At 39.7% G+C, this 274,109-nt stretch overlaps 4 protein-coding genes, 1 long non-coding RNA gene, 1 other non-coding gene and 1 pseudogene across 12 annotated transcripts; 4 read left to right on the top strand and 3 right to left on the bottom strand.

Moving 5' to 3' along the window:
* Window positions 1–10,692: 10,692 nt before the first annotated feature.
* Window positions 10,693–71,370, bottom strand: ATP6V1A (ATPase H+ transporting V1 subunit A). Of its 2 annotated transcripts, XM_064591415.1 has the most exons (16): window positions 71,221–71,349; window positions 46,359–46,485; window positions 41,956–42,050; window positions 39,180–39,308; window positions 35,343–35,557; window positions 34,919–35,056; window positions 32,382–32,533; window positions 28,732–28,894; window positions 28,114–28,222; window positions 23,831–23,953; window positions 23,624–23,738; window positions 22,363–22,426; window positions 20,759–20,962; window positions 17,962–18,056; window positions 15,795–15,966; window positions 10,693–13,044 (listed from the first exon to the last, which is right to left on the bottom strand). In XM_064591415.1, exons 3-16 carry the CDS (start codon window positions 42,038–42,040, stop codon window positions 12,952–12,954), a joined length of 1,857 nt encoding a protein of 618 aa, XP_064447485.1. In that variant the 5' UTR covers window positions 42,041–42,050; window positions 46,359–46,485; window positions 71,221–71,349; the 3' UTR covers window positions 10,693–12,951. The 2 variants fall into 2 exon arrangements, with proteins under 2 accessions (XP_064447485.1, XP_064447443.1); XM_064591373.1 differs by lacking the exon at window positions 46,359–46,485 and having other exon boundaries at window positions 71,221–71,370.
* On the bottom strand, window positions 49,967–54,141 carry LOC129045366 (small nuclear ribonucleoprotein G-like; annotated as a pseudogene).
* Window positions 71,371–72,046: 676 nt separating the features above from the next.
* On the top strand, window positions 72,047–101,396 carry NAA50 (N-alpha-acetyltransferase 50, NatE catalytic subunit). 2 transcript variants are annotated; one of them, XM_045902888.3, is made up of 5 exons: window positions 72,047–72,375; window positions 96,204–96,337; window positions 96,754–96,873; window positions 97,300–97,366; window positions 98,377–101,396. In XM_045902888.3, the coding sequence occupies exons 1-5, from the start codon at window positions 72,368–72,370 to the stop codon at window positions 98,552–98,554; spliced, it is 507 nt and encodes a 168-aa protein (XP_045758844.1). In that variant the 5' UTR covers window positions 72,047–72,367; the 3' UTR covers window positions 98,555–101,396. The 2 variants fall into 2 exon arrangements, with proteins under 2 accessions (XP_045758844.1, XP_045758843.1); XM_045902887.3 differs by having other exon boundaries at window positions 72,051–72,375; window positions 96,201–96,337.
* Window positions 89,535–89,637, top strand: LOC123835023 (U6 spliceosomal RNA). The gene has a single exon (XR_006788585.1). It is a non-coding gene; the product is annotated as a U6 spliceosomal RNA (small nuclear RNA).
* Window positions 101,397–116,692: 15,296 nt separating the features above from the next.
* Window positions 116,693–166,654, top strand: USF3 (upstream transcription factor family member 3). Of its 5 annotated transcripts, XM_064591279.1 has the most exons (8): window positions 116,693–116,980; window positions 138,203–138,365; window positions 142,486–142,607; window positions 144,306–144,370; window positions 145,428–145,456; window positions 147,535–147,617; window positions 152,146–152,242; window positions 155,098–166,654. In XM_064591279.1, exons 4-8 carry the CDS (start codon window positions 144,324–144,326, stop codon window positions 161,538–161,540), a joined length of 6,699 nt encoding a protein of 2,232 aa, XP_064447349.1. In that variant the 5' UTR covers window positions 116,693–116,980; window positions 138,203–138,365; window positions 142,486–142,607; window positions 144,306–144,323; the 3' UTR covers window positions 161,541–166,654. The 5 variants fall into 5 exon arrangements, with proteins under 5 accessions (XP_064447349.1, XP_054360160.1, XP_045758839.1 ...); XM_054504185.2 differs by lacking the exon at window positions 138,203–138,365 and having other exon boundaries at window positions 142,486–142,598; XM_045902883.3 differs by lacking the exon at window positions 138,203–138,365.
* Window positions 166,655–179,503: 12,849 nt separating this feature from the next.
* Window positions 179,504–212,151, top strand: LOC135364462 (uncharacterized). Its single transcript, XR_010411613.1, has 6 exons — window positions 179,504–180,315; window positions 180,390–180,483; window positions 183,827–184,009; window positions 187,678–187,827; window positions 206,242–206,372; window positions 211,239–212,151. It is a non-coding gene; the product is annotated as an uncharacterized LOC135364462 (long non-coding RNA).
* SIDT1 (SID1 transmembrane family member 1) lies at window positions 180,804–272,540 on the bottom strand. Its single transcript, XM_045902886.3, has 26 exons — window positions 271,508–272,540; window positions 245,319–245,440; window positions 243,986–244,156; window positions 233,748–233,793; window positions 230,849–230,950; window positions 230,143–230,226; window positions 228,271–228,358; window positions 227,007–227,078; window positions 226,492–226,585; window positions 215,363–215,406; window positions 204,811–204,882; window positions 203,404–203,549; window positions 202,443–202,516; window positions 201,362–201,428; window positions 199,368–199,441; window positions 198,256–198,379; window positions 197,949–198,066; window positions 195,535–195,671; window positions 194,794–194,902; window positions 191,733–191,747; window positions 190,592–190,668; window positions 187,571–187,617; window positions 184,381–184,486; window positions 184,179–184,289; window positions 183,122–183,235; window positions 180,804–181,490 (listed from the first exon to the last, which is right to left on the bottom strand). Exons 1-26 carry the CDS (start codon window positions 271,715–271,717, stop codon window positions 181,428–181,430), a joined length of 2,487 nt encoding a protein of 828 aa, XP_045758842.1. The 5' UTR covers window positions 271,718–272,540; the 3' UTR covers window positions 180,804–181,427.
* Between the last annotated feature and the right edge of the window lie 1,569 nt (window positions 272,541–274,109).

Raw genomic sequence — 274,109 nt, 5'->3', positions numbered from 1 at the left:
ATGTTATTTCTGCATTATTTCTTACAAGTGCATGTAAATCTACAATTATCTAAAAGAAAGTTTAACTTAAAATTAAAATAAGAAATAAGTAAAACAAAACAAAACAAAACAATGACATAGCCATGCAACATAACATTACCTGGCCTTTATAAACAATGACATAGAAGTTTATGCAGACAAATGGTTAGCTCTCCAACATGTATTATTAAGTAAAAAAGAAACCAGATATATAATAACATGTGTCTTACCCTTCTGAGAGTTTTTAAGTATGTATTTGTGTATATGGGAAATTTCCAGAAGTATAAACAAAAAAAATAGTTGCTTTTGTGAAGTATACCTATGCTAGGGTTTGGGTTTTTTTGTTTGTTTTTTGTTTTTTTCATTTTTAAAATTTTGTTGTGGTAGGGTGCCTGGGTGGGCTCAGTTGGTTAAGTGACTGCCTTCGGCTCAGGTCATGATCCCAGGGTCCTGGGATCGAGTCCCACATCAGGCTCCCCCTGCTCTGTGGGGAGCCTGCTTCTCCCTCTGCCTTGGCCTGCCACTCCCCCTGCTTGTGCTCTCTCTGTCAAATAAATAAATAAAATCTTAAAAAAAAAAAAATTTGTTGTGGTAAAATACACATAACATAAAACTTAACATTTTAGCTATTTTTTTTTACTTTTTGTTTTTAATGTAAGCTCTACACCCAGAATGGGACTGAACTCACAACCCTGAGATCAAGAGTCAGATATTCTACCAAATGAGCCAGCCAGATACCCCTTAACATTTTAACTATTTTTATTTTTTTATTTTTTTATTAGTACTATTCCTAAGTATACAATTTAGTGGCATTAAGTACATTCACATTGTTGTAATTAATTATGGTTATTAATATTTGTATGTCTTCTTTGGAGAAATGTCTGATCATGTCTTCTGCCCATTTCTTGATTGGACTATTCTTTGGGTGTTGAGTTTGATAAGTTCTTCATAGATTTTAGATACTAGTCCTTTATCTGATATGTCATTTGCAAATATCTTCTCCCATTCTGTCGGTTGTCTTTTGGTTTCCTTTGCTGTGCAGCTTTTTATCTTGATGAAGTCCCAATAGTTCATTTTTGCCCTTGCTTCCCTTGCCTTTGGAGATGTGTCTAGCAAGAAGTTGCTGCAGCCGAGGTCGAAGACGTCGCTGCCTGTGTTTTCCTCTAGGATTTTTTTTTTTTTAAGATTTTATTTATTTATTAGAGAGAGAGAGCGAGAGCAGGAACACAAGCGGGGGTGTGGGAGAGAGAGAAGAAGGCTTCCCGCGGAGCGGGGAGCCCGGTGCGGGGCTCGATCCCAGGACCCCGGGATCATGACCTGAGCCGAAGGCAGACGCTTACCGACTGAGCCACCCAGGCACCCCTCTCCTCTAGGATTTTGATGGATTCCTGTCTCACATTTAGGTCTTTCATCCATTCTGAGTCTATTTTTGTATATGGTGTAAGGAAATGGTCTAATTTCATTCTTCTGCCTGTGGCTCTCTAATTTTCCCAACACCATTTAAGAGACTGTCTTTTTTCCATTATCCGGATATTCTTTCCTGGTTTGTCGGAAGATTTACATACCATGTTTTATTTATCCATTCATCCAGTGGACACTTGAACTACTTCCAGCTTTTGGGGATTGTGAATAATGGTGCTATGAACATAGGTATATAAATAAATATTTGTTCAAGTCCCTGTTCCTTATGTCTGTCTGAAAAAAAAAATATTTTTAAAGAGCTAAATACATGCATTGCCTGTATAAATATTAAATGCTTAAGAATAAATCTAACAAGAATTGTACTGGACTTCTTTAAAAAAATTTTTTAAGTAGCTATTAAGAAACTTTAAAGAAAAAATAAATGGGATGACGTAGCATGTTCATAAATTGGAATATTCAATATTTTAAAATATCAAATATTCCTCAAATTTAGATTAAATATAGGGGCTCCTGGGTGGCTCAGTCCATTAAGAGTCCGACTCTTGGTTTTGGCTCAGGTCATGATCTCAGGGTCCTGAGATTGAGGCCCGCGTTGGGCTCCCATGCTCCCTGCAGAGTCTTCCTGTTCCTCTCCCTCCCCCTCTGCTCCTCCCCCCACTTGCGCTGTCACTCTCTCAAATAAAATCTTTTTTAAAAATTTAGATTAAATGTAAGTCTAATTAAAATTACAATCTTGTTCTAGAATTGCAAAGAACAGCCAAAATAAGAATGGCAAAGTGGTAAGATTTGTCCTATTATATATCAAAATTTATTATAAAACTGCAGTAATAAAAACAGAGTAGTAATGGTACAAAGGTAGACAAATACAAGCAATGAAAAATGATAGGCAACCCAGAAATTCCTCACTTATGTGAGCTCTTGATTTATGACGGAGGTGATACTACATAGCCATGGGAAAGGACGGGCTTTACAGTAACTGGTTCTGCAAACATAGAACATTCATGTGGAAAAATGAAATTGGATTCTTCTACCGGCCACCACACCTAAACGTGAAAGACAAGTAATTTAACTTCCAGAAGATAATATTAGAGAGTATCTTCATGAATGCCAGGATTTTCAAAACAAGACACAAAAAAGTACCAATCGTGGAAAATGAATTTGATATTAAAATTCAGAACTTTTATTAATATAGGAACAGATAATTATAAACAAGTGCTTAACCTATGTGAATGTCTGCTGGAATATGTGAGATTCATGCAGGAGACAGGGTGACTTTGCACTCCTTCACATTTCAAAACATCTAGTGTCTTTGGTCCTGCCCACTAAATGTCACTGGCAAAGAAGTCCCCATTCAAAACATGTGCGCACTCACACACACGTACACACATGGGCGCCCGCGCACACACACACGCACATGTACACACAGGTGCGCTCACACACACTCACATGTACACATGGGCACACACACACGCACATGTACACACACAGGTGCGTGCACTCACACGCACGTGTACACACGGGTGCGCGCCCATACTTACGCACATGCACACACAGGGGCACACACGCACACACACACGGGCGCGCACGCACACACATGTACACACGGGCACGCACACACGCACATGTACACACAGGAGTGGCGCGCACACACTAGCACATGTACACACACAGGTGCGCGCACTCACACACGTGTACGCACAGGTGCGTGCACACACACATGTACACACAGGCGCGCGTGCACACACATGTACACACAGGTGCGCACGCACACACGTACAGACGGGCGCACACACGTACACACAGGCGTGCGTGCACATACACGTGCACACATGCACATGTACACACAGGCGTGTGCGCACACACACTAGCACATGTACCCACACAGGTGCGCGCACACACGCACGTGTACACACGGGTGCACACACGCACGTGTAACACACAGGCACGCACACACGTGCACATGTACACAGGCGCGTGCACACACGCGCACATGTACACACACGGGCGCGCGCACACGCACGCACGTGTACACACAGGGTGCGCGCACATACACACACGCACATGTACACACACAGGCGCGCGCACACACACGCTCACTGTGACAAATTTTAAGATCTTCATAAATTTCCCAAACATCCCTAGGGATGATGCATCCATCATTCAGAAACACTGATCTTTGAGATCATGATGAGATCACCATCATGAGAAACACATGATCTTGGTTCACGGCTTCCTGAAATAAAGGTCACGTCTCCCAATTTGTTTTGCAGATAGATATGGCCTTGTAACTAAGTACGGACCAGTTATGTGTCGAAATGCCCTTAAGGAAAAGGATATGTTTTTCTTATTCCTGATGGATGGAATATGCTTTGTAGTCCTCCGCAGGAGCTGGAGCGGCCATCTTGGGCTTGAGGATGAAAGACATGTATTGAGGATGGAGAAGAACAAACTTGGGTACCTGAAGGTCATCATCCATTTGACCAGTCCTGGGATGCTTACATTTATGTAAAAGAAATAAGCTTTGACCTTATTTTAACCACATTATTTTGGATTTCTATTACTCGAGTTAAACCTAATCCTAACTAAAACAGGTAGATATTTTTATCATCCCCATTTTACAGATGAGAAAACTGAGAGGTTAATTGTCCAAGGTTGCACAGCTAGTATGTAGCCGAGTTGGGATTTGAAACCGTACAGTCTAACTTGAGATCTTATGCTCTCACTGGCTATGATATTTTGCACCTGCTGTTAGACAAAAGGGAAGGAGTCTACTGGAACAGGAGCAACTGATAATGGGGATGATATTGAGAACAGCTGTGTTTGAAAGCGCTAGTGAGAAATGTATATATATACATATTATTGTCACTGTGGTTCAGGAATTCTTTCTTCAAAAAAGCAAGCCCATTGTTCCTGTCATGTGTGTGGAGTAAATTATTTTAATGAAGCATAATTTAATCTTCAGTTCATAACATTTAAAGTGATATCACTTATACTTCAACCCAATTTGCTGTAAAGTCAAGGTGCATCTCTCCCTTTCTGCTCAATATTTATACTGTATAGCCTGTGTTTGTGTTTACAAAGTTCCGAGGGATTAGTTTAATTTTCTCTTGAACTATGTTTTGAGGATATGGTAAAGTGACATAGGTCATTAAAAAAAAAATTATTCAAGTTAATTAACATACAGCATTATATTAGTTTCAGGTATACAATTTAATGATTCTAAATAGGCCTTTTTTTTTTTATGGGCAAAGAATTGTAGCTAAAGTTATAATCTAATCAGTGGGGGTCCAAGTAAATTGATTACTGAATTTGGGATAAAATACAGGCAACGTGGCGCACACAAAATTCCCATTGGGAAGCCCAAAAAGACACCTCAAAGAAACAAAGCAGCTTTAGAAGTACGTTGCGCTATTTCTTCCTTGAGCAGCTCTGTAAATAACAGGGACTTATTTAATTATGGTTATTAAAAAGAGCATAGTAAGAGTGAACTCTCAAGCTTCCCTGGAAGTAGTTTAAACAAGGTAGTATCACTAGGTGCTACTACAGGAAAAAATATATTTGAAATGGTGTCTTGTTCAGTTATTCTATTTCATTTAATTTTTAATTTTAATTTTTTGAGTAGGTTAACAGTCACATGATTCAAACGTTGAAAAATATGTTTTATTATTTTAGAATGTCACCTCCTGAAGAGTTTTGCATTTGATGATGAGTTTCTATATGGAATCAAGCCAACATTTAGGTTCCTTTTTAAAAGTATTTGGCAAGCACTTATATTTTAACAGGCACTAAAACAATCAGTTTGGCTTTTTTTTTAACTTACAGTTTTGCTGCAGTTTCTACTTTGAAGACCACCTTCACGATTTTTGTTGTGTCTATAACTTTCTATACTTCATATTTTTCTTTAACAATAGCTCACTTTTAATATTTACTGTTTGGCTTCCTCCCTAAGCAAATCCTTGAAATCTTGGATATGAAGTACTAAAAGTTCACCTCTATACATTAAAATGTATACTATTCATGTCTTTCTCTGAAAACCATCTCATGGACACAGAGCTGTGCTGTGCAGATCTCCCTTCAAGGAAAGACATGCATGCAACGTGTTGGCCCAGCTGCCTGGAGTGTTCGGCAGACAGCCTTCTGCTATTAGCTCCTTCCGGGTCAGGTCTGCAGATGCCACCTCACCTGGGGTCATGTCCTCACAGGGCAGCCTCAACCTGGAGTCCAAGGGAGGCAGGAGTAATAAGGGCTGGCCATTCCAGCCAGATGCATGTCAACTGTGATTGGCAATATTTGCTCCAATAGCTTCCTCACAGGAGTGGCCAAGTCTTTGTCAGGCCTGCTGTGTATTTTGATTTCCACTATGCACACCCTGTTTGGCCCCTTCTTTGCTCGTCGATTCCGAAGGAACAACTTGCACCCCCATCTCCATCTCAACATGTTTCCAGAGAGTCTAACCTGCAATGCCACACTTGAGAAGATACTGTCCTAAATTGTGTTTTCAGGACAAGTGTCAAAGGTCTTCATAATGGCTTTAAAATTAAGCATGAAATTTAAAAATAAAGGCCATGAATATGATTTTATATGATTGAAGGCAATTTGGCTTTTACACAGGGTATCCAAAACTTTTAGTGCAATTTTAAGTCATCTAGTAAATGCTAGATGTTATTATTTTGGAAGTTATAATAGTATAAGAGCTATTCAGATGATGGTTGAAAAATCAAACTAAAAAATTATCTTAATGGATTTTTAAAAAAAGAACTTGAATCCCAAGACAAATGCTGTTTTTAAAAAATGGAACTAAATTACACTCTTTTATAATTATATTCACAAACTAAGCCTGTGTATGACAAAATTCAAGTATGTCACACAATTTTGATTCCTTTTTGAATTTGCCTGCATATAAAGAAATGGGCAGAAGAGAAACTGCTGGTCCATTCAGTAAATACTGTAACAATCCTGCTTGAAATCCGTACATAAAGCAATTACTACTGTTCAAATGTCATGATTTCGGAACATTTTGTCCTACTGTCAGACCATTCTGAATCTAAATCAGTCAGAATACATGTAAATCAGCACAGCAGTGTTCAAGGTCAGTAACAAGGGATGTCTTAAATAGGATGCATGGTTCGGTAAAATTTTATAACTCTGAGATTGTGGCACAACTAGTTAACATTCTGAGAATACTTAAGTCTTCTTTGTCACCTTTCATGTCTAAGCATTGAATAGATACTTGTTTCACAAAACTTGCCCCATGCTAAGAATTACCTGGGATGTTTGTTAAACTGACTCCTATACCCTCTCCCTAGAATATATTTTAATTCAGTCCATTTAGGGTGGGCCTGAGAATCTCTATCATAAATACAGCCCCATATGTTTCTTATGTTCAGAGAGGTTTCAGAAACAGCTAATCAAGACACATATACTTATTTAAAACATCAAACCTTCTTTATATAGTCATCCGTTGCTGCTTGGAGGACTGTGATATGTATTCATGGACGTCTGAATACATACTTGTTTGTGACTGGCTATGTAGCATGTCTGTGTGGTCTCATTAGCTTCACTCTTCTAAGAATGGACTATTCCCCAAATCCTGGTCAACTGTTTGACAAACCAAATTACTGGTTGCAAAGAGAACTGAGAGTTCCTGAATTGAAAAATTCAAATCTATCACCACTTAAAAATCAAACAAAAACATGATTTTATTATTAGGTAGAACTTAAAAGCATTTCAAAGCCACCACTAAACATTTCTTAGTGAAAAACCACTTTATTTATTATTATTATTATTATTTTTAAGTAGGCTCCACACCCAGTATAGAGCTCAACAAAGCTACTTTAAATAAATAGAAATCCTTTGGTGTAACCTTTTTTCTTTTGGTAAACTTATTAAGTATGGCCTATGTCCAGAAAAGTGCTTGAATCCTGTGTGTAAATTCTTACAAAATGAACACACCCATGTAAGCAGGACCCACAAGAATCAGAGCATCATCAACACCCCAGAATTCCCCCATAGGCTAACCTCCTGTTTTTTTTTTTTTTTTTTTAAGATTTTATTTATTTGTGAGAGAGAATGAGAGACAGAGAGCACGAGAGGGAGGAGGGTCAGAGGGAGAAGCAGACTCCCCGCTGAGCAGGGAGCCTGATGCGGGACTTGATCCCGGGACTCCAGGATCATGACCTGAGCCGAAGGCAGTCGCTTAACCGACTGAGCCACCCAGGCACCCTAGCCTCCTGTTGTAATATCACCTTCCCCACCATGTGTGACTGCTATCCTGACTTCAAACACCATGTATTAGTGTTATAGTTTTGAATTCTGTATCGATGGAATCATATAGTTTGTATTCTTTTGTTTGGCTTCTTTATAACCACTGTATTTGTGAGAGTCATGCATGTTGTTGCCTTAACTCCCATTTCTATATACTATTTCATTGTGTGAACAGGCAATTTGCTTATCCATTCTTCCAAACTACCCATTTAGGTGGTTTTCAGTTTGGGGCTATTACAAATAGCGCTGCTATGAACATTTTGGCACACGTCTTTTGGTGGACATACATTTATTCATTTCTCTTGTGTATAGACCTATGAATGGGATTCCTAGGTTATTAGATATTCCTAATTCAACTTTGTAGATACTACCAGAATAGTTCTCCAAACTGATTGTACAAATTTATATTCCCACATTTATGACCATTCTGGTCGCTCCACACCCTCACCAACACTTGGCATTCTGTTCTTTCCATTTTAGTCCTTCTAGTGGTTATGAAATGCTGTCACATTGTAATTTTAATTTGCATTTTCCTGGTAACCAGAAGTTAAGCATCTTTTTCATATATTAATGGGCCATTTTGTGAGGTGCCTGTTCAAGTCTTTTACCCATTTATCTATTAAGATTTTTTTTTTTGACTTGTCGTTCTTTATGAATTCTGTGGATACAAGTCCTTTTAAGGTATTTGTCATGAATTGTTTATGTTCTTATTCCTCCACATTTTGATGACTTCTTGTAATTTTGATAAAAATGATTATTTCCAGACTCACCTCCCTAAACTCTGGCTCAAACTGTTTCTCAGTTACATTTTCCTTCTTAAAATGAGTCATCACACTATGACTACCTTGTTCAGCCAGTCATTCCTCCCTACACTTTTCTTCTGGTTTATCTTTGTATGTCACATTTATTCAAACCAACTTCCCCGTTGTATGAAAAGTACATACATAAGGAAAAGATATACAGTATGATTTAGTACAAAGAGACACTAGAAATCAGGAGGCTTAAATGCTGATATTAAGTGGCAGTGTGACATAGGGCAAATCAGTTAACTTCTCTGGACTTCAACTTCCTCTTCTGTGTTAATGAGAAGGTTGGAATAAATGACCAAAATTCTCATTAATCTAAGAAGCTGCTTTATTTCAGGAGTATTAAAGCCTACATCTATTTATAACCATAATAGGTGCACTATTTGCTCTTTAAAGAACATCTTCTCTTTGATAAACTCTTTCCAGGGGCGCCTGGGTGGCTCAGTTGGTTAAGCAACTGCCTTCGGCTCAGGTCATGATCCCGGGGTCGTGGGATCAAGCCCCGCATCAGGCTCCCTATTCAGCGGGGAGCCTGCTTCTGCCACTCCCCCTGCGTGTGCTCTCCCTCTCCCGCGATCTCTTTCTCAAATAAATAAAATTAAAAACAACAACAACAAAAACCACAACTCTTTCCCAATACAGAGGCAGAATGTAGTGTGGTGATCAAGAGTATGCTCCCTGGCATCAAGCTACCTGGGTTCAAAGAGTGTCTATTCTTTTTCAGGGTGCTTCCTTATTTTGTTACAGCAATGGCTTTTCAGTTCCTGATTGAATGATCTTTTGTCCCTGGGTCCTTAAGAAGTCTGAAGCAGTTGCTAGTAGTATCCCACCTAAATCTCCTGGGCCATGACTACCATTTCACTGCACACCAGGCCAACCTCCCAACTACCTGCACCCACATTTCTTATGGGGTTTTCTGTGGCCACCAGTGCCTGATCTACCAGTATGCAAGCGCTGGGCATTGACTCTCCCAGTCCTTGTGGGAACAAGCCTTCACTGGACTGACAGGAGCCGGCTGTCAGTGACTGACGAAAGTTCTCCAGTTCTCTTGCACCACAGGTGGGATAACGGAGGTGTGATTCTTCAGTTGCTACCAGAACTCCATAGCAGCGCTGTGCTTAATAATCCAAAGTGTTAACTTATTTGATAGTGAATTTTTATTGGCTTCGTTCAATTCTGTCTGAATTCTTTACACCCCTCCTGGTGTGTCCTGAGGTCACATCCCAGATAAACTCCCTGTACTCAACTGCTTGTCTCAGTAAACTTCTGGGGTAACACAAACTAAGAGGAGTCCCGTAGAACAACTTCTGCGGCATTTTATCACAGCCCACTTGGGAAAGTTGCTTTCCTTCTCTGTGCTCTTATATTGTAGCAATACATTAAAAGATATTGGGATAGGGCGCCTGGGTGGCTCAGTCGGTTAAGCAACTGCCTTCGGCTCAGGTCGTGATCCTGGAGTCCCGGGATCGAGTCCCGCATCGGGCTCCCCGCTCGGCAGGGAGTCTGCTTCTCCCTCTGACCCTCCCCCCTCTCGTGTGCTCTCTCTCTCTCTATCAAATAAATGAATAAATAAAATCTTTAAAAGAAAAAAGATATTGGGATATTACCAAGTGGACTAAAAATTGCCCATTGTATCACGAATAAGCTTTCCTATGAATTTTTAAGCATTTCTCTATATAAACTTGACACTTGATAGTAATATGCTAATATAGAGTGGCTCATTTCACACTCCTCTTTACTCCCTTGCAAGTTGTTAAAATACATTTAAAGAAATAAAATATGTCCCAAGTAACATGTTGCTACATTGGATCCTAAATGATTTGGCTTGCAAAATCATGAATTACAAGGCTTTAGTTCATTTGTCAAAAATAGAAATGAGTACCACTGATCTCCTTTAATTTATAAGTGCACTTTTAGAAACCATTCACTTTTTCAATTTAAAGTAATATTCAGGATGGCATGGGATTCTGTGTACTACACTTCCAAATCATACTGGTATATGATTATAGGCCTTTTTGCAGTCTATCGTGAGGGCCCCAATTCAATTTCATGATCTTAAGTAATAATCTATAAAGAAAGGGAGAAACAAAAAATTTTGAAGTTTATACTGAAAACAGTAAGTCAAAATACAAATAGGTGGCATGTTTTCTAGCAAACACACACACATACGAAGAAAAAAATGTTAATTTAAATCCACTTTTTATTCTTTCATAGATTTTAACAATTATACACAGCTTTTAACATAAAGATAGTGAAATCTCAAGGATAAGGAGGCAATATATATGGCCTCTTCTATTCGTTCTTCAGGATGGAAGGAAATTTCCAAAGGGTACAATGTGTGAGATTTAACACTGGAAAAATACATATGAAACTTGTTTAACTGGCTCCACTTAGGACCAGGCATAGCACAATATAGAACTGCATCATCTTTTTAAAAGATTGTTGTAATTTTAACACATTCTTACCAAAGAAATATGATCAGTGACCAATTTGAAATTCTACAACATATAGGTTGAAGGACACTTACAATGAATAGCAGAGCATCTTCTATCTCTAGCCTCTTCACACCCATACATCAACATTCTTAAAAGGGAGTAGGAATTACATTGTAAATTCAGAACAACAAAAAACAAACTTGGTAAAACTTTCTTCATCATATCATTCATTACTATCACAGTCCTAGTTTGCTGGTCAGTTTAAGGTAGGAATAGAACATTTTTGAAATCCTTTTCATTTCCACTGGTCTCAGGGCCTCTGGGTAGGAGGCCACATTGGAAGCAAACTGATAAAGCAGCACCATTAAGTCCACATCTCAACAAGTCACTGTATAATTTTTATCTTCCAATATTCGGAAAGGTTAAAAAAAAAAGCTGCGTGGAAGAATATCTATCCTGAGTAGCAAGCCACTGTAAAAACATGCAATCTGCAAGGATTTCAACAAACTATAGCTAAATTCTCTACTCACGGCATCTTTCCTTAACGGACCAAAAGAAATACATTACTAAAAATTAAATAATAATATACTGAGGCATAAAATAAATACTTTACTTATGCTATTACATTTGGGTATTTGAGATTGTTAGACATATTCACATACCCTTTCCTCTTCCCAAAGAGGAAGCAATGGTGCCAGCACTGTTGGTCAGAAAGAGTTAATAGAGAAACTGTTGCTCTCAGAGCTGTTCTGTAGTGTGCCTTACACAGACACAGAAATTATTATTTTAAAACATATACTGAAAAGACAGGATGAAATTATCTTTCTTCTCACATGACCCAGATTCTGTCATCAGCAGATATAAGAATTAATTTCCTCCCTATTAAACAGAATGGAAACTGTTATGCTGCTACTGCTACAGAAATTCTGAGAAATCTTTTGAACCAGTAAACTGGTAAACTGGTTGTTCAAAAGTTCACTAAGCAAACAAACATGCAAACACGTGACACATATCTATCTTGTAAAAACGTAATGCCACTCTGGCCCCAATTTTCACTACAGTCCAGCTGGTCCTTAATGGTGCAAACAGCCTTTAACCATACTGAATACCTTCTCTGTGGCATTTTACTGCCCATCCCACTGCCACATGATTCTTAGAAGCTCAGGCTTCTAAGACGTTTGAGAAAAAGGAAAGGGTGTGATGTGGATCAAGTTCCGGTGATTGTTTTAAATGTGATTTTAAAAAGAATTTTTTAGTAATGTAGTAGTATAGTCCTTGATACTGAATTTTTCATAGTGAAATAAATATGCTTTAACAAGATGATGTTTAAGTTTGACCACCTGGCTCCTTTTCCACTTTTTTAGAGGGTACTGATTCATATACTGTGCTGAGTCCCACAAATGCCTGTTTTAAAAACAGCAGAGTTCCCAACAGTTTCCTATAAACATTCCTGATTTATACTGGGGAAAGCAATGCATAATTGGAACATTAATCATTCATGTTTTTAGAAAAAGGCAATTATATCCTGCAAAGCAGTTACTCAGCAAAATGCTAAGCTGCAAATAACCTTACCACATAGATAGAGTCATTTCACAAAGTACCTGTCAAAATGTATAGAAATCTGGCCTTCCATTCCAAATCTATTGCAAAGAGAGTACATGCAGTAGTCCTGTTTACAATTTAAAGGCGAGGAGGAAAGGGCAAACCGAGGACAAGTAGGGATGTCACCCTACAGACAAGTTTACAGTAGTGTAGCCATTATATATCATATTTACTACATTCACCACTTCGGAGAAAGGATCATGGAGGCCCTTCAAACACTGGAACAAAGGAATGTTTGTTTTATATAAGACCTACCGGATAAACAGGGAAACAAATGATAACACACGTAGGCACTAGTCTCAAAGCTGCACAATAAAGAAGCAAAAGGTTTGGAGATGAGAAATTTAGGAAAATATACACATGAGAGGAGGTTGCTGAGGAAAGGAAGGAAAGAAATCACAGTTCTAATCTTCAAGGCTACGAAATGCGTTCTGCATATCTTCAAGAAGTTGTGCATAGTCGGCCTTGATCTTTGCCTCACCATCTTTCACTGGATCCTGAGAAAAGACAGTACAGAACTCAATTTACCTTTGGAAAATAATTTTCAGAACAGGTAGTAAGTTACTTATTTTGAACATATTTTGAGTATTAGGTTAAGTGAGGTATACTGGCAAAACACAGGCAGGAGTCAAAAATTATCCTTATTTTCCTTTAAGAGTAGAACTGTATGCAAGGAGGAACACTCCAACCTAAGAGAAAGAAGACAAAATTTTGATTCCCCTGAAACTAATAATACACTATATGTTAACTAAATTGCATTTAATTTTTTTAAAAAAAGACAAAATTTTGGTTTTGTATTTGGCTTGCTAATTGTATTCAGTGACCAATGGATTTATCCTCAACAACATGCAAAATATGGGGAAATTATACAATATCACATATTAGATGTATTCTACTGCATGTACATGATAGTTGGAATTAATTTGGTCAAAACAATTTACTGTTCAAGGTCTCATAATATCACATTGGCACAGGGAAGTAAAATTTCTAAAATAATCTTAAAAGGCAACACATTTTAAATCTCTATGGAAAACAACTTAACTGAGCAGTATGTATAAAATAGACTTTATGTATAAATAAAAGAGACTTTAAAATATTTAAGCTCTCTAACCAAATCGGTCTACTTCTGGGAACATATAATAGGAAAATACACAAAACCAACTACAGAAACAAAGCTGTCCATACCAACAACTGGAAATTTCCTAAATACTTAACAATAGGAAAATATTACTCTCCAGCCACAAAATAATGCTACAGAAGAATATTTAATGACATAAAAAAACAACTGAGGGGGCGCCTGGGTGGCTCATTTGGTTAAGCAGCCGACTCCTGATTTCGGCTCAGGTCATGATCTCAGGGCCCTGCAACTGAGCCGTGCCTGGCTCCATGCTCAGTGAGGAGTCCCCTTGAGGATTCTCTCTCTCTCTCTGCTCCTTCCCCACTTGTGCTCTTGCTCTCTTGCTCTCTCGAATAAATAAATAAATCTTTAAAAACAAAATAAGAGTTTAAAAAAAAAACTTGGGATGTCAATTTGATATAGTGTGCTGTAAACACGAAAAAGATACCAACTTGAATCACACTACTAGAAATCATCACTATACTATTATTGGATATATTTTTTTTATCTCTTCATATGAATGTATAATTTTATTTATTTCAGCAATAATATACAGTGTTGTATTAGTTTCAGATATACAATATAGTGATTCTTTTTTTTTTTTAAGATTTTATTTATTCATTTGTCAGAGAGAGAGAGCACAAGCAGGGGGAGCAGCAGGCTCCCCGTTGTGCAAGGAGCCAGACATGGAACTCAATCCCAGGAGCCTGGGATCGTGACCTGAGCCGAAGGCAGAAGCTTAACCGACTGAACCACCCAGGTGAATCAGTAACAGTGTACTCTTAATCCTCTTCACCTATTTCATTCATCTCCCCTCCCATCTCCCCTCTGGCAACTACCAGGCTGTTCTCTATATATTAAAGAGTCTGTTTTTTGGTTTGTCTCTTCTTTCCCTTGTTCATTTGTTTTGTTTCTTAAATTCCACATGAGTGAAATCATACGGTATTTGCCTTCCTCTAACTGACTTATCTCACTTAGCATTATACTCTCTAGATCCACCCATGTTGCAAGTGGCAAGATTTCATTCTTTTGTATGGTTGAGTAATACTCCATGGTATTTGTTTGTGTATCACATTTTCTTTATCCATATGAATGTGTAATTTTTAAAAATAAAATCTGGATCAAATTACATACGGAATTTTTTTGCAACTTGATTTTTTTCACTCATTATACCATAAGCATTTCCCCATATCTTTGGATTTTCTTTGAAAAAACAGTATTAATGTCTTCATAATATGCTTGCTATAATTGTATATGCCATAATGTACTGCTGACCCTGTTCACTCTTGAATGACATTAAAGAAGTTTAATAAACAATATTTTATATGTTCATATAAAAAATCTCTGATTAATATGTCAACTATACTTCACCTAAAAAAAAAATCTCTGATTATTTCCTTGGGTTATATGTTTTGAATTGGAATGAAGTCTCAAAGAGTGTGAATATTTTAAAATTCTTGATACAGTGAGTGTCTATTTTTAAAGATTTATTTTCAACCTACAGTGTAAACAAACACTATATATAGAACACAGTCAGAGAACCGTTCTCAATTTCTCAATAGGTGATTAGTAAATATATCTGGATGTCATCACTTAGAAACCCAATTGATCAAATACTTTAAAAACAATTTTACACATTCGAGCTTCTACTAATAATTTCATTTAATTATCTATTTATGTTGTGCACTTCAAAAAAAAAAAGAGAATCCACCTGAAAGTCAAAAGTGATGGGTAATAGGGAAAAAAAATGGTGTGTAACAGGATACTTAGAAGTAAACAGCATTAAGTCATTTCAGATGAGCATGGAGGTAAGATGGTAATAGGTACTTGAGGAAAAGTAATTGCTGCTCAGCCATGATTTTAGCTCTAAATTGCCTGGCAGTTAAGACAAAAGGGAAAACACGTCAGCATTTATTTTAGACATGACATAGTATAATTTTTATCTCTAGAATTCCTATTTGAATGTAAATTTCCGGTCTCTTCTGGTTTTACATAACCTGAGCATGTGTGAAAATGATAAACCCAAGTTTCACACACCAGGTTTGTGAATAAATAGGTTGTTTGTACAGAGTTAAAAAAATAAAAAGAAACATTTCTTACTATAAAAAGTTAGGTAGAAGCAAAATATACCTTGAATTTCATAGAGGAAAGCTTATAGAGAATCTCCCCCATGTGCTCACGGATAATGGACCATGTGATTTTATTGTCACTCTGTGCAGTGGTTTCGACAGCTCTCCGGGCCATATCATAAAATGCAATCATGTTGGACAGCATCCCGACTGTCTTGTAGAATGGGCAGAACCTCGGGTATAAATGAAAATCAAAATAATAAAAATAAAATCCAAAGCAGGTTCATACTTTATCTATAATATACCGGAGCATTAGCTTTTTTATTTAAATATGCAGACTACTTTTATTTATTGGATGATAATAATGAATGAAAACAAAAGTGGAAAAGACTAACAACTACTTGACCAGAGCTTTTTGGTACAGATGAAATATGGGGTGGATGGATAAATGGAGATATTTATTTACTTAAGAGTGATGTTTATTTTTATCTATTAAAATAATCAAAGAGGAAGAACAATCAAATAGTACTGCTATAATCTAACAACTCTCTGAGAGTTTGTTTTTGTACAGTACAGTTAAAGGAGTAACCCAGACGGTAAAATAAATGAATTGCAAAAACTCCTTGTGCTAGTGGGATTAGGGTTTAATGAGTAATAGAAAAGCAGAAAACTGCAATTTCCTAAGGTGAACAGTAGTCCCTTCCCCCATTAATTGTTCATTTTCACTTACCCACACCTTTTAATAATGAGGACACACAAGTTAATATTCAATTTGGATCACATGCACGCCTATCAACTTTCTGATACATTTAAACACACTTGCATACACAATTTCATGCACATTCTGTATTACACTTTCTGAAGAATTTTCCTTTGGTTGAGTTATCTTTGTATGGGTGGCCAGAGCTTCTTAAGTTCCTGATACAGATTTTTGAGGCTATTGCCATATTTTCTGCTTGTCCTACATTCTGGTAATATTCCTATGTGTTCAGTTCCCTCTTCAGTCCAAATATGATTTGAGGGAGAAAAGCTAGCCTATGATCAAAGGGCTCAATTTATCGAAGTTTAAAAGAAATGGGGACTTTATTTTTTTAAAGATCATATAATAGGGATTTTTTTGTCTGCTAGTTTTTTTGTTTTTTGTTTTTAAGATTTTACTTATTTATTTGACAGAGAGAGAGGCACAGCGAGAGAGGGCACACAAGCAGGGGGAGTGGGAGAGGGAGAAGCAGGCTTCCCGCCGAGCAGGGAGCCCGACGCGGGGCCCGATCCCAGGACCCTGGGACCATGACCTGAGCCGAAGGCAGACGCTTAATGACTGAGCCACCCAGGCGCCCCGAAATGGGGACTTTAAATAAGCCACAGCAGTAGCAGACACAAGTGGGACAGCTAACAGAGACTATGGCAGAAAGAAAGAAGACTAGGACTATTGGGAAATGGAGCAGGAAAGTAGGACATAATTACTTAGGAAAAGAGTAGAAGCGGCATGCGCAGCTGTAAAACGTAGTGAGAAAAGCATCTGAAGGAGGCTCCATGCACTACGCCACAATCTAATCTAATTAAAGATGGCTGGATAGGGGCGTGGGGTGGCTCAGTCGTTAAGTGTGTGCCTTCGGCTCAGGTCATGATCCCGGGGTCCTGGGATCGAGCCCTGCATCGGGCTCCCTGCTCAGCGGGAAGCCTGCTTCTCCCTCTTCCACTCCCCCTGCTTGTGCTCGCTCTCTCGCTCGCTCTGTCAGATAAATGAATAAAATCTTAAAAAAAAAAAGTGGCAAATCCCTTTAAAAAAAAAGGCTGAATAATGAGTGAAAATACTGTTGTCAAAACTGCACAAATGAGGAAAATCAAAGATAAGGGGACATATTAGATTGTTAGATGTTTGCTATGAAAATACAAAATAAACCTATATATTGAGTCAGAGTTCTGTCTGTATGAGAAAAAAAAAGGATTTCTAATGTGGAGGCGGCTCTTTCTTCAAAACTCAACAGAAAATCCTTAAATAAAAAAAGAGGGGCGCCTGGGTGGCTCAGTTGGTTAAGCGACTGCCTTCGGCTCAGGTCATGATCCTGGAGTCCCTGGATCGAGTCCCGCATCGGGCTCCCTGCTCGGCAGGGAGTCTGCTTCTCCCTCTGACCCTCCTCCCTCTCATGCTCTCTGTCTCTCATTCTCTCTGTCTCAAATAAATAAATAAAATCTTTAAAAAAAAAAAGAAAATCAGGATAGGTTACCTGTCATAAGGAGTATATCCATTTTGTTGTAAGAAATCATCTTTGATAAGTTTTGCTACCTCCAGAGTGATTTTATCTGTTTCAGCTAGAGAAGCCTAGAAGAAAAAAAAATTTTTTAGAAATTTACTTCAATATGGGATCAGTGATTGTAATCAATTAACCAAGCAAAAACTATATAATCAACACACAGTCATCTATCATTAACAAAGTCACTTCATAACTGCTTGTTGATTTTTTTTATTGTGGTAAAAACATGTAACAAGTTTTTCATCTTAACCATTTTGAAGTAGTTCAATAGCGCTCACTATATTCCCATTGTTGTGAAACAGATTTCCTTAACTGGTCATCATGCAAATCTGAAACTCTATATCCATTAAATAGCAATTCTCCTTTTCCTCCTCTCCCAGAACCTGGTAACTACCATCCCACTTTCTGTTTCTATGAATATCACTACTTTAGATGGAATCATCCTGTATTTGTCTTTTTGTGACTGTTTTATATCACTTAACATAATGTCCTCAAGATTCATCCATGTTGGGGCGCCTGGGTGGCTCAGTTGGTTAAGTGACTGCCTTCGGCTCGGGTCGTGATCCTGGAGTCCCGGGATCGAGTCCCACGTCGGGCTCCCTGCTCAGCAGGGAGTCTGCCTCTCTCTCTGACCCTCACCCCTCTCATTCTCTCTCTCAAATAAATAAATAAAATCTTAAAAAAAAAAAGATTCATCCATGTTGTAGCATGTGTTAGAATTTTCCTTCCTTTTTAAGGCTGGATAATATCCCATTACATATATACACGCCACATTTTGTTTATCCATTCATTAATCAAAAGACAGTTGGGTTGCTTTTACCTCTTAGCTGTCGTGTATAAGTGCTGCTATGAACATGGTATACAAATAAACTAATGTTCTTTTACTGATGTTGGCTAACTGAACATAATAAAAAAAAGTTCTTTTTTTGAAACACTTTCTTCACATTGTCTTGCTAGCTTAACTATTTGAATTATGAATCTTGAGTTTGTTTCAAAAAAGATCTATACAGGGATACCTGGGGGGCTCAGTTGGTTAAGCGTCTGCCTTCAGCTCAGGTCATGATCCCGCGGTCCTGGGACCAAGTCCTACACCCAGCTCTCTGCTCAGCGGGGAGCCTGCTTCTCCCTCTGCCTGCCATTCCCCCTGTTTGTGCCCTGTCTCTCTCTCTTTCTGACAAATAAGTTAAGTAAAATCTTTAAAAAAAAAATCAATACATTCCACGAGCAGTTACTTTTTTAAAAAAGAACATTACAGGCGCCTGGGTGGCTCAGATGGTTAAGCGTCTGCCTTCGGCTCAGGTCATGATCCCAGGGTCCTGGGATCGAGTCCCACATCGGGCTCCTGACTCAGCGGGGAGTCTGCTTCTTCCTCTCCCTCTGCCGCTCATGCTCTCTCTCTCTCTGTATCTCTGTGTCTCAAATGAATAAATAAAATCTTTAAAAAAATAAATAAATAAAAATAAAAATAAAATTACATGGTGTTTAGAACTATGTAAATGCATGGGGTGCCTGGCTGGATTAGTCAGTGGAGTATGTAACTCTTGATGTTGGGGTTGTGAGTTTGAGCCCCATGTTGGGGGTAAAGATTACTCAAAAATAAAATCTTAAAAAAAAGAAACTATAAATGCAATTTTTTTTTTCTGTGTCTGAGTACTGTTAGAGCTTCTTTAAATACCCCTGCCTCAAAAGCTTTAACTTTGGCAATTACCCTAAACAGCCTAGCTGGTAAAGATTTGTTGGAAATTGTGGCAAAGGGACAGGCCCAGTAAGCTAACTGCAGTTGTTTGTCATCTCTGTGCAACTAAGCTCCTTAGAGGTAAGGATCAGGTCTTCTTTCTTTTCTTTCTCCTGTTCTTTTTTTTTTAAGATTTTATTTATTTGCAAGAGAGAGAATGAGAGACAGAGAGCATGAGAGGGAGGAGGGGCAGAGGGAGAAGCAGACTCCCCGCTGAGCAGGGAGCCCGATGCGGGACTCAATCCCGGGACTCCAGGATCATGACCTGAGCCGAAAAGCAGTTGTTTAACCAACTGAGCCACCCAGGCACCCCTCTTTCTCCTGTTTTTTTAAAATCCCTTTTATCCCTAATCCCTGCTTCAACCATAAGTATTTTTTTTTAATATTTGTTATTATTATTTATTTGAGAGAGAGAGCACGAGGGGGGGAGGGTCAGAGGGAGAAGCAGACTCCCCGCTGAGCAGGGAGCCCGATGTGGGACTCGATCCTGGGACCCCAGGATCATGACCTGAGCCGAAGGCAGCTGCTTAACCAACTGAGCCACCCAGGTGTCCAACTGTAAGTATTAAAATGTGTTTTATGTGTATCCCTTTATGTGCAAAAATTCATGTGAAATGTGTATTTTATTTTGTATTAGTATTTTATACTATGTAAAGCAGTCACATATGTGTCTTTGGCTCTTTTTCAGATCCATCCATGTTGCTGTGTGCCACACAGTCTGCTTCCAGGTCCTGCATACCTCATTCTCCATGGTGTACAACCCCAAAACTATGAGCAGTAAAACACTGTTCAAAGTGGGTTTGTTACTCAACAATAGGTAATCAAAACAATAATCATCTTTCTACCTTCCATAACACAAACAGGACCCTCAAATATCTGCTGGATAAAGGATAAGCTAAACTTCTATTAGTTCAAAAAATATTTAGTAAGTACTCATTTTGCTAGGTAAGAATCTGTATATCCAAGGTTCTATCTGTCCTTACAACATACCACTCTAACTCACAGACCTGTCCTCCGTGGGACTTAACCACTCACCTTTCCCACAAGTTGTACAATTTCTGCCAGGTCTTCTTCTTCCTGCAGAATCTCTTTAGCTTTGGTCCTCAGAGGAACAAATTCTGTGAAGTGTTTGTCATAGTACTCGTCCAAAGCACGCATGTACTTGCTATAGCTGATCAGCCAGTTGACAGAGGGGAAATGCTTACGTTGAGCTAGTTTCTTATCTAAGCCCCAGAACACCTGATTTAAAAACAAAACAAACAAACAAATACAATGATTTTTCTTAAAAAAAAAAAAAATTTTTTTTTTAACAGTCTTAAAGTATATTTGTCCTAAATATGCAATTCTATAATATTTTGGTCAAATTATCAATCTTTTCAGTATATCCCACATATAACTGAAATAGAATACAACTTAAAATTTAAAAAAATATATTCGTTTTAGTTTCAGGATGGATATTATCTATAAATCAAATTCAAATTGTATCTGAATTTCCTTAATAGTATGGCAAATCTGATAGAAGAAAAATGAATGGACTCTTCTGAAGATTTATTATGGTGCAATATAAACAGAGGAACCAGAAAATGCTTACTGAGATAGAATAGATTCTTCACTTTGATTAAACACCTTGAAACATTCTGACTAAATTCAATTCCCTATGATTAAGGGCCAATCCAATAAGATCTAACAGTCATTTTTCTGAGGCCAAATGTTCACATATATTTTTATGCATTCTTAACTTCGCTTGCCCTTTCCCTGAAATTGAAACTCAAAATGTTAGCAAAGGTTAAATACCTTGAGAGTTATAAATATAGCTTCTGCCATTTTTTTTCTCAGACACTGACAGAAACATAAGCAAATATTCTTTTTCCCCCATGAATAATACACACAGTTATGAATACATCAAAATTTTACTACAGCCCTGATTTGTATACATCTTTCATTTAGGCTTCTTTTGATGGCCAAGTTGACCAGCTATCCACTGCAATTCCTGCCTTGTCACTGGGAAGCAGCTGCGTAGGCAGAAAGTACATTTTCCAGCTTTGCTTTCATCTGGGTGTGGCCAACAGAATAGAATGAGTGGGGTGACTGCATCTGAGCTCAGAGTTCACAGTGCGGGTGTGCCTTCTCCACAGTCTCCCTCGTGCCAGCCAGAAATGCAGACGGTTACAAGGCTAGGTGACAGTGGAGCCCCAAGCTGGTAGGAACCCTGGTCTCTGAATTACTAGTAAGTGGAAAAGAGCCATCCTCTGATAAGATCATCTGCTTTGGATCATACTATGAGAAAAAAGAAACTTCTACCGAGTTTTTGCCATTATGCATTTTTAGGACTATTTGTTTCTACAACTAGGGTTACTCTCACTTAAAGGCTATATTATTCTCACACTAATAAAACTTTGCTATTCCGGATGTATTTTCCACTTACAGAAATTAAGTTTGTTATAAATCTTAGGCAAAGAGCTAAGAAACAATGGACAGTATTAAAAGCTCTCAGTGACAAGAATGTTCCTAAAACAGACTTTCCTATTGCTTAACTCTGTAGTGAGTAGATTAAATACTTCACGATGATTTAGATAACATTAGAGCAGAGCCAGGGTGGGAAAGCTCAGAAGTTGACTATACGCTAGGAAAAGATATACCTGAACAATACCAAGAGTAGCAGATGTAACTGGATCAGAAAAATCACCACCAGGTGGAGAAACCCTAAATTTAAAGGGAAAAAAGGCATTATAGAAGATTAAGTAACTGGCATATGAAAATAAAAATCGTTTGAAAGTCAATATTAATGTAAATAACTTTAGAACTAACATTTTTTTTTAAAGATTTATTAGAGAGAGAGCCAGAGAGCACAAACAGAGGGAGTAGGAGAAGCAGGATCCCCACTGAGCAGGGAGCCCGAGGTGGGGCTCGATCCCAGAACCCTGGGATCATGACCTGAGCCGAAGGCAGACGCTTAACTGGCTGAGCCACCCAGGCGCCCCTCGAACTAACCTTTAGAACTAAACTTTAGAACTAAGAAAAACTGACATACAAATATTAATAAAAATCAGTACTGCATTGCAAATAACAATGGTAACTACTGAATACCTTCTAGTACTAGAAATGAGAGATATAATCAGTTTCGTGATTCTAATCAAAAGATGAAACAGGAAGGAAGAAAAAGCTCTAAAAACAAAGTATGGCTTTATGTAGTGATCATGGATCTTCATTTTGTTTTTACTTTGATACAATCTTACCTTAACATGTCTATAAATTTCTAAGTTATTAAGACACTGTGACTTAAATATAATAAATCAGTTAAGTCGAATAACCAGAATATGCAGAGAGAACCTAAACATGTACATTGTAAGGAGCTCTTTGGGTGACCCTGGAGTGCAGTCTTGGTTAAGAACCACTACCCTCGGGTGTCTGGGTGGCTCAGTTGTTTGAGCGGCTGCCTTTGGCTCAGGTCATGATCCTGGAGTCCCGGGATCAAGTCCCACATCGGGCTCCCTGCTCAGCGGGGAGTCTGCTTCTCCCTCTGACCCTCCCCCCTCTCATGTGCTCTCTCTCAAATAAATAAATAAAATCTTAAAAAAAAAAAAAAAAAAGAACCACTACCCTCAGAAGAAGCTGAATTTTTTCTCTTTAAAATTAATGACTTTTGGGGCGCCTGGGTGGATCAGTCGTTAAGTGTCTGCCTTTGGCTCAGGTCATGATCCCAGGGTTCTGGGATCGAGCCCTGCATCAGACTCCCTGCTCAGTGGGAAGCCTGCTTCTTCCTCTCCCACCCCCCCTGCTTGTGTTCCCTCTCTCGCTGTGTCTCTCTCTGTCAAATAAATAAATAAAATCTTAATAAAATAAAATAAAATAAATGACTTTTAATTTTTCTTTTGAAAAGTGAACAGTTGAGGTGCTTACGCTCCTACAATGCTGACACTTCCTTCTCTTTCAGGATTTCCAAGACATTTCACCCGGCCTGCTCGCTCATAGAAAGAGGCCAGACGGGCACCAAGATATGCAGGATATCCACTATCTGAAAAAATGAAAAGAAATTTAAGAGAGGGTCTATGCCAGTCCTAAAACTCTTATCAGCCTTCTTACATGATAAGCAATACAAAGATTTACCTGCAGGCATTTCAGCTAAGCGGCCAGAGATTTCTCTAAGAGCCTCTGCCCATCTAGAGGTAGAGTCAGCCATCATACTGACATGATAACCCATGTCACGGAAATATTCTGACAGCGTAATTCCTAAATTGGGAAGAATATCGCAAGTTATAATTCTACAATGTAGAAACCTTACTTTGTCACCCTTAAGAAAACTTTAAAACAGTAAGTACATGAGGTAGACTGATAGCTGTTCACCAAAATCTGTTCTCCCTTTTCTTTTATGCACACAGTTGAATTATGTTTCCTGGCCTCCTTAATATTTAGATATGACCATGTAACTGACCTTGAGCTGATAGAATGAAAGTCAAAGTAATGAGTTCCATCATCAAGCAAGCCACACATCCTTTCATGCTCTTTATTCCTTCTGACTTACTGAGATAGAGAGGACTCCCAGGAGCTCTGGAAGTCATGAGTTGAAAATGAAAGAGTACTTTTCAGCCTGGGTCCCAGCCCAGAATGACAGAATAAAAAATAGACGCTGACCACTTAAAAAAAACATCTATTATACTGAGCAATGACAAGTTTGGGTTTATTTGCTGCCATAGCCTATTCTAATATAATACACATTTTAAAAAGTAGGAAAAGACTTTTTCCCTATTCCTTGTTGAGATAATTATGTCTGAAATTAATTTCCACTGTAGCTTTTATCTACATATCACAATACACATACCAAACCCCCCCAACTAATTAGCTTGTTTATTTTTCAAAAGTAGCAAATGTTATTAACCTGACTAATATCTTAATTATCCAGATCATTCTGCTGTGCATATTAGGTTCCATTCTTTTAAATCACTATTGTAAACCATTTAGAAAAAGAGTCTAACGTACAGAAAGAAGTCCCGGGTTCTAGTTTCTGTTCTGTCATTAACCTCAGCAAACTAGCTTCATTTCCCAGTGTGGTTTCCTAATCTGTTAAAATGGAATAACTCTTGCTCTATCTATCTGTACATATCAGATGAAATGATACATATAAATGCCCTTTGAAAAGTACAAGGTACTATGCAACTCCAACATATTAGAAAGTTATAGTTGTTACTACATTGTAAGAGCCCCCAAATCTAATGCCCTGATTCCTTTATTTTACCCGTAAAGAAACAGAGGCATATATAAGTAAAACAAAATAGCACTCAAAAATTCAGCAATTTACTATTTATCATATCACATCTTTCAGAATAAGAAATACTGATATCTGAGGCTTTTAAAAAATGATTCCATGATCAAAGTCTTAAAAAAATATCACTTCTCATTATTAAGGCTTAAAAAACACATTCATCATCACATATTCCAATGTGATGATAGGATCAGGTCCTCTCTTATACCAGCATGGCTACATTTTCAGTCTCTGTGACGATGCTCATTAATGCTTGTGTGTATGTATTAGAAAGACTTGGTGGAAGAGACAGATACATATGAGTAAACTTCAAAGGAGTTTCACAGACCTAATGATATCAGCGCCTACCAGTTTAAAAAAAACAAAAAACAACACCTTAGACAAAATCAAAAGATGAACAAACTGGGAAAACAGTGGCAACTCATGATAGATAAAAGACCATTTTCAAAGAGCTTTTATAAATCAGTATGAAAAAGAACTCCTATCCAAAAGGAACATGGACAGAAAGCAGTTTTCAAATGGTTAATACAAAGAGCAAAGATGCTAGCTCACTGAAAGAAATACAGACTGAACAGGTATCTAATAAAGCAGGGATAGTAAAATGCTAATTGTCAAATCTGGGTGCTGAGAACGCAATATTCTTTCAAATGTCTATGTGTTTGAGAATTATCCTAAGAAAGTGGTACAAAACCTAGCACTGGTGAAGATGTGGAGAAACAGAACTCTTGCTCGCTGTTAACCCTTTTGAAGGGCTATCAAAATCTAAAATCTATATTAACAGTTGTATGCTTGGCAATTTTACTTCTACAAATTTACCTTACAAAAATGTACAAAGAAACATGCACAAAACATGAAAAGAAACTATAAAAAACACACATAAGGATGTTTTAGTGATGCAAGGTTTGTGATAGCAAAAAAACGATCAATAATCCATGTGTCTACCAGAAAGATGCTGGTTAAATCAGTTATGATATAGCCATACAGCTGGGATACTGTGCAGCTATTTAAAAGAAGACTTCCTGTCTTAAAATAGTAGATGAATAGGTCACTTTTCCCTTCTCACACAAGTAATCACCAAACAAAGAGAACAAGAAATACAAAAACTCTATTATCAGGGCACCTGGTGGCTCAGTCATTAAGTGTCTGCCTTTGGCTCAGGTCATGATCTCAGAGTCCTGGGATCGAGCCCCGCAACAGGCTCCCTGCTCCGTGGGAAGCCTGCTTCTCCTTCTCCCACCCCCCTCTGCTTGTGTTCCCTCTCTCGCTGTGTCTCTCTGTCAAATAAATAAATAAAATCTTTTTTTTTTTTTTTAATTTATTTATTTGACAGAGAGTTAGAGAGCACAAGTAGGCAGAGCGGCAGGCAGAGGGAAAGGGAGAAGCAGGCTCTCTGCTGAGCAGGGAGCCCGATGTGGGGCTCGATCCCAGGACCCTGGGATCATGACTTGAGCCGAAGGCAGCCGCCCAACCGACTGAGCCACCCAGGCGCCCCTAAATAAATAAAATCTTAAAAAAAAAAAAAAAAAAGATAACCATAAGAGAAGAGAAAAAGTTTCAGAAACAATTCTTGAAAATTTTCCAAAAAAATAAAAGACATCTTCATAGGTTGAAAAGGTAAGTAAGTATGTTTCAGGAAAAATTTATCAAAACTGTCAATACTGGCATATATCCTAATAAAGTTATAAAACTTTAAAGAGAAATTTCTTTGAGCAAAAAGAAAAATCATCTATAAAAGGGAAAAAAGCAGGTCGGCTTCAGATCTCTATCTGGCATTATTTTTTTAAAGATTTATTTATTCTGAGAGAGAGAGAGAGAAAAAGGGAGAGAGAGAAAGAGAGAGCTCATATGAGTGAGCACACCAGGAGAAGCAGAGGAAAAGGGAGAGAGAATCCCAAGCAGACTCTGCGCTGAGTGTGGAGCCCGATGCAGGGCTTGATCCCATGACCCTGAGATATTAACCTGAGTCGAAACCAAGAATCTGAGGCCAACTGACTGCGCTGCCCAGATGCCCCTCTCTCCCTAGAATTTAATGTTAGAATAGGAGGTCTCAAGGAAACAAACACTGATCCAAAATATTTATACCCAGCCAAACTACTATTAAAATTTAAAGGCAGTGGAGGGGCACCTGACTGGCTCAGTCGGAAGAGTGTGCAAGTCTTGATCTTGGGGTCATGAGTTTGAGCTCTGTGTTGGGTGTAGCGATTACTTAAAGACAAAAGAGAAAAAGGAAGAAAATTTAAAGGCAGTGGAGGGGCACCTGACTGGCTCAGTCAGAAGAATGTGCAAGTCTTGATCTTGGGGTCATGAGTTCGAGCTCCGTGTTGGGTGTAGTGATTACTTAAAGAAAAAAGAGAAAAAGGAAGAAAATTTAAAGGCAGTGGAAAAAAACAAACTTATGAAGAAAAAAGAATCCATGGAATATAGTTTCCCTGAGCCTTTCTTGAAGAAACTTAAAAAAGTCAGATTTTAGCCAACCACGAAACAAATGGAGAAACTGTAGCCAAAGGACTGCTGTGGGGACTGACTCCATTTTACTCTAGGTTTAAGGCTAACACAAATATTGTATGTATGGTTACACAACAGAATGTGAATATTATAAATCCTGAAAATGTAGAAATAAGAGTACCAAAAGCTGGGATAGAAGTAGGAGCAAAGATGGGAGGTAACACATAAACACACTGATTTTCTTATCTTATATATCTAGCCATCAAAATACAATAATTCAAAACTAATGTTTCAAGTTATAGAGCTACAGGTATACTTGGAGTTAGAGCAATGGTAAAACATGTAATGAAAAAAAAACCAGTGTAGAAGATGTGTCATTTTATGGTCATGCTAGCTTTAAACTTAAGAACAGGTGTAAACTTCCTTTTTTTTTTTAAAGATTTATTTATTTATTTTAGAGAGAGAGAGAGAGAGAAACAGAGGGCGAGCAAGTGGGGGAAGGGGCATAGGGAGAGGGAGAAAAATCCCAAGCAGACGCCCCACCAAGCACAGAGCCTAACGCGAGGCTTGATCCTAGGACCCTGAGATTATGACCTGAGCCAAAATCAAGAGCTGGATGCTTAACCAACTGCACTACCCAAGTGCCCCAGATGTAAACTGCTTTTATTCTAATTCATATACTCACCAGTATAAATAGAAGCTTCTCTAGCAGCAACAGGCATATTGGAGGTATTGGCTACCAAGGCTGTCCTCTTCATAATTGATTCCACCTTACCATCAACTTCCATCGTGAGCTAAAGGCAAACAATCTATTTTGATCCTCTCATTTCCAAATAGAACATTTTAGTCCCCCCTTTTACAATTTACCCATACTTAATCCCTCTTATAATCAGTTTTTCCAAAGTGGTATTTCCCATCACTCCAAACTTTTCTTCCTGCCCCACTGTGCTTTTATTTCATAAATGAAATCCATTATTTTATGGAAAAAGGAGTATTAGTTTAGCAACCTAGTAGAGCATATAAAATCGATATAAAGTTCCCATCCATAAATATTTTGTCTATTTTATCTTTCTCCTAATAACTGAAGACCATTAGACCACAAAAAGAAACTTTAAAGTATTTGACTGAAAAATTCAAATTCCTTTCCTTGAATATACAAATTGAATCACAAATATAATTAGAAAATTCCTTAAGAGATCCTTGACAAATGAGAGCATTTCTCCAGATCCAACACTAATTGCCACTGAAAGTTGATTAGTGGTATTTTCTCGAGAATAATATTTGAAGCTTTATACATACAGACCTCTGGGAAGTCCCGGAGGACTTCAGACATCTCATTTCCTCGTTCACCACATCCTACATAGATGATCACATCACTGTTGGAATACTTGGATAGAGACTGTGATATCACTGTCTTTCCACAGCCAAAAGCCCCCGGGATTGCAGTAGTTCCTCCCTGTACACATCTAAGCAAAGAAAACAAAGTGCATTACTTTATTTGCTAATAAATACTAACAAATAAAGTAGGTAAGTGACACAGAAATACAAGTTAAGGAAAGAAAGCACTTTGAAATATTTTCATCCTAAATACAAAGATAGATATACAGATACAGCTACAAAAATTGCTCCCCCAGTTGATACCTGTAACAGTGTACTTTTTTTTATTATCATTACCATTTCTACCATCTTTAACAGCTGGAAAGTGAGAATATATGCTATAAGGTACCTGGGGAAAAGGAATTTGAAAATAAATAAAACAGTACTAATGATTTTTAGAATGCTTATATAGATTAGTTCAGGAAAGCACAATGTAGGAATTAAAGCTAAAAGACAAATTTAAACAACTTTACTAAGTTGTCTTCTGAGGCAAAAAAATAGGACCTAAGAAAATCATATCCTGCCATAAAGGTTAATGAACGAAGACTTTTGTTAAGGTGTCATTGTCAATCCCCTTTTACACACTCAGTAACTATTTATAAAGTACTTCCTAGGCACTGCTTGGAGATACTGGAGAGACACCAGCAAATAAGATAGCCATGTTTCTGTCCGCACAGAGCTCATTCCAGCGGGGTAAAATAAAGAGGCAGCTGGTGATTACAGCGCCATTTAGCAGCTACATTCAAACTTTCCCTACGAAGTGGCACAGGAGAGTGAACTACCCTTAAGGGCAGAGGAAAGTGCATGTCGTGGTGTGTGTCCGTGTGTGTGTGCACATGCTAAGTGTGTATGTAGAGCAGGCAGGTATAGGCAGGAGAAATGAAATGTAATGCTAAGGGAAATTTCTTTGCAATACCGTGTTTTATTATAAAATTCACAGAAACACTATAGCCTTAATAATAACGATAGACTTCTTCAATATAAAACTAATATGCATTAAAGTTTTTTTCTCCTTCAAACTTTTCAGTGACTTTGATAAACTAAGAAGGCATGTCCATTCATTCCATGGCTTTGTTTACCTCTCTCAAATCACTTTTAACTTGGGTGGGGAGGCAGGGCTGGGTGTGACCCAGTTTGGAAGTTCAATGTGAAATTCAATGTGAAAAGTGCTTTCATAGAGAATAGCCAAGGTGCTATGGGAGAACACCGGAAGGGATGCAAAGTCTGACACTGGATTGGAGTGGGCTTAGGAGATCCTTCTGACAGTAGCTAAGACCTGAAAGGAAACAGAAATTAGCCAGACAAAGGGAAATAATGTTCCAAGCAGAGGAAACAGCATACCCAAAGGTCCAGGGGCAAGAGGGAGCACTGCTTGAGGAACCAGAAGTCCTTCAGGATGCCTGGAAGATGGTATATAAGGAGCTTGGGCAGTCAAGTGGCTGAGATGATACTGGAAGGTAAGCAATAACCCGATCACAGATGGTTTTGTAAGGAGTTAAGGAGTATTGTTTTAAGAGCAATGAAGTGCAGTTAGGGGCTTCAAGCAAAACAGTGCAGGACCAGATATATGTTTTAGATGGATCATTTTGTAACATGGACAATCACTTAGAAAGAAGGTAAGACTGAAGAGAAGTCTGATTAAATGTGATTATTGCAGGAATTAGGGTAGGATCCTTAATTAAAGTCATGGAGTAGGGATGAAAGACGTAGATTAAAAAATATCCAGGTAATAGAATAAAAGCACTTGTTCAATAATTAGATGTGGGCAGGTAAGAATGATCCTTGAGAGAAGTCACAGATTTTACATTAGGCATTTACCGGATGGACGACAGTGACATCTGCTCAAAGAGGCAACAAAAAAAAGATGAGCAAGTTTCAAGGAAGAGTGTGGTGATTAAGATGATGATTTGAGCTATGAATATACTGACTCTGAGGCACCTCTAAGGCATTCAAAAGGAGAGGTATGAACAGAAGTGAACATGTGAGTCTGGAACTCACATGAGATCTGGGAGGAAGATACAGATGTGAAAGTCATCATTTTAATATTTAATATTTAAGTCATGAGAGTGAAAAAACTCTAAGAAATATCAAAATTAAGGGAGAAGGGAACTGAAATGGAGAATAAGAACTTGTGGACAGAAGCTAATAGGAAAAACAAAGAAAGAGGGTATTTGAAGGAGGAAGGAGTAGAAAGCAATATCCAAAGTTGTAGCAATTAAGGAAATATTAAGACTTATTGAATTATCAGTATGGGAGTGAATGATGATGTTAGTGAGAGTAGTTTCAACCGGGTGGGCAACAGAGTGAGAGTGGGAAAAGTGGAGATGGCAAGTTTATTTTTTCAAGAGGTCTGGCTATGAAGATGAGGAGACAAGTAGTGGAAGGTAGAAAAGGGAAAGGATGGAGGGTAGAAATTTTTTCATTAGATGGGAGATAAAGGGAAGATAACCTTGAAGCTTATCTAAAGGGAGATAACCTAAAGTGAGGTCCCAGAGGAGACATGAGGTGGGATATACTCCAGAAAGAGGAAAGAAGAAGGAACGGATGGAAGTGTACATTAATTGAAGGAGTTTCAAATGTGATGACCTCTAACTTCTCTGTGAAGGCTCTAGCATGATCATTTGTTGCCAAAGAAGGAAGAATGGAGCTGAGGCCTTGAGGCAGGTGCAGATGTCTGAAACAGCTGCTGAGGAGAGGAGAATGGTAAACAGGGAAATTCAGGACTGTGACCCAGCAGTGAGGTACTAACTTGCACTGATTATTTGATTTTCTCAGCAGCCTGTGTGTAGATCTGGAAGAAGGGTATCCCCTTCTGGACTGATTCACAGTTGGGATTTTGCTGGGTGGGTGTAACAAAAACAAAGGAACAAGAAAATTTAGTATACCGGCAAATATGCAGAAAATTGACAAACTAGTAAGATTAAGCTAGATACTGAAGGATATGGAAACAGGAAGTGCTGACTAATAAGTCACGAGAAATAGTGAGAACAACTCAGAGAGTAAGTTTCAAGGGTCAGTGGGACGTATGTGGGTCAGTGATCAAGGTTGAAGGAGTTACTGTATCATGGCTTCAGTCTTTTCTGTGAATTAAATGATGAAGTCATTTGTTGAAAGTAAAGCAGGGTATGGTGAAGCCTGAGAATTAAAGATGTTTTAAGCAGTCAAAGAAAATGGCAAAGAGCAGACTATAAATTAATAGAGAGTCCTGAGCAGCATGGAGAGCTCCGCTGATTTTAGAAACCACCAACTTACAGTGATACCAATCAACTAAATCCAGGATAACTTAATAAAGATAGTTGTATCTTTGGGCATAGATTTTCTTCTGGAAATTTTATTTTTTCAGAAAGTTTTAGAAAAAAAAACTTCCCTTTTGCAACTGTGAAACAATAAATTTTCAATGATTTGACTCTATAATAAGCATTGGCAATATATGAATGTATTTATCTAGTTCACTATTATTTCTCTAGATAAAATTTATTATAGGATTAGCACATTAAATCTTTATCTATAAAGCAGTGAAACAATAAGCACATATAATCCTCTGAGGAAAAACCACAGGACACAGCTCAAACTTACGGAAAAAGGGCATCAAGGACCCTCTGGCCAGTCAACAAGGGATGATTAGCCGGCAGCTTCTCAGTGACAGGCCGAACTTGACGTACAGGCCATACCTGGACCATGCTAAACTTTTCCTTTATACCTTCAAATTCAAGCTCCAAGACAACATCCTATAAAAATACAGCAGGATGTTAAGTACAGTCAAATTTATGAACATTCCTTCCTCCAAAATCAAAGTAATCCCAGATTCCTCTTGAGGTGGAGAGGTGGTATGTGGAAGTGAAGGAGATTTGTACTTCTTGTTGCAAACCTTTATATAGAATTCTCATTTTTTTTGACCAGGTGTACTTATTACTGTTTCAAGAATTAAAAAATAGGAGTTTTTGAGAAAGAGGTATTTCAAGTAACAAAGGAATAGTTAAATAAATTATATGGATATGCACAGGGACAAGTCTTAAAAGATAAAGAAATGAAATGGGGGAGAAATAAAAACTTTCATAATTTACTTTGTATTCTTTCATTTACTTTATTACAATGCTCTTACACTGATTTAATTAAAATACTTACCTATTATGAACCCTGAAATACTCAATAAAGTTCAATATTAAATATTTACAAAAGCAAAAAGGTAATACTCTAACATTTATGAACACTGGGATGGTTTCAACTATTCACAAACAACCCCAACGTCCACAGACCTATAGAAAGCAGTAACTTTGTTGATACATGAATTTGAATTATCTACCTCAGAGTGTCTCTTCCATGTAGGAGTGTGTGAGTCTCTAAGCTAGTGAGCCAGGCTGGCTGACTGCCCAGAATCCCAATCTTAACTCTTTTGTTCTCTATATTTTGTAGAGAACAGACTTACTCTTGTGAAATGATTAGAAAAGTATTCTTTTATCACACTTTGTTGGGAACAGATTGTTACAATGGTCTTCTTAATAAAGTTATCTTCATACCCACAAAGACTATTATGAGTCTACTGTACTTGATATGATGTGACTATCAATAACATTAAAGGACTAAGTTTTAAGTAGCTCATCCAGAGTTAGAATTCATATAATCCGTCATACAATTTATTATGTAAATATAGACTGACAGTTAAAATCAAAGTAAGTCTATTCTATGCCTAAAGAATCAGGGCTTTAAGTAACGTCGCAAAGAAGGTAGGAAAATGTTATACTACATATTGCTTTCCGTTAAAAAAAAAAAAGCAAACAACTCAATATGTTCTGCTTTTTGTATTCCCAAGCCCAAGTTTAAAAATAAAATCATAAAAAAATCTTAAAAAAATAATTATAGGAATTATTTACAGCAAACAACAGGTGTTGGCAAGGATGTGGAGGAAGGGGAGCCCTCCTGCACTGTTGGTGGGAATGCAAACTGGTGCAGCTACTCTGGAAAATAGTATGGTGGTTCCTCAAAAAGTTAAAAATAGAACTACCCTATGACCCAGCAACACTACTAGGTAATTACCCAAAAGATACAAAAATACTGATTCAAAGGGGTACATGCATGCCGATGTTTATAGCAGCATTATCAACAACAGTCAAATTATGGAAAGAGCCCAAATATCCATCCACTGATGAATGGATAAAGAAGAGGTGGTATTTATCTACAATGGAATATTAGCCATAAAAAAAGAATGAAATCTTGCCATCTGCAACAATGTGGATGAAGCTAGAGAGTACTATGCTAAAAGTGAAATAAGTCAGTCACAGAAAGACAAACACCATAGGATTTCACTTGTATGTGAAATTTAAGAAAAATAGATGAACACAGGGGGGAAAAAAAAAGGGAGGCAACCATAAAACAGACTTTTAACTGTAGAGAACAAACTGAGAGTTACTGGAGGAGAGATGGGTGGGAGATGGGCTAAGTGGATGATGGGTATTAAAGAGGCCACTTGTGATGAGCGCTGGATTTTATATGTAACTGATAAATCACTAAATTCTACACCGGAAACTAATATTGCACTGTATATTAGCTAAGAGGAATTTAAACAAAAACTTGAAAAAAGTGAATAAGGGAATCTAACGTACAACATGATGACTGTAGTTAACAGTTTGTGTTATATACTCGAAAGTTGCTAACAGAGTAGATCTTAAATGTTCTCACCACACAGACACAAAAATTAAGTACATGATGTGTTAACTAACCCTATTGTGGTAATCATTTTATAATAGATAAGCAAATTAAATCATCATGGTAAAAAAAAATTATGGAGTGATTTTTTTTTTTTTTTAAAGATTTTATTTATTTATTTGAGACAGAGAGAATGAGAGAGAGAGAGCACATGAGAGGGGGGAGGGTCAGAGGGAGAAGCAGGCTCCCCGCCAAGCAGGGAGCCCGATGCGGGACTCGATCCAGGGACTCCAGGATCATGACCTGAGCCGAAGGCAGTCGCTTAACCAACTGAGCCACCCAGGCGCCCAAATTATGGAGTGATTTAAAACCTACACATTAAGTATCAATTCTATGACTATATAGGACACTAAAATGGGACAATTATCAGGTACGGCCACACTATGAGATAAAGTTTATACAATACTTACTGAGGTATCATAATTTCCAGGTGGAGCAATGTAAGTTACAGTTCCTCTGTTTCGTGGGGGTAACATGATTTTGTGTTTGATGAGTGAGTTCTCATTGACAATTCCATAAATATCTCCACCTGTGATGTGACTACCAACCTAGAGAACAAATGCATTTGCTGTTTAATGTTCAAATAAGCATCAAGCTGTTTAATGTTTAAATAAATGTCAAGTAGATTCATACTTGCTGCTGCTATTATTTAAATCATTTGCCTCACTCATCAATAAAACCTATTAGTTCTATAATTCTTCTAGTACATTTAAAGAAAAATTTAAACTATGCTTCTGTGGTCTATTTTTATTTGACTAAAGTACAAAATAGTTCACTAAACATCCATTTCACATTCTTTCACCGACTTTAGAAACCTTGGTTATAAAGACATACCCGTAGGTTTTTGCAAGGTGTAAAATCCCATTTGACATCTCTGCTAAGAGCGGACACATTTACTCCTCTGGGAATGTAGATACTTTGAGTCTGACTGCTGATATCTGACAAAGGTCTCTGAATACCATCAAAAATGGCGCCCATGATGCCAGGCCCGAGCTCTACTGAGAGGGGTTTACCAGTGCGGAGTACAGGATCTCCAACAGATACACCAGCTAGAAACAGTAGTTGAGGAAAACTCACTATGAAAGTTTAGAGACACTATAAGAAGGAAACACCACAGCTGAACAGGAAATGCTACTTAAGAAGCTAAAACAGAAATTCTCAAACTTTCTTAGTTTGCAACATCCTCAGTGTTTCAGTAACTGTTTCACAGTGACCTATGACAAAAGATATATTTAATAATTCCATTTATTAAATAGTTCTATCCAACCAACTTAATAAATACATATGTCCTAACAACTGTCACTTTAAGAGAAAAATATAGAGAGAGACTTAAAGAAAAAAACAGTATTTTAATTTCATTTTTAAATAACATCAGTTCCTCAAATGGGATGTAAGTGCCTATTGGGCACTGTAAAATTTTCAAATCTTAGAATCAGACTGAACGCCTGCTCCACATTTATTTTTGTATGATACCTGCTTTTTAGCTTAACAATCACCAAACACTCAGCTTTGCAAAGATATGACATCATTGACAAAAACATAGTGAGGCTGAATAATGAAAGTGTCTATTAACTGAAGCTACTGGTTCACATGATGTCTGACAACATGTCTAATATTCCTGTGTTAACCTCAAAAATTTTAAATATCCTGGCACATCAAATGAGTTTGCAGCAGCTGCCCAGTGTGCCTTCTGCACAGTTTGGGAACCACAGAGCTAAAAGCAGAAGCAATACATTGTTGTTTTCTTTTTTTTTTTACTACTGAGGAATATCAGTCCCCTAGAAAGGATATTAGTACCTGGGCAAAACCTTAAAATCTTAAGAATTAAGAAGTGGTTTTGAAAAGGAAAAGAAGAAAACCTGCACATAAGCACACTGAAACCATGTTGCTCTCACATACTTGTTGACAGGAGTAAAATCAGTACAATTTTTACTGACAGCAACTCAGTAAAATCTATCAAAATTTAAAATGCATAAACCTTGACCCAAGAATCCAACTTCCGTGAATTCACACTATAGTTACACTATAACTCTGTTTATAATATATATAGACTAGACACAACCAAAATTTCTGTCATTAAAGAGATTAATAAATTATGGTATATTCGTATGATGGAATTCTATGTAGCTGTAAAAAAAAAAAAAAGGAGCTTCAATTAATTGCTCTAGAAAGATCTCCAAAACGTATTTTAATTTCCAATATGAAACTTTTCAAACGTAGAGCAAAGTTGAAGGAATTTTACAATGTTAGTTTTACAAAGTTAGATCTTACCATTAACATTTTCCTATACTTTATCGTATACCTATCCATCTTCCATAATACATATATTTTTAAGTAAAAAAAACAAGGTGTAGAACAATGCATATAATATGTGGTCTTTTGGGAAAAAAGGTTAGAAAAATAACATATTTATATTTGTTCATATATGCAATTAACAAACTAGAAGGATATACAATAAAAGGAATTAATAAAAATGGCTGCATGCATGCATGTGTGTTTTGAAAATTGGCCAGATATAGGATGACAATGGTGGAGAGGGTTGTCACTGTATACATGTTCATTTGTTTTTATTTTAAGTCTTCAAACCACATAAAAGATTGAAAGATAAAGCTAACATTAGGAAAAAAGCCCTTAAAAAATCCTTTTAATTAGTCATGATTTCATAGCTATAAAGACTTATAATTTTATTTAAATTTTCAGATGATTTTATTTTGATTTAGCACCCTAGTACTCAGAGAGAGCAGTTACCTGAAAAAATGTATTTTATTATGGCAAAAAGTATTAAGTAAAGCTTAATTAAATAGCCAAAGAACTAATGCTGCCCCTATATTTATAGCAACATTACTTACAATAGCCAAGATATGTAAGTAACCTAAGTGTCCACTGATAGATTAATGGAAAAAGACAATGTAGCATGTGTGTGTGTGTGTGTGTATAGAATATTGTGGCATATGTATATAGAGAGAATATATTGTGTTTTATATATATACACACATTATATTACACAATAAAATATTACTCAGCCACAAAAAAAACAATGAAATCTTGCCATTCGTGACAACATGGGTGGACCTAGAAGGTCTGTGAAATAAGTGAGACAGAGAAATATAGAGAAAAAGAAATACCATATAATTTCACTTACATGTGGGAATCTAGAAAACAAAACAAATGAACAAACAAAAACAGAGACAGATTCATTAAATACAGAGAACAACCCAGTGGTTGCCAGAGGGGAGAAGGTTGGGTGGATGGGCGAAATAGGTGAAGGATATTAAGAGGTACAAACTTCTAGTTATAAAATAAATTAGTCATGGGGATAAAAAGGTACAGCATGGGGAATATAGTCAATAATACTGTAATAACTTTGTAACTCTGTTACAATAACAGAGGGGAACTACACTTACCATGGTGAGCATTTCATAAAGCACGTTATTGTCAAATCCCTATGTTATACACCTGAAACTAATATAATATTGTATGTCAACTCTACTTCAATAAAAATTTTTAAAAAATAAAAATAAATAAGAAGAATTAATGCTGATCTTGAGAATCAATTTAAGTAAAACATATAAGTAAAGTTAAAAAAAAGTGGTTCCTCTTCGCATAGCCTAACACGTTCTCTTTTTCATAGAAAACCGAAAATAAATACTATGTTTAAAAGCCAAAAGTATGATAATCAAACAAGTAGTAAAGATTCCCTAGTGCTAAAGCTATAATGTAACCTGTCATCCAGCATTATTTATTAGGATAAAGAGTAGTGACTGATTTATTTATGAATTTTCTATTTTAAATGGAATTTTAACCATATAAATCGATGTTATTCTGTTTATGCTTTCCTCTACAGTATGTGTCACTCTTAAGAAAAATGGAACTGGAGGGTATTTTGCTGAGCGAAATAAGTCAATCAGAGAAAGACGTATCATATGATCTCACTGATATAAGGAATTCTTAATCTCAGGAAACAAACTGAGGGTTGCTGGAGGGGTGGGGGGTGGGAGGGGTGGGGTGGCTGGGTGATAGACATTGGGGAGGGTATGTGCTATGGTGAGCGCTGTGAATTGTCTAAGACTGTTGAATCACAGACCTGTACCTCTGAAACAAATAATACATTATATGTTAAAAAAAAAAAAAAGAAGAAGAAGATAGCAGGAAGGGAAAAATGAAGGGGGGGAAATCGGAGGGGGAGACGAACCATGAGAGACTATGGACTCTGAGAAACAAACTGAGGGTTCTAGAGGGGAGGGGGGTGGGGGGATGGGTTAGCCTGGTGATGGGTATTAAAGAGGGCACGTACTGCATGGAGCACTGGGTGTTATACGCAAACAATGAATCATGGAACACCACATCAAAAACTAATGATGTAATGTATGGTGATTAACATAATAAAATTAAATTAAAAAAAAAAAAAGAAAAATTGTAATTGGTTTCCCGTGTTTGTGAACTACCAAAATAGTAAGAGCAATGAAAGTTCAGAAGATAATACTAATTTCTTAAAATAAGATCATTAATTCCTAGTATCTTTTCTGAAATTCCTGTGTAAGTCAGGTTTCTTTACAACACCCAACATTTCATACTTTTGATACAATTGGTTGTTGCTGCTTCCACCTCTGCCATAAATCCTTAAATTCTGACTTGTACAAAGTGGCAAGAAATTGAACCAAGAAAGGATACAAGTCTCTTCATACACCTGGATAGTAGCCATGTCACCCTCCAATCGGATAATCTCTCCAACCAGCTCACTGTGGCCCACTCTCACCAGCTCATACATGGCTGCACCTGCCATGTCACAGGCTGTAACCACTGAAAAGAACAAATGAATATTTGGCAACTTAAGATTCTGTGAATAGTTACAGATAATTGAAATATCTGATTAATCCAATAATACATCTCTCTCACATATTAAGAAAAATAAAATACCCGCTAAGAAACATATATACAGTTTCACAAAAATATGCATTTTTAGCATACAATATACAGGTAAACAAAATAAATATGTTAGGCTAAAGCTTATTCATTTCATTTACATAATATGTATGAAAACTTTTTTTCAAAAAATCTGAAGTTCTATATGGCAAACTCTTACCTAGCAGCATTGAGACACATTTTGATCAACACAAGTTGCTATAAAACATGGAATGATGGATTTGGGAACAATAAAAAATTTTTTAAACTAAAATTGGCACAAGAGCTTTAGCTAGTAGCATGGGAGAATGCCACAGAATTATCAATTTGCTGTGCTGTCACCGTTCCTTTGAGAAATAATATTTAAAATAACATCTTTATTTTCATTTCTAACACTTCATATTAGTGGTTCTTAAAACTCTTCTGGGACAAGGACCCCTTTGATAAACTAATGACAGCTCTTCCTAGAAAAACTCACATATGCATCTAAAAATTTTTTTTCAGGGGCACCTGGCTCAGTTGGCAGAGCATGCAACTCCTGATCTTGGGGTTGTGAGTTTGAGCCCCATGCTGGGTGTAGAGATTACCTAAAACATAAATCTTTAAAAAATAATAATACTTTTTTTTTCACAGACCTTTCATCCTTTCATAAGGATGTTTATAATCAGTCATCACCACTGGGTGAAGTCCTGATTAAGAATCCTTATTTCTTATAAATACTGAACCAGAATTTCTACTTACTTTTAGATCATGTTGTCTAGTAAGTAAAAGTTATTTTTCTGGGAGGCAGGGAAAGTCGTACATTTTCAGATATGTGTAGGAACAACTGTATTTTTAATATTTAGCCTTCTGATACAATTAATTAGAACTATGTATTAGGTAATATTCAAGTAGAAACCATTAAAGTATTAATATTTCATTAACTTGGGTTAGAACAATGAAGATTTGTTAATTTCATAAATATTTACCTCTATATCTACTATGTAAGAATAATTCAGATGAACTGAAATGAAAGAAACAACTAAAATTTTATTTTATTATTTTTTAAGTGGGGGGAAGGGAGAGGAAGAGAGAGAATCTTTTTTTTTTAAGATTTTATTTATTTACTTGACAGAGAGCACAAGCAGGGAGAGTGGCAAGCAGAGGGAGAGGGAGAAGCAGGCTCTTCGCAGAGCAAGGGAAGCCTGATGTGGGACTCGATCCCAGGACCCCGGGATCATGACCTGAGTCGAAGGCAGTCGCTTAAGCAACTGAGCCACCCAGGCACCCGGAAGAGAGAGAATCTAAAGCAGGCTCCCCACCCGGCATGGAGCCTGACTCCGGGCTCAATCTCACAACCCTGAGATCATGACCCGAGCCGAAATCAAGAGTTCGACACTCAAGTGACTAAGCCACTCAGGTGCCCCTAAAATTTTAAATCATATTTCATAAGCCCCAAAGTATGCCATTTCTCTATCATTTTATTAAGTACTTAAGAATAATAAATAGGTTCCAGGAGCAGTTAACTACAAGTTTCAGAAAAATATTTTTACCTAAACTCTTTTGATGGTGTTCTTTTTTGTCTTTTCCCTAAAAATTCTTGAGTGTTGCCCGACTTTCCTAAAGACCCCTCTGATCATCAAGGGGAAAACTGTTTCTCAGAATGGCAAGAGGTTGAAAACAGTGAAATGTATTTTTGCCAATGAGTTCATGTTCAAACACCAAGTTCTAAGCTATAGAAGCTTCATAGGGAGAAATAAACACTGTGATTGACTGACTTCATTTGCATAAACACCGAAAAAAGGTGATCACCTCTACTGTGATTAAAACAAAAAAGCCTATAGCATGAGGTTTATAAAAAGATAAGGAAAAATATTCATGGCATGAAGGATTATAAATCAATGAGCAGGTTTTCCTATGGAAAACTGTGAATCATATTTTGCAGTTGGAATAAAATGAATACTAGAATGAGATTTATCATTTAAAATGCAATACCCCAAGTTTTGGCAGAATAAACAAAGTTTTTAAACTGCTTTCCATTGCTCTCACGTCATAAAACTTCTTTCCCACAGATAGCTAGTTATGCAATATCTGAAATTAACGTTCAGAGAAATTTAAATATACAAAGAGCCAAGGATGATATTGTTGAGAAACGCTCCGAAAAAAATTATTTCAGTTCAAATGACATAAACATATATTTACTGAATGCCCATTATCTGTAAGGTATTACATACTAAAAACTAAAAACTTTATATAGCCTTTTTACCTCAGATTTAACAAAAGAAATCAAGACCTATCTAAAACTCTGAACACCAATTATACATTTACATAATAAATAGGATGTCACAAATTAGTGCCCAATAATTATCAAATTAAGATAATGAATGCCAGAGAAGCTCTTATGATGAAGGTATTACCACATTCTTATAGCAACTATGAAATCTTTTAGGGACAAATAGAACTTATTCAGGTAAACAGAAACCTGTGTATTTTACCCAAAAAATCTTGAAAAGACATTAATTGAAGTTAGGAATCTTTACTATAGAGATTATTACATATTACTTACCAGGTCCTGAGACCCCATGCACATAACCAAACGTGCTTTCTTTATCTTCATCAAGTATTTTGGGTAGCTTGGAGAAATCCATCATGTTAATTTACCTATGGTTTAAAAAAAAAAAGTTATAATTACAAACCTGAAAGCAAAAGAACTGACATAAGTAGTCAACTCTCATCATCGGTCTATTCTTGAGCTATTACCACTTTTTCAGCGTAAAATATAAAATTCTTAAAATTTGGTTAAAGTACCTCATTCCTGGATGGTCTACAGTTATTAAAATTCAAAATTACATATTCCTATGCAAAGTATTCCAGAGAATATACCAAGGAGCATAATAAACAACATGAAGTCTTTCCAATGGCTTATCCAGCCCTATGACATCTTGTCCCCCTGCCACTACCACTCTAAGCTCCTCTCCAGCTAATCATTCTGGATACACATACTGAACTCTTTGCCATTTCTCAAAAACATATACATTCTGCCCCAGGATCTTTGTACTTGTTCCACTGCCTGGAGTATTCTTCTCCCAGATAGCCACTCCTATCCCTCTTTCAGGTCTAAATGTTGCCTTCTCTGAGGCGCTTCTCTGGCCATCTACTTAAAATTGCAACATACCTCTCTCCTTCCCTGCTTCACTCTTCACCATCTGACAAATTATATCTTACAATAAAAAATTTTTTTAATGTATTATCTATCTTTATAATTTTTCTGACAGGTATCTTACAATATCTTACCCACCTTTATAACTTTTCTGACAAATTATATCTTACAATAAAAAAATTTTTAATGTATTATCTATCTATAATTTTTTTGGAAGCAATTTTCCTTTTTCTCCTTTTTTTTTTAAAGCAGAACACAGAGCAGTTTAAAAAATTCAGTTCAACTTATTTATGGGTGTGCAATCTCAAAAAAACCCTAAAGAATGAACTATTCAAGTCCAAACAGAAAACTGGTTGCAGATGTCAAAGTAGAAAGTTTATTTCTGATTGCTGATCTAACTTAATAATTATTGGCAATTTAATAAGGGAGATAAAATACATGTGCATATAAAAAGCTAATAATGTCCCCAAACAACCATAAAGTAAGGGTAACAGATCAATATGTAACTGAGTACCAAATAATACACACTTATTTACTAAAAGTACAAAGATTAGAATGCTTAGGGAAGACTTCTTGAAGGTCAGGTAGAATTAGCATAAACTACGAAAAGGAGGACAGCAAAGGCATTCCAGGTGGGGGAAATAACAAGAACAAAAGAATGGAAATAAAATTTGCAGGAACAGTTAACAGACCAGTCTGACCAGAATAAAAGGTTATATTAAGGTAACAGTGAAAAATAAGGATGCAAAGGTAGACAGACTAATGTGTAGGTCTTGAAATGAATACCAAGTGGACTTTAGCCTATAAACAATAGGAAACAACCAAGGTGGAACTGTTATGAGAAGGATGATGTTTAATTCAACTAACAGATTAAAGTAGGGGAGGGAATGCAGGCAAGATGAGAAGTTGAAAAGCTCTGGAAACACTTATGGCTTGAGTGTCAATGGAATTCAATTTATTAAATGTTTATTGAGCTCCTACCTCAAAAGGCACTGTGTTGAACTTAGGGAACTTAGGGACTAAGGACTGTGAATAAAAGGAGCTTTCACTGGCTTTAAACAAATGTACTATAAAGCAAAATGACTTTAGTGTTCAAAATCACAACACACTGGGCATGAGTAGTATAGTGGTGGAGCACAGCTGCCTTCCAAAATGACAACACACTGGGAGCAGAGGAGAAATTGATTCAGATGTGGGACAAGTGCAAACCAATATGGATGAGGTAAGGGGAACAGGTAAGTGGAAAGTAAGTTTTGAGGCTGACTAAGTTGAGTCCAGACAGAAAGAATACAGAAAGAAAAAGGAAAAACAAACCTTGAGATCTGGGGATTAATTCAAGCAGGGCTGAGTATTGTTTTTGTCTTTCTGGAGCCACTGAAGGATCACTACGGAAACATATACTCCATGGGGCACAATTTGTAATCCATTAACCAAGATACAAAAGAATTGGGGAGGAGAGTGTAGCAATGAAGTCATTAACAGTGGAGTTCTGGCTTGATACACTCTGTGGCTTCAGAAGGGGAATGGTGGATAAGGCTAACAAGGAAGAACTGAGTGATTAAAGAAACAAGTATGAGTGAAAACAAAGATGAAAACCACATGGAGATACAGGAGACTTGCAAGTGAGAAGCATATGATCAAAGGGTCAAGAAAAGTACCAAGAACTTAAACATGGCATCGGTGATAGGTAGAGACTATCAAGGCTGGTAATTTATTGATAAAGGGTAGGGTATACTTATATCCACTGGAAACAATGGAACTGAATTAGAAAGAAAAAAATAAACCAGATACCACAGTCACAAGTGTCACAATAAAAGAGACAAAGATTGTTGTGTTCTCAATAGGAAAATTAAACTGGAATAAGGGCAGTTGAGGGAGGAAGTAAAGAAAAGGGGAAATTGGTTTACTAGGATTTTCCAGCTTCCTTAAGATGCAGAAAAAGGGACTGTTAAGTAAGCAGCTATGGAACTGCAAAAGACTGGAATATAAAAAGAACAAATTTTTCTAGAAACCACTTAGATAACAAAAAAAAAAACAAAGTTTTTTTTTTTTTAAAGATTTTATTTATTTTTTTTAGAGAGTGAGCGAGAGAGAAACAGCATGAGAGGGGAGAGGGTCAGAGGGAGAAGCAGGCTCCCCGCTGAGCCGGGAGCCCGATGTGGGACTCGATCCCAGGACCCTGGGATCATGACCTGAGCCGAAGGCAGACGCTTAACCATCTGAGCCACCCAGGCGCCCGAAAAAAACAAAGCTTAATGACAAACATTTCTTTGGGAAATGGGCTGGGCAAAGCCTTCAAAGAAATAGTGAACAAACAAATGAGGTCAAATTTTAATCTTCAGAAAAAGAAATTTTCAAAGTCAGAAGACAACGTGATAATCACAGTCTAACTTCTTCCTCAAATACGGATATTTCCTACATAGCATGCATGATACATGGTCACCTGACGATTAAAGTGGAAATAGCATGAAATTTTGAGTCAGCAGACTTTAGACACCCTGGCTCTACCAGTGACATGCTGCAGGAGGATCTGGACAAATCAGAATCTCTTCGTATCTTCATTTGCAAAGTAATAATGCTAATACCTACCCCACAGTTGTGACTGAATTACAAATTTGTTGAATGTTCCCTGTGAAATGTAAAATGCTTACAAGAATTTCATCAGTAATACCACTATTTAAGCAGGGCTTCAATGTTGAAAAAGCCATTTTGTTTTTAAAAAATCTCCCCTTAGTGTCTTATATCCCACATAAATCTACTTCTCCATTGCTTCTACCCTCTGGCCCTATTTCTTCCAACCACTGTAGCCACACAGAGGATGTCCCTCTCCCAAGGAAATTCTCTGTAGTGCCTTTAACTCTCAAAAATTTTTTTCAGCTCTTTCTCTCTCGAGGCTACTCTTTTCTGGAAGGATTTCAAAATATCACTGTTTGTTTTATTTATTTATTTTTAAAGATTCTGTTTATCTGAGAGAGAGAGAGAGAGCACATGAGTGGGTGAGCGGGGTGGGGGGGGAGTGGGGAGCAGTGGGAGAGGGACAAGCAGACTCTGTGCTGAGCGTGGAGCCTGATCCCACGACCCAACCCGGAGGATCATGACATGAGCCAAAATCAAGAGTCAGATGCTCAACCAACCGAGCCACCCAGGTGCTCCTCAATGTTTCTTTTAAAGGGGAGCAAATAAAATAAAAAATAATATTCTAAATGTTATGCAAGTAAGAACTGAAGTGTACCATTTCATCTGTCCTGGCTGCTTCTTTTAATTAAAACAGAGACCAAGACTTTTGAGTCAGAAAGATTGAGTTTGAATTTATAAATTACATCCTCAGGCAAATCAAATTCTTTCAAACTTCTGAAGCTCAGTTTCATCTGTAAAATCTAATGGAGTTGTTTCATGGCGCCTAAAAGTAAGCCTAACAGAAAAGTAATGGTGATGACTACTAACTGTATTCTGTTAATACAAGCTAATCTTGCCTAATTTCCAAAAAGCACCTAGTATATTCCTACCTTCCTGTTACTTGAACCAAATCTAGGCACTTGGCTCGTTTTTTTCTTAGCTATTAAGTGTGTATTACCGTAACTTTATTTTTTAAAACTAAATAGATTTTAAGCATCGAAGATGTGCCAGGTGCTATGTGTTACAGGTTGAAAATATAAAATATAATGGAGTAATAAGACACCATCTCTCCCCCAAGGAACTTCTGGCCTGGTGGGATATAAAGGCAAACAGGTAGTTACAATAAGTGACACATGTGCTCTCATAGGAGCTGTCAGGCTGATTTGGAAGAGCATAAAGCAAAGGCATCAAACCTGGACTTGGCAGGACAGGAATGACTTAGAACAGGGTAAGCAGAGTCTTGAAGGATAAACAAGGAGACATGATTCAGTAGAGCTTCTTCATAGATGATTCAAATCTTCCAGGGTTCATGAAGGTATTCTGGAGAGAGTTCATGAGGCAATACAGGTATCTGTTCTGATTTTTTAAAATAAGTATTTATATACATTCCCTTTAAAACAACAGTGAGAACCTCCAAATGTATGAGCAATGATGAGTGGAAATCAAAGGGGTTATTCATGATTCAGCTGCCTTGCGGGTTTATCACTCAGCTGAGTAATTCTAGCCACCATGGAAACTAATGATTCTATAGTTTAACTGTATTATTTTTAGGCACATATTATTTAATTTATGCCAAAGACAGCAGACAATAGAAACAGTGACATCAAACTAATAAGAGAATTAAGAGCCTAAATAATAATTCTATAAATTTAGAGATGCTTTCACCAGATCCACAAACCTGCATTCATCTGTTTAATATTCTTTTATAGCAAATCAAGATGATTCTACTTTTTAAAAAGTCAATGTTAAGAGGAGAAATATATGATAATGATTATGTGTAACTTAGCTTTTTCTACTCCATTATGTTACATGCAGAGAAGTGGTTGCAAATACATCCCCAAAACAGCTTCTTTCAGGACAAAGTAAGAAAATTATGAAAACATGAGTTTTCAAAATGTAAAATGCAGGCATTCCCAGGAGTTTTGTCCATTTTGATGTTTTAACACAGTTAAATTTTAATCTCGGCTCCAGCAACTCAAACCTTTCCGCTTGCTGTGCACCTGCCTGGAAAGTGTTTCCTCACTCCCAGAAATAGTCCCCCTGCTCCCATTGTCATCCTCAATGCTCTTACCCTGCTTTTCTTCATAGCAACTATCTGAAAGAATATAATTTTTCTTTTTAATTCACTTTTTTATTATCTGTGTCACTACCTACAATGCAAGTTTCATGAGGGCAAAGAAAACAGTGCCTGGGCAAAGAAAATAAGCACTCAGTGAATAGTTACTTAATAACTTCATACCCACTAATACCACTTCCATTTTACAAATGGGAAACCCAAGCAATGGAGATTTAAGTAACTTTGCCCAAGATCCCAAAATTGGCAAGCTTTACAGGTGGGATTTGAACCTCAGCAGTCTGACTCCAATGCCCATGCTCCCTAAGCCCTGCACTCTCTGCCTCAATTAACTAGGCTGATTTCTCTCGTTTGCATCTAAACAAACCTATATGGTAGGAAGGACAATAGTCTCTCCCTCCAGGCAACAGTGTTATCAAATTAGACAGGGAGATGCAGCATCCAGATTCTCCTTCAAGAAGGGACAGGGAGTATTGTCAGCGGACAGCCAGCAGCTGTCACTCCTTCAGGGTTGGCCTCAGATGCAGAGAGCTGCCTGGCCAACATTCACATCCTTCGCCGGCCACCTGCACCTGGTGACCAAGCAAAGCGGAGGTATAAAGACCCAGCCATGTCAACCAGATGTGGGATACTCTCACAAGTAATACTCACTCCAGATCTCCCCACAGGGTCAGCTAAGGCTTTTCCAGGCTTGAACTGGATTTCAACTTCTCTGCCCAATTAGGCGTCTGCCCCCTTTCTTTCACATGTGTTGATCCCTAACCAACATCTTATACAATAGACTCTTTTTTGGCATCTGATTCCAGAGAACCCAAAATGCTCAAATAATGAAGAAAGTGAATAATTACTCCCTGGATAACTAAAATTTAGACTCTAACTTGAACCACAACGATCTTTGGCCTGTTTTCTTAGTTATCTTGTAACTAGTTATTCTGCAAAGGAGGAAAGAAATACAAAAGTGGCTTTAGAAAGTAGGGCACTTAGGACAATGCTTGGGCTAAGTCAAGCAACCGACATAGACACCAGGTCTCCATACAACCAAAGCCTTAGTTTCTTCCAGAACTTGCTTTTTGTCCCTCAACATAAAACTTAGAACCCATCATCAGTAGTTATAGGAACAGAAGTCCCAATTAAGAGTTTATTTAACTTCTAAAGTACTTTTTCTGATAGAGTTGGAAAATAGTTTTCCAGGTCCGGAAGTTTTTGGCTCCAGCTTCTTAACACTTAAACACTTTGAGAAACTTCCATGGACTGCTCCAAGGTAATAAGCTTTTTGAACATTAAATTTTCAATTCCCACAGCACTGAGATAAGGGTTCCCATTGTACTTCTAAAGCTTTTTCACCAAAGCACCCCAGTAGGAGAAAAACAAGTAAACAGTGAATAAATACCCCTCTATCTCCTCCCAATCTTGACAGAGAACAGGATATTATAGCTTTCTACTGTAAGCAGGGAAAGTTTTTTTTTTTAGAGAGAGAGAATGCACGCGCTTTCTCTCTCTCTCTCTCTCTGAGTGAGCAGGGGGCGGGGGAGGCATGCAGAGAGAAGGAGAGAGAGAATCTTAAGCAGGCTCCATGTTCAGCACTGAGCCTGAAGCAGAGCTCCATCTCAAGACCCTGAGATCATGACCAAAGCCGAATCAAGAGTTGGATACTTAACCAACTGAGACACCCAGGCACCCCCAGAAAAATGTCTTTGCATGTTCTTGTACATTCTCTTAATCCAAGCAAGTTTTGCACTCTATTAATATACAATATCTGTTTTAAAAGATAAATATGAAATTGCTTCCTTTCCACAAATAAAATAAAAATTATTAGACTTATATTGACTTAATCACCGAATAGGGCTAAGCATTTGGCAGTTTGATAAGCACAGTCGTACAACATACTACTACTTTGTATCCATTAGTCACCCTTCATTGTTATCTATGAAAATAGTGGAAATAAAATACTCCACACTAAACTCTTCTGTTTCATTATTTAATGCTTATGCCTCTATGTGAAAAAGCATAGGCTTTTAAAGATGTATAAGACAGGGCACTTGGGTGGCTCAGTCGTTAAAGCGTCTGCCTTCAGCTCAGGTCATGATCCCAGGGTTCTGGGATGGAGCCCTGCATCGGGCTCCCTGCTCTGCGGGAAGCCTGCTTCTCCCTCTCCCACTCCCCCTGCTTGTGTTCTCTCTTTCACTGTGTCTCTCTCTGTCAAATAAATAAATGAAATCTTAAAAAAAAAAAAAAAAAAGATGTATAAGACAACATCCCGAAACATTTTAACTTGAAATAAGCAAATTATATTGCAAGTTACATTACATTGAAAGTTAATCTTATCCCAAATCTTCATAATATCCAAAATAACATATGATTTCATGCTACATTAAGTTTTATATGCTATTTAATAACTCCTTCCTATTACGATATACACCTATTCTTGTTGCTTTCCATCATTTAAAAAAAAGCATGATACCTGCTTTTATTTATTTATTTATTTGACAGAGAGAGAGACAGCAAGAGAGGGAACACAAGCAGGGGTAAGTGGGAGAGGAAGAAGCAGGCTTCCCAAAGAGCAGGGAGCCTGATGTGGGCCTCAATCCCAGGACCCTGGGATCATGACCTGAGCCGAAGGCAGATGCTTAACGACTGAGCCACCCAGGCGCCCCAAGCATGATACCCACTTTAAAAACAGCTGCTTGCTTTAAAACAATGTGGCATACAGGGGCGCCTGGGTGGCTCAGTCGTTGAGTGTCTGCCTTCGGCTCAGGTCATGATCCCAGGGTCCTGGGATCGAGCCCCACATCGGACTCCCTGCTTGGCGGGAAACCTGCTTCTCCCTCTCCAACTCCCCTGCTTGTGTTCCTCTCTCGCTCTGTCTCTGTCAAATAAATAAATAAAATATTTAAAACAACAACAACAACAACAATGTGGCAAACATAGTTGACTCATAGAGAAATCAACTCAATGATTATATATAAACTTTGCCTTTACTCACTTGATTCCTACTTTGAGGATAAAAAGTAAATGCAATTTACAACTAAGATTCCTATAGTCACAAATTGTAGGGTTTTCCACCCATATTTGTAAAAAATTAAAAACAAAACAAAACCCTGCTGTAGAAGGGGAAAAATCCAGAAAGTTAGCACAGGCAACCATCTGATCTAATGAGTCAGCAGTCTCTCCTCCATGCTACAGAACACTGCAGTGGCAAATCACAACACCGAGGCCCAGTTCTGTTTCTTCCATTTTACAAGGTCCTCTCTAAATTGCTACTGATTGATGCACTATACGGCAATTTCATTATTCCAGAAATAATGGGGGCTGTTGGGGGGCAAGTATGAGGTGTTATGTAAGAGCTATATACCAAGGTTCCAGAATAATATTATTTACATATAAAATCCTGGGGCACTTAATATTTCATTTTGTACACAGTTTACCTTCTTAGAAAAAGGCATCATAAATCTGTTTGATATTCTTATGGTTAGTCAAAAAGTTATAAAATTAAGTAGAATTCCAGCTAATAACATTACCTTGTATTTATAGAGTACAGTACTACATCATTTTGTGAAACTTGTTCCTATTTAATCTACCCACCCAGCAACTCCATTAGAATGGTTTATGCAGCAGATGACTATGCTTAACTAGTTTCTATTTTTATCTTGCCAACAAAAACCTAAGTTGGCTCCAATTTTGGTAAGCCCATCAAGGTAATTCTAATTTCTTTGAGAATAACTGGTTTGGAAATGAGCATATAATGATGTTCTGACCAATAAGAGGTAAGGCCAAGTCTGTTGGAAAGCTTGTGGAAATAATTTCTTTGCTCTTTTAAAAGATACAGGCCATGAGAAATACTTTTTTCCCCTTGGGATGTGTTCACCTGCATGGGACGTGCAGCCAACTTGGGACCTTGCAGGGAGCTAATCAAAACAAACAGGCCACTTTGCATCTGGGTCCTTGTTGCTTTTACTGGCCTACTAAATTAACCAACCCAAGAAGAAAGGAGTTTCAAGAATAAATATTTTTATGTTCTATATATTTCATTTTGCTATTTAAAAAAAAGAAGAATGGGTGCGCCTGGGTGGCTTAGTCAGTTAAGCGTCCAACTCTTGATTTCAGCTCAGGCCTTAATTTCAGGGTCATGAGTTCAAGCTCTGCATTGAGCTCCATGCTTGGTGTGGAGCCTACTTAAAAAAAAAGTTAAATAAATAAATAAATAAGAATGGATAGACCAAAATGTTAAGAATAAAGGCAACCATAGATCATTACTTAAATAGTTTACAAAAATTACTGAGATGGACAATAAGGAAATGTGCAGACAAAAGTGGGAACCAAAGAGTAGAGAAGTACAGAAAAATCACAGATGGCAAACCAGACTAACGGAATCAGGAAAAATTTATTCCTGCTGGAATAAAACTTTTTGAGAACATGCACACATACACCCCTCCATTTATCAAAATAAAGGCATTCCTGTAAAAGAAATAGTAAATATAAAAGCTAGGTGGACAATTAAGTGGGGGAATAGAATTCAAACTATCAGCTACATATGCTCTAGGTTTATTGACAGGCCTGCCCACAAACAATTTTTATAGCATTTCTAGAAATAAGCAATTAGATTCCTTTCACTTCAAATTTTTATAAATAAAATGGTACTATAGAGTGTGATAGTCCAAACTTTTTAGCTAAGAAACCAAAATACTGTATTTACTGTATAAGTTCTATGGTATGAATTTATAGGCAAGAAGCCTATGATCAATGATAAGCCATTATATGAATATACTTGAATATCTCTGCTTTCAAGGAGCATGTTTATTATTTTCTGGCCCCTTCCTACACACAGCAAAGTACCTTGCACAACAGTAACTTGATAAAAATGTCCAAAAATGAAAATATTCTGGCCCCTTCCTACACACAGCAAAGTACCTTGCACAACAGTAACTTGATAAAAATGTCCAAAAATGAAAATAGATAATATCAACTACTATTCATCACGCACACATCACACTCCAGGCATTATGTTAAAAAGTGGGCACATCTCATTTAACACTTAAGTCTTATGACACTGGTGGTGTTTGATTAGGAAATAGGTTTTGTGACGTAAGCCACCTACTCACGACAGAGCTATAGAGTGGTGAAGCCCAGATTTAGTCTGGTTTTAACGTGTAGGCATTTTACAACAAATCATTCAAAAGACCTTATTTCACCCAATTGCTCTATTACCTTTTCTTTTTTTTTCACATTTAATCAGATTCTTCTATATTAATGCATAAAAGCTTCAGAACAAATCAATCTCAACCACGAACAATTCACGTTAGAAAAAATTAGAATAAGAGCTAATACTCAATTTTCTACGTTCAGAATGTCTGAGAAAGCATTTTTGACTATTATAAAAGTTTATTTAACAAAAAAGTTCAGTATGAAAATGCACACGACCTGATTTTTATATTGTAGTAAAACAGGTATTTTGGAGGGGACATGTGGAAGCAGTTGATTTCTTCTGATGAACACACCCATTGTTTATACTCACTCCAAGGCTTCTAACATGATGATACTATTTCCTCATATTACCACCATTCCAATATTGTTCTGTTGCCCACTAGTTGCCACCTCCACACATTCATCTATCACAAGATTCATAAACGGATCGAACCCCCGCAATATTCCTTGGACATGCCTGCCACCATTTAATTTCAATGACAATTGAAAGCTCACTCGGGAGGGTGAGCTTTGCTCATGGTGTCCACTCCGCGAGCTCAAAGATCTTACCTTTTCTTTTTTAAAACCAAGGGTACCTGTTTGTCATTAGTAGCTGACTCTATATTAGAATTACAAAGGTTATTATGTAGGCAAAAGGGTGATGAAGAAAAAAAGGTGACAGATCATTCACAAACTAAAGAATAAGTAGTAGAACCACCAAGAATTGACTGCTCCTAAGATATCCATCACCTAAAAAACTAAGATTCTTTTTTAAAAAAAAAGACTTATCTATTTATTTGGGGGGTGGGGAGGGGTAGAGGGAGAAAACAGGGAGAGAAGCAGACTCCTCACAGAGTGTGGAGCCTGATGCAGGGCCCGATCCCACCATCCTAAGATCATGACCTGAGCCAGGATCAAGAGTTGGATGCTTAACCAACTGAGCCACCCAGGTGTCCCAAAAAACTAAGATTCTTAAAGAACAGTGCAAATGCCATTATTTTATTAGTGCCTAGCTTTATAATACAAACCTAACCAACTGATTATAATAGCAAAGAAAGAGAGAGAGGGAGAGAGAGAAGACTGTCATTGAAGTGCAAAATAAATGGGCACATCTAAGTGGAAAATGACCATCTTTGGAGCAAATAAGAATATTAATGAAAACAGACTCAATTTTGTTACTGTTAATAACAGGGAATAGTAATGGAAACTTCCTGGTTACTAGGCTGTCATAAATTTGGAACAATGAAGCTACATAAATAGTACCTGAGTGAGAAATTCCTCTTACTTTTCTTACTTCTTAGAAAACTTAAACTGGAGTGTAAAAAAGTTCTAGTGAAGGGGTGCCTGGGTGGCTAAGATGGTTAAGCGTCTACCTTCGGCTCAGGTCATGATCTCTGGGTTCTGGGATCAAGCCCCATGTCAGGCTCCCAACTCACCGGGGAGTCTGCTTCTCCCTCTCCCTCTGCCTCTCCCCCTGCTCATGCTCTCTCTATCTGTCTCAAATGAATAAATAAAATCTTTAAAAAAAAAAAAAGTTCTAGTGAAGCTAACATTAATATCCCCTTTTGACTTTTTGTGAATTTTTAGAACATTTTCTCAATTTCAGGTTGAAAAAAATGAGTCCCTGAAGAAAGTCCTTTATTTATACCCTAACTTACCTACGATGTAAAAGCCAAGAGAGCCAAATGATTTAAATAGTAAAGAAAATAAGCATTACATACTTTTCTTTAAAATTTTTTTTCAAAAGCAACATGCTTACAATTTTTAAAATACTCAGAGGTAAGTCTCATCACTTAAATGTTGACTTATTTCTTCACTATTTTTGACATACTTGTAATCAATACTGTAATATATTCTCACATATTCTGAGAGTTCTCACATAAGTATCATCTTAAGCTGTATAATATTTCATTAAAGGGATACCATAGCTTACCTACATAATTATCCTTACTGGGTACCAAGACAGCTTCCCATGTTTTGCTATTTTTATCTTTTACAATTTGCTAGTATACTTTTATTGATTTTAACTTACTGACTGGGGGAAGCCAAGGTAAGGCAACCAATTAAGGATCCATAAGGATACTCTTCATGCTGATGTCTCAAAAGAGCAATTCTTAAACACACACACACACACACACACTCCTACCTAGAAGTAATACCATATTTCATCTAATCTAAGATACCATCAATTTTTTTTTTTTAAGATTTTATTTATTTATTTGACAGAGAGAAACACAGCGAGAGAGGGAACACAAGCAGGGGGAGTGGGAGAGGGAGAAGCAGGCTTCCCGCCAAGCAGGGAGCCCAACATGGGGCTCGATCCCAGGACCCTGAGATCATGACCTGAGCCGAAGGCAGACGCTCAACGACTGAGCCACCCAGGTGCCCCAGAGATACCATCAATTGTAACATACTCTTCTATTACACTCCAGAAATTGCAGGACAGATATTAATTTCACAGTTGTTAAAATGTGGGGGGAAAATTTATTTCCTAGAAACAATAATATACAGTATTAAAACTGAATACAGTACAGTAATATTTATACAGAAGGAGGTCAGATTTGTCCACCATCATTAGAATCAAGACTAAGAAATAGAAAAACAGATTTCTAAACTGCTGAAATGACTGTCTTTAAGTTTCTACAGTTTCAAGAGACCTTCATATTGTCTTGACTCAATTTATGCATAATTAAAAATTATTACCTAATATTTTAGATCACTGCAGATTTAAAGTAACAAAATACCAAATTATTAGAGAGCTACACTCCAAGAATAAATAAAAAGTAGATAATGAAAGAGATTGTGAATTAAGGGTCATAAGAATGACCTATAACCATCAAGGAAAGGTCAATTTGGGTTTATTATCTTCTAAGAAATATAGGAAGCAACTTGGCAATATGCAACAAGGCCCTTAAAATAAATGTTCAAACCCTCTGATTATAAATTGTACCTCTGGGAATATATTTGACATGTGGATGAGAACTTATTTACATATGTGTTTAACACTGCAAAAGTGAAAAACGAGAAACAGCTTTAAGATCTAATAACAAGGGGCGCCTGGGTGGCTCAGTCAGTTAAGTGGCTGCCTTCGGCTCAGGTCATGCATGATCCCAGGGTCCTGGGATAGAGCCCTGTATCAGGCTCCTTGCTCAGCGGGGAGTCTGCTTCTTCCTCTCTCTGCCTGCTGCTCTGCCTACTTGTGCTCTCTCTCTGTCTCTCTGTCAAATAAATAAATAAATAAATCTTAAAAAAAAAAAGATCTAATAACAAAATGAGGTTATTAGTTTATTTGAAATCCTACAGTCTTCTCCCAACCCCAGTGTATTTAATAATAATAATGAAATTTCTTGTGTTAAATAGTCTGCAAGTCCAAGTTCAGAGTACCAAGCACTGTCCTTAGCAAATTCTCTTCTGAGAGGACCCTTAACCTTCATGGCCTCTGAGCACTGCAATGGCTGTTTGGCTTTTGGATAGGTTGTCTCAGATAAACTGTGGCTGAAGTGACCATACCAATTAAAAAAAATGTCAGCGGTCATGTATGAGAATTATCCCCCCTGCCTTTTTTAAAAGATTTTATTTATTTTTTGACAGAGAAAGACAGGGAGAGAGGGAACACAAGCAGGGGGTAGTGGGAGAGGGAGAAGCAGGCTTCCCACTGAGCAGGGAGCCTGATGTGGGGCTCAGTCCCAGAACCCTGGGATCATGACCTGAGCCGAAGGCAGACACTTAACGACTGAGCCACCCAGGCCGCCCCGAGAATTATCCCCTTTAAAAGTAATCAACCTAGGGGGTGCCTGGGTGGCTCAGTTGGTTAAGCGACTGCCTTCGGCTCAGGTCATGATCCTGGAGTCCCAGGATCGAGTCCTGCATCAGGCTTCCTGCTCAGCAGGGAGTCTGCTTCTCCCTCTGACCCTCCCCCCTCTTGTGCTCTCTCTCTTTCATTCTCTCTCTCTCAAATAAATAAAATCTTAAAAAAAAAAAAAAAAGCAACCTAGAAATTTTTCAACTACTTAAAAAAAAAAGTCACTGCTCAAAATACTAAGAAACTTTTCTTAAAAACTGCCTACAATTACCATTATCACTCTTCTAAATGTTAATTAAGGAGAAATTTTCTGGATTGTTTTCCCAAGCAAACATATCACGAACAGCCAACCTGGCCAAATATACGCAATACACATATCTGAGAACAATATACACAGGAGAGTCAGCACCAACAGTGTTGCAGTGAAAATGCTATTACATTTGTATTATAAAGTGATATTTATGTATTCAAATGGATCTGTCCTGTCACTTATTTCATGGATGGAATAGAAGAGATAGAAGGTTTACAAAGTGTACAAAGACACATTAACCCAATGTTAAAAGAAGCATTACCATAAACAGGTTCACCTTCAACTCAGGAATTCATAAAATCTCTGCAGTGAAAATATGACCTAAAGGATAAAGTATGCACATTAGTGGGAAAGAATGCTGCCTAGTATAGATTAGAAAACACTTTACAACATGGATTTAAAGGTATGAGTTTACTCAAAAGTTCACAGACATTTCCAATTCAGAGGGCAAGAAGTTGCATTTCTAATGGTTTGCCTAGTATTCCATGATTAATAACAACTAGGGTTTATTTAACTAAAGTGGCTGTGGGAGAGAAGGATTTAATCACAGAAAGTTTTCAATAGCATGGTTTGCTAAGGAACTAACTTCCAGTTCCTCCTGGTATGTGTTCCCAGTCTTCAATATTGCTCCTTTGTCATACTTGCTACTGCTGTAATTAAAAATCTGTGAACAGAGCTGTTCAATGTCTGTCTCCACTGCCAGACTGTAAATGCCAGGGAAACAGGGACTGTACCTGTTTCATTCACTGAGTACCCCAATTACATAGTAAAGCACCCTGACACATAGTAGACAACTACTAAATACTGCTCAGTGACAATACTGGCAAAGGCTGTGTGGGAAATGTTGAAAATCTTGAAATTTTAATGGTTATTTTGATTATGAATGCTAGAACACCAACAGAACATCTATTCTACAAAGAATAGATAAAATCTCTATTGTTCTGCCTGGTATTATTATTTAAAATTCTATAAACATTGATTAGCTCAAAATGGCTATATAACATAGATATAAGTGGACAACTGACTTTTGACAAAAGTGCAAAGGCAGTTCAGTGGGGAAAGTTAGTTTTTTAATAAGTGGCAGAACAAGTCTAAATGCAAATGCAAAAAAAAGGTACTTCAATCCATACCTTGTAGCATATACAAAAATAAACTGAAAATGGATGGTAGACCTAAATGTAAAACCTAAAACCATAAAACTTCCTTTGTGATCTTGGACTAGGTAGATTTATTAGATATAATACTCAAAACACAATCCATACAAGAAAAAATTGAGAAATTGTACTTCATGAAAATTAAAAATTTTTGCTCTTCAAAATATTGTTAGAACAAAGAGCCAAGTTCCAGATTGGGCAAAAATATTTGCAAAGCATAAATGTAATAAAGGACATATCTAGAATATATTTTAAAACTCTCAAAACTGGATTAAAAAAACACAGTTAAAATGATGATCAAAGGGTTTGAACATATACTTCACCAAAGAAAATATATGGATGGTAAATAACTACATGAAAGATGCTTAACATCATTAGAAAGATGCAAATTAAAAGCAAAATAAAATGCCACTCCACACATAATAGAATGGCTAAAATTAAAAAGACTGACCATAGGAAATGTTGGTAAGGATACAGAACTAGAACTATCATATAATGGTGGTAGGAATGTAAAATGACACAAGCATTTGGGAAAACAATTTGGCAGTTTCTTAAAAAGTTAAACAGACACCTAACATATGATCCAGCTGTCCTACTCCTTGGTATTTACCCATAAGAAATGAAAGCTTATGGGGGTACCTGGCTGGCTCGGTTGGTAGAGCATGAGACTTGTGATCTGGGGGTTATTAGTTCGAGCCACACCCTGGGTGTAGAGATTACTTAAAAATAATAAGATCCTTAAAAAATACCTTAAAATAAAAACAATTTAAAAAAGAAATGAAAGCTTATGTTCAAAGACTTTTATATGGATGTTTACAGTAGCTTTTTTCATAACAGCCAAAAAGTGGAAAGACAACTCTAATATCTATCAACAGATGAATGGATAAACAAATCATGGTATAGTTATACAATGGAATAATACTCAGCGATGAAAAAAAAAAAGAAACACTGAAACGCTTAACAACCTGGAAAAAAATCCCAAAATAATTATGGTAAGTAAAAGGCAGACAGGAAAAAAATGGTTCTATTTAGGTAAAGTTTGAGAAAATGCAAACTAACCTACAGTGACAGAAAAAAGATCAATGGTTGCTTAGAAATGCATAGTGGGGAGGTATGGAAGGAAGGGATCACAAGGAAGCATGAGAAAAAACCTTTTGGAGGTAATGATATGTTCACTATATTGATTGCAGTGATGGTTTCACAGGTGTATACATATATCAAAACATCAAACTGTACAGTTTAAATATGTGTATGTCAATTATACCTCAATAAAACTATTTTTTTCAAAAGCACAAAGTATTAGTAATATGACTCCTATAGGGCGTAAATGCTTACATAGTATATATCACATTCATTTTTGTTTTTACTTGTCAACTAATAGTTATAAAAGACAACATGGCTTATGAAACTCATAAGAGAATCTTAACCCCAGGAACATCACAGGGGGAACCATCAAAAACAGCCAAACAGGTTTTTGTCTGTTTGTTTAAAATGAATTTATGTGGCTCCTGATAAGGCTGTGTGAGCACACTTCAATACTGTCAAGTTCAGCAAGTTCTGGGAATACTTAACAGCTCAGGAATACAGGAGTCAGATATGCCTTTAAAGTACTTACTCATCTATGTTTTCAGAACAGAACTTAAGGTAATATCTTGGATGAGGATTTGGGAAAATCTTAACCCTATCTTGAATGAATTTTTGAAATATGAGGTATAGAAAGGTTTGTCTTCCAAGACGAAGGTTAAGCTCTAATATTTTGGATATCAAAGTTGCTAAGGTTCAATGACTCATTCGGAGGATAAAGGTAGAGGGAGAGTTATTGTCTATTGTTTTATACTGCTCTAGTTTGAAGTAGAAATACTTCACAATAAAGAATTGATAGGCTGTTTATCTCTGCCTCTTTATAGGTATTTCCCCCACCCTCGTTATCCAACAGTATCTTTGGGTGAGGATGAGATCATATTTAAAACACTCACATACACACACCCTGCTGAAAAATAGCAAGTACTATAAATCTGCATTCAAGTACTGTAGGTACATTCGAGCACTGTAGGTACACTAAGCTGGGACCTGAGCAGATTCTGTATTTTAAGTGTCTGCTTTGGATCACATTAAAGAATTTGGTGTCAGTCAGCCTGCTTTTTGAATTAATGATAATTTTTTCCTTTTCTTGAAACCAATGAGACAGAAGACACTGAGCAGAAGTATATTTAAAACAATCTGTGGATGGGGCGCCTGGGTGTCTCAGTTGTCAGTCGTTAAGCATCTGCCTTGAGCTCAGGTCATGATCCCAGGGTCCTGGGATTGAGCCCCGCATCGGGCTCCCTGCTCAGCGGGAAGCCTCCTTCTCCCTCTCCCCCTGCTTGTGTTCCCTCTCTTGCTGTGTCTCTGTCAAATAAGTAAATAAAATCTTAAAAATAAAAAAATAAATAAAAAATAAAACAATCTGTGGATGTTGTAACTCAGCTGAATAAAGCCCCCCCCCCCCCATGCCCACTGCCTAATTCTTCATTACCTAAGACCAGGACTTACCAATTACTGAAAACCCATTTTTCACAAGAAAATACATAATTATTCATACATTTAGCTATCACATTATCAATGGTCTTATTAACTGGCAATCTGATTCCCTATTTAATTATTTGAAAGCACTTACGTAATTGTTTTCGTACATAAAATTGGCAACTTTCACAATTATTAACCATCATAGCATTTTACTCTTTTAATAATATACTTGACAATTGTAGCATTTTGCTCTTTCAATGATACACATTCAAACCTCAATTTATAGCATTTCAACGCATAAATCACATAGGCAACACTGCAAATCATAACGAGAATATTTACCATTATTTGAAAGTAACAAGAAGTCCAAATGTCATACTTTGTTCTTACACTGACATTGCTACACTGAGTAGATATGATGGGTAGCCTATGCTATCACAAGATGGTAGATCACTCATAATTCAGGGATGCTAGAAATGTTCAAGGCATTTAGCTACTCAGCTTCCCAAAGACTCAAGCTAAATGATTTGGCAGCTTTCAGCACAATACTGAGGACAAATCTGAACTTTTGTTCATTGCTAAATTGGAGAGTAATTTGGCCATACCCACCAGATTTCAAAATGTACATATCCTTTGACTCAGTTCTTCCATCTCCAGGAATTTCCTTAATGTGTACAAAATGTCCTATTATCAAAATATTATAGCCTGTTCCTTATAGCAAAAGTTTGTAAACATCCATTACTATGGAGACTAGTTAAATAACTTGTCATACTATAAATAGCTGTAGTACTCGGCGATATTAAGATAGACTCTGGAAAGAGATGCCCTGGATTCAAATTCTGAGTCCTATTATGAATTGTGTGACATTGCTGGGCATTTAACCACCCCCTGCCTAATTTGCTTCATTTATGAAATGGGGACAAATACAGCACCTATTTCATAAGGTTTCTGTGAGGCTTCCATGAATGAATACAACTAAAACTTTAAGAAAAGTGCCTGGATCAGTAGTAAACTCTCAATAAATGTTACAAATGATGATGATGACACATTAGTACAATTGAATACTAGACTATTATTTAAAAGAATGATGTAGCTTTAACTGTACAAATGTGGAAAGATCCCCAAGATAACATTGCTAAGTGAAAAATGTAATGTCCAGAACAATGTGAAGAGGTATTACCTTTGTGAAAAAAAATAAGGATTGAGAAAGGAGAAAACACACATATAAGTACATAATTTTTACTGCATTTGTACATGTATTATCCATTCAACTTGATTAAAAATATTATTGAATGATTCAATGAGTGCTAAAACAAGCCAAGTAATAAAATTACTATATATACCTAACTGAACAAAGAGCATAGTAACTAAATAATAATGGCAAATATTTATATAGATCTTATGTGCCAATAGTTATCTAATCACTTTTCTTAAATAATTCATTTAATCCTCACAACACTTAACAAAGTAAATACTCTTATTATCTTTATTTTAAAGCTGAGAAAAATTAAGAAAGATAAAAGCAACTTCCCCCAAAGTCACACTGCTAGGAAGTAGCAGAGCCAGGATGTGACCCAGTCTATCTCCAGTACTTATGCCCTTAACCTCCTTGCTATGTTGCCTCTCAATACTGCTTGAAAATTACTTGTTATTTACATATATTCCAATTCTTTTCAAAAAGAAATTTGTATGTGTTGTGATAAAGAACATATATACTATTAAGTTAATAATACTGGTAATGAAAAGAGGAAAACAAAGATGAACATGAGAAACAAATACAGATGCTTTAAACATGCAACAAATCCAACTCTAAAGCATCTGCCTTTTTTTTTTTTTTTAAGATATATTTATTTGTCAGACAGAGAGAGCACAGCAGGGGGAACAGCAGAGGGAGAGGGAGAAGCAGACTCCCCACTGAGCAGGGAGCCTGCTGCGGGACTTGATCCCAGGACTCTGGGATCATGACCTGAGCCGAAGGCAAACGCTTAACCAACTGAGCCACCCAGCTGTCCCTGACATTTTCTATTACAGCCTTGAACGATGTATTAACTTCAGTCTCTTAAAAGGACTGAAATAAAGTATTAAATAATTGTCAATACTTTTAATTTTGCCTCTTTAAAGACCTTATTTGAGGGGCGCCTGGCTGGCTCAGTGGGTAAAGCTTGTGACTCTTGATCTCATAGTCATGAGTTCGAGGCCCATGATGGCCGTAGAGCTTACTTAAAAAAAAAAAAGATATTCTTACTTGAAGCTTTCCTAAGGAGAGTTACTCATGTATTTAGTTTTTTGGGTTTTTTTAATTAACTAAAACTCAAATGTGGATTTTTCCTTATTCTGATTTTGTCACATGATTAAATCAGGTGATATACCCCATATTTGTGCAATATGCTCTGTATCTCCCAGGCATAAAGAATTTCTGGAAAATTTAATAACTACACCAAAAATAAAAGGTGTATTTGCAACCCAATCTGGTAGTGCCTAGCATTTCCCTGCACATTTTTTTTTAAGATTTTATTTATTTATTTGACACAGAGAGAGAGAGAGAGAAAGAGCACAAGCAGGGGGAACGGGAGAGGGAGAAGCAGGCTCCCTGCTGAGCAGGGAGCCTGATGCAGGGCTTGATCCCAGGACCCTAAGATCATGACCTAGGCCGAATGCAGACACTTAACCGACTGAGCGACGCAGGTGTCCCTCCCTGCACATTTTTAATGACAATTTCTTACTGAATACACAATGGTTACCACCTATACAAAATTAAGGCAAACTTACGGAGTTATCAGGATAATTTATACACTTTCCCCTCCGACATGAGAATAAATGAGTCAAAAAATATTTCAGATAATTGCCATTTCTGGTAATTTCAAGTGGTATTTTCCTCCTTACTAATTCCTTCTTTGCCCTATCAGGATGTTTATTTTTTTTAATGTCAATGGTTTTGTTTTTTGTAATTACAGAAACACTATGTTCATTATAAAAAATAAAAAACACAAAAATCTAGAAAAGTGTAAGGACGAAAGTAAAAATCACCTGAAATGCCCATCCAACCACTCTTGAGATGGCTACCAACCATTTTGGTGACTATCTTTTCCTGCAATTCATCTTCTATAGACACGTGTAAACAGTTTTACATGCATATGTTATTGCGGGTACTCTTTTTTCTTTCCTTCTTTTTTCTCTTGCTTATTTCCTCCTTCCAATGTTAACAACTGTTTAAGCATACACACACACAAAGTGTTTTTTCAACTGTTTTACAAAAATGGGATCTCATTACATACATTTCTCTAACTTTGCCTTTGTCACTTAAGATACATGATGGAGATCCTTTCAACTCATCAGTATAGATTTAACTCCTATTTTTTAATAACTTGAAAGATATTCCATGATATGCCTGTGCATGATCTATACAATGATACTCCTATTGACAGACATTCCCTTTGTTCCCAGGTTTTGCTACTATAAAACATTGCTGTAATCAACATTCACGTAAATGCTTGCCTGTCTTTCTTTCCTTTTTTTTAAGGTTTTATTTATTTGAGAGAGAGAGTGCACAGGAGCAGGAGGAGGGGCAGAGGAAGAGGGAGAAGCAGACTCCCCACTGAGCAGGGAGCCCGACAAGGGGCTCAATCCCAGGACCCCGGGATCATGACCTAAGCCCAAGGCAGACACTTAACCAACTGAACCACCCAGGTGTCCCAGCTTGTCTTTATTTCTAAGAAAAAGACGCCACAGAGTGGGACTGCTGGATGGAAGAATATATATTTTCAATATTAACAGATACTGCCTGATTGTTTACTAAAAAAACTGTAACAATTCACATCTCCACTGACATCCTATGAGAAAATCCTTTACCGTAGATCCCTACAAGCAGTAGGTTTACCACTTAATTTTTGCCAGTCAGAAAAGAATATTTCATTGTTAGCACATCGATTACTAGTGAGGTTTTTAATTTTTTTTTTTAAGATTTTATTTATTTATTTGACAGAGAGAGACACAGAGAGAGCAGGAACACAAGCAGGCTTCCCGCTGAGCAGGGAGAGGGAGTGGGAGAGGGAGAAACAGGCTTCCCGATGAGCAGGGAGCCCGAAGCGGGGCTCTGTCCCAGGACCCTGGGATCATGACTCCAGCTAAAGGCAGATGCTTAACGACTGAGCCACCCAGGCGTCCCAACTAGTGAGGTTTTATGTCTTTTTTTTGTTTGTTGAATGGATTTCTCTTCTGTGAAGTTCTGATCACATGTTTATCTATGTTTCTATTATATGGACTTTTACTTAATATGTAATAGTTCTTACAAATGTTAACTCTTTAGCTGTTATACATATTTCAAACACTTTTTTTTCCAATCTGCCTTTTGTCCTTTATCTTTGCCATTGGCAACTACTACAGATCTAGACTGTACGTACAAAGAAAATTCAGGGGATTGGTATTTCAAATATTTTATTGTTTACATTTATGCTTTTAATCCCTCTGAAATTATTTTGTGCCTATGCTGCAAAGCAGCAGCTCCATTTTATTTTCTTCTAGGCAGGTAAGTCGTGTCAGTTACATTTACTATATATGTGCCATTTTATCCCCGTGGATTGAAACAGAGCTTTGCCATGTATTAAATTCCTTTATATGCTGGGATTTACTTCTGCTTTTAAAATTTTGCTGTGCTTATGTAAGCCTAAAAATACATCTGCAGTGATAAAATTAAATAATTTATTTAGTTATCTGGATAAATTGAAACATTTTCACTTAAGACATTCAGATAATTAAGAAGAAATCATTACTTAAATGTCTTAATTCTCCATATCAAATTAAAAAAAATTTTTGCTGCCCAAAGCAATGACTATTGATTGTAGAAATTCACATACACAAAAGGAAGAGTAATAAATTCTAAATCTTTCTTTAATCTCCTAACCTAGAGATAATCACTTATTTTGATACATTTCCTTCCAACTTTTCCAATATGAATATATAATCACTACTACATAGAGTTTTTTTTATCATACTCTTTCTTCAATTTTACAAATATTTTCTAAATTAATTAGTCTTCTCCATTTTACTTTTAAATAAACACTCCTTTTTTAAAAATTAAAGAAATAACTAAAACAAAACATGAAGTCTGGTTGTTTTTCATTGCTCAAATACATTTGGAGCTCTTTTGCATCATACCAGGCATTATCCATTTTATTTTCAATGAAATATGCTTAACTATTTTTCAGAAAAGAAACAAAACATGACATGTTGTAGGCATAGTTTTTAAAAAGGTTTATCACTGGGGCGCCTGGGTGGCTCAGTCAGTTAAGTGACTGCCTTCAGCTCGGGTCGTGAACTCAGGGTCCTGGGATCGAGCCCCACATCGGGCTCCCTGCTCGGCGGGAGGCCTGCTTCTCCCTCTCCCACTCCCCCTGCTTATGTTCCCTCTCTCGCTGTGTCTCTCTCTGTCAAATAAATAAATAAAATCTTAAAAAAAAAAAAAAGGTTTATCACCCAAAAAACAATATTAGAGCATTAAGATTCAAAACTGAAAATTTTTTGATACCAACAGCACAGGTTGAATCTGAAAATACCTATGAATACCAATTTTTAAAAACAGTCTAATCATGGTTGTAAAATTTATTAAATAGAGCTAACTACAAACAATATAAAGGGGAATTTTAAATAAATTAGTCATAGATAATTTTATTCACAGTAGTTAGCTAATTTTATTTATTTATTTATTTTTTAAAAGATTTTATTTATTTATTTATTTGACACGGAGAGAGAGATAGAGCGCAAGCGGGGGGAGCGGCAGGCAGGCAGAGGGAGAGGGAGAAGCAGGCTCTCTGCTGAGCAAGGAGCCTGATGCGGGACTCGATCCCAGGACCCTGGGATCATGACCTGAGCCAAAGGCAGCTGCTTAACCGACGAGCCACCCAGGTGCCCCTGTAGTTAGCTAATTTTAAAAACAGCCTTGATAGTTTCAAGTAAAAAGAAGTCTATACTGTGAATATATATATCCATTCCAGTTCTCTTTACAAATACATACACACAAAAACATATATATGTATATATATGTATTTACTATACATACAATATGTATATACTATATGCATAAAGGAATACTTATACAAACCAGAGTCACTTTCATTTCACAATAGGAAAAAACAGAATTGTAATACTTTTAAAGTTTCTACAGAAGGAAGTTAAATGGAAAACACTGACCACAATTTATTTCACCAAAATACAGAAGTTGACATCACATTCAATAATCTCCTCATAAAATCTCTCCTTAGAACAAATGAGTATGAGTAATAAATTTTTCAGGATTAAAGTGAAACATAAACTCATGATAACTATACTTCAATTACTGTTTAATTTACTGGTATTTTCCAATATAAAACCACTAATCTTTGTGAATCATGAATTTAGAAGGAAAAATTTTTTACTGCAGCTCATGTCCCTGTTATAATCTCTACATTCCCCTGTCTACTTCATATGAGGACAAAAATGAGATATAAAGACATGTAAAATAAAAGGCAAATTTTTTAAACATAAGCATAAACTCAAAAGTCCCTGCTCTATAGCTCTGTACAATTTTAATACATTTCTATAACCCACTATAGAGATAAAAATTTAAAAAGAGAAGAACTACCTCCTTAAATTGTTTCCACATATTAATAATCATAAGCTTTGGAAAATCTATATAAAAAATATTAAGTCACTGCAGTTGCCAAAATAATGGGACTAATAATGTTGATATTTCTCAGCTTCTATTGATAAATCTGTTTTAGAATCTTTGCTATAAGTGCATTTTTCTAGTTCCTCTATTTTTTAGTAATAACCTCAACAAATTCTATTTGTTTCTCTACATCCCAAACCTGTTCCTCAATTTTATAGGATGCCTTAAGTCTCCTTTAAAAATTCAGTATATAGGAGGCGCATGGGTGGCTCCATCAGTTAAGTGGCTGCCTTCGGCTCAGGTCATGATCCCAGGACCCTGGGATCCAGCCCCACATTGGGCTCCCTGCTCAGCTAGGAGCCTGCTTCTGTTCCTCCCCCCAGCTCATGCTCTTTCTGCTCCCTTGTGCGCTCTCTCTGTGTCTTAAGTAAATAAAATCTTTAAAAAAATTTTTTCAGTATATAAAACCAAACCAGATATGACTAAAGTTAACAAAAATTTACAAAGTATGTACTAGGCCCCCTGTATTTATGATATAATTTATAATTTAATAGCACCTATGGGATAAACTTAAATATGAGAAAAGGTAAGCTTAGATTAAATAAACTGTCCAAGGTCACACATCCTAAATAAGTGGTAGGGCCAGAACCTGAACCCAGGTCTGTATGATTGGGAAATCTATTCTCATAAAGTCTACAGTATATTGCTTTACATTTAAATACCACTTAGTTTTTAAAATACTTTCACATAGATTACCTAGGGTTTATCTCACTTGAACTCACAATACCCTTGAGAGGAAGATTTCTCAAGTATCAAATCCTAAGCCTCCACTCCCAACTTTACTTTAAAAAGCATGTAACTAAAGCGGCAAGGCTGAACACTCATCCTCTGATTTTTATTTTAGTGCTGTATCACTTGTAGCCTACACAGAGCCACATTTTTAAAAAATTTTATTTTATTATGTTATGTTAATCACCATACATTACATCATTAGTTTTTGATGTAGTGTTCCATGATTCATTGTTTGCGTATAACACCCAGTGCTCCATTCAGTACGTGCCCTCTTTAATACCCATCACCAGGCTAACCCCTCCTCCCACCCCCTCCCTCTAGAACCCTCTGTTTCTCAGAGTCCATAGTCTCTCATGGTTCGTCTCCCCCTCCGATTAACCCCCCTTCATTTTTCCCTTCCTAATATCTTTTTTTTTTTTAACATATAATGTATTATTTGTTTCAGAGGTACAGATCTGTGATTCAACAGTCTTACACAATTCACAGTGCTCACTGTAGCACATACCCTCCCCAGTGTCCATCACCCAGCCACCCCATCAGAGCCACATTTTGACAACTCACTCTTCTTCCCTTCTCTTCCATATTTGGATGATAACCATACCTACTAGTAAACATATACGCTGTGAAAATAAGTTGATCACTGCGTTAATAAAGTCTACGTTTCTGTCTATTCATGATTTGGATGGTTATTATTACCAATTTATATTTGAAAACTAATACCTAGTACACAACTTTAGAAGGAGCTATGATTTTTAAGAGGTTTAAAACTAGTTTAACCTTCCTAACTGTCAAACATTCATCCAATAAATAAATAAATAAAATTTACTAAAGACTCATCAGGTACTTCAGCATCCTGGTTCTAAAGACAACAGTAGAGTCACTAGCCTTGAACTCCTAGAAGCTTTATGGTTTACTAAGGAACAGCCCAGCCAACAGTAATCAAATACAATGTGCTAGAAGTGAAAATAGAAGAACAGAAAATACTGTGTGTGCTATAGGACTAAGGGGCTAGTTCTGCCAATAGGGGGACAAAGCATTTTTGGTGGTGCTGATAATCTATAAAGGCAGAGAAATGTTAAGAAGACTTCGACCTCAGAGTAAGCAGTGTCAGGGACCTTAACACAAAAACTCTTGGGGGTCAATTACTGTTGGGACTACAGCACAATTCCCTAATGAATGTTAAGGTTTTTCCATGTAATATTCATAAACTGATAAAAAGCTAGCTTCAGGGGCGCCTGGATGGCTCAGTCAGTTAAGTGTCTGACTCCTGATTTTGGCTAGGGTCATGATCTCAGGTTTGTGGGATCAAGCCCCAAGCCTCAGGCTCTGCGCACTCAAGCGTGGACTCTGCTTAGCCCTCTCTCTCTGCTCCTACCCCAGCTCTTTCTATCTCTAAAATAAATAAATAAAATCTTAAAAAAAACAAAAAAAGGCAAACTAGTTTCAGAAATGGCTTTCTAGCTTCATCACTTGTTTGTGTATGAATTATGCATAATGTTAAAGCTCTTTTTCACACTCAACTTTAATAGCAATTTAGTCACCAATTCCTGCTGCTAGTTTCGTCACCAATTCCTGCTGCTAATTTCATTAGTGGTCTAAGCTACTGCTTTCAGAGTTGCCTAAAATTGGGGAAATTGTGAAGTAAAACTGCAGACTCATTCACAACCTCTTTCATATTGACATCTTCCCCTCTAGGATTCAACGCTCTTTAGCTGGTTTTTCTCTTTCCTACTTTGGTCTCACCCAGACAGGACTGGTTTGGACTTCCAGAGCTTTTAAAAAATGTGGCTTATTTGGTGGAATGTCACCTGGCCAATGAAGCAACACTGCTTATGTTTTTCTCTCCTCTAGAGATCAGAGACCATCACTCTGGAGCAAACTAATGGATGAAACTATATTTATTTTGGTAGCAGGCATGGCTACATAAACATACCAGTAGACTAGGACCATAGCTAAAACTGTAAATCCAGGATAGTGGTCTTATTTATTACATAGGGAAAGCAAGAAACATTTTTTAAAGTTATGTTTTCTAGCAAAGAGCATCAATAGGTCAGTTTTTCTATTTTGAACTTACTATAAAAATATTTTGTTAAATTAATATTACACTAGAATTTTAACCTTTTGTTCCCCTTAACAAAATCAGTTTATTGTAGAGAATTTGGATGATACAGAAAAACAAAAACAAATCAGTCACATCCACTACTCAAAGATAAAGAATTCCATCTTCCTCACTTTTCAGCCGTCTTTCTAATGGATTCTTTTATTATGTTGGCTAGAAAACTACAAGGTTTAACAGAGGATATGACTTTTCAGATTTTAAAAAAGTGTAATTTAAATTTTAAAAATCATAATTTCTGTAAGGTCTTTCAATTTAAAAGAACCAGGGGACTTTCTGAGTTTGCAGTATAAATAAAGGAGTTTAACCCCAAACTAAAAAACACTCTTCCCTAAAGCACATTGTTTAGGGTCAAAACACTGGTTACTACATTATATATGAAGTGGGAGTACATTGGGCTGGGCAAAAACCTAAGCAAAATAATTCTGTATTTTCACAAAACACTATTCATCAAAATCTGAAGAAATCACTTGGAGCTATACAAATTGGAAGGCTAAGGAGTAATATAAGTGCTACTTAATATAAATTTACCACTGGTCAAGGAATTGATTGGGAACAGCAATTAAGTAGGATTTCAGGTAGAAAGGACAAAAGAGAATGTCAAAGGCAGAAAGTTTAAGGTCAAATTGGTTTCATTTTATTTCCAGCCCAATCAGTTTCTTAAGAATTACTTCCCTGTCGGGGAAACCCAGTCACTTTTCCATAAGCTAGTCTGGGTCTCCTGCAGAGCACGAAACCGCAACACCATCATCTTTCAACGCCTCCCCATTCAATTGAGACTGTCGCATTACCAACACCTCCTGTTTTGAAGCCAATACATCTTTATTCTTTCAACTGTTTTCTCTCTTCCTGCACCATAAAATCAGAGAAAGGTAAAAGTCCTGTTTTTACCCTTCCAGGCCCAACCAAATTCTGTGAACAGCTACAGAACGCCTCACACAGGGAGGTCAGATTTAAAACTCCGAATTACTGAGAAAGCGCATTTGGAGCAAGCTTTACAGTGACTCCGCAGTGAGGGCCACATCAGTGGCATTCTCTCCCAAGCCTGTCTCACCGGAGACGCCTCTGCCTCCAGGGTTTTTCCTACCTCCCAGCTTCCCAGCCCAAGGCTGAAAACCGAGCAGGGCCTCTGCAAAAGAATGGGCTTTGGAGAATAAGACCTGGAGACTACTGCGGACCCTGAGAAATGGCTGAACCAAACCCACTACCCGAAGCCCCAAAGACTCCGAATAGAGAACCATAATGGCCGCACTCATCCCCAACCCCGGGAAAGGTGGACGTCTCACCCCTAAGTGGCGGGGGCGACCACAGTGGGGGAAGCGAAGGTCAGAACTGGAAAAAAGAGCTTCCTAGCCAGTGCAGGATGACAGCGGGGAGGAAGCCCCGGACAACAGAGGCCGCCGTTCACACTTTCTCTTCTCTTCCCACCCCCTCTCCTATTCCCACCAGTCGCCGGTTACCGGTCGCCGCTCACCTACCCGGGCGCGAGGTGCAGAAACAGTACCGATCACGGACCAGAGGCTCTGTCACTGCGGGAGGGGAAGTCTTCAGCTGCAGAAGGGGGCGGGCCTATACAGTCACGTGACCTCGAGCTCCGCCCTGCCGCCCCGAGGCAGGCGTGCTGCATTTCGAGGACCTGTGTTTTTGCGAATCGTTTTAACATGAACTTTCTTGCGATGAAATCAGAGAAAAAACAAAAATTTCACAAAGATTGTGTCGTAAAGTGTAATGTAGAGGGCGTGCGTGAAATGGGTTAAAGTGCATTGCTAAGGAAGTGACGTTTATGCTATGGTCTAGGGACCGGAAATGGCGACGACGTTCTGTCCCACAGTGGCCCGCCGGTAAAATACCAGGCTTAATCCCAGGCAATCACATGATCTCAAAACTTGGATCGTGCTGGACAGAAGCCAAGTTATCCGGCCGATTGTTAATTACGTTGGTCTTAAAAACATCTCATTTGTTTGAGTCTACCACAGATTTCTTTACATTTAGAAGAACCATCTTTATAAAATCTTATTAAGAGCGTTTGAAGGTCATTCTGGAGACTACCAACTGGAAGAACAAGACCGGGTCGGGGAAGATCGATCTTGCTAAAATTGCAGAAGAGAGGGAAGGGTGGAAAAATCCGGATTTTACCGCCAGGGCCTACCAGGCAAGCCCCACAAGTAGTGTCGTAAGGGATGGGAGGAGAAAGATGACGCCACAGGCCACAGCCCAGTAGGAAAATGGAGGTCCTGAAGTGGAGGGGGAAGGGTGCGCGGAGGCCAGCAGTGCGGCTGCGCGCGAGGCGGCCGGCGCGCCGGCGCGCAGAGGGGGCGGGGTGAAAGGTCACAGCGCGGCGGCGGGTCTGGCTGGCGGCTGCGGCGGGCGGGAGTGGATTGCCCGGTGTGCACGTGTGGAGAAGCGGCGGCACAGCGCGGCGGCGGGAGACACCCCCGCCCCCTTCGGAGACGCAGGGCTGCGCTTGACTCTCGCGGCCTCCGTCACCCGCTCAGCTCCCTGCCCTAGGCGGGGAGGCCGGCTTGTGGGAGTTGAGTGGCCCGAGCTGAGGGCGCGGAGAGCTCAGGGCGGCGACGACAACGGCGTTGATATCGGTGGTAACAACGGCCTCAGCAGGCGGGGAAGATGAAAGGGTGAGGAAGGGCAGCCGGGCAGGGCCGGGCCGGCAGGGAAGAGGGGCTGCGAAGATGGGGAGAGACTCCGGGCGAAGACCCGGCTGAGGGAGATTTCTGGGCTTCTCTCTGTTCAGCGGAGGGGGCGGATGCTCGGCGCGGGGCTGTTGGCGGGCTGAAGGGCCAGCAGAGGCAGGACCCGGGGAAGCCAGGATTTCGGCCCGGGGGGCGAGTGTGGGTTGAACGGAGACTAGCAGCTGAGTGGGGCAACAGGGAAAAGCTCTTGTGAGGCGCCTTGGGTCTCCTACCCGGGAGCGGACGGCTGAGCCACCCCCGGCCCACCACTCCAACTGGAGTGGACTGGTTGTCCTCTTCAGATCCATGCTCAACCCTAGGACCTGCGGTCTTTGACACCTTTCAGTCTTATTCACACTTGGGAGTTGTGCAGAACCTTCTGGAGCGAGGAAGAATTGGAATAAAGAGCATGGAGATGAGTATTAAGAGCTAGTGACTCAACTGGATTTGGGTTGGGTCAGAGCGAGTGGAGGAGGGGGAGAGAGCGTGAGCTCTGTAGTCTTGGGGTGCCAAAATGTTTAAGGAAGTATTGTTGATCAGTAGGTGGAGCTATTGTTCCAGTAGTTTGCTACTGCCCCTGTGCTGTGGGGGTGGGGGGTCCTTGATTACTACTGCGAAGCTTTTTTCAGGTGATTAGCAAAATTAATATTCTGTTTCCCTTTTGGATAAAATTAGGGATTATTTTGGTTCAACTACTTCCATTTGGCTATCACCATACTATTAAATTATATACTATTAAAATATTAATTACATAACACGGTGTTTTAAAATATTTCCTAATTTAGCCGTTTTGGAGCTCTCCTTTTATCAATGTTAAAAGCTTTCTGAGATGGCTGAATTTTTTTCTATTATAGCAAGTCAGTTAAAGAATTGTTACTATGTGTTGAGTTAGTGAAGCCTTTCAAACTGTTCAGCCTTTTGAGGATGAAATAAAAGTCAGTCTTCGAAATAATCTCATGCTGCCTAAAACAAGGCTCTCGGTGTGTATATGTGACTGGAGTCGAAGAGGTCCAAGAAGGGTTAATTGGCCTTAGGTCTGTACATGATTCCTTACTCTGATTTTGCTTTAAATATTGGAAATTCATTCTAATGCTGAATTGTGTGTTTTACATTAAATTCAGAAATCGTGAAATTTTCATAGTACCTGCACTATATTAAACATCAAGTTCTGAAGTTCCGATCAGGATACTAATTGAGGTATGAGAAGTATTTGTAGCACTTGAATCGTGAGCTAGGAAGTTTGGCTATTATATTTATGATCCAGTATAATTTAGTGAGATTTTTCTTTTCCCTTGAACATGGGTGCTTTCTCTTACTCCTTTATTCTTTTTCTTTTTTTTTTTTAAGGTTTTATTTATTTGGTAGCAGGAGCAGGGGGGAGAGGGAGAAACAGACTCCCTGCTGAGCAGGGAGCCCTGGGGGGCTGGATCTCAGGACCCTGGGACCATGACCCCAGACAAAGGCAGACGCTTAATGGACTTAGGCACCCAGGTGCCCCTCGTTTTTTATTCTTATCGGCACACAATACTTCTCATCTTGTTCTGTTAGAGTACTAAAAATGAGGCTGAATAGTTCCCGAGTTGAGACTGCATGGATTTATAAAGGAGGACTTACAAGAAATTATTCTGGGTATTTAGATCCAAAATCTTTGGTCTAGCTCAGTCTTGCTAGACCATGTAATGTTCTTTCTGATACCTAACTTGGCAATAGAAATGGGGTCAAACATTGGTATTATTCACAATCTACCTTCAGTTAATACACTCATGAGGCATTATCTTTTTACTTAAAATGGTGATTTATGTGTAACAATGGTGATTTATTATTCTGGGGATGGTGGCAAATCCCCCGAAATGAGTAACTGGCCAAATCTAGAGGAAATTTATAGTTACTGAATTTTACCGCAAGCCAGCAACTGTCCCCAAAATGAAGAGTCTTTAAGTCTAGTTCCTATCACTTATGATGGGAAACTTAAAGTTGTGTCCTTTTTTTTTTTTTTAAGATTTATTTATTTATTTATTTGACACAGAAAGAGAGAGAGAGAGAGAGAAAGCACAAGCAGGGGGAGGGGCAGGCAGGCAGAGGGAGAAGCAGGCTCCCCGCTGAGCAAGGAGCCAGATGTGGGGCTCAATTCCAGGACTCTGGGATCATGACCTGAGCGGAAGGCAGCTGCTTAACCGATTGAGCCATCCAGGCACCCCTTAAGTTGTGTTCCTGATGGTAAACTTTTAAGATGATTTCACAGGAATAGTCCCTTTAACATCCCGGATGAAGAACTACCAGGTAAGATGGGACTTCAAAACTTTTTCCATTTCTAAGTCTTATATTTAAGGCACAGAAAAAATGAAGGCAATAGACATTATTTAAAAAGATTCTAAGGTCCTATAGTTCAAAGATTTGTATCACCATGCACAATGTGGTTAGCATTATAGTCCTGACTCTTGATTTGGAAAGGCCTGTGAAAACGAAACCGTGGTCCTGATTATATATTTTTGTATGAAATTTTATTTGCTAAGTGTTTTACTATATATTGAGCTAACTCTATAAGTTGAATAGAAATACCTAAAATTCGAAACATGAAGAACTTCTGACTCTAAATCAATCTATTTAAATGTTTTATGTCGTTGCCTGTATTGCCTATCATTTTCAAACTTTTAAAACTTTATCTGATTTTTCTTCATATTTATACTTTGTTTTTGTTAGTAATAGCAGTAGGACATTCCATTGTGTTGGCATGTATTTGCCTTTCCTCCATAGTAAGTAAATAACCAGTTTTTAATTACTGCATGTATTTATATGCATGGTCGAGAAACTTGAGGGTATATTACAAGATGTTATTTCCTTTGTACTGAAGCTGCTTGTTTTTATGGACCAGGGATGTTGTAGGTTGAATTTGTGGATGGTAAGCTGATAATTTTTATCTATTATTCTCTAGGGAAGGTGATATTCAAGCAAGAAGTCACAGCCATGACTGAGATGGCAATATAACTAGTTAGTATAATAGAGAGTAAAACTGAATCCATATACCTTTGAATTGTAGCAAAGAGGTATAAATTAGTTCTAATAAAAGTGTCTTTAGCGGCGCCTGAGTGGCTCAGTCTGTTGAGCTTCTGGCTCTGGATCTCAGCTTGGGTTTTGATCTGGTTGGGAGTTCGGCACCATATTGGGATCTATGCTGGGTGAGGAGCTTACTTAAAAAAAAGAAAAAGTCCTTAACAAAATATGAATACGTGCAAAGTAAAGATGGGGAAGTAGATAATAATATATACAATATATAGAATGGTGCAGTTCAAAATAGGAGATTCTGCAGTCAAAAGAATCTATGTTGAAGTATGGTTACCTCTGACAGCATATGGACTGGGAAGGAGCACAAGAGTTTTCTGAAGTGCTAGAAATATTCTCTAACTTTACTTTGGGTATCGATTGCATAGATGTATACATATGTAAAAAGTCAATGAGCTGTGAACAAGATTTGTGCTCTTTACCATACATATTCTATACTTCGGTAAAACAGGTGGTTTTTTTGTTTTTTTTTTTAAGGTTGTACTGCTGTTTTTGTAGAGGGGACAGGCAGTGAGGCTGAAGGAGAATTCACTAACTTTTGTAAACCTCCAATTCATACTCCTCCTATGAAGCCGATCATTTGTGGGATGTGGATTGAGATACTGTATTTTAAAATACTTTGTAATATTTCCTTGCTTTGTTGAGACGAATTCACATAAAATATAACCTACCCGTGCCACAATTTTTTAGAAAGTCAATATAAGGGGCGCCTGGGTGGCTCAGTTGGTTAAGCGACTGCCTTTGGCACAGGTCGTGATCCTGGAGTCCCGGGATCGAGTCCCGCATCGGGCTCCCTGCTCAGCAGGGAGTCTGCTTCTCCCTCTGACCCTCCCCCCTCTCATGCTCTATCTAATTCTCTCTCTCAAATAAATAAATAAATAAATCTTTAAAAAAAAAAAGAAAGAAAGTCAATATAATGGTGTAACCAACATAAGGGAGAAATAAAAGTAAACTATAATAAGATATTTATTTCAATATGTAAATGATCAGGTACAACTACACCATAAATCATAAGATCAGATGTTTGTATCTGTCTGTAAATAAAATCATATAATTTAGAAAGATCTGCTACCAATACACATGTGTGCATTGGTGACTAATGCTGTGTTGCCATCAGTGTGATTTTTTTTCCAAAAATTGTGTACAACTGTTGGTAAAGTTCTGAACAAAGAATAATCATGAATTTTGGGGTTGAAAAAGATTTTTAAAGGTTATCCGTATAAAGCATTATCTTCCGGGGCGCCTGGGTGACTCAGTCGTTAAGTGTCTGCCTTCAGCTCAGGTCATGATCCCAGGGTCCTGGGATCGAGCCCCGCATTGGGCTCCCTGCCTGGCGGCAAGTCCGCTTCTCCCTCTCCCACTCCCCCTGCTTGTCTTCCCTCTCTCGCTGTGTCTCTCTGTCAAATAAATAAGTAAAATCTTTAAAAAAAAAAAAAAAAAAAAAAAGGCATTATCTTCCAAAGCCAGTGCTTTTGCCAGACCAAACTAATACCTACATTAAATTTCACTTTGCTTGGGGTGCCTGGGTGGCTCAGTTGTTAAGCGTCTGCCTTCACCTCAGGTCATGATCCCAGGGTCCTGGGATCAAGCCCTGCATCAGGCTCCCTGCTCAGCGGGAAGCCTGCTTCTCCTTTCCCACTCCCCCTGCTTGTGTTCCCTCTCTTGCTGTGTCTCTCTCTGTCAAATAAATAAATAAAATCTTAAAAAAAAAAAATTTTTCACTTTGCTTATGTTTTCCATTTTGGCCTGTGGAAATCCTTTTGACTTCTGATTTTCTCGTACACATATTAGCTATGGCTTCCAGCTTTGTGCCATATGAAAAGATACAACTTCTCAATTATTTAAATGGTTGTCCTTTTTTTTTTAAGGACAACCTACAGAAACCATTAAAATACCAGGTGTAACCAATAGAAACTTCCTTTTCATCACAGAAGTGAAAATTGTATGTATTATAACTACAAAACTATGTAATTGTCCCATAGTGAACAGTACTTTCTCTTGATTTGTTCTCTTCCATCAGTTCCTATATACATTGATTACCTAACTTATTGGAAAAATGTTAGTCCTGTCCTGTGCAATACAGTAATGACTAGCTACAGTAGGCTGTTGAGCAGTTGAAATGTGGCTTGTGTTACTGAGAAACTGAATTTTAATTAAAATTTTAATTTTAGAAACTGATACTCAAAGTCAGTGTTGGACAATTTTCAAGTATGTTTAAAACAACCTGGATAGGTGAATCTATAAAGTTTGTGAAATGTGAATATAGATCAATATTTCCAAGGAAAATTAGTATCTGATTTGAGATTTGCAGTGTAATACACACTGGATTTTAAAAAGACTTGGTATGGGGGTGCCTGGCTGACTCAGAAGAGCACGTGACTCTTGATCTCAGGGTTGTGAGTTAAGCCCCATGTTGGATGTAGAGATTACCAAAAATAAGTAAATAAACTTCAAAAAGACTTAGTATGAAAAAAGGACTTTTTTGAAAAGTGAAATTAATTTTTACTTTGATTGCACATTGAAATGATTTCATCTGTTTCTTCTTGCCTTGTTAATGTAGATACTAGAAATTTTAAAATTACTTAGGTGACTCGAATTGTATTTTGGACAGTGCTGTGCTAGACCCTGAAAAAAAAAGTTTGTGTAAAACATTTCTTTCCTTAGGATCCAATTTTAGATGGTGTTTCTAAATAGTTGATGTGCAGTTTGTGGGCCAACAGATAGTGTGTGGCTGGTTGTATACCTCTGTGATGAAGGATTCTGAGGCCACTCTTGGTTTTAGATTAAAATATTGTAATCCGGTCACCTTGTCATGATGGAGAAGGGATAATTGGGAGTATCCATTTGCCTTTCCTGAGCAAGTGTGACCTGTATTCAGCCTCTATCATTGCTGAAGCTGTTAATGGAAAACCTTGTTTTCTAAGTCCAGAGGCTTTTCTCAGTCCTCGATAGTGCTGCAGTGAATGCTTGTTTATAAAACTAATTGACACACATCCTTATTTCTTTTGGATAATTCCCTAGAAGTGAATTTTTTGGATCAGAAGGTACTGGTATTTTTAAATCTCTGATATTTGTTGCCAGTTGACCTCTAGAAAGATAGTAGCAGTTCATACTGCCAACAGTGTATGAGAGTGCCCTTTTCTTCAAGGGCTGATGGGGAAGGGGAGGGACACTTGAAAAAACCTTAAGGAAGTGAAGGAAGACATTATAGCTGCCATTTCAGCCATTGGTGGTATAAATTTACCTTCTGGAATGAGTGGCATACATTGAGCATTTGTAAAATGGTAGAAATAACAGTTTCTTTACAAGTTGGGTTTGAGGACATATTCACATAATAGCCTAACTCTAGTTTTACTTTGCTGATTAGATGATGAATTTTCTCCCCCCCACCTTTTTTTGTTACTGTTAATTTGATTACTTAGTGAAGTTGGACATTTCCCACTTTTACTGGCCATTTGTATGTTTGTGACTTACCTGTTACTTGTGTAACTTACCACTTTTTAATTTGGATATTGAGTGTGTTTAAACTTCAAATTGCAAAACAACTAAAGTTAATGTTCTTTAGAAAATGGGGTTGAGACATTTGAATTAGCAAATATTGTCAGAGTGGTGCCAGTTTAGGACCCAGCTCACGAGAAAAAATTTTTTACAGATGGAACTTGTTATAAACTAAGTTAAGCAAGGAGAATTGTACTTAGGAGCATTTTAAAGATTTCTTATTTCTCTTTCCAGAAAACTGAAGTATATTTAAAGTTACACTTGGATTACCTCCCTGCCTGTCCATATAGATTATTATTCATAGCATAATTTATCTTTTTTTTAAGATCTTATATATTTATTTGAGAGAGAGAGAGAACATGCACACAAGTTGGGGGAAGGACAGAGGGGGAGGGAGAGGGACAAGCAGAAGCAGGGCTCAAACTCAGCACCCTGATGAGATCTTGACCCCCAGCTGAAATCAAGAGTCGGACACTTAACAGACTGAGCCACCCAGACTCCCCAGCATAATTTATCTTCCTAAAGGAGACTCACTTTAAAACAAAAAACATTGAATTAAAAGCAGCCACATTTTGTAGTTCACTGTGCCACTAATAAGAGTTAGCAGTAGGTTCACTAATAGTTTTTTTTTTTTTACCTCTGGGCCTTGGTTTCTTTGTCTTTAGAAAGAACAGCTTAAACCTGAACAGGAACAGCCAAAAGTTGAAATTCATGTGCCTGTTTTAATCTGTTGATAGTATTTAATCAATCAGTATTTAATCTGCTGATAGCTTTGATGAGTTCTCAGATTGCCATACAACAACAAAAAAGAGTGATGTCATTGGTTATTAATATCTACCATGACTGCTGTGGCATGTGGGTCACATGTTTGCCATCCCTTGTCTCATAACTTTTTATGATACCAAGAAACAAAACTTTGGAATCATATTTGAGCTGTTCTCTTTAATGCTGCTTTCTTCATTTTGCTTTTGTGTCTGCCTTTTGAGACCTGCTCTCCCATCCTTCCCGCCTCATGGCCCTTTTACTTTTTATAGCTACCTAGTACATCTCCTCCAGGCAATAAATTCTCATGTAATCCTTACTATAGCTCTAGGAAAGCAACCATAATCTACTAATGTATCTATAGGTTTAATATCTTTAGTCTACTAATGAAGTAACATTGTACAGAGGTGAACCAAGAAGGAAAGAAAGTTTGGTGGGTTCTGGAATTTTTGAAGTTTTATATGGCCAAAAAACAAGGTGGGAGAGAGAGAGAAGGCTAGACCAGTGGCCACAGCTAGGTGAAGAGGACTTTTTATGCAGTGCTATTCAAATTTCATTTGGTAGGTTATGTGCAGCTGTTGAAAGATCTTAAGCATTAGAAGTAAAGTGATCAGATTTGTGTTTTCAAAAGATTATTCTGACTGCATTGTGATGGCTTTGTCTCCTTGACTCTAGTATTTTTCCCCTTCATTAGACTATTAGAATTTGTGTTGAAATGATGGTCTGAAGCATACTGCTTAGAGAAGGGGTATAGGAACAGGTTATGAAGATATTTGGGGAGCAGAATTAACAGGGATTAAAATGGGATGTAAGAATACATATAAAACTAGATTTTTATATGGGTGATGGGACTATTCATAAAGATAGAGGATAGAGGTAGCCGTTCTAACTTCCTGTGGAGGATGGTGAGTTCATTTTTCAATGTGTTGAATGTGAGATTCCTGTAGAGATAACTAGTAAGCAGTTGGAAGATACGTGCTTGGATTTAGAGACTTGGAAGTAAAAGCAACATTTAGGTGGTAGTAAGGGAAAAGCCGTAGCTGGGAAGGAGCTCTAATTGAACATATGGATAGCCGTGGAAAATTTTTTCAGAGAATTACTTGATTATTTTTAGGTTATAACCTTAAGTAGATTATATCTGGTGTGTGTTTAGCACTTCTTGTACCCAAGCAAGTAATTGCTGAAAGTTTTGCACACCTGATACTTGCACTCATACAGCTTGCAGAACTAATCCACCCACCATCACTTTTTTGATACCTGCTAAATCTCTAGAACAGTGATAGTCAACCAGGGTCACATTTCCCATCCCTGGTTAACTGATAATGTCTGGAGGCATTTTGGGTTGTCACAGTGGGGTGGGGCATTTAGTGGGTAGAGGCTAGAGATGATGCTAAATATCCTACAGTGCTCCAGAAAGCCCTTCACAAAGAATTATCCAGCCCAGAATATTAGTAGTACTAGGATTGAGAAACCCTAAAATCTAGATGAGATGAGAGAGAGCCCATCAGTTAAATTAAGGGCCTAGAGATTCTTGGATTTATTGGAAGTAATTCATCAGTTCCTTGAAATATTTGAGGTCCTGCCCTAAGTCTTGTAGTTCAGTAGAAGAGGTGAGATATAAAAATAAATGCTTACAGCAAGCAGCACAGAGGTGCTGTGCCTTGGAAGGGTACAAACAGTATAATATAGTTCAGATGAGGTGGAAATCTCAGCAGGATGACAGTTTAAGGCCTCATGAGCAATTAGTATTTAAGCTGTGCTTTGATAAATTCTCAGGGGACTTAACTTTTAAGTTGAAGGAATTTATACTTTAGAGGAATCACTCTTTCATGTAATTTACTTGAAGGCAAGAGTTTAGAACCAGATTACTGCTAGCTAAGAAAAAATTACCTGCCCTAAGCCCCTTGGAATTTTTTATCAAAGGACCATGGACATACTTAGATCCTTGCTAAAATACTTTTTTTTTTTAACTTTTATACAAATCCCCTTTATCATTAGTACACCTTATATAAATGTTCCCGGTTTGGTATTTCTCTCTCTTAATAACCTTGAGAAAAGATGACTCCTTTGAGGGGAGTCCTATGTATGGCTGATCTTGAACTGTAATGGAAATTTGTAGACATAGGCCTGGTTCTGGCTTTATTAATAAATGGCTGTATAACCATAGGTACATCTATCTGGGTTTCAGCTCCATCATCTGAAAAGAAGAGGAATGGACCCAGTGGCTTCTAAGGTTCCTTCCAGATAAACAGTCTGCACAAGAAGTAACGAAGCAGTTAAAATTTTGTGCAAAGGTGTACTTAATACTCACTTAAAATAAAAATGGTTAGACTTTAAACTTTATACAGTATTTCATTTTCTCTTTTTGCAGTATAACTTCAGACTTTGTAGAGAAAGACATACTTTTGTGTAGTCATACCTCCATCTTGTGGCCCTTCAGAATATTGCCACTAAATTTTGTTTTTATAATTTTGGGCATAATTGACATTACCTTTAATAGCTGAAAACATTTGAGTGCTTATCTGATGTTGCTGTGTTAAATACTTAATATGTGTTATTGTATCACAGTGCTTGTTTTAAGCCACAGGTAAAGGTTTTCTACCATATTCTAAGCACGAAGATGATATGAGATTTGACTAATAGATTAATCTTGTGGTGCTGATATAAATAACTAATGGGCTCTGTAAAGTAGGGGGCAAGTAGCCGTGTTCATATCTAAAAACTTGGGTATACATGGGCACTTTTGTTACATCTTTTTTCCCATTTTAGATCCTTATTCTAAAATCTTTGGTATGAAGAAACATTGGGGTTTGTTATAGATTGGAAAAACAAGAAAAAAATGACGTCACATGAATTTACTTGAGCCAAGAGAATAATTTAGTTTCTTTAATTACTACTGTATTCAGTTTTTTATAGTTAGAGTTGTAAACTGGTGCCAAGATAAGTGAGTACAAAAAAAGAGCAGAAATGTAGGCTTTATGTAAAAGCTTCTGATTTAAATATTAGCAACCAACTTAAAAACAAGAAACTGTTGCGTCTAATAGATGTAGCAGATTTGACTTTTAGTCCAGGAATTTGGGGCTTATCTACAGAGTAGAGGTCCTAAATTGATCAATTAAGATAGTTTATGTTGTTGGGGCGCCTGGGTGGCTCAGTTGGTTAAGTGACTGCCTTCGGCTCAGGTCATGATCCTGGAGTCCCTGGATCGAGTCCCGCATCGGGCTCCCTGCTCGGCGGGGAGTCTGCTTCTCCCTCTGACCCTCCCAACCCTCCCCCCTCTCATGTGCTCTCTCTCTCAGTCTCTCTCTTTCTCAAATAAATAAATAAAATCTTTTTTAAAAAAAAAAAGATAGTTTGTTGTTAAATTACACTGAAATGTGGGGCGCCCACGAGGCTCAGTCATTTAAGCATCTTTTTTTTTTTTTTTTTAAGATTTTATTTATTTGACAGACACAGCGAGAGAGGGAACACAAGCAGGGGGAGTGGGAGAGGGAGAAGCAGGCTCCCCGCAGAGCAGGGAGCCTGATGCGGGACTCGATCCCAGGACCCCGGGATCATGACCTGAGCCAAAGGCAGTCGCTTAACCAACTGAGCCACCTAGGCGCCCTAAGCATCTGACTCTTGATTTTGGCTCAGGTCTTGACTTCAGGGTTGTGAGCTCAAGCCCCATGTAGGACTCTGCGCTCAGCGAGGAGTCTGCCTGGGATTCTCTCTCTCCCCCTGCTTGTGCATGTTCTCTTTCTAAATAAATAAATAAATCTTTAAAAAAGAATAAATTACATTGAAATCTTATCTGAAGTAAGTAAACAGTGTAGTGATTAATAACCAGGTTCCAAGAGTCAGGCTGATTTGAAATTGAGACTAGCTCTCAATACTAGCTATGTCACAAACATTAAAGCTATAGCATATATACCGTGTCACTTACATAGGGAAAATGATTTAACATTTTATATGAAATCCACTTTTCTATGCCCATCTTTAGCCTCTCTTTCCCTTACCAGAATTCTTGGAGATGGAAGTTTAATATAGGCAGTGGGAAGTTAATTAATTTAGGTGGATGCTAAACTTGTGTGGTTAACTTAAGAACCCTTAATTATTAAAGATTCCACAGTGGGATGTGGAAATCTGAGTTTTTAACTGGCAAAGTAATTCTGGTGTATAGGCAGGTTTGGAATCCATTTTTGGATTTTGTGACACTGCTTCTCTAGACTTTTTCCCTAGTCTCTTGAAAATTGTTTCTTGGACTTCTTTGTGGGCTCCCGTTTGTTTACCCCTAAAATTCAAGTGTTTCTTTTAGTAGTTGTGTTTTAGATGTTCTAATTCACTATGATTTTCTTGGTAATGTGATCTGTTCACATAGAGGATATATATTATGCAGTATTTGTATTTCAGGAAATAACTCTCAAAGTGATGGGTTACAAAAGGGAATTCTTACGAGTTAAATTAATGTAAAAACTCTGGATGCATTCCCCCTACTATCTAATTGTTTTTATCTACTTAACGCCAACATTGCTTCCAGTCACATTAGGTAGCATTTAAACTACATTATGTAAATAATTTTTAAATGATCATTTTACCTAAAACGTGTTTGACAGTAGTTTTAATGGGAAAAAAATGTCAGGACATGTGGCCATTTATACCAAAGGCAAAGACTATGTAACAGGCTATCCTAAGATTGATGAATTTAGAGGAGGAGGTCTGTACCAGAACGGAAGGCTCATTCTTATCCAGCTCTTACTCAGTTTCTTTTCTGCAAACTGAAGGCTTGGTACAGCTGGAAATTGAGGGGTTGTGGTTTGTTAAAGATTTGAAATTCTTGCCTTTTACTGTTTTTTCAAATGGTTGAGAGTAAGTCAGGCATCAGGTGCTTTCTGCCATGAGTTTTAGTATCAAAAATAGCATGTCTTGGGCGCCTGGGTGGCTCAGTTGGTTAAGCGACTGCCTTCGGCTCAGGTCATGATCCTGGAGTCCTGGGATCGAGTCCCGCATCGGGCTCCCGGCTCGGTGGGGAGCCTGCTTCTCCCTCTGACCCTATCCCTTCTCATGCTGTTTCTCTCTCTCTCTCTCTCTCTCAAATAAATAAATAAAAATCTTTAAAAAAAAAATAGCATGTCTTTGTTCTTTTTTAGCCAAAGTTGCTATAAAATTTAACATAAATGCAAAGTGCTACAGTTTGTAGTTCCTTATGTAAATAAGTAATGTATGTTTATTTTTTGTTATGGAAATTTTCAAACACCTATAAAAGTAAATAGTGCATTGAGCCCTCAGTGCATTCAATTCCAATAGGTAGTATTAATTCTCATATTCTTTTGTCTTTGCCTGATCAGTACTTTCCCTTTTTCCTTTTTTGCTGGAGTACTTCAAAGGAAATTCTTGAAGTACTATCCCATTCTATCTGTAAATAATACAGTATGAGTCTTTATCATGGATGACTTTAAAAAAAAAAAGTTACTGTAATACTGTTATACCTAATATCTTATGATCTGATACCCAGTCTATTTGCTTTTTCTTATTTGTCTTATGTCTTCTTCAAATTAAAATCCAAAAAGGTCTTCCACACATTTTAATTGGCTGAAATGTCTCATCACCTCTTAATCTGACAGTTTCTCCTTTTTTAAAAAACAAACTTACTTTATTTTTTTTAACATTTTATTATAGAGATAACGGGGGGGAGGGGCATGAATGGGGGAGGGACAGAAGGAGAGGGATAAGCAGGCTCCCCATTGAGCAGGGAGCCTGAAGCAGGGCTCAATCCCAGGACCCCGGGATCATGACCTGAGGTGAAGGCAGACGCTTAACTGACTGAGCCACTCAGGCACCCCAACAAACTTACTTTAGAATAGTTTTATAGTTTTTAGATTTAATTTGTGAAGATGGTACAGAGAATTCCAGTTTCTGCTATTAGTAACAGTTTACATTAGTATGGTACACTGTTAGAATGAAAAGGCAAGCCAAAAATTGGGTGAAAATAGTTGCAAATTATATATCTGATAAAGAATTTGTATCCAGAATATATAAAGAACAACTTAACGACTCAATAAAATAAGGAATCCAATATAAAAGTGGGAATTCTTATTAGTTACTGTAAAAATTTTCAGTTTATTCTCAGGCTTAGACCATGGGCAAAAAACTTAGGCATTTTATCAAAGAAGATGGACAGTTGGCTAAGAACCATCCAGAAGGATGCTCGGCATTATTAGTCATTAGAGAAATGCACATCCAATGAGATTATCACTTCATACCACCAAAATGACATAAATAGACAATAAAAAGTGTTGGTGAGGGGTGCCTGGTGCCTCAGTCTGGTTAAGCATCCAACTCTTGGTTGTGGCTCAGGTCATGATCTCAGGGTCTTGGGATCGAGCCCCACATTGGTCTCCTCACTGAGCGGGGAGTCTGCTTGAGAGTCTCTCTCTCCCTCTGCCCCTCCCCCTGCTCTCTCACGCACACACTTTCTCAAATAAATAAATCTTTTTTTTTTTAAGATTTTATTTATTTATTTATTTGACAGAGAGAGCGAGAGCAGGAACACAAGCAGAGGGAGTGGGAGAAGGAGAAGCAGGCTTCCCGTGGAGCAGGGAGCCCGATGCGGGGCTCAATCCCAGGGCCCTGAGATCATGACCTGAGCCGAAGGCAGATGCCTAAAGACTGAGCCACCCAGACGCCCCTAAATAAATAAATCTTTTTAAAAGTGTTGGTGAAGATGTAGAAAAACTTAATGCATTGTTGGTAGGAATGCAAATGGTTCAGCCACTTTGGAAAACAGTTTAGCAATGTACCAGTTTTCCATTACTGCTATAACAAAATAATACAAACTTAATTGCTTAAAAACAAATTATTACCTTAGTTCTTATGATCAAAAATCTGAAATGGGTTTTACTGAGTTAAAATCAAGGTGTTGGTAGGTATAGTGATTTTTTAAACATTTTTTAAAGATTTTTATTTATTTATTTGACAGAGAGATAGCGAGAGCAGGAACACAAGCAGGGGGAGTGGGAGAGGGAGAAGCAGGCTTCCTGCCGAGCAGGGAGCCCGATGTGGGACTCGATCCCAGGACCCTGGGATCATGACCTGAGCCGAAGGCAGACGCTTAACGACTGAGCCACCCAGGCGCCCGGTGGGTATAGTGATTTTAAGTAGTACCCCACCCCCCCGAAGAAAAATTCATGTCTACTTGGAACTTCAGCACATGACCTTATTTAGAAATAGGGTCTTTTCAGGGCACCTGGGTGGCTCAGTCAGTTAAGTGGCTCAGGTCATGATCCGAGGGTCCTGGGATCGAGCCATGCATTGGCTTCCTGCTCAGTGGGGAGCCTCCTTCTCCCTCTCCTCCTGCCCCTCCCCTCTCTTCTGTTCATGCTCTCTCAAATAAATAAAATCTTGAAAGAAAGAAATAGGGTCTTTGCGATGTAATTAAGATGGTCATGCTAGGGGCACCTGGGTGGCTCAGTTGTTGGGTGTCTGCCTTCGGCTCAGGTCGTGATCCCAGGGTCCTGGAATCGAGGTCCGCATCAGGCTCCCTGCTCTGTGGGAAGCCTGCTTCTCCCTCTCCCACTGCCCCTGCTTGTGTTCCCTCTCTCGCTGTATGTCTCTCTCTGTCAAATAAATAAATAAAATCTTTAAAAAAAAAAAAAATGGTCATGCTCGATTAGAGAGGGCTTTAAATCCAATAACTAGTGTCCTTACAGGAAGAGGAAAGGGGGTACACAATCGGAACACTAAGTGAAAATGGAGGCAAGAATTAGACTTGTTATTGCCTCAAGCCAAGAAATATCTGAGGCCACCAGGAACTGGCAGAGGCAGGGAAGGATTCTACTCCAGATTCAGAGAGCATGGCCCTGCTGACCTGATTTTGAACTCCCAGCCTCCAGAGAATAAATTGCTGTTTTAAGCCATTCAGTGGTAATTCCTTAAAGCAGCACTAGGAAACTAATACAACAAGATTGTTTCTTCTAGAGGTTCTAGATGAGAATCCGTTTCCTTGCCTTTTCAGCTTCTATAAGGCCACGTGTATTCCTTGTTTCGTAGTCCTTAATCTTCAAAGCTTGCAGTATAGCATCTTAAATCTCTTGTTTCTGCTTCTTTTGTCCTATTCTCTTCTCTGACCGTTAAGGACCTCTTTGATTACATTGGGCCCACCCAGATAGTCCTGGTTAATCTTCCCATCTCAAGGTCTTAATCATATCTTGCAAAGTGCATTTTCCATATAAAATAATGTATTAAAGATTCTTGGGATTGGAACATGGACATCCTTTGGGGCCATTATTCTACCTACAAAAGGTGGTTTCTTTAAAAAGCATATTTGCCATACAGCCCAGCAATCCCACTTATAGGTATCTACCAGAGAAAAACTAAAGCTTATGTGCACACACAGACTTACATGCAATATTCATAACAGCATTATTTATAATGGCCATGAATATAGTACTGTTAAAATGTCCATCAGATGGTGAATGGATAAACAAAATGTGGTATATCCTTACAGTGGAATATTGTTCAACTGCTGACACATTACATCATGGATGAACCTCAGAAACATTATGCTGCATGAAAGAAGTGTAGTAGTGCAAAAGATCACATTTTTTCTATGTATATGAAATGTCCAGAAAAAGCAAATATATAGAAAGTAGATTTAGTGGCTGACTTTGGGTAGGAAAAGGGATTTACTTTAGATTTGCACAAGGGATTTTGGGGGTATGATGTGAATGTTCTAAGGCTGAATTGAGGTGATGGTTGTACAACTCTGTAAATAGTCTAAAAGTCATTGAATTATACATTTAAATGAATTTCATGGTGCATAATTATACCATAAGGCTATTTAAGAGAAAAATAAATGGAATGTAAAAAGTGGGAAGGGGCCTCAGATTATTTGCAGTATACTAGCTTACAAAGAACATGTATCCATAATACACTTACAACCCAGTTAGAGAACCCAGCTTGTTTTAAATGGGCAAAATATTTGAATAGCTCCTTTACCAAAGAAGTTATATGAAGGCAGAGAGATAAAGGAAAGCATGCTCAACATCATTTGGTATTTAGGGACATGCAAACTAAAACCATTCACTACACACCTGTTAGAATGGCATAAATTTTTAAGGGTTGACAGTGCCAAATGCTGAATGTAGAACAACTGGAACTCTCATATATTTACGCCCAGCATTACCTCTCTTAAGAGAAATTTTAAAAACTTACGTTCACACAAGAACCTGTAGAGAAATGTGTATGTAGACCCAAATGCCTTTCAACAAAAGGGTAAACTGGTATATCCATACTATGGAATACTACTCAGCAATAACAAGGAAAGAACTGTTGATACAACAGTGTGGTAAATCTCAAAGGCATTATGTTGAATGAAGGAAGCCAAGCAAATGGCTATGTATTATGTGATTCCATTTATGTGACATTCTTGAAAAAGGAAAGATATGGGGAACAGAAAACAGATTAATGGTTGCCTGGGAGTGGTGTTAGAGTTGAAACTCTACGGAGGGTCATGAGGGAGATTTTTGGGGTGATGGAACTATTCTGTATCTTGATCTAAATCTTGATAGTTATTGTTACATGTTTGTCAAAACTCAGAACTATACACTAAGAAAAGTGAATTTAATTTTATGTAAACTTTAAAATATTTTTTTAAAAGCTAAGAGTGAAAATTGATCCCCCAGAAAAGGCTTGGAAAATAAAGGAACAACTAAGAGTACATATAGAAAATTTGCAAGCTGGTGGACTTGAATAGACTATATCAATAATTATATTAAGTCTGGACAGACCAAATGTTCCAATTGTCAGTGCTTGCTTTGGCAGCATATATACTAAAATTGGAATGACACAGAGAAGATTAGCATGACTCAATGTGATGACATTTTCCCCCTTTTTCTATAATGCTATTTTATTTTTTTATTTTTATTTTGAAGATTTCATTCATCCAATCATTCATTTAAAAGAGAGCCCGTGTGCCTCTGGAGGGTCAGAGGGAATGGGGGGATAGGGCTAAGGAGACTGCACTGAGCGCGAGTCCAAAAGCAGGACTCATCCCACAACTCTGAGATCCTGACCTGAGCCAAAACCAAATCAAGAGTCATTCACTCAACCGACTGAGCCACCCAGGCGCCCCTCGTGGTATTTTAATAAATAAAAGTAATACTTGAACATGGCATAATATTTAGAATAAAGAATTGTGTAATTTAAAAAATACTCCCGTTGTCAGATTAGAGGAACAAGACTTAAGTATATGCTGTTTACAAAAGACACTTTAAATTACAAGGACATAGAAGAATTGAAAGTAATTGATGGTAAAAGATACATGTGCAGCATTGAGTAGAAGAAAACAGTATGTATTGAACGAAGTAGATTTTAAGACGGAATATTACGGCAAAAAGAAGGACATTTCAAAAGGATAAAAGGACCAATTTATCAACTTATAACAGTCCCAAATAGTTATGCGCTTAATATAACTTGGAAATACATGAAGCAAACATTGACAAAACTGAGGAGTCAGAAGGAACACTTCCAAACTTTGTTCAAGGCCAAACATAATCCTGATTGATAAGAAAGCCTGTCAGGAATATTACAAAGAAAGAAAAACAGATTTCTCAGAATAATCTTTCTTGAAGTATCATTTAAATAAAGGAGGTAGGTCGGGGCGCCTGGGTGGCTCAGATGGTTAATCGTCTGCCTTCGGCTTGGGTCATGATCCCAGCATCCTGGGATCAAGCCCTGCATCGGGCTCCCTGCTCAGCGGGGAGCCTGCTTCTCCCTCTCCCTCTGCCTCTCTCCCTGCTCATGCTCTCTCTCTCTGTCTCTGTGTCTCAAATGAATAAATAAAAAAATCTTAAAATAAATAAAGGAGGTAAGAGAGTAACCTGCAGTCAAGAATGGAGAGGCTATCAACAGAGAAAGCTGCAGGTGAAGCAGATTTTGGGGGAGGGGGATCAGAGATCTAGTTTTGGGTATGTTTAATTTGAATTGTCTACTACAGATGCTTTGGAGTTTAAGAGTGATTTCTAAGCTAGAGACAGTTCGAAGATGGCAACATTAAAGCGGTAAGATTATGAGATTGAGGTCAACCAAGAGAGTAAGTGTAGCTAGAGAAGACAGCCAAGTACCATCTTGATGTGCAAGCCCCTCATAAAATTGGTGTTCTTCCTCTCCAGTCTCAGCTTCCACATTTACACAAAGTACACCTTTTTTTGTAGTTTTATGGTTTTATTAACACAAATGCAATGTGCGTATAAACTGTCTACATTCATTTTCTTCACTGTGCAGCTTGGCATTGGGATTGGTAGCTCTGATGGCCAGCTGACTGCTCTTTCCACAGTGGCTTTGTGGTTCTTGGAGGAGACGTTGTGAACAGTCTCTGCACAGCAGAGAGCCTGCTTCTCCCTCTCCCTCTGCTGCTCCCCCTGCTTGTGCTCTCTCTCTGTCAAATAAATAAAATCTTTAAAAAAAATTTTCATTTCTTGCCTTCCCACAAAACAAACTCTTAGTCACCCTTCACATCTGTTCCCAGGATCACTTTCATTCTAGTACTGTTTTTGTACTTTGTGTGCATGTGCTATTACTAAGACGTATTTTATATATATTATGTATAATATACGTATTATATGTATATATATTCACATATATGTGTAATAAATATACACACTGAGACACTGTATTTCCTAGTAGGTATAAACTCCTTTGCATTCCAGGTGTTAGCAAATAGGTGTTCAAATATTTATTGAAATACCTGATTTATGCTTTGAATAGGCAACTATTATGTTCATAAGAACTTTAGAAAATTATAGATTCACAGATAGAACTCTTGGACACTCTATTTAATTTTCTAATGGAGATTTTGGAATTCCTAGGGGTTTTTTGGAATTCCTTTTGACTTACTTTAAAAGTTCTTTTAACTTCTAAAAGCTTGTTGGTTGTTTATAATCATGTTCTCATTTTCTTGACATTTCTATATAGCACTCTATACCTTTGATACTACACGTTCTTTGTTAATTATATTTATAAGTTGCTATTCCTCTGATATATTTAGAATATCCACATTTTAAAATAAGAGCTAAGTGATCAAGACCACAGAAGTATTCATTTCAATCCAGACATATCATGTTCGTGAAAGTTAAACTGTATTTAAGGTGAATTTTGCTGACAAAGTTATGTTTAATAGAGATTTCTTAAACAGCTACCAAATAATACTCTTCCCAATTCTGTTTTGAAATATGTATGTATATATATGCGTAGAAAAATATAGGAAGACTGTATACATCAAACATTTCTGGTAATGGTCTTATAGAATATTTTCACTTCCTAAGTCATTTCTATGGTGATGGGCTTTTTTTTTTTAATCAAGACATGTATTTTTTTTATTTTTATTTTTATTTTTTAAAGATTTTATTTATTTATTTGAGACAGAGAGAATGAGAGAGAGAGAGCATGAGACGGGGGGGAAGGTCAGAGGGAGAAGCAGACTCCCCGCCGAGCAGGGAGCCCGATGCGGGACTCGATCCAGGGACTCCAGGATCATGACCTGAGCCGAAGGCAGTCGCTTAACCAACTGAGCCACCCAGGCGCCCAAGACATGTATTTTTTTTAATTGAGCAGGGAAAGATTAAGCTGCCTATTCCCTAATGATTTAATGCAGTGTTCTGTATTTAGGCTTGATCTACCTACTCTAATGGAAACTTTTTTAGTAGTTAATTTTTATTAGATTTAATCTAGCACATTGAGCCATAACCACCTTTTCCTTTTGTATGAAGTTAAGAAATACCTGGTTATTATCCTTTTAAAAGTTATAAAGATACTTGAAGCCTGGCAATTACCTAGAAATCTTTTTTTTTTTTTAGTTTTTATTTATTTTTAAGTAATCTCTGCACCCAGTGTGGGGCTCAAACTCAAGATAAAGAGTTGCATGCTCTTCCAACTGAGCCAGTCAGGTGCCACACCTGGAAATCATTCTTAAACTTTTTAAAAACTCATGTTCTTTCACTTAAAATTTAGAAGCTTGACTTCCTAGGTTAAGTTTTTCTTTATTGTTGTTTACGATTAGACTTCATAATTTAGTTTTTCAGTGACTTTTAAAATACAGCGTCTGACTTTTTTAATTGCAATGGATAATTTTTAAATACTGTGCTCTAAATATAATCAATAAATGCCATATATTTAAAATATGTTACTGTACCAAATTTGGAGTGCTGTACTCAGTTAAAGAGTAGCATTATGCTAAATGAAATAAGCCAGACAAAGACAAACACTGCATGGTATCACTTATATGTGAAATCTAAAAATAAAAAAGTCAAACTCATAGAAACGGAGTAGATAAGTGGTTGCCAGGGTGCGGGGAATAGGGAGAAGTTGGTAAAAAGGTACAAATTTTCAGCTGTAAAATGAATAAGGTCTGAGGATCTAATGCATATAATTGAAAATTGCTAAGAGAGTAGAACATAAGTGTTCTTACAAAAAAAAATGCGAGGTGATATATTAATTAAATGGTAGGAATCCTTTTTCTAAAGAAAAGAACACAATGTAGGTGAGATGTGATCCCTGTACTTTTTTTTTTGTTTTCAAGATTTATTTATTTCAGAGGGATGGAGGGGCCAAAGGAAAGGGAGAGACTCTTAGGTGGATTCTGCACTGAGCAGAGAGCCTGACGCAGGGCTTGATCTCATGACCCTGAAATACCAACCTGAGCAGAAACCAAGAGTCAGACGCTTAACCGACTCTGCCACCCAGGCACCCCACGTTCCCTGTATTTTACAGTATAACTGTATCTGCTAATAAAAGGTCTGTGAGTGGTAGATGGTGGGTAAATGAGCCTAAGTAGGTTTTAATCAGAAAAAAGTTTTGGGGGTGCCTGGGTGGCTCAGACGGTTAAGCGTCTGCCTTTGGCTCAGGTCATGATCCCAGGGTCCTGGGATCGAGTCCCGCATCGGGCTCCCTGCTCAGTGTAGAGCCTGCTTCTCTCCCTCTGCCTCTGCCTCTCTCTCTCTCTGACTTTCATGAATAAAAAAAAAAAAAAGAAAAAAGTTTTGGGTAAAATGTTATTTACTTCAGCCTTAAAGAAGAGAAAGCCGGGGTCTGCTTTAATGAATAGAGGAGTTGTTCTATGAGTGAGATAAAACCTAGTTAAAGAGGACTTGAATCTCACAAAAAGAATTCATTTTAGTTGTGAAATACTTAGGAGAGGCTGTATTTACCCATATTTACTTAATGTGTCTGGAAATTGGAAGAAAATATAACAAATCTCTATATTTTTTACGATGATGTTTGCATCTTAAGGATTTGTGTGGCTACTAAGAAACTGTGCTCAGATTTTAAGAAAATATACAAGATATGCAAGGGTGGTTGGTCACAGTAAGTGATAAAAAACAGCATAAAAATGAAATAATTGAGGGAGGTAGGCTAAAGTTCCAAATGAGCATTATGGTCTATATTCTGTTTTCTAGTAATCTAAATTATAACATTTCAGAGAATACTGTTTTTAAAATTACCCACCATTCTTTTATTACTATTATTTTAAAGATTGTATATTTAAGTAATCTCTTCACCCAACGTGGGGCTCAAACTTAAAACCCTGAGATCAAGAATCTCATGTTCTACTGAACTGAGCCAGCCAGGCGCTAACCACAGTTCTGATCACACATTTTTTATATGTGGTTTACAGCATTTTTTCTGTATATTAAGAAAAGCTATTTTATATATTTATGTATTACATATGTATATTTAGAATGTGTTTCCCCCCACACACACATAAAACAATATATCAGTGTTTCTGTGCTAATAATATAAATGTGTCATGCATGCTTTATTTAACCAGTTCCCTATTGCGGACACTTAGGTTTTTCTTTTTTACCATTATAAAAGTGTGATGATTAACATTCTCATTTAGTCATTTCTCCAACAGGGTTTTGTTTTTTTTGTTTTTTTTGTTTTTAAGATCTTATTTATTTGGGGCTCCTGGGTGGCTCAGTCGTTAAACGTCTGCCTTCGGCTCAGGTCATGATCCCAGGGTCCTGGGATCGAGCCCCACATCGGGCTCTCTGCTAAACAGGAAGCCAGCTTCTCCCTCTCCCACTCCCCCTGCTTGTGTTCCCTCTCGCTGTGTTTCTGTCAAATAAATAAAATCTTAAAAAAAAAAAAAAGATTTATTTGTCAGAGAGAGAGCACAAGCAGGGGGAGTGGCAGGCAGAGCAGGCAGAGGGAGAAGCAGACTCCCTGCTGAGCAAGGAGCCCAGTGTGGGACTCGATCCCAGGAGGCTGGGATCACAATCTGAGCCGAAGGCAGATGCTTAACCAGCTGAGCCATCCAGGTGTCTCTCCAACAGAGTTTTCAAAACCTATATGCATATGAGGTAAATGATTAATTAGGGTGTGGTGTTTGCATTTCCCTGCTATTGACTAATGCCATTGTTATCTGGAACTAGCACCTAGCACCCAGTGAGTAGGACCCACATTTTCTAGGTACTTGGATGGCATCAGGTTATTTTTTCAACTCATTTTTATTTTGATTTGATCTTTAAAGGATTTTATCATCTACTGTTGTGATTTTTAAGAAGGCCAATAATGTATGTAAGCAACTCTACTAATGATAGTGCTAGTGGTATTCAGATTTGTCCTTCAGTTTATGGTAGTGATACTGACTTGAGCTATTAAAATCCTTTTGTTGATGGCCTAGAGGCAACACAGCTTTGTTACTGTGAGTCTGAATCTTTTTAGCCTTAATTCCTTTTCCCATGGAACCAATTGTTTTGATTACATGTTATTTTAGAAATACTACTGTTGCATTCTTGATAAGTAGTTTTCAAACACCCTCCCCATGTGGATTCCTTTGTTTTCATTTCCAGAGATTCTGCCTCTGAAAGTAGGGTGAGGTCCAGGAATCTGGATTTCGAATACCACCCCATATGACTGTTGCGGGTTGTTCCTAGCTCAGTTAATAGAATATACATAACTTTTGCCTATTTGGATTATTTTTTCAGAATAAATTTCTAGAGTAGGATTACTTCCATAAAGGAGATGGACCTTTCAGGCTTTTTGATATGTAGTACTATATTGTCTTCCAGAGATACTGTCTGTTTACATTTTCACCATTCCCATTTGCCACCCCCTTGCCAACATTTGGTATCATCAGTCCTTTTGATCAGTAATAGATGTCTAAATTTTTCTGAACTGTAAATTACAAGGAAATTTTTGGCATTTATATAGAATATTAGTCTAGCCTTCTTAGTAATTGTCTTTTACTGTATTTATCTGTAAATGCATATAGTTGTATGAAAGCTACAGATTGAATCTGGATGGAATGGCTGGCAGAATCTTATAAATGGTAGTCTTTCTAGGAGTATAAAGTCACTATGAAAGGTTAGATTTATCAGTCATGTAAAAAAGACTTGGTACTCTTCTAAATACGCTCATCTTAACAAATGAAGCTGATTATATTTTATTGAGTACATTTTGGTTTGTTCCAGTAGCCGGATCGAGCTGGGAGATGTGACACCACACAATATTAAACAGTTGAAGAGATTAAACCAGGTCATCTTTCCAGTCAGCTACAATGACAAGTTCTACAAGGATGTGCTGGAGGTTGGCGAGCTAGCAAAACTTGGTATAATATGGTTTTTTCCCTCCCCCTTCATTTGTTTGTGTTCTTGACCCTAGTTTTTGATATTAAAGCAGAGTTAACTAATTAAATCTCCTTGTTTTACAACGTAGGAAATGGGGGTGATTCAGGTTCTGAGAAAAATCTCAGAGAAACCAAGACAATATTTGAATTTTAAAAGGAAATGCTAAATATCTTCTCTAATTCAGTGTGTGCCTTTGTTTTCACATATTTGTGTTTACTCTAGAAGGGATTTAAATCCCTAAAAAGAAGTAGGAAATTTTTGAAGCTATTGATATTCATAGTAGCTGATAAAATGTATTGCCAATAGCAATAATTTAGTTCTTACAGAGGGGGAGGAAGATTGAATAAAATGTGTTATTCTCTCTTTGAGCTTTATATTTTTATATTTTCCATGGCAGCCTATTTCAATGATATTGCAGTAGGTGCAGTATGCTGTAGGGTGGATCATTCACAGAATCAGAAGAGACTTTACATCATGACACTAGGATGTCTGGCACCATACCGAAGGCTAGGAATAGGTAAAATTATTTGTGTTTTTTTATTTGTTTAAAGAAGCATAAATACATTGTTACTGTTTCTGACCTAGTGAGTCAAACCATTTCTTTTGGGAATATTGGGAAAGAGTTACTGAATTATATAAGGTGGAAAATAACTTTATTAACATATTTCAACTGGAAACCCTGTGTAGATTTGTTATCAATGTCCTTTTTGCTTTTTCTGTTCCTTTTACATGGAAGGGCTTGTATATAAAGGTTGCTTTTCTGCTACGAGTTTTAAACATATGTAGATAATATAGGGAAAGAACAAAATTTTCAAAAATCAGGTTGTCTTGTGTTTACCTCAAATTCTAGTAGGACGCAATAAGTGTTAAGATGGCAATTAGATGTGTAACGTAAAGATTGATTTTTATGGAATTACTTATTTGTTCTTTGTCTTGTTAATAGGAACTAAAATGTTAAATCATGTCTTAAACATCTGTGAAAAAGATGGCACTTTTGACAACATCTATCTGTAAGTGAAATGATATTTAATGTACTTATCTAAAGAATTTAATAGATTGGCAATAGAAATCTTTACTAGGAACTTTAAAATCTGGTTACTTACTTCATTGTTTTTTGGAAAAACCATGGAAGTAGTGGTTATGAAGTTTTGTTTTGTTTCAATAATAGATAAGGAATCTGAGATAAAACATTCTCATTCTGCTTTATCATGTTGGGGTGGGAGCTCCACAGTCACAGAGATTAAACCAAGATTAAAACTGAAGTCTTCAGAATTGAAGAATTCGTAACATTAATGATACTTTTCTCATGCTGTCTGTTCTCTGGGTTTTGTTTAAGGTTCTCAGTGATATGTTCATTAGTAAATAGAATTTAATAATCAAAGTCAGAGAGTACCTAGCTGATATTATATTAATATAGTATTAATATTATAGAACTCAGATTAAGAGCCAAGGTTAGATTGCAACTATGGATTTTTTATAATATGGGAGATTATTCTCATTTTAACATTGGCAGTGGGAGAGATTAAATTATATAATGCTATTTTGAAGAGTAATTGAGAAAGCTCAAATTATTTATTTCAAAATATAGCATGTTTTTTATAAATCAGAGAGGATATATTCAGGCATTTAGACCCCAGTTATGTTATTTTTCTGTCCTCTTTTTTTCTGCATGTGTTAATATGGTCTTTGATCATCCCTGTGGTTATTTACCCATTTTTAATTACTTCAATCTTTTCTCCCCTTGCAGTGAAAAATGTTATGCTTGCGAGGGTACTTTGCCCTTGTTGATTGTAAGAGTAAACACTATTTCTGAGCCTCCTAACCTCAGCCAGCTGTCTTGCAAATGTAATAGGTTTTTCTGAGATGAATACCTAATCTTTGTTGATTGTTAGTAATTATGAGGAGAATCTAACAATTGTGTGTGGTATTCCAGCTCTGACCACTTTGAAACTATTTGTGGAGAATACACAAAACCTGATGAAATCTTTTTTTTCTTTTTTCTGATACTCCTATGTCTCAGGCATGTCCAGATCAGCAATGAGTCGGCAATTGACTTCTACAGGAAGTTTGGCTTTGAGATTATTGAGACAAAGAAGAACTACTATAAGAGGATAGAGCCAGCAGATGCTCATGTGTTGCAGAAAAACCTCAAAGTCCCTTCTGGCCAGAATGCAGATGTGCAAAAGACAGACAACTGAACAAATTAGAAATGAACTTTCTTGCACTTGCTTGTCGCCAAATAAAAGAGAGGCCCATTGATTTTTTCCCCCCTCTTTCTTTTCCCCCTCCCTTCTTGTTCTTGTTTGTCCTCCTTTCTTTCTTTTTCTTTCCTCTAAAAAAGGTTTAATACTTCCAAGGACTTTAAAATTAATCATGTTTGGATTGTTTTAGTTTTCTTATTTTTGTGAGGTGGTTTGATTGTAGGAAGGAGGAGGTATAGATCTGTTTGGTTTCACAGTTAAGATATATATGGTCCCAAAAATTTGGGTGTCAGTGTCAATTTTTTTTTTTTTTTTTTTTTAACGTCCTGCTTTCACATTGAAGGGCAGAGCCTACAAAATGTTGTATATACCAGAAGACAGAAAGAAACAGCAGCAATATCTTGTTCTCTAATTCAAAGACAAGTGTAGTGTGTTTGTGGTACTTTGGGTTTTTCAAGACTGTGGGATACTAATCCCTAGACATTGCCTTCACTCCACCTTTTGTCCTTCTGAGTGTTGTCTCAGGAGTTGGACCATTGTTATCCTTGTAAGAAGTACTAAGCTTATTTTGTTTTTTTAAGCAGTTATTTCTTTCTTCCTCGCTGAGGGTGGGTGGGACAGTTTGGGTAGGTAGTGTTTTACTTTGGTCTCAGTATTTGAGTTAAACTGCTTTTTGCTAATGAGTGGACTGGTTGTTAGCAGGTTTATTTTTCCTGCTGTTGATTGTTATTAGTGGCATTAACTTTTAGAGTGTGGCTGGTGAGATTAATTTTTTTTAATATCCCAGCTAGAGATATGGCCTTTAACTGACCTAAAGAGGTTTGTTGTGATTTACTTTTTTTTCCTGTCCTTTTTCTTCAGTAAACCCACAATAGTTAGTCTAACCTTAAAAATGGGAGTTGATGTCCTTATAGGTCAATACCCCTAAAGATAAACCTGAAGCAGGTATTGTCTCTTGGACATATTAAAAAAAAACCTAAAAGGAAGCTTAGATGGACTCGTGGCACAATAAGTGCATTTAATGTCAGCTAATGTAGACTGTTAAAAGCGTGGCCACGGAGCATTTGATTATATAAGAAAGAATATCTAGACAGTATTTTTGAGAATAACATAGCTGTGCTACTGCTTATCTGTTGGAGAACATCCCAGATTTGCTTATTTTCTGTGCCTGTGATAATGAGTTTAAGGATTTGGGGGAGGGGGAATTGTTAAACATATTGCTTCCGTTCTTGGAAAAGTAGAAGTTCAGAAGTGTTAATAACGTAAATGTCACTGTGACCTCCTCTACTGATGGGACTGGTTTATGCCAGATCATTTTCTGGCACATAGGGAGTGGTTTGGACAGGTTGATAACTTTCTGTAAGATAGGAGACATCTGAAATTTTCATGTTTTCCTCCATAGCCCCTTATCCAATCTTTAAAATTTTCTAGATTGCCAATACTGGTGGCCCATGAAATGTTCTCATTAGACTTTAAAACAATGCACGGGGCTTGAATTTTCTTGTCATTTGACTTTAAAAGGAAGTTTGACTCATAATATTTATCCTTATGTAAATTCTGGTAATAGAAATCTCATCTCTCCAAATATGTTAAATGACAAAATTATTTTACACAATGTTTATGCACATTTTATAATCTTTTTTGAGAATGTGAAAGTACAAAGTACAATAGACTTCAGCAGTCTTAATTGAGTGCCAAGAGTAATAGAGGAAAAGGAAGATAGTTGAATGAGTTTATAGGATTTGAATCTTAAGATAGTAAAAATGTAGAAAGACCATGCTGGTTTCTTGGGCATCAGTTTCTTCAGCAGTCCCAATATAAGCTTAGAAAAAAAGTTAGCATTAAGCACCTTTACCTTCATGGATAAGCTTCAGCTTGCTCTTGCCAAGAGAAGAGTGCTTGAGTTACAGAAGGCATACTTAGTTTGAAGAATTCAGCCTTTTTGTAAACTTCCAGATATCAGAATAGATTTTGATATATAAGTGAGTTTTCTGAGATGACACTGCCTCTATTTCTATAACCATTTCACCAGGACTATCTAATCAGTCCTATGAATGTATCCCTAAGTGTGGTTATTGAAAACTGAATAGCTGCCTCATGACAATTAAGTACATGTTATTTAAGGAGGGGAAAAAAATTAAATTTTGAATTGAGTATGTAGGCTCCCTATCATTATAGTTTCTTTTTCCACAGTAGACAATGACTTTACCTAAATTGTATGTTTGAAAAGGTTTGTCGTACATCAGACTTGTTTGGAAAGGGTTAATTGTCCTACATCAAACTTGTATTAAGTAATTCCATCCATTTAAGGAAGAGGAGGATGTAGAAGCTGGGCACTAGTTCACATGCCTGTGAGTCAGTAAAGACTCAAGTAATGTCCCATGTTGAGTTGGTTATTTTGGAACATAAAAATTGTTGAGGTAAAACAATTAACTGGAAGATCAGAGGATATATCCATCGTATTTTTTAGGACAGATAGTTTTTACTATAGGGCAAATAGGTAAAAATTATCCTTATGGTAATTGCATTTAGGTTCTAAAGAAAAGAATCTCCAGAGAAATCTATGCAATATATAATTTGTCCAGACTAGTTTTCATTTGGGGAAAGAAGTTCTAAAATATCCCCAAAGCAGTTTACTCATCAATTGAAAGTCCTCCAAAAATAGAACTATTGGGAAACCGTGGTTTGTGGGGTGGAAAAGAAAAGCTCCCTCAGTTTTTTGGAGGGAATAACTTAAAAATACTTAAATGGCTAAGTTTACTTGGTGCAGTTAAAAATTAAACTTGTTGATTTTAACATTGCTGTTACATCTGAAATAAACTTATGTGATGTTCTGGTAGTAATCTATGATGTCTGGTAAATGTCAAAGAAAACCCTGCAGTGTGTTGAATACTGAGATCAGCAGTTATATGTAGTCATTGTTTACTCTTGGCTATACTGTTTTATTTACTTTAACATTTCTTTAAGATTTAACTTAAAACATTAAAATAGGCCAAGTGCAATCCAGGCCTCTTAATTCAGACCTTTTGGAACTTGCTGGGAATACTGCTGAGTGTCTGCAGTTCTGTCCCAGTGAGAGAAAAAATAAGATCCAAGGAGAGGTCTTATTGCTGGGAAGTTTTAAATGTAATTGTTAAAAACAACTGACACTTTAAGCTATGCATGTAATGTATATTCAAAATTTTTTCTTTTTTTAGCAGTGAGGAAGGAGCTCAGTAGTTGAGTGAGTTGGGAATGGCTTAAAATTTTTTCTGAATACCAGGGAAACATGAATTTAAAATTTTGTTATTAACAAATTAACTCACTATCTTAGAAGTGTTGTAATTAGAATTTTGCTCACTCAGGAAACAATGGGTGATCTTTGCCCAGTGTATCTTAATTATCATTGTGTGGTACATCATCCCAAAATTTAGCAGCTTAACCACAAACATGTATGGTCACCCACAGTTTCTGAGTCAGGAATCCAGGAGCATCTTAGCTGGGTGGTTCTGGTTTGAGGCATCATGTTGCGGTGAAACTCAGCCAGGGCCACATCATTGAAGGCTTGATTAAGGCTGGAGAAGCTACTTCTAAAATGTCTCGCTCCACTGGAGGGACTCAGTTTTTCACTATATGGGTGTCTCTCCAAGGCTACCTGGGTGCCAAGTGGTGTCTGGCTACCCTCAGAGCAAGTGATCTATGAGAGTCAGTAGAAGCCATATTCTTGTATGACCTATCTCCAGAAGCGACATACTATTTATTTCTGCCATATTCTTTTGGTCACACAGACCAACCACTGTACCATCCCGCTACAGTATGGAAAGGGAATACACAAGGATATAATTAGAAGGAGGTGGGGTTCAATGTGGACCTCCTACAAAATTATGCTTAGAGAAAATGTTGGGTTTTGTTGACAACCAAGGCAAGGTAGTTGGAAAGCTTCTGTTATCTTACTCTCTGAAGGTTTAGTTTCCTAAGTGAGGGTTAGAAAACACCAATTTACCATTCAGAGTATAAAAGAAATAGGAAGTGGGCTTAAAAGTTCTAATGGCTGAGTTTGGCCAGGGTGAGGCATACAGTAATTTGTCTCAGTGATAGTGCTTTACTAGCTAGGTGATTTGAACGTTCCTGAGTTGGGTACTGCAGTAGTAAGGAGTGGTGAGCCTGTAAGAATTTTCAGGGAATAAATCATAGCAGAGGGTCCTGAATTGGATTTCCCCTACAAGGCTATACCATAGGAATTTAGTCCTAGTTTATGATACAACCAAGTAACAGACATGGGGAAAAAGGGCTTGAGTCAGACTTTTAAATATAGGTGTAGTTATCTTGATAGAACATTGAGGAATGTGAGGTCAGAAATTAATCCGTTACTGGGATAGAAATTCTCAACCTTTCCAGTTTTCGAAAACACTTGATTTCTTAGGTAAAAAAAAAAAAAAAATGTTTAGAATCAAAGTTTACTCCAGGAATAGTTGGGAGCATAAAGTTATTATGAAGCAGTCACTACTTAAACAGCATAGAATTTATTTTTTTTTTTTATAATCTCTACACCCAACATGGGACTTGAATTTACAACCCCCAAGATGCAGGAGTTGCATGCCCTACCAAATGAGCCAGCCTGACACCCTCAGCATAGGATTTAAATCTTGAAGAATTAATGGCCTGTTTTATTAATTTCTAATGAAATCTTAAATCCACCATTTGGGAAGCTACCCTATCAGGAGGAAGTATTTTGCAGTTTGTGAACTTTGATACTTGTGATTACTGAAACTAATTTACCACAAAGTTCTCTATAAAGATTTGAACAATCTTTTGAATCCTATTTGTCACTAGCAATCTCCTACACTAAAGTATACTAAAACTGTTAGGTACGACATGCAGGTGAAATTTGAATACACAACTTGAAATAATTTGTATATATAACAATAAAATCCAGTAGGGTGAGGGCTGTATTCTAGCACCCTCAAAGCAGTGTCACAACTTTCTTTGTTCTCACCATCTTCCTGTGTGAGAAAGTTACCTGCCTTTTGCTGATATAAAAGTTAGAAATTGTTGTACAAATTAATATTGAGCACCTACTATTGTAAGCTCTTAGGAATATGTGAGTAAGCTAGGCAAATAAAGGCTTGCCTCTACTAAAATAATGAGCAGAGCCTCCAACGATGTTGACTTTATCTTAACTTTGGAAGGAACATGGTGGAGACAAATATTCCCTACACTGACTTGCTTTCTCATAACATTGATTTGAGTAAAAACAAGAAACCTAATTCCCATAGAAGGGCTGAGACTAGAAGTACAAGAGGGAGTGCGAAAGAAGAGAGGAATATGCAACAGAAACTATTGAATTTACTTTGTAGAGGTTCTGCTTGTCCCCCTGGACTCACACTATCCCAGTCTAAACTTCCTTGAGGAAGCTACAATTTAGAAACCGCACACTAGCTCAAAACTGGCATCTTAGCGGGAGATCATACAGTCAGCCAAATTAGCAATGACCTACACAATTTGACCTTTTGCACCAGAATCCAAAGTGTAAACTTCTGCATCCCTAGGTCTCCATCATTTTGGTTTTTGATCTCTAACAGACTTCTTCCCCTAATGATGGATATTAGGAATGACCACCTATTGGGGACTTTTTACTTATTTGGTTGTGGTTAAAACACTGTTAACTCCTGCAGTTGTAATTACCACAACTATCCCATACTTACTGGCTTCCCCTTTTCTTGCCAAATACTTCTGCCTAAGAAGAATTTTCCAGGGTCTTCACTCTAAATCGAAATTCAGCTAATAATATGAAACCTGGGGCAAATTCAGGGCATGGTTCCTGGATTGTTGTCAGTCTTTAAAGTTTAAAAAAATGAAGTGCTCCTTATAGGGCTAAGTTACACTGCCTTACATGAGATTTGGTCAGGGAGTGTACGCACAATGGGTCAGTCACTAACAATAGAGAAATGAAAATGATGGGCATGGCCCCGTATCCTCATAATCTTTAACAGTCTGGTAGGGAACAAACATTTAGACGCCATGAGATAGTATGTTGGAATGGGAGGTATAATACATTTTATAGAATCTTGGGGAGAACATTTAAGACAATTTGACTTTGGTTCTCAGTAAAAAATGACTATTGTTAATATTGTTCTTTTTACACAGGTTAAAAAAAAGATAATCACTGTAAATGCTATAAAGCTTTGGAATTGAACCTACGATATCTTAGCAACATTCTAATACAGAACCAACTAAGTTTGATAAAATCTAGACACAAGGGGCGCCTGGGTGGCACAGTTGGTTAAGCCTCTGATTGCAACTTGGGTCATGATCTCAGGATTGTGAGATCGAGCCCCGTGTTGGACTCTACACTCAGTGGGGAGTCTGCTTGAGATTCTCTCCCTCTCCCTCTGCCCCTCCCCCCTGCTCTAAAATAAAAATAAATTTAAAAATATACAGAGGTGCCTGGGTGGCTCAGTCAGTTAAGCGTTGCTTTTGGCTCAGATCGTGATCTCAGGTCCTGGGATCGAGTCCCACATCAGGCTCCCTGCTCAGCGGGGAGCCTGCTTCTCCCTCTCCCTTTGCCTGCTGCTCCCCCAGCTTGTACTCTCTCTCTCTGTCAAATAAATAAATAAATAAACATTAAAAAAATAAATAAAAGCTAAACACAAGTATCAAGAGCATTCTGTCAGCACTCACCAACTGGAAAATGAAAACTCACAAAGGAGGAGTAAATTAGTAAAAACTGAGTTTATACAAGACATGAAGTTCCTTTGGAACTTCTGAGAGAATTAATGGAAGAGAAGGTAATGTTATATACAACATTCATGGATGTAAAGAGTATAAAGTGCCTCTAAAAACGTCTGCAGGACAGTGAAGTCCACAATATTCTGGCAGGTGTATCCTCTGAGGAAATTACAGAAATGACAAAGTTTTTAAAAATATGGTCAGATTTACACAGAATTACAAATGTATGTAGTAAAAAAAAGACTGGAAAATAAGACAACTTTATTTAAAGAGCTCATATTTAACAAAAACATTAAGATCTTAATAACTTACAGAAGAAACTCACAAAGGAAATATATGATGGGATAGGGGATTCTAATAAATAGGCAATTTATTAAAAAAAAAAAAAACAACTATGTCCAGGCCTAACCCTACTTACTTGCAGTGGATTCATTCACTGGATTAACATTTATTCAAAGTTTACCATGTATCAGGCACTGATCAATGCTCCATACAAGTTATCTTATTTAATTCTCACAGCAACCTCTGGTAGTAGGAACTTTGAGTAGCTTAATTTTATAGCTTCAGAAACAGGCTTAGAGAAAGTAACTTTCTCAAGGTCACAACTAGTTAAGGGACTGAGCTGGGATTAGTGTACATGTTTTGTGACTCCAAAGCCCAAGCCATAACCACTCACTACAGTTGGAGAAATTAATCTTACTGATATAATTACCAAGTTAGGGGAAGCCACTTGTGTAATAATGTTCACAGTGATTAACTGGAAGCAGCCAAAATGCTGAATAAGGGGCGCCTGGGTGGCTCAGTGGGTTAAGCATCTGCCTTGGGCTCAGGTCATGATCCCAGCATCCTGAGATCCAGCCCTGCATCAGGCTCCCTGCTAAGCGGGGAGTCGGCTTCTCCCTCTCCCTCTGCCACTCTCCCTGCTCATTCTCTCTCACTCTCTCTCAAGTAAATAAAATCTTTAAAAAACAACAAAACAAGGGCGCCTGGGTGGCTCAGTTGGTTAAGCGACTGCCTTCGGCTCAGGTCATGATCCTGGAGTCCTGGGATCGAGTCCCGCACGGGGCTCCCTGCTCAGCGGGGAGTCTGCTTCTCCCTCTGACCCTCCCCCCTCTCATGCTCACTCTATCTCATTCTCTCTCTCAAATAAATAAATAAAATCTTTAAAAAAAAACCAACAAAACAAAAACAAAATGCTGAATAATAAGGGAACGTTAAAATATAGTATGTCAATATTACCTAGCTTTGAAAAATAATATGATTAAAGTGGGAAAAGGCAAGATATAAAATTGCACACAACAAAGAATAGATGAGACAGAAAACAAGCCAAGATGAAGCTTTAAACCCAAGCACGTCAATCATGACATTGAATGTAAATAGTTTACATGCCAGTTAAAAGGCAAAGATTCTTCATACTGGGTATTAAAAAAACAAAACAAAAAAGCTCTCTATAAGAAACCCACTTTATGCGGCGCCTGGGTGGCTCAGTTGTTAAGTGTTTGCCTTCGGCTGGGGTCGTGATCCCAGTATCCTGGGATCGAGCCCCACGTTGGGCTCCCTGCTCGGCGGGAAGCCTGCCTCTCCCTCTCCCACTCCCCCTGCTTGTGTTCCCTCTCCCGCTGTCTCTCTCTGACAAATAAATAAAATCTTTAAAATAAATAAAAGAAAGAAAAAGAAACCCACTTTATAAGGGGTGGCAGAATCGGTTAAGTGTCTAACTCTTGGTTTCAGCTCAGGTAGTGATCTCAGGGTCCTGAGCTCGAGCCCCATCTCAGGCTCCATGCTCAGCATTGAGTCTGCTTGAGGTTCTCTCTACCTGTCCCTCTGTCCCTCCCCTCCATGCTCTCTCGAATTCTCTCTCTCTCTCTCTCAAATAGATAAATAGATCTTTAAATATAAGTGAACCAGTAGTTTCACTTTATTTTTTTTTTTAAGGCTTTTTTCTTTTGAGAGTGTGTGCCTGTAAGTGCAATGGGTCCGGGGAGGGGGCGCAGAGGGAGAGAGAGAATCTTAAGCTGGCTGCATGCCCATCACAAAACCCTATGCCTGGGCTTAGTCTCACGACCCTGGGATCATGACCTTACCTGAAATCAAGAGTCAGACACTCAGCCCACTGAGCCACCCAGGCTCCCCAGTACGTTAACTTTAAAGAGAAAGGGTGGAAAAGATATACCATGTAAACACCTATCAAAGGAAAGCTGGAGTGGCTAAATTAATACCAAGGTAGATTCTGGAACAAAATTCATTTCCAGGATAAAGGGGGATATTTATGATAAAAGAATCAATTCAGGGGCGCCTGGGTGGCTCAGTTGGTTAAGCAATTGCCTTCGGCTCAGGTCATGATCCTGGAGTCCCAGGATCGAGTTCCTCATCGGGCTCCCTGCTTTGCAGGGAGTCTGCTTCTCCCTCTGACCCTGACCCCCTCTCATGCTCTCTCTCTCTCTCTCTCATTCTCTCTCTCTCAAATAAATAAATAAAATCTTAAAAAAAAAAGAATCAATTCATCAGGAGAACATAATCTTCAGTATACATGAACCTAATAACAGCTTCAAAATACATGAAGCAAAAACTGACAGGTGAAACAGACAAATCCACAAGTATAATTATAGAGATTCCAAACTCCTGGTAAATGATAAGACAGGTAGATAGAAAATAAGTAAAGTTTAGAAGATGTGAATAACATTTTTAACCAATGACCTATCAACATGTACAGAATATTTCACCTATCAACATCAGAATATACATTCTTTCCAAGTGCACAAAGATTATTCTCCCAAATGGACCATATCTTGGGCCATAAAAGTCACAATCCCTTTAAGAGAATTAATACCTTGCAAACCATGTTCTTTAACCACACCAGACCAAATCAATAGCTAAATTATCAATAGCAAATCTATCTGGAAAATCCCCCAAATATTTGGAAATTAAATAACCTGCTTCTGAATAACTCAAAAAATTGCAAGAGAAGTTAGAAAAATTTTGAACAGAAGGAAAATGAAAACAATTTATTAGAACTGTGAGATTAAACGAAAGAAGTGCCTAAAGGACCATTTATAGTATTAAATGTATTAATTATTAAATATTAGTAAATATTAACTTATTAATGTATTAAAATATTAAAGATCTTGACTCAAGAAAATAAGCTTCCACCTTAAGAAACTAGAAAAAGAAGAGCCAGTTAAATCTAACATGAGCTGAAGGAAGGACGTAATAAAAAGCAAAACCCATAAAATTGAAAACAAAAACAATATAAAAAAATAAGGGGCACCTGGCTAGCTCAGTCAGTAGAGCATGTGACCCTTGATCTCTGGGTCATAAATTCAAGCCTCATACTGGGCATAAAGTTTACTTTTAAAAAATTAAAAAATAGGGGCGCCTGGGTGGCTCAGTGGTTAAGGGTCTGCCTTCAGCTCAGGTCATGATCCAGGGTCCTGGGATCGAGCCCCACATCGGGCTCCCTGCTTCGCGGGAAGCCTGCTTCTCCCTCTCCCACTCCCCCTGCTTGTGTTCCCTCTCTCACTGTGTCTCTCTCTGTCAAATAAATAAAATCTTAAAAAAAATAAAAATTAAAAAAATTAAAAAATAAATCTTTAAAAAATAAAACCAAAAGCCACTTCTTTGAAAAAATAAAATTTATAAACCTTTCTTCTAGCCATATTGACCAAAACTGCCCCCCCAGACACACACAGGGAAGAAACAAATTACCAACATCAGTAATTAAGGAGAGGGCACATCACTTGAGAACTTACTGACAATAAAAGGATAATAAAGGGATATTGCAAACAACTTTATTCAATAAATTCAACAACTCAGATGAAATGGACAAAATTCTTGAAAGACAAATCACTCAGGGCACTCATGAAGAAATAGAGTCTAGCAGTTCTGCAAAAGGTTAAACAGTTACCATATGACTCAGCAATTTCATTCCTACTATATACTTAAGAGAAATGAAAACATGTCTACACAAAAAACTAGTACATGAATGTTTATAGCAGTATTATTCATACTAGCCAAAGAGTGGAAGCAACCCAAGTGGCGATTAACTGGTGAATGAATAAACAAAATGTTCCTTATCCATACAATGGAATATTATTCAGCCACTGTGGGTAAATGGTATGGTATGTGAATTATAGCTCAAAAAGCTGCTACCAATATATATATATATAATATTTTTTTAATAAGTAACTTGAATAGCTTTATATGTCTGAAAGAAATTGTAGTTAAAATCTTTTCCCATAGGGGTGTCCGGGTGGCTCAGTTGGTTAAGTGTCTGCCTTCAGCTCAGATCATGATCCCAGGGTTGTGGGACTGAGCCCAGTGTTGGGCTCCCATCTCAGCAGGGAGCCTGCTTCTCCCTCTCCCCTCTGCAAGTGTGCTCTCTCTCTCTTTCTCTGCGTGTCAAATAAATAAATAGAATCTTTTTTTTAAAAAAATTCTTCCCACAAAGAAAATTTCAGGCCCAGATGGTTTGTCTTGTGAATTCTATCAAATATTTAAGGAGGAAATAATACACTTTTCAAGAAAACAGTGGAGGAAAGAATGTTGCCTAATTCATTTTATGAGAACAGCATTATACCAGTTATTGGTACCAATACACCATTATAAGAAACTTGTAAAACATTACAAGAAAACTATGGACTAATATTCCTCATGAAGACAGAAAAACCCTTTAAAAAAAACATAAGCATATCAAATACAGCAATTTATTAAAAGGTTATATCCCGATCAAATAGGATTAGTCCCAGGATTAAAAGGTTAATTTAACAATTGAAAATCAATTGGTGTAATTCATATTAACAAATTTAAAGGAAAAATGTGATTATCTCAGTAAGATGCAGAAAAAAGTATTTGACAAAATTCAACACTCATTCATGATAAAAACTTTAAGCCTATACCTACCATCATACTTAATCCAGTGAAAAACTGGATTTTATAGCTTTGACTGGGAAGGAAGCAGGATGACTGTTCTAACCCTTCTACAATATGGCAATGGAAGCTCTAGCAGTCCAGTAAAACAAGAAAAAGAAATAATGAGCATGCAAATTGGATAAAAAGAAAGAAAATGGATTTTATGTGCACATGACATGATGAAGTAGAAATGCTATAATTTTTTTTTTTTTAAGGTACTAGAACAGGGGCGCCAGGGTGGCTCAGTCAGGTAAGCGTCTCCCTTTAGCTCAGGTCATGATCTCAGGGTCCTGGAACTGAGCCCTACATCAGGCTCCCTGCTCAGTGGGGGAGCCCTCTTCTCCCTCTCCCTTTGCCTCTCTCCCCGGTTCGTGCTCTCTCTCTCTCTTTCAAATAAATAAATAAAATACATTTTTAAAAAAACTACTAGAACTAATAAGTGAGTGTAACAAAGTCACAGGATACAAATATCAATTGTATTTTCAGCTATAACAATTAGAAATTGGAATTTAAAAGATAACATTAAAAAAATAAAAGGTAACATTTATAGTAGCATAAAATATGAGATATTTAGGGATAAATTTAACAAAATATATGCAAGACCTGGATACAGAAAGCTATAAAACACTCCTGAGAAAAATTTAAAAGATCCAAATAAATGGGGAGAGATAACATAGGAATCCAAAGACTCAATATTAAGTTATAACTTCTTTCCAAATTGAATTATACATTACCCCATCAAAATTTTAGCAGGCTTTTTTTTTTTTTTTAACTTGGCAAACTTAAGTCTATATGGAAATGCAAGGATCTAGAACAGTTGAAGCAATTTTTAAAGGAACAAGAAAACTGGAGGACTTATACTACTTGACTTCAAGACTTAATAAAGCTTCAGTGATCAAATAATGTGATATTAGTGTTAAGATTGACAAATAGATCAATGGAACAGAAAAGAGTCCAGGAATACAAGCATACATCAATAGATTTTTGTCCAAGGTAGAAAGACAGCTCAAGAGAGGAATGATGGTCTTTATAATTGGTGCTGGAAAAACTGGATTTCCCAATGCAAAAACTAAATTTTGATCCATACTTTCACAGTATACAATTAATTTAAAATACACTCTGGATCTAAAGATAAAACATAAAACCATAAAACTTCCAGGAAAAAAATAGGAGAAAAAAATCTGTGTGACCTTGTATTGGTTAAAGATTTCTTAGATATGACACCATAAATATGATCCATAGAAGAAGTAATTGATAAGTTGGACTAAAAATTAAGAATTACTATTTGAAAAATACTGCTAAGAGAATGAAAAGACAACCCAGGAACTAAGGGATTATACAGCATATCACATATCTGATAAAGAATATGTATCCAGAATATATAAAGAACTCTTGAAACTCAATAAATAACAACAACAAAAAAAAACAGTAAAAAGGACCAAAGATTTGAACAGCACTTCACAAAAGATAACAAATGGCTGATAAGTACATGAAAAGATGCTCAATATATTAGTCACTAGGGAAATGCAAATTAGAGTCACAATGAAATACTACTACACACCTATTAGAATGACTAAAATTTGAAAAGTATCACCATACTAAGTGTTGGCAAGGATATAGTACAATTCAAATTTCATACTCTCCTGGTAGGAAGATAAAATGGTACAACTTTGGAAAAACAGTTTGGCAGTATTTATTTATTTATTATTTTTTAAAGATTTTATTTGTTTGTGAGAGAGAGAGAGGGCATGAGCAGGGGAAAGGAGCAGAAGGAGAAGGAGAGGCAGGCTCTCCGCTGAGCAGGGAGCCTGATGTGGGACTCGATCCCAGGACCCTGGGATCATGACCTGAGCCAAAGGCAGATGCTTAGGCGACTGAGCCATGTAGGCACCCTATTTATTTATTATTTTTAATTGAAGCATAGGTGACATACAATATTACAATAATTTCAGGTGAACAACTTAGTGATTTGACATTTATATACATTAAGAAATGCTCACCATAATAAGTGTAACACCATCTATCACCATAAAGTTATTACTATACTATTGACTATATTCCCTGTGCTGTACTTTTCATCCCCTTGACTTATTTATAACTGGAAATTTGTACCTTTTAATCCCCTTCACCTATTTCTCCCATTCACCCACCTACCTCCCTCTCTGGCAACTACTGTATTTTCGAGTCCGTTTCTGGTTTTTGTTGTTGTTGTTGTTTGTTCATTTGATTTGTTTTTTAGATTCCACATATGAGTGAAATCATGATATTTGTCTTTCTCTGTCTGACCTATTTTACTTAGCATAATACCCTCTAGGCCCACCCATGTTGTTGCAAATAGCAAGATCTCAGTTTTTTATGACTAAGTTTGTCAGTTTTTTAGAAAAGATACACTTACCATATGACTCAGCCATTCCACTGGATATTTACCCAAGTATTAACCAAGGAAAATGAAAGCAAATGTCCCTAAAAAGATTTGAGCACAAACGTTCTAGCATCTTTATTTGTAATAGTCAAAAATTACAAACAGTCCAGCTCTTCTCCAACCTGAATATAGATAATATATCCATACAATTGAATACTACTTAGCAACTAAACCTAATAAATTATTGATACACACAACAAAGTGGATGAATCTCAAAAAAATGGTATGCTGAATGAAAGAAGATGGACAAAAAAGAGTATACACTGAATGATTCCATTTACATAAAATTCTAGGAAATGAAAACGAATTATAGCAACAAAAAGCAGTTTAATGGTTGCCTGAAGAACAGGATGAGAGCAAGAGGAAGGAATTAATATGGAGCATGAGGGAATTTGAGGACAGGATGGATATATTATTTTTGATTGTGGAGATGGTTTCAAAGGTGTTTATATATGTCAAAACTTACCACTGTTATACATTTTATTTATGTATTTATGTATTTATTTTTAATGTAAGCTCTACACCCAACATGGGGCTTGAACTCAGGACCCCAGAACAAGAGTTACATGCTCTACGGACTGAGCCAGCCGGGGGCCCCATCTTGTACATTTTAAATATGTTCAATTTGTTGGTCAGTCATACCTCAGTAAAGCTATTTTGTTTTTGATTTGTAAAATCACAGATGGGTGAAGATATTTGCACAGCACATATCTGAGAAAGGACTTTTTATCGAGAACATACAAAGAACTTTCACAATTCAGTAAGACAAGCATCCTGATTTAAAAGTGGGCTAATGATCTGAACACTTGGGGCGCCTGGGTGGCTCAGTCGTTAAGCGTCTGCTTTCATTCAGCTCGGGTCATAATCTCAGGGTCCTGGGATGAGCCCCATATTGGGCTCCCTGCTCAGCAGGAAGCCTGCTTCTCCCTCTCCCTCTACTCCTGCCCCCACTTGTGCTCTCTTTCCCTCTCTCTCTCTCTCAAATAAATAAATAAAATCTTAGATGCAACTGGACAATAAACAGGCAAAAATATTCTCAACATCACTAGTAATTAGAGAAATGCAAATTAAAATCACGAGGAACCACGTCATTCCCACTATAATGGCTGGAATTAAAAAGACTGACAATATCCAGGTTTGGTGATGATGGGGACTCTCTGGAATCTGCATACATAGCTGTTGAAAATCAACCACCCTGGAAAACAAATGGGCAGTTTCCACGGGAAATACGGAAGTAGATTTCAAGAGATGACCATTCACTTGCCTCTCTGCCATTTATTTCTGAAATCTTCCGAAGAGAAAACGCCAGCTTGGAGCCTCTGTCGCCCAGCGCGCAGATCAGCGTTCGGGTCTCTGAGGGAGACCCCACGGACCGGGCACCAAAGGGCGCGGTGCGCCCAGAAGTCGGGGAGAAGAGGACAGCACACAGCTCGTGTTCGCGCCCCACCAGGCCCCGCACTCGGGTTCCCAGGAAGGAGGCACATTGCACAGCCCCTGCCTCTGGGGACACGAAGGGGATAGGGGCAGAGCTGAGAGCAGCCCTGCGGAGCCGCAACCCCCCAGACCACGCCCGCCGGCGTGCTCTCAGCGTCCACCTTTCCTAGTCAAACATCCCAGCAATAGAGAAAAAGAGTTGTTAGGAAATGAAATGAAGATGCAAGCAAGGGGCTTGCACCTCATACAAACAGTCTTTCAGAGCCACTGAAGGGTCTTAAGTATGAGAGTGAAAACCAGAGTCACCCGGACCGTGTGAAAAATAGAGTTGGCCTGGAGGCAGAGAGACCAGTTTCACTTGGCCACCGTATTTTATTACCAGTATATGTACAGCAAACACATGCCACCTAGCCCGAAAATTGGACTGGTGCGGTTATCTGATGTCATCCTCTCCTATCCAGTGTAGTAAACCGATGTTGAATGCACAAAGCCAATAGAAAGATCTATGATTAGGATTTAAGCTTCAGCTAGGAATGAGGATAAAATTAAAAAGCTAACATTCGATCTTATCAAACAGAAACTCTTCTTATTTAACACTTCTAAATTGTGCTAGGAAGGCGTTCATGTGTTATTTTTAACAGTGGTCCAAAGAAACTCTTTTTTTTTTTTTTAAAGATTTTATTTATTTATTTGAGAGAGAGAGAGAGCATGAGGGGGGGAGGGTCAGAGGGAGAAGCAGACTCCCTGCTGAGCAGAGAGCCTGATGTGGGACTCGATTCCGGGACTCCAGGATCATGACCTGAGCCGAAGGCAGTCGCTTAACCAACTGAGCCACCCAGGCGCCTGGTCCAAAGAAACTCTTAAATTCTGTTTTCTTGAACCATCAAAACTGTTATTTTACTTTAGACTCGATAAACTGTAGTTGTTTAGAAAATCATACACACCCTAGATAGATATTTACTAACCAGAATAGTTTTAAGATTTTATTTATTTATTTGAGAGAGACAGAGGGAGAGCACGAGCGCGGGGCGGGGGGGGGGGGGGTTGTGGTGGTGGAGGGGGTCGGTGTCAGAGGGAGTGGAAGAAGCAGGCTCCGGGCTGAGCAGGGTGCCTGTTGCTGGGCTCCATCCCAGGACCCCGGGATCATGACCTGAGCCAAAGGTAGCCGCTTAACGGACTGAGTCACCCAGGTGCCCCAACCAGAATAGTGTCTTAACAAGAATACCTTGTATTCTGATCACAGTGGAAATTATTTCCTACAGCTGGACATATTAATACTATAAAATTTCATAGAGGTGCTATTAGCATTACTATTAGGTTCTGAATTGTAGAGTCTTTCTCATCTGCAAATGATTTGGTTGTGCTAAGTCCATTCAGAGGCTAATTAGAACTATATATGCCGAGATAGATGAAAATTTTAAAGAAAAAAAAGTGTAAAAGTTCCACAGTTTATAAGCAACGTTAACGGCTTTCCGTTTTATTATACTCTTTATGAACTGCTGTACAAACATTAAGATGCAGTTACTGTTTAACTTTACACGTTTTTCTCAATACAAGGTCAGCATCTTCTGTACACAGGCTCAAATAATTCCCATCGTGCCATGCCCTGTGTGCACCTTCTGGAAGTTACCTGGTCTGGCCCATGGACATCTAATATCTGGGACATTTCCAAACCTGGTTGTGGAAGCGCCTGGAAATCTTTCACTACCACTAGGTGGAGGACACCTGTTTCAGGAGGGGGAAGAGTTATGAAATACGAAGCGAAAAGAGGAAAAGGGAGTTATGACCACGTTTCCAGAGCTCCAAACCCATTTGGGAGTTAGGGGACCCTCAGGTCTCCATCCATTACTCGCTTGCTGCTCTACACCTCTCAGATGTAGGTCTCTAGGAACGCAAGCTTGAAGTTCCCAACCCCATCCCCCAATGCCATATACTGTTTTCCCCCAATTGGGAGGCCCCCAGGACATTTCTGAACACGGTCGTCTCCAGTTCAAAGGAATCTGTGCTTTGTTGCAAATGAAGGATGACAGATTACCATATCCTACAAATTCGAGCATCGTCAGGTCGGCAACGATCTTCCAGGGAAAGGGCCGTCGGAGACGTCTGGATTCTCTTCTTCCCCACTTCTTGTGACGGAGGCATTATTCTCCTTCCTACCGTCTAAGCTAAGAGGAGCTCTCTAATCGTTCCTGCAAGCCTCCCATGCCCTCTTCCTTTTCAGTTTTTCCACTTCCAAACTGTTGAAAGAGGTGACAAGCAGCGCAGAGAACAAGACACAAAGTAGTTTCTAAAAACACCTCCTTTCTAGGTTCTCAAGGCGTCCCCTTTAAGGAACCAGGCCCACCTCTCCCTCAGTCACCTACTGGCTTTTCTCGCTGCCTATCACTCTACCTTTAAGAATATTTCCTGTTCCTTCAACCCAACTTGCACACCTCCGCCCCCCGGCCCTCCTCATTGGGCCGCCCGAGGCCCGTTCACTCTTCGGTTTTCCCTCCATCTCCTCCCGCCCTCTAGCCTAGCGCATCGGCGTCCGGGTTCTGATTGGCTACCAGGGCAGCCTCCCCGGGGCCGGGTTGGTGGGCTGAGTGGCAGGGGCGGGAGCGCGGCGCACTCAGGGTAGGCTGTTCGCGTGCCGAGCGGCGGCCGCGGGAGGGGCGGGGAGGGGCGGGGGGAGGGGGGCTGGGAAAGTTGAGGCCGCGCTGCCGCCGGGTCTCCGGCCTTGAGGGCTCGGGCTCGCAGCGGCGGCGGTGGCCGCAAGAAGAGGCGGCGGGGGCGGGGGGAGAGGAGGGCCTGGGCCCGCGCTCCCCCAGCCCCAGAGGAGCAGGCGGCGGCCGCGGACGGAGAGATTAGCCCGAGCGGTCGGACACCCCTGCCGTACCCGCTTGGGATCATGACCCAGGCGGGGGTCGCCGCCGCCGCTGCCGCCGCGGCCGAGACCGCGCAGCCCGCGGGTGAGTGACTGCGGGAGGGGGCCGCTGACAGCCGGGGCGGGGGGCGGGGGCCGGGGCTGCGGGGGCGGCTCCGGGGGGCGGCTCCGGGCTCTGCTCCACCCACCCCCTCCCGGTCCCGGAGACTAGGGCTGCTCAGAGTGTGTTTCCTTCCTGGGGACCCCTGAGTGCAGAGCCCGGTGGGGTGCGAGCGTGGGCGCTGCGCCTGCCCTTCTTCTCCCCGACCTCCGGCGCCCCGCGCCCCCTGGTGCCAGGGGGGTGGGGGACTCGCGCTGCGGCCCGGCCCCCAGATACGCGCGGGGCGAGAGAGGCTCCACGCTGCCCTGGGTGCATAAAGACCCGGGCATCCAGGTTCACACCGGACGGCCTTTGCCTGACTCCTTCACCTTTTCCTGTCTCCTTCGTCCCCTCTTCTTTCCTTGCTCTCTGATTTTTCCTCGGACCCACTGGGTCAGACTCATGCGACTTGCTTTTTAAGTCTCACCCCTATAGTCAGAGTTAAGTTTGCGTTTTCTTTTTAGAAGCTTTTCTTTTCCTTTTTAAATAGGATCGGTACAAGCGAATGGTCAGCTCTTGAAATACGGCTCCATATTTCTTTTTCATGTTTTACATTTTGATTGTTGGATTTTCCTGTACTCACTGCCCCCTCCCCGCCCCACGGTTCCATTGGGATATGGTCTTTCGAGTTTATCAACTTTATCTGCAAATAAGAAACTGCACAAACCTACCTGTGTGTGTGCTCTGGTCTTCCAACTTATGTTCTTCACACCATTTTTACCATTAAGTAGATGTAGTGACCTAACACCACCAAAAATAAGATAGTTGTGGCTAACTTAATTTCGCATAAAGAAGACAGTTGCTTACCTATAAGCCAAGTATACATTTCCTGAATAGACACTTTGGTGAGTAACATGGACCCTGAAGCATATTTGCTTTTTCTTTAAAAACAAGTGAGCAAACCAACCAACCTGCTTTTTGAAGGATCAACAGGCTGTCATACTCTCTAAACATCTTGATGATTTTTTTCTCCCACAAACACTGGTTAATGTAGCACAGAGTTATTGTATGGGATACATTTGTTGTTTCCCTTTTATTTGTGAAGTATTCTGACAGTATGTGTTACAAAATAATCAAAGTACTTTGTAATCATTGCACATCTGAAACCAAGAATAGTATATAATGTCTCTGGTACTACAAAAATGAATACTTAATCTCACATTTTGCTGTGGCCTAAGTAATAAGACTCTTGTATATGTAGGTATTACACTCTCTCTATATTTAAAAGAGAAATTTTGTAAAATCCAAACATGGATGCAGCCTAGAACATTCCTTAATGTGGAAACACTTCACTGCAGGGATATAAGGGCAGCATAGGATTGAAATATTTATTTTCTAAGTTAGTTGTCTGTAGGACATCATGGAAATAAAATTCTAAGTTTCAGACTGTGCAGTCAATGGACCCGTCATGTGGAGAGAAATTGATGGGTTATTTTCTAATTTTCAGAGCTTAGCATTGTCAACAAGGGAAAAGAAACACTAAGAAAACAGAATGTTTAACTCAGGTTAGAAGATAAGCTTCAACAGGTAATCAGCTGCCAGAGGTATAATTTTTAAAGTTCCCCAGGTGTTTCTATTTAGCAGGCATGGTTGACAACTACTGAGTCTAGGACAGTGTCCAAGCCACTAGGCTTGTGTTCCAGGCTCTGCTAAATCAGGCCTTCATTCGTGTGTCCAGTTTTTACACAGTGCTTCCAAATCCTTGGACCTCCTCACGGTCCCACAACTGTGTAGTTCAGATTTCTGCTTTTGTTAATGACATTGGTCTTTCTCAGCATGTGGACAGACCTCCTTGTGCTCCTCTCCCCACCGATGATAGGTCTAACTCTACTTTTATGAAGGTTTTCCTGATAGCTCTCTCTAACTCTTAGTGATCGGCTCCCTTTGAACTTTTATGCCATATATTGTTTAAAGGAATCCTTTTATACTTATACCGTGTGGTGGTTTAATTTCTTTTGTGTATGTGTTTCATTACCCTCAAGCTTAACAGCAAAGCGTATTTTACTTTTTGGCTCTTCTACAGTGGTTTGCTATGAGTTGGATTGGTTTGCTTTGGAATCCTTCTGACCCTGCTTGCAACCCTAGTTTCAGGTTTGATTCAATTTCAGATGTTTCTTTTGTAGCTTTCTCACACCTTGACTTGCATTGAATCCACGTATGTATGGATGTCAGTGTCTTCCATATCTTTTCCTGATTTCTTCAGTAGGTTAATTATTTTATCCTCTGTGGCCTCATAACATCTTGTACTTATTTCTGGGTTAAGGCTAATCACATTGCCAAAGGTATGTGTTTATCCACCTTTTCCACCAGACGCTACCTAGAACCTCCATGTTGAGCAACTCCTGTGGTATGTTTCACGTTGTATTCTATTTTTTTTTTTTAAGATTTTATTTATTTATTTGACACAGAGAGAGAAAGAGAGTGCACAAACAGGGGGAACGGCAGAGGGAGAGGGAGAAGCAGTCTCCCTGCAGAGCAGGGAGCCCGATATGTGGGACTCATCCCAGGACCCCGGGACCATGACCTGAGCCAAAGGCAGTTGCTTAACCGACTGAGCCACCTAGGCACCCCTCTCTTTTTTTTTTTGAAGTAGGCTCCACATCCATCACATTGTATTCTTAGATACCATTGCAGCATGGCAAAGCTGCAACCCCCAACATAGAAACTGTGTTCTCTAAATCTTTGTAATTTTATTTATTTATTATTTTTTTTAAAGATTTTATTTTTAAGTAATCTCTACACCCAACATGGGGTTTGAACTTACAACCCTGAGATCAAGAGTCGCATGCTCTACCGACTGAGCCAGCCAGGCGCTCCTATCTTTGTGATTTTAGGACCTAACATAGCACTTCTCATTCGTAGGGACTTAATAAATGTTTGTTGAATGAGTAAATGACTGCCGTGTTATATATCATGCAGAGATAGCCCTGTACATCTTTAGCATAGGTTGATTTGACATTGATTAATTTGCTATTAAATATTTTTATGTCTTCTATTATGAATTTGTTAAGGGTTAGTGGAAGTTAAGTAATTATGGTTGTGGCAGACCCCTTAAACTTGTAATCTTACTTCCAGTATGCATGGGGATATATAGCTTGAGTCTTTTACTCTGAGCTCTAAAGGTCGACTCTTGTTATCCATAAAATATTTGTGGAACTCTCACTAAGAGAAAAGCTTTTAACTGTCCAATTGGATAATTTTTCTTTTTCTCATTAAATTTTCCAGATGAGTACAATTGTACTACTTCAGAAGGCCAGATCTTTTAATTAGATCGGTAGAGCATGATAAATTGCTCCTATTAATGTGCTAATACTCTGTTTTAAATTCAATTCATCAAGTATTTATTGAGTGCTTACCATGTGCCTAATACTCGTAGGTGCTAAAGAGTACAGAAATAGTAAACATTGGGAACTCAGCTCTTTTTTTTTTTTTTTTAAGATTTTATTATTTGACAGAGAGAGACACAGTGAGAGAGGAAACACAAGCAGGGGGAGTGGGAGAGGGAGAAGCAGGCTTCCTGTGGAGCAGGGAGCCCGATGCGGGACTCGATCCCAGGACCCTGGGATCATGACCTGAGCCGAAGGCAGACGCTTAACGACTAAGCCACCCAGGGGCCCTGGGAACTCAGCTCTTAAGAAGTTTTTCGACTTATAGGAAGGATTGGGGAACACCATATCAAATAATTAAGGGACTGAACACAGTATTCATTAGGTGCTAATTTAAATATGAGTACCCCAAATCTAAGATGCAGTGGTTAATACTATGGAAAATTAAGAAAGAGCAGATACTGGGATACCTGGGTGGCTCAGTTGGTTAAGTATCTGCCTTTGGCTCAGGTCATGATCCCAGGGTCCTGAGATCGAGTCCCGCATTGAGCTCCTTGCTCATTGGGGAGCCTGCTTCTCCCTTTACCTGCCACTCTCCCTGACAAATAAATAAAATCTTAAAAAAAAAGGAAGACCAGATATTCTTTCAAGAGACATTTATTACTCCCATATACTGAGTACTAATTGTTGAGGATACAAACATAAAAGATGTGGTTTCTACCATTTAGAAGCCTTACAGGCTAGTGGGAAAAACCAGTAAGCATGTAGAGTATATTTCATATTAAGACATTGTGGAGTATTACGTCAGGATGTTTGGGCCTAACCTCTAGGAATCAGAGAAAGTTTCAAAGAGGATAATTAGAAGTTTTCAGTTGGAAGGTTGATATGAACTAACAGGTACAAGGCATGGAAATGAGAGGGAGCATTTCTTGATTAAGGAGCTGCAAGTAGATTGATATCAGTAGAAAGTGGCATGTTCAAGAGTATGGACTTTGGAGTCAGACAGACTTTTATTCCTGATTGCTTTGAGCCCTTACAGGTCTTGCCTGTGTAGGGTAGCAATAGCTTACTGGTAACTTCGCTGCTAGTGGTAGTACAAAGAGGTACCCCAGGATTCTTCCAGTTTCCATCTATGCTCCTGTACTTTCCCTTTTAAAGATTTTATTTATTTATTTGACAGAGAGAGGGAACACAAGCAGGGGGAGTGGGAGAGGGAGAAGTAGGCTTCCTGCTGAGCAGGGAGCCCAACGCGGAACTCGATCCCAGGACCCTGGGATCATGACCTGAGCCGAAGGCAGACATTTAACTGACTGAGCCACTCAGGTGCCCCTAAATAAATATAATCTTTAAAAAAAGGGTTAATAGTATTTGAAAAAGCATAGCAAAGTGGAAAGGTCATTTCGGTGGGCAAGTAGCATAGATTTAGCAAAAAATGAATAGCTGATAAGGAGCACAGGGAAGAACCTGTCTGGATTGGAGAGGAGAGAAGGTAGATGGCATGATTAGCTTGATAGCCTTGCTCCTGTGTGTGTTGTATTAAGTAAGTGGATGAGTGAGACTGGCCCGTGAAGAAGGTGGTGTTAGGTAGAGTCATGAAAGCTAGGACCCAAGAGTTTGGATTCAATCCAGTGGATAGTGGAAAAAGTACTGTAGATTCTAGAGCAGGGGAGGCACATGCTGAGTACTGTGACTTGAAAAGATTACTGAGACATTAGAATATGAAACCATTGAAGAATAGGGGAAAGACTGGGAGATAAAAAGACTATTAAGAGCCAGACATGTGTAAAACAGGAGGTGGTAGGAATAAACAGGATAAACAGGATAAGATGAACGTTGTGAAAAGAATTGATAGGATTTGGTGAGAAAATTTGCAGATTACTTTTGGGTTTAGAGCCAGGTTAAAGTTTTTGGTGTCATTGATAAAATGGAGAAATTAGAAGAAAGTCTCTTAAGAGGCAGGGCAATTCAGCATGTTGCAAAGACTTGTTAATTGGTTTTGAAATGAAACGTTCTGAAGAGAAGTTGCCCAACCAGAGGTTTGGATCAAGATCTGTGTTTAAAGTTGGCTTTATTATAAATAGGTAATGCCTTTTACACAGAAACAGTTTGAAACTTTGTAGAGAGAAAGTAAATAGAAAAGCAAACAGCACTGAGCCTTGCAAGTCGAAGTGAGAGACAAGGATTCATGTGAGAGCAAGATGATGCATAACTGGGGACGAGGAAGACAATTTAGGAGAGAAAATGTGGAGAAAAAGGAGACAGTAGCAGCCTCCAATCCTGCAGAGAGGAGAGGGAAGGCAGAGAAAGACCTCTTATATGGGGAACAATAGTCTTGACCTCTAAGAAAGCAATTTTGGTTGGTGGGAACAATCAGGAGACTCTGCCATGGGTTAGGAGGGATTGGCCAATGAAGGAAAGATGAGAAGTTTCAGAGGAGTAGTAGGCGAGAAATGGAATGATAGAAAAGGCAGTGAATTCTTATTTAATAAACTCCATATTTTGGAAGCAAAAGAGAAATGGTTAAGGAGGAAATAAAGTGCTACAGAGAAAGGAATCAAATACAGAGTCCCTCTCCATAGATGGAAGAGTTAGCTTTAGGATGTTCTTGTGGGCTGAAAGGACAGATGCATGGGTAGAGGTCTGTTATGGTATATGTAGGATACAGTTAAGGAACTGGTACCAGGTGACCTCCATCCTCCCAGTGAATTAGGGGGAAAATGGAAAAAAGGCAACTATTGTGTATTGAGCACTTGGTATGTATCAGACACTTTGCTTGATCCATTAAATGGATTATCATGTAAACTCATAACAGTCCTCCCAGAGGGTGGTAATAGTTTCTCAGTCTTAAATGTGAGGATGCCAAGACTTGAAGAAATACTTATTTTATTTATTTATTTTATGGAGGAACTTTAAAAAAAAAAAAGTATTTATTTTTTTAAGATTTTATTTATTCATTTGAGACACAGAGATACAGAGAGAGAGAGAGAAAGCATGAGCAGGGAGAGAGGCAGAGGGAGAGGGAGAAGCAGGCTCCTTGCTGAGCCAGGAGCCCGATGTGGAGCTCGATCCCAGGACCCTGGGATCATGACCTGAGCCAAAGGCAGACGCTTAACCATCTGAGCCACCCAGGCGCCCCCAAAATTTATTTTTTTTAAACTAATCTCTATACCCACCGTGGGTCTTGAACCTACAACTCTGAGATCAAGAGTTGCACACTCCATGGAATGAGCCATCCAGGCACCCCAAGGAATACTTACTTTAAAACCAAATAGCTAGTGAATGCCAGCTTTAAGATTTGATTCTAGGGGGGCGCCTGAGTGTCTCAGTCGTTAAGTGTCTTCCTTCGGCTCAGGTCATGATCCCACGGTCCTGGGATCAAGCCCCACATCAGGCTCCCTGCTCCGCGGGAAGTCTGCTTCTCCCTCTCCCACTCCCCCCTGCTTGTGTTCCCTCTCTTGCTCTCTCTCTCTGTCTAAACAAATAAATAAAATCTTAAAAAAAAAAAAGATTTGATTCTAGGTCTGCTATCAAGGGCTATTCCCATTCACCTATACCATCCATTCATTAATTTGAGGTAGCGGGTATATGAGGTATTAGTGATTATGGTGGTTATGCCTCAGAATTACTTTTGGGGTCTTAAAAAATTCCTGCACCCTACCCCAGTTATTCACTCCTTCACCAGCATACTTATTGATTAACTACTATATTAAGGTTCTCCAGAGAAACAGAACCAATAGGATATATATCACAAGATGAGCCCAGAGCATGAAATAGTGCCAAAAAGTAAGGAAGCACTAAAAAAAATGGGGGTGGGAGAGAGGTGGGATCATGTGAAAAGGACATAGGAGCCAGCCCAAAAGAGGGCCCAATGGCCAAAGCTTGAACAATTTCAACAATGAAATAACTGTAGCATTCTATTTTGACCCGAAGGATAAAATAAATATTTCCTTGAGTCCATACTGATATAAATAAATGATTGAATAAATAAATTGGGGGAGAAGAGACAAATCTCCTTTGCAGAATAATTGTAAAAAATATATATAGATACTTCCTTCTCTAAGAGATATAGATGGAGATTAATTCCCCTCTCGTTGAGTGGGCTAGACTTAGTACCTACTTCCAAAGAATAGAGTATGGAAAGGGAAAATTAGTAATACAGCCGTAATTACTTGTGTCATGTTAACAGGAAATTTCAGGAGGAAAGCTGGTGTGAGAGACTACATCTTGTATAACTTAAATCTTTTAGTATGATCTGACTCATTTAATATAGGGACGTTTTATTTGTATAATGAGAAAATCTAGGGGTGCCTGGGTGGCACGGTCAGTTGAGCAACGACTCTTGGTTTTTGCTCAGGTCATGATCTCAGGTTCATGAGATCGAGCCCTGTGTCAGGCTCCTTGCTCAGCACAAAGTCTGCTCAAGACTCTCTTTCTCCCTCTGCCCCTCCCTGCCTCTAAAATAAATAATCTTTAAAAAATCTAGGTAAGTTACAAAAAGAATTAAAAATAGGAAACTAAGGACACATCCTTATTACTGTTCAAAAGCTGGGAAGAAGGGTGTTGTCTAAAGATCAAAAGATGGAGGAATTTATGAAAAATGCAAAGCATATGGGATCAGGTTGATGGCAAAACCATACAGTGTGGGGAAATCTGCAATCCAATATAGACTTAAAGGTGAAACAGTAGGAAAGTGAGTTTTCCCACTGCAATTCTGGAAAATCCCAAAGCTCAGAGACTTTGAAAAGGAGGAGTGGGTAGAGGTTGGATGTCTTAGTCCGTTCAGGCTGCTATAACAAAATATCATAGACTGGGTGGCTTGTAAACAACAGATACTTATTTCTCACAGTTCTGGAGGCTGGACATCCAAATCATGGTGCCAGCATGGTTGGATTCTGGTGAAGGCCTTCTTCCAGGTTGCAGACTACCTACTTCATGCTGTACCCCTCACGGGGTGGAAGGGGCAAGCAAGCTCTTTGGGCCCTCTTTCATAAGGGCACTAATCCCATTCACGAGGACTTTGCCCTCATGATCTAAACATTTCCCAAAGGCCCTACCTCCTAATACCTTGGGGGTTAGGATTTCAGCATATGAATTTTGGGGGAACACAAACATTTAGACCACAGTAGTGGTCAAAGGTAATTAATTAGCAGACTTCAGAACAACCGTAGCGGGACCAATTCGGATACCTAATTACAGTGTTAACTTGCAGAGCTAAGCTATTAGAACATATTTATATAAATTGAGGGTGTTTCCAATCATGGGCTTTAGGGTCAGGGAGAGAATCAGGGTTATACTTTAGAGAACTTCTGGTTGTCACTGTGAATGTGGAGCTCCTTCCTTCGGAAGGCACCCATCTAGTCGTTCAACTTCTCCATCAGTGTGTGATACTTTTGACAGCCAGAACTCTTATAATCAGCATGCACATTCATGGCAGGGAGAAGAATGATTTTTACATGTATTAAAGTATTAGTTCTTAGTGGTGGATGCACATTAAAATCAAGTAGGAGCTTTCTTTAAAAAGATGATTTCTCTAATGCATCCAGAATTAAGAATCATTGTGTTAGGGAAACCAACTTTATCTGCCAATTCAGTTAATTGATCCTCACTAAATATTTAAGGTAAAACCAATAGGATGAAAGAGTGAACAAAAGAAGCTGAACAAAAAGAGTTGATCTTTGAGAAAACGAATTGTAATGGACAAAAGATAGCATTTTTGTCCAAAGAAATCCTAAAATATTTGAGAGCATGTAATTTCCATAAAATAGCAATGGGTGCTATGAAAAAGAAATGAGAATAAGAAAGTTTTTGGAAATTTGGAAACATGTTTTCTGAAATAAAAACTTCAATAGCAGGCCGAATAGCAGCATGGTTTTACTAGATGACTAAATTAATGAACTAGATAATTAAACCAAGGAGTTCTTAAATAAGGTACACAAGGACAAAGAAGAGAATTATGAACTGTTGAACATGCAAAATAGATCTAGGAGGAGAACCACTCTAAAGCTAAAATTCTACATGGTTGCAGTAAGTGCTTGGCATGGGAGATGGTCGGTGGGCAGTTGGTGGGTAACATATAGAGCTGTTAAAACTTTTGTGGTGGGAGGGGAGGAGACCATAGATACTGTTTTTAATAGGAGGAAAATAGATTTAAATTTTAATATTAAGATACTTTAGGTTATTGATAAGCAATTCCTTTTCTCTCAGTTTTGTCCTCTCAGCTTTGCTTTTCTTTGTGTACACTTTCATCTCCGAACTGGCTTCTTTCTTTCGCAAGATGTCTGTATTTGAAATTATATGCTTTCTCTTAAAGAGAAATTTTCCAAAAAATTGGAAAGGGAAAGAGCATAGCTACCCACACCATCAAAGAAAAGTCCTGAGGTTTGTTATGTTTGGACCAGTCTGAGACTAGTCACTCTGCCCAGCAAAAAGTCACTTGCCAAGACATGCCAGGGACTACCAGTGAAGCACAAGGGCTGAGTTAGAGGTACATACCTAAGTGAAAATTGGGGAATTTCATGAAGTAGAGAGGAGAAAAGAGCAAGTGTGCACTATAGTATGTTTCTTAAAATTGTTAGGGAAATTCATAAATCAAACAGATAAAAAAGGAAAACAGGTATTGAGGAAAATAAAAAATCAGGCAAGGAAAAGTATAAAAGGGGGGTGGGAGGAGAGAGAGAACAGAATATGAGCATATGGGACAATATTTACAATAAATATGACTGGAATAAATTCTCTCTTTTTTTCTTCTTTTTTTAAAAAAGGCTCTTAGATTGTGTAGAACCAAATTTGGTTACTTCAGGCAAATATAAAACAAAATAATGCAGACAGTTTAAAAATAAAATACACATAGGCATACCCTGGGCAAATGTTGAGTAGAAGAAAATACACAGTAATTTGTTATCAAAGTTTATTTCAAAGAGCAAACATTAACTTTTAAAAATATTTACTATGACTTTATGCCTAAGGAGCTAAAAATACACACTCTTCTCAAATACTCATATAACACTTAACAAAAATATATCATGTAAGAGGGCTACAAGGAAAACCTCAAATTCTTTTTTTTTTTAAGTTTATTTATTTAAGTAATCTCTACACCCAGTGTGGGGCTCAAACTCACGACCTGGAGATCAAGAGGCACAAGCTTCACCACCTGACCAGCCAGGCACCCCTAAAAATTAGATACTATTTGTTGCCAATCATAATACAAGGAAATAGTTCACATATATAAATTAACAAAAGGGGAGCCAAAAAAGAAAGAAAACTACTTGGAAAACTTTTTATCTCAACTCAGGTTGGAGAGGATGTAAGAGTTGAAATTACAAGGAAGCAAAAGTCAAGATAATAAAAAGCAAATCACAGAAAAAGAAATATAAATGATTCATAGTATGTGAAAGGGTATTCAGCCTCACTAGTCATCAAGGAGATGCAAGTTAAGCAATAGATACTGATTGCAGTCCTTTTGTCAGGATTGTTTTTAGTAGCAAAAATAAGAGAGGAAGAGGGAAAAAATGAGTATTGGTCAATGGGGAACAGCTAAATAAATTATGGCTTTGTGCTGCATAACACTATGTAGTATTAGAAAGAATAAGGGAAATTGATTTGTACTTACCTAGAAAGATGTCTATATTTCTTAGTAAAAATAAAGCGTGTTTCAGAGTGACATATGTAGCGTGATTCCATTTTTATAAAAAGTTTATGTGCATGTGATAATATGATAATACATATATATAGATGATCTGAAGGATGAAGAAAATTGATAATCAGATTGATTCCCAACTGGGAGAGAGTAAAATGGAATAGGTAGTAGTGGGGACTTTAATTTTTCTCTCCACAAAAAAGGGAGTTAGGGGTAATATTTACTTTTTTTTTTCCAGTATAATATTTTAAAAAATAATTTAGAATTTAGCTGAAGCTACATACTATTTAGAAATTAATGACTATTGAAAATATTGTATATTAAAATCTATGGGCTATTGATAAAATTGTACCTTGAGCAAATATTATAGTCTTAAATACATATATTAGAAAGACTGAAAAGTTAATTCATACTGTAGAAGAGAAAATGCATACATGTGGCAAAAGGTTAAAATTCTATATGAGGGTATACAGTAAGTCTTTCTTATGCCCTTTCCCTCATTCCACTCTTCAGAGGTGATCCTTCCAGAGAAATTCTGTGCAGTTGTTAACATATACATATATATTCTTCTCCCCATCCCAAAGGATAGGTATTATGTATAAGTTTTTAAATTAAGAAATATATACATACATATGTATATGTGTGTGTGTATATACACTATATGTATATTTATATATATTATATATAAAATGTAGTTTGCTAGGACTGCCATAAAATACCACAGACTGGGTGGCTTAAACAAGAAATATTTATTTTCTTATAGCTCTGGAGGCTAGAAGTCCAAGATCAAGGTGTCAGCAGGTTTGGTTTCTTCTGAGGCCTCTCATCTTGGCTTGTAGATGGTTGCCTTCTTGCAGTATCCTCACTTGGTAGTTCCCATGTCCCATGTCTGTGGTCTGTGTTTTGGTCTCCTTTTCTTTTTTTTTTTTTAAGATTTTATTTATTTGAGAGAGAGTGTGAGTGAGAGAGTACGAATAGAGGCAGAGGGAGAGGGAGAAGCAGACTTCCCACTGAGCAGGGAGCCTGACGTGGGGCTCGATCCTCATGACCTGGGCCGAAGGCAGACGCTTAATGACTGAGCCACCCAGGTACCCCTTAATTTCCTTTTCTTGACACCAGTCATACTAGATTAGGGCCCACCCTAATGACCCATTTTAACTTTATTACCGCTTTAAATACCCTATCTCCAAATAAAGTTACATTCCAGAGACTGGGGTTTAGGACTTAAACATATGAATTTGGGGGAGACACAATACAGCCCATTTTTAATTTTATATATATATATATATATATACACACACACATACATACACACACACACACATATATATACACACATACGTATATATTATACCTATATACATACATTTATATTATACATATATGTATACACATATACATATATTTAGATTGAATATTTAGATATTATGATTCAGTCTATTTTAGTCTGAACCATCTGAAATTGTAGTTTCTAATGTCAGAAAAGTTCAAATATGGGCAATTTTCAGATGATTCAAAATAATACTGTGACATTTAATCATTCATTTTTTTCAAGATTTATTATCATTATTATTATTTTTAAAGATTTTATTTATTTATTTGAGAGAGAGAGAGAGAAAGCACGAGAAGCGCGAAGAGGCAGAAGGAGAGGGAGAAGCAGACTCCCTGCTGAGCAGGGAGCCCAATGCGGGTTCGATCTCAGAACCCTGGGATCATGACCCGAGCCAAAGGCAGACGTTTAACCAACTGAGCCACCCAGGCGCCCCAATTTATTATTATTTTTTAAAAGATTTTATGTATTTATTTGAGAGAAAGAGCTTGTGGTGGGGGAGGGGCAAGAGGAAGAGAAATCTCAAGCAGACTCTTTGCTGAGCACAGAGCCCCAGCGCAGGGCTCAGCCACATGACCCTGAGATCATGACCTGAGCTGAAACCAAGAGTTGGACGCTCAATCAGCCGAGCCACCCAGGCATCCCTATTTATTTATTTTGGCGGGGAAGGGGCAGAGGGAGAGAGAGACTGTGAGTCCCAAACAGACTCCCCGCTGAGCATGGAGTCCAACACAGGGCTTGATCTCAAAACCCTGACATTACGATCTGAGCCGAAACCAAGAGTCAGCCTCCTAACCGACTATGTCACCTAAGTGCCCCAATCATTCTCCTTAAAAAAAAAAAAAAATCATGTTTTTGATGAGCCTTTGGAGTGTTTCCTTGTCCTTTGCTACTTGAAACAATTTTGTAAAGAATATCCTTGAATAAATGTCCTTTTGCACATACATGAATATGACTTGTATGGTAAATTTCTAGTTGTTGTTGCATCAGAGGGGTACCAGACAGGGGTCCACAGTATGTTATGAGGAGCTGGTCTGGGTACTCTGCCACAGGCCTTCCATCAGGGGCAGGGCTACCTCAGAAGGAAGAGACTGGAGCCTTTTTTTTTTTTTTTTTTTTTCTTTATTTGAGAGAGAATGAGAGAGAGAGAGAGCATGAGAGGGGGGGAAGGTCAGAGGGAGAAGCAGACTCCCTGCCGAGCAGGGAGCCCGATGCGGGACTCGATCCCGGGACTCCAGAATCATGACCTGAGCTGAAGGCAGTCGCTTAACCAACTGAGCCACCCAGGCACCCAAGGAGAGACTGGAGCCTTAAGGACAGAGGCAGAAGTTGGCGGTGGGGGAGAGAATGTAAGAGACAGTAGGGAGAGAGGCATTACCTGCATCAAAAGAACCATACTGATATATTCTCAGTGACTGTGACTAAAAATGACTAGAGGATTTTTATTATAAAACTGTGATCAGGAAAGTCATGGGATCCACCCTAAATTTTATCCAAGGAGCAGGATCACCCCACAGAGATTTGAACTGGCAATGGAAGATATTTTATAGTATTTGCATTTTATGTGTCCTGTCCTTTAAGTGTAACAGTTACTAATATGTACATAAGTAATTGCTTGGGCTTATATAGGGAAAAACGTCTGGAATTGATATCACCAGACTGTTAAAAGCAGAGGGGCATTGATACTTCATATATATCTGTGCTGTTTAAAATTTTTACAGAGAGCAAGGATTCCTTTTGCAATCGAAATTTTTAAAGATGTATTTATTTATTTAGAAGTGGGGGAGGGACTGAGGGAGAGTGAGAGAAAGAATCTCAAGCAGACTTCCCTGCTGAGTGTGGAGATTGACATGGGGCTCTATCCCACAACCCCGAGATCATGACCTGACCCAGAATCAAGAGTTGGATGCTCCACTGACTGAGCCACCCAGGCGCCCTGAATTTTTAAAAATTTAATGCATGGAATTGTTATAATTTTTTAGCTAGGAGTGTTTGTAGTTTGTATGGACAAGAGCAAGAAAAGGGTCTGACAAATTCCAAACTGTTTACAGTGGGTATTCCTGGAAAGCATGATTGTAGAGCTGAGTAACTTTTCCATTTAACTTTATATATTTCTGTACTCTTTGAAAATAATTTTTATATAGATTGGTTACTTGTATAGTTTGTAAATAAACATTTAAAACCTTTGGCTTATTTCTTGTTCTTGAGGTACAGTTTGACTCAACTTCACAGTGAAAGCTCCGTGGCAGGACTTCATTAATTTCCTTTTCTTATATATATTGTAGTATCTCCGGGTTGGCATTTAGGAACCACCCTGACTGATAGCACCAAGCATATTGGTGATGTGATTGACAGGAAGAAGTCAACAGATGTTAAAGGATGTAAGATTTCCGTAATGGCAAAAGAAGTTAGGACTTCTGATAGCAGTAACATAAAGCAGAAGACAACATAGCACGTTCATAAATAAGTCCCCAACTGCCCACCAAGATGGAAAGCAGCTGCTGAAACCAAACACATAGAGGAAGGATTCTTGGGGCTATGAAAAGCACCCCGGTGCTATCCCTGAACTATATAATACAGATGTGCCAGATTTCATGATTTAATGAGTCGGACCAGGTAGACCAGGTAATAGGACATTCCAGGTAGAGGATTGTTAACCTAAAATATGCTAAAGATGATAAATGCAAAAATATATAGCAAAATACAGAGAGCAAAGATGCCTAAAGCATTAAATAAGATGATAGAAATTAGAGCATATGCATCCATGTTGTCAAACATAAAAGCGATAATCATGATTTTGTATATTTAATGACAGAGAAATGCTCACCTTAAGTAAAATGCAGAATACAAAATTACTTATGGTCTAACATTTGTAAAAAATCAGGTGAATGCAGAAAAAAAATCCTAAGAAATCTGTAAGAATGTCAACAGTGATTCTTGTGGATTCTGGTCAAGTGATGTGATTGAGAGTAGTTTCATTTTTTTCTTTATGTCTGGCTTTGTTTTCTAGGTATATATTATTTATATTATAAGGAAAAACTGTTAAGAACTGTTAAAGAGTTATGGAGTATAAAATTGCATTTATTGTCATTATACTAGGGATATAAATGGCTATGACCCAGACCAGGGATTTAAGCTTAGTTATCATTTCCGTGGATCATACTCTATGTAGTTCAGTGGGTTAAGTCATTTTGATTGGAGACAGTTAAGGATTTACTGGAGATCTCAGATAAAGAAATAGAACACATGCCTATATAGCCATTCCATAAAACATTTTAAATAATTGTAAAATATTTAGGAATACGTCAAGTAGCAGCAAAATGGAATTAAAGTATAGGGTTGAAAAGATTTTCCACAAACCATGGGCAAATTATGTTTAAGCAGGGTGCCATAAAATGTTTTCAACTAAAACATTTTATTTTTATTTATTTTTAAAAAGATTTTATTTATTTATTTATTAGAGAGAGAGAGACACACACACAGAGTGTGCACGAGCAGGGGGAATGGTAAGTAGAGGGAGAGGGAGAAGCAGGCTTCCCGCGGAGCAGAGAGCCCAATGATGCGGGGCTCGATCCCAGGACACTGGGATCATGACCTGAGCCGAAGGCACACGCTTAACCGACTGAGCCACCCAGGCATCCCTCAACTAAGACATTTTAATTCTAATTTGAAAATTTGATGGACAAGTTAGGTTTTTCTCTTCATTGTATCTAAAGACACAATTAAATTAATCTTTACCACTAATTTGCTTCTTGGTGGAAAGAAAATGCAATTTGCCCCTGAACAGTTAGATCTAGTTTTTTAAAAAAATAAATGCTAGTACTTATTTTTGGTAGCTTCACATTTTCTCTGTATTAGGAAAATTGGGGATGATTAGTAACCAAAAAGAATTTTATGCTGAAAACAAACAGATATATAAACTGATGAAAAAGATGAATGGGTAGAGAATTTCAAATTACCCAAAGAGACTTCCATCAAAAGTTTTCTTTTTTTTAAACTTTTTATTTATTTATTTATTTATTTATTTATTTATTTATTTATTTATTTATTTATTTATTTTTTAAAGATTTTATTTATTTAGTTGATGAGAGAGACACAGCGAGAGAGGGAACACAAGCCGGGGGGAGTGGGAGAGGAGAAGCAGGCTTCCCACTGAGCAGGGAGCCCCATGCAGGGCTTGATCCCAGAACCCTGGGATCATTACCTGAGCCGAAGGCAGACGCTTAACGACAGAGCCACCCAGGCACCCTTCTTTTTTTTTTTTTTAAACAGGGTGATTGAGATACAATTCATATACCTTAAAGTTTAAAGTGAAATTCAGTGGTTTTTATATATTTGCAGAGTTGTGCAACCATCACCATAATCTAATTTTAGAACATATCATCTCCGAAAGAAGAAACACTTCCCCCTACTGCCCATTAGCAGACATTCCTCATCTTCCTCAGCCCCTGGCAACCACTAATTTACTTTCAGTCTCTCTAAATTTTCATGTTCCAGAATTTAAAGATGGGAATCGTACAACATGCAGTCCTCTGTGATTGGCATCTTTCACATTGCATAATGTTTTCAGAGTTCATCCATGCTGTATCAGTACTTCATACCTTTTTGTTGCTGAGTTATATTCTGTTGTGTGAATATACTACAGTTTATTTATCCCTTCATCAGTTGATATACATTTGGGTTGTTTCCTTTTTTGGATATCACGAATATTTCTGCTATGAACATTCACATATAAGTTTTTGTGTGTGAACCGTTGTTTTCAGTTATCTTGGGTATATCTAGGAGTAGAAATGCTTGGTCATGTGGTAACTCTATGTGTAACATTTTGAGCAACTGCCAAATTGTTCCATTGTGGTGGTACCATTTTTTAATCCCACCAGCTATATATGAGAGCTCCAATTTCTCCACATCCTCACCAACACTTGTTATTGACTGTCTTTTTTATTTTAGCCATCCTAGCAGATATGAGGTCATATCTCACATGGTTTGTTTATTTATTTATTTAAAATATTTTATTTATTTGACAGAGAGCGAGTGAGCGAGAGTACAAGCAGGGGGAGTGGCAGAGGAAAAGGGAGAAGCAGCCTCCCTGCAGAGCAGGGAGCCCGATGTGGGACTCGATCCCAGGACCCTGGGATCAGGGCCTGAGCCGAAGGCAGACGCTTAACCAACTGAGCCACCCAGGCACCCCATTTTTTCACTTTCTTGATGGTGTCCTCTGAGCACAAACATTTTTAATTTTGAAATAGAATATATTTTTCTTTTGTCACTTGTGCTTTTGGTTTCATATCTAAGAGTTTTAAAGTGTTAGCTATTATGTTGAGCTATGATACAATTCTTTCTGAGTTAATTTCTGTATGTGTTATGAGATAGGGGTCAACTTCATTCTCCTGCATATGAATATCCCATTGCCCCACCATCATTTGAAAGCCTATTCTTTCCCCCACTGAATGGTTTTGGCATCCTTGTTGAAAACCAGTTGGCCACAAATGTAAGGGTTTATTTCTGGGCTCTTAGTTTAATTCCATCGATCTGTGTGTCTTTCTTTATGCCAGTACCACACTATCTTGGTTACTGTAGCTTTGTGGTAATTTTTAAAATTGTGAGCCCGCCTTTTTCTTTTCAGTCTTTCTAAACAGTGCCTGACAGTAGAATTCTACTTCAAACATTTAACACCTGTCTAAAGCAGATTATTTGAATATTTTGTTTTATGAGAAAACTATAAATCAAGTTGCTTTTTATTTGCATAGGGCTTCTGATTGATGTTTTTATTTTCTCTTGAGCAGGGACCTTATGAGAAAATAAGTTTTCTGGGCTAGATATTACCACCTACATATGTCCAGGACAATAAGATATAAATTGAAACAGAAGGAATATAATAGTTGAAGATGTGGTTTTGCTAAAATGTACTATATAGTGTTCTTTCTTTCTTTTTTTTTTGGTTTGTTTTGCTGCAAGGGATGGGGGACATAGAGAAGCACTATGAAAATAGTTAAGGACTTGGGCTCTGGCGTCAGATAGTATTAAGTTAGAATCTTGCCTCACCACTTATTAACTGTGTGACTGTGGACAAATTACTAATTATTTTAATGCCACTTACTTTATGAATTAGTGAATATTAAATGTGGCTATGTGTATAAAATAGTTATATAATATATACAAATAGTTATATAATTACTTGTCTCAAAATAATTTTTAAAAATGGAGTCCCTGGATCGAGTCCCGCATAGGGCTCCCTGCTCGACGGGGAGTCTTCTTCTCCCTCTGACCCTCCCCGCTCTCATGTGCTCTCTCTCTCTCATATAAATAAATAAAAATCTTAAAAAAAAAGTGTTTGCCAACAGAGCATTGATTAAATCTGGAGATGTCATTTTATATTTGTAGCATACTTTTTTGCTTTCCCCTTCATTTTTTATTTATATTTTTTATTAAGATGTAATTCATATGTCACAAAACTCACCCTTCTAAAGTGTATAAATTCAGTGCTTTTAAGCTTATTTACAAAGTTGTGTGATCATCTCCACAGTCTAATTCAAGAACATCATCCCCCAAAGAAACTCATATCCATTAGCCATCACACTTCATTCCCTCTCCCCACTCCTGGCAACCACTAATCTACTTTCTGTCTCTGTGGATTTGCTTCTGGACATTTCATATAAGTGGACTTATATCCAATATGTGACCTTTTGTATCAGCTTCTTTCAGTTAACATAATGTTTTCAAGTGTTACCCATGCTATAGCAGGTATTAGTACTTCATATATTTGTATTGCTGAATAATATTCCCTTGTGTGGAGAAGCCCATTTTACTTATCCATTCATCATTCACATGACATTTGGCTTGTTTCGACTCACTGGCTATTATGAGTATTGCTGTGACAAACATCCATGTACAAGTTTTTGTGTGAACATGTGTTTTTAGTTCTTTTGGGTATATACTTAGGTGGCATTGCTGGATCATAGAGTGACTCTGTGTTTTAACTCTTTGAGGAACTGCCAAACTGTTTTCCAAAGGGACTGTACCATTTTACATTCCTGCCAGCAATGTGTCAGGTAATAGCACACTTTTGAATATAAACATATATTTTTTCCAGCTTTATTGAGGTATGATTGATGAATAAATATTATATATATTTAAAGTATACAATAAGATGTTTTGATATATATATACATTGTGAAATTATTAGCACAGCCAAGCTAATCAACATATCCATCTACTCACATAGTTAGCTTTTGTGGTAAGAACAAAAGATTTTAAGATCTTCTCTTTTAGCAGATTGTAGGTATACAATAAATTATTATTAACTACAGTCATCATACTGTACATGAAGTCTCCAGAACTTACTCATCTTATAACTGAATGTCTGTACCCTTGATCAGGCTCCCCCATTTCCCCTGTCTCCTAGCCACTGGCAACTACCATTCTACCCTCTATTATCATGAGTTCAACTTTTTTAGTTTCCACATGTAAGTGTGATTATGCAGTATTTGTCTTTCTGTATCTGGCTTATTTCACTTAACATAATGTCCTCCAGGATGATTCATGTCACAAATATCAGGATTTCCTTCTTTTTTAAAGGCTGAATAATATTCCATTATGTACATATATGTGTGTATAAAATATATACATGTGTATATGTATATATGTAAATATATATATTTCATTGTGTATATATATATGTGTGTGTGTCACATTTTCTTTACCCATTCGTCCATCGATGGACACTTAGGTTGTTTCCATGTCTTGGCTGTTGTGAATAATGCTGTAGCGAACATGGGATTACAGATAGTGTTTTCATTTCCTTTGGATAAGTATCCAGAAGTGGGATTGATGGATCATATGGTACTTCTGTCTTTAATTTTTGAGGCACCTCCATACTGTTTTCCATAATGGCTGTGCCAATTTACATTCTCATCTATTGTGTACAAGGATTCCCTTTTCTCCATATCTTTACCAACACTTGTTACTTTTTGCCTTTTTGGTAACAGCTATTCTAACAGGTATGAGGGAGATCTCATTATGGTTTTGATTTGCATTTCCCTGATGATTAATGATGTTGAACACCTTTTTATGTACTTGTTCATCATTTGTTTGTCTTCCTTGGAAATATATAGTCTTCTTTGAATATATGTTTTTGAAAGAAATTTCAAGGGATTAAGTGGCAGGGACCTCAAAAGAGCCTTTTGCAATAATGTTCCATATCTTCATCTTAGTTGTAGTTATATGGGTGTATTCACATATATAAATTCATTGAGCAGTGAACTTAAATTGATAACTTATTGTATGTAAGTTACAGATCAATAAAAAAGAAAAAAAATCCTTACTTCATTGTACTTTTTTTCATTTTACTGTAGACGAGGGTAACTTTGTTTCAGACCAGTGCTGATCTGACAACCACTGATCTTGAGATAAAAGCTAAACATACTTACTAGATACAGAAAATTCCTTCACAGTCTAGTCCAAGTTTTCTTTCTCTCTGCACCTCCTGCACCTTCCCTTCCTCTCCTATTTTGTGTATTCTTGGTGCAGTTCTCAGACTCACAAGACGTTTTATGTATGTAGCATTTACCAATTTTTTAAATTCACTTTTTAAAACTTTTTATTTTAAAATAGTTATAGACTCAAACAAAGTTACAAAAATACCATGTACTGCTGAATCCATGTACTACTGATGTACTTTTCCCTAGTAGTGACATACAGCTGTAGGACAATATCAAAAGTAGGAAGTTGACATTCATTAACCAATTTTTAAAATTCATCTTTTAAATTATTTTTAAAATTCCCTGTGCTGCCCAATATGGTAACCACTAGCCACATGTAACTATTCAATTTTTTTTTAAAGATTTTATTTATTTATTTATTTATTTATTTGACAGAGAGAGACACGGCGAGAGAGGGAACACAAGCAGGGGGAGTGGGAGAGGGAGAAGCAGGCTTCCCGTGGAGCAGGGAGCCCAATGCGGGGCTCGATCCCAGAACCCTGGGATCATGACCTGAGCCGAAGGAAGACGCACAACGACTGAGCCACCCAGGCGCCCTGTAACTATTTAATTTAAATTACTTAAAATTTATAAAATTAAAAGTTAATTCCATGGTCTCACTAGCCACATTTCAAGCATTAAATACCCACATGTGACGAACAGCAACCATATGGACAGCACAGATATAGAATATTTCCACTGCACAAAGTTCTTTCGGATAGCCTTGATATAGACAGTGTTCTTCTTGAGGGAAGACTTGCCTTTTTCTTTTTTTTTTTTTTTAAAGATTTTATTTATTTATTTGAGAGAGGGAATGAGAGACAGACAGCAGGAGAGGGAGGAGGGTCAGAGGGAGAAGCAGACTCCCTGCCGAGCAGGAAGCCCGATGCGGGACTCGATCCCAGGACTCCAGGATCATGACCTGAGCTGAAGGCAGTTGCTTAACCAACTGAGCCACCCAGGCGCCCAAGACTTGCCTTTTTCATCTTTATATCTGTAATTCCTAGGCAGTGTGGGCACTCAATCCACACCTGAATGATTGGGTCTAGTCCTACCCTCTTGTTTTACATGTGAAGAAACTTGGGCCCTAAGTTGTGATAAATAAAATGATACCTAGCTTTTGAGTAGCACATCTAGAATGAGAGCTCATTTTCCTAGTTCCAGGTTCACTGTTCTTCACATGTGGACTCATTGGTTTGTAAGCTCATTGATTTGTATCAGTTTTAGAGGAACAGTATTAAAATAATGCACTTCTCAAACTTTATGGTGCAGAAAAATCAACTAGGAAGCTTGGTAGAACATCATATTTCTGGGCTTGTCCTTCCTAAGATTCCGATTCATTAGGTCTGGGGTGAGGCATAGGAATCTATATTTTAAACATATGCTTAGTCAGTACTGTGTGGTAGTAACAAAAGGATAGCTCAGAAGAGAGAGCAAAAGAACAGAGAGCCTAGAAATGGAACTGCACTAATATGGACATTTGATTTTTAACAAAGGTACCACTGAGGAAAGGAAATCTTTTCAACAAATGATGTTGGAACAACTAACTATTCGTATGGAAGAAAAAATGAACTTTAACCCCTACCTCCTGCCTTACATAATATGGATCATTGATCTAAATGTGACAGTATCATAAACCTTGTAGAAGCAATTGTAGGAGAATATCTTGGGGATGAGTAAAGGTTTCTTGGACAGGCCATAAAAGGAATCATCATAAATTAAAAATTGGTAAGTTTTACTTCATCAAGAGCTTTTGCTCACCAAAAGATACAATTAAGAGAATGCATAGGTAGATCACATAATGAAAGAAAATATTTGCAAAATATATTTCAGACAGAGGACAGGTATCCAGAAGATACAAGAAGTCAGAATATATGAAGATTTTTCTTTTTTTTTTTTTTAAGATTTTATTTATTTGAGAGAGAGAGACAGATAGTGACAGAGATAGCACAAAGGAGGAGGAGAGGGAGAAGCAGGCTCCTACCGAGCAGGGAGCCTGACATGGGGCTCAATCCCAGAACTCTGGGATCATGACCCGAGCCGAAGGCAGACACTTAACCCACTGAGCCACCCAGGTGCCCCTATGAGGATTTTTCTGTTAAGTCAATAATAAAAGGATAAACAGCCCAATTAAAAGACTGGCAAAAAGATATAAGCAGACAAAATAAGATCTACAAATGGTTTTAACATATACATAAAAAGTACTCAATATTATCAGTCATCCAGGAAATGAAAATTAAACTATAATGAGATTTCACTGTATAACCACTAGAATGGTTGAAATGAATAGGCAGACAAAAGCCAACATTGGAAGCATATGGAGCAACCAGAATTCTTACATTTTGGGTGAAGTGCAAAATGGTACTGTCACTCTGGGGAAAGTATGACAAATGTTCTCATAGATGTCTTGTTTGTGGATATACTTTTTTATTTCTCTCGGGTAGATACTTAGTAGAACTGCAGGGTGTATAATAAGCATTTCCATTCCTAGATATTTACTCAACAGAAAGAAAGACTTTATCCATGAAAAATGTTACAGAAGAATGTTCATGGATAGCAGCTTTATTCATAGTAGCCAAAACACAGGAACAGGCCAGGTGTTTGTTCATCAACAGAAAAATAAACTGAGCTATAAACTCCCACACAGTTATACAGTGTACTCAGCAGTAAAAAGGAATAAACTACTGGATGAATTTCAGAAACATTATGCTGAGTGAAAGCTTGACATAATAGAGTTCTCAGTTAATGCATTATAAAGTTCAGTGGTGAAAAAAATGAGAACACTGTTTGCCTCTGTGGGAGTAGGGCAAAGTATTGATTAGAAAAGGTCATGAGAACTTTCTCTGGTCATAATAATGTTCTGTACCGTGATAGGGGTTGGGTCACACAGGTGTGTGCATTGGTCATAACTCAATGTTACACTTAAAATTTGTGCATTTTACTATAATGTAAGTTTTACGGTGAGAGTCAAAAACAGTTTTAAAGTTTTGATTTTGATGCAAGTGATCTCAAAACCATCAAAACCACACTTTGAGAACCATTGGATTTGACTTGATTATTTCAGAAATAATTCTTTCTTACCATGAAAAATAGTAATTCATGGTTACTACTGTAACATTGTGAAATTTTGCCTTAAAAATTCATGGCACTTTAAATATTTTAAAAGGTAGGGCGCCTGGGTGGCTCAGATGGTTAAGCATCTGCCTTCGGCTCAGGTCATGATCCCAGGGTCCTGGGATCGAGTCCCGCATCGGGCTCTCTGCTCCTTGGGAGCCTGCTTCTCCCTCTGCTTCTCTCTCTCTCTGTCTCTCATGAATAAATAAATAAAAATCTTTAAAAAAAATAAATAAATAAATAAATAAATATTTTAAAAGGTATATTTGTAAAAGTAACATTTCCTTTTTAGTAGGTTAATGAATCAGTGGGCAAGGATTTATGACAATACTATATAGTTTATTATTTTGATAAGTGTTCTTTCTTAATGTGAGGAATGTAATTTTAATATCAGGAGTAGCATATGGAAACTGTGCATTGATAGATGTAATTGAATTGGTTAAAATGTGGTTTGAGATAGATATTTATAGTGACATTTGGTAAACTGGATGATACACCTCTTTCAGATAAACCCCTGCCTCTCACCCCCGCCCCCATGCAATGAATATGTTTACTTATGTGATAACCCTCTAGCATCATTTCCTTTAAGATTCTAAATGTTTAGAAGATTGGAACTTTTATTTCATGTATCTTAATTGGAATATGAATCTGCAAACTTTCAAAAGTGCTCCAGAGGAACAACGGGAACTGTGACATTAATGACCAAATGCTGACTCAAGGATACACGAGAAATCTGACCTTATGGGTTTATAGGTGAAATGATATGTTCAGCTGTCTTGCTGTATCCCAAATAATCTCTCCTACAATAGGCTATCAGTCAGATGCCTGAAATTCCACCAACTAAAGATACCTGCCTGCCTTTCTAAATTTTCCTGATAAGAATCCCCTGGGGACATCATTAAATTTCAGACTCCTCCCTTAAAGATTGGAATTCCTCCCTCAGACTGATTCAGTGGGTCAGGGATGGGCCGACAATGTGTAGTTTTTAACTAGTACCTTGTTGAAAAAAACAGATTCCTGGGCTCTACCCAGGCTTCTCCTTTGTCTGGGAAGAAGCCCCCAAGTCGACATGTTTTAGAGCATATATGATGCACAGGCCTGGAAGCTCTCTTCTAGTGTCACTGCCTTTGGGGGGGACCCTTGAGTAAGTTCTCAGTCACTATCACAAGAGAGGAGAGAGAAGTAGGAGATTGAGGGAAGATAATTTTAGAATTGAGGGCAGATCTTAGTGTAGGTGGAGTAGGTGGAGGAAAGTAAGAACTTGAGGGACAGTGAGCAGCATGTCAGAGACAAAGGAGAGAATCTCCTGGGAACCATCCAATGGCTGTAGTCCTTGCTACCATTTTTTGGGTGGGGGGGGGCGGGGGTTGAGGACATGGGCAACCCACTGGAGAGTGACTTTTTAAAGCAACTACACTCATTAGCTTTCAAGTGGTGGGGAGAATTCAGGGTCATTCTGTATGCCACTAAAAATCTGCCTACATGCCAGAGGTTGCCAGTCATTTTACATGCTGCTAATGGAAACCTAGCAACTGTAAACATTCATTGATTTTTCTCTTGTATAGTAAGAAGAAAACATAACTTATAGACCATCTTCTGGCAGAAGATGATAGATTTGGATCAGAAACAGGCGTTGGAAGCCAGGCATCAAAAGTGAAGAAATTTTGCAAGCCCTTGGGTGAGAAAGGTGACAGGGATTTATTTATTGACTCACCTGTACCAATTTGTCATTATGTGGTTATCTCATGTGAGTGTGTTGCTTTGAGGCTGATGTGTGCCATCACCGATGTTAGGAAGAAGGTGGAGTCACCTGCTGGAAATGGGTCTTGAGTGCACATTTCTCTGCAGGCTGCTTTGGCCAGTACTTCGTGTCATTACCTTGTCAGCATTCACTTCTGCTTACTTCCCTGGACCCTTCCTCCCCCTTTCCAGGGCTAGAGCCAAACCTGAAATACTGCCATTATTATTCATGGCTAACATTGGTTGAATTCTTTTTGCTGCTAGGCACTGTGCTACTGTGTTCCCCCTGCATTTTTCATTCCTTTCCCAAACTAACCCAATGGTCTAGATGCTTTGATTGTGATCCATTTTGTAGATGAAACATCTGAGGTTCCAAGAGGCTATCTAGCTTGCCCAGGACCTCACGGCTAGGAAATGGCAGAACCAGATTTTAAACTCATGCTTGCCTGCCTGCCTTCCTTCCTTCCTTCCTTCCTTCCCTCCCTCCCTCCCTCCCTTCCCCCCTTCCCCTCTTCCCCCCTCCCCTCTCCTCTCCTCCCCTTAGAGCACATGGGAGCACCATACTGGTGGGGAGGGGCAGAGAGAGAGAATCCCAAGCAGGCCCCTTGCCTAGCACTGGGCCCACGTGGGCTTCATCTCACGACCCTGAGATCAAGGCCTGAGCCAAAATCAAGAGTTGGACACTTAACCATCCAGGTGCCCCTAAACTCATGCTTTCTGACTTCCGATTCTACACTCAGAAAATGGGAAACTGCACTTGTACCTCCTCCAGTGTACTGGAACAGGTATCCCAACTGGATGGATCGCTTTTGAAAGGCTGTCAGTCCCTGAGACTTAAAAGCATTAAGGTTTTCATTATGAAATTTTTGAAAATCAGAGAAGGGAAAGAAAGCACGTATAATATTGCTGGCCTTACATAACTATGACTAGTATCTTCATGTATTTTCTTTCAGGCTTTTTTTGGCATATGAATATATTTCCTTATAGTATGTATATTCTTTAGTATCTTGATATTTTAAATATAAGTAGAATTTTCATGCTCCTATCCAGATTTTAATGACTCTTGAGAGATAACGTACGACTTCTAGCAGTTTGGGAGAGGGCTAGCAAATGAGTGAATGAGTTGAGTGAGTGGTTGCTTCCGTGTATGGAATATTACATGTTTGTACGCTTGTCACTTTTGTTTTTTCTGTGTTCAGAGAGGAAGACCATTGTCCAGTTTAAATTTTGTAGAACATATCAAACAGTACCATGAACAAAGAACATACTCTTCCAAGTCAAATATGTTTTACCTGTCTTTCCAGGTCTTGCTCAAATCCACACTGCCTTTAAGCCTTTGTAGATTTCCAAGCCCATAATGATCTTGCCCTAGTCTAGTCTTCTCAAGCACTTTCTGGCTATACCTCACATTTGACATTCACCATGCTCTCCATCTGCTAGTTATAATGTTTTTTGTCTTGTTTTCTTATACCTTTCTTAAAGGAAAGGATACCTTTTTCTATCCACAACAGCTAAGCCAGTGCTTCTTCATGATGTCACTTTTGTTTTTTAGCATTTTGGTTTTCAAACCAAATTGCTATTAATTAATCAGTGTCTCTAACATACTAACTTTAAACTTTCTGGTGTGTCTTTCTATGCCTTGTAGGTTCCTATCACTGTAATCATGCCAGAAATGACAGAGAATGAGACTCCTACAAAAAAGCAGCACAGGTATGTAGCCCTGGTCCAAAAATAATACATAATTTGGGCAGATAAGCAGAATTAGTCCCTACTTTGCTAAATAGGTAGTCCTCAGGGAACTTTCATTTCGGTGCCTAAAATTTAGCTGTCCTTCTTATTTTATTAACAGCGTAACGAGTAAGAATGATAATCAGTAATTAAAATTGTATAATACCAAATCTATGTTAAATGTTTACTTTCTCCTGAAATTTTTACTTGCGCACAGTATTAACAGTCTTTGTAGATCGTAAGTTGATTTAGGCTGAAGTCAATTTGAATAGACATTTTGTAACATTATAATTTTGTGACATTACAATATGCACATCAGTACAGTATTACTTCTGGTTCTTTGTATAAGCCTCCTTCTGAATTTCTAGCATTTTGGGCAGTGTTTCTGCTTAGAATTGCATGCCCGGTACTTTCATTAATATTAAAATCCCCATTCTCTTTCCTTACCAAATAGCTATTAGAGAATGCTAATGTTTGTACATAAATGGGAAAATCAGTGGTTTTAGGAGATTAGCTTTTAGGTACACAAATGCAAAAGATGGCTCAAATGCCAATTGTCTGTGCATGGGTGCTGGTGACTGCCGTGCTTTTCTCCCTGGGGATTTGAAGTTTCCTCTCTTCTGTTGCTGGTATCCCTCACTGGTGTTCACAGCACCCCTTGCTGGGCACCAGGGCAAACATCAGAAGTCACCTACTCGGCATATCACTTTGAGAGTTGACTAGCTCTTTAATTACATTTTTCAAATAGTTAAGGTTTTTTCAGTGGTTGATTTACTTCCTAGCCAATGACTTCTGGGTATGGAAGAATAGAGAATTGTAGTTACTTCTAGAAATTGTAGATTCTAAATTTATACTGATGTATCTGCAGTTAGGTTTTCATACCATAATATATATTTAGAAAATACTTTTTCAGATGGTTTCTTGCTGATACAACAAATACAAATTCATAAAATTTATTTTTATAGTTCTCCAAATATAAAGTGGTAAGAATGTTTTCCCATTATTTTCATGTTCCTTGTATCTGCACTTTTTGTTTCAGGAAGAAAAACCGGGAGACACATAATGCAGGTTAGAAACAATTTCAATTTTACTTGTTAGCACTTTTTGCATTCAAAATGAAATTATACTGTAGTTGATTGTAAGTTTTTATGTTATAAACATAGCATCATTATTCATTATGTTTTAGGAAAGTGTTCCTTATTACTTTTTTTAATATTTTATTTATTTCTTAGAGGGAGAGAGAGAGAGAGAGAGCATGAGTGGGGGGGGGGTAGAGGGAAGAGCAGACTCCCTGCTGAGCAGGAAGCCCTGTATGGGGCTCAATCCCAAGACCCCGAGATCATGACCTGAGCTGAAGGCAGATGCTCAACTTACTGAGCCACCCAGGCACCTCTGTTCCTTACTTTTTTGTTCCTTTATTGTTTAATTGACAAAACGCCCCTTGAGTCTCATGACGATGGTTTGCTTATCATCTTCTAAATTATTGTCTATTTAGATAATTTAAGGATTAATATGCTCCTGAAACTAGTGGTTTAAGTGATTTCACTCACTGAGGGAGTCCAGCTCTACCTCTCCCAAATGCAATAAAGAGTATGTGTCTTTGCAGAAATTCCAGAGGGGGCTAGCTACCTAGAGGAGTAGGGAAGAGATGAGCAGCAGGCTGCAGATCTTAAAGGTCCTTGAAATGTGAATAGCTTAAATGAAGTTGTGGAGTCCTCAATTATAGGAAAAATGTAGAAAATACATATATCAAATTTCTAGGCCAAAGTTGGATAAGCATTTATAGAAGGAATTGTGTGTACTTATACAATTTGGTACATTTTATAACATTTTATTTTTCAGGGGCTACAGTCCAGATCTCAAACAAAATATTTTAGAAGTTATTATCTATTACTCTATAAACGATATCTTCCCTTCCTTAAGGAAAGGACCCTGGGGGAATTTTTGTCTATGGAAAGAGGTGGTAAACACTGGTGGAATATTGCTGCTCCCCAAAACGGGAATTTCCTGCCTTTGAATTCCCCTTTATCACTGTGGGTAAAGAGTCTTAATGTTGTTGGGTTTTTTTTTCCACCTCCACCCATTTAAAAATCACTCTTAGATAAGAACAAATACTATTGTTAGAGAATTCAGAAGAAATGTGAGTTATACTTTATTCCTTTGTGTTCTTTGGCCAAATTAATTAAATCTGATCTTTTTTTGGCCATAGGAACTAGTTATTTTTATTGGAATCAACTTACATGGTGTCATAAATGTGTCCTGATAGTAATTTATTTTGAGAGAATGATTAGATGTCATTGAAAAGAAGTCTTTCCTGCTAGACTATGAAGCAAAAAGTCTGTATTCTACAAAACAAGACCTGCTTGTGGTCAATCTGAAAGATCATCCTATTAGAAGTACTGGAGTCTTGTTAGAAAGGAAGGTTTCAGAAACCTGACAGGAAATAGCCAAGACTAATGTTTCTACTTACAGTGTCTTGTTGAAATTATTTAGATCATCTTGTACCCTCTTGACCCTTCCATATGATCTTTATAAAGTTGTAGCATGTAAGCCTGGAATATTTCTTAGTTAATTTGATTGAGATATTGTCAGTTGCACAATTTCTTAGATGGGAAAAGTCTTATGTGGCCAAAGTGAATAGACCAGACTCTGTAGAAATTTTAAGTCATAACTAATGGCTGTTCTATTTGAAAAATGCCTTCTAGACATCCTAAGAGGTGTTTTAAGGTTCTCTAATCTAAGTAGGTCTCATTTGCCTATATGAAAAGGCAGCTGTTTAGTATCTTAGCTTGTTAGTGGGTTCTTAAATTTTAGTTATCACTAAAATCTCTAGTAATTACTTGAAACCATAATAATGGTCTCAACAGTGATGTAATATTAGCAACTTCTGTTTATAATTTGAATTTAATTATTATAGATCACATTTTAAAAATGTTAATAAGAGTATTACTTATATCAGTTCCTATAATACTAGACTTAAAATACGACATTCTTAGAAATCTAATTGTAGTTATTTGTCTTCAGTCGATACTGTTTGATAAAATTTTGTTAGGGATTTCTTTACCTAAAATTTCTTTACCCAGGGAGAATAACAGACTTTGGCAGTGGTACCATAGGTTTGATAAATGGTTTTCCCCTCTCTCTAGTGGAGAGGCATAGAAAGAAGAAAATCAATGCCGGAATAAACAGGATAGGAGAGCTGATCCCATGTTCCCCTGCCCTGAAGCAGGTAAGAAGTCCACTCCTATTTTCATTCGTTACTTGTGAACAGATAATTCCCTGAGTTGTTTCTGTGCTCAGAGTGATTATTTTTGTTTCCTGTCATTTATGGTATATAGTTAATTGCCTCATTGTTTTTCATTTGCTTAATTTTCTATATATCTATCTTTAGTTTTCCCCATACTTATAGCAGTCTTCTAGTAGAGCGTTCTACATGATCGAATGGACCACGTAATTTCTAGATCTTTAAGATCTTGAATTATTCAGTCCCATGATTACATTTTTTTATGTGCTATTATATTTACCAGGCATTTCTTTTATTTTCTGTCAATCATATTTTTTTGTCTTTAAATTCTTACCTGGAATCTTCCAAATATCTCAGTTTTGTTCTCCGTGCCCTATCAACCTCCAGTGGTACATAAATCTCAGCTTATTAAAGGGGACAGTTTTCCCTCATGAAGATAGCTTTTTGTTTCCTCTGATAATGAGGAAAACAAAACAAAATAAAATGGAAACAATATGAAAGGCGTAAAAAAGTTTGAAAAATAAATTGACGTGCTACTTCTAAGTTATAACTACTGTTACAAATGTTGTTATGCATATCTTCAGACATTGCTTTATGATTAGATAGATAGATAGATAGATAGATAGATAGATAGACACTGAGTGCTGTTTTATAACCTGCCTTGTCATTTTCATTCATCAGTATATAGTAGACTTTTAGTTAGGGATACCTTTCCTCGTATGATCACCTTTATTTTTCATGGTAATATAGTGTTTCATTATAATGGGATTTCATAATTTGTGTTAGCCTTTTTTGGTTAATTTTTAATTAAATTAATATATGTGAAAATTAATATATAAACATAACAAATAGCACTAAAAAGCTTAAAACAACAATATTAGTCTCTGGCCTGCTTGTTTCCCAAGTCCAATACAACAACTGAAAGGCATCCATTTTCAACTGTTTCTTCTGGAATACACCTTTATATTTTGAAATAATAAGCTTATATTACTATATCTTAATTTTTCTATTTTAGATTTTATCTATTGACTTCTTATTATTCTTTTCCTTTGTCTTTGCCTTGTCTAATCCTCCCAATATAATTCCGCCCCAACTTTTGATTAAATTGATATTCAGTTTTTTGGTTTTTAGACTGAAAATATTGTTTATGGTAGGAAGGAGTACTAATACTATGTTTTGTCCTATATGTAACTTTTGTGTTTTTTGGGTTAGTAATTGCCTCGTTTTTCATTTGCTTAACTGTTTATATACCTATCTTGTTATTATTTAAATTTTTTTAAATTTATTTTTTATTTTTAAGTAAGCTCTATACCCAACATGGGGCTTGAACTCACAACCCTGAGATTAAGAGTCCCATGCTCTACTGACTGAGCCAGCTAGGCACCTCTCTCTATACCTATCTTTAATTCTTTCCACACTTTCAACAGTCTCTTTAGAGTTTCTACATAGTCAGGTGTACCACATAATTTCCATTTTCTCTTTTTCCTTTGAGACTTTACTTCTGGAACCTTCTGCCCTTCTTCAGTCTCAACTGATTGGTCTTTTCCAACTCTTCTGTTTTTAATTTCAGCTCTCATACTTTTCATCTAATTGTAGTTATTTGTCTTCAGTAGATACTGTTTGATAAAATTTTGTTAGGGATTTCTTTACCTAAAATTTCTTTACCCAGGGAGAATAACAGACTTTGGCAGTGGTACCATAAGGTTTGATAAATGGATTTTCAAGAGTCTTTTTCTTATTCTCTTTGTTCTTTTTCGTATCACATGTTTGGTTCATGAATACAATATCATGTCATCTCTGAGGATGTTATATAGGTTTTAAAATTTTTTTCTTCTTCTTGTCTTTGTTTCTTCTGATTTTCTTTTTTTCCCCTTTGTTTTGATGTTTTGTCTTTCATTTTGGAGACTTTCCTTAAATGTTTAGTGATACTTAGCTGTGTTCTCATATTTGAGAATGAGGCATTAAAAAGCCGATTGAATAGGCTTGACTTTTGGTACCCTAACTGTTGAGTGATTAGGTTGTAAGCTAGTGTTATTGTTTTTGTAGCATTACAAAATATCAATATTGGTAGCCTGTTTAATTTTGGGAATAGTATTAACTTTTATTTTCCAGACAAAAATCCTTCAGCCCCCTATCTACGAATGGGAAGGCTGGGAAGAGGAGTATAAGGCTGGTTGTCATATTCTGGGAGCTGGATTGGGGAAAGGGTGCTGGAGAGTCTCATGCTTTAGGAGGCATAATTTTACTTTACCTTCTTGTCTTCACTGAGTTGCCTCATCTTGTCCACTTCTGTGCCAACCATTCCTGAGGCCAAAATTCTCTGTTTCAAATTTCACAGGAAATAAACTTGTCTCCTGCAGTTGGGGCAGGAAGGGGAAGTCATCCAGTAGGATGTGTGTGTATGGGGGAGGGGGTTAATTTTTATTTCTGCATAAGAAGAGTCTTTCCACCAGTCCCCTCAATTTAACCCCATTCCTCACCCCACCTTTTGTGGTAGCTGGAGCTTCCCAGTCCTGAACCTCCCTAGGCTTTCAGAGGGCCAGATCAATTTGCTTGCTTCTCAGTACCATCTCCCTTGGCAAGATCTTACACTTCAGTTTCTTTTCATTCTCTTCTACAGGATGGTACTTAGTCTTGCATAAGTGTGTTTTTTCATTTGTGTGTGTGTGTTTTAATGCACTTTGAGTTTCCTTAACATGATAGCAAATTTAAGGGCAGGAACTATGTTTTGTCTTCTGTTACGTCTTCTGATTGTTTTTCTTTCTCCACATCTCAATGTACAGTAGCTTCTCAGGAAATATTGGTGTTTGCCCAGTAATATCTTACTTTCCTGTTCTTGGTTGTCATTCCTACAAGTTTCTCTGAAAGGAAACCATAGTTATTTCACTTCCTTGGTGTCCTAGAATGTGCAATGAAAGTCAGTATTTGGCTCCCAGAAGCCAAGTAGATTAAGATTTTCTTCACTATTGCTACATGTCCTTAGCCCCATCTGCAGTAGAGAGGCAGTAGATGGGTATTATCAGGTTCTGCCTTTGTCTCAACTCTTGCTTTAAGAAAGGACAGTATTTATTTTTTCTCTGTAAAATGTTTCCTAGATTATATTGGGTCTCTGTTGGGACTCAGTCTAAGAAACCCAGAATTGAACTTTGTGAACCAGCCCAAAATCACTGATTCCTACCTGAAAAGAGCTATCTGATAAAGTACTAGGGATATTTAATAATATACATACTGGAATAGAAATTAAACATTCACCGCAACATTTTTAATAGCTGAAAAATAAAAAAACAAAATGCCTCTTATACAGCTTAAGAGTTGTCAGTAATGGACTCAAAAATAAAATAAATTCAGCCTTTACAAAGTATAACGTAGATATCTAAACTCTATAAGGAAATATCTCCAAGATATATTTTTAAATAAAAAAGAACAATGTAGCATACTGTTTATAGTATCCTTCTATCTTTTTTTTTTTTTTTTTAAAGATAGATAAATAGATCCACGTATCAGCCTAGAATATTTCTGGAAGGATATATAAATAACTTTATGGCAGTTGCTTCTGGAATAAGGTCTAGAGAACTAAAGTCAAAAGAAATGTCACTTATTGTGTTTTATTTTTAACAGTTGTTCATAGAGTAAAGAATAATATTTAAGTCTAAAATCTTTACATGGCCTTGAAAGCCCTCTCTGGCCTCTTCCTCCTACCACTCTTCCCCTATATACTTTACTCTAGTTCTGCTCACCTCACCACAGTTCCTACAATGTGTGAACACAGCCCTGCTTGAGGGCCTTTGCCCTTGCTGATCCTAATACCTGGACCCTCTTCCTCCAGATATCCACGGGGCATACTTCCTTGTACTTCCTTCTGGTTTTTACTTTGTCTTACAAGAGGGGCCCTCTCCAACCTCCCCATGCAAAATAGATTATAGTACAGTGTCTTAGTTTGGGCTCTTATAAGAAAAATAACATAGCCCGGGTGGTTTAAACAACAGAAAATTTATTTCTCACAGTTCTGGAGCCTGTGAAGCCTAAGCATACATCAGTTCCTGGTGTATGCTCTTTTCCTGGTTATGTCCTCACATGACAGAGAGCGCGATCACCTCTCTCATGTCTTTTCTTCTAGCGGCACTGATCTCATTCACAAGGGATCTACCCTCATGACCTAATTACCTCCCAAAGGCCCACCTGCAAATACCGTCATATGCGGGATCAGGGTTTCAACATGAATTACAGGGGGACACAAACATATATATATATAATGTATATTTCTAAAGGTCAGGAATTTTGTCTGTTTTGTTTATTATATCCCTAGTGCCTAGAACAGAGCCTGACACATAGTAGATGCTCAATAAATACTTAGTAAATGAAAAATGAACAGTAGAAGCATTTGAATATGGTTCCTGTTTTAATTTTGAAAAGATACATGTCACATATATGTGATAAAACCAAAGCTTTAAGTTTCTTTCTGCAAGTTCTTACTCTTCAGTGAAACTTTTAAATGGTTAATTCTCTTTGGCAGAGCAAGAATATGATTCTGGACCAAGCCTTTAAATATATAACAGAATTGAAAAGGCAAAATGATGAACTCCTGCTTAATGGAGGAAATAATGAACAAGGTAAAGATTTTAAGATTCTTACTTTTTATTGTTTTTTCAGTGTTCAGGTCTTTGTGTCACAGGTCAACTTACATGGGATACAGAAGGCTTTTTGGACCAGAAACATTATTAAGATTGTGCATTCAGTGGGTCTGAGAGAATAGTGTTGCAAAATAAATTCATCTTAGTTTACCTACCCACCCCCCACCCCACCCCTCCTTGAGCAACTCTAATCTTTCAGGCATACAGAATTTTGATTTTGGACTCTTTTGTGTACTTCATGTTTGCTTAACTCATGAGACAAATAATGCTGGATCTCTTTTATTCCACTTTGATCTTCCAGCTAGAGGATATAGGGGAGAGTCCTGCTCAGTGTAACTTAAAAATAAAATAAAGATATGCCTGGGCCAAGACCTAACTGAATTAACTGAAAAGGTCAAAACATTCCGTTCATAATTGTTTACATTGCATGTAATGTGTGTATCAGACTGCCTGATCATTTAGTGAAATTTGATTTTTATTATTCATTACTTTTTTAGATAATCACATTGTTAAAAAATTTTAAGTTTTTTATAACAGCTGAAAAGAAAAATACCCCAGGCAAATATAAAGCTCAGAGGAGTAGGCGGTTTGAATTGTTCTTTATTTATGGCTCTCACAAGAGCAGAGAAAGAATTTCCTGTGACAGCTCAATAGGTCACCTTAAAAGGCGAGGAACAAAGGTAGAATTTGCTGAGGTGGGGGCAGTGTTGGGCTGCGTTTATTGTATATCCGGAAGGTCAGCGTTCTGAATTCTCTTTGCTTACTTTAAGTTAGATGACAGCTTACCCCCTCACCCAAGTCAGCTGTCTTTTACAATCCAGGCTTTGTTTTGTGATGCTGGTAGGTAGGTAGTTTCATAATATATGTTTGGTAACTGTTCTGAGGCACCCCACAGTAGGGATGTTAAGGCTAGAATGATGTGTGGACTTTCTGAGGAGAGCTCCTTTGGTTTCACAGCCTAGAGGCTGAGGCAGTCAAGTCACCTTAGAGAAAAGGGAACCTGTTAGAAAAATACCAGTTGCCTGGGGCTCAGGAAAAGCTGAGCAGATGGGCCAGAGCTTGAGGCTGCTTAAGTCTGACTACTGTCCTTTCTTTGGTTCTTTTTGGTGCATCTGTTCTCTTTTCTTCCCCCAGCAACTTCCCCACGTACTCACTGTCCACATGACAGGCTGGGCCGTGGTCTGAGTGGTGGCCTTGGGAGTCAGGCCCACCTGGGTTGAGTCTCCTCTTCACTTACTCACTCAGTACCCGTGGCTATTTACCTCACCTCTCCTAGTCTCAGTTTCCTTATCTTAAAATGAAGATAATCCTAGCATGTATGTGGTTGATTTTAGACAAATTTATGCGATTGCTCCGAGACTGTTTCTCACATCTCAAAATATTGATGACAATAGGTATTTCCCATCTAATGGCTGTTATGAGGATTAAAAGAAATAATGCAGGTACACTACTTAGAGTAAAGAGGGCATATAGTAAATGTTACCCGTTACTGTGGTCATTATCATTATTATTACTATTATTAAATGAGATGATGAATGAAAAGTGCCAGTCATGTAGTAAGTGTGTAGTAAGTGAGAACAGTCGTCATCATTATCTGGTCCATAATAATTGTCCATTAGTTTCTGATGTCCCTGGGACGTTGGCATCTTTCTTCTGTGTCTCTTAGTTTAAATGTCTGAGAAGAATAATCTGCTAGTCTCAGCTCATCCTCGTCATAGCAGAACTTTTTATTTCAGGCCCCCTTCTAGGGCATGGGCTTTGAAGATTAGCCGCCCTTGGTGGAGGGCGAGGGGAGACTATCTACCACTGTGGCAAGACAGGTGGGATGTGTAGGGTCACAGAGCATAAATACCAGCACCCAAGGCTGCCCCAATTGTAGGATCTGTGGGTGAAGTTCTCCCCCTTCAGAAACAGTAGGGGTGTGACAGTAGTGTATGTGCCTTGGCCCTACCAAGGAAAATTCAAGTTCTGTTACTGATGCTTTCTTTGGTGCTCTACTACTTTACTTTTACACATTCTACTTGGGCTCTGTTGTTTCAAAGAGTAAAATAGAAGGGAGTTTATTTATTTTATTTTATTTTTAAAAGATTTTATTTATTTGACAGAGAGAGAGGGAGAGCACAAGCAGGTGGAGGGGCAGAGGGAGAGAGAGAAGCAGACTCCCTGCTGAGCAGGGAGCCCGACGCGGGACTCGATCCCGGGCCCCTGGGATCATGACCTGAGCTGAAGGCAGACCTTAACCCACTGAGCCACCCAGGTGCCCCTAGAAGGGAGTTTAAAGCCATTTGTAAAAGAGACTATTACCACCACAAGTAGTGTTCGCTGTTACAGCATTTAAATGCTATTATATTGATATTCAGTGTTATTTTCCTAACATGTTACCATGATATCAGTATGTCTTCCCTTCTTTTACCTTTGTAGCTGCCCTATTGGGAATTTTTGAATTGGGAATTTTGAAATTTCTACATTGTGAGTAATTTCTGACCTTTGGGTTGTTGACCCTTAATGATACATTCTTTTTTTTTAAATATAATTTTATTATGTTACGTTAGTCAGCATACAGTACATCATTAGTTTTTGATGTAGTGATCCATGCTTCATTGTTTTCGTATAACACCCAGTGCTCCATTCTTTAAAAAGGATTCAGTAGAGGCTTGATACACCACTGTAAAAAGGAGAAGGAATTTGCTTTAGAAAAGAACTGAAGATTCTCAGTTGAGGTATTTAGAAATACTAGAATTATAATTCAGTAGTTAGCACACAGCTTTTTCTTAAGTTACCATAAATACTGACATTAACAGGTAATTGTTTCATTTCTATTTTTAATATTGTAGCTGAAGAAATTAAAAAGCTACGTAAACAACTGGAAGAAATTCAAAAAGAAAATGGCCGATATATTGAGTTACTGAAAGCAAATGACATATGCCTATATGATGACCCCACAATCCACTGGAAAGGAAATCTTAAAAACTCAAAGGTCTCTGTTGTTATTCCCAGTGATCAGGTTCAGAAAAATATCATTGTTTATTCCAACGGGAGTCAGCCTGGTGGACAGAGCCCGGGAACAGCTGTTCAGGGGATAACCTTCAATGTTGGTCATAATCTACAAAAGCAAACCGCCAATGTGGTACCAGTACAGAGGGCTTGCAATCTGGCGACTCCTGGGTCTATTTCTGGAGTTTACCCTGCTGAAAACAAGCCGTGGCGTCAGACCACAGTTTCTGCCCTGGCTGCCAACCAGCCTGTTCCTCTTTGTCTTCCTGCTACCATTTCTGCTCAGAACATTCTCGCGCTTTCCACCTCCGAAAGCGAATCAAGTGTGCTTGGTGCCACCAGCGGCTCACTGATCGCTGTTCCCGTTGGGCCCGAACCCCGCCACCATCGGTCCTTGCACACATGTGTAAATGATAAAAAATCTCCTGAAAATAAGAATGGGCAAGAGAGCCCCAGATCAGTGAAGAAGACAGTCCCCGGTACCACAAGCATCCCCACCACCTCCTCGGCGACTGCCGCGAACGTGCACCATGGAAGCAAGTCCTGCCCGAGCATACAGGATTTCAGAGATGATTTTCAAACCACCTTTGTTGTTTCAGTTACCACCACGGTCTGCTCCCAGCCTCCCAGGTCTGTAGGTGATTCTTGTCCAGCGAGCATTAGCAAGGGTGCAGACTTGGCAGGTGTTACCGCAGTGGTGGCCCCCTCTGCCCCTGGAGGAGGGAAGACCACCACTCCCGGAAGCACTCTCTCTGCAACCCCTTTGGACAGTAGTTGGACTCTTTCTTGTTCTTTGCCTTCTTCAAGTATTAGCGCTTCAGATTTAAAAAACATGAATAGCCTTACCCGGATTTCCTCCGCTGGAAACACACAGACCACATGGACTACTTTGCAACTGGCGGGAAACACTATTCAGCCCTTAAGCCAGACACCTTCTTCTGCTGTGACTCCGGTAGTAAATGAGTCTGGTCCCAGCCCTACCACAACCAACCATGGTAGACACGTCGCTACAGGCATCAACTTGAGTAATTCCTTCCCAGCAGATGGGCAGGCGGTTGAGCAAGTAGTTGTAACCTTGCCTTCTTGCCCGTCTTTACCTATGCAGCCACTGATTGCCCAACCACAAGTTAAATCTCAGCCTCCAAAAAATATCCTTCCTTTGAATTCAGCAATGCAGGTTATTCAGATGGCTCAGCCCGTTGGGTCGGCTGTGAATGCAGCGCCAGCTAATCAAAATGTTATCATTCTTCAGCCCCCCAGCACTACCCCTTGCCCAACGGTGATGAGAGCAGAGGTTCCCAACCAAACAGTAGGTCAACAGATAGTGATCATACAGGCAGCTAATCAGAACCCCTTGCCGCTCCTCTCGGCTCCACCTCCTGGTTCTGTTCGACTCCCGGTCAATGGAGCCAGTGCTCTAATAGGGTCTAATAATTCAGTGCAAAATGTTTCGACCCCACAGACTTTTGGAGGAAAGCATCTTGTCCATATATTACCGAGACCTTCATCTTTATCAACATCTAGTTCAACACAAACTTTTTCTGTTACCATGTCAAATCAACAACAGCCTCAAACCATTTCTTTAAATGGACAGCTCTTTGCTTTGCAGCCTGTGATGTCCTCACCAGGAACTACAAATCAAACCCCTATGCAAATTATCCAACCCACCACCAGCGAAGATCCAAATACCAATGTTGCCCTGAATACGTTTGGAGCTTTGGCCAGCCTCAATCAAAGCATATCACAGATGGCTGGGCAAAGCTGTGTACAGTTGTCTATTAGCCAGCCTGCCAATCCTCCAACTGCTGCAAATAGTCAGACCACCCCAGTTAACTGTGTTTCGTTAACAACAACTGTAGCATCTCCCATAACAACGGATAATTCAGCCACACTACCCAATACTTACAATCTAGTAACTACTCCCTCAATGAACACCGTAGCTTGTTTACCTAATGTGAAGTCAAAAAGGTTGAATAAGAAGCCAGGTGCCAAGAAACACTTAGCAGCTAACAAGTCAGCATGCCCCCTGAATCCAGTCAGAGACGTGGGCAAGTTAGACTGCCCCAGCACTGAAGCCCCCGCAGAGCCATCATGTAATGATGGACTGCTGGAAAGCCTCCCTGTTGTGTTACCATCTGTTGCCGTGTGCCAGGCAAATAGCGTAAGTGTTTCTGGTTCACATTCTGTGGATGTTCTGAATTCTGAATCAGTGATACCTGAATCTGTACCCAGATCTAAGTCAGCAGAAGAGACTAGCTCACCCTCCCAGGAATCTGTAGCAAGTGAACATTTTGTCATGGCCCCAGCAAAATCCAAAGATTCTGCCCCCATTTTGCAAAGAGAGACATCTCAGGATAAGCCACCAACTAGTTTGGCATTGTCAGATGCTGCCAAATCCTGCACTTCGGCCAACGTGTTGATTCCATCTCCAAGTGATCCCCGCACTTTGGTTTCTCAGGTTTCTGGTCTGTCATCTACCGCTAGCACTGCAAGTACCGACTGTGTTTCCGAGGTAGAGATCATTACTGAACCTTGCCGGGTGGAGCAGGATTCATCTGCTACGATGCAAACGACAGGTCTCTTAAAGGGGCAAGGTTTGACTGCACTGCTCTCTGGTCTCGCTAAAGAGAAAGACCCTCAGAAATTGTCTCTTCCAGTCCAGGTGGACCATCCTGACTTTTCTTCGGAACATTCTAAAATAGTTGATTCAGGTGTCGATTTACATCCCAAACAGGAGCTCTTACTGATGAACAGTGACGATAGAGACCCCGGACCGCATCACTCCTGTGTCCCCGATCCGGAGGTTATCAGTGGTTCCTTGCTTGTCAGCAGGCAGGCCGACTCTCCCATGTCAACCAGCTCCGGGAGCAGTCGTAGTTTCTCGGTGGCATCCATGCTTCCTGAAACGGCTAGAGAGGATGTCACCAGCAGTACGACGACGAATACATGTGACAGCTGTACCTTTGTAGAGCAAACGGACATCGTCGCTCTTGCGGCAAGAGCTATTTTTGATCAGGACAGCCTGGAGAAGGGAAGAGCCGGCAGCCAGGCTGACATGAGGGAAGTTACTTCGAAGCCTTCCGATGCGCCACCTTTAGAGGGGGACCAGCCTTTCAAAGCACAGCTGTCCAAAGAGGGTGGCGCAGGACAGGCAGAAGTGACACCAAGTGAATTTAATTCTCAGGATTCGATTGAAGCCACGGTGGATCGGCCCCTTGGGAAACCAAGTTGCTCTGTAGGAATTAAAACATCAAATGCCTCCTTACAGGTTTCCACCTCTCAGCCACCTAGCATCACCAGTTTGAGTGTGAATAATCTCATCCACCAGAGCGGCATCAGCCATCCTCTGGTCAGCTGTGCCGGGATGTCCCAAGCTTCAGAGCAAACGACTGTTCCTGCCACGGTTAACCTGACGGTGGCATCTAGCTCCTACACCAGTCAGCCTCCTGGAGTGCCTCTGATGACCGACTATCCCCAGGAACAGCTGAATACCATTACTGGCACCCTCCCAAATCCACAGATCCAAGAGCCGCTCTTAAAGCCAAGTCAGGAAAGCCGCAAAGACTCTGCTAAGCGTGCTGTCCAAGATGACCTTCTGTTGTCTTCAGCTAAACGTCAAAAGCACTGTCCGCCAGCCCTGAGGCTTGAGGCTATGTCCCTGATGAGCCGAACTCCGGACGGCATTTCTGATCAGGCTCAGATGATGGTCAGTCAGCTCCCTCCCGACTCTGCAAGCTCTGCGGTGCCTCTCAGCAACCCAGCCCATGGAGACGGCCTTACGCGATTATTCCCAGCTAGTAACAATTTTGTGGCCCCCGCACTGAGGCCGACGGAAGTCCAGTGCACTTCTCAGAACTCGGTGGCCGAGCAGCAGCCAACGCAGGCCAGTCAACACCTCCAGGCCCTGCAACAGCATGTCCCAGCCCAGGGGGTAGCCCACCTGCATAGTAACCACCTCTACTTAAAGCAGCAACACCAAGTGGGGCAGTTACGAGAGAGGCATCATTTATATCAGCTGCAGCATCACGTACCTCACGCCGAGAGCTCTGTCCTCTCTCAGCCCCATAATGTCCACCAGCAGAGGACTCTACAGCAGGAAGTTCAGATGCAGAAAAAGAGGAGTCTTGTGCAGGGCACTCAGGCCTCGCAGCTTTCCTTGCAACCAAAGCACCACGGAACTGAGCAGTCCCGCCCCAAGAGCGGGCAGCCACATCCCCACCATCAGCAGATGCAGCAGCAGATGCAGCAACACTTTGGAAGTTCCCAGCCGGAGAAGAGCTGTGAAAACCCTTCAACTAGCCGGAACCACCATAACCATCCCCAGAACCATCTCAATCAAGATATGATGCACCAGCAGCCGGATGTTGGAAGCAGGCAGCAAGGTTCAGGGGTTTCTTCGGAACATGTATCTGGGCACAATCCGATGCAGAGGCTTTTGACATCGAGAGGCATAGAGCAGCAAATGGTGTCCCAGCCAAGTATTGTGACTAGACCTTCAGACATGACGTGTACTCCACACAGGCCGGAGAGAAATAGAGTTTCAAGTTACTCTGCTGAGGCCCTCATTGGAAAGACATCTTCTAATTCAGAGCAGAGAATGGGCATATCGATTCAGGGTTCCAGAGTTTCGGATCAGCTTGAAATGAGAAGCTATCTTGATGTTCCCAGGAATAAGAGTTTAGCCATTCACAATATGCAGGGTCGCGTGGACCATCCCGTTGCCTCGGATATCCGCCTTTCTGACTGTCAGACATTTAAACCAAGTGGAGCCAGTCAGCAGCCCCCGAGTAATTTTGAAGTACAATCGTCAAGAAATAATGAAATAGGAAACCCTGTATCATCACTGAGGAGCATGCAGTCGCAGGCTTTTCGAATTAGTCAAAACCCCGGTGCACCACCAGTTGACCGCCAAAAGAGATTACCTTATCCACCAGTTCAGAGTATCCCAACAGGAAATGCCATCCCACCGAGGGACAGTGAAAATACATGCCACCAGAGTTTCATGCAGAGCTTACTTGCCCCTCACCTTGGTGATCAGGTCCTTGGAAGCCAGAGATCACTCTCAGAACATCAGAGGAACACACAGTGTGGTCCGTCCTCTGCAATTGAATATAATTGTCCCCCAACTCATGAAAGTGTCCATATTAGAAGAGAGAGTGAGAGTCAGAACAGGGAAAGCTGTGACATGTCCCTGGGTGCAATTAACACCAGGAACAGCACCTTGAATATTCCTTTCTCAAGTTCTTCTTCTTCAGGAGATATTCAAGGTCGAAACACAAGTCCCAATGTTTCTGTACAGAAGTCCAATCCCATGAGGATAACTGACAGTCATGGGACCAAGGGCCACATGAACCCTCCAGCCACAACCAACATGCATGGTGTTGCAAGGCCAGCTCTGCCCCATCCGTCCGTGTCTCACGGAAATGCTGAGCAAGGGCCTCCAGTACGTCCCACTAATTCTTCAGTTCCCCAGCGATCGAGGCATCCCTTGCAAGACAGCAGTGGTTCCAAAATTCGTCAGCCTGAGAGGAATCGTTCTGGAAACCAAAGACACAGTAATGTCTTTGACCCAAGTCTTCCCCATCTTCCTCTTTCTACTAGTGGTAGTATGATTCTTGGACGCCAGCAGCCTCCTACAGACAAGAGAGGAAGTATTGTTCGTTTCATGCCCGATAGCCCACAGGTACCTAACGATAATTCAGCGCCTGACCAGCATACACTATCACAAAATTTCGGTTTTCCTTTTATTCCCGAGGGTGGCATGAATCCACCGATAAATGCTAATACTTCTTTCATTCCACAGGTTACTCAGCCTAGTGCCACTCGAACGCCAGCCCTCATCCCTGTAGACCCCCAAAATACTCTACCCTCCTTCTATCCCCCGTACTCTCCTGCTCATCCTACACTGTCCAATGATATTTCCATCCCCTATTTTTCCAATCAGATGTTCTCAAATCCTAGCACTGAGAAAGTAAACAGTGGAAGCCTAAATAACCGATTTGGATCAATTCTGTCTCCTCCCAGACCTGTCGGTTTTGCTCAACCAAGTTTTCCTCTGCTCCCTGATATGCCGCCAATGCACATGACCAACTCTCATTTGTCCAACTTTAACATGACATCTTTGTTTCCAGAAATAGCTACAGCTCTTCCTGATGGCTCGGCAATGTCACCTTTGCTTACGATAGCAAACTCCTCTGCCTCCGACTCTTCCAAGCAGTCCTCAAACAGACCTGCCCACAATATAAGCCATATTTTAGGTCATGACTGCAGTTCAGCTGTTTAAATACTGATAGACTAAATGTACATGTATCGGCTGAGACTACAGATGTGTTTGTGTGTGCATGCACACAATGCACATGGAGCAGGAGATCGTGTGTGTGTGTGTGTGTGTGTATGTCTGTGTTTGTATAATCAATTTCCAGTTACCTTCTGAATGTAGGGAAGTCACGCCAGAGATGATGCGAATCATGGGTTGTCAAAAACAAATTATCTTTCATTTTTAACTGCACAGTGTGCTTTTTAAATTTTCTGAGTGGAGCTAGATTTTCAAGTTTGATTTGTAATCTTATATTCCATAAATGCTAGTCAGCTGGAAGTTGGGGGAGATCGTTTTGGCATGTGCTGGGTAGTAGTAGGAAAGAACCTAGATTTTAAACTTGATTGTTGATCATTTGTAAAGTAGATACTTGAGATAGTTGAATTGCTCTCCAAAAATCCAGATACTTCGATACAATGTAGTGGCTCAGCACCAAATGCTTGGCCAATGTCAGCATCTAGAACAGTTTCTTACCCATGGCAGGTGTTGAGTTAATATGGAATGAATGTCCATGGTTAAAGTCAAGCAGTTAGCAAATAAATGAGTTGTTTAATCAGCCTTCATTCCCAAGGTTTGGTTTAGGTAGAGGCTTCTTTCTTAATTATAACAATTCTTCAATTATCTGAACTTAATGTCTTGTTCTTCACATTAGAGAGCCATTTTATCTTTTAATTGTGCCAAGATCCTAGAATGCAAAGGTCTTCCTTACTTAGCCTTAAAAATAGCAATCTAAAAAGCAAAGTACATAGACATTCTCCATTTTGTGCTTGCATTTTGCATCAGGTCTTAAGGATAAAAGCGGTTGTATTGCAGAGTTTTGCTTGTGTTCAGTTAAAGATTGTTGTTTCATCAATTGAATTTTGTTTTAGTATTCTCTCTTCATTCTGTTCATTTGATCCTGAAATAATTTCTGTTATATTTGTTTAATCATTAGGGGCTGCTTAGTAAATAGTGTGTTTGGAATCTACACAATTATTTGAGCCTTACTTTTTAAATATTTCTGAGCAGAGTCTTAAGCTCTGTCAGTATTTTCACTTACTGATATTTATATTTAAAATATGGCATTGTATGTTACATTATTACCCTTCATAGTAGAATTATAATGAGAAGATGAATTTGTTCATGATTTCTCCTGATGGTGGATGTGAAATGGTGCTTCAGAAAATTGTCTTTGTATATGTCCATGTGTGTATGTGTGTGTGCGCGCGCGTGTGTGTGTGTGTGTACACATAGATTTTAAAGTATAAACTGGTCCTTTAAAAATTGGCCTGCCATCTGGAAATGGAAATTGTGACCTGAGACCCGCTGAAGTATTGGAAAACTTGATGTCAGGGTTTTTAAAAGCCCCTTCGAAGTTAATTATGTACACACACACATACACACACGTGCTAGTATATTGAATTTTGAAAACTTAAAACCTATGAAAACAACCATATATACTCATATTCTCAAACCTGTTATTTGCTGTTGTTATATTCTGCCAAATAGAGGATGGAGTGGAAGAGATACATATAAGTGGTTCTGTCTGCTCTGTTAATAAAGTGAACCCAAGGACCAGCATTTTATCTTATTTTTTTCCTCCTTGAAAATGCCTCCTCAGGCTGGGTCAGAGTAGTGAACTCTGGTGAATACCTCTTGTGAAGACTCAGTAAAAGGGTCATGTGTGCCTCTTGAACTGTATTTACCAAACCTTCCTCCCTCTTCCTGCTGCCCACTGAAGCAGCCTCCTGGGGGCAAAAAAAAAAAATGTAAACAAGAAAAGCTTCTATATTTTCTCCTTCAAAATGGTCATGGCGAAGAATAGGAGTTACTTCAGTAAGACAGCAGATAAACACAGTAGGTTAACACTTTTAATTGGGAAGAAAGTGAGATTCATGGCTTGTTTTTTAATTACCTTAACTGAGTTTTAAGTTATAACATTCAGGTTTTTCTCTGTACTTGAAAGGTCCAACCTGCCAATTTCAAGAAGGATAGTGTTCGGTATGTTTGGCTCTTCTTCCTCCCTCCCTCTCCCTGTCGCTCTCTCTGTCTTTCACATACACATACAAATGCACGCACGCACAGCGCAGCGGCCGTTGAGTTCTGGAGAACTGGGCACTGTTCGATATAATTAGAACTACGATAACAGGCTAAGGAGAAGATCAATTTGACCATTGCAATAGAAAGGCCTCAAAGCCTGGTACTTTCCGCTGTTTCTCTGTTGCACTGATTTTCTTATTCTGCTCAGCCCTGTTCAGAGATAGCATTTACGTTTTTCAGAGCTTTCATTCCAAGCACATCTTACTTTGATCCCAAATGAGCCTCTACCCTTAAGGAAAGCTTATTTGACCATCTGAAGAAAGATGTGACCATCTGCAAATAATTTGGCTCCTGCTTACATGTAGCTCTAATTATCTTACAGACGTGTGTATATATGTAATGATCATTGTATATATGGACTCAATTCTGAAAGTGTTCAGAGTACAGTAACCTTACTTGATTTAAAAGCACGAGTGTATGAAATTTATCAGCAGTATATTAAGTATTTGATAATCAGAGCTACATGATTTTGGGGAGGAAATTTATTATTTAACATGTACCAATTGATATAATTTTTGGCAACGGTGTGGCAGGAAACAGTCAATTTGGTTATAGTAAATTTAATGTTATTCTTGGGTTGCTAATATTGGACTATAGAATGTAAGACCATTTCCACAAATAATTTTGTAATTTCTGGAAATACACAAACCCATATATACAAATGTATGAATTGCAAATGAGAGTCACTAATTAAATTATTTCTATCCCTCTTTTAGTGTTGTTGATCGCATAGAATCAGAGAAAGTGGTTGATTCCTGTAAACATTTAACATGGTAATTTCTAATGAGGTGAAAAATTTCAGATTTCTCATCATGTATACATTTTTAATGTATCAATCATGGATAAAAGAAATCAAGTTTGATGTCATTGGTTTTTTTGGTGTATACCGATTGGGGATATTTTATGCCATTTCAGGAAATTTATTTTTATTTATATTGTAAGACCTTTTGGAGGAACCAGGGATGGCACCTTTTTTCTAAGTAAGGTGTGATATTCCACAGTGATCATGCTTTATAAAATTTAACCTATCAGAACTGTGGAAAGAGAAGAATGAGGAGGGAATATTCTTTTGCAGCAATTTCCAGTTACATATCAGGGTGAACTGCAATAAAGATCAACTTTTAAAAATCAGCCTTTTTTTTGGTTTTGTGTTCCTAATCAGCCTTCTTAAAATACAAAATTATTTAAACACTTTAAAGAAAATTCATTTGTTTTGCTCTTGCCTTCTAACATTATACATGTCATGGAGAGGCTAAAATTTATACTCAAGAAAATGTGGAAACACATTTTAATGGGAGTGAAGTTTTAAAAATTTGAGAAAGGGTAAAGACTTACTACTCAACATCTTCTCAGCTTTGTCCTTCGTCTGATCTGTAGGTATCTAGGCTCCTCTTTTCTTCTGTCTGCTCTGTGTGAAACAGGTGGCAGGGAGCCTGCTCATTTCCTTAGGATGATTACTCCTCTTGAAACGTGAAGGTTTGAAAGGTTCATTGGGCCCATCCATCTCTTGGATCATTGTGTGATAGTGAGTCGTGCTCCTAAATCAGTGATTCCCAATTCTTGGCTTTGGGAACAACTGCATCTCCTGTTCTATCGAGGGGCAACAAGAATTTCTTGAAACAAAGTTAGTTCAGAATTAATTTAAAATATTGAATGTGCCATGCAGTTCTGTTCCTTGTTTTGATGAACTTGCTTTCTTCCCATGGGGGAGTTTTAGAAAGCGCAGAGGTGTTACCAAGATCAGATGGCTTTGGATTGATATCTTAGGGATCTGGAAATTGTAATTCTGTTGTCTGTATAAATTCTCCCTTTGCCTGGAGATAATTACCTATGGCTGTGCACATCCAGAGGGCAATAATAATAGCCAAATAGCCTAGTGTGAAGTTAATCTGTGAGTGATGATTTTATAATACCTATATGCAAATTAAAGGCCAGAAATTCGTTTCTTCTTGAAGTACCTTTTTGGCTAAATGCTCCCAACAGAAAAGGGTTCTTTTTTTTTTTTTTTTTTTGACTTAACCATATTCTCTCTGCATTCTACATTTCCTGTGTGACTGACAGTGTTTTTACCAGAGTCTGTGGGGGACACCAAGTTTAGATTGAGGCAGTCCAGCATGAGGACCTTCTTGGACACAGAGCTTCTAGTTCTGCCCAAATGCCTCTATTCTGGTACTGCACTTTATTTGAAACTGTGCCTCTGGTCCGAAGACCAGCCCTTGGAACATACTACTCACCCACTCCTCTGTTATATAGCAAAGGACCAGCCAGAAGGGTACGTGCCATGTAATCAAACACCTAGAAGACAAGAACAGCTGATGTTTCTCACTGTTGCCTTATCATTCTCTGAGCCATCTTCGATGCCGATCTTGTAAAAAACGTACTATTTAGAAGCAAAACTCCTTTTAAACTCTGAGCTTGTAGGTGGTGGTCATTCAATATCGTTTCCATATTTGCACAAACCCTATCAACTGTAGGGCTCGGGTGCAGGCATGTTTTCAGATGCTTCCGAAACCCGAGCCAACTTCAGTTGAAAGTATTGGCTATAAGACTCAAATTGGTGTTATTTGGGATGATAATCTGCATCATCTGTCACCAGAGATCTCATGAGACAGAGAACTTGTAATTTAACACTTTTAAAAACGATCATAAGTTGTGGGTTTTTTGCGTTTTTTTTTTTTTTTTTTTGGCTCAGTTGTGTGTACAGCTCTACACCATACTATGCTATAGGAACTTACAGAGTTTTCTCCATCTCACTCCTTCACTTCTCTGGATCTCTTTATCCCCATCCCTTAAATCTTTTTTTTTTTTTTTTTTTTTTTTTTTTTTTTTTTTCTTTCATTTTTTTATTCTTATGTTAATCCCCATACATTACAACATTAGTTTTAGATGAAGTGTTCCATGATTCATTGTTTGTGCATAACACCCAGTGCTCCATGCAGAATGTGCCCTCCTCAATACCCACCACCAGGCTAACCCATCCTCCCACCCCCCCATCCCTTAAATCTTAAAACCATTTTCATCTGTGGGGTCATCGAGGCACTGGACTTGACTATATTGGTAACCTTTAAGGGATTTGAACTGTTGATCTTCCAAGAAGAAAGGGACCAGACAGTGTTGCTTAAAATGCTGCAGGTGTGTTACTGTGAAGAAAAGATTTGCTTCCATGTTCAGCAGGCCATATATATATATATATATATTCATTTTGGTAAAAATAGGTGGGAAAAATCTGAGAACATAATTACCTTCACAAATTATTTATAGATACACTGGGTGAGAGGCTTACTGTAGGGCAGTCGCCAGAAAAAAACTTAACTGTAGTCTTTCAATAGTGTAATATTTGTATCTATTCCCATGCCAGCAATGTCTGCTGTGTACTGTGTCCTATTACTGTAAATCACCTGGTTTATAATTCTAATGGGAACTAATTTGTTTTGTAACGGAATCCAGAGCAGATATGTATAATACGATCAGGATTGTCCTACAGTTGTAAATAAGAATAGGTCCTGTTTATTTTGACATCTTTTTACAAATGCATTGTATTAGGGTGTGAATATTCTGAACCATGCTCTTGTTTAAAGTTTTGAAATTTTTATTGGTAAATGTAACATTTTAATGGTTGTAATAATTATTTGTATAGATATGAATATAGTATTTTATTTAAGAAAATAAACTTTGCATTTTTGCATTGGGAATTCTGTCTTTTCTGATCATTGCAGGTGCCGCCTCAAACCTGGTATTAAAACGACTTCTCTTGCATACCAGAGTTTTCTATTCAAGTAATCTTCCAATTTTGCCAAAATGTCTGAAAGTAATACCATGACACAGTTCCCATGGGGAGTGTGTTCCTGATCAAAGAGTCAATCTCAAATAATTTATAATTATGACCAGTGCCATATTGTTCAAGCAAACTATACACCTCTGTACCTATTGTAAAAAGTAAAATTAGAATTTCAGATCTGGAAGAGTATTGAGAGATGATTCAGCTAAACTCACGTATTTATAGTGGAGGAAACTGAAGCACAGAACTTTGGAACAAGAAATGGGTCTTTTATTACAGCTACCCACATCAACTTGGTTACATGGGTTTTTTTGAAGATTTTATTTATTTGAGAGAGAGCACTTGGGAGCAGGGGGAGGAAGGGAGGAGGGGAAGGAGCAGAGGGGGAAGGACAAGCAGACTTGTGCTGAGTGCAGAGCCCAATGCAGGGCTCGATCTCATGACCCTGAAATCATGACCCTGAGATCAGGACCTGAGCCAAAATCAAGACTCAGAAGCTTAACCGACTAAGCCACCCAGGCACCCCCAAATTGGTTACATTTTACAAGCATGAAGTTTGAGGGGGGGAAACAAGTTGCAGGGGAGCTTGAACAGCATAAAGTGATATAAGTTTAAATTCCTATAAATCAAACAATTTATTGTTTAGGGATACCTATAGATGTGATAAAAATTATAAATTAAGGAAATGATAAACCCAAAGTTCAGGATAATGGGTGCTTCTTAGGAAAGGAGGGAGGGGGATTGTATTAAGGAGGGGTTCTTCAAAAGCACTGGTATGTTCCATTGAACTGAATAGTAGATACTCAGTTGTTTATCTCACACCTGAAGTTTTTGTTTTATGAATGAATAAACTACATTCATATATTAAAATGAGGCTTTTAGAGATCATTTATTCCCATATCTCAATAAAGCTGTTCTTTTAAAGGTCTTTCCACATACATACATACATACATAAATGCCTTTCCACAAAGAAAACTTCAAGCCCAAGTGATTTTAGTGAAAAATTCCTCTGAATATTAAAGGAAGAAATAACACTGATCTACCCAAAGTCATGAAATAGAGAAAGAGGAATCACTTACAAACTTGTTTTAGGAAGTTTACATAACCTTGATACCAAACCCGTCACAACTTATAGCAAAAGAATAGGCCAATATTCTTATAGATGTGAATATTCTAAAGAAGATGTCAGCAAACTGCATCTAGCGATTCAAGGAAAGAATTGTGTTTCATGGCCGAACGGAGCTTATTTCAGGAATACAAGGTTAACATTTTAAAATCAATTAATGCACTCACTGTCTCAGAATAAAGGGAAAAAAAAAAAGACATGGTAACTCAAACAGTTGATAAAATTCAGCATCCATTCATGGTAAAAACTCTAAACAAAATAGGAAGAGAAGGGAACATTTTAAGTGATAAAATATATCTACAAGCCGAACAAAACACCAAAACACAAGACTACAGCTCATATTATACTTAGTGATTTCCCCTGAAGTTAAGAACAAGACAAAGATGATCATTATTTACCAATGTATTCAACACTTTATTGATGTTGCCAGCCCGTATGTTACCAAAGAATAAAATTACTCACCCAAAACTGTACAATGTTGCTGGCGGGATAAAGGATACAAATATCAAATCATTTTGTTGTACACCAGAAACTCATGTAATAGGTCAATTATATCTCAATAAAAATGGAAAGCTTACTATAAAGCTCCAATACTTAGAACAGTATGATATTGGCACAAGGAAAGATAGTAGACCAATGGGAAGGCAAAGAAATCTCAGAAACAGATTACACATTATAGTCACTTGATTGATGATGAAGATGCCAGTTGCATTTCAGTGAGTGAAAGGTGGTATTTTCAATAAATGGAACTGTAGCAACTGGATATCAGTATGGAGGGGGGAAAATCCTGGGCCTCCTTATTTCACACTATACGCAAAAATTAATTTGAGTTGGGTCACAGACCTAAATGTAAAAGGTAGAACACTACAGCTTCTAGAGTGGTGGTTCTTAAAATGTAGTCGCCAGAACCCCAGGGCTCTCTGAGCCCCTTTTAGGGAATCTGTGAGGTCAAAGTTATTTTTATGATAGTACTAAGGTGTGACACGCCATAACCGTATTGACATTCGCACCAATGGTGCAAAAACATAGGCATGTGAAACTGTTGGTGCTTCAGCACAAATCAAGGCAGTGGTACCGCTACTGTGCTAATAGTCATTGCCTTCCTGGGGCACCTGGGTGGCTCAGTCGGTTAAGCGTCTGCCTTCAGCTCAGGTCATGATCCCGGGGTCCTGGGATCGAGCCCCGCATCGGGCTCCCTGCTCAGCCGGGAGTCTGCTTCTCCCTCTCCCTCTGCTGCTCCCCCTGCCCATGCTCCTTCTCTCTCTCTCTCAGATAAAATCTTTAAAAAAAACAGTCATTGTATTCCTTTAAAATTTTTTTTATTTGAGTATAGTTGACACACGATGTTACATTAGTTTCAGGTGTACAACATAGTGATTCAATTTCTTTTTACATTACTCTATGCTTGCCACAAGTGTAGCTACCATCTGTCACCATACAATGCTATTTCAGTACCACTGACTATATTCCCTATGTTTTACCTCTTGTCTCCATGGTTTATTCATTCCATAACTGGAAGCCTGTATCTCTCACTCCCCTTCACCCATTTTGCCCCTCCCCCACCTGCCTCTTCTCTGCAACCATCAGTTTGTTCCCTGTAGTTATACATCTGATTCTGCTTTTTTTTATTGTCTTTCTCTGTCTGACTTCACTTAGCATAATACCCTCTAGGTCCATCCATGTTGTCACAAATGTCACGGCTTCATCTTTTTTATGGTTGTGTAGAATTCCAGGTTGTGTGCGTGTGTGTGTGCGTGTGTGTGTGTATCAGTCATACCTTCCTTATCCATTCATCTGTTAATGGACACTTGGATTGCTTCTATATATTGGCTATTGTAAATAATGCTGTAATAAATATAAGGGTGCAAATATCTTTTTGAATTAGTGTTTTCATTTTCTTTGGGTAAATACCCAGTTGTGGAACTATCGGATCATATGGTATTTCTATTTTTAATTTTTTGAGGAACCTCCATACTGTTTTCCACACTGGCTGCACCAATTTACGTTCCCACCAACAGTGTGCAAGCGTTTCTTTTTCTCCACAACCTCATCCACACTTGTTATTTCTTGTCTTTTTGAATCTGGCAGGTGTAAGGGGATATCTCATTGTGGTTTTGCTTTGCATTAACCTGATGATTAGTGATGTTGATCATCTTTTCATGTGTCTGTTGGCCATCTGGATGTCTTCTTTGGAAAAATGTCTACTCGGGTCCTCTGCTTATTTTTTAATCAGATTGGTTTTATGGTGTTGAGTTGTATAAGTTCTTTATGTATTTTAGATATTAACCCCTTACTGGATATGTCATTTGCATATATATTCTCCCATTCACTAGATTGCCTTTTTGTTTTGTTGATGGTTTCCTTCGGTATAAAAAGCTTTTAATTTTGATGTGGTCCAAACAGTTTATTTTTGCTTTTGTTTCCCTTGCCTTCGGAGACATATCTAGAAAAATGTTGCTATGGCCGATGTCAGGGAAATGACTGTCTTCTCTTCTAGGATTTTTATGGTTTCAGGTCTCACATTTAGGTCTTTAATCCGTTTCGAGTTTATTTTGTATATGGTGTTGGAAAGTGGTTCAGTTTCATTCTTTTGCATGTAGTTGTCTAGTTTTTCTGGCACCTTTGATTGAAGAGACTGTCTCTTCCCCTTCATATATTCTTGCCTCCTTTGTCATTTATTAATTGACCATATAAGTGTGGGTTTATTTCTGGGTTCTCTATCCTGTTCCATTGATCTACATGTCTATTTTTGTGTCAGTACCATACTGTTTTGATCACTACAGCTTTGTAGTATATCTTGAAATCTGGAATTATGATACCTTCAGCTTTGTTCTTCTTTTTCAAGACTGTTTTGGCTGTTCAAGGTCTTTTGCTGTTCCATACAAATACTAGTATTATTTGTTCTGGTTCTGTGAAAAATACTGTTGGTATTTTTGATAGGGATTATATTGAGTCATTGTACTTTTTTTTTTAAAGATTTTATTTATTTGAGAGAGAGCATGAGCAGTGGAGAGGTGCAGAGGAAGAGGGAGAAGCAGGCTCCCCACTGAGCAGGGAGCCCAATATGGGGCTCGATCCCAGGACCCCGGGATCATGACCTGAGCCAAAGGCAGATACTTAACCGACTGAGCCACCCAGGCACTCCTTCAGTCATTGTACTTTCAATCATCAAAAACTCACAGTAAAAAAAAAAAAAAAAAAAAAAAAAGCCAGTTTCACTTTAGAATGTCCTTGATTAACAGATTAATAATTTTGTTAAGTCTTGACTCTTGAGTACAATTCCTTTTAATATTCTTTTTAAACATTGCATTAATATTTAGTATTCTGTGAGCACATGGAAAGCAAACATCATGCACACCTGCTGAAAACCAAAGTATGGTGGTGGTTGTAGGAAAAAGCACTAGTGTTTGGATTATGGAATGAAATAGTGGCTTTCTTCATGGAATGCTAGTTTTAGCTGAAATAATTACTGAAATCTATGGTTATTCAGACTTGGGTATTTGGTAGACATTTTCTCAAAAATGAATGAAATGAGCTCATCACTATATCACAGTACTGTGAGCTTGAAAGTCTTCCATTAGAACCTTTCTGATGAAATCACTGGTGGTATCAATGAATAGTATATATATTTTATTAATGATTATATAGTTAAATGTGCAAATGTTTGGAAGATTTGTACAATTCAGTGAACTGAGATTTTCCATGCATGCTGTTAAAGGATCCATTCAAACTGCAAGCTAGACCAATGCATTTTGATGTTACAAAACATGAAAAGTTCACTGATGATAGTTTCAAATTCCACATTGCAATTAATCTTTGGGAAACTACAATTTGTTGAGCTTTGGTGGAGTATTAAAGAATAATATCTACATTTATCTGGAAAAGCTGCTCCCTTTTCCAACTATATATTTCTGTAAGGCTAGATTTTCTTCATGTACTTCAAGCAAAACACATACTTCAGCAGAATGAAGGCATAAACTGATACGAGAATCCAACTATCTTCCAGTAAGCCAGACATTAAATAGATTTACAAAAAGTTAGAACACTGCCACTCTTCTCACAATTATTTTTTTGTTTTGGAAGATATAGTTATTTTCCATAAAATATGTTCTTTGTGTTATATAATGAGCTTATTGTTATCTTTAAATGACTTAATAAATATTTGTAAATTTTCCATTTTTATTTCTCACATGGTAAATATTGATGGCTATAACTCATAAACAAAATCTCTTTGGGGTCCTCAATAATCTTTGGGAGTGTACATAGGTCCTGAGACCACAAAATTTGAGAACTAATGTTCTAGAAGAAACCATAGGAAATATGGTCTGGCCACATGCATAACAAAATTGTTAGATGAGACTTCATTAAAAGTGAAAATTTCTTTTCAGCAAATCACATACTGGCAAAGATTATATATATCAAAATTAAAAAGACTCATAAGCTAATTTTAGAAGTAGGCAAAGAACTTGAAAGAATCATTCACATAAATGGCCAAAAAGTTTATGAAAAGGTGCTCAACATCAGTAGTCATCGGAGAAATGTGAAATAAAATACATTGAGATACCATTACTCTCAAACAGAAGAACTAAAATCGAAAGAGCTGACAAATGCAAGTGTTGGCAAAGATATGGAATAACTGGAATTCTCATGTGGTGCCAATGAGGGTATATATTGGTATAACCACCTTGGAAAATTGTTGGCAGTATCCTTTAAAAATAAAGATTTACCAGGGGTGCCTGGCTGGTTCAGTTGTGTAGAGCGTGGGACTCTTGATCTCAGGGTGGTAAGTTCGAGTCCCAGGTTGGGTGTAGAGATTACTAAAAATAAATAAATAAATAAATAAACAAGGAAAAAAAACAACTAAAGACTTACCTACCCTATGACTCAGCAATTCCATAGTGCACTCTGTATATAGCCTGGAAGAAATGTTTGTATAAGTTCACAAAAGACATGTATACGAATGTTCACAGAAGCTTTTTCTACAGTGGCCAAAAACTGGAAATAACTCAAAGATCCAACAGTAGGAGAATGGATAAATGAAATGTCATATATTGGGCGCCTGGGTGGCTCAGTCGTTAAGTGTCTGCCTTCGGCTCAGGTCATGATCCCAGGGTCCTGGGATCGAGCCCCGCATCGGGCTCCCTGCTCAGCGGGAAGCCTGCTTCTCCCTCTCCCACTCCCCCTGCTTGTGTTCCCGCTCTCACTATCTCTCTCTGTCAAATAAATAAATAAAATCTTTAAAAAAAAAAAAAAGAAATGTCATATATTCACAAAAAGAAGGTGTTGATACACATGAATGAATTTCACAGATATCATATTGAATGACAGAAGCCAGGCGAGAAGGAGCATATACTGCATAATTCCATGTATATGAAGTTCAAGAACATGCAAAATTCGTCTATACAGAGAAAAACCAGAATAGTGGTTATCTCTGGGGCAGGGATTTGACTTGGATCAGGCAAAAGGATGTGGGAAACGTATCTCAGGGTGGGTGCTGGTTACGTTGGTGCATGTGCGTGTGCATGTGTGTTATGTAATATAGTTTATACGCGCCTAAAAAAAGGTTAAGAAAAAACTGTCTGCAGAAGTCTGAACTGATGTTGGTTTTCTCTTGGTCAATTTCTTGAATCGGTAAAATCTAAAAGCTGTTTTACTGTCATTCTCTAGAAAAAGAAAAGGAAATGGCAGTATTTTGTATCTGGCTCCTGTTCCCTGGCTGCGTGACTTTGGGCAAGCGGTTTAACGTCTCTGCATCATAGTTAATTTGTTGGAACATTATCTACCCTACCTCACAGGGTTCACATGAGGGACAAATGAAGTTTGATATTTGAAAGTGTTTTCACACAGTTGCAAAGGAATATTGGAATGTAAAGTGGCCAATTATTTTCCAGGACCTTCCTCATTTCTTTATCCCTTACCCATGACACTGAAATGCAGGGAACACTAGAATACAGTTTGTTGGTCAATGTCAACAGCCCCTTGACCTCTTCTTCTTTCTGTGAGAAATTAGGGAGATAATGCTAATCTGCTGCCTACTTAAGTTCAGAAGTCTGGTAGGTTGGTTCACTGGTTATCAATGTGCCACCGATGTTCTCACGATCTGGTAAGCTACAGATTTGGGGGAAGATAATGAAAATCCAGCCTTTAACTAAGTTTGGGCTGGGCAGGTCAGGTTTTGTTTTTGTACATTGTCTTAATCATATTCAGATCTGTGGTTTGGAAAGAGGCTGAAGCCACATTGTGATGGTGGAGAACTTGCCGCTTCAGGGAAGTTTTCTGGGAACTCATGATTCAATTAGGTTAATCCCATTTTTTTTTAAATGCTGCTGAGTGGCAAACGTGCAAATTCACATTAAATATAAATAATATATATATAAAAGCCCAGCAGACAGCTTAGGATAGCAGAAAATTGGTCAGTATATCAGTGTTTCAAACTAAGTCATGTTCTTTTTTGGTTTTATTTCAGGACACATTTAAAAACATTTACCACTACAATCATTGTACTTCCAGTGGAGGATTCTGATTCCCCAGTTCAATGCAGGCTAGTTCCTCAGCCTCAGTTTGGTGAGATGAAACCACTCTCTTCTAGGAGGGGAGAGCTGGGTCCCGTCCCCACGTCGGAAGATGGTTCAGCCACTGACAGGAGTGGTGGATTCTGCCTGATCTATTGGACCAGCATAGATCAATCTGAGAGGCAGCTTTGGAGGACTTTTTGACTTGGCGATTTTTTGAGTCTGTGAATGTTTTTTAGGAAATAGAAACCCTCTACATTCCTGTGCTTTCGCTCCATTGTTAATTTTGCTTCTGAACCAGCAGGCTTCCAGTGGAAACCTGACACCTTATGCTGCATGTATTTTAATTTAAAATGGATCAGTGGGCCTGTAGCCCTTTGCCAAGTACGATCACTGAATTTATAAAATGGACTTTGGTTTTTAACGTTTCAAACTCAGAGCAACGGCCCTCCCGTGAATCCAGCCGTTCCAGTTTAAGAGAGCCAAAGTGATCCAAAGCCGTGGTTTTATCGGTTGGCTTTCCCAAGGCATGGTAGGTTTCATTGTTATTCAGGTTTATATAAGAGATAGACATCTTCTGAATTTTGCTGAAACCTTCTCTTTTTGTTAATGTGTTCAATAGTTACATAATTCTAGGCTATGTGGTTTGTACATATAGTTACATGCATACATGAGAGTAGAGCCTGCCTTACAGCACACTCGGTCTTCCCTTTCTCTGGTCTCTTTACCTAAGCTACTCCTTTTGGGCTGTGAATCCAGGTTTCTGCACCATTCACTTCATCTAGTCAACAGTGACTTAAGTGTCGGTTTCCCCATCTGGCAAATGTAGTAACAGCGCCTACTTCACGGGGGTAGGGTGGGGGGTGGGGTGTGTGTGTGTGGGGGGGGTGTTCAGGATTAAAGATGGTAATGTATATAAAACTCTTGATACGATACACGATGACAAATGTTTGCTGTTTTAATGATCCGTTCTGCCGACTCTAATGTTCTAGGGCTAGAGGTGGGAAGACAATGTTTTCCAACAGCAAGACCCCACTAAAAGGGCAGATGGAAAAGCTCAGTCTCCTGCTTGTCCTCCAGCAGGGATGGGTCATTGCAGTTCCTCAGAATTAGGGAGCTGGAGCAATTTTTGCTTCCTCGAGGATGGATTGAGAGGATCCCCACTCCAACTTTCTCTCTCTGGATCTCTGTTCTCCGCTAAGATCAAAATTGGGACTTTCATTTTCCTTATGAAAAATTGGACATGGTCAGTTCAAGCAGGAGAGATGCTATGTTGTATCAGCAGCAAGTTTAGGGCTTCACATCTGGGGATAAAAATTGCTGATACTTATTTGGAATTTTTTCTGCTTTGTGTCTAATGGTAAGATTCTCAGAAGGCCACTCTCTTGTTGGAGCACTTGGCCCACTTATAACTGACAAATTGTGAGTATGTGCTTCATGTCCATCTTCCCTTTTGGACCACAAGTGACTCTTCCCTGTGATGGAAGAGACTGTGTGTTTTGCCCACTGCTGTGTCCAGCTCCTCACAGAGCCTGGCCTATGTACTTCTTGACTATTAGCCAAAGCAGTATTTCAGATTCTATGTAAGTGGACAGAGAATAGGTGAGGAAGGAGAGGTTAAAAGAGAAATGGATCCCCTGAAAATTAGGTTACTTTATCAGGTGTCCTATGTTGAGAGAGAAGCAGAGTGAACCTCAGGTTTGAATTTGTCCTCTTCCCTGAAGGGGCCTGCCTAGGACTGGGTACTGAGCCTTATGAAAGGCTTGGATAGGCAACATAATAAAAATCATAAAATGCAAATCAACTTTTTTCTGTGATGGCAATGTTATAGAGAGCTTTTGAGTTGTTTTGGATACCTCGATAGTCATTTAAAAATGACTTAGGGTCCTAATTCATAAAGAATGTGGGAAGATAGGGCCGGGGAGGGCCCAAGAGCGAGCCATAGTGGGCTTGGGTGTTAGACTTCTTTTGTCCTGACTTGAAAATCTTTCACGGTTTGAATCTCTTATTTTTTAAATCAAAACTATAGTGCTGGACAAGAGATAAAACACCTAGACTTTATTTAGCCCTTGACTGAGATGTGATACGACTTCAAGGCTATTCTATGTTAAAATATGGTGGTTAATTATTTTTCATCACCATTGAGATGGGTAAATCTGAGATGATAAAAACTTTAAGGTAATGAAAAGGACAAAGGATAGAGCCAAGGAATTTTTTAAAAATTGAAGTTCAGGGAAAATGATGAAATCTCCTACTCTAGGGATATTTAGGAAGCGGGTAGAGTCCATTTCCCTGAGATTGGGAGAACAACGGGTAATTCTATGTGAACAGTGGTAACAATTTAGTCTTCCTTGTGTTTCAATAAGAACAGCAAGACCACACTTGAAGGAAACCGGTTAAAAAGTCCGCCCTTGGAGTTCACAGAGTAGGGTCTCTTCTCACAGAGGAGTCCCATCCAAGCAAAACTATTACTATGGCCCTTTTAGAAACTCATGGTGAAGGCTGATCTGCAAGTCCTGTGAAGCTTATTTGAATTCATGTGTGTTAAGGCCTAAGGTTTAGCAGGCACTTTACCTCATTGACGATGGTGCTTTAATATTGAGGGGACATTAAAACCTAGTCACACAATATATCCTGTCTCCACCAAACAGCGTTAACAACCACCACAAAAAACCTACCATAAACTGGGCAGAATCATGCTAAACAAGGCTTTTACATTGCTTCAGGCAGAGGCAGATCATATCTTTACTCATAATGCTTTTCCTTAGTTTCACCAGCGGTATTAGTCATTTCAAAACCTGGGTGAGCTTCTCCTGCTTCTTTCTGGGACCATTTCTGTTTCCCACAGGCCGAAGCCCCTCTTCATGTAGGCTGAACATCCAGGCTTTCCCCACAGAGCATTTGGTGACGGGGCAGGGAGGGTGGGGGGAACATTTGCACAGGGCATTCCCTGAACCACGGTAGGAACTGCTACTCGAGAAAGGAGAAAATCCAGGTTTCTTGGAGATTCCCGGGGCAGAGATGGTGGTAATGAGGGGTGACACAGAGAGCCGTGTTTTCCACTTGGCTGTAGCTTTGGTAGTGATTTTTCATCTGGGTTGGAGTAAGAGTATTAAGGGCCAGAGGCAGTGACGTGCAGCAATAAAGGGCAAGGGGGCCCCGGGGCTGGGAGGTTTGATATCTCTGGACAGTATCTCTGAAGGCAAAGAGCCCCCCCGCAAAGCCCTTCCAGGCCTCCTGGAACTGAGGACAGGAAACGGAACAGCGGGTGTCAATGGAGAGCCCCTAGAGGAGAGAGAGGCCAGCCTGGTGGACAGGCTGACCCTCTGTGGGGTTCACGAGGGGCGGGGTGCGTGACACCCTCCTCTGTCCCCACACTACCCTCGGGGCTCTGCACATCTCCACTTCTGTCTCCCCCACGTAGTGGACGTGACAGGAGAGGATCAGAGAGCTCCAGCAACTTGCCCCAGGTCACATAGCGAGCATGTGAACATATTTGGTCTAAAATCAGACTCCAGAATCTTTCTCAGACTCCACCGTTCCTTCCATGAATAATGTTTATCTTTGTTTCTCCCTTTCTCCCAAGCTTTACCAAGAGACACTATCTCCCAGAATGAGAAACATCTGGATGTTGCTGGGTTCGCTGACACATACGTTTGGTGACCCCACAGAACATTCTGGTGGCTGCTCGGAGATATGAAGGAAGCGGCTGCTGCTTTCTCTGGCCCGGGAAGCTGGCTGGGTGAGTGCCTTCAGTCACGGAAAGTCCCTTCCCCAGATGGACTCTGGCTTTCCACCGGCTTCTCCTGCTGCTAAAATAAAACCAGGCTAATCCCTCAACCATGCAACGTCAACAGGTGGGCTTGCCCCTCCAGCATTTGTCAGAGGTGTGAAGAGGTCATTTTTTTATGTGCATGGCTTCGCTCCTCTGGCCGCCACACCTCTGTCCTGATCCCCCTGACCGGCTCTGATTACTTCTGTGCCTGCTCGGCCAAAAGCCTCTTCACGGTGGCTGTTTTCTCCGGTTACCCTCTTGCTGAACTTGGCCTTCAGAATTACCTTCGCTTCTCTTTTAAAGTGCAATGTCCATGAGCGCAGGCGCAAGCCGCATGGGCATTGCACTACCTGGGGATGGGGGGCCAGTCGGCCGTGAAAAGCTCCGGTTGCCCCCCTCCGCCCCCCCATTCCTATCAACCCCACGGATGCAGCCGGATGACTTTCTCATGTCCTCCGGCCGCGGCGCTGGGGCACGGTAGAAAGAACTAGCCCCAAGTATGTTTAGAATTGATGGCTCTAAGAGCAGGCTTGGTCTGCGTCTTCAGTCCTGCGGCGGCGAAGAGAACTGACCAGTGTGTGGGTTTACAGCACAATACAGACATGATGGGAAAACAGTCAAGAACACGGCAGCCCCCCCTTTTCAGAGCCCCGCCCCATTCCCACAGACACATTCCCCAAATAAGCGACTGCTCGGGTAACGCATGTCACGGTTTATTCACTTTGGCCACTCGAACAGACTTTGTCCATATTTCCTTAGTGCACCTTTTTTTTTTTTTTTTTGATTTGAAACCATCAGTGCACTAAAATAAAAGAATTAGATCAAATACGCCATAGTTAAACAGATTTGAAATTTGTTTTAGATGTTAGACTAACACCACCATTTAATAGGTGGCCTTCGTGTGGCCTATGGAAGCCAACAGTTTCTAAGGAATAAAGAGCAGAAAACCAAACATGAATTTGGGGGCATTTTAGAAAAACAAATCATAAAAAGCTTCTTTAAAAGCATCTTTGTGTTTTTAAACTTTTCAAACTTCCAAAATGTGATTTTGAACATTATGCAAATATTTTAGAGACAGAATAATATATACTTTTTAATATTATCCATTTCTCTAATGAACGATCAGGAAAACAGAAGTGACAGGTGACTTCAGTTTCACAGGCAAATATATATGGGGTACACATTCATATGTCTATTTTCTGATTACATCTTACTCCAGGTAATGAGGGTGCTTGGTCCAAATGGGGCTTGTCAGGAGCAGAATTGCCAGACAGCATGAGTGAAGTGGGATGCTGAGCTCTGCAACACTTTACTGGGGGAGAGAATGAGAATCAGGTGCAACCAAAAGACAATCCTCAATCGGCTTGCTCTTCACAACTCAGGAGGATGAGTAAAATGTGTTCACCCCGAGAGTTACTTCTAGAGAACTTCAGGGAGAAAATCTGGAGCCCCTGATCCGCATAAAGTGCCAGGTAGGGGGCTTGGTCGGTGGTGGAGGACCCCCAGTGCAGTGCCTCTGGTTAGAGCAATTGTTCATTCTCCACAGGTGACGTGGGCACAGAATTGAGCTGTCTGAATTGGAGGCATGAGGAAGCAATTTCGCCTTTGCTGCATTCGCCCCAGGAGCCCATGTCCTTAGGGTGAGGTCTGCTTGCTTGATGCTGATGTTGCCAGTCTGTCAGCCCTGTTGGTCGTTCCTCTCACTCCTGCTGCTAGAAGAGTTTCTCCTGTTTCCCCTTCTGCCTTGGAGCTGAGGGGGTAACAGGGCCTTCCCAAGAAAGCGGAGCCTGAGTTGTGGGGTCAGCCCACAGGGGTGAGATGAAGACACTAAGAAGTAGGTAAGCACCCAAGCCTTGGTCCCAGAGACAGTCACCTGTGAGGACAAGTGTGTGACAAAGCCCAATCCACAGCCCTTCTAATGGGGTCAGGAACCTGGGGGACACATACAGCCTTCCTTCCAAGGAGGTGACTGGCTGGTCCTGCTAAAATATCTATCCCAGTTGGGTAGGGGGTTGGGTTCAGCCCTCCACCAGACTCTGAGGAATCTGCGTCATCCCTGGACCTCAGAGGAGCGAGCTGGTGCTCTGGGATGTCTAGAGCAGCAGATGTAGTGGAGGTACAGAGGGGCCCCCCCTAAAGTGGGCAGGAGACCCAAGCTGCTGGCCTCTCGGGGCCTGGAGGCAGCTGGATGGAGCGTGCGGCGTCGCCTGCCCTTGCTGGCAAATGTCGGGTGAGGGTGGGAGGGGTCTCGAGACAGTGAGTTGACTTCGATGCAGCTTTTGTCCACGTCTAGTTCAGGGCTGCACACGGGAGGGGATGGGGGTCTCTTGACTCTTCAGGGCTTGCCTCTGGCCATACCCGTGGCTTCCCCTCTGCCCCCCTTCTGGCAGACTACAGTCTCCCTCCAGCCCCTCTCCTTCCTATGGAAATGTGTGCAGAGCTGACTTGACAGAGTGGGAGTGGAGTACTTGGCGGTGGTGACTTTGCGGCAGTCCCTGTATTTTCTTTTTTTTTTTGGTCCCTGTATTTTCATGAAACAGCACCTAGATCGACTGCTCCCTCTCCCTCTCTTAAAGCTGGAGGCTCAGAAGACAGGGATCTGGTCTCTGTGGACCACATCCAGGTCATCATCCAGGGTTAACAGAACCTGGAACGAGAGGGACAGAGAGATGAAGCCAGGGTCAGCCGCTACTTTCTCCCTGAGACTCACACAGGCTGGCGCGACCGGCGCCCTTACTTGCCTTTCTGTCCCCTACAGCTTTCTGCAACGCAGCGCTCTCTACAGGCGATTATTAGGATTACATAGTTCACGTATTAATTAATTCAAATGTTTATCAAGGGTCTATTATGTGCTATTCTAAATGCCAGAGGTACAGTTTGGAACACAAGAGACAAAACTCCCTACCGTCCTGGAGCTTACATTTGAGAGACAGCTTCAGACATGAGCAAATACTTGTAGCAGGCTAGTGAGGTGTGCTAAGTACAGTGTACGAGGTAATAACACGTAATAAAAACAGTAACGAAAATTAGACTATGGAGGGAACACAGGAAGTATGGGCTGGGGAAAGGTAAAAAAGTGCTGATAGGGTGGCCAGGAAGTCATAACTTAGAAGGGGACACTGGGCTTAAGATCTAGAGGAAAGGAAGTCTTGTTGCGTAGAGTATTGCTATACAAGAAATGCACACCCCCTCCTCCATTTTTAGTTCCCTCTACCACCACTCTCTTCACGTGGAAACTTGCACTCCCCTTTTGTTGTCTGTCTCTCTAATGAAAGTGTTTATCAGAAATAAAAGTCACGAGGAACGAGGTTTAGGAGGATTGTTGAGCTTCCCCGGATGGTCACGAGGGGGCAGCCCCGCTCCACTCTCGAGGCTGAGCGGCGGCAGCGCAGGGAGCACAGGTCTCGCCGCGTTGTTACTTGCCAGCTGAATCCGTGTCCAGGCTTCGCAGACTTTTAATTTGGAAAAGTCTCTAAGTGAGGATGAAAGGATGCCAGGAGTGATCATTCAAGGTTGTTAGGCCATGCATAGCTTCTGGAAAGGTGTTTGGGCCAAAAGAAATGGAGGGATTTCAGGAGAGATCTGGGGCCGACTGGGTGAGAAGCAGCAGAGGGGCCTGGGCGGATCTCCTGAGAGCTCTAGGAATTTGTAAAATATCTGTAAGATATTCAGTGAGACTGGAAGAGGAGGAGGAATGTGAGGGTAGCACAAGTACGTTACCCAAATGTGAGTGAATGCCAAAAGTGATTCCTGGGGCGATTCAGGGCATGTGAGTTCTAACAACCAATTCAGCCCAGGCGTTGTGCCATTTAAGAAAAATCATTTTGTCACTCTGTCTTAAAATATTGGAGAGTAAAAGGAAAACGAAAATAAAGATCTAACTGAAGGAGAAGAAATAAAATAGTCTGTATATTGAATTACATTGAGGAATCAGAAAGGGAAGTTCAAGAGAAATACAAAAGGGTAAGGAAGAGGGGAAAAAAGAAAAAAAAGTATGGGATGTGAAGAAAGAAGAAATTAACAAAAAGGTATTTTTAGGGGTGCCTGGGTGGCTCAGAAGGTTAAACATCTGCCTTCCACTCAGGTCATGATCTCAGGGTCCTGGGATTGAGTCCCGAGTTGGGCTCCCTGCTCAGCAGGGAGTCTGCTTCTCCCTCTCCCTCTGCCTCTCCCCCCTGCTCCATTTCTCTCTTGCTCACTCTCTCTCAAATAAGTGAATAAAATCTTTTTTAAAAGTGTATATTTCTTAAAAAAAAAAAAAGGTATTTATAAACTCACCAAGAATGAGAAAAACAGGGCAGTGGCAGAGAGGAAGTGCCAGATGTCATGGTCATCAAAGAAATCCAGCAGGATACACTCCCGGTTCCTCTCCCGGGATTCAGCTGGGGTGTCCTGGAGGCAGGCGAGGCAGGACGTGAGTGAGCATTCCCACAGTTCAACTGTTTAGAGGGCTGAACGTCCAGAAAGCTACAAAAAGGCTACTAGATTAGATGCCTGGCTCCAAAAGCGAGCTTCCAAGAAAACCTGAGTCCACGTGAAAACTTGTACATGATGTTCACCGTGGCAGCGTTCGTAAGAGCCAAAGAGCGGAAACAATCCAAAAGTCCATCAGCTGATTATAGAGGAGAAGTGCTGTCTCCACACAACGGAGTGTTATTCAGCAGTAAAAAGAGATGGCTATGGATACGTGCTACCCCATGGATGAATGCCTAAGCCAGACTCAAAGGCACATGCTGTATGGCCCATGGATATGAAATGTTCAGAACGGGCAGAGCTACAGAGACAGAAGAGAGACTAGTGGTTGCCTATGGCTAAGGCGTGAGGGAGAAGTGGGGAGCGATGGCTAATGGGCTCAGGCTTGCTTTCTGGAGTGATGAAAATGTTCTAGTTGATTGATTGTGGCGGTGGAGAGCTGAGGCTTCCTGTTTGCTCCTGGGTGTAGCCCTGGTTTCCTAGGCCTCAGCTCTCCTCTCTATGCCGCAGGTTTATAAACACCGGCAGCTGGGGATCTGTTTACAGATGTGGATTATGAGAAGAACACACACGCATCAAGGTTTTTGCACACGTTAAACGTCCACCGGGGGGAGGATCGTCCTACAACACATAGTGAAGATCAATTCTGCCGCGTCTGGAGGGCCCCCACCTCGACGAGGCGCTGCCCTGACGGTGAGGACCGCGTGCCGTTTATGCATGGATAGGAAATACCATCCCTTTTAGAGAAAGCTTTCATTTCAAAGACAAACAGCCACACGCACTCGAAGAGAGGGAGGTAGGAAGGTCCAAAAGGCAAGATGGAGGGAGAACATTTTCTTTGCAAAGAAAACTGCCTTCTTACCTCCCAGCTGCTGGGTTTCTGGAAGAAAAAGTACAGCGAGGTGGCCCACATCACAACAGTGGCCACGATGCAGAGGAGCGGGGTCAGGAGGAGCTTCTCTGAGCTGCGAAGCTGTGGGTGGGAAGCAGATGTTGCCATGCTGGGGTACGGCTTGTGCAGGGCCCCGGGCTGCCGGTGGGGGGCCCCCAGCGCCCACTCTTACCTTCATGATGATGTAAAAGGCCAGATAGAGCAGCAGGTTACAGATGAAGATCCCCAGCATGTAGGAAGCAAAGTCCCTGGGCCGATAGATCAGTCCATAGAGCGCGCTGAGGGTAAGGAGGAATGACTTTGTAGGCATAAAGGTGGATTTGTAACATTCTTGGCTGCTTCACTCCCCACTTGTATTTTGGGGAGGAGGGGAATTCAAAAAAACTTTAACCTATGTAAATTACTACACCTCCTTCAGACCTGGCATTTTTGATGGTTGTAAAGTTCCCATAAGTGGATGTACCACAATCATCTTTCCTCTCTAGATGTCTTGCAGCTTTTCATTATTCTAAAGAACACTGCAACGAATAAATGAATACCTTCAGACATAGTGTGCTTTTCTTTTCTCTTTTTTTTTTTGGCATTTAAGATTAATTCATGAGACTAGATTACTAGAAGTAGAATTATCTCAAAAGTTGGCTGGACACACATTATCAAATTTTTGCTAGCTGTCTATGGTTTTTTTTTTTTTTTTTTTTTAAATATTTTATTTATTTATTTGAGAGAGAATGAGAGAGAGAGAGCATGAGAGGGGGGAGGGTCGGAGGGAGAAGCAGACTCCCCGCCGAGCAGGGAGCCCGATGCGGGACTCGATCCCGGGACTCCAGGATCATGACCTGAGCCGAAGGCAGTCGCTTAACCGACTGAGCCACCCAGGCGCCCCTGTCTATGGTTTTTAAATTAATACCAAAGTTTATTTTGATTGGGGTTTAGCATTAGCATTTAGCATGTTCCAAATTTCTATTCAGTTACAATAAAACTCTTTATTATAGAACCCTTCCTATGTCCTTGTTTTGAAAAGCTTGTTTTTAATAAATATAGACACATGCACATACATAGTTGGATTTCTATCCTCTCCATGCTGCTTCACTAATTTGTTTCTAATTTCTAATTTTGGGTCACTGTGTTATTATTTTAGAATATGTTAGATTATCTGGTTAGGCTAGCTTGTACTACCCAATATGGTAGCTACATGTGGCCATTAAATTTAAATTAATGAAAATTAAATAAAATTGAAAATTCAGTGCCTCAGTCACACTAGCCACATTTCAAATGTTTAGTAATGATATTTGGCTAATAGCTACCATAAGGGACAATGCCGTGTAGAAGATTTATATCATTCCAGAAAGTTCTGTTGGATAAAACTGGACTAGTCACTGTCCTCCTCTGCCCTTCTTTCCTTCCTTCCATTAATCTTCTTTTGTGAGACCTTTGGAAATTTTGTGCTAAGTAGGAAAATAATTTCAGAATAAAATCCTATTAATTCCAATTTTAAGTCAAAATTTATGCATTAACTTGAGAACTAATATCTTTACAACAGTTAATCTTCCCACCCAGGGCACAACATCTCTCTTCGTTCAGTTAACTTTTCCTTTTTGCCTCCTAATGAGGGAATTAAATTTTCTGCAGAAAGAGTCCTCCTGTCTCTCAAAGTTTATTCCTAAGTATTTGAAATGTAAAGCTGTTATTAATGGACTCTCTTTTTGTTCACTTTGTATTCCAACCAACTTTGTTCTATATAATATAGGAAATTTCCTCCTCCCAGAATTTGAATTCTTCAATGTACCAAAACTCTTGTAAGCTTTTCACTGAGATTCATCCATTATTAGCATTTGCCACATTTGGTTACCTCTCTCTCATTCTCTCTGTGTGTGTACCTACATAGGTATGCGGACATCTCTCTATATGTGTTCACACACACACACCATTCTTCTTCATGACTGTATGAGAGTGATTCCTTTTAAAATAACATTCAAGGTTCATATTAAATCACTCCCTGTCTTGTAATGTCCAGGAGAAACTGAGGATGGAGGAACAAAGAGGAAGGTAACCCCCTCCCAGGCCATCACAGTGTTGGTGTGTCATCACACCTCATTCATCCCTGCAGGCCTGGATGCCCAAGGAGCTCCTGTATAAGAAAAGAGAGGCCAGTCACCTTGTCTTGTGAGCAGATGATGGGTTTGGTTTTGGTTACATGAGAGGCAGGGACAAGCCAGGTGATTGTGAGCACTGGGGACATGGGTGTTGGTGGCTCATCATCAAGCAGCTGGTCCCTTTCCTCCTACCAGCACCCAGCACCCAGCACCCTGTCTTACGGTCATCAGGACTGTGGGGTCTGCCCTCAAAGAGTGGTCAAGAAGAGCACCACAGGTGAGCACTGCCAAGAATCACCCACCCTGACGTATCCCTATATAAAGGAGGGGTCCTTCACAGGTGTGGACCTTACCCGGAGTCATCCCGGGGTGACAACACTATGGGAAGACTTTTCCAGAAGCATATGCCCCAAGTAAGATTCGAATTCTCATGACCAGATTCTGGCTTCCCCTGAAGGTGTGCCTCTTCTTCCATTCCTTTCATGTCTTAAAGGGGGGCAGGGGTATGGAGTCATCTTTCCATCACAGGTCGCTAACCTTTATAGTACATCAGCTAAGAGCATGAATAAAAGCAACTAAACTTACTGATTTTTTTTTAGGGATTAATAAAATATCTCACTTACTCACATTTTAAAGTTGAGAACAGGTTGTATAAAATAGTTAGAGATAGCAAAATATATGTCTATTGTACTGTTCTATTTTGAAGCCATTTGAAGAAAAAAAGCCAAGGTGATAATGAAGGGAAAGAGGAAGAAGAAGGATATTGGGGTCGTAGGAAGATTGAGACCTACAGGGAAAGAAAGAAATAGGAAAGAGACTTGTACACACACACATACACCCACACCCACACCCACACTTAGTAAGAAAGGGAAATGTCTACTGGGTAGCGTTTATGGAGAGTTCACAAGAATTTAAAACTATGCTTCATTTGTGCACCTACTGGCATAATCTCTATTATCTAACTATCTATGTAGTCTGTTGACATAGATAACAAATTTGATGTTGGTCTTGTTGAGCAAATGAACACGATGCATCAATGCAATGAGCTGAACTCAACGTTTGAGGAGAGGCCACTGTCGGTACACTAGGCTTCCTAGTGCATTCTTTGCAGGAGGAAAAATACCTTTCTTTCAAGTCCCTAGGGCAAGCACAGTCCTACACTCACCTTAGTTTCAGATTTCTTTATAAAAATGACGGCCAAGGAAAGCGAAACCACAGTGTTACAGACATCAGCAAAGAGAAAAGACGTGTCTTCCTAAGGCTACTTACAAGGACCCGTTAAACAGATTCCCCAAGATGAGCAACACCATTCTGTCCTGGTAAGAAAACATCAAATGAGAGGCTGCACACATTGCTTTTCTTTTAACTTACCACAGGGGAAGCATCGATTACGGGAAAACAACTGCCCGGTGGAAGAGTTTCCATGGTTCTAAGAGAGCTGCACCTGCCCTCGGACCCTAATCCCCCACGAGAACAAAAAGCAAGGCCTGGGACTGAATAGACGTGACTTCGTTAAAGAAGATGTGGTGAGTAAACAGGACTCTTACTGTTTCCCCCTAATGTTGCGGGTCGCTGGGCACCTGGGGCCCACTTCTTGGTGAGCAGGTTGGAGGTGTGTGCAGCTGACCGAGTAGTTAAAAGCTTTCTGCTCCTGGTGTTCCCCTGCGTTGTGTTACTTCGTGGGCCACGAGGCGGCTCTTGGGACTCACCTGGGAGGCGCTGGTTTCCTACCCATTACTCTGGCTCCAGGGAGGCCCTGCAGCTCCCAGGCTCCTGGTCTCTAAACACACAGCCTCAACACTAAAGACATTGGTAGTGGGGAAATAGGAAAGGTCCATCTCAAAGGAAAATGGCTCTGACAGAGATTAATTCACAATCTGGTCCTGCACATTTGCATACAACTTAAAACTTCTGGTGGTTTCTGATTATACTTTAATTTGCATGGCCTCGTCAACTCTTTAAAAGTGGCAATTTTCTGTCTTTGTGGATGATCCATTCGGTTTGGAGGAAATATCTTCATTAAAAAAAAAAATTCATCTTGGGATGCCTGGGTGGCTCTGTCGTTAAGCGTCTGTCTTTGGCTCAGGTCATGACACCAGGGTACTGGGATCGAGCCCCACATTGGGCTCCCTGCTCAGCAGGAAGCCTGCTTCTCCCTCTCCCACTCCCCCTGCTTGTGTTCCCTCTCTTGCTGTCTCTCTCTCTGTCAAATAAATAAATAAATTCTTAAAAAAAAAATGAATCCATCTATCAGAAAGGCTAAAATGTTGGCCCCACCAAATATCAGTGATAATGTGGAGCAACAGGAATGCTCATTCATTGCTGCTGGGAATGCAAAATAGTTTAGCCACTTTGGACGATGGTTTGACAGTGTCTTAGAAAACTAAATATATTTTTGCCATATGATAGGGAAACTGCCCTCCTAGGTATTTGTCCAAAGGAGTTTATAACATAGGCCCACACAAAAACCTGCACATGGATTTTTTTTTTAAGTAGGCTCCACGCCCAGTGCAGAGCCCAATGTGGGGCTCGAACTCATGACCGTGAGATCAAGACCTGAGCTGAGATCAAGAGTCAGATGCTCAACCGACTGAACCATTCAGACACCCCTGCACACAAATTTTTATAGCAGCTTTATTTGTAATTGCCAAGTTACAAATTGCTCTTCCACAGGTGAATGGATAAACAAAATGTAGTAATGCATCGAGAACCTGGAGTAGTATTCAGTGCTAAAAAGTAATGAGCTACCAAGCCATGAAAAGACATGGAGACATCTTAAATGCCTATTATTAAATGAAAGAAGCTAATCTGAAAAGGCTAAATTCTATATTATTCCAGCTATATGACGTTCAGGCAAAGGCAAGACTAAGGAGACAGTAAAAGGATCAGTGGTTGCCAGGCATCGGGGCGGGGGATGTGGTGGGAAGTACAGTGGAGCACAGAGGATTTTTAGGGCAGGGAAACTACTTTGTATGATACTAAAGTGGTGAATCGTGTCGTTACAAATTTGTCAAAACTCAAAGAATGTACAAGGGCAAGAGTGAACTGTAAACTATGGCCTTGGGATGATTATGATGTGTTCATGTAGGCTTACTGACTAACAGATGTGCAGCTCTGGTTGGGGGTGTTGATAGTGGGGGAGGCTGTGCATGGGTGGGGGAAGGGATTGATGGGAAATCTCTGTATTTTCTGCTCCATTTTTTTGTGATCCTAAAAAGTGGCTCTAAAAAAATAGTCTATTAGAAAAAAAAAAAAAAGACAGCCTGCGTCACTTAATGTAAGCAAGTAAACAAAACATTAATTGCTCTTCCTGGCTCACAGCTAAAGCATGCTTAACTCTCAAAATACTCACAGGTCCTACTGCATTTTTAAGTTGTCCTGTGAATAAAACCCTTCAGCCTCAATCCCTTCAATTTTTAGTGCCTATAGCTCCTGCCCAAGCTCTAGAGGGCTGAAATATTCTCATATTCCTTTATGTAAACTTCCTTGGATCGTAAACTATGAGCAGGTACTTAGGGAACTCCTGTGTGCCAGGCCCAAACAGCATCACCAGTTCTGGTCACAGCACCCTGTAAAGGGTGGGGCAGTGACTCAAGGGACGTATGTGACCTTCCCAAGGTCACTGGCCAGTGAGTCGAGATAGAGCTGGGACCAGCGCCCCAGTCCCTCTATTCCATGGAGCAATGTACAATATACTGAAAACAATGATGGTGAATTTTTAGGACTTGTATTTCAGCCACTAAGTAATAACCATCATTTTGAAAGAATATTCTTGCCCACTGTAAAAATCAAACAATGTATAAAAATCAAACAAATGTATAATGTGGAAAGCGTAAGGTCTTACTGAAAGCAACTGGAGTGAGATGTGCCCCGGTTTGCTTGGGACAGGCCTGGTTTGAGCCTGCTGTCTTGGTACAATTACTGAGTGGGTGCTCTTTTCCCTTCCCCAAGCGAAATAATCATACCTCTTTGGATGATTTTATACACGGAGGCCCTGCCTTGATCCTTCCCCACGGCAATTGTCACTGTTTAGTAGTTTTCTATGTATACACATATGTTCTCTGTATACACTAGCAACATTTCATGTGTAAAAATAGATCCATCCCAGCTTGCTTTTTCATGAGCAAGAAGAGTAAATAACATGCTTCTTCCCCCTAACTGGACCTCAGCCACCCTGGGCCATCTGGCTCTCTTGATTTAGGGAACCTGAGTGTCTGCCCCGAGCTTGCCCCTCCTCCTGTTCCCTGGCTCTCTGGGAGAAGGCCAAGGCACACCGGAGCATGCACGTACCATGTACAGAGGCCGGCCGCACTGCTGGATGAAGTCCGTGTAGAACACCATCGAGGCCCGTCGGAAAATCCCCAAGTCTGCCGATGACACAGTTGCATGGTAAGGCCGAGTCAGAGGTCATACAAAATACTCCCATATGGCCCAAGCTTGGAGGGCCAAGATGATGTTGACTTCACCTTAATGCTTTGCACACCTAACAGGTCAGCAATACATGTTGGCCTTAAAAAACAGAGCCTGCGGCCCCCGGGGCTGTCCCGTAAGGCAAGAGAGATCCAGGCATCGCCCTGCAGAAAGGCAGGTGAGGTGGATACAGTAACAAGCGCTCACCAATAATCTGGGCAGCTGACCAGCCCTTCTGCGGTCTCCTTCGGCTAAGATTCCCTTTGCTTACAGTTTACTCCAGTGCTGTTTCCTTCAGAGCAGAGAGGTAATGGGGCCCCTCAAGCTGCCTTAAAACATCTGCCCTCTCTATAGAGGATGGGAATCTTAGCTTGCAAAAATTCTACTCTGTATTTCCCCGTGTGGTTATAAGTCAGTAAGAACTGAACTCAAGCATCCTAAAGTCTAAGAAGCATGCTCAGAAAGCCTAAACTTGTGCGGAAGCTGGAATCAAAGGGATGTAAGTTAAGATGGCAAGAAAAAGATACGGAAAAAAATTTTAAATGCAGTCCTTCAAAAGCACAGGATGAAACACACCAAGTGTTACGATTGTTGTATGAACAGAGTGAGGGTCGCAGGTGGAGCTGTCTTTCTGGGAGCTGTCTACCCTTGCACACATCACCTGGAAGGCTGGGGTCTGCTCAAAGCAAGCATTTCCGTGAGGGTGGACCCCAGCTCTGTTGTGAATGCTGTCCCCCTTCACGTCTACCCCTGGGGTCAGTGGAACCAGACCTCACTAGACCGGATATGCTGAGGGATGGAGGGGGGAGGGGTGGGTCCATGCACTAGCCCAGGAGAGGTGCGGGGCAGGCTGGGTTGGAGTGTATCCCTGCCCCTGAGCCCCTCTCTGCCACTCTCCACCCCCCCACTGATCCTGCCCAAGCTGGAAGGGGCATTCAGGGAGCAGCCTGGCAGGACAGCCCGGCGGGTGGCTTTGTTAAGAAAACAACCGAGAACCCTGGGAAGGGTGGCTGAACGTTACCTGAATCAGACACATCTGAATCAGTGGGAAGCAGAGAAGAAATGAGAAAAGAAAATGACATAAGAAGGTAGCCAAACAGGTAAACTCCTGGTCATTTTGTTTTTCTCTCAAAATGATGACTTTCATTTTCTTTTCCAATTGAGAAAAAAATAACGTTTGCTCATCACAGAGAACACAGAATCTTTCTGCCCCGGCTCAAACATTCCCAAGTCCACTATTCCTCAAAGAGGGAAGCAGACGTCTGTCGTCCCCATCTCCTTTGGGCACCACTTGCAACGTGCACTCCGTCCTCTCTCATGAGCAATCCCTGCCGTCCCTTTCTCCAGCTAGTCCGGCTAGCACAGTTGTGATCTGGGCAAGTAGCTCTATGGCTTTCTGTCCTCCTTATGAAATGCTCTGCCCCATCGCTGCTGTCTTTCCTGTGTCCACGTTCATTTTCAGGTGTGGCCTGAGGGCCACAGAGAAGGGTGTATGTCATTCTAGAAAGCAGAAGCAACTTATAAAATGGGCAGAGAGAGGCTGGTGTTGGCTGAGCCACTGTCCACTACCCAACTTCCTGTCTTTGGACTAAGTTTAGTTGTGACCATTGTCACCGTAGAATGGCATATTTTCCTTTAGACGCTGGTAAATCTGTGACCACTTGAGGAAGACTCTCTGGGTAGAGAAATTGAACATACTCAGTGATGCTGTGCGCTGGCTGTCCAGCATTTACTTTGGCTACGCCTCTGTCCTGCACTGTGGCCCCCGGGAGGCAGACTGCAGGACCCTCTAAGTGGATTTGCTCCCTCTCTATGGATTTGGACAATGGGAAACCCCAGCAGGAGACTGGAGGGGCTCAGGAAGGAGAGTGAGCGTGGAGTATTCATCCACCTGGAGCCCTCCCTGTGAGGTTGCCTCAGACTGGCCCATGTCTGTCAACTAAAGGTCACTGTTTTTTTCAGAGTGACTTCCTGTCCTTCCACATTTTGGTAACCACTCCCTCCCTGTTCTTTGGGCTCTCCTCCTCCTGACCCCAGGTTGCTAGGCTACCTCATTCACTCTCCTCTACCCCAACCTTGTCTAATGAATGGTCCCTTTGTGATTAAATCTTCCATCTTTGTGTGTGACATCTTTTTCCTGGTGAGACCCTCCAGACTACCACATGGTCATAATATAATACATTACATTTCTCCTTTTTTTTTTTTTTAAGATTTTATTTATTTATTTGAGAGAGAATGAGATAGAGAGAGAGAGCATGAGACAGGGGAGGGTCAGAGGGAGAAACAGACTCCCTGCTGAGCAGGGAGCCCGATGCGGGACTCGATCCTGGGACTCCAGGATCATGACCTGAGCCGAAGGCAGTCGCTTAACCAACTGAGCCACCCAGGCGCCCTACATTTCTCCTTTTTAAGAAGGTAAACTAATACAGTATGGCAAAATCGTACGGGGCAAAAGTGGTACAAATATACTAAAAGCTCCCTATGTGTTAATCATGGTCACTACCGTTTCATTTTTCTGTATTCAAGTTTGTTTTTCCAACTCTGGGAGAACCCAGGCGCAGCCAGAACAACTGTGCTTCAGATTACTTTCCTTTTCAAAGTTGACTTTGTATGACTTCACTCACCTTTGAGTCTAGAGGTTGGGGTGTGACCAGAGCCCCCAACCAAAATGCTCTGTACAACCAGTTAGCGATGCTTCCACTGGGCAACTTGAAGATACATTGGGTATGTTAACGCCAAGGACAAATCTACTGACTGAGCCCAAGGGGAAAACTAAACTGCCAAAATTGTTTTATTCAACTTTCTAATCTTAAAGCTACTTGTTTATGTAGAATCATTCTTAGACCTGGCCATATTTTAAAGGCCCTCGCTCTCCAGTGAGTGAAGGGTCTGCCAGGCAAGGGAACTACTCCTTCTCCTTCTGGGCCACATTCTGAATTCCCAGACCCCAGAATTCCCTGCCCAGATGGACTTGAGTCCATTCACAGAGCCTACGTAGCCCCCTTCCTCCATCGACCTTCCTGAGGGCAGACGGCACTGCAAGAGTGAGCACCTCTAGGGGCAAAGAGCGGCTACCTGGATGTTGGGCAAGAATGTTCATGTACATACCTGTGAGAGCCCTCAAGATGCAGGACAGAGCCAGAGTGGAAAGAAAAGACTGGTAGGGGCTGGGGACCAGCTATGTTCTGGAGTGTTCTTGAGGAACTGACAATGTTGAATTTGAACCTGCACGTTCTAGGCTATCATGAAGGCATATTATATTTATCAGTTTGTTGGTCTTCCTTCCTTCCTTCCTTCATGTATTTAATAGTTTTTTTTTTAGTCTGCTTTACAACTTTAAAATTTTTACACATGATATGTGGGCTTGTATTTACAATCTTGCTTTGGGCTCTGCAAATATTAGGGATGGGACTATGTTTATATATAATTATTTTTCTTGAAATATACAGAAGAATATTTAAGTTGGACTTCCTGGCCCCTTAAAAGGACTGGGGAAATTTAAATGCTCTACAATGACTCAACTCTGTTCCCACATATAACAACTGATGGCAGCAGATCAGAAGCTGACTTCCATGGGGCAGTCAGTGCTCTAACGTGATGTGTGTACATTGTTGGGGGGAGTTCAGCAGGTGTCCCGTCTGTTGAGAATGGTAAGTCTCAAAACATTCGTCCCAGTCCCAGAGTTTGAAAACCATATATAATTCATTCTTGATAACCATTTAGTCTGCTCAGAGAAATGCTCCTTTTAGAAGGTACAAACGGAAAACGATTTCTGTAGGTGCAATGAGTGGCGTGATGAGCACACCATTCTTCAAACACACTTTCTCAGAGTGCTCTGAGTTATAAAGCACTGGGACTTGGAGCTGGAGGTCGGCCTCAGTCTGAGGTATGGCAAGCCTACTTCTCAGCTGAAAAGAGAACTAGTGGCAACAGCTCATTGTGATCCTGTACAGGAAAAGTTATTAAACCCAGAATTCAGAGCCCGTGTTCATGATGACCAGCTTACCGTTTAGGGTAAGCAAAGACAATGCTTTCTTGGTACATTTATCAGTGTGTTTAGTGTAGAGTGACAGGTGACTCACCGATCTTGAAACGACCCATGTAGTAGATCTGGGTGCTGAGGGCCAGGGACGCCAGGACATGGATCACAGAGAAGATGACCCAGAACCACACGTCATTTTTTCCAAACACCTAGGAGTAAAGATGGAAGTTATCTTCATCTGGGGTGCGCCCCACAGAACTCACGAAAATCATTCTGTCTCTCATGTATGCATCTGGAGTCAAAACCCCAGCTGTGCATGCATTGTGGTGTCCCCTCACTTCTGTGAGCTCACTGGAATCTTACTGCACGAAAATGGACGGCCGCCTGGCCAAATGACAGCGGGAGAGGGAAGAGACGGGGGAGGCACCGAACAGCAACAGTGAAGGGGCAACAGGTCTAGAGCTGGGGGCGAACGCTCTTCAAACAACTGCACCCAACCCACACGTGTCCCTGCACATTCCACGAGTGGCGTCTACTCAGTCTGTCTCTCCAATCAGCTTGTACATCTCGGCGCCGATCTCACGTGAGTCAGGTCCCAGCTTGACCGAGACACTCTGCAGCACGCGCTCTACAGGTGCCTCTTCCATTATTAGAGATAACTAGCTCATTAAGTCAATAAAATGCCACAAAGTGACCCACAGTGGCTGCCTATCAGGAACCGAGGACTGTGATTCATTCAGACCTGTTCCCCTGAGGTCCAGCAGACAAACAACGGAAAACCTCCCCAGGGGCGCGCTTGGAAAACGGGGCTGAAGGCTGTGGGGGGGCGGGGGACACGAACCACTCCGAGGACAGTGAGCGTGATGACGGCCGCGAAGGAGGCGTAGGCGGCGTAGGCACTGGCATTGATGTCCGGGTGACGGGTCTGGTAGAGCTTCAGCATGCAGAGGCCGGCAATCATATACATGAAGGAGGTGTCTGAGGGCACACGGGAGGAGCCCAAACAGTCAGGATCCAGCAGGCAACAGAGTTTCTCTTGAGCTTGGGAAGCCCCTGCCTTCAGGCCCTGGAGTATTTGCTGCCCTCAGACTATGTGGAGACCTCCAACATGACAGCCTCCATGGGCACGTTCTCTAGCCAGACCCTATACACTCCACTTCTAAACCCCTCCGATGCTGCTCCTAGTTCACCAAAGCCAGGTATCTGATCACATGATAAATAATTGACTGTCCCCACTTGCAGGGAAATTTGTGTTTAAATGTGTTCAGCAGCTATAACAGGAGTCCATACTGATAACGATTAGGGCGCTGGGACAATACAAAGAATCCTAGGTGGGTGTCGAAGGTCCTTATCAGCATCCCGAAATAGAACCACATTGATTGCTGCTCATACATAGCTTTATAGCCAAAGGATGGAAGACAGCTAGAAATTAAATGGGGCGTAGCTGCATGAGAGCTGCATGGAAATGCAAATTAAAACAACAAGGCAAAGTCCATATTACTCAAGAATGTAGCAAAACATTTAAATGTCGGACAATAACACGTTCGTGATGATGTAGGGAAATGGGAACTCTCAGGCAGCTGGTGGGAGTAGAAATTAATACTCTGTAGAAACTGGGACGTTTTTGGCAAAATGGAAGATGCATGACCCAGGTGACTCCAAAATTCTAGGTCTAGGTGTCCCAGGGAACCTCTCCCACGTGTTCCCTGTGGCCCCATCTGCAACAGCAACGTGCCAGAGACAACTGCATGGTGTTCCACGGGGGAACTGATAAATGTAGAGTACATATTTTTATTACAGAAGATGACAGTCCTTAAAAATGAGTGAATCGGATGTCCTTGATTCAATATTGATAAATCTTGAAAACATATTGTTGGATGAAAAAAGAAGTTACAGAACATAGTGTGATAAGTAAATATTAATTTACTACAGACGTAGTAAAATTATAAAAACAAACGGGACTGATAAATATCGAATTAGTCATAGCTGTTGCCTCTGGGGAAGGAGGGAGGGGAATAAGTTTGGAAAGCAGTTCAAAGAACCTCAACTTTATCACAGCGTCTTAGTTCCTAAAAGGTCGATTTAAGGCAAATATTTTTAAATGTTGGCATTTGTTCTGAGTGGTGACTGATACTGTTCTCTGTAGTTTTTTTCTACTAAAAATGTTTCTAATTAAAAAAAATTAAATGTGACAGAGAATTTCTGTGGTGTTCTGGGTTCATAGACAGAGGCTGGAACACAAACATGAAAACGGCTGTTCTTAAAATTCGTATCCTTGAGTGTGGGGGTCACGGTTAATTGCCTACTACTAGCAACAGCTCTTCCCTTCCTCCTTCCCGACAGCATATCAGTACTAACTCAAATATCTTAGCCCCATTTTCAATTCAGAAATGCATGCCTTTCCAGCCTATTTGTTTCAGCAAAGCTACTCCAACCCCTGGTTCCATGGATGGGTCTCACTGGTTTAAGATAACGCCCCTCCTTTGCCACCGTGATTGCTGTACCAACCCAGGCTCGAGCTAACCAGCACCTAGGGAAAAATTCTGGAATGGGCTCGTGACATTTAAACTACCTAGGTGTGGAAGAACATTCTCTGAGGGTTTTTGGCAAAGAAGTTTCCTCGCTCTTAAATAAAGGCTCCTGGAAACCAGCTTGCTGCATCCACCAAACATCATGAAGTAGAGACAGGAAGCCAGGACCTGCTGTAGCTATTCTTGCCATCATGAGTTTCCTAAAAGCCTGAGGATAAAATCAGCCTACAGGCCGAGCCCAATCCAAGGGATCGAAGAGAACCGGAGCCAGAGCGGCCTGAGGAATCAATCACAAGCCTTTCCCACCTTTGGATTTTCAGAAGGTGAGCTGATAATTGTCCTTATTGTTTAAACCAGTTGAACTGGGCTTTCTATTATTTTCAACCCAAAGCAGTCTAATTGCTAAGTTAGGCCAAATTATACTAAGGGAACTTTCCAGATGTCTGTTGGTGGATTCTATCTGCCCTGCTGCCTAATGCTTAGCCCATTGCCCACCTGCAGATCTAACCATGGGATCATCATTCAATGTTGAGCCTTTTCTAGTCTGAAAGGTGGTCAGAGAGAAAAGATGGTACAACATGTGGAAACCATGCCCAGTGAGGAGATGCCCTCAAATCACTTTAGCTCACATAAAATATCATTTAATTCTTGCATGCATTTGGGGAGGGCCCCAGGACAAGACTCCTATAACTCAAATCTGTGTGTTGATGGAAATTCTAATTACCGAATTGGAAGTTGGAGTAATTAGGGCAGACATGGTAACAAGCACTGAGCACTCCTTCCATGATCAATGCGATGCCCATTGCATAGAAAACACCAAAGTGTTTAGGAATCCCATACTCCTGAAAGAGGAGAAAGCGTGGTCAGTGGAAAGACACCAATTGGTGATATAGCCATAGAATCTGGAAACCCAAGCTTTTCACATAACCCACCACCACACGATCCAGCCAGATGTCCCTCCCCTTTGCAGATACTGTGTGGAACATGACCCTTCCTAGCTCCCACATCTGATTTACCCACCCTCTCCTCACCATGGCAAAACTGTCCTTGGCTTCCAGGGCTCTGTGATGGAGAATGTCCCGGTGCAAGACAATCAGCAGGAACAGGAAACCCAGGAGCACGTAGCCCAGGTTACTAAAAATGTTGTTGAAGGCACTAAGAGATGAGAGAGAAACCATGAGAGAGTCCAGGCGATCCCAGAGATTTGGAGAATGAATGAATGAATGCATGAATGAATACATGAATGAGTGAGTACTCTCAGCATTCCATGTTTTCCGCCCAGCCCTATCATCAGATTTCACGACTGGCAAATCATGAGAGATCATCTTTAACCTCACTCCTTTATTTTAGGATGCCTAGCCTGTGATGTGTCCGTTTCTGCTCTGGGATGCCTGATTGGCTTCCCTAACCCTCACCCAAGCCTCTCTTATCCTGATGGCACTGATATGGGATGAATCCTGGCAAACAGCTGCTCCCAGGATGGGCAGCTTGGCCAAGAGTTTCAGCTACACCGTGAGAGGGAACTCTCATAGCCGGACCCATGCTATGTGTGTCAACATTCAGCTCTGTAACCGTGAAGGGTCAGCTGGTCATAGCCAGCTGCTTTATTTCAGGAAACGGAGGCTACTTTACTTCTGGGACAAGAAGCCCGGCTCCAACCGCCAGGCGAATGCTCTTTCCACTTCACCATGTTCTGGTGGGCAGAGCATGGCCTTGGAGGCAGCAGGCCCGGGTTCGAGTCCTGACAGCATTAACCGTCGAGGGACCTCCCACAACAAGTCCTTACCTTTCTAAGCCTTAGCATCTTCATCTGAAAATGGGAGTAATAATAATCCTATCTATTTTATGAGGTTGTTCAATGGACTAACACAGGAGCCCCTCGTATGACGCTCACGGATGAATGTCATCACAGCTGGGACCTGCTCTTTTCAAAAACATCCCTGCCCTCTTCTCAGCTGGTTATTCTTAGGAATACAGGAATGAGAGGAGCACATCTGGTCTCAAAACTTCTAGATTTCATCCTTCTTTACCCTTGACTGGGGTAGTTTTCCATGGTTGTTTTTAGTATTTTTAAAAACTGACATCGCATCACCCAGAAAGGAACCTGTAAATGCCTCACGGGCAACCAGAGGACGGGGCTCACCTCAGGACGCCCAGGGGGTGGGCACAGAGGAAGTTGTAGTAGCATATGTCCTGATTGCCCGTGGTGTTTGCCACCTGCAAAATCAAGAGTGAGAAGAGGAGCTGCATGTTTCCCCATCTGCTGAGCCCAGCCTGAAATCACAAAAGGCAGGCACTGAGCACAGTGATTTGCCACATAACCAGTGTTCCTTCTCAGCCGAGGACAGGTCATCGTCTGCCCCCTTCACATAGCACAGGCTTATTAGGACTGTCATGATATGTTCTATTTTCGAGATGCATGTGGAAGGGTATGGAGCTGTCCCATGCTGTGCGTGGAAGTGCTAACCACGGGGCAAGTCAACATGAGGAGGTGTGTGTTCAGTTTTCTATATTTATCACCATCTCTATCATTGAGAACCTTCCCAGCTCTATCTTCTGACAGGGCCCTGAGGTACTCAGAGAATACTGAGATTACAAGCAGTGGTGCCCAAACCTCATAAAAGTCCTTCTCCTCATCCCATAGTAAGTATGGAATTGGCTAAATATTATTAGACCATTGCTTTTCAAACGTGGCTATACATTAGAATCACTGGGGTTTAATCAATACTGATGCCTGGCTCTACTCTCAGAGACTTGGATCTAATTTGGTATGGGGTACAGCGTGGACACCAGGATTTAAAAGCTTCCCAGGTGATTTTGATGCACAGCAGTTTGAGAGGCACTGCCTTAGAAACACCGTCAGCCTCATCCTTTTTATTTATTTATTTTTTATTTTAAAGATTTTTAATTTATTTTTTGACAGAGAGACAGAGAGAGACAGAGAGAAAGGGAACACAAGCAGGGAGAGTGGGAGAGGAGAAGCAGACTTCCTGCAGAGTGGGGAGCCCGATGCGGGACTCGATCCCAGGACCCTGGGATCATGACCTGAGCCGAAGACAGACGCTTAACGACTGAGCCATCGAGGTGCCCCCAGCCTCACCCTTTTTTTTTTTTTTGAAAGATTTTATTTATTTATTTGACAGAGAGAGACACAGCGAGAGAGGGAACACAAGCAGGGGGAGTGGGAGAGGGAGAAGCAGGCTTCCCGCAGAGCAGGGAGCCCGATATGGGACTCGATCCCAGGACCCTGGGACCATGACCTGAGCCGAAGGCAGTTGCTTAACAACTGAGCCACCCAGGCGCCCCAGCCTCATCCTTTTTAAGTAGGCTTTCTGTATGTAATAAATGCTAGAGATGGTCCTTAAGTGATCTGGACCCCAAGGTTCTATGAAGGAGTAATGAGGATTCTCAAGATGCTTTAATTATTATCTTTATTTTTTTTTTTACTTTTAGTTCTTATTTTATATTTTTTTTAAATTTGAGTATCTTATTGGTTTTGTAAAGCTGTTTTTAGTTTTATAAAAAATATTTACCCTCGGGGCGCCTGGGTGGCTCAGTTGGTTAGGCGACTGCCTTCGGCTCAGGTCATGATCCTGGAGTCCCGGGATCGAGTCCCGCATCGGGCTCCCTGCTCGGCAGGGAGTCTGCTTCTCCCTCGGACCCTCCTCCCTCTCATGCTCTCTCTATCTCATTCTCTCTCTTGCAAATAAATAAAAAATTAAAAAAAAAATATTTACCCTCAACGAGAGGGCACAGGCTAAATTACACACCAGGTTTCTTTGTTTTGGTCTGGAACTTTATTTACTCCATCCATTACCCCTTGATAATCAGAAGTTCAGCCTGGTAAATGGCAGATATAGTTGATAGATATTATGACTGAATGAGCATAAGGCAATACCTTCAAATTGGGTGACAAAATAATATAAGAGGTCCCAAGCCCTTCTGTGATAAAACAGTTGGGAACTGGATATAAAGGTCCATCAAAGATGAAGCAATGGACAAGTCCAATTGGAACTGAAGGGGGAAATTCATATTTGGACTGAGCTCAAGTGATATATACTTCTCTCTGTAAGTCATAGCAAAGATCTCTCCCTGCAGTATGAAAGCTGGGCTTCTGGGCTTCTGGGTAATACTTACTATCTGGTAGGTGATGACCAGCTGGATCACAGGCAGTGCATAAAACACAGCAATGGTGACGATGTTCCTAAGCAGGCAGAAAGAACAGGAAATAGTTTTCCAAATTACCAATGGAATCTTTGCTCAATTTTTAAAAAAAGAATCCTTCCACCCCATAACTCCCTAGTTAACTTGTAAAAGTAATTAGAAACTGATTAATAGAGTTCCTGTCTCTCCAGAGTTCCACAACTACAATCATTGGTAAAATTATAAATAACACTTGCTTCTGCTTTACCCAAATTATGGATGAGGATGTTGTCTGATTGAAAGTGATCAGAGTGTAAGTAATGGGAGATGGATCGCATGAAGGGATGTGGCTCTCTTAGATACCTCTTAGTTCCAAAATGATGGTCCCACTATGAAATTCCCCACTGTCCCTTGCTTCCCTTGACCGTCTGTACCCAAGTAAAAGGGCGTCCTTCCAGAGAAAAGAATGGAAGAGCTATCACAGCATCAGCTTGGGGTTTCTGGGGGTGGTGCAGGGTGCGAGGTGGGAGGTGGGGGGGTGTCTCTTGCCAGGCGGCTCAGCCTCTCGGGTTGGAGAGAGGATGCATCTGGAAGTGCTTGACCACCACAGGGCAATTTATCACTGGCTGGGGTACCATCTCCTCTCAGGGTGGTTTCCAGCTACTCTGAGATGCTGTAGACCTCTAGTCCCCGAAATCACTGGCTCTTCTAAGATCCAGGCTGGGTGAGAAGACAGAATACATATTAAGAACATAAAGGCTCCAGTTTAGTGTGTCTCATGGGAGGTAGTGACAGGTTATTGTTATGTTGTCTTTCTGGAAATGGATTTGGTGTGCTCTCTAGACATGTGGGAGTCCACCATCATTCTCGTTTTTACTTTGTATGTATTTAGTTTAGGGCTGGTTGCCTTTTATAGTTTATTTTTGTTTTTCTTATGGAATGTGGCATGAATTCTCGGAACATCTACACCGTTGCCTCATTATACAGAAGCTGGTGCCATAAGTGATTGTGGCTTTTACTAAGAAAACTTTCATTTTATTCAAGGGAACTGTGGTCCTAGCAATCATCCACTCACCAAAAATAAATCTTATATTTTTTGCTGATAATTCTCCGGTCCTTCCGGGACAGATCTGACAGGAAAAGGAACACCTAGGATACCAAATAAAAAGAGAATGCAAAACTGTACTTGGCTTTTTTGGCAGAAGATACAAAGGAGAGCTTTACAAAATTTCAATCCAATACCTCGCTAGGGATTAAAAACATTTAATAAAACTTTTCTTTCAATTTTTTTTTTCACAATACCTCAGTAAAAATCCTAGTATTTTCTCTGAAATAGTAAGAATCGGCTGATGCGGAAAAACTACTGGGAGTCTCAAATGCTTCATATATCTCAGGAACTGGTTTTCGGTTTTCAGAGATGTCCAGTGTGTGGTTCTCGAATGACAGGATTGAAACTGGGCAATCTACTTTCATCTCTCTTACTGGCTACAACACAATAAAATAAATATATGCCAGAAAGAAATGGGCTTTATTCCTAAAGGATGTTATGTGCAGAACCAGGGAGTTTTCCCAGGTATACCCCTCAGTGAATCTTTTCTTCCATTTGCTGGATCCCTTCCTCCTTTATGGTCCTCAGTCAGCCACTTCAGACCCTGAGTGGTGGTGTCGTTGTTGCTGTTGTTGTTTAAAGTTTTATTTATGTAAGTAATCTCTACACCCAACATGGGGCTTGAACTTACAACTCAGAGATCAAGAGTAGCATGTTCTTCTGGCTGAGCCAGCCAGGCTCCCCCAGACCCCGAGGATCTGGAATAAAATGCTCTGTTCTCCTAAATGCTCTCACTTTCTTCCTCCAGAAAGAAATGCTAATTAGCAGAGTATTGTTTATAGTCTGTACTTATGTTTTATCTCAAAAGCCCTCAGGGAAGTTTGGTTTTCCCTTGAAAGGAAAAAATAAAGGAAACTGAGGCTTGCTGAAGGTGTATTTGACTGTTGAACTTTCTGCCCTTGCCCAGAGTTTGGCCAAGCAGAGATACCTTGGTCCGGATGATGTTCTTATCACTCTCAATGTCTGGCAAGGTGTCGAAGTCACTCTCCTCCACGGAGCTGTCTGTGTCTGACTGGAACGTCTGCCCACTATTGGGGGAGGACATCTGCCTGCCAGGACTGGAACTTGACCCCTCTGAAACAGAGAAAACTCAGCTGCCTTCCAGAGCTAGGATGGACCCATGCAGCCCATTCCTCTCTGCAAAAAAGCACAGTGCTGACTCATTCTTGCAGATGTGCTGGTAAAAATGAACTCCTTACCCACAATACATGTGCTTTCTCTCAATTCCTCCTCAGTGGACTTCTAATTGTCTATCTCTAGGGCCAAATACATATTAAGAACATAAAGGCATCTGCTCTGATAAAGTATCTGGATGCAAAAAATAAGATTATGCTTATATGTCATGTTTCATATTTTAAAATATGAACATAAATATATAAACATATACATGCACAGTTTTGTATAGCATCTACCACATATCCGTGTAAGCACACACATATCCAGCAGCTAGACATTGCTCGTGGAGAAAGTATTTGTACACCGAAATCCCCCACATGCCGTATCTATGATTATATAATGAGAACAACACTCTCGGGGAGAAGAGTCCTTGTGTTCTCGTGAATGTTTCCCAGAGCAGATGGGAATTTGCGCAGCTTGATGAGCACATGAGCTGAGTCTACCTTCCGCTTTATTTCTTCTGTTCAGAGTGTTAAAAAAAAAAACCCAAAAAACCCACCACAACAAAACCCTGTTCTTACGGAGCCAGAAATAAGTAGCCTGCATGAAACCCACATGCTTCTCAACGTTACAGCACCACCCGAGCAGGAATAAGGACTCCCCGCCCCTCTGCCCTGACATTTTAAGCGCACCATTCATAGACCCACAGGAACTGTCTCCTTCAGGCCACGCAATGAACCCTGGGGCGTTGCCATGTGAATGACTAGGGTCAGCTATGAAGTTATAGCCAGAACGAATGACTGATACAGGCTACAGCCACGTTCACCTGCAGCAGAGCCTTAGTCTTCTGATCACCCTTACTCCACCAAAACCTAAGAATGAAACAGCTCGTCAATTGACGTCAGGCTCCTTGACGTTGACTCTGACACACTGTTCATGCCCCAAACTCAGGCCGGGTATGAAAACATCCCCACGGGATGTTTCCCACAGTAGGGAATTCGGCTCACGTGTGGCTGGCACAGAAGAACAAAACTGGAGAGAGTTAGAGCTGGAAGGAGCCTTCCAGATCACCCAACCGATTCATGTCATAAAGAAAAGACAGTCTCACATGATGACTGCCTTGCCCACTCTTGGTCAGTAGTGGCTGGAGGGCCCTTTGTATCCTATTCTCTGGAGAATTAGGAAATACTTCAGTGAATGGACTCATTGTAGGAAATACCTATTGCCCCGTAATTGCTTCCTTCAGGGGTGCCGGCAGCAATGGGATGTGACACCGCCGTATTTCCAGAGCCTGTTGGAAAGAAACACAAAAAGGCCAATGCTTTACGTCCAGCTGCCGAAACAAAACAACACAACTCTAAGTAGCTTGAATCATAAGGCCACAGCATTTTAAACTTGATTTTCTTTCTACCCTAATAATACAAGACTCACCAAACTTGACCTGGGGGCCAAATCTAGCCTGCCACCTGTTTTTGTACGGCCCTTGAAGTCAGAATGGTTTTAAAATTTTTAAATGGTTGTGCTCGCTTCGGTAGCACATATACTAAAATAAACAGTTGGGGAAAGAAATCAAAAGAAGATTTCATGACAGGTAAAAATTACATGAAATTCCAATTTCAGTATTCATATATAAATTTCTATCAAAACACAGCCACAGTCTTTGGGTTCTTCTATGGCTGCCTTTGGCTATGGCGGAAGAGTTGAGAAGTTGCGACAGAGACGTCTAACATATTTGCTCTTTGGCACCTTACAGAGAAAAAATCTTCTGGTTCCTGCCTGAAGGGATTGCAGAATCGCAAGAACAAAGGGGCAGAGGTCCTAAAATCACTTGGAGGAAGGCCGCCACTGAATGGAAACATAGAAATAAACTTCTCTGATGAAAGCACTGTAATTTGGAGGTGTTTAAAATAGCATTTAGCAGTACCCTGACTATCGGCCGGATGAGCCCAGATAGGCAGGACATTACTGCACTCCTCGGAGCGATGAATGATGACAACTGAGCTAAGGATATGGAAGAATATGAGATATTTTGAGAGAGATTTCTGGATCTGTTGCCAAATGCCTCTTGGCAGGGAGAGAAAAACTGAATAAGATAATGTTCCTCAAACATTTTCATTGAGGTACTCCTTCTGGCAGCACAGGGAGCGAACTCATTCCTGAGTCTGGTGGTGTCCTCTGGAGCCAGGCCAGCACAAATATCAGAGAAAAATATCTCCGGACCATCTCCTTGGTTATCAGACAAGATGCTCTTCACTGAGTTTATCCACCTCTGAGGATTAGGCAGAGCTGAACAAGGAGAGGAGAAACCACAAACAAGCAGCTTATCTAGGCCATTTCTCTGACTGACTTAATGCTGCAATGTTTCCAGGAGCCACACTCTGTCTGTGGAGATGCAGGAGAATATTTCTTCACTGCCTCCTGAGCTTTGTCAAGGATCTGGGATCTGGGATATTGTCAGGCTGGTGGGAATTTCAATACTGGATCTTTCTTCTGAGGTGAGGTTGCTTGTACTACATTACAGGCAAAAAAAAGTCTGTGAGTTAACTGGTCAGTCTCACACTGTGGCAGGGAAATATATTTTCAGGGAAGACACATAACTGAGGATATTCTATAATAGCCTCACTGTAAATATATTTCCATTTCTTCACAGAAAATACACTTCGCTGTAGCTTACATTCGTGCTCCAGTACGTAACATGTGGAATGGAACCAAAAGCCTCCAACAGTTCCTCATTTGTCACAGCCAACTCTCTTCATCCAGCTCTTAAACTTCCTCCCACTGGTGAGTAGTAAAAACATTAAAAGCAAGCCCATCTGTAGGCTTTATCATGGTTTTTACTCTTGGTCTGTCCATTCCTTTTCTTCATGAAGAAAAAGAATTAAATCCTGAGTTCAAAATATTTAGCCAGATGATGAAAGATGGCCTAGAGACGCAATTTCCTTCCTCCTTTGGGTAGCGTAGCCAAGAGTGGGCCCAGCTGGACGGCAAGGCCTTTGGCTAACACGGTGTTCCTGGTGGGCAAGGCTGTTCCCAGGCCCTCAGAATGCGGACTCCCTGGCACTGTCCCCAGGCCTGGGGATTCCTTGATCTAGTTCTTCTTTTTTTTTTAAAGATTTTATTTATTTATTTTGACAGAGAGAGACACAGCGAGAGAGGGAACGCAAGCAGCGGGAGTGGGAGGGAGAAGCAGGCTTCCCGCCGAGCAGGGAGCCTGATGTGGGGCTCGATCCCAGGACCCTGGGATCATGACCTGAGCCGAAGGCAGACGCTTAACGACTGAGCCACCCAGGCGCCTCAAAATATCTTCTTTTTTTTAAGATTTATTTATTTATTTGAGAGAGAGAAAGCACAGCGGGAGAGGGAGAAGCAGGCTTCCTGCTGAGCAGGGAGCCCGATGCGGGGCTCGATCCCAGGACCCTGGGACCATGACCTGAGCCCAAGGCAGACGCTTAACGACTGAGCCACCCAGGCGCCCTGATCTAGTTCTTATCACTTCAAGAACACAGATGTTCCTTGGCCATTCTTGGGCTCACCCATAAATATGTAACGTGGTGTCAACACCCTCTGAGCTTTTTATCCAACTTCAAGGCAAAGAAGCAGGTTATCCACAGATGCTTACGTAGGCGATACTACATTTTCTTTGTGCACAACAGCAGCGTCATGTGGGGCTGTTGTGTAGTTTGGCTCCTTGACCTAGGACAGATCTGGCCATAGTCACAGCACAGAGCTTTGGTTGCTGCTTCTGCTACTGCGACTCCTGACTCTAACGAGTCCCACGTGCTATTCCTGCACCGCTGGTGCTGCCGCCGTGACTCGTGCTCCCATTGTTGTTACTACGGCGATGACTACTCCTACTACTCCTACTACTCCTACTAGTACGACTCCTACTACTACCGGCTAGTGTTTACTGAAAACTTACTGTATGTCAGACACCTTTTAAGTTCTTTACAAGAATTTACTCTTCTAATTTTTCAACAGCCCTATGAGGTGGGTACTACCATCCCCATTTTAAAATAACAAAAGGGAGGCACTTGAGAAATCAGGTGATTTGCCCAGAGTCCCTCAGATCGTGGGTGGAGAGGGGGTTCATTGTACTGGTTTCAGTTATAACTTTTCTTCTTCTTTTTGGGGGGGGAGAGAGAGAGTGTGAGTGTGAGCAGGGGGAGGGTCAGAGGGAGAGGGGAAGGGAGAGTCTTAAGCAGGCTCCACGCCCAGCATGGAGCCCAACTTGGGGCTCGGTCTCATGACCCTGAGATCGTGACGTGAGCCAAAACCAAGAGTCATGTGCTTAACCGACTGAGCCACCCAGGCGCCCAAAACGTATCTTCTTTTTTTAAAAGGATTTTATTTATTTGAGGGAGGGAGAGAGAGCGAGAGAGAGCATGAACACGGGGCGCGGGGGGCAGAGGCAGAGGGAGAAGCAGACTCCCCGCTGAGCAGGGAGCCCGATGCGGGGCTCAATCCCAGGACCCTGGGATCATGACCTGAGCCGAAGGGGCAGACGCTTAACTGACTGAGCCACCCAGGTGCCCCCAAAACTTATCTTCTTAACTGAAAAATAATACAGGGATTTTCCTTCAAAATATGAATGTCTGGCAGCAAGGGTGTTACTTTCATGGAGTGCCCAAGAATATCTTTCAAAAGAGACAAGGAGGTTGAGACTTCTTTGCATCTCCACTATAGTAAGCTGATACTTTAAAGAAGTATCTAAGCTCAACATTTGTTTTTAGGTTGTCTACTGCTGTTTGTCGATGATTCTCTATTGGGTCATGCTAGTATCTTCGTTCTGTCTAGTTCACTGCGGGGAGTCTCACAGAAACCATGGTGATGGGCTCATCCCAGGTGATGCAGCCTTTTACATTTCCCTCAGTGTCTTTCACATTTTTCTCTTTTCACGCTTAAGCTCCCTCTTTTTAAAAAATTTCTACTCAAGTATAACTAACATACAGTGTTATACTAGTTCCAGGTGTACAACATGATTCAACAATTCTGTACATTACTCAGTGCTCATCGTAAGTGTACTCTTACTCCCCATCACCTATTTCACCCATCACCCCACCCACCTCCCCTCGGGCAACCACCAGTTTAATTTCTGTATTTAAAAGCCTTTTTTTTTTTTTTATCTCTTTTTCTTTGTTCGTCTGCTTTGTTCCTTAAATTCCACATATGAGTGAAATCATATGGTATTTGTCTTTCTCTGACTGACTTATTTCACTTAGCAGTATACCCTCTAGATCCATCCATGTTGTTGCAAATGGCAGGATTTCATTCTTTTTTATGGCTGAGTAGTATTTTTTTTAAAGACTTATTTACCTGTTTGAGAGAGAGAGAGAGTGTAAAGGGGGAGGGACAGAGGGAAAGAGAAAGAGAGAATCCTGAGGCACAGGATGTGGGGCTCCATCTCACCACCCTGAGATCATGACCTGAGCCGAAACCAGAGTCAGCCGCTTAAAGGACTGAGCCACCCAGGCACCCCTAAGTAATATTCTATCACACACACACACACATGCACAGCCCCCACATCTTCTTTATTCATTCATCTACCTATAGACACTTGGGCTGCTTCCATAATTTGGTTATTATAAATAATGCTGCAAGAAACATAGGGGTACATATATCTTTTTGAATTAGTGTTTTCATTTTTGGGGGATAAATACCCAGTAGAAATTACTGGATTATATGGTAATTCTATTTTTTAATTTTTTGAGGAATCTCCATACTGTTTTCCACAACAGCTGCATTAGTTTGCATTCCCACCAACAGTGCATGAGGGTTCTTTTTTCTCCATATCCTTGTTGGACACTTGTTATATCTTGCTTTTTTGATTTTAGCCATTCTGACAGGTATGACAGGTATCTTATTGTGGTTTTGATTTGCATTTCCCTGATGATGATTGATGTTGAGCATCTTTTCAGGTGTCTGTTGGCCATCCGGATGTCTTCTTTGGAAAAACGTCTGTTCATGTCTTCTGCCTATTTTTAAATTGGATTATTTGTGTGTGTTTTTTTGGTGTTGAGTTATATAGGTTCTTTATATACTTCAGATAAAATTCCTTATTGGATAAATCATTTGTAAATATCTTCTTCCATTCAGTAAGTTGTCTTTTTGTTCTGTTGATGGTTTCATTTGATGTGCAGAAACTTTTTATTTTGGTGTAGCCCCATTAGTTTATTTTTGCTTTTGTTTCCCTTGATCAAAGAGACACATCTAATGTTGCTAAGGCTGATGTCAAAGAGATCACAGCTTATGTTTTCTTCTAGAAGTTTTATGGTTTTAGGTCTCACATTTAGGTCTTTAATCTATTTCGAGTTTATTTTTGTGTATGGTGTAAGAAGACAGTGGTTCAGTTTCATTCTTTTGCATGAATGTCCAGTTTTTCTAGCACCATTTGTTGAAGAGACTGTATTTTTCCTTCCCATTGTATATTCTTGCCTCTTTTGCTGTAGATTAATTGACCATAAAAGTGTGGGCTTATTTTTGGGTCCTCTATCCTGTCCCATTGATCTACGTGTCTATTTTTGTGTCAGTACCATACTCTTTTGATCACTACAGTTTTGTAGTATATCTTGAAATCTGCAGTTGTGATACCTCCAGTTTTGTTCATCTTTTTCAAGACTGCTTTGGCTGTTTGGGGTCTCTTGTGGTTCCCTACAAATTTTAGGATTATTTATTCTAGTTCTGTGAAAAATGCTGTATTTTGATAGGGATCAAATCTGTAGATTTAAGCTCCCTCTTTTTAACCATTAACCTATGTCCTTTTATAAAGTTGTAATTAAAAAAATATTAGATGTGTAAATAGTAAGTGCAGAATGACACTAAAATCATAAAACCCAGAATTTTTGCCATTTTGGTGTTACTGAGAAGCCCTCTGCTATGCGAAGTAGAAGTGTGCATAGGAAAATGCTTGAGTTTGGTTATGGTAGGAGGTTGAAATGGTTTGTGGGAAGCAATGTTTTCGTGGGAGTAAACAAAGGAGAAAAAAACACAAAAGCTAAAATCAAAGCAAGTGAGCAAACAAAAACAATCACTGTTTTGTTAGGTGAAACTTCATTAAAAAGCAAAAGCCAGCTGTGTGGGTCTGTTCAGACTTGGCTGTGTTACTGACTTCGATACTCAGGTCTGGCTCATCTGCAACACCAGTGATTCTATGATGGACAAGAACATCAGGATTTTCATGGGCAATACAAAACACAAAGATGTTTTAACTTTGTGGACTTCTATAGGCACAGTTTAAATATGAGATTGGCCAACACGGGATAACAGTATTCTATTAATTTTTCTAACGTCTAAGGCCTTCACTGACTGCAAAAAACCAAAGCGTCATCTCCCAAACTTCAAATATACTTGATGCTCCCAGAAGGGGAGTTATATTTATATTTAACTCTATGGTATTTAGAAATAATTAAACACAAAATATCAGTTTATAGGAAAGACCAAGATGTTCTGGGTGGGAAGAAGTAAACATATAAAGTTGTGAATGAGCTCATCTTAATGAAGAAACTTGTTCTGGCATCTTTTTTTCGGAGCATGAACCCTTTGCCATCTGTTTACTAACATTGAATAAGATATGCTTGCATGCTGGCTTTTTATGTTAAGTGCTCAGTGTGAGGAGGAAAACTTCATTTTGAGCATGTTTGGATCTTTCAGGGACTTCATATTTATAATCGTCCTGCCTTCTTCTGTCTCTGGACTCAGGAGGTTGGAAGCTGAAGAGGGAGTCAGAAATGATGCGAACTCACTGCCCAGAAATTTCAGTTTTATGCCAATAGGCTACCTATCCCCAAGGTTTCAAAAGTTGAGGAGAGAGTTCCAGTCCAAGACGGCAACGTGAGAAGACACTGAACTCACCTCCTCCACGGACACACCAAATCTACACCTATTTATAGAGCAATTCCTCCTGAAGAACTGAGGGCTGACTGAGCAGCTTCTGCACAACTAAAGATAGAAGAGCAAGAAAAATAAAGACGTGCTAACGAAGGGCCCTGTAGGAACTGCTGTGGGAGGGATAGTTCTGAGGGACCGTGAGCAGCTTTGTCTGCCTTGGGGCACAGACAAAAACCATGGTTTAAAAGGGCAACTAGAATAGAAAAGATCCAGCCTTAGAACTCCACCAATGGTGGGAGAGCTACTGGAACTCTCTCTGCTGGGAAGAGCAGGCAAGGGCCTTGATTCACCGTTCCCCTCCACCTGGATAGTGTACAGGGGAGCAGGTCCCTGGTCCTCCGGGCGTCAGAGCTGGCCTGCCTCCTCAGTGCATGTTAGTTTTAGAGCTTCTCTCTTCAGAAAGATAAATAAACTTTAAATATAAACAGGGACACCTGGGTGGCTCAGTTGGTTAAGCATCTGCCTTTGGCTCAGGTCATGGTCCCAGGGTCCTGGGATCGAGTCCTGCATTGGGCTCTCTGCTCCGCGGGGAGTCTGCTTCTCCCTCTCTCTCTGCCACTCCCCCTGCTTGTGCTTTCTCTCTCTGACAAGTAAATAAATAAAATCTTTAAAAAAATTATATATATACTTATATATATGTATAAACAATATATGTGAAGCTTTTCTATTCTATTAAAATTTGCCACCAATGTTAAGCTTATCTATTAAAGACAATGTTTGTGAGGGGAAAAAAAAAAAAAGACAGGCATCCCAAGTCCCCAATGATAAGCTGGGTAAAATCTCCTCTGTTTTGGCATTCCTTTTAACCTATCAATACTCCATGACCACACTTCCAGATTTCAGCATGGAGAGGAAGAAATTCAAGTCATGCTCACCTGGTCACTTTCTCATTACCCCCACCCCCTTGCTATCTTCCTCCCACCATCCTACTGGGCTGAGTGAAGTGGGCTTCTTCTCTTTTGCAAGAGTTTTCCTTGCCTCATCTTCTTGTTGTGGTAGCATTTGACCTCTCCCTTTCAGATGTCTCGGTCCACATTGATGTGAGTGGGACACCATGCCAAGTCTAATGGGATCCTCCTTCCCTTTCAGACACTGCTTCTAGCATTTTCTGTGGCTACTAGCCCCCAGGGCATGCCCTGTAGCTCTGAGCTCCACTGATTTTCCTGTAGCCGCCATAGTTACGGGGATCCTGGCCCTTGGGAGAGAAAGGCATTTCTGTATCCTTGCTCCTTGGCAAAGGTTCCTCCCCTGAAATGTCTCACCTTAGCTTTCAGCTAAATAGTGTCCCTCACTTGCTTCTGTCTCTTGGTCCAGGCTGGTTTCTCAGTGCTCCCTTTGATGTGCTTAAAAGAGTTGCTAACTGGTTCTTTCCTAAGGGAGAGTGTGTCTTCTCTGTTCTTGTCTTCAGCATCTAGGTCTTGTCTCACTTGTTGTCATATACCATCTTTCTGATACAGCCTGTCTGCATAACAAAGGCTCCTGATTCTCCCTATTTCAAAGCCTTTGTGGTGAAAAATCCTATTCCCTACTTCCTAACTAAGCTGGGATTTCGTTCAGGTATCCTCACCTGGCAGTCTGTGTGTTTAAGTCAGATAATCTCAGTTGGGGGGTAGAGGTGGGGGGAGCATTTTGCCCCCAAGAGGACATTTGGCAATGTCTGGAGACATTTTTAGTTGTCACGAGGATGGAGTGTACTAGTGGTTTCTAGTAGGTAGAGGTGAAGAATGCAGTTAAACATCCTACAGTGCACAGGACAGCCCCTAACAACAAAGAATGTGGAAGTAAAGCAGAGTCGGGGGAATGGCGGGGAAAAGGACCAGGGCCACCAGACTCAGTTAACCCTAAAGCCCACCCTTCTGCTCAACTTGCAAGGAGAGGAGCCCCTTTACTGTTTAAGCATGTTTTGAGATCTATTTTGTTGTTATTTGCAACCATGTGAAACCTAACTGATGCATCTTTACTCTTTCTTCCTGCCTCCCCACCTTCTTCCCTCCCTTCTCCCCCTCTCTCTGTCTTTCTTTCTCCCTCACTTCCTCTTTCTCTCTTCCTTCCTTCCTTTCCTCTTTCTTTCTTTCTCTTTCTCTCTTCCTTCCTTCTTTTCTTTCTTCCTTTTCTTTCTTTCTTTCTTCCTTTTCTTTCTTTCTTTCTTTCTTTCTTTCTTTCTTTCTTTCTTTCTTTCTTTCTTTCTTTCTTTCTTTCTTTCTTTCTTTCTTTCTTTCTTTCTTTCTTTCTTTCTTTCTTTCTTTCTTTCTTCTCATTCATTCATTTCTGCTTGCCACCTGAAGGGTGCCTATAGCTCTTAATTTTCAGAGCCTTCTTGATCTTGGACAATGATCTGGCTAAAGTCTCAGCTCTGTCCACCTACACTTCACTGTTCAGGAAACTCTTCTGAACACAGAAATCCCTTGAATTATCATTACAATAATAAAATGTCTTCACTCATACAATAAAAATAACAGACCACCCTTTCACAGAGCACCAATGGGATCCAACTAATCAGGCTTTCTAAGTTCAACTGAGACCTAAAATAAGAGCAAAACTTGGAGAGCACTAGAAGAAAAAGGATGAGATCCAGAGAGAAGACAAATTCATTTTATGAATACAAGGGAAAGTAGGACTTCGGATTTTAAAGACCCTAGAGCAGGTGTCCTTTCACAGTCTTTCATACTGCTAGTTGAATGTTATCAAAACCAATTGCCCGGGTGGCTGGAAAAATAAACATGCTGGCATTGAGAAAGACAAAAAAATCAAAGGATGGCAGGAGAAGCAGCCCTCCAGCAGAGTGAAAAATGTTCCTGCTGGGTGGGCAGGGGATCAGTTTGTGTCTTTCTAATATTCTATGGGCTCATTTAAGTACAGAAAACACAGAACTAAACATCTGCTGCATGTGACTTAAAAATCAAGTCTCATTTCACCGTTCCTTTTCCAAATAAGCACTATATGCCAAAGAACTTATGAACACTATCTCACACTGATTTAGACTTTTCAAAAATGAGGACATTTACAAAAGGTATAAACTTCAGTTATAAGATAAATAACTCCTGGGGATCTAAGGGGCCGCCTGGTGACTATAGTTAGTGCTACTGTACTGTATATTTGAAAGTTCCTAAGAGAGTAGATCTTAAAAGGTCTCATCACAAGAAAAAAAAATTATAACTGTGTGTGGTGATGGGTGTTAACTAGACTTATCATGGTGATCGTTTTGCAATATATACAAATATCAAATCATTTGGTTGTACACCTGAAACTTATACAGTGTTACTTGTCAATTATTTCTCAGTTAAAAAAATGAGGACATTTAAATTTTTTCAAGTTTTGATAAAAAGATCAGCTAATCGAATTCCTTTGTTCAAATTATCAGACTGGAGGAAAGGGCATATTACTATGGTTGAATAATCAGTTACTCTGGATTTCCCGAAGTTATTATACTCTTTATTACACTGATTAGTCTCAAATATTTCAGGTTTTTAGCTACTTGAACAAAAAAACCTCTATCTCAATTTGGGAAAAGTGAACTTTGTATTAGAGTTGACACAATAAATTCTTATTGTTCACAAGTCAGTTTGGGGATAACAATTTACATACTAGAAAAGATTAAACTTAAAAAAAAAGATGAATGGCTGATAAATGGGCTATGGGTAACTGCAAGGGATACTCCGAGCAAAGGTTCTTAGTATGAGCTCCATATCTCAGTAATTACCAAACTATGAAAACTGGTTCTCACTAGCTCTGCTTTCTCTAGAAAGACTGCTGATTAGATTACTCTGTGGGATAGGTACCAAGGGAGGGTTTGGAAATTATGAAAGGCAGAGAGACAAAAGAAGTACAAATGGGATGTTGACAAATACTCGATATCATTTGAATTTGAAACCAGGGGTTTTTCTTACCATCACTGGAACCAAAGCTTCCATCGATGGATTTTCTTTTAAACCTATAAACAAGCACACACACATGATTCTAAGACAGTGAAAACCTCAGCATTTTACATTTATTCCCCATAGACTTTGTTGCAGATTTGTCTGCTAGGATCTCTTAAAAATGAGCCTTTGCATGTGGAGAAACTGGACCTCTGATACGTTGCTGGCAGGACCGTAGAATGGTGTAGCCACTTTGGAAAACTTCGGCAGTTCCTCAGAAAGTTAAACATAGGCTTTCTGTGTGGCCTAATTCCACTCCCAGGCATGTATCTACATACATAAATTCATTAATCTATTTTCAGATTATTTTATTTTCAGATAATTCACACATCATAAAATTCACCCTTTAATGTGCATATTTCAATGAATTTTAGTATGTCCACAAAACTGTGCAACAATCACTATTATCTAATTCCAGGACATTTTCATCACCCCCCCAAATTAAAAACCTATTAGCAGTCACTCCCTAATACCCACTTCTGTACATTTCTGACAACCACAAATCTACTTTCTGTCTCTATAAATTTGCCTATTCTGGAAATTTCATATAACTCATACTATCTGTGGTCTTTTTTGACTGGCTTCATTCATTAAGCATAATGCTTTCAAGGTTCATCTATGTGGTAGCATGAATCAAAACATCAGTCTTTTATGATTGAATAATATTCCTTTGGATGGATACACCATGTTTAATTTATTTGTTTACATTTGATGGACATTTGGTTGTTTCCATGTTTTGGCTATCATGAATAACACTGCTATGAACATTTGTGTACAAGTTTTTGTGTGGATACATGTATTAAATTCTCTTGGGTATACCTACGTACGGAAGTGTTGGGTATGAGGTAACACTATGTATTTTTTTTTTCAAACTTTTCCACAGTAGCATTATATCAGGAACTATTTTATATTCCTACTAGCATTGTATAAGGTTTCAATTTCTGCATGTCTTTCCCAACTCTTGTTGTTTTCCATTAAAAATTACAGTCAACCTAGTGGATAAGAAATGATATCTAATTGTTTTCTTGATTTGCATTTCCCTGATGGCTAATGATGTTGAACATGTTTTCATATGCTTATTGGCCACTTGTATATCTTCTTTGGATAAATAGCTATTCAAACCCTTTGCCCATTTTGTTTACTTTTCTTTGTATCATTGGCTTATAAGAATTCTTTATATAGTGTGGATACTAGACTCTTAACGGATATATGAGTTGCAAACATTTTCTCCAGTTTTGTGTGTTGTATTTTCACTTCCTTGATAGGCCCTTTAAAAGTACAAAAGTTTTGGGGTGCCTGGGTGGCACAATTGGTTAAGCACCTGACTCTTGGTTTCAGTTCAGGTCGTGATCTCAGGATTGAGAGATGGAGCCCCGTGTTGGGTTCTGTGCTCACTGGGGAGTCTGCTTGAGATTCTCTCTCCTTCTGCCCTTCTCTCTCCTGTTCTCTCTCTCTAAAATAAAATAAATAAATCTTTAAAAAAAAAAAAAGCACAGGGGCCTCTGGGTGGCTCAGTTGGTTAAGTGACTGCCTTCGGCTCAGGTCATGATCCCAGGGTCCTGGGATCGAGCCCCGCAACAGACTCCCTGCTTCTCCCTCTGCTGTTCCTCTGCTTGTGCTCTCTCTCTCAAATAAATAAATAAAATCTTTAAAAACATTTTTTAAAAAGCACAAAAGTTTTAATTTTGATGAAGTATAATTTATCTTTTTTTTTTTTTTTAAGATTTTATTTATTTATTTGACAGAGAGAGGCAGCGAGAGAGGGAACACAAGCAGGGGGAGTGGGAGAGGGAGAAGCAGGCTCCCCGCGGAGCAAGGAGCCGGATGCGGGGCTCGATCCCAGGACCCCGGGATCATGACCTGAGCCGAAGGCAGACGCTTAACGACTGAGCCACCCAGGCGCCCCTATTTTTTTTTCTTTTGTTACCTGTGCTTCTGGTGTCCCATCTAAGAAACTATTGCCTAATCCAAGGTCACAAAAGATTTATACCCCTGTTTTCTTCTAAAGTTTTATTGATTTAGCTCTTATATTTGGAACTTTGTTCTGAGTTAATTTTTTTTTAAAAGATTTTATTTATTTATTTGACAAAGAGAGACAGCGAGAGCAGGAACACAAGCAGGGGGAGTGGGAGAGAGAAAAGCAGGCTTCCCGCTGAGCAGGGAGCCCGATGTGGGACTCGATCCCAGAACCCTGGGATCATGACCTGAGCTGAAGGCAGACGCTTAACGACTGAACCACCCAGGCGCCCTGAGTTAATTTTTTTAAAAAGATTTTATTTTTTAAGTAATCTCTATACCCAATGTGGGCCTTGAACTCATGACCCAAAGATCAAGAGTCACGTGCTCTTCTGATTGAGCCAGCCAGGCACCCCTTGTTCAAACTTTGTTCTTTTTCAGGTTGATACCCAGTTGTCTCAACAACATTTGTTGAAAAGGATATTCTTTTTCCATTGAATTGTCTTGGTACCCTTGTCAAAAATAGGATCATAAATGTAAGGGTTTATTTCTGAACTCTCAATTCTGTTCCATCGATTTATATGTCTTTCCACATGTCAGTGCCAGAGTTTGGATTATATAGCTTTGTAGTAAGTTTTGATAGGAAGTGTAAGACCTCCAGTTTTGTTCTTTTTTTTTTTTTTAATGACTATTTTACCTATTCTGGGTCCCTTGCATTTCCCTAGGAATTTTAGGATCAGTTTGTCAGTTTCTGTAAGAAGGTCAGCTGAGACTTTGATAGGGATTGTTTTGGATCTACTGTAGATCAATTTGGGGAGTATAACCATGTGTTTTAGTTTCTGTTGCTGCTATAACAAATTATCACAAACTCAGTGGCTTAGAATAATACAAATTTATTATCTTATAGTTCTGAATGTCAGAATTCCAAACTGTGTCTTATGTGGCTAAAATCAAGGTAGCAGACAGGGCTGTATTCCTTCTAGGGGCTCCTGGTTATCCTGGTATCCTGGGGGATTACCCTTTTCCTTGCTTTGTCTATCTCCTAAAGGCTGCCTCCACTCCTTACTCATGGCCCCTTCCTCTACCTTCAAAGTGCACTGCTCCAGCCTCTGCTTCCATCATCACATCTCCTCCTTCTGCCCTTGACCCACTGACCCACTGCTTCCCTCTTACAAGGACCCTTGTGATTAGATTATACCCACATGGATAACCCAGAACAATCTCCATAATTTTATCACATCTGTAAAAATCTCTTTTTGCCATGTTCACAGGTTCTGGATATTAGGATATGGCCATCTTTTGGGGGCCATTATTTTACTACACCATCTTAATAATATTCAGTCTTCCAAACCATGAACGTGGGATATCATTCCATTTATTTAGGTCCTCTTTAATTTCTTTTAAGGATGTTTTGTCGTTTTCAGTGTACAAATCTTATATTTAATTTGTTAAATTTATTCTTAAGTATTTTATTATTTTTAAAAATATATATTTTTTTATTTTAGAGAGAGAGAGCGAGCAGGTTGGAGAGGGGAGAGGGAGAGAGAGAATCCTCAAGCAGACTCCCTGCTGAGCGAGGACCCACCCCCCTCCATGTGGGGCTGGATCCCAGGACCCTGAGATCATGATCTCAGCCAAAACCAAGAATCAGACACTCATCTGACTGAGTCACCCAGGCACCCCAAGTATTTTATTATTTTTGATACTATTGAAAATGGAAATGTTTTCTTAATTTTATGCTTGGATTGTTCATTGCTAGTGTACAGAAATACAACTGGTTTTTGTATATCAATCTCATATCCTATAATCTTGATGAACTCAAGTTTCTTTTTGGAGGTGATGAAAATTAAATAGTGGTGATGGTTGTTGCAAAGTGAATATACTAAAAACCATTGAACTGTATACTTTAAAAGGGTGAATTTTATGATCTGTGAATTATGTCTCAGTGAAGCTATTACTAAAAAAGCCAGGTATATCATTTGGAAATGTCTGTCAAACATTGAAATGTGAATTACTGTCCTATGTCAAATGAGCCTCTCTTTTGGATGTGAGGTTGGAGTTAGGGAGGAGGAAAGTTAGGGGCTAGACATGCTTGTGCTTTGGTACATGCTCTTAACTTTCAGACAGCTACTCTAGAAGTTGCACACTCCTGATCCTGGTATGTTTGGTGGAAGAACTTCTCTTCATAGCTCTTTTTTTCCTAGACACAGCAAACTCATCCCTGCCTCAGGGCCTTTGCTATTGTTCTGTCTGGGCCACTGTCTCCCCACATCCTCACATGGCTGGCTCCTTCTTGCTATTAAAGTCTTGCTTCTGAGAGATCTTCCTTGCTGAACAAATCAAATCTAAAGTAGCTTCCCCAATCCAACCATTCTCTATCACACTACAGTGGTTTTTTTTTTTTTTTCTGCCACTAGCTGAAATTATTTGCTTTGTTAATTGCTTGCTTGCTGATGTGTTTCTCCTCTGTACAATATAAACTCTATTAGAGCAGGGATCTAGACTGTCTTGTTCGCCACTGCATCCCTAAACTCTGGGACAGAGCCTGGCACATAGGAAATGATAACTAAATATTTGTTGAATGAACAAAGCATATTATTAAGGAAAACAGTTACAATTTGGCCCAACTGTTCTAGCTGGCAAATGAGGCTTTGGCAAAGTCTCTTTTTTAAAAAAAAAAGTTTAAAATTTTAATTCCAGTATAGTTAACAGTGTTATATTAATTTCAGGTGTACAATATAATGATTCAACAATTCTATACCTTACCCAGTGCTCATGATGGTGAGTGCGCTCTTTAATCCCCTTCACCTGTTTCACCCATTCCCCCCACCCACCTTCCTTCTGGTAACCCTGTTTGTTCTCTATGGTTAAGAGTCTGTTTCTTGGTTTGTCTTTCTTTCTCCCCCCTCCCTTTGCTCATTTGTTTTGTTTCTTAGATTCTACACTTGAGTGAAGTCATATGGTCTTTGTCTTTCTCTGACTGACTTATTTCATTTAGCATAATACTCTTTAATTAATGCTATTGCACTTTTTGGGTAAATACCCGTAGTGCAATTACTGGATCATAGGGTAGTTCTATTTTTAATTTTTTGAGAAATCTCCATACTGTTTTTCACAGTGGCTGCACCAGGTTGCATTCCCGCCAACAGTGCATGAGGGTTCTTTTTCTCCACATCCTCGCCAACACTTGTTGAAGTCCCTTTTTAAAACAATCCTAGTGATATTAACTGGCAAGCAATTTTATGGACTCATAAAAGATGATGTGTTTGTACTAACGGGCTTTAACCTACATTTGCTGTAGGTTTTGGAGCTGACAAAATTCTTCAGTAGAGGAGTTAAATGATTTAGAAAACTAGGCTGAGGCAGGCAGTATCCCATGAGCAAAGGAGAAAATAGTAAATGAGAACTATGCCAGATTGATTACAAAATGGCTACATGTCCTCTTGTATTCAGCTCCTTAAATCGAAAGTTGGAGTCTGTATCTTCACCTCTTGAATCTAGGCTGGCCTCATGACTTGTTCTGACTAATAGAAAGGAGAAGTGATATCATGCCACTGCTGAACCTACGTCTTAAGGGGGCCTAGCACTCTTCTGCCATCTCTCTTGGAGATACAATAAGCCAGGGCCAGCCTGCGGGAATTTGAGAGACCAAGTGCTGCTGAGGCTGGTCTAGAAGAGCCAGCTCCTAGCTGACCTGCCGGGTGATTGTACTCTATGACCACACCCAACTGAGATCTCTGAGCCCAGTCTGGATTAGCAGCAGCATCTGGCTGACCCAGAGATTTGTAAGTAAACTTAAATATTTATTGCTGTATGCTATTGGAGTTTTTATGGTTGATTTTTATGTAGCATTATCGTGGCCATAGATAACCAATACAAGAATCAAGGGAAGGATGAATACTCTCAGGATTGTGCAGTTTGAACTCAATGTCTGGCAAGGTGGTTGGGAGAAATGAATAAGAGAACATATATCCAGGGCGCCTGGATGGCTCAGTTGGTTAAGCGACTGCCTTCGGCTCAGGTCATGATCCTGGAGTCCCGGGATCGAGTCCCGCATCGGGCTCCCTGCTCGGCAGGGAGTCTGCTTCTCCCTCTGACCCTCCCCCCTCTCATGTGCTCTCTCTCATTCTCTCTCTCACAAATAAATAAATAAAATCTTTAAAAAAAAAAAAAAGAGAACATATATCCAGACGTGGACGGAACTGGAGAGTGTTATGCTGAGTGAAATAAGTCAATCAGAGAAAGACATGTATCAAATGACCTCACTGATACGAGGAATTCTTAATCTCAGGAAACAAACTGAGGGTTACTGGAGTGGTGGGGGGTGGGAGGGAGGGGGTGGCTGGGTGATAGACATTGGGGAGGGCATGTGCTATGGTGAGTGCTGTGAATTGTGCAAGACTGTTAAATCACAGATCTGTACCTCTGAAACAAATAATACATTATATGTTAAAAAAAAAAAAGAAGAAGGTAGCAGGAGGGGAAGAATGAAGGGGGGAAAATCGGAGGGGGAGATGAACCATGAGAGACGATGAACTCTGAGAAACAAACTGAGGGTTCTGGGGGGGGGGATGGGTTAGCCTGGTGATGGGCATTAAGGAGGGCACTTATTGAATGGAGCAGTGGGTGTTATACGCAAACAATGAATCATGGAACACTACATCAAAAACTAATGATGTATGGTGATTAACATAACATAATAATAATAAAAAAAGAAAAAAAAAGAGAACATATATCCAGTGTTTGGCCCAGGGTGTGCACATTTATTGTAGTGGCTCCTTAAATACTTGTTGAACGGATTGTGGCTGGGAATGGGAGGGGAATGGGGTTTAGGTTCAAGTCAGTACAGCTAATACTTTGGATTCTTAGCTCCCTGAGGGCGGGAGCCATGTCTCTTATTCATGTTTCATTCTGATTTCCTAGCATGTACTGCAAACCCCAGATGTATTAATAATAAAGTACAGGGAGCTCATCAAGCAAATGGCATTATGCTCCAGGACTGGCTTCATTTGGTTTTGTAGAAAACTGTTATTTCTGCTGAGTTCAATGAGGGAAGAGTTCTGTTAGCGTTTTCCCTTAGTCTATCCTCTTATTAAGAAGGCCAAATAGGGGCGCCTGGGTGGCTCAGTCGGTTAAGCGACTGCCTTCGGCTCAGGTCATGATCCTGGAGTCCCTGGGATCGAGTCCCGCATCGGGCTTCCTGCTCGGCGGGGAGTCTGCTTCTCCCTCTGACCCTCCCCTCTCTCATGTACTCTCTCTCATTCTCTCTCTCTCAAATAAATAAATAAAATCTTTAAAAAAAAAAAAAAGAATGCCAAATAGTTCTTATGTCTCCAGATTTCTATTTTCAGCTTCTCTGTATTTGGAAAGAATTTATGCTAGTGCAATTGACTGTAGCAAAATAAGCTGGCAGCCAGAGGTTTCAACAGAGCCTTCTACCTCAACTTGCAAAAGCTGTGCTTGCTTCTGTAGGCTGAATGACAACTTTAGGGAGATTGATATCCAGTTCTTAATTTTTTGTCTGTTGGTATGTTGATTATGCATGCTGTTAACTAAAGAGGTAAAATCCTATCTTCTAAAATTGAAATCATCAGGCATAGAGATGGTTTTCCTAAGAGAGGCAGAAGAGATGAACTTCTTTTTCCATGATCTTGGAGCTCATCTGAGTCAAAATTGAGAGCTTTTTGGGTCCTTTCCCAATCGCATCCATGCCGGGGTGCCAGACTTTTGGTTTGGCCTCCCTGGTCAGGGCTGCCCTCCCTCACATGCCCTGACCACTCCAGACCCGTCTTGACTAGCCTGCCAGGCTCTAGAGCCAGGCTGCCTGGAAATCCAGACAAATCCCAGGTCCCTCATTTATTGGCTATGAATCTTTGGTCGAACTGCTTCATATCTCTATGCCTCAATTTCCTTAACCATCAGGTGGTGATAATACTAGTACTTATTGGGGCGCCCGGGTGGCTCAGTCGTTAAGCGTCTGCCTTCGGCTCAGGTCGTGATCCCAGGGTCCTGGGATCGAGCCCCGCATCAGGCTCCACCCTAAGTAGGGAGTCTGCTTCTCCCTCTCTCTGCTCCTCCCCCCTATTTGTGCTCTCTCTCTTGCTCTCTCTCTCTCTCAAACAAATAAAATCTTAAAAAAAGGGGCGCCTGGGTGGCTCGGTCGTTAAGCGTCTGCCTTCGGCTCAGGTCATGATCCCAGGGTCCTGGGATCGAGTCCCGCATCGGGCTCCCTGCTCCGCGGGAAGCCTGCTTCTCCCTCTCCCCCTCCCGCTGCTTGTGTTCCTGCTCTCGCTGTCTCTGTCTCTGTCAAATAAATAAATAAAATCTTTAAAAAAAAAATACTAGTACTTATTGTAGGGCATTAGATGAGATAATTTGCTCAGAGGGCTCAGCATGGTGCCTCTTAAATGTCAGCCATTATGATCTAGTAAATTAAGTAGGCTGATAATCGGTTAATGTATATACTTTCCAGATATATTTGCCTCTACACTAGGGATTTTGTTTTTAACTTTTATTAGAAAATAACTTCAAATTTACAGAGAAGCTGTAAAAATAAGAATAAAATATAAAACACCCAAATACCCTTTATTTAGATTCACTTATTGTTAGCATGATACCCCATTTGCTTTATCATTCTGCATGTGTATAATATATGTGTGTGTATATATATATACACACACATTAAAATATATATATATAATTTTTTGAACCATTTGAAAGTAAGTTGCTTATGTAATGAACTGTTATTCCTAAGTATTTCCATTTTTTAAAAAGATTTTATTTATTTATTTATTCATGAGAGACAGAGAGAGAGAGAGAGAGGCAGAGGGAGAAGCAGGCTCCCAAGGAGCAGAGAGCCCGATGCGGGACTCGATCCCAGGACCCTGGGATCATGACCTGAGCTGAAGGCAGACGCTTAACCATCTGAGCCACCCAGGCGCCCTAGTATTTCCATTTTTTTAAAGTAAGCTCTATGCCCAACATGGGGCTCAAACTCATGACCCCGAGATCAAGAGTCTCATGCTCTACTGACTGAGCCAGCCAGGCACTCTCAATACTTCCAAAGAATAAAGATATTCTGATATTCTCTTCCTTAACCATAGTGTCGTTGTCAGATTCAGCAAATTTAACATCAATATGATACTCTTACCTAATCTGTCTGTATTACAATTTTGTTAATTGATCCAATAATGTCCTTTATAGCATATTCTTCTTCTAGCAAAAGATCCAGTCTGAGACCAGGTGTTGCCTTTAGTTGCCCATATCTCTTTCGTCTCCTTCAATCTAGACCATTTCCATGGCCTTCCTTTGTCTCTGAAGACACGTTCTAATAGAATGTTTGTCATTTTGAGTTAGTTCAGTTTGTCCTCAGGATTACATATAAAATATGCCTTTCTGGCTGGAATATTGCATACGTGGTGCTGTCTCCTCAGAGTGTCCCATGTGGAGGCACACAACATCCATCTTCCCCTCGCTCACATTAATTTTGATCACCCAGCCAATCCTGGTCTGAGTTTCCATTGGAGAGTTACTATGTTTCCCTTACAACTAGGAAGCAAATCATGGGGATACACTTTATGGCAGTGCAGTACCTTGATTCTCATCAGATTTCCCTCGTATTTTAGTATCCACTGATGATTCTTAATCTATGCAAAATGATGATTTTCCAATGCCAGCACTCCTTCCATATTTTCCAGCAGCTTTTGGCCTTCTGATATAGGCAAGAGTCCTCCCTTACATTGTCAGCATTTGCTAATGGCTCCCTTCCCTAATGCGTACTACGTGGTTGGCGCCTTTGGATTTGTATCTGGAGGTATTTAGGTCCTCCCTCCCTCCTTCTCTCCCTCTCTCCCTTCATCAATTTGGATTCACAAATTTCTATTTTTCTCAGTGGTTTATAAATTTATTATCCTTAATTATTTTGATGCTCCATTTGTGCCAGATATGGCCAGTGGTAGTCCCAGGGTTTTAAAATTCAGTTTCTCAACGGAAACGCTCTGTGAAGGTCACAGAAGAGAGTTATTTTTTGAATCCGAGCTAGGCCTCTACCCTGAGACAGCTGTATTACTGTGGTAGCCGGGAAGTTTTCCATCAATGCTGTGAGCTTGCCCGGTAGTCTGAAAACTGTGTGCTGAAAGCTCTGTGCTTTGTTTTCTTTGTGTGTTCAAGACAGGAATGAACATTTGTTTATTGTAGGCCTTCTGCCATTTTTTGTAGTTGCCTCACAGAGACCCCAACAAGGTACAGGATTCTCAGTGTTAGGGCCTGCTCAGAGATGCAAGGAGAAACCGGGGCCCTTTTTATTATGGACTCCAAACTCTTGGGAAGGGAAATTGTCTTGGTCAAATTACAGTACCATCATCTCCTTTTTTTCCTCTCAAGGGACATTTTACTGGAAAATTGATGCTATAGTAGTAAGAAAGCAGCTGCTAATACGGTACCAAAGCACATCACTCCTGCTGTTTAGTATACCTTGAGATTTATTTCAGGTATTAATTTACTTGTTGATGGAATATTTAAAGCTATTAATGGAATATTTAATATGTTTCTCCATATTGGGAAGAACTCATCATTTCCTACATTCCATAGGATTTACAGGATTTCCTGGTCCAAAAAATAGCCACGCTGTCTTTCTGTTGAGGTTTTATTAACTATGAAAAGAACTAACACTCTACCAGCACTCACTCTGTGCAGGACATTGATGTGAATACTGCAGTTACACAATTCTAGGAGGGAAATTGTTATTATTATTATTTTTTAAAGATTTTATTTATTTATTTGACACAGAGAGAGAGAGAGTACAAGCAGGGGGAGCAGCAGGCAGAGGGAGAGGGAGAAGCAGGCTCCTTGCTGAGCAGGAGGCCTGATGCGGGGCTCGATCCCAGGACCCTGGGATCATGACCTGAGCCAAAGGCAGACGCTTAACCGGCTGAGCCACCCAGGCACCCCTAGGAGGGAAATTATGCTCTCATTATGGTGAGTAGGAAACTGAAGCACAGAAAGATTAAGTAATTAGCCCAAGGTCACACGGTTGGTGCTTGAGGTAGAGTTGAATCTGGTCAATATGGCTCTAAAGCCTAATGCTCTAATTCCTATGCAGAGAAGGCAAAGGGGATTAACATTTCTTGATACTCTTGATTTACCTGATACAATGAACAAGCACAATAAGCAGGAATCCGAAGTAGAAGAAGAAGAAGATGAAGAGACTGATAAGGATGGAATTCACATCAACAGATCCTGAGGGAAGAGAAACAACTTGGGTCAGGGTGTCCTCAGGAGAAAAGAGGACCATGTTTGGGACAGGACAGCTTCATGGGCCCATCTCCATCATACCCATTCTGAAGTCCTAATATATTTCCATTCAAAGCAGCAAAACTGCAGGAGGTCACCCCGACATTATTCACAAATGGCCACCTTTCACACTCATGAGTTGCCAGTGGAAGGTAAGGAAGGGACTTCCCGTATACAACTTCACAATTGAGTTCCCTCTCTTTCTGGAAGAGATTTAACAAAATGCTTTGATTCTCTCTTCTATCTCTAAGGTAAATACCAGTTTTCTTATGATGTTTCTCTGGAAGGCTGGCATTAGCATTGATGCATATGATTGACTTCCTCACATAGAAATTTTTCTCCTTTGAATCCTAGAGGCAATACCGACCTTTAGTGGAAGGAACAATGGTCACTTTAAGGTTCTTTGTTCGATGTAGATTCCAGGTTTGGTTCTCCTTTTCTGGTAAAAAAGAACAAGGCACAATAGATCAGATATTTGGTTCTTGGCCTCTCATCTGAACGGTTGTTCAAAAACTGTCCACAATTAGCTCTGGTTGCTGAATTTTCTTGTAGCAAGAACTAGAGGAAAACCTAATCCCCAAAGCTACAAACCATCTAATACCCCTTTGGGCTAAGCCTTCAATTTGGCCTTTGCTTGGGTGTATTTTGATAGTATTGAAGCAGTGAGACTGCAGCCCCCCTTCTGGAGTGAAGAAGGCTCGGCTCATCCTCTGCTATCCATGTGACTCAATATGCCACAGACATCTGAAGAAAACAGCTACTAAAATAAAAGCTGTCTCATCTTTTGGTTTGCACTATTCCAGCCAGTGAAAATTTGTTTTTTGTTATATAGTCATAAAAGGACTCATAGTTTACCAAAGGACAATGGACACCGGCAAAATTCTAAACTATATAGTTAAGAGATTAAAGAATACATAAGCAGAAATTTCACCCAAATGGCAAGAGAACGATGTATACTCAGTAGTAAACACCCTCCGTGTTAATCACATGTGGCTCCTCAGCTGCTGGGGGAGGGGTCTGTGTTTTCAATCAACAGCCTATTCCATTCCCACAGTAGTTCCTAAGTAGTGACCCATAACCATTTTTACTATGCCTAAGAGCTCACACAATGCCTGTCATGGGGATAAATTGTCCACTTTGCTTTCTTACCATCTTGCCAGGTATAAAATTTTGGCAACTGAAATTGAGAACTCTGAATTTTCCTTGTACGTCCTTGTGGAAATGATGACTACGGATAAATACAGTGGCTCATTACTGTTGGCTACCAAACTGATCTTAGAAAGTGGACCTTGATATGCTGCATAAAATCACTATTACATAATAGCAAATATTTGTTGAGTAAAAGGCCAACTGAGTGAGTAAACCTCACGTGGTCTGAGGGAGCAGAAGACTTTGAAAAGATGTAGGGCACTAAGTGACATCCTCTAGTATCAACAATAGCTTTAGATTGATCATTTTCTTCCTTATATATATTTTTTCAAATATCTCTCAGACTGCCTGGCAAGTGACTGCTGATGACCCTCAGTGAGAACTAGAGATGGTAGTAAGAGGCCACTGTGAGCTTTTGCCTTCCCTCCCATTCCATTTCATTAGGTTTTTCTAAGAAGCAAGCATTCCTCACTATCTCTTACCCTGGATAAAGAAAGATCCTCCACAGGCATAATCTTCAGGCTTTATCACAAATACCACGAAGAACTGCTTGCTTGGAAAATCCTTCTTCTGCATAAGACATAACAACTTGTGATAGCAAGAAAGGATAGCAAAAGGGGAGAAAGTCCATGCTGGTGGGGGTGTGAACAGAGAGGAAAGAGAAGAAAAGTGAAGTTCACCCCTACCCCCTAATTTCTTAGAAAGATCCTTCAGATACCCATGATTTACATCAGATTTTATCCACAATAAAATAATTGTTACATACAAAAAATTCAAGTACATACACTATTCTAATTTCAATCTATCTTGTGTCCACTTAGGTGCTTAGAACTGTAATAGGTCCCATGTAAAAAGTATGTTAACAGCCTATGTTTAATAATTAATACTTGTATACTATGTTTTTAAAATTAGCATACTTTAGAGTGTTTTAGGTTCACTATATTAAGTTTTTATTATTTAAAATATAATGATAGGGGTGCCTGGGTGGTTCAGTTGGTTAAGCGTCTGTTTTCAGCTCAGGTCATGATCTCAGGGTCCTGGGATCGAGCCTGAGTCTGGCTCCCTGCTCAGCGGTTGGGGGGTGGGGGGGGGAGGATTCTGCTTCTCCCTCTCCCTCTGCCCTTCCCGGCTCCCTCCCCCGCCGTGTGTGCTCTTTCTCTCTCTCAAATAAATGAATAAAATCTTTAAAAAATAGAAAATAAAAATAATCTAATGATAAATGACTTTCCTAAAAGTCACACAGCCACAATTAAATAATTTAGGTTAGGGATGCAAAGATTTAAGTGAGGCGACCTGAGTTATAGTCCTGGCTTTAACTTTCTCTAAGTGTACTTCTCTGTGTCCCAGTCTCCTTATTCAGGAGTGAACAAGAACAGATATTTGGCATATCAAAACTGAGGCACTAGGAAATTAAAGCCTAATAGGGCTTTTTACATTTGATAGCTAAATTATAATTAACCTCTCTTCATTCCTTGTTATTTAGTAAACAGTATCACCTTACCCTGGAGAACAGACCAAGTTGTAAGTAACTTAAGTAAACACCACCCTAAAGGCAGGGACAGAATCTCTTTGAAAATCTACTGACATGATATATGTTCATTTTTGCTATAAAACTGTCATTGAAATAATAATTTAATTACAAATGACAAAAGGGCAAACCGCTATACACATGTGGTCTATATTCCTTTGAACTTATCCATTCTATCCAGAATGGAAGTCCTCTTTTGGTTACTGTTATAGGTATACAGAGTATTAGGATACAGAGTATTCAATTCCTTTTAATAGATCAAACTTCACACTAAATTGGCATCCCCCAATGAGGAGATTGGTATCTCATCTTACCTCTCTAAGCAGTCTGTCAGATATATGTTCCACTGCATCATGGGTTCCTAAGACTTCCCAAGGGGAATGGCAGAGTAGCGTTGTCCACCATGGCCTGGGCTTTGATTTCAGGAGAAGCGATCTTTGTTTTATTTTGTTTTACTTATTTTTACTCTTATTATTTTAAATTTTATTTATCTGAGAGTGAGAGAGAGAGAGCACGACTGGGGGATGGGGAGGAGTAGAGGAAGAGGGAGAAGGAGCAGACTCCCCACTGTGCAGGGAGTCCACAGCGGGGCTTGATCCCAGGACTCCAAGATCATGACCCGAGCTGAAGGAAGATGCTTAACTGACTGAGCCACCCAGGGGCCCCACAATCTTGATTTTAAAACCCATCATAAAGGAAAGCTATCCAAGGCACACAGTGAATGATGATACCTTCTGGATGCTGGCCCAACAGGTGACCTGACTGTGTGTTGTGAATAAACTGTGTATTGTCATTGACAATAGTGACCCCAGAAGTGATGTCTCACCTGTAGTGTGATGGCAGCTTTCTTGGTCATAGACTGATAGACACCATTAAATTCCACATTGTGGTCGAGATCATGCACTGGACACTGTGATGTGCATGAAGGATAAAAAAAGAAAGCATCACTAAAGCCATACTATACACACCACGCATTCCGCCTGGATCACAGAGCAAGGGGTTCCTTACTAAACCCAAAACCAGGAAACATTTTCTCCAAGAAAAGTCACACAACAGTCCTCCTAAAACTTGGTGCCTTGTCTTCTAAAGTTCTCTAAAGGTCACTTTATATCAAAAAGAACTGAAAACATTGTCTTAAAGTTTATAACACCTTTCCCATTTTTTATTAACACATTATGAGACAGAAATGGCCTATGGTTACAATAAAAATTTTAAAACCTAGAATAAACAGTAGGTTTCTATGTTTCTTGAGCAGCCCACGATTTGGTCTTCCATATTCTTTGTCATGATCCTCCCTCCCTTCCTTCTTTCCTTTGTTTATTTTGGTGAGGAGTCAACTAGTCTCCATCTCCCCAAATCAGTGTTTCCAAACAGATTATCCACTTGTGTGCACAAGATACTGATTTTATTATTTAGCAGTTTTGCAGGAGATACAGGGTAAGAGGACGACATGGTCCCCACCCTCCTCTTTCATTTATCCTGGGACAATATTATGCTCCATATTGAAAGGTTCACAAGTTATTAAGACTCACCGTGATATTCTGCACTGAGACAACAGAACATGGGTAAGCCATTTCAGACCTGACTTTAATAATAACTGAGTCCACATCATCAGGAAATTTGTATAGAAAATACTGAGAATAAGAAAAAGAAAGAAATGATTTGTTAATATTAAAGAATGTTTACAGTTATGAATTCAAACTGGTTTTACAATCTCCATTAATTCAGTCAGCCATTCATCTCACATATATTGAGCAACTGCTGTGTGCAGGGCTCTGGGCTCTGAGCCAGATATTAGGCATACAGCAGTGAACAAAACAAGGTAGCCATTTCAGACAATGTTGTCATTTCATTTGTTAGCATTTCTTTCTCAACTAAACTTTCCTGTACTTCATTCCAGTTTCTGCTTAAGAAGATCCCCCCAACCCTTTGAACTAGGGATATTCAAGATGTAACATGAGACAGCATTTACTTCTATGTGATCATTTTGAAGTAGGAAGCTCCACACTGAAAAGCAGATAAGCCTTCAAGATTCTTTTTTTTTTTTTTAAAGATTTTTTATTTATTTATTTGAGAGAGAGAGCAGGAGAGGGAGGAGGGTCAGAAGGAGAAGCAGACTCCCTGCCGAGCAGGGAGCCCAATGCGGGACTCGATCCCGGGACTCCAGGATCATGACCTGAGCCGAAGGCAGTCGCTTAACCAACTGAGCCACCCAGGCGCCCTGTTCTTCAAGATTCTTAACAACCTTCCTTTAGGCAAGAATTACCACTAGACCTACCCTGCGCCTAGACTTCTTGCTAAAGAATCTGTTTCCTGGCTGGAATATAGCCAGACAATATTTCCATTCAAAGATCAAGCACTACTTCTAGTGCCTTGAAATATGTTCACAATTTGGAGCAGGCTGAGATATCTTCAAAATTATTTCTCAGGTATCATCAGAATCAGGAAGTATTTATAATAGAAAGAAGTTATACCAATTTACCTAGATTAGATTATGAATCCACTGTTGGTAACCCTGACTTTTCAACATGTTGCCAATAAATGAAGAAAGGAAGCTTCTGTCCAATAACTATAAATGTGGTAACTGCTTGAGAAGCTTGACATTAAGATTTTGAGGACACCAGCCAAAACAAGCCCAATATCCTAGGACTCTAATAAATCTATCAGTTTAAAGGAGAGGCAAGACATGTTAAAACTTAATTCTGTATTCCAGCATCCTCTTTACTAACCTTATACTGAGAATCAGAGCAGTAAAAATAGAATGTTGTCCAATAATCCACAACCTTCTGATGGGGAAAAAAATAACCTCAAGATTAAGGAGTGTCATTAACGCTGCAGTTTGGAAGTCTGTTCATGCCTTGTAACAGATGGCAACACTCCCAAGAACCCACTTCATTTGGACCTTTCATTTTGGAGCTTGATTCAAATACATATAATACAGGGCTCTTCCAAAGGTAAATGCTCTGGAATTCTCAAGAAGTATTTTTGGTTCTTAGAAAAGCCGAACTTTGTAACCCAAGAGCATTACTGTGATCACCGTTAGCAACAGGAGTATCATATATATTCCTTTTTTTTTTTTTTTTTAAGAAAGAGAAACTTTTTTTTTTTTTTAAAGATTTTATTTATTTATTCATGACAGAGAGAGAGAGAGAGACAGAGGCAGAGGGAGAAGCAGGCTCCCCGCAGAGCAGGGAGCCCGATGTGGGGCTCGATCCCAGGACCCTGGGATCATGACCTGAGCCGAAGGCAGACGCTTAACCATCTGAGCCACCCAGGCGCCCCTATCATATATATTCCTATATACTATAGGAGTTGGTTTTGTCACTGGGTGGCAGTGTATACGCAGTGTGGAGGCTCTCACTGATGGGAAATCTAGCTCCTAAAAGATGTGTGGGAGTTGGCTCATACAGGTTTGGAGAGCCAATTGCACACATCTCTTCCCAACTCTGTATTCAAGGACATCATGTTGGCAGCTTGAGATTAGCCAGAATAGAAGTATTTTCACCACAGAAATGGGCAAATGCTACAAATCAGGAGTTTCTCTCTGGGAACTGGTTGTTAAATATTTACCAGCAAGTAAATGTCTGTAATCGAATTACACCAGTATCCATATATATGTTAATCCCAGTTTTAGCATATCCAAAACAAAAAATTAAGTAGCCACATATGACCTAAGCTGTATTACAGCCTGCAGAAGATTTACAAAAAATATCAGGACATTAAATAAATCTGTTATAAACTTGCTATTGCATAGACTTTACTCTTTCAGAAGCCAAGAAAGAAAAAAGGAAGGTAGCTAGAAGTGTCAACAGAAAAGCGGCTTAAATCAAAGTTTTCAAGTATTTATTCTGTTTATGATTATGGTTTAATGGAGAACACAGCACAAATATCTAATTCTTCTCATGTCAGCATTCCTGGTCTCTCTTTATGACAGGAATAACTAATTTATTCTACCCATAACACTGTGGAAATTAAAGTCTGTCTTGTTTTTATTGCATTTCTAGGTCAGTTAATTATTTGTGTACCTGTATTGTGTTTGGCCTTCCACTCCCTGGCCCCCAGCACCCATTTTGAGTACAAGGTCCATGAGGGCAGAAGTTGCGTCTCTTTCTTCTTCACCTCGTATCCCCAGCACCTAGGACAGCCTAATACTGTCCTTGATGCATAACAGGCATGCAATTTGCTAAAAGTTGAGCCAACGAACATCTGCCAACAGATGTCACGCCTCCTATTTCATACCAATTAAGGTGAAAAGATTAAACGTTGTGTCTAAAATCCCAGTAATATGAACAACACGTCAAAAATGCAAATATATCACAAGTTGTAAAAAGTCAAGGGCAACACTGCATGCTGACTCTGCCTATTACTATGGCTTTTTGGAGGGTATTGTCAACAGGTAGAATCACGATAACCTTGAAACCCTTCACTTACCTGAGGTTGAGAGGGGCTGGCAGTGAAGTGAAAGGCAACATTTGTCCTGAGAAATGTACGTGGGAGAGGGAAAAGGGGGAAAAGTGAGAGAGAAGCTAAGTTAGCAAGCAAAAATGATTTATGTAAAAGAAAACCATCCGAAAGTCAATGTAAGGAAAGCCTTATCCTTTGTGAAATGAGTTCTAGTCCCATCAAACTGACAAAGTAAACAGCATGAAGATTTGGTTTCAATTCTCAAGAATGATAAAATTGGGGAGAGGATCGATTTTATGTCTTTATATAACCATGATGTCATACCTATAAAAGTAATTACTTGTTTGCTTTTGCAGACACTTTTGCCCTTTGGATTCTCTTAAGGTTTTACAACCAAGCACAGGGTTTGGGTGTCAGAAGTGGGCTGAAAAATAGAGGAAAAGAAGGCTTGAGGTCCTTTTGGATAATGTAGGTCGCACTACAAAATAATTTGGATGTATCCATGCCAAGAGATCATTATTTTAAATGTGGTGAATACATCATCACCATGGGAGGGGTGCTGGGGCTGGAAGCATACTCTTCCTGCCTCCAAGCACTTCTCCAATTGCCTGCCACACCAGCTAAAATTTCTGTCCAAGACTGTGTCCTCTTCAGTTTACGCACTGCCTTCTAAGGCCATCCTCTAAAATGCAAATACCCCCAAAAGAATATAATGAAGCTGTTTTCTCTCCAGTTGGTAATTTACTGTGAACTATTTTTTTAAAAAATATTTTATTTATTTATTTGACAGAGAGAGAGAGAGCACAAGTAGGCAGAGAGGCAGGCAGAGGGAGAGGGAGAAGCAGGCTTCCCGCTGAGCAGGGAGCCTGACGTGGGGCTCGATCATGACCTGAGCCGAAGGCAGACGCTTAACCGACTGAGCCACCCGGGCACCCCTTACTGTGAACTATTTTATTAGATATTTTTGTTCTTCTGTGAAAGACAGCCTGAATCCTGCCCTGAGGAAAGGCAAGTGTGAAGAGCTTGTGGGAAACACACCCTTGTAGTACAGAAGGCTGGCTGGCTGGCATGAACACATGTGAACCGGGTTAAGAAGCTGGAAAACACAAAGACAAATTGGTTTTCTCTACAGTTTTGTAAGGGCTGTTTTTGGCCTTTTGCGCTTTCTGGCTCCTGCCTCATCGTTAGCCATGAAGATGGCTCACACAAGCCCACTGCATTCTCAGTGCTGCCACCTGGGGACAAGTCTGTCCCCACCCCACCAGTCTGGCCTGCATTTCAGGGAACCTGAACCTGAACTTGTCCTGGGGCCCCTTCCCAACTTCATGCCTTGGTGCTCCCTGAAGAGTCTTCCTCTCCACGAATTTTCCTTTTATAAAAGTTAGAACAGTTTAAAAAACTTTACTGAAGATTCCTTTATAAAGGACATGTCAAAACATTTAACAAGAAGTTTATAATTGGAGGCGTTGTTTGGAAGTCATAAAATTTGAGTGCTATTTCTAAATTTAATGACCAACAATTTTAGGCTGTTGGCAGACTGGGTGCAGAATTTAGCAATGGGTGCAATTTTTTATGTAGCTACTCCCAACAGAAATGATCAGTGTCAAGGACTGCTTCTGTTGAAGTGCAGTTAAAGACTTGTGGCCCAAAGTCAGCTAAAGAAGCCAAAGTCAGTGTCAAACGCAGTTGTGTGTTACTCCTGAGATTCCAAGACCAGAGTCGGGACCCCTGTGCTGCATGTGGCTTGGGGGCTCCCTCTCAGCAGTGTGGTGTCATCTGCTGTTACCAGGGCAACACGGGGCCTGAGTTCGGTTCAGTTGCCAGGTCAGGGGAAAGAAAAAGGCACTGATTTTCTTGGCTAGCAACAGACAGCAGGAGATTTCCAGATGCAACCAGTTTTCTTTGGCCAGAAATTTCTTTTGTATACTCCCTTATCATTTGAATTCCAGTTGTAACACTGAATGTATGGGCATCAATATGATTTTTTTCCCTTGTTCTTTATGTTTTCCTTACTGGTATAATACATACAAACCTCAAAACCATTATTTTCTTTAAGACTATAGCATTTAAGTCCTCTCTTTCTAAGAATCAACAGTGTATGCAAAATAAACATTGTGTCTGTTGCAGATGAAACATGTCCCTTCCTTCCCCAGGGGGCCCTGCCACAGGTTGGGGAAGGTTTATTTATAAGAGTCGTTAACCAATAGAACAAAGCTAATTGAGACTCCTGCACAACTTTAGAGAAAAAAAAGCATAAAATCTTCAACCTATTTGTTTAAACAAATTAAGCACAGGAAACAAATACTTATTCGATAAATAAGAAAAACTCAAAGCTGACTTTGTTCCCTTGTTTTGCTTAGTTTGAGGGAGAGGGGAAGAGAAAAGGACCAGATGGCGTCCAGAGAGCTCAGTGTGCAGATAAGGGAGACAGGAGAAGAAGAGTGAGAGGAGAAATCCATACAGGAGAGTAATAAAACAGAAGAACAAGGAAAGGGGGATGGGAAGAGAGGGTGGGTGGGAAGAGAGGCAGGGATAAAAGCTAAGTTGTTTTGGGGGTGAGTACCAGAGAAGACTGTGAGATTCCCGGCATCTTCTTCATCCTGTGATAGCCAGCCCCTGGCACAGAGCCCAGTGTGTGTGCAAAACCCCCACTTTGTTTGCTGAAGGAAATTATGCCCTATTATTCACTTGGACTATCGACTTCAGAATATCATTCCCTGTTATCTCCTTACTGCCATCTGTTATGAACTCCCTTCGCTCACCACAGCCCTTCCAGCAACCCTCTGATCATGTGTAACCTTCCACTTCATCGCTCTGGTCTGAGTATAAACTCTGCATGCATCCTTTCTTTCCTTCTCTGGGACTCTGCTTCTATAAAATTCAACGTCCTATAAATTTTATATATCCTTGGCTTATAAATATATACTAATAGCAACCACTTTCAAAATAAATTAAAAAAAAACCCACCCCAACAAAATGCCTCCCCTTTTTCTGTATCTTGCTCCTTTGATGTCATTCTCTATCCTCCCTCTCCTTCACAAACCAGCTTCTTAAAATCGTATTCTGCTTTCATCCCTCATTCATCCTTTCCTCTCCTCACTGCTGTCAGGAATTCTTTCCCCACCATCCCCCTGAAGTTGCCTTTGCTGAGGGTAATAATCACCTCCTAATTGCTAAATCCAGTGACTTCAGCCTTAACCTGACCTCTCTGTGGCATTTGACTCTGATGACCACTCCCTCTGGAAACTCTTTCCTCCCTTGGGCTCTGTGACACTTGCTTTCCTGGGTTTTCTTCTGCACCCTCCCGCACCTCTGCTATGTCTGCTCAGCTTCTTTTGTTGTTTTTTTTTTAAAAAAGATTTTATTTGTTTGACAGAGAGAGACACAGCCAGAGAGGGAACACAAGCAGGGGGAGTGGGAGAGGGAGAAGCAGGCTTCCTGCTGAGCAGGGAGCCCGATGCGGGGCTCGATGCGGGGCTCGATCCCAGGACCCCGGGATCATGACCTGAGCCAAAGGCAGATGCTTAACGACTGACCCACCCAGGCGCCCCTGCTCAGCTTCTTTTGATAACTCCTGCTTCTCAGACCATCCCTTACATAAGAATGTTACCTGCTATTCTTGACCTTCTCATTTTCCTTAGCCACGTACCTTATATATATATTCAGTTGCCATAAAAACCACATATATATTCAATGGCCCCAAAACTCACAAAAAATATCAATGAATCTCAAGTCTCCATGTCTAGCCCAGGGCTATCCCTTGAGCTCCCGTCATGGAAGAGTGATCGTCTGCTGGGCTTCTGTGCTTGGCTGCCCCTCAAACACTTCAAACTCCACAGGATCAAAACGGAATGTGCTGTCATTTTCCTGATCCTGACCCGCTAAGGCTCTTTGCTTATAGTAAGCCTCACCAGACTTCTGACATCATTGCTGGAGTCATCGTGGACTCCCTTTTTATCAACTTCCACATTTGATTGATCACCACGTCTTACTGACTCTATTAATGTATAAGTAACCCGGATGTACCTGACTCACCTGAAGTACCATCTTTGCCCAATATAGCATTCATTAAGAAAAAAATTGGAAAAGTAATGGAAATCATTATTGTAGTCTACCCCCAAATACCAAAGGGTGATTACATAGTATGACACATGGCAAAATGGTCTAAAAGCCTCCTCACTTACCCATTTCCTCAAAAAATCTACTACTTTTCATAGCATCGTAGCGGTGCGATTTCACTCAAAAGTCTCTCAAAACAAAGACTCAAATCCCTACTTAAAAGGCTGGAGGAGGGTTGAAGCCTGCAAGTACTCGTGTAGGACTGTATTTTTTATTCTGCCACATGTATTTTTTTTAAGTTTGTGGATTATCCCTATGTATATTACTTGACTCTTTTTCTCCGTTACAGCTTTGTTGCTGCTATAATATGTTCAGTTCCTAATCATTGTTTATTTTTCTCTATTCAAATAACTTTTCATTTTCTTATTTGTCTCTACCCTCTCCTCTCTCCAATTCATCTTCCACGTGACTACTAAATTCATCTCTAAAAATCAGATTTGTTTATTTTATTGTGTTGCTTAAAAGCTTTAGTGGCTCCCATAACCTGAAAGGTGGAGTTTAAACTCCCTAGCGCAGGGGCACCTGGGAGGCTCAGTCAAACATCTGACTCTTAACTGTGGCTCAGGTCATGATCCTGGGGTCACGAGATTGAGCACTGTGTGTGGCTCCATGCTCAGCAGGGAGTCTGCTTGGGGTTTTTTCTCTCCCTCTCCCTGTGCTCTTCCCCCTGCTTGCACGCATGCTCTCTCTAAAATAAATAAATAAAATCTTAAAAAAAAAAACCCAACAGCTCTCTAGTGCAGCATACAGGATCTCAAAGATCAAGGGTCGGGTACTATGACCTGTTTCTCCGTGCTGTCTCCTGTTATTCCACCTCAGGCGCTGTGTGGACCAGCCTCCCTGAAGCACTTCTACTCAGTCTGCTATCTGTAATCCAGAACTTTTTTCTGAGCACCAGGCTGCTGTATATCCAACATTCTGCCCAACATCTGCACTTCAAGTTCAACATGTCCCAAAGTGAACTTACCATCTCTTCCTTCCTTCCTCAACCTTCTCATTTCCTTAGTGGCACCACCAATTACAAGGGAAGAGGCCATCTTTGACTCTCCCATTTCCCTCACTCTTCATGTCCAATCAAGTTTTGCCAATGTCGTCTCTAAATTCTTCAGTTCATCTCATTATTACCTTGACCACTGCATCAAGCCTTCTAATTTCTCTGCCTCCGGTCTTGTCCCCTTCAAGTCCTCCACACAACTATTACCACCTAGACAACTACCTAACTTTCTTCACACCCCTTCCAAGCTCCTCCCACCCCATGATCAGGTGCCTGCCTGCCCCTACATCCTCGTGCTCTTCCCTGTCTGCAACTTCACACGCTGCTTCACAGAATGCTAGATCACTTGAATTTGGGAAAATGAGTGGTGGCAGAGCTGTGTGTGTGGAGGGGGGTGAGGGATAGTTAGATGGCAGGGAGTAATGCTTTAAGGCAGAATTTTAAAGACTCGATTGAAATAAATAAATGTTTCATGGAATTGAGAAATGTATTTAGGGCAACATAAAAATTCAGAGGACAGTTTTAAACACAAAGTAGAAATAGCATATTATTGTGGGAGGAGCTCAGAACTGGGAGTTAGAACTAGAATCTAGTCCTGATTTTACCCTTTCCTAGCTGTGGGTTTAGATAAGTCACTTAACCTCTCTGGGCATCAGTTTGCTCATCTGTAAAAATGAGGTGAGTGGATTCAACTTCCAAAGTTCCTTTCATTCTTAAAATTCATGATTCTAGGAAAAAAAAATCCTGAAACATGTTTCACATAGCTTCTAGTCTGCCACTCAAAAACATACAACAGAAACTGCCATGTTAGGACTTTTGAGTTGATTTTTCAGTGTTTCTCTCAATACCTGGACTTCAGGTCTCACCACAATCCCCAGCTCTTGCCCATTACCATCCTCCTCTGGATTTCTGGGGCTCCAGCAAGGTTGGTGTGGGACAATCCAGAGCCAGGGAGGAAGAGATGCATATATATTTCAGTTACCATCTCTTCTCAGACTTAACTTATTCTCATCAAAGCCCTAGTAACTGCATTTTGAAATGTTCTGAATGTCTGGTTGCTGAGGTCAAGTCACATTATAAGAGGTGGAAACAGAAAACAATGTGAGGGAATAGATTTGCAGTTCCACTAGCATGCATATCATTCATTAACACTTGCACAGAGTTGTGACCTTATGATTTCAGTTTCACAGAATTCAGTTCTCCAAAGGGTCTAATTAGCCTCCCAGGAAAACCAGCTCTAGAATTCAAGTACACTACCACCAGGTGACAGTGACAGGTCAAAGACACAGAGACCAATCAGTAAATGTGAGGCTTCTCTGAAGTTCAAACTGCACTCTGTTCAAGTAATGTGCTGCCACCTCCTTCAAATGTATCACCATGAATTCTCATATTGTTTAATATCATAAATAGATTTAAGTATTAAGATAATTAAATGTAAGCACCATATTTAGAAATTGCTTAGAGGTACTGGTTCTCAACTCTGGCTACACATTAGAATCACCTGGGAAACTTAAAAAATATATATATTCTAATGCTCAAACCTCCCTCCTAGAAACTCTCACTTAATTGATCAGGGTAGAAAACTTTTTCTGCCTTTTTTTTTTTTCCCCCAGAGGTGGGAGTGAGGGGTTTTTTGCTCTTGATCTTATCATGTCACTTTTTTCTACACCAAAATTAATGGAGGGACTTGGTAAAAATGCTGTGATTACTTCTCCATCTTTCTAGCTATTCATTCATCCATCTGTCCATCCATCTGTATGGGTATACATTGTCAAGAGCTGCAGAGAAGACCAAGATAAATATTTGATTCCTATTAGCAACTCCACTGGCTATAGACTTCTTTATAAACTGCTTTAGAAAATTTAAGGTGAGCTTTATAATAGAACAAGACATTCTGATCAGAAAAATAAGCTGCAAAAAAGTAATATATATTTTTAAATATAATAAAGATTTAAATATATTTAAATATTTATAATAAAAAATTAAATATATTTAAAAAATTTTAAATATAATAAAAAATATTCTGATTAAAAAAATTAATCTTTCTATTGAAGTGTGACAAACATATAGAAAAAAACACAAGTCATAAGTATATATCTGAATGAATTCACCAGGTAAACAACCATACACTTCCTCTTTCCTCTCCAAAGTTATCACTATCCTGACTCGTAACATTACAGAATAGTTTTGCCTATTTTTAAACTTTGTATAAATGGAATCGAACAGTTATGTATTCCTTTTGTCTGGCTTCCTTTGCTTAACATTGCGTTTGTGAGATTTATCCATGTTGCCGGGTACAGCAATAGTTTGTACCTTTTTATTGTTGTGTAGTATTCCATCGGATGAATAGGACAATTATATATTTAGGACTTGGATTTATAATAAGTAGGAGTGAAATCACATTGTCAGTCTTTTCAAATTATAGAAATTGGTGGGTATAGTGAAATCTCATTATAGTTTTAATTTGTGTTTCTGATAGCCAGTAAGATTGTGTTTGGGGGATCATTTTGGATACCTTTTTTGGTAAAGTGTCTGTTCAAATCTCTTGCCTATTTTTTTTCCCAATGGGCTTGCCTTATTTATGTTTTTAAAAAACAGGTATAAAAATACTACTCGTCATTTCAAATAATTGATTTGTGGTTTGGTTGATTTTGTCCATTGTTGATTTGTTCTCTATTTCATTGTTTTATGCTTTTATTTCATTACTTCCTTTCACTTTCTTTGAGTTTTACTTCCTAACTTCTTAAAATGGACACTTAACACATTGATTTTCAGCCAGTCTTCCTTTCTAACATATACATTTGAAACTATGCATTTTCCTCTAAGCATTGCTTAGTTGCATCCCAGAAGTTTGGATATGTCATATTTTCATTATCACTCATTCAGAATATTTTCTAATTTTCATGGTTATTATTTTTTTGACTCATAAGTTATTTAGAAGTAGACTACTTAATTTCCAAACATTTGGGGGTTTTACAGACATAATTTTGTAGTTGATTTCTGTCTCAATTCCATATACAAGATTTCAATTCTTTTAAATTTATCAAGATATGCATTAGAACTTGGCAACCTTGGTAAATGTTGCATGTGCATTTGAAAAGTTTAAGCATTCTATCATTTTGAGATACAGTTTCCTAAGTACATTAGTTAGTTCAAGCTTGTTGATCTTGTTCATCTGCTTTTTATATCTCAAAGGGCCAAATAGTAAATATTTTAGGCTTATAGGCCATAATGTCTCCATACCAACTACTCACCTTTGCCATTGTAGTGTGAAAGCCCCCAGAGACAATACGTAAATGAATGGGTAGGGCTGCGTTCTTATAAAACTCTAGTTACAAAACCCAGCGGCCAGTTTCTGGGCCATAGTTCACCAATGCCTGTTCTATCTAATTACTATATATATATAAATATGTTTTGGTCTGTTTATTCTTTTAGCTATAGAGAAATCTCCACAGAGATTGTGAGTTAGTCCAATTCTTCTTTCACTCTGAAAATTTTTCTTTGTATATTACAAAGTGATATTACTAGGTACATACAAATTTAGAACTTAAATTTGCTTTCCTGGTGAATGAGTCTTTTAGAAATATGAACTGTCCCTTTATCTCTAATAATGCTTCTTGCATTAAGGAATATCTTGTATAATATGATATATATACTACATCAACTTTCTTTTGGTTTACTATCCTTTTATTTACATTTATATATTCTTTTACTTAGGGTTGTACTCTATTAAGCAACACATACTTAGTTTCCTTTTTTTTTCTAAATCCCATTGACATTCTTAGTCTTTTTCTTGGCATATTTGAGTCTATTTATGTTTTATATATATATATATATATTTTTTTTTATTCCATTGGGTAAATATAAACATTGACTCCCCTTCTGAGACTCTTCACTCTCTGTTCCAAAGCTCTAGTGAGAGGTCCAGGTCAAAATTATTTTCTCAGTTTTTGCTCCTGAGACCGCCTCATTTTTTCCTCAGAAAGCCTATTTGTTCCAGTGAAGCTGAGTCTGGACCTATGGGCACAGAGACTTGGATACACAAACTTGTGCACATGCGGGGGCTAGTCTCTACCCTCAGCAGTACCTAGACTCATTGGTGCCAAGATTCTTGCCTATAAGAAGCCAGAGCCACAGAAGGGTGGGTGATAATGGGGACAGCAGCCAAGAGCTTACCTGTTTTTTCTTATTGATTTGTAGGAGTTCTTTATATATTCTGCTATGAACCCTTTATAGTTATATGTGCTGTCTTTTAGTCTATGGCTTGTCCTTTTGTTCTCTTACTGATACATTTTGATGAGTACAAATTCTAATTTTAATAAACCAATTTAATGATATTTTCTTTTAAAATTTACTTAAAACACTGAGAGAGGCAGAAGTGGTCTGAACCCTTGAGAAGCCTTGATCTTAGAAGAGAATGGGGCAGAAAGTCCCTGAACTGTCTGGCCTTATTAAGGAATGACCTTTCTGTTTAAATTTTCACACAGGTTTATGCAATATTTTACAAGAGTAACCTCTGGAAAAGAACAGATCTCTTGGAGACCATTCCCCCAACTGAATTTATTATATGTATGTTTAATACAAACAATATGAGATGAGTTCAAAAACAACTGATTTTGTTTTAAAGGATGGTAGTGCGAGAAGGAGGAAATAGTCATTAGTTGTTGCACAAAGGACAAAGCCATATGACACTATTTTCTACCTGTATACATTCTTAACTTGGAAGGAGAAACCTGGACTAGCAATAAGGACAAGAAAATAGGTTAAGGTCTTCCTCAGAAGAAAAATAAAACTTCCTTCAGGAGAGTGGTACTGACGCATAATACAAAAGTACCCAGTCACCAGGGCCTCTTGCTTGGACTACAGGCAGGCAGGGTCTGTGAGGTCTGTGAGGTCTGTGAGGACACAGACCCCTGAGAATAGACATGCCTCTGAGGCCAGGCACTGTTCCCCTCTGCACCAGTCCCTACTGCTTCCCTATTGCACAGATTACAGTCCTGCTGCCCAGCTGTGAGCAGGACTGGTCAGAAGGTGCTAAGACAATATGCCAAGTGGCTAATTTCCTTCTTGAGTGCTGACTTGGCAGAAGGGAGACTGGACTGAGCATGTGCAGACAAATGAATTGAGAAAGGCCACAAGACGTCCTGCTTACTGTAGCTGGAAGTGCGTGATCTTGGTAACCAGCAGTTTGTACTGGGCGCCCAGTGGAGCCATGGAGGTGACATCTACAATTACCAGTTGCTCCAGAGGTCCTGTTTCATTGGTTGCCTCTGAGGGACACAAGGTGCGGCTTACTTCCTGGTAGTTGTAACTCCTCTGGTATCTGTAGCAGTGGATGGAAAGAAAAACAAGCAAGAACAAAAGAGAGACTCGGTGAACAAGCAAGGGAAAAAAAAGCCAATCTTATTTCATTTCTCTCCAAATTTGTTTTCAAGTCCTTATGTTTTAAATTTCAGACTGGACCTATGATAGTGATTGAGTCTTGGGCATAGGCTTGTGTGATGTAATAACGGGGACTTGAGGACTCTTCAGTGCTGGCCAGTTCACTTTGATTTTGTCTATATTATGTTACACCATCTTCCTAATTCAATGAGGAAAAAAATACCAAATATTGAAGGGGAAATTGTGCTGATAAAACAACCAGTTGATTTCATATTTCCACTTTTTAAGCTTTTGCTAAATGGAACATAAAAAAAAAAAAAAAAAAAAAAAGCCCCAGAGCCCAAGTCAAGGCTATGAGAGTTACTATTTCAATCCTCAAATTACTCAGCCACTAAAAATGAGTTAAAGCCATACTATGTACCTATGTCTGAATGCCTTCTGGTTTTTTTCTTAGTAGTGCAATAGTACCTTATACAGTTTCTCCTGCAAAAGTATAAACTACATGAGGGCAGGGATTTTGTTTTCCTCTCCCCCCACTGCTGTATCCCTAGTTTCTAGCATTTATTTAGTAGCACTTAAATGCTATAGAATGAAGGATACACACTCTGCGGGCATTTTGAAGAATGGAGGTATTACTCATTTACACTGACTCTTGAACCTAGCCCTGTCCTCAGTGGATGATCCACTAACCAAGAGCTACAGAATATTCTGGATAGAATTAAAATGCTTAAAGTTCTTCCAGGTGCTACACATCTAGGTAGAGTGCTTATCTGAATTCAAAGAGTCAGGGTGCCAGGGTGGTTTAGCTGGTTGAGCATCTGATTCTTGATCTCAGCTCAGGTCTTGATTTCAGGGTTGTGAGTTCAAGCTCCACATTTGGCTCCATGCCCAGTGTACTTAAAAGACAAAAACAGAGGATGGAAACTGAACAGACTTGGACAGGTTGGGCTATGTGCTATGACCATTATTTGCACTTAGGATACATATGATGTCAACATTCCAAAAGTCTGATTTCTCCTTTTACTAGGGAAAACACCAATTAAGGTCTAGGTCATTGAAAGAAAACAAATGTAGCGAAGTTGTCCAGGAGAAGATCCACTTACAGTCCTTGGAAGAGCAGAGGAACCTGCCAGGACAGCACCCCTTTCTGCTGGCGAACCACGACGAGGACTGGGTAGTCGAGGTTCTCTGAGGAACTATTCACATACACCCGAACAGCATTCACCTGTGAGCCAGGGCAGAGAGAGAAGGTAAGGCAAATCACACATGCACCTACATGCACACACACACACACACATCATAGCTGCCACCGGACGTGATCTTCAGTGAAACAAGATTCTGGAGGTTTCAAATGGCAGGCTGAGGAGTTCGCATTGGGCAGTCAATACAAGGTTTTGAAAAAGAAAGATATTGATATCTCTTCTCATTTGAATATAAATGGTACAGGTACAAATGTCTTCAAAAAAACAAAAAACACAAAACACAAAACCTACAAGCTCCTCAATTTCTGACAGATTTTCATTTTGGTTTCGAAAATCATTCTCTGCTTCAAACCAAAGTGTTATTGTCATGTTTTATTAAAGCCTAGCAGATGGCCTGATGCTCCCCTAGCAACAGATACCATAGGGGCCGAGTATTCTTCTCTTTGTCCTGCTCCAAGGCATAAATCAGTCCCTGACACAAAATGCTTTTCTACATCAGCAGCTCCATGGCTCCTTCTGAATACACAGATCAACCCCAAGGATTTAACACTTTCAAGGCTGTTTTAAAGACAGAAAATTGAACTGTGGCCCTGGATCTAGATGGTTCTGGTGTTTTCCTTCATTTTGTATAATACCATAGACTACATGGAAAGAACAAAATAGAAAAAAGACATGTTAAGAAAGAAAGAGTAAAACCTGACCTTTCACGTGAGATTTCCCCTCCTGCTGTTTTAAAACCTTAGTATTCTCTTGAAAACTTCTTTATTAGGGGGAAGAAATGAAACAAGAAAATCTTGCAGTTAAACCCTGAAAGGTCTATCTATACATGTTCAAAATGGAAACAGAGGAAACAGAACCACATGGATATCATATAATTACTATTTGGTTCTCTTATATCATTCTTCATTAAACCAGTTTGCTTTTTTTAATGTTGAAACAATCCAAGAGTAATTTATTAATTTGATAAGAAGCACTTGCTCATGAAGGGAACATTTTCTTGTGCCTAAACTCTACTACGCTGCAGCTGATAATTGCCAACACCCTACCTCTAGTGCAGACCTTTTCCCTAAGTTCTGGATGTTCCACTAGTACCTCAAATTCTACCTGTCAGAAATGGAATCTATCACTCTCTTCGCTCTTAACTTTAATTTCTTCTGAATTTCCTTGCTTATTGAAAGGCCTCACCAGGAAGCTATTTCATCTAATGAGAACTGTTAGATGAGAGTCATCCTTGATTCCTACTCCTTTAGCCTTCTCAGTCGATGGGTCATTCATTGAGTTCTACTGCTTCTATGTCCTTCATACTGTCTGTATCCAGACCTTCCCCTCCACCCACAATGATGTCCTCACCATTCTCATAGTTCATCTCCTCATTGACAGGACCTGATCCAGTCTTCTTAACCCCAGGGCTATGTCCCCTCAGATGTCAATTTCATCTGGGCATTGTCCTACAGGGCAAGGCCTTCAGCAGCTCTGGGAATTTTCAGATTTACTCTAATACCTGGACTTGCGATTGGCATCTTAAGTGGGGGGGTGGGCAGTCTTGTGGGGCTGAGCCCTTAACCTATGAGATCTGATGCTAAAACCAGGTAGAACTGAACTGACTGCAGGACACCCAGCTGGTGTCACAGAATTACTTGATGTGTAGAAAACCCACACATCTGGTATCAGAAGTGTCGAGTGTGAGCAGAAGAAAATGGAAGTGAGTTTTTCCTATAGACAGCCACCAAGCATTTTTTTCATGTAGTCCAATTTATTATTTTTGTTCTTGGACACTTCTTCCATTGCTCTTTAATATAGAGATATAGGGATGCCTTGGTGGCTCAGTCAGTTAAACGTATGCCTTCAGCTCAGGTCATGATCCCAGGGTCCTGGGATTGAGTCCCGCATCGGGCTCCTCCTTGCCCAGTGAGGAACCTGCATCTGCCTCTGCCTCTGCCTGCCATTCCCTCTGCTTGTGCATGTGCTCTCTCTCTCTTTGACAAATAAATAAATAAAATCTTAAAAAAAAAATAGAGATATAATTCACACACCACACAACTCACTCTTAAAGGGTACAATTCAGCAGTTTTTAATATATTCACAGAGATGTACAACTATCACCACATCTAATTCCAGAATATTTTCATCACTCCAGAAAGAAGCCCTGTACCCATTAGCAGTCATTCCTCATTCCCTCCTTCCCTTAATCCCTGGTAACCAGTAATCTAATTTTGTCTCTGAACTGACCCATTCTGGACATTTCATACAAATGGAATAGTATATGCCCTTTTGTTTTTGGCTTATTTCATTTAGCATAATGTTTTCAAGATTCTTCCAAGTTGTAGCATTTCTTTTTATTGCTAAACAATATTCCATTGTATGCACGCACCACATTTGTTTATGTATTATTCAGTTTATGGACATTTTGGTTTTTGCCACTCTTTGGCTGTTACAAACAATGCTGCTATGAACATTTATATACAAGTTTTGGTGTGAATATGTTTTAAATTCTTTCAAGTGTATACCTAGGAGTAGAATTATTGCGGGACATGGTAACTCTATGTTTAACTTTTTGAGGAACTGCCAAAATGTTTTCTAAAGAGATTAATCTTTTTACATTCTAGCAATTTACATTACTGGTAATATAGAGGGGTTTCAATTTCCCCACATCCTTGTCAACACTTGTTGATTATTACAGTTCTAGTTGGTGTGAAGTGGTATCTTGCTGTGAATCATACAGTATTTTAACTCTTTACCTGCCTGGCTCTTTTAGGGAGCTGTAAACTTCATCTTTGGTGTCCCTAGTGTTGACAAAACATGTTAGTTTGGAAGCAAGCTCACTTCTGCACTTCATAATACAAACACTCACCAGCATTATGCAGCACGTGGTGTGAGAGCACCCTTGTAGTCTGGCTTAAATCTGCAGCAGTCAGAACTGAGGTAAAACCTAAGGAAAGCTGTGAACTAAGGCAAGCTTCCTCTTTAGCTCGTCCACTCTCTTTTCTTTACCTAGGCTTGCAGCTTCCTTCTCCCTTCTTAAGTACTTAGTGCCAGAAGGGATTTCCCTCCATTTTGTTTCCCCACACTTAAAGAGAGTGAATCTCAAAGGTTAGTGTGCTTTTTGGCATTCGGATCCTCAAGCTCACCCCTAGCATTTCTGATTCAGCAGATCAAGAAGAGAACCTCAAAATACGCATGCTTACCAAGCATGCTGCAGGGTTCTGATGCACATGGATTGCAGCCTGTACTGTTCCAATGGAACCAGCTAGCAGATGACCCCATTTGTCAGCAACTTGCCAACTGCCCATTATTATGACGTGCACAACCATGACACCACCAAATGTCACGAGTATGTCTGGAAGCTGGTGTCTAATGGGGCAGAAACTGGGCTAGTAGGAAGGAGATCTGTAGGGAGCAGAACAGATATATCACCACCATATCACCCCACTCACTGCTCATTGCCACACCTAATTTTATTCCTTGTCTGGCTCTTATAATCCATTTACTTTTGTATTATTTAATAATGGTCTTACTAATTACAATAAAAACAAACTCAGAGATACTGACATAATAAATTGCAGAAAAATATATTAAAGCAGGAGATAGAAACACTGGGTAGTTTTTTTTGACACAAATGCATTGCCCCCAGGAAAGGATAAAGAGTCCTGTTCAAATTTTGCTTTGCTTTTTCAGAGGCTAATGTGCAACTGAGAAAATTGGATTACATTTGCCGCAGTGAAGTAAGCCCTGTAAAGGCAAAACTCAATGAGGGACCGAGTATTGACCATGCATGATAAATTTGACACCTTGTAACAGACCGTTCTTAAGAGCCAAGATTTTCCCTCCTGTGGCTTCTTCCTGTTGTCCTGAACACTTTGTAGTCCCCCCGACCTTGCCCATGTGGGGATATGTTCCAAGACTGCCAGTGGTTGCCTGAAACTGCAGATAATACCAAACCCTATATATACCATATTTTTTCCACACATACATACCTATGATGAAGTTTAATTTATTCATTAGGCATAGTAAGGTATGAATAACTATACCTGATAATAAAATAGAACAATATAGTGTAATAAAAGTTCTTGAATGTGGTCTCTCTCTCTCTCTCAAAATATCATACTGTACTCACCCTTCTTGTGATGATGTGAGAGGCTAAAATGCCTATGTGATGAGATGAAGCAAGGTGACAGATGTAGGCATTGTGACGCAGTATTAGCCTACTATTGACCTTCCGACCATATGTCAGAAGGAGGATCATCTGCTTCTGGGCTGTGGTTGTCCATGGGTAACTGAAATTGTGGAAAGTGAAACCACGGATAAGGGATATATGACTGCTGTACATATATCTTATTTTCTTTCTATGTTTATTATAAGCAAGGAGTTGTGTTATAGATAAGAGAGAAGAATTATTTAAGTACTCCCATTTCTGATATTATATAGATCACAATTATGAAAGGTCTTAAAGCTTCGAGACTCACTTTTTAATCTGTTGGAATGTGTCAGTAGGGAAAAGTTCAAAATTATAAGTAATATAATTCTGTTGCATAAAGAGGATGAAAACGAGTTTCATTTAAAATCTGGTTTCGTTTTGCTAAATTAATGAGGCTGTAGGCTCTATTAGTTGGAACATCAGATTATAAATCGGAGATTATTGGCTTCCATTATTAAGCACAGCACTGTTTTCCCATGTGATCTTGAAAAACTGAGTCTCCCTGTAAAATAGCTAAAATAGTATTTGCTTTTCCTAATATTTACAGTTTAATAACTGTGTTATGTTCACTAAGTGTATATCTTGGGAGTGTTCAGGTTATTTGGTCCTTCCTTCCTTCTCTCCCTCTTTCCACCCTTTCCTGCTACCCTTCCATGCTCCTTCCATCATGCATCAAAGATTCACTGAGTTAAGGGAGGTGCTGCAGGCACACTAAAGGCAGCCCTGTCCTTGAGGAACTCACGATCTAGTCAGAGACAAATGATGTTATTACCAACAGCATAACATGATGGTATTGTGGTAGCAACGTGAGCAAGTCCTGTGGGTACATAGAGGACAAAGTGGCTACCCGTGTGGGGGAGTCAAGCAAAACAGCACAGAAGCTGGTCCGTCATTTCCCAAATTATAGTTAAGATGGACTTGTCCACATAGGTCCTGTCATTGCCTGCCTGGTGCACATGACCTTAACTCATTAGAGAAACTTGTATCTGGAAAGGTGCTCAAGAAGGTCATCTAGTCCAAAGGTTCTATTTACAGACGAGGAGCCCAAGACGCAGAGGTGATGTGACGTCCCCAAGGATACTCAGCTATGGCAGAATCATGACTGGAAACCAAGCTTCTTGCAGCCCAGTTTGCACACAATGCTTGGTCAGATCGCGCTATCACCACTATTTTGAATCCCTGACTCCCCTGAACACCACTATGGATATAGGCTTCTCCTACTACTTCACTGTGAAATCAAGAAACTATATAAACACCATGAATGAAGGAGAGAGACAAGCCATAGAATAGGATATGTTACTTGTACAAAAAAAACAGACGAAGTATCAATATCTTGAATATGTAAAGAGTCCTTAAAACTCATAGAAAAACACAACCCAATAGAAAAATAGGTAACTGCAGAGATGACGAATGACCAAAGAAAAGATGGGAAAAGATGTTCAGCTCTTTACACTCATCAGAAAGGTAAAACCTCAAAAGTATGACAATACCACATTTGCAAGGATGCAGAGAAACAGGAACTCTTTCACATTGCTTATCAAAATGTTATTTAGTACAACCACTTCGGAGGGCAAGTTGGCAATCTCTACTAAAGCTGAAGATGAGTTCACATTACATTCCAGCATTTCCAATAAGTTTATACACAAGAATATGCACCGGGAATGATGAACAAGAATGAAAGGAATAAGCTACAATATGGGCTGATACAGATCACTCTGAAGAAGACAAATTGAAAAAAAGAGCAAGTTGCTGAAAGATACATACTGCATGATCTCATTTACATAAACTTTGTAAACAAGCAAACCCAAACTATCCATCTATCTATCATCCATCTGTAGTAAGATATACATACACAGAAGTGATAAACACCAAACTGAAGATAATTGTTTTCAAAAGCTTTGAAGGATCTGAGACTTTACCCCAGTTGCCACAGTTTCATTGATCCTGATGGAAGACAGACTTCTTGGGTTAGGGACAAAGGACTTTATTCCTCTTGTCACAGCAAGCGGCTTGAGCATCAGCATGTTTGCATCAGTTCCCCTTGCTGCCAAATACCATGAAGGTGATGTGAATGGGCCCAGATAGCTGCCTACATACATACAGTGGGTTGCAAGACAGAAGAGAAACTGTGAGCTTAGGGAACACATATCTTTTATAATGGGCTGTAAACCTGCCTTACTTTTGCTCCAGAGACGGATGCTGTCTCTATCATCTGAGGCTGTTTGCTATACAAATATTCTTAAAACGATAGTATTAGAAAAAAAATTCAGTCAGTGTCTTCCTATAAGATGTGCAGGAATCAAGAGACCCATGAAAAGCTATCTCCCCAAAATGGTTACTTTGGGGGATGAAGGACATCCCAGGACAGTTCTAGATTCTAGCTACTTTAGGAAGAACTTTGTTCATTCAATAAGTATTTGGAGCATTGGGTGTTGTACGCAAACAATGAGTCATGGAACACTACATCAAAAACTAATGATGTAATAACGTATGGTGATTAACATAACATAAAAAAATAAAATTAAAAAAAATAGAAACAAGAGAAAAAAAAGAAAAAAATATTTGGCTCCCTATCCTGTGCCAGGCATTTTTTCTGGCACGGGAGATATATTACTAAGCTATGTGGACATAGTCTGTCCTCACTGAGATCACAGGTTTGCACATGATATACCAATTAAATAAGGAATTACGTTAGCATTCAAGTTCCTGTGGCAATGCATGGCATAGGGTGGGGGCAAATAGGGAATTCTAATGGTCTTTTTGTTTCTTAAGCTGAGTAGTGGGTACATAGGGATTTGTTACATTATTTTCTATACTTGTTTATATATCTAAAATATTACATTATAATAATAAAAAGGAAGCCATGATGCACTGGCCTTTCTGTTTTGTCCATTTCTGAGTGACAACCCTCATTTTGTGTAGTCTTTTTGTTGTTCAGGGACGTGGCAAACACTTAAGTTTCCAAAGCACTCTTATTGCTCTCCTGGTTTATTTTGCTATAGTCTATCCTTATTTTGGTGCTTGACCTGCTTATGCTAACTTCATCGATTACAATCTCACTCTCCGTCTTTCTCTCCTTCTCTCCCTCTCTCTCTCAGACAGCAGCAGAACTTTGCATTGTCTTTGGTCTAATTAAGATGGCTCATATCCCCACTGCTCTACCCAGAAAAGAAATGTGGTCAGGGACCCAGATGAAGCTAGTACTGCACTGACTAGTAAGGTGCTAGCCTAGATTCTGCATTAGGTATATGAGTTTCCTAGGGCTGCCATAACAAAGTACCACAAACTGGGTGGCTTAAAACAACAGAAATGTATTCTCTCAGAGTTCTGGAGGCCAGAAGTCTGAAATCAAGATGTCAGCCAGGCCACACTTCCTCTGGAATTCTGGACAGAGTCCTTTCTTGCCTCTTCTTAGTTTTTGGTGGTAACCATCAATGCTTAGTACTCCTTGGTTTACAACTGCATCACTCCAATCTCTGCCTGTTGTCGCATTGTGTTCTCTCTGTGTGTCTCTGTTTCACATGCTGACCTCCTTTCTGTGCATGTCTGTATCCAAATTTTCCTCTTCTTGTAAGGACTTCAGTCACACTGGATTAGGGCCCACCTTAATGACCTTATCTTAGCTTGATTATAGCTGCAAAGACTCTACTTCCAAATAAGGCCACATTCATAGATTCCAGGGATTAGGATTTCAACATATATTCTGGGGGAACATAAATCAACCCAAACAACATTAGATTTGTAGGATTTTTAAGCACTAAAGTCATTCTCCTAGACTCTAAACCTCTCCCAGACCATCAACTTACCTCCAACTTGTACCCACCTGCCAAGACCCTTCCTGTTGAGTGAAGCAAGCCTGCTGGGAGGGTCTATTATGTGGCATTGTAGGAAAACAGCTGTCCCTGAGCAAAGGGGCCTTGCAGTTCTGAATCCCTTTCTTATTAGAGGCTAGAAAGTCCTATTAAATGAAGCATTCATCCCCAAATTTTCATAACTACTGTAAGGAATGGAGTTAGTTCAATCACAGGTTATACCTTTTTTTTTTTTTTTTAAAGAGATAAGCATTAAAATAATTCCTATAGTTATTGATGTAACTGTTTAAAATTCCCTCTGCCTGGGACCCCTGGGTGGCTCAGTCAGTTAAGAGTCTGCCTTCAGCTCAGGTCATGATCCCAGGGTCCTGGGATCGAGTCCCGCATCGGGCTCCCTGCTCAGTGGGGAGGCTGCTTCTCTCTCTGCCTGCCGCTCCCCCTGCTTGTAGTCTCATGTTCTCTTGCTCTCTCTCTCTCTCTGGCAAATAAATAAATAAAATCCTAAAAAAATAAATAAAAAATAAAATTCTCTCTGCCTGATTCAGCCTTAGAAAACCACCTTCTGTAAATTTACGCCATAATGAAGAAAACTATGTAGACCTAGATTTTATGTCTGGCACTAACACTATCTGGGTGACCTTGGACAAATCCCTTAAATTCTCTGGACCTCCGTTTCCTCAACTGTAGAATGGGAATAGTAACACCCAGACTACCCACCACCACCCAGACTATGGGCAACAGTACTCTGTAACCTGCAGAGCACCAGGCAGAGCGGAAGGCAGAGCTGTCCCACCTGCGCTTGGGGTTGGGTGGTGCTTTTCCACTCTCACACATTCACCAATCAATCAGTTGTTGACTGTTTTCCACGTGTGGAGACACACTTAGAAGCCCAACCGCCCCCGGCAAAGGAGAAGGTTATATGGTTCATCTCACATAGGTATTAATTTCCTTTCACAGTTTGGCTCACAGCTTTCCTGGAACAGTTCATTCATCTTGTTGAAAAGAGCAATTTACCCCTTGGGAGCTATTTATTCCCTATACTTTTAGATACTCAGCATTTTGCATTCCAGGCACTTTTCTAAGAAGCATGCTTCAACTCATCAATTTCATTATACACACAAATATATCCATAAAACTTTCCTCTTTAGGTTTATGATTTAAGTTTTATATTAAACATTTCAATTCCAATAAAAACATGGGAAAACATTAAAGAGAGGTACAATAATTAGCAGGCCAGGAGTATAGAACAAGACGCAGTCTAGATTCCAGCTGCTTAGCGATGAACTTTGTTCATTCACTAAATATTTGACTCCCTATCCTGTGCCATGCATTGTTCTGGCACAAGGGATATAGTACTAAGCTATGTGGACATAGTCTGCCTTCACAGGTTTGCCGACGGAATGCCAATTAAGCAATTGCATTAATATTTAAGTTCCTGTGCCAGTGCATGACATAGATTTTCAGGGTGCATATTTTCCCAAAGGATGAGTAAGAATTAACCAGAAAAATGCAGAGCAGAACAAGAGAAATATCCAAACAGAAGGAATAGTGTAGTAGACACAGGGAAGGAGGGAGAGAGGGAGAGAAGGAGGAGAAATGAGAGGCAAGGCAAGAAGGAAGTTTGAAGGATTAAGAGAAAATCAGTTTGGCTGAAGTTGAAGGTGCGTGAAGGACCATTGTAGGTCCTGAGGGGTCTTAAAGTCACGTGAGAGAGGTTGGGGCTTTACTCTAAGGGCAACAGAAAGCCTCTGGAGAGTTTTAAGTGCCATTGTGCCATTGCCATGGCTATGGCTGGAAACCAGTGTCACCTCTGTTGCTGCTAACAGGTGCTTCTCCACATCACTGGCTCCCCAGTCCGCAAGCCTGAGAAAGGCAGATGTGATTGGTAGCACCGAGGCCACACGCCATGGCTGAATTTGGGGTTAGTGTGTGTCTGTGTGCGTGTATAAGAAGGGGCTGTATAAGAACGAGCTCTACCGAGATGCCCTTCAACAGATGAATGGAAAAAGAAGATGTGGTCCATATATACAATGGAATATTATTCAGCCATCAGAAAGGATGAATACCCAACTTTTACATCAACATGGATGGGACTGAGGAGATTATGCTAAGTGAAATAAGTCAAGCAGAGAAAGTCAATTATCCTATGGTTTCACTTATTTGTGGAACATAAGGAATAGCATGGAGGACATTAGGAGAAGGAAGGGAAAAATGAAGGGAGGGAAATCGGAGTGAGAGATGAACCATGAGAGATTATGGACTCTGAGAAACAAACAGGGTTTTAGAGAGCAGGGGCGTGGGGGGATGGGTTAGCCTGGTAATGGGTATTAGAGAGGGCACGTACTGCATGGAGCACTGGGTGTTATACGAAAATAATGGATTGTGGGTCACTACATCAAAAACTAATGATGTATTATATGGTGACTAACATAACATCATAAAAAAAAAAAAAAAAAGAAGGAGCTCTAGCTCCAGTGAAGGCTCATAGAATGAGGAATTCCCCCAGACATACAGGAATGGAGCTCAGATGTTAGGCAGTCAAACATGGGTCAAGTTCCACTACATGCCTGGAAAGCCTTTTACATGCAACACCAAGACTAGTCTACAAAACAAGTGTTCCAGAGAACACACTTCGGGAAATGCTGTCCTCCATATTTTCTTCACAAGAACAGGTGTCAAGTCAAGTCTATCCTGAAGACCCTAACTTAACCTGATCTTACCTTTTAACACTCATAAAACTTACGGACTGCACTACCCAATTTTATACTCCATTATATCATTTTCTTCATATTTTGTAATAGTTGGTCATTGTTCCATGCATTTGTTTTTGTCTCTCTCTTGGAGGATTTTATCTGTGACATACTTGGAATCCAGCATGTATCTGACACTTAGTACATACACTACAAATATTTACTGTTATTATGTGAGTGGAAATAGTTCAGCTAAGCTTGTAGCTTTCAACAAGCCCTAAGAAAGCACCCCCAGGCTGTTGGGGAAGTAGCTGTTCTTAATTCTTCAGCATTATTTCTACAAATATTTCTTTCTCCCCATTTGTTTTCTTCTTGTGGGCCCCCTATTATATTGACATCATAACCAGGTCTGCCCTCCCAATTTCTTAATTTTTCTGTTGATATCCTACATCTCTTTAGGTAGATCCTCCAGTTTTCTAATCCACTGTTCATTCTAACATCCAACCCATTGCTGAGGTCTTTATGTAAACAGTGTTCTTTTTAACTCTGAGATTTCCAGTTGGCTCATCTTTATAACGGTAACCTGCTTCATTTTAATGAACCTTTCTATCCACAATTCTCCCACAATTCTTTCACTTTGCTTATTTTAAGTCTTATTCTTCCTGTTTATTAGTTGGGCTACATCAGGAAAGCCTGTCCAGTTTGATTTCTCTCATGTAGCTTCATTCTGCAGATGTATTGTTATTTTCTCCTGTGAGCTCGAACTCCCAGGGGTGTCAGCTACCTGGAGTAGTACTGAGACCCTCAGAGGGGAGGTGCTAAATGTGGGGAGGGTCCAGAGTAGAAAGAGGGGCTGGAAGGAAAGCCCCTTAAGGTGGACAACCTCTGAGTTGACCACACTCCTTTTCACACCCACACAGGGGTCCAGTCTGCCCCCCCATCTAATTTTACTTCTACCCCCCTCCTCCCACCCACACACTGTTTTTGCTCCATTGTAATCTGCTGGCCTATGCCTTGTAAAGGGGGTGGTGGGGAAGGAGGTAATGCTCAGAGTCGGCAGGTCGACAGGCACAGTGGTTATCCTATGCACTCCAGTAGCCCCTCACAGATGTGAGCCCACATTGCCCAGCCAGCCCTGGGCTGGTGCTGCTGGTTTTCTCCCTCACAAGGGCGATAAGGCAGGGCAGTTGGCAATGCACCTAGGTCAGACTGAAGGAGGCAAAAAAGTACAGCAAAAAAAGCTCTCCTCTAACCTATTCCTCACCAGTGGCCTCTTAAATTGTGGGCTGCCATTTACCTCTCACTTCAAATGGCTAACCAGGGTTTCTCACAGATTTTGCATTAGTTCCTCCGTCCCATGACCTTCCTCCGGCCTTACGCATGTCCAGGCTTAGTTTCTGGGAGACAGCCAGCTGCTATGTTGGTTCCTCATCCTCTCAGGTATTGGGGTCTGCCCATCTTCTCTGCCGGATTCCTTTTCTCCTTTACCTTTCCTGTCTTTTTCTCCCTACCTCCCACCTATACTCCCTTTCCTTACAATTCCTTCACTCTGGAGTACAAGTGGAGGGGCTTGAAGAGGGAAAAGTAATTATTTTATGGTTTGAGGCAGAATTCAAGGATCCACTCCTTAGATTTTATTTATATGCTGAGTGATCGCACCGCAGGCAAGTTTCTTCTAGAGCTATTCTGAGGCCTACTTAATTAACACTCTGAAGCTGGGAAGGCACTAGAAAATTAGTTATGACTGTCAGAATTATGATGTGACACTTATCACCAATTTTTTCTGTAGTTGTATTTATTGACAGACCAGTGCCATTTATAGTTTTAAATAAGTATTGTCAGGATAGAAGTATTACTTACAGGAAACTGCTTTCTAAACAAGACTAAACTGATCGTCTGCAAACATCTTCCTCTTCAAAATCCTAAAGGAAAATTTCTTGAGACGAACAGAAGAAGCCTCAAGAAAGGCCATATTTAAGAGACTAAACTATTTCCAATTACGGAGTGAACATGGTGGCAGAGATGCTATATACTACTCTAATTCTTCTCTGACACTCAGATTAGATGTTCCTCTTTAATGGGCATAGATAGAAGGCTCTAGCACCCTTTGTCCTCCCTGTCACATCTTGCTCCCTGACGACTGCTGTCTGCATCCATATAGCTGTCTTTGAACAAATGCCCTAGCTTGAGAAGACCGCATGAGGACTTTTGGTGCAGTTGACCTGGGGGCTACCCAGCATTCAAATCCTTTACATGTTTTAGAGGAATTTCCTCCACTCCACTAAACTGGGTGAATTTTGTGGGAGGCAAAGCAGCTGATGGGTGCCAAAGGAGTCAGATATATGACTTGTGCTCGGATAGTTGGACCCTTCCACTTGGTACTTTCAGTGGTGATTACACGATACAAGGATGAAGGGAGAGTTTAGAATTCACTGGCAATGTTGACACCAGCAGGGTCCATGGCAGCAGGGTCCAGGGGTGACCATATCTCATGGCAGAGGAGGTGGTGATTCCCAGGTGGGCGTCTTGACAAAACCATTCTGGGGCATGACTGTTGCCATAATTTCCTGTGGCTTAGTTTCTCTTGGTCCCTCATAGTCTGAGCCTGGCAACTCAGGTTTGTGAGCAACCCAATATCCTTCTAATAAATTACTTTTTTGCTTAAGTTAGCCAGTTGATCTCTGTTGCTTGCAACTAAGAACTTTGCCTGATCCCACACCCTCTTTCTTTTCCTACTTCACTCATACCCCATAGCTATTTTGGAGCCTAACTGTCCATAGGCTCCCCAGACCATCTCTCTGTTTGCCTCTCTCCTTATCCCCCACTTTTTGTCCTTTTAATACCCAGATAAACACTGTATTTGTCCTAGAAAGTTGTAATTGCTCTACTCTGGTGAAGATGGTATGGGGAGAGAGCAGGGACAAATATAGGATTTCTTTTTGCAAATATTGGAAAGGACAAAGAAAAATTAAGTATTTTCATGTCAATTTTTAATATATGCTTCCAGTTTAGATAATTAAAATAACTGAGTCAATTTGTCTACAACAGGGCAGTTAAATCTAGAGGGACGGAAACGGTTGGTTAATCCTGTTTGTTATGGCTTATCTTCACGGTTGTTTAATGGAGATCCAGAAATACCAGTTCTCAGGATTAATTCTTTTTTATTATGTTCTCAGGATTAATTCTGTCTTCTAGTGACACATAGGCTAACTACTTGGGTCTCCAAGCTGCCTGGTGCCTGTCACAAAGGAACCCAGCATTGATGAAAATAAAGCATAAAAGAGATGACGATTGGCCCTCTGGGTCCACAGGGGGTCCAAGCAAGATCATGGTTGGTGGGTGGCTGTGGCTCTGTGAAATACCGAAGCAAATCCGCTAACTTCTCAGTTTTATTTAGTGTCAACCCTGCTGACCTGACTCACACAGACGAATGGATGCCTGGACAATTCCTGGGGGGAAAAACAAAGATGAAAACCTCCTGCGTAGATTTTCCATAACTGTAAGGGAAAATGTAAGGGATCATGTAAAGTGTGGTCAAATGACCTGACTTCCAGTGCGACTGTCATATTTTAAATTATTTTTTATTGTTGTTTGTAAGTATACAGATGTGCTCTTGTGGGAGGGAGAGTGGTTTAGTAGAAATATCCTGAGGGAATATCCTCAGGAACCAGAGTTATGTTCCTGCCTTTGCTTCAAGCTAGTTACGTGATTTGGGACAAATAATTTATTTCACTGGCTTCTAGTTTTCTTTTGTCTTAAATGAAAAGAGACTGGGTGATTAAAATGTTGTTTTAGCTCTTAAGTTTAAAATACAATTATCCCTTTCCATCCCAATGGTTTCAAGAGATATTTTATATGTTTCTTTTAGGGATAGAAAAAAGAACAGAAAATGCAAGCCCAATTACAATTCTGTAGCTAAACAGACTTGACAAGAAAATCTTGTTGCCGTGAATAAAGGAAACAATGGCACACACGAAGTCAACACAAATATAGGCTGACTTCTCAAATAGCATATGTTCTTCATCCTCCACCGTTGGTATTATTAAAATTCTATAGCATCACTTTAAAAATCCGGAGACCAGCTCTCTAGTAACTGAGATTACCCATCATGGCTTTGAATCAGGAAGTATGGGAAAAAAACACGTTGCCTGAAAATGAAGAAGAAGGAATGTTTTTGCCAGTAGCAAAGCCTCCAACAACCTGAGGAGATCAACCCAAAAGGAAGAAACATGGTGGGCCAGCAGTGTTCATAAAAGGTCTGAAAGACAAAAAGGACGGGAGAAGCAGAGAGATATCAGATACACAGAAAAAAATAGCCAAAAGAGAATGGTAGAGGTTAGAGGTGGTGGCAATGCAATGGAAGGTTGGAAATAGTGATAAGAACAATGAGCTCCAGGTACGGAGCTGCTTCAGACTCTGTGGTCCAAGGTGGACTATAAACGCACACACACACGTAACACTGTGATACTAAAAACACAGGGTGGTCTTTTCAACAAATCAAGCTGGAATGATTGGACATTATATGCTATATACAGAGATTTTATACCTTCACAAAGTTAACCTACAATGGATCATAAACCTAAATGTAAAATTCAAAGCTATAAAATTTTCAGAAGATAACACAGGAGAAAATCTAGGTGGCCTTAGACTTGGTGACAACTTTTTATTTTAATTAATGAATTAATTTGAGAGAGAGAGAGAGAGAGCCGAGTGTTGGGGGAGGGGGAGGTAGGAGGAGGAAGAGGCAGAGAGAGAGGGAGAGAGAGAATCCCAGGCAGGCTCCACTCCCAGCGTGGAGTCCAACATAGGGCTGCATGTCATGACCCTGAGATCATGACCCCCAGATCATGACCAGAGCAAAATCAAGAGTCAGACGCTTAACCGACTGAGCCACCCAGGAGCCCCTTTAAATACAACACCAAGGCATGATTCATGAAAAAAAAATTGGTAAGTAGTACTTTCTTAAATTAAAGATGTCTGCTCTGTTAAAAAACACTATTAAGTGAATAAGAAGATAGGGCACAAACAAGGAGAAAATATTTGCAAAACCCTTATCTGATAAAAGACTGGTATCCAAAATCCACAAAGAATTCTTAAAACTGAACAATAAGGAAACAAACAATCCAACTAAAAAACGAGCAAAAGATCTGAACAGATACCTCACCAAAGAAGATATACAGGTGGCAAATAAGCATATGAAAAGATGCTAATATGCTCTTAGGCAACTGCAAATTAAAACAATGAAAGATCACTATACCCCTAATAGAATGGCTAAAATGCAAAGCACTGACAATACCAGATGCAGATGAGGATGTAGAGCAACAAGGACACTCTCATTGCTGGTGGGAGTACAAAATGGTGCAGTCACTTTGGAAGGCAGTTTGACAGTCTCCAACAAAGCTAAACATACTCTTACCATAGGACCCAGGAATTAAGCTCCTTGGGTAAATACCCAAAGGAGTGGAAAACTTTCATCTGTACAAAAATCTGCATACAAATGTTTAGAACAGCTTTCTTCATAATTGCCCAAAATCGGAAGCAACCAAGATATCCTTCAATAAGTGAATGGATAAATGGACTGTGGCATATCCAAACAAGAGCATATTATTCAACACTAAAAAGAAATAAGCTATCGAGCTCTGAAAACAAAACAAAATAAAACCACGAAGGAACTTCAAATGCATATGGCTAAGTGAAAGAAGCAAGTCGGAAAAGTCTACATGGTGTATGATTCCAAGTATACGACATTCTGGAAAAGGCAAAACTAGAGAGACATTAAAAAAAATAAGCCATTTCCAGGATTTGAGGGAAAGAGGGAGAGGTGAATATGAGAAGCACAGGGGATTTTTACAGGGATGAAATAAATTATTCTGTATAATCCACTTTAATGGTGGATACATTATGCATTTCTCAAAACCTATGGAACCATATAACACCAAGAGTGAACCATAAACTGTGAACTTTAGTAAATAATAAAGATCAATGCAACACCAATATTGTATCAATATTGGTCCATCATTAGTGTAGCCCACTAATGCAAGATGTTAATAATTAATTATACATAAAAAAGAAATTAATGCTTAATTTTTTGTAAACCTAAAACTTCTCTGAAAAATAGAGTCTATTTTAAAAAAAATATAAAGGAAGAGTGAGGAAGCCGACAAAGCTGAAAAACTTTTGTGTCCCAGGATAGGCAGAGGGAAGGGCAAACCTTTACACTCGTAATGGTCCAATCAACTGTAAGACTACAGGTAGCCAGAGGATGCTTTTACTCAGGATTACATGCTACTTGATGATAGTAGATAAACTTTAGTTTTGCCACCATTTTCAGAAATAAAGTATTTTATTTAAACACTTATGAGTTTAACCAAAACCATTGATCTATACCTTTAAATAAACCAATACTTTCATAATTACATATAGACACCCCTGGCCAGCCTTGGGATCACCTGAAGAAGGCTGGGTCCCAAATAAACTTCCTTAAAATTATGGGCTGAGAACTAGCTCTTGAAAAGCTTTTCAGTGGAACAGAGAGAAAATTTACCAGTTCTTAGGAGTTATGACAGGGAAATGGATTCTGATAGCTGTCCTACCAGAAAAGAAGGCTTATATTCAACTTTCTTTGAATGCATTTTTCAATATAAGATACCTTCAAACCAGTTTCACTCTTCTTATTCAACCCATTGAAAAATTGCCTGTTTAATTTTGTGCAAAATCAGCACCTGCATGTCCTTCTTCCTAATAGCAAAATTAATTTATTTGTCTATTGTCACTTCAAATAAACTGAGAGGATGAGACAAGTGAGAATTTGAAGGAATTAATTACTACAGCAAATTATTTGAATTAATTTTATTATTAATAACACTTAATATATAACTTACATTTGCTATATGACACTCAGCTTTGTTTTTCTCTCTCCAGGAATGGAGCACTATCTTTTGACAGGTAAATCAATTGCTTCTCCCGTATAAACAATGTTTACACATGTTCTTAGAAATTTATTATGTATGAAAACCAAAGGATCTTAAGACTGAGGAAGTGTTAAGTTCAATAGTTGTTCTTATTGCTGACCTTAGCTTCTAAGCAGAATACAGGTCCTTAGGATTTGTTTTGGTTTTGGTTTGCATAGCAACTAATGTACTGGAAAAAAAAACCCTCAAACTTTCCATTTGCACAATATCCAAGAAAAGAAAATAAACAATATTCAAAAATGTATTTTTTTTTAGCAAAATAAAAAGGACTATGATTTTATTGCCTGGCAGCACCGTGGTATGTTTGATATTTTCCTTACAAGTAAGCAGAAAGAATGGTGAGGCCCCAATTCGAATAGCTCATTAGATGTACCTTTAAATCATTAACGCACCATCTTGGTGTGTTGACATGAACTTCAGTTAGCTCCAGAGTTAAACAATGTAGGAAGAGCTGGCTAACGAACTCTGAGTGCTGCGTGGCAACGTGTAATAATATCAACCTGTTTGAAAGGAAGAAAGAAATACTGGCATCTTCTTGCAGCAGGGAAATTTCACGGTATCACAGGTATCAAGCCCCTGGTCTTTTAGATTCAAGCCAACAGTGAGAAACGATGTAGGAGATACTTCAGGTAACGTGTGGAAAACCAAAGAGGGAAAGAAAGGAAGACTGAAAAATCCCTACTTTTTTTTTTTTTTTGCTTTTTAAAAAATTTAAATTCAATTAGCCAACATATAGTACATCATTAGTTTCAGATGTAGAGTTCAGTGCTTCATCAGTTGCATCTAACACCCAATGCTCATCACATCACATGCCCTCCTTACTGCCCATCACCCAGTTACCCCGTCTCCCTACCCACCTCCCCTCTAGCAACCCTCAGTTTGTTTCCTAGAGTTAAGAGTCTCTCATGGTTTGTCTCCCTCTCTGATTTCCTCCCATTCAATTTTCCCTCCCTTCCCCTATGATCCTCTGTGCTGTTTCTTATATTCCACATGAGTGAAAATCCCTACATATTGTATCAAATACTTAAAATACCCCCACAGAAAGGAGCATCACAGCAGTAAAATCAAAACAAAACAAAATAACAACCAAAAACTAAACCCAACACTATAGCAGGTCTATTGCCATGGCACTCAGGAAGAAACAAAAGGAATATGAGAGAGAAACAAGATGGTTGGAATACAAGCTCAGCACATGTGGCAAAGTGGGAACAAAGCAAGATGAAACAGAACAAAAACACTTCCAGGCAGTGAAGAGCCCTATGGGAAGCATCTCAAAAGAAACAAAACAAAACAAACAAAAAAAGAGTTGTTTTTCAGAAACAATAATTTAAAGTTTCATTTATTTGCTTTTATGAGATAAGGAGTTACAAATGATCTTTTTGGCAAGACATTTCTCCTACTTGTCTATAATTAAGAAAAAGATTAGGGGCACCTGGGTGGCTCAGTTGGTAGAGTATGTGACTCTCGACCTCAGGGCTGTGGGTTTAAGCCCCATACTGGGCATAGAGCTTACTTAAAAAAAATAAAATAAAGTTGTACACAAGTATAAGATATTCTTCAATTACATGTAAAAATTACCATCTTACATGTGGTAAAAACAAAAAAAGAGTGTAAAAACAAAAAAAAGTACTGAACTTTCGTGCTTGAATAAAGATAAAAAATGTAGTCTTCTCTTATCAGTGGAGAAAATAAAACTCAGGGAGGGAATAGGATTTGCTGCAGGTACACAGGTTGTTAAAGAGATAAAAACACACATCTTGTGGAGCTCCACCCAGGGTTCTTCCCCAATACTGCTCAGCCTCTTGGTTTTTTGTTGTCCTTGCCTTAGGAGAGTAAAACATGTTTCTTGTGAAATATTCAGAAAATACAGAAAAGTACAGAAAAGACCATTAAGATTCTCCATAATCTTACCACCCAGAGACAATGTAAAGTTCATTATATTTCAGAAACCCCTAATAAAAACCTACAAAAAAAAAAATACTGAGAACTCCATAGTTTAAGATTTGAAATGGATAAAATTATGAACCTGAATTGAGACACTTGGATAGTCTAGCCTCAGTAATTGCTGATGTAATTTATTTCACTATTCTGGCTTTCAGTTTCTCATGAATAAAAAAATAATGATAGGCTTATCCTTTTAACTGTAAATTTAAAACTGAGGATTATTATACTTATTAAATGGTCTAGAGGCAGAGCTGCCTCTCTAGATGATCTGGATAATAGGTCGCAATAGATGCCCTAGATGATAACTGATGATGTCATCTTCCCTTGTGATTCCCTAAAAGCCACAGAAATATTATTATTTCTCTAGTGATGCGGAGGTGCAATTCTGTACCCCCAGTTACAATATGTGTTTTTTCCCACACCACCAAGAGATTCTCAGACATTAGCTGGGTGTCCCATAATTCAATTCAATTCTAACAGTTTCTACTTGGAGATAGCGTCAGATCCCACAGATTAAGGATTCAGTTCTATAAGACTCCCCCCTCCCCACTTCTTCCTGCCTTCAGATGCCAATCAAAGAGTCCAGGTTGGGGATCTGGCTGGCTCAGTCAGAAGAGCATGGAACTCTTGATCTCTGGGTTGTGAGTTTGAGCCCTAGGTTGGGTCTAGAGATTACTTAATAAATAAATAAACAAACTAAAAAAAAAAAAAGTCCAGGTTGTCACTTGACAACAGTTATAGATCAGAGGTTCCAAAAACATCCTCCTTGGGTTCAATTAATTTACTAGAGTAGAAAGAGGAAGACTCCATAAAATGGGGGAGAGGACCTATGAAATTTCTTAGAAAGAAAATCACATTTTGATCCCTTCACAAAGATAAGAGAAGAAAGACAGGAAAGCTATCCAGGTCTATCTTTCCCTGCTAAAATAAGAAAAACTCACCTAATATAAAGATGAGCAACAGATAAGGACTGCAATTGAATCCCACACAAAGTCACTGTAAGTAAAAGAGAATAAGAAGCAGAAAACACCATTTCAGATGGTGAACATATGCCAGAAAGCTGTACCTACAAAACAGATGGAAAGTATAGCCTAATATTGCAAAATTAAAAATTATGAACATTTAAAAACTATGAAAAAAAGCCATAAATCAGAATTTTAAAAATTCAGAAATGAGATGATTGGAGAAAATGAAGTTTTAAAAAGGAAATGGCAGAACTCAGGAAAATATTAGAGATAAATTTAAAAATTCTGTCATAAATTGATATTTAATTTGGAGGAGCACAGGGATATAAAAAACACCTTCATAATGTCATAAGGAAAACAGAAGATGAAAAGGAGAAAAAAAATTTTAAATCTGGGGCAGGATATAAAAAAATAATTCTAGAAAAATGGGTAGATATAGGAAACAATAAAAAGAGCCAACATAAGTATAAAGGGAATTCCTAAAGAAGATAATCAAGCACTGGAATAAATGAATGTTAAAAACTCTAAAGAAAATTTCCTGAATTAAAGAAATAATCATTGAAGTTGCATATTGCAAAATGACATCGTGTACCTGGGAAAGACTGACCTAGTAGACGCTGTCTGGTAAAACTACTGGAATTCAAAGAAAAAGGAAAAGGAGTCTTTCGGGAATCCAGGCAGAAAAATGAAATTTCTTGCAAGGGAAAGAATCCCTTCTATTATTACTTTTGCCAGAAGCCAAAGGAATAATATGCTTAAAACTCAAGGGAAAAAACTGTAAGCCAAGGGGTTTATATTCGGCTAATCAGACCTGCAAGTACAAAGGTTGTGGACAAAGTGTTATGAACATGAAAGAATTGTAGGAGATGCCTCCTAGAGAGTAAGCTTTAGACAATCAAATGACTGGAGGACATTAACGTAAGTCTAGCTGTGAACTTTTAATATATAGGTACCTGTACAACTAAGACTAAATGTTATAAGGAAGATAGTCTAGCTCGTAATGACTATATGCTTTGACAACGCAGATAGGTACAACTAACCAAAAATGGGGCAACAATGGGGAGAAAATATGAAAAGTAGAACAAGTTCATTAATTTCTTTATAGGCATAACTAGGGTTTAGATTTGGGGGTTGAAAAAAGAGATGGAGAAGATACTAGCTAATTTCAATATTGCTCATCATAGAGAACTAAGAGACAAAAATAGAAGAGGCTAATGGCATTATATAAATATATTGTACAAAGGAAACCATTGGAACAACAATAACAGCAAAAAACTGCTTTATTTTACAGGCCATAATTTGTGCACACGCATGCACGTGCACACACTCGCGGTGGGGAGGGGCAGAGGGAGAGAAAATGTGCTAATGAGCACAGATACTGTGCGAATGGGATGATTTCCTCCTCACAAACAAGCACCAGTCCGGTTCAGTAAGAGGAAGTGGGAGGAGGGCAGAGAAAGCTTCTCTGCCTCAGTCCATCCGAGACTGAGGGAACTGAGGCTAATCACATCAAAGGTTTTCATTCTTCTAAGTAACCAGTAATGTATAGTTAGAAGTTACCACTGGAGTGTCCTGATATATATTTCACTGTTCGTGAGAACTGGATAGGCTTTTTGAATCTGGATCCAAGAGGCAGTATAGCTGGTTCTAGATATACAACTACTGGTTGATGTGAATAAAGCTAAGGATTGTTCCTTGGGCATAAAAAAAAAGTGTATGTCATTAAAAGATAAATGTCTCCACTGAATAAACAAAAGGAATATTTCCAGGGAAACACTTCAAATTAAAAGATCTATGGTGAGCAATGAATTCTGTGGCTGAAAGTCTCCGAGAAGACTTCTTGTTGCCCGGTAGTTAAGATTTTTTTTGTTGAAAAGCTTCTTATCAGCATCTAGCTCAAGTATAAACATCTGATTATTGCCACCACCTGTCTCTACAAGAGTATTCTCATTTCTCAATAAACCTGCTTTCGTGCCCTCTGTCCTAATCAAACATATGCCTGGTGACTTTCTCAACAAGGTGACTTCCTTCTAGTTGATTTCCAGCCCTGTAGTGATAGAACACCCTGTTTGCCACAGTGAAACTCTACTCCTCTGAAAAGAAGTCTCCAGATACTTCCCCTCAGGGAAATGAAATGAACCATGATCTTGCCTAACCTGCACCTTCAATCCTTATTTTTCACTATTCTTCTTTAAAGCAGTCACTCTTCTTTCAGTGATATATATATCACTGAAGAAGAAATATATATAAAATATATATATATATTTTTTTTAGTGGCAACTTCATATTTACATTACTCTTTCTAGAAGGCATGTGAGGCTTTTCCTGATGCTGACCTCAGTTAATTAGCATGACACATGCCTGGCTAAATAGTTCCTTGGGCCAGTGTTTGGTATGGGAGATGCAGGGGCTGCAGGAAAGATTAGGGGCCAAGGTTCCCCACAGCAGCTTCCTCTTCTCACCAAAGCCTAAATCGGGAAAAGCCTTTCTCCTCCAAAGTGAAGAAAAAATAATGGCAAACATAACAATGGCTTGAAGGGAAAAGGAAAAAAGATGAAAACTCAAAAAATTGTATTTTTTTTTTCCCTAAACCCAATTCTTCGTTGCACTGAAGAGGGATGGGTGGGAAATGACCCCTGCAGGGGAGGGGTCCCTGACCAACTGCTTGGGTCAGGTTAAAGGAAAAAGGTCCTGGCCAACCTTTTGCTCTTGGGTTCATAGTTCTTTATTTAGCAGAGCCCTTCAGTGAGTTTGGGATCTGCAATGGAAGCAAACTGCTTCTCATGAATTAATAAAAATTTAGAGAGTGGGAGAGGCCAGCATTTGGGGTGGGGAGTAGCTAATAAGTTGGTGATAAACCAGGGCCTAAAAAGTAGTGCCACCATCTTGAAATTTACCCTATTGGGAAATAGCTAGTAAGCTGTTATGACAGTACTGACTAGATTTCTGCTTTAATCTATCACCTATCCTGTGCTGTTCTGCAATTCCCTTATGTTAGTCCAAACCTTCAGGAAAATTCTGCTATATCCAAAAACATGGTCTTCATGTTATTGGAAGATGGCTGCTAATATCCAACATGGGGCAAACAGGACCAAGAAGAGAGGAGGCCATCAAGAGAAACAAGTGTAATGGTTTGGCTAGATAGATCAGAAAAATGCTATCTCTGGAGAAATCAATGGGAATACCAGCTGGAGGGAGAGGGGGTAATTTCCCAAAGTAACAGGGGTGAGGTTTCCACTGTCTTATTTGCATACTAAAGAGAGGTTTCGAAAGCTGTAAGAGGTGAGGACATCTGGTTAATACTAGTATTAAAATAATTAAAATACTTGAGTTATCTGCCAGTCCCATGGTTCCCAACTGTATTTCTCAGACTAGTGAAATTTTAGGGACTCCTGGGGTTGTATTTTTTATTGTATTATGCAAAGATATTTTAAAAACGAATTTTCACCATTGTTTCATAAAATAAGAAGCATTTAAACATGTAGACAGGCAAAATGGAAAGGGCATAATTTCATGACAATTGTTAAAAATGTTGTTTTTATCTGGAATGATCTCACCCTTTCAACCTACTAAAATGTATATTTTATTTTTTTAAAAGATTTAGTTATTTATTTTAGAGGAGGGGCAGGAAGGCACAGAGGGAGAGAGAGAATCCCAAGCAGACTCCACGCTGAGCCGCGGAACCCGCACAGGGGTCGATCCCAGAACCCTGAGATCATGACCTGAGCTGAAATCAAGAGTTGGATGCTTAACTGGCTGAGCCACCCAGGCGCCCCCACAAGTATGTATTTTATTTTACTTAGTTTTAGTTTACCGTTTCCTTAAATCTTTCTTCACTTATTCACTTTTCAGAGACATTAGTAGATGAACACGACTCTGCCCCTGTCCTTAGTATCTCACACTTCTCTAGGGAAGTCAGGCAGGTGACCCACCTGCGGACAGTGCACCTGCGCCTCTGGCAGAGAAACTCACCAAGTACTAAGGGCAGAAAGGCCAAGCAGCAGGTAAGAAACAGTCAATCTATTTCTAAGCAGAAGTGCAAGAAATACTAAAGCCTGATGTCAGAACTCACTTTGCACATACCATCTGAGTTTCCTTACTGACGATTTAGGGGGAAACTGATAGTACACCCCAGAGATCATGGATTTTTTTCAGACTTATTCATTCTGAGCAAATTACAGGGCTAGGAACACAACTGACGTGCCATCTCAGCTGGTCCATACCGCACACCGGACAGGAAGAGAGGCGAGTGGCATGGAATTAGGGGGATAAAACTGTCCCTCTCACTTGTCCCCAGTAGAACGGCTCTGCACATGGTCACGCTGCTCACTTGAGGACATACAACCTGCAGGGCAGCAGGGGACAGGCCAGGGTGAGGGCTGTGCTGCCATGGCGACAGCACCTTTGGGGCCAGACTGGAGATGGGGCACTTGCTCCATACACACGGTTGGGAGATGACTGGGAGTGCTGGTGGGCACACTGGTCCGTCCTGCTCAATACTACTCCAAGCTACCAGGTTTCTGATTTCTGATTCTCAGCGAGAGTTAGAGAGGGAGGTCTATTGTGGTGTCCAAGTCATCTGGTTCTGGAATCTCCCGAGGGAGCAGGGAATGGAATGCTGGCACAGTAAGGGACACACATACACATTCATATGGGAAGAAGATCCAGACGCAGGTACACTGGGGAGTCTTCTCTTTTCTCTGTGCCCCAGAGGGGACCATATTAGAGGGAAAAACCTACCTATGCATTTTTTTCTACATTATATAATCCGAGTATATGTGTCAAAGGGATAGTTGCTGGAACAGTCATTTCCTCCCCTTGTCTCACCTCGATCCTTGTCAGAAATAGGTCTAGAACTTTCCCACAATTACCCATCCTTATTTAACACCAAACCCCCCAGAGATCGGCGGCCGGCTGCAGTTGGAACAACATCTCTGGCCAGGTCTTGTGGCTTCTCGGAAGCGCGGATGTGTGACAATAGTACAGAATCGCAGGAAGTGACTACTGAACACACACGCTCTGCAGCTTGCGTCCATTCTCACACATTCCTGTTTTAGATTCTGAGCAGCTCTCCCTCCCCATGCGCTATGAAATAGAAGGGTCTGGCAGAATCATCCAAATGAAATGAGGTTCCTTCTCCCCCGGGAGATTAAGAACAGAGGTGAGGTCCTTTCCCTCCGCAACCATAGAAATCTCGAGTTTCCTAGAGAAAGGCCCAGCAGGGGGCCAGAAGCCACAGAAGGTGCAGGGAACCCGCGCCTCTGCAAAGCCCCGAAATGCCAGGGGACCCGGCCGGGGAAGGTACGAGATGAACCGGAGTTGTACCCGAGACCGGTTGCGGGAGGATGCGGCAGCCCGGGGCAGGGCAGTGATTGCTTTGAAGGGAAAAGGGAACAAGGGTCCGCTGGTCCCTGAGGACTCCCGAGGTCAATTCCCAAGGGACCCAAAGCAGCGACGGGGTTCTGAGATCTGGCAAGTTCCTGGGAGTCGAGCGAGGAGAGCGAGAGTCTTACCTGGCCCGGCTGGCTGGTGTAGTTGAAGGAGTAGGTGTTCTCCGTGGTGAGGCTCACCACCCCGCTGTAGACGCGATCGAAATCGGAGCCGCTGGCGGGGTCGCGGGGATTGCGGCTCGGGAGGGGTTGCGCGGGTCGCCGGGGTGCCGCCGCGTGCAGGAGCCAGGGTAGCAGCGCGCAGAGCAGCGCGATCCGCGGGCAGCCCCGCATGGTGGGCGCCGCGCCCCTGCCACCAAGGAGAGCCTCCCTGGCGAGGGGGCGAGCTCAGAGCGGGTCCTTCCAAAGCCCCCCTGCGGGCCTGGGCGCCGGCTTCAGCGCCGCGCGGGTGATGCCTGGCGAGCCCCTCTGGCGAGTGCTGGCAGCCCCCGGGCGAAGGACCGATCAAATATTGATGCAGCCGCCTGGGGTCTCCGCGGGAGGTCGCGGGCCAGGAGCGGGGGCGAAGGGTACGGGGGCCTGGGGCTGCTGCTTTGCTCTCCGGCTTCTAAGTCCTTTTCCTTCCCCTTTTCTCATTTCTCATAATCCTCCACTTACCCAGCCAGGATTTCAACAGATCTCTTCCCTACTCAATCTCAAAATAATAATAAAAAATAAATTTAAAAAGGCATTAGAGACATTAAAATAGAAATATTCACTAGTCTTAAAGAGTCAACCTGACTAGCCACGAAGCAGGAAATAGTCTCTTTCAAGTAAACGTGCACCCTGACTGCAAGGGAAGAAACAGAAAGCCACAGACCCTGTCCCCAAAGAGGGTGCACGAGTTTGCTTTTCCTGTCTGCTACCCGCAGAGAATTGCCCGTTTGAATGATGGTTACTAACTCTCAGTTCTCCCTTCTCTAACAGAACCCCTTGCCAGACACCTGTTTTATTTTCTTATCATCTTTTATTCTCAGGGAGAGCCTCACATCATCGCTTTCTCTCTCCCTCACTGTTTGTGTCCCTATTAAATATGTACAGTCATAAAAACTGAAGAGAGAGGGTAAAGAAGACAATTTCCACCACGCCTGAAATCTGGTCCCGGAAGTTGTCAAGGACGTCTCAGCGAAGCTGGCTTTCTGCAGCGGGTTTCTTTCCGTCCTCCCCAACTTCTTGCCTACTTTACCTCTGCAATGACTTCTTAGATTCTGGGAGAAGCCCTGGGATTCTGAATTGTTTTTCAAACGAGAGAAACTACAGCCCATTAAAAGGAAATCTCCTTCTGGCAAAATTTAGGGGATTTGATTTAAACGGTTGGAAGAGGCAGATAAAGGGTGAGGTGGGAAGAGGATCCCTGGGAAGTCCTTGGGGAACAACAAACAAGCACAGTTCAGGTGTAGAAGAGAACTTACTCTCTTATTTCAGCTTCAAGTTATTTGTAAACTAGAAAGTAATATAATTGCATTCAATCTGAAGGAACATTTAAAGAGAAGCCAGAAGAAGAAAAGATTGTGTTCAAAGAATTAAGTTACAGATTAAAATCCTAGCATTTACCATTCAAAGGGAGGGTTTGATTTATTTAGTTATTTGGGAGGGGGAGGGGCAGCGGGTGAGGGAGACAGAATCTCAAGTAAGGTCCACACCCAGTCTGGAGCCCCACTCAGGGCTGGATCTCACGCCTCTGAGATCATGACCTGAGCCAAAATCAAGAGTTTGAGGCATATCGGACTGAACCACCCCGGCACCCCAGGTTGTTTTTTTTTTTTTTAACCTCATTGAATTTCTATAATTTATTAAAATATCACAAATGAGTTCAATACATTTGGTATAATGTTTTATAACTGTGCAATCAGAAAACAATGCTGCTGGAAGATTGAGTTAGAGAGTCCTTATTAGGACAATTTTCACTTTTAAATAAATGTTCTTGAAAATGTATGGGTATAAGGACAAAAATACTAATTCAAAAAGGAGTCTGGGGGTAAAGTTTAAAGTGCAGCTCATTGTTTTAAGAAATATAATAATTTCATCCAGAATTTGAATGACATTAAACTGCTATATTTAAAATGTGTATGCCTCTTTTGAGAATTTAACAAAATTTCATAAACTTGAAGTTTATCAAGTCCTTCAAGGTTAGCTGGCCTGGCCAGTTCAAGCACTCTCTACAGCTAGAGGGTCATGGAGTCCTACTCAGCACCACAAGAGATGAGGAACTGGCTTTTTCACAAGGTAACTCCTTCTTTTGGGGGCAAGTGTCTCATTATTAGAACAATATTTCACAGTCTAAATTGAAATCTGCCTCTCTTCCACTCATTGGCATGGGTTCTGCCCTCTGGAGCCATAGGAATAAACTTAATCCTTCTTCCACATGACAGCCTTGTAGGTATTTGAAGGAGCTATGACCCTAACTTTAAGCACTGAAATTAGAAGTGATTAGAACAGATCCTTTATCTTAGCAAAGAACTCAAAATATTTATTTTAAAGCCCTTAGAGATGACATATATAACAATTTGAATTATATATTTCAAATTATACTATGATCTAATCCTCATTCCATTGAATGACCTTGGGCATTTAATCTCCCAGGATCACAAGGTTGCTGTAAGGATAAGGGGGTGGGGGTGGGGGGCGGAGAAGAATGTATTTGAAATTGTATTAGAAAGTTTAACATGTTGTATGACTGAATATT

Source organism: Mirounga angustirostris, unplaced genomic scaffold (genome assembly GCF_029215605.1).
Source record: "Mirounga angustirostris isolate CCGP_5_RB_7025 unplaced genomic scaffold, mMirAng1.0.hap1 SCAF_1, whole genome shotgun sequence".
NCBI lineage: Eukaryota > Metazoa > Chordata > Mammalia > Carnivora > Phocidae > Mirounga > Mirounga angustirostris.
This window is presented reverse-complemented; position numbering and strand designations above follow the sequence as displayed.

What these genes read in the sequence shown, in the direction of transcription:
- ATP6V1A (XM_064591373.1), bottom strand. Translation starts at nt 42,040, where the DNA reads ATGATGGATTTCTCCAAGCTACCCAAAATACTTGATGAAGATAAAGAA. An exon ending in GCATGGGGTCTCAGGACCTG is followed by an intron (nt 39,309 to 41,955) that starts GTAAGTAATATG and finishes TGTTCTTTTCAG; the next exon opens with TGGTTACAGCCTGTGACATG. An exon ending in CTTAGCTGAAATGCCTGCAG is followed by an intron (nt 23,739 to 23,830) that starts GTAAATCTTTGT and finishes TCATTTTTTCAG; the next exon opens with ATAGTGGATATCCTGCATAT.
- NAA50 (XM_045902887.3), top strand. An exon ending in ATACCGAAGGCTAGGAATAG is followed by an intron (nt 96,874 to 97,299) that starts GTAAAATTATTT and finishes TCTTGTTAATAG; the next exon opens with GAACTAAAATGTTAAATCAT. An exon ending in ACTTTTGACAACATCTATCT is followed by an intron (nt 97,367 to 98,376) that starts GTAAGTGAAATG and finishes CCTATGTCTCAG; the next exon opens with GCATGTCCAGATCAGCAATG.
- USF3 (XM_054504186.2), top strand. Translation starts at nt 144,324, where the DNA reads ATGCCAGAAATGACAGAGAATGAGACTCCTACAAAAAAGCAGCACAG. An exon ending in GTTCCCCTGCCCTGAAGCAG is followed by an intron (nt 147,618 to 152,145) that starts GTAAGAAGTCCA and finishes TCTCTTTGGCAG; the next exon opens with AGCAAGAATATGATTCTGGA. An exon ending in TGGAGGAAATAATGAACAAG is followed by an intron (nt 152,243 to 155,097) that starts GTAAAGATTTTA and finishes TTAATATTGTAG; the next exon opens with CTGAAGAAATTAAAAAGCTA.
- SIDT1 (XM_045902886.3), bottom strand. Translation starts at nt 271,717, where the DNA reads ATGCGGGGCTGCCCGCGGATCGCGCTGCTCTGCGCGCTGCTACCCTGG. An exon ending in CCAGCCCCTCTCAACCTCAG is followed by an intron (nt 230,951 to 233,747) that starts GTAAGTGAAGGG and finishes TCTTATTCTCAG; the next exon opens with TATTTTCTATACAAATTTCC. An exon ending in CCTTTTACATCATCATGAAG is followed by an intron (nt 184,290 to 184,380) that starts GTAAGAGTGGGC and finishes TCCCACCCACAG; the next exon opens with CTTCGCAGCTCAGAGAAGCT.